The sequence below is a fragment of the Fringilla coelebs genome (genome assembly GCF_963513975.1).
Source record: "Fringilla coelebs genome assembly, chromosome: 1".
Classification (NCBI taxonomy): Eukaryota; Metazoa; Chordata; class Aves; order Passeriformes; family Fringillidae; genus Fringilla; species Fringilla coelebs.
This window is the reverse complement of record NC_140028.1, coordinates 78,123,247-78,411,604: the sequence shown is the minus strand read 5'-3', so window position 1 is coordinate 78,411,604 and position 288,358 is coordinate 78,123,247. Positions and strand designations below refer to the sequence as shown.

The 288,358-nt window shown below is 36.7% G+C and overlaps 1 protein-coding gene across 2 annotated transcripts; it reads left to right on the top strand.

Moving 5' to 3' along the window:
• Positions 1-113,441: 113,441 nt before the first annotated feature.
• Positions 113,442-266,863, top strand: CDH12 (cadherin 12; the record flags this gene model as incomplete). 2 transcript variants are annotated; one of them, XM_084212732.1, is made up of 11 exons in its annotated part: positions 113,442-113,672; positions 145,729-146,023; positions 193,581-193,700; positions 200,456-200,623; positions 219,271-219,458; positions 229,062-229,315; positions 250,814-250,950; positions 257,602-257,723; positions 258,333-258,450; positions 262,675-262,926; positions 266,367-266,863. In XM_084212732.1, 11 exons carry the CDS (start codon positions 113,442-113,444, stop codon positions 266,861-266,863), a joined length of 2,382 nt encoding a protein of 793 aa, XP_084068858.1. The 2 variants fall into 2 exon arrangements, with proteins under 2 accessions (XP_084068858.1, XP_084068859.1); XM_084212733.1 differs by lacking the exon at positions 193,581-193,700.
• Positions 266,864-288,358: the final 21,495 nt, after the last annotated feature.

The following is a 288,358-nucleotide window of genomic DNA, read 5'->3' as shown; positions in this document are numbered from 1 at the left end:
AAGACATGAGCCAATGATACTCTGTCTGGGAAACTTACTTAAATATGACCAGTGTAAGCTGTACAAATAACTGATCTTTGGATTCCTATTGTTTTCTCAAAACTGGAAAAATATGATGAAATCTGAGGAGTATAAAGAAGTCAAAATTTTTCATTAACTGAAATATCAAACACCTATATCTCAAACAAAATATTTATGTCGGTTTTTTGTCCTTTTTTTTTTTTTTAAGTCACAGCCAAATATTTCCCTGTTTTATGATGTCCAGATGGCTACAGAATATGTCCTGAATACTGTTGGTATTTGGACTTGTCAAGGAGCTGCATGGAGATCAGTGGCTGCTTCACTGGACTTTGTACAAAGTCTCACTGTTTGAGACTTTGCAGTCAGGGTGATTCTATAGGAGAATGCACTAAACATGCTATTTAAATGCAGTATTTTTCCACCAGTTCAACAAAACGCTTCTTTATCAGTATACTCTGCTACCTCTTTTGAGATAGGTTTTGACAATCCTGAGAACATTTCTGAGTTGTTGGGTCACAGGGCAGAACTGGCCTGGAAATAGTAATCCCTATTAGGTAATATGGAATATTGTATTAGTGCAGGATTTATAAGTTCAGGACTTATTGTTTCCTATCAAATGCTTCGGGCATGAAGGAGGGAGCCTGTGTATGTTTTGTGTAGGCATAGTTGGTGTCACTTCACTGTCTTTTTTAGGTGATTAGTGTGCTGTTGTTTCAACTAGGTTTTATTAAATTTCATTGTAATAAAAATCAGTTTAGAGAGACAATATTTTGTATTTATCCTTCTGCGCAGTGTTAGATCTGCTTCTTGGATTTGTGTCCTCTGTGCTCATAACCACAAAGCTGTCTGAAAAATGTAATAGTATTTTCTTCTTGCAAAATTTTTGCCCCTTGCAGTTCTGCTTCAATAAATATTTCTGGCCACATTACTACATGAGTGTGCAATTTTCTTGCATTAAAAAAAAATCTATGAAAAGTGTTAGCCATGTCAGCTGAGGAGAGTCTTGACTCTCAGGATTTAAGGACAAAGACATGTAAATGCTTCCATTTCCCCAAATTGCTTACATCATTTTACTGGAATTTGAATGAGGGTTTATGAACCATTCTACTATGCCAGATTTTCTCTAGGTCTTCACTGGTTTTACTAAAGCTTACAGACTTCCCACCATGAAACATATGACAAGAGTGGGGATCAAAACTGCAATTTTCTGTTTCACTGGGGTTTTTTGTTGGTTTATTTGTTTTGTTTTGAAACAGTTGCTTGTCAGTGGTAGAGTTTTTCAAAAACTGTATTCTTTTACAATTCTTCAAAGGAAAGTGATTCTCATTTTCAAAGATTTTAAATACCAATTATTCCCAGGAAGTTCCGGTGTTCAAGTGTAGCATGACTAAGTCAAACCTGGACATGAAGCAACCATATAATTTACTGTAACAGTGCATAACAGCACTTAAAAATCTTGGGTAGTCACTCAAACAAACAAGGAATGAAATCTGGTAAGAGCCTTCTCAACATTTTTTTTTTTAATCTTAAATTTCATGTATAACTCCACAGGTAACCATTTCTGTTTGCCTAATCAAACATTACTTCCCATGTTACAATCTCATTAGTGCATCACTTTTTATTTCCAAGAGCCTCTTCTGCTCCTTCCGATGTCAATCCTTAGCCTAGATACAAAGTGGCAAGAGATTTTTATCTTTGCAACTTCTCTTAATTGCACACTTCTCTGGACAGTCTGTCCCAATACTTGACAACCCTTTTGATGAAGAAATTTTTTCTAATATCCAGTCTAGACCTCCTCTGGTGTAACTTGAAGCCATTTCCTCTGGTCTTCTCACTCATTGCCAAGGAGAAGAGGCTAATTCCCACCTTTTTACACTCTCTTTCAGGCAGCTGTAGAAAGTGATAAGGTCTCCCCCAAGCCTCCTTTTTTCTAGGTTAAGCACTCCCATCTCCCTCAGCTGTGCCATAAAATTTCTCAGACCCTTCAGCAGCCCTCCTGCCTTTCTCTGGACATGTTCCAGTTCTTCCATGTCTGTCTTTTAGTGAGGGGCCGAGCACTGAACACAGAACTGAAGATGTGCCCCCATGAATGCTGAGTACAGGGGGACAATCACTGTCCTGGTTCTGCTGGCCACACTATGGCTGATACAGGCCAGGATGCCATTGCCCTTCTTGGCCACCTGAGCACATGGATCAGATCCACACGGTTATTGATCAGCATCCCCAGGTCCTTCTCTGTGAGCTGCTTTCCAGTCACTCTGCCCCAGCCTGTAACACTGCAGGGAGTTGCTGTGACCCAGGAGCAGGACTCAGCACTTGCCCTTGTTGAACCTCTTAGAGTTGCCTTGGCCCTTTGATCCAGCCTGTGCAGATCTCTCTGAAGAGTGTTCCCACCCTCCAGCAGATAAACACGGCTGCCCAACTTGGTGCCACCTGCAAACTTACTGAGGATGCACTTGATACTCTCATCTAGGTCAAGAATGAAGGTATTTAACAGGACTGACCCCAATACTGAGCCCTCAAGAAGACCACTTGTGAATGGCCACCAGCTGGATGTAGCCCCATTCACCAGCACTCTTCAGGCTCAGCCATCAAGCCAATTTTCCATTCAGCAGATAGTGGACTTATCCTGAGCAGCCAGTTTCTCCAGGAGAATGCTGTGGGAGACTGTGTCAAAGGATTCACTAAAGTCCAGGTAAAAAACATCCAGAGCCTTTTTCTCATCCATTGTGAGTGTGTCACCTTTTCATGAAAGGAGATCAGGTTGGTCAAGCAGGACCTGCCTTTTCTAGACCCATGCTGACTGGGCTGAGAATGACTGGTGGTCATGCACGTTCTGGCTCTTGTGGATGGGTGTCCCATATGGTAACCTGAAGCAACTGGAACCTCCCCAGTTGGCCAAGACTGCTGGTAAATGATGGAAAGTGGTTTGGCAACCTTTTCTGCCAACTCCATCCGGACTTTTGAATGGATCCCATCTGTCCCCATAGACTTGTGTGTGTCTAAGCAGGTTGCTGGCCATTCCCCTTTAGGTTAAGAGGATATCCTTTTCCTTCCCATCTCTGTCTTCTAGGTCAGGGGGCTGAGAACAACTGTTCTTGCTGTTAAAGGCTGAGCCAAAGAAGGCATTAGTGCCTCAGCCTTTTCCTTAATCTTTGTTACTATTTCCCCCTGTAAATGATGGAAATTCTCCTTAACACTCCTTTTGTTGCTGATGTATTTGTGAAAACATTTTTTGCTATCCTTTACAGCAATAATCAGATTAAGTTCTAGCTGGGCTTTGGCCCTTCTGATTTCCCCCCTGCAAAACCTCATGACATTCTTGTAGTCCTCCTGACTAGAAAAAATCTTTAATAATGCATGCATTTGCATAATGCTGTGGGATATGTATTGACCTCTGTTGGTTGCTGACATACATTTGAACATGGGAGGATTAATAATACAACTCCCACTGCTCCACTGACATGTCTGTTCTGAACCACAGAGGAGGCTGCTTTTTCTGTAATAAGGATTATTCATAACCCAGTTATATTGAACAGTCATATATTCTCAACCTGAAGTGCAGCTTATTAATCAACCATACAGTCCAGGAATTTCAACTAAAATATTAATGTAGTATGTTATTCACTCAGGACAATTCATGTCACCACAACTGAACAGGTTCAATTGCTGCATCATAAATTCTGATTTTTAATAAAGTTGAACACCACATCAAGCTCACTGTTTTCATGCAGGATGCTGTCACCTTGTCATTTTTTTTTCCTTTGATTAATAGGTTCCAACTTTCAAAGCATGATATTTTAGATTGCCTTTCTTTTGCACCTTTACGTCCTGTAGTGTGAGATCTGACATTTCAAAGGAACTTGAGTCTCCCAAAGTCATTACCACCTATTCCTAACTGAAAATATTATAAGACTGAGCAGAATATGATATGTAGTTTTTATGTAATATATATATAAAATGGAATGTAATTTTTTTTAATCATACACATATTCAAATACTACTGATTTAATGAGTAGTACTACTGAGCAATGGTCTATGGAGTGTGAAAAGACAAGTTTCTTTATTGACTCTTGCTGTCATATTGCAGTATGTTGCAGAAATCTAGAGCAGAATTACAGAACATAAAGAAAGACTCAAGATGTCAGAGATGAAGTAAACAGGTATTTCCTGTGAGTCTATGCACAATTTCTCCTTCAGAGAAGCCCAAGAAAAATATTGAAATAGTTTTATTTCTTGGATTCTAAATTTATTTTATTGATGCTTCCCCAGTCACAAACAGAGCACCTACAGTGTGTGACCCAGGTATTCCTGCTTATGTGATAATATAAATATGGACAATTCTTTCAGGCTTTGAAACCTAAAGGTGAGCTACTAAAGAAGGGAAAGTGTCAGTATAGATATCCCAGTACATCAGATGATTTTATTTTGACATACTGCTTATTCTGCAGAATGATTATCTTGTATTCTCCAGAGCTTATTTCTCCTTAGTTATTTATACTCTCTGTGATCTGCAGAGCAATATCTTACAGCCTTACTGAGATTTTTAGATCTAATCTAAGATGCAAAATTAGGCCTTGCACACTTGTAGTCATTAAAGACTTTTTTGGCACTTAAAGAAAGGAAAGGCATCTCCAGCAGAAAGTTGCCTCATTCTGCTAGCCACAGCCTGGTCTGGGAAATTCACAGCATCGCTTTTGAAAAGAAAACAGAATGATCAGACTGTCTGTCCTGTTAATGCCATAAAATTAGTAGTCAGCTCTGTAAAAACACCATGTTTTCTCAAATATAGCTAATCACCAGAGAGGACCAGCAGGCTATAGGCCTAATAGTGTATAGGCTGTCCCTAGATGCTATTGATTAAAATCTCTTATGCTGTAGTGGCAGTGCAACTTAAGTTATAAAATTATACCTTTGTTTTGACCAATAGAAACAGATTGAGGGGAACTGTTTTGGAATATCTTGTAAATCTGGAATATCTTGGGAATCTGGACTAAACATTATCATATTATTTGGAATATAAGTGTTGCTGTAGGAATTTCTATATTGGGGTGGGGGTAGAGAGGAGGGTTGATATTCAATTAGTTGCATTAAAACATACTGAAAGTATTTCTGAGTTGGAGCTTATTCAAATATTAATGGTAAATTGCAAAAAATACCTGGTTTGTTTTGGGTTTTTTTGTTAAAACGTTTATTTATCAATATAGTGCAAAGAGTACTTGAGCCTCCACCTTACCCACATAAGAGACAACTGTGAGGAAATATGGATTTCTTCAGCATATTTTAGTTTTAATAGATTGAAGCATTTTTAATTATGTGTTGGGAAGAGAAGTGTCTTTATCACATCAGCCTGCTGACTTTTACAAGTATTTTGTTTTTCATGGTACCTAAATTTTGCTTTAAGATAAGAGCAAATCAGCAGGGGCATTGGCATGATTTGAACTGTGTTAAAACAACCAAGACATTTCTTCCCAAAGAGGAATTGTGTTATGAACTCCTGCATTTATGACTGCTTTTATAGGATTGATTGGTTTCTTTGTACATCCCTTGGGGTCTGCCAGTTCATGGGAAGAGCAAGTTCCTCTCTAGAAACCTTTCCTCTGATGTTCTTTTCTGTTATTTGTGTACTCTTAGTGTCTTTTTATTGGGTCAGGATCTCTAAATCTAGAAACTTGCCTTGAGTTCCCTTACGGTAGATGTTGTTTGTATGTTGTTCTTTTCCTGCTATTTTCCTTGCTAAGAGACTTAAAAAGCCGTAGAAGAGAGAAGAAGCTAGGGAATGGGATAGTTAGATCATCAATTTACCAGATTTTTTTAGGTATCAATTTACTTTCTGTAATTCCAGAGGGATGTGATGAAACATTAGTTATTACCCTGGAAGCTGCAAAATCTTTAGTTTGGAGGCACTGGGTACTTTTAATGTTTGCATAAAAGGCAGTAATTTAAAAAGTAGTAGCCTCTTCATGTCATTAATCCTAGCCTGTGCAGACCTACTAGTCCTGGGAAATATAATGCCAGCAGAAAATCTACTCCTTAGGCATAATTCCCAGCAGTAAAGCTGGCATTTGGCCTGCAGGAGTAGATTACTATGGATTGTTTCTATGAATTATGTTCTTTGGCATCTGAACCATATCTCTGGGGATACCCTCTTCATGACTTTTAAAATTCAGTCTGTACCTTCAATATGGAGTTGACTTTCAGCAGAGTGCTTGTAGTTCACCCCAAATCATTCCGTGTCAGACCCACTTGCTATAGTTGCAAACTTTTGCAAAACTGTCAGTCCATGAAGGAACAGTTGGGACCTGGTGATTGAGTGTTTTGGCCTTGGAGTGGAGGAAGAAAGCATGGTATTTAACACTTTAAGGATTTTTACTTATTGTCCCCATCATTCATCTGAAATGAGTCTCTGCCTGCACTGTATTATAATACCAAGTACACATCTATGTTTGACATTCTGATTTAAGTTTGGGGTTTTTTTTAAATTTTTAATTTTTTATTCTGTTTTAAGACCTGTGTTACAAGTTTGTTAAATGTTTGTAGGGAAATGTGTCATTATATGTTCAGATGTTTGAGCACTCTGTCAGACTTTTTGCTGCAATTGAACTGTTCCATCATTCAGCCAAACCTTTAAGCACATTCATGAATTTCATTATTTAAGAATGCATTAAGGTTAAGGATTTTTTTTTTTTGAGAGTTTTGCTGAATTAATATTTTCATTTTTAAGTACAAGCTTGGCTTCTGGTAGGGATCTTTGGTTATTTATAGTGATAGTAATAATGGTATAACGCTTTGAGAAACTTAATCTATCATGGTTTGATTTGGCTAATTGCTTCTAGACAAAAGAAAAGAGATTCTGCCCCATTCTGGCATCTCTAATAGGAAAAATAAAAAGCAGGAGGAAAAGAGTGTCATTTGTACTATATTTTTGGGAAACTGCCATTCAAAGAATATTAGCAATCTGTACAAATGACCAAGGAATCATATGGAGCAATAGAAATGATGCCTTACCTTCACAATCTTCAGACCTGAAGATTTTTTTGTTCATTTTCCCTCACTGCTATCACATTGTTAAAGACAGTATATTCCTTTTTCCTTAATTAATTGATAGCTGAAAGACACAAGTCCCTTTTGCAAATAATAGAATTTGTCTTTGACTAACTTAGTCAGATTTCCTGCAACTGTAAAATGTGGAATGACTGCTTATGCGTCTAAATGTTAAAATCCAACCTCAGTCTTTAGCCTAATGGAAACCATCTCATCTTCATCAATCTCGAATATCATTGTCAAAATTCTCTCCCCAAGTGTCTGGATGGATGGAAGTTACAGCTGGTGTCCGTCCTGCTCTTTACATTGACGTCTGTACTTTTCCATCTGACTGAATGCCACCTGCTGCAAGGGCAGGAGGGTGGGATCACCCATTTCTGAACAATGTCTCTCTGCCAACAGAAGGTTATTCAATTAGGCAATCACTTCTGCTTAATGCTGGGTGGGATGATGTCAGCCACCTGCACTCTCTCTCCCTCACTTCCCACTTCCTGAGGACAACAGTCTTTTCTGTCCCTAGGGAGTGGGCAAAGGTTTTCAATCTGTTCCCTTTTTGCATTAGCTCCTGAATGCAATTAGAATCTGACATTTGTTTTGCTTCCTGACTGAGGCTATATTCAGTGCAGACACTTAGTAGAAAAATGAATAAGCATTCAATAATATATTTATATTTTAACACTCCTCCCTGCTCTAATGTGCTGAAGTTTTCTCTTGCCTGCTATGACCTGGTGCTAGCAAATTTCATGTTTTAAGTGATTACACTAGGATCATTAAGGAAAGAGTCATAATTCTAAAGTGTAGTTGTGCTATTAGACTTTCCCTGCACTTTTGTTTGTGTTTATGTTTTTTTTGTTTTCCCTAAAGTCTGTTTGTACTGTTGATTTTACTAAGTTTATTCCAGTTTGTAGAAATAGAACCAGTGTTTATTGCTGAGATTACTCTTGCTTCACAAGCAGATAATTTTGTGCTCTCTTTGTTTATTAATATAATGGATATGTGGCTTTGTGACTTTTCTTGGTGTCCCTTGCTCTTTACATAATTAATCTCATTTTGTGGGGGAAAAAAATATACATAAAAAGAATAAAAACCAGAGGGATGCTGAACGTCATCTGTGTCAGAAGCAAACAGACCTGCTCCTTTATATCCTTTCTAAAACTTTATAAAATCATAAATAGTATGTTAAACAACCAGCCACTCAGACATTTAATAAATGGCAACTCTTATATTCATATCAGATTACATAATCATTTCCTGAATGTGTAGTATTTATGGAATCCTGAAATATTTACATGAATCTGGAAAGTTGTCTTCTAAGCATGATTATTAGAAAAAAATTGAGTTTCATTCAACCCTCATATGTTTCTGAGAGCCAACTGAAACCAAGTGCCATACTGCTGAATTTGAAGTAATTCCATTTGGTTTTAAGTGTGCTGAAGATAAGATTGAGTCTGTCAGATCTTATTATAGGTGAAGAGCATAACTCAAATTATTTTTCTGCTGTGGTAGTCCTTAACTTTTTTATTTTATTTTTTCTATTGATGTACTCTTCTATTCTCTCAAATATTTTATTTATGTAGCCCCTGTCTGTCATTTTGTTAAGTAAACTTTATTATTTTTTTGCTAGTTTAAAACATATTTTTTCAATAGAAATTATTTTACCCCGATAATGACTGTTTAAACAGCTTTGATAACAATGCAATGTTTAAACAGCTTTGATAACAATTTTTTTACCTCCACTTTCAATGGAGGGACTTCAGCTTCCTAAGTATCTTTAAAATTTCTAACAATTATGCCCTTCTATATTTAATTAGCAATTAATTTTAAAATTCATTAATTTCTCAGACCTCTCAATAGTCAGTAAATATTCTACACTCAGTCTGCACCTTCCACCTAGAACGCAATAGAAATGGAGATCGTAAGGGGGTTGTTATTTGCAAATAAACAATAACAAAGTCCCAGGGGTATATCCCCATTAGTGGAGATTTTTTTCCCTTTGACTTCTCTTTGATTGAGAACAGTATTTTAGCTCAGTGTTTTGGGATAAAACGGCTTGTTGGACAATTCCTGCAGCATTTGGAATTCTTATATTTTAAAGGATATACCACCTTGGAAGGTTGGGCAAAGCTGAATTCCTGTTGACTTTCCAGTTTTGATGCTCTTAAAAGGGTATCTAAACTGTAGTTTCCCAATGGTAATTAGATATATATTCTCTGTCTGCTTGTTTACCATGAAAGTAATAATGCTGCTTTCAGCACTGTGGCATCCAGTGTACTTAATTAACACGGTCAACACATTTTTCATGTAAATAAATTGAGGCAGAAAAGAAGATACTCAGACAGGTTATTTAATTGGCCAGTTACATACTGTAGGAATAAAATTAGTATCTCTACACTAGAGAATGACCAGGATGTTAGAAAGCATTTTCAACTTTATTTAAATATTCCTTTGTCTGCTTGGCAATATCTAAGTTAAATATTTTTATTATTACTAAACACAATCCTTATAAATGTCAAGTAAAATATACAGAAAGTGAAGCAAAACCATTTCTTCAAGTGAAGAAAGCTGATCTAAACACTCTTGGAAAAATGCAAAGAGAGAAGATGAGTAGATGACTGAGATTAATATAAAGGCTCAAAAGCTGAAAATCAGTGAATATTCATGAGTACAAATACATTCACACATCTCATCATTCAAGACCATCATACATACAACTTTCCAGATTGACAGAGGCCAAGAAAGGTGATAATTCAGCCACCTAATCAGCCAGTATCACATAGTTTTTTGAGTTGAAATAAGGCAAAATGTTATTTCTATTACATTAGGTCCACTGATCTTTCTTAAAGCCAGTGAGATTAGTTTTCAAGCAAGTTTTAAAAAAGGAAATGAAATCAAGTTTTTAAAATACAGCAAAGGGAAAATGAAGGAGGAACTTAATTCTGTGGGGATAAACTGAAGGTAACTTGGAAATGAAAAAACTATATGCAAGTATTGAGCTGAAACAGTTCTGGGAGAAATACTATAGTAACACAGACAAGTTCAGTCACTGCAGAATTAAGCACTATGATACTCATTTTGATTTCAAGACAGAGCATGACTTAAAAAATGTGTTTCCAGACCACACTACATGCTACATTTTCAGCTAGACTGATGCATTTTATGTCTGATGACTTTGTACCATAATTACATCTGTGAGGTAAAACAGAGGTGATTTTTACTTCTTAAACGGTATTGTACAAGAAGGTTGCACTGTTTTAAAAGGCTTAAGATGCCATTTAATTCTCAGTATGATGCACAAAATTTGTCCAGAGGCATGCAGTTACAGCCAAACCATCCTATGCAAATTTTTCCTAGAAAGAAAGTTGACCCTTTGAAGGACTCTTCACAAATTTTCTGTCAATACTAAAAATTAGTAATATAGGTCGACACTGTTTTCAAAAAAGATATTTTCTCTGTTGAAATAAAGGTAAAAAGCCTTGCTATCTGTCAGTGACAATTGCTAAATTAGGTCAAGGATATTATTAAAACCATTGCAATAGTGCAAGGGCTCATCTTCCTAGCACTTCTGGAACAGTGGTATGCATCAGTTTAGAAAATGAGAAAATTACATTTGGAACAAGGATTTATTTGACATTTACATTAGCACAACAGTGCTGTGTGCTAACAGAGACTGATTAAAAATATCTTTTTATAGTTTTCTAAATATGTTCAAGATAAGCAGGAGTTCTCATGGAGAGAGACAATGAGAGGGACAATGGAGAGGGACAAAAGAGGGACAGTGGCCCTAATGGGCCTATTGTCCACACAAAATCTACAAGTACAACCTGAAGGATGAACCCATTTATACTTTTCTAAGTGTACAAAACCCAGCAAGCCCAGAGCTTTTTAGCCAGGTAGCATGCTGACAGTCAAGGGCAGCCTGGCCACAGCTGTGTGATTGGAACAAAAGCGTTGGAGCATTTTGTGCCAAGGCTTCCTTAGGAAAATTGCACCTTCACAGCAGGACAGACATAAAATATGGGTCAAGTCCTTAATTCATACAAGCCAGTGTTCTATAATGGAATTAGCCTTTAAAGAAGATGTCAGCTGTAGGGATCACAAGGTCCTCGATTATGCATGTAAATGCATGTATTTATGTATATATGTGTATATATATATATTGCATGTATATATGTATATATTTATATGTAAAGTTGCCAATGTGCAGTTCAAATTGAAGGTTAAGTTTTTTTCAAATGAAAAGCCATAAAAATCCTGTTGCTGGCACAGATGAGTACATGGCCAACAGAGTTTAGCTTTAAACAGGTAAATCTCTGTTATGATTTATACTTGCAGCACTCAAACTGGCAGAATCAATTTGCTTGAAAATTGGTAAAACAAATTTGTTGTGGGCTATGACCTTGTAAGTTGAACATCATCCCAGAAGGATCTTTTTCTTTATGTCTGAATTATAAATCTTGAAAATGCAATGTTTTTATAGCAGAAATATTGACAGAGCTTTAACTATAATGGTGTGGCAGTATTTCCTAAAAGAGTAGCTGCATGTTTTACCAGTAGTTAACTAATGCTTTTTGAATAGTAGAAGATGTTGAACAGAGAAGACGAGTTAAAAATGTAGTGGCAAAAACTAATAAGTCATTTACGTGAAGAATTAATAAAAGGGAAAAACTACTATAGGAATGACCAAGCATGAAAATTGACAGATGAAAATGCTAAAAGGATATGTGGAGATAATCAGACATGGGCCCTCATTGGGTCTTATTTACCACGTATTTCAAGACTCAGTTTTGTTAAGAGAATACAATCACAAGATATATAAAATTATCAAAGGCAATAAAAGCAATTATTGTGACTAACTGCCACCTGACTTAAAATAACATCTGAGTGTAATATTATCACATACTGTTTTGTATTTGTGCTTGAAAAAAAGCCTGTTAAATTTTTTTTGTAGAAAACATGGACATTGCTAATTATCTCATGTAGCATACAGATAGAAAGGTGTCTGATCCTGAATTATTTGCTTGGGGCAAATACTTGTTTTCACCTGTCTCTTTTAAGATTCAGAGGTTTTATTGGATATCATTTAGTTCAGATTTAAACACACTTGGACTAGTTGAGATTTGTTTTTCATTGACATCTTCATTCAATAACTCTTGTTCCTTTTAAACTTAGGCTAAGTTTACTAAATAACTCTTGTTCCTTTTAAACTTAGGCTAAGTTTACTAGCAAGGGCACACAATTACTTAATGAAGTACCTTTGTGATGGTCAGATAAATTCTCCACAAACTTTTGTACCAGCTGATGCTATTAAGAGCTGGTGTTGCCATAAAAAATGCAGTTAAATTATACCATATTTCAATGGCCCTACATTTTAAATGAAATATGAGAACATGAGATTAGCATCTGCATTGAGGTTGTTGCCTTTGGTAATGTCAAACCTGTAAGTTGGTAAGCATTCCAAGGCCATGATTTCATATTTGCTCTCTGAAAAGGGAAAGAGGACAAGTTAGAGACAAACTTTCTTTCACTGGAAATCTAAGACCAAATAAGTTAAAGGATTTTGTGGCTTTTCATCTCTTCAGAAGTGCTAGAAGATTATGAAGAATAAGGAACAAGCCACAGATGTGACTGTGGTGACAGCTTTCTGTGTTAGCCACACCCTTAGTTAATGTGCGATCATAGGCTTGTCCTGAGTATAAGCTCCCTATATTTTCAAGAAATAGAGTAGTTAAGATAAAAATTTGATAAAACTGGTTTGTGTTTCAAGCTGGGCCCACTTTAATTTTCTTTTGTTTTTTCTAAACCGTCCTTATCCAAAGTAGGTTAATTTTAAAATCTAAATCTAAAATCTGACATCTTGGTTTATTTGAAGTATATGGACTTCTGAGGGAATATGTAATCAGGGAACATACTGGATTGGCTGTTCTATGAATAGCCAGAACTAGCTAACATTTGCAAAACACCCTCCCAATTGCTGTTTTTTCTGCTCTTTCCTCAGATCTGCACTTTCTTGATTCTAGTCAGGAGTGAAACTAGATGGTCTGCCATAGTGGGAATCTCTCTGTATTTATACTTCTGTACATGTTTCAGCAAATTCTGACCTTTTTAGCCTTTGGACCATATAAAATTCTACTCTAACATCTCACCCTTCTTTTTGTGGTGTCTCATAGAAACTCAGCAAAACTGTTTTTTTTAGCCCTCCTGAGACATTCTCATCCACTTGACTTCTTTCTCTTGAATAATTTCCTTTATTTTTAGTTTCCATGGTCTTTTGGCCTTGCTATTGACCTTATACAGCAGAATACAAAGAGAATTCTTGAGCTTTTCCTACCCTTAGTGACCATTAAATGCTGAAAAGAGAACCCTCACATCCTGTATTGATAACACAGAAAACTAACAATTTTTTTGAATCACAGAGCTAAGGTTCCATTGGCCTGGGAAGTGAGCATCCTCCAACATTTAGGTACAATCTTACAGCATCATCAGCTCCACTGAATTCTCTGCTTGAGGCAGTTTGATGTCTTCTGTCAGCTCAGCAGCAGATTGTGTGACTTGTTCTTTGGTGCAAATCTAATGGGCATTAATGGCAGCAAACTTGAGGGTACTCAGGGCCTTGTTCACCCTAGTCTGACATCAAGAAAGTCCCTGGAATGCTGAGGAAAGTGGGAAAGTGCTCCAGTTTAGGTTTGTCATAATGTCTTAGCTGATTCAATAAGAAGTACCTGTTTTAGGGAACCAATATTACAGGACAAAAAAAAAGGCCTTGCTAAGTGTGAAGGCCCTTTGTATGTCTTTCTAGTGCCTAGTGAAATTCTGTCAAAATTTTGACCCTGTAATCCAAAAGTGTAATCATTTACTCTCTTTAGGAGACTGTTCTTTTCTGCAGGTCCATAAGTTCCGTGTGGATAATCAGTTAGAAATCTGGGTGTTTTATTTCTTATCATTTTCACAGAAGTATGACATCAAGAAACAGATCTTAATGAAAATTGGTTTGAGGGAATGCTTCATCGTAAAAAAAAAAATATTAAATTCTTTTTTCCCTTCCCTTTTAGTGAAATGGGAAGCTTATTCTTCCAATCCAGAATTCAACAAGGTACTTTCTTTAACTTCAGCAGGAGCTGTTACTAGGAAAGTAATTCCAGACTCTGAAATTTTAGGTCCAAGTCCAAAGTGGACAGCAAACACTGCATCCCAAAACACAGTGTGCACTTCCTCCTTCCCCCTCTTACAGTGTAGATTATGCAACTTTAATTTACAAAGCTGTTCAGTTTTAACTCTCAAGTTCAGTTGTCAGTGCTTTTGTAGATGTTCTGCACTAATTGTGTTAGTACAGAAGAATATCCCCAAAGTAATTCAAATCACACATGACAGAGTAAGAAAAACCCCCCTTGTCTATCCAAGTCTTATACCTGAATGCAGGGAGGTTCAACTGTTTAGGTGAAACAGAACCAACTTTCTCTAAAAGTAAATTCTTATCTCCTACAAGCTGTCCGCTGGTAAAGTGAAATTGATTGCAATCACTTCTTTCATTGCAAACTATACTCCTAATTATAAATATGGTGCTACTTCTCTGAAGATTTTAGTTAGTGCATGTTCTTTACCACTGTGATGTTTCAGAAATCATCCCAAAAAGTTCACCACATATTATCATATGTTAAATTATATCAGCAGCTTGTAGAAAGGGAAAACTTTTTCACTATAGATGGCAAGTCTGTGCTTTTTAACTACTTTAATTCTTGCTCGAGTGAACTTTATTTTGTGACATTTGTAGTATTTGTCTTTCTTTTTTTCTTTAGTAAATTATTTTAGAGTGTCTAGTCTGGAAATTATGAGGAAGGAAATGGATAGACACACATCAGTTCAGAGTGAATACTTTTTTAGATACGTTAGATTAAAGTACTACCCCTATGTTTATACATCAGATTCAATTGTATAATCTTGATGTGTCATCAATATTTAAGAGAGTACCAAACAGTGTCACTCTGTTTCTGAAGCATGAGTTCCTGCTTTTTCTGTACTAAAACATCTAACATGAATGAGTTATTGGATCAGTTTAACAGCTGCTCTCTCCTTGTCTCTCTTTTAATTTTTTGTTTCTTTTGTTTTGTGTTGTTTTGTTAATAAATACACATTTGTGATTTCTGCAAGCTTTTTCTTCTTGGAAAACATGTTTTTCATCAAAGTGAAATTATTTTCATGCCAGCATATCTATTCTGAGATTTTTTTGTGAAATCCAGGTAGTAGTGTTTTGATCAAAATGAGAAAAGCTTCACTCTCCTTCTCTGTGGGAAATGCTAAATCAGGTTCTCTTTTCAATTGTTATTAGACATAATGATTCAATATCAAATTCTCTTATCAATTGCTATTAAATATAATGATATGCTTTTAAAAAGAGACATTTTTATAATGATTCATCAAATTTTAAGTGACTCAAAAATGGTGTGCTATATGAATAGAATGATCTAAACAGTGTCAGTGGAGGCAAGTGGGAGATTCTGTCACCAAAATATTCCAAGGGAGCTGCAAGGGGGCTCTCATTTAACATGTGGCAGACCAATAGATTGAGGGATCTGAAACTGATGTCTGCCACATACAAGTATCCTCATCTTGCCTATAATGAAAACCCCTCTGACTCACTGTTTAATTCTCTTATATCTCTTTTTCTTTTTCCAGAAAGTCATATAATTTTTTTTTTATTTCAGCAAATATTTCATATTCTCGATACTTCAGGAAGAGTTGTGTTATGAAGAAAGATTTCAGGCACTTTAAATGAAACACCTTCTTTAAATATTATTTAAAACATTAATGTTAGAAGATATTAAATACATTTTACAGAATGTGGTTGGAAATTAGATACATATTTCATTTCTCATCTGCTCAATCTCCAAAGGTATATGTAAATACACTAACTGAATTCTGGTAAAACTTCATCTTGCAGGAGAAGCTGCCTCTAAGTCAAATAAGGAATAAGATTAAAATTTATTTTGTCATGAGAAAGGAAATTGGACAATTGTCTAAACCATGTTTTAGTTCTTCAGTTAGTGGGTGGCAATCCATGGCAATCCAGGTCATACTTTATATAAGAGACAAGGATTGTCTCCATTATGTTTCTATGCTACATGACACAGGTTGGCTAGGCCATCATCTCATGACCAACTTGGTTGCTCACAGATTAAATTATGTTCAGAGATATGCTGGAAAAAACTTAAAGCATGTGAAAGGTACAAATCTACTTCCTAATCTCAGCCTATGTGATCTTAGAGAAGACTGGAGATGGTGAGAATCACTCTGAGTGCTTTCAGATCTCACTGTTGATTCTTTTCCTTGCCAACTTCCATTTTATTGAACTGCATGCCATGATTTTATGATTTTGTTTAAGCTTAAGAAAACAAGGAGATGGGTCTGCATACAAGCAATGAAAAGGAGACATAAAAATAATGTTTTCTACAGCATCTGCTTAGACTACCTGGTCAGGTTTCCTAGTATGAGGGAGCTACTCAGTTGCCAAGAGAGATTGAGACTTGAAGGACTTTTCATAGTAAAGTTTTATGGTGGTGGGTTGATCTGTAGAAAAAAATAGGAAGCAGTTCAGCCTTTTTACTGATTCTTGAATTTTTTAGGAGCAGCTTAAGAAAGACTCTGACAGTTTGGTGATTTGTGTATGCAGACCTATTAACTATTTAACTGGTAAATGGATTTTGCTTGAATTGCTGTGATGTGGATGGCTGTGTCAAATATCTTGGGAATAATCACCAGTGAAAATCATGAGGTAGAGATATCAGGCTTCTGTGGAAACCAGGAGGATTTGAGGTTCTGCTAAGAACCTATTTGTGTGTGGAAATGCATGGAATGTTCCTTACTGTTTGGCTCTGCTGCTCAGAAATTCAGAACTTGCTAGGATAAAATTCTCAGATAAGGGAGAAAGCAGAAGTCATACCTACATGCAAGAAGTATGACATTAGCATCAACATACATTTTCAGTTGTTAATGGAATATAAAAGAATTAAAATTGTATCTGTTTGAAAGAAATATACATATGTTTTGAAAAAAAATTAAAGTATCGAAAAATAAAATTAAGCTGATTTATGAATATCATGCAAAGCCTATTTGTTACCCAATTTCTAAGAAAGCTCATTTTAGCATAATTTTTATGTTTCAATTTAAGTGAAGCATTTTCTTTCAGTTGCCAGAGTGGATGATAGGATGCTTACATATTATTACAAAATAATTCATGGTTTATAAGTACTTCAAATTTTATATTTTTAGCTGAAGAAGCCTGACTGACTGTAGAATGAGTTATATTTTATATTCATCTGGTTGGTATATGAAGCTGGAATGCAACATGAAGAATTAAAATGTGAACAATTAAACTAGGCTTTTAAAATGTAGTAGTAAAGAGATAAATCTTGTTTGAAGTGTACAAATAGTGTAATTTATCTTGCAAGACTGGCATGTGAATAATTGCAACTCCCTGTTTCCCTGTTGAAATAAATTCCACATACATATCACGCTGCTGTGCTCTGCAACTCAGCTCTTTTCCACGCTTTCACCATCTAACACTAACCAGCACACATCAATGTGCAGAAAAAAATTTGCCTTCAAAGCAAGTCATCCACACAAACAGCCTTATTGGAAAGACTTAGAGGACGATTAGTTCCTTAGGCTATATTCTTATTTAAAAAGGTACAGAGAAGAATGCATGATAGTCAGAGGTGTGCATGAAAATTAAAAATAGTGAATTTGACTTATCTCAGCAAACAGATTAAGTACTCTGTAAAAAGTATATTAAGTATATTCATTTATAAACACTAATTTGAACTTTGAATTGATATCATTAAAATAGTATTTTTCCATTAAAGCCAGAAGGCGCGTGCAAATCTCCCAAAGATGCATTTTCCTCTTAGCATTATTTCTTTATTGATTAATGAAAAGCAAAAAAGGAAAAGAAAAAAACCCTTAAAACTCTCTTTGAACCCTAAGGAGCAGTTATGGTCAGAAAATTGATTGACTGTAAAAGAGTTGTTTTTATGATAGCTTGGAATAGAGTCTAATTACCTTGTTAGCTGAAGCAGGCTCGTATTGTTTGCACATATTCATATGGTACTCAGCACAAAGGATGTTTTGCATCTTGCTTTGTTTTTTATTGTTATCTTAGATCTTTTAGTGAAGATTGAGAGAGGTCAGTAAAATAATGAAGCCATCAGAACTTAAAAATAGTACCAGGCCGTGAGATAGCAACCACTGACCCAGGATCAGCAGTGTCTGAGGTAGCCAGCCTGGTCAGGTTATGTGCCAAGGACTCACATAAAGCACTGCAGCAGAGTCCAGTAATCAATGGCTTTTTGTTTCATTTAACTTTTAAGCTAATTTTTTTAGGGATTGTTTTCTTATATAGTTTGTTTGTGATCACACTATGCTTTATTCTACCTGCAGAACTTCACAGTAATATTTTCTATTAAAAACGAGCTGAAGTAATGGCATTTCATGTCCTAATGTTCATTGACTCCTATAACAGATACTGGAATTTCTAATTTGAAATGATATTCATATTTTTTAAGAAGTCTGTATGCTAACTTGCAGCATTTGAACATGCCCTCATGCCCAAGTCTAGAAACAAAAAAGCTACCTCAGTTAAAAAATTATTTTGAAAAAGGAAACATTCAGTATTTGCTATACAAATGACAGCCTTTGTAATTTAAACTGGCTTATTTCCTCAAAAAAAGTGAGCACTGTTTCAAAGTCCTTGCATGACCATTAAATTCTTTTTGAAAAACAATGTTTCCATTCAAAGGGAGATTTTCAGCTCAGTTTCTTCCATTAATTGCTAAAAGGGGCTTTGTGTGAAATTATAGTTTTATGATATATCTGAAGTAGTTCTTATTGCATTAACTGAGAGAATTTGGACTGTTCTTATAGCATATTAAAATATTCATAGTTCATTAATCAAACCTGTGCAGGGCCAGCAGTGGTGTGGGACTTGCCGAGGGAATGTGTGGGAATCCACTGAAGCCGGCTGAAGTCTGGGGAGGGAGAAAGCCCTTTCACGAGCATGGCAATTGCTGTAAGGCCCCTGCAGCCCACCCTCCCTTCTGTGCTTGCACATGCCAAGAGCCTGAGGTGCCCAGGAGCCATGGATAGGCAAGAACAGGAGGGGGTAGGAAGGGTGAGAGTTTTACTGCAGTTTCTGCTGGATCACTATGGAAGGGGTTTTGCATTTGGGACTGTGAACTGTAAAAACCATGAGCATATCATCTGGACCAGCAGTGCTTTATTAGTACTGCAGGCACAACAACAGTTTTGCCCATGATAGGATTTTGAGGGTAACCACTGGTGAAAGTGGGCAAACCCCTCAGTGATCCCAGGCCCAGTGACCTGCCTTCTGCAAACATGTCTCTGTAGATGACCGGACTGATCAGAGAAGACTAGAAAGGCAAAGCTTGTGTCAAGAGTATTAGCTCTTGTTAAATTCTTCTTTATTTCTTTTTTTTTTTTTACTCTATTCTATTCTATTCTATTCTATTCTATTCTATTCTATTCTATTCTATTCTATTCTATTCTAAAGTGGTTCAGGAGGTGAAGGCTCCCCAAAAACATGAGAAGGAAAGACATTTTTTTTTTTTTCTTGGTTTTGTTGTCAGTCTACAAACTTCAGTTGGAAAATCATTGGTTTGGAGAGGAAGTAGCAGAGGAACTGGTGTCACATGTTGTTAGCCCAAAACCTGAGAAGGAGAAAGAAAAGAGGCAGCCCCTGAAGCAGTCTGAGAAGATGCGAGATCCAGGTCAAAATCTCAGGATTGCTGCAATGTGGCTTCTGTCTCTGGTCAGGGTCTGAGGAGATCAGAGGTCTCTGTTTTCTGTTATTTTTTGTGAACTGGTTGAATCCAGGTATTTGGTCTTCTTGGCAGTTTTAGTCTACGAACTGATGGAAAGGGCAGAAGGCCAGACACACCTTTAGGGAAGGCAAGGAGGAGGAGAAGAGCCGATTCCCCCCCTCCCTTGACCCCACACTCAATCCCTGCTCTGCTGCTGCAGGAGCTCTCAAGGCTGAGCTCAGCTGAGCAAAGGGGTACCGAAGCCCTGGGGCTGGGATTCAGCACAGGGATTCTTGCAGAGAAACTCTCCAGAGCTTTCACTAGGAAAACTGGCATCCAAAGAGGAGAGAGACGTAAAAAGACCACCGTAAAAAAAAAAAAAAAAAAAAGTAAAAAGGAGGGGGAAAAATGTACTTTAAACCACAGAATCAGTGTCTAAGTGCTCTCTATACTTAAGTAGCTGTCAGTGAAGTGAGGCAGAGCTAACTGCATAAACCAGAATATAAACCTGCAAGGAATGATTGCAATTGATGCATTCAAAAAGACATTTATTTTGAAAGGAAAGGAGGAAAAGAGAAAAGTAAAAGTTTAAATACAAGTGCTTGGTTTTTAGTTTTTTTTTTTTTTAAGTTAAAATATCTAGTTTTATGTGTTTGCTCTAAAAAATAGATGAAACCCAGGGGTAAGAAGTAAGGCTGTTTGATCACTGAACAGTTCCTTAAGCACACAAAGTGAAATGCTCTTACCTAGTAATAAAGTCATTCATAAAAGATACTGCAAAATGTATTGTCAAAGCAGCAATGGTGCTAATTAGCTGGAATATCACCAGAAAGTCCTCTGGAAGGAGATGCTTTGGTTGGGACTGAGAAAGATAGCTATTTGTAGCAGTCTTGGTTGTAAGATTTTTGTGGGGTTTGTTTGTTTATATGGTTTCTTATCCCTGTAGGTAAACAGAAAGATGAATATCCAATTTCAGTCCTACAGGTATTGTTAGCTGTGTAATGCACAGCTATTATATGTTTGAATCTTGTTTTGATTTGGGTTTTTATTACCATATCCCAATATGGGAAAAACAAAACTTAGGATAGTTTTCTCTTGAAGTCAGCTGTCATGGCTGAAGTTAAAAACATAAGAAAATAGGCACCTGGATAAAAAGATAATATAGGCACAGTTTAAAGTGTTTATTTTTTTTCTGTATTAATTTGAATTAGAAGTGTTAATATAATTAGGCAAATACGTGTTTATAAGAATCCCCACTCATAGGAAATGCTTTTTTCAATATGATTAGTTTGAATGGATCAACCCTGAGATAAGAGTGTAGAATTCTATCTGCTCTTCCTGTGAGAAAATTTTATCTGGATTATAATAAGACTACTATTGCTGGACATCCCAAATCAGTCTGAAAGAAAAGCTCTGCCTGGATTCCACTGAAAATCAGATCTCTAAGTTAGCTATATGCAGAAACATGGTGGGTCCCTTTGTGAGCTACCTGGCTCTCATGGGATGGATTGCTAGAGAGCTAAAGTAGCTTTCCATGGTCTGTTTTACTGCCAGGGTTTGCATAATCTTGTTTGCATGATCAGTGTGAGCTTTGGCTTCAGAGTCTTCTCTTAGCTGAGACTCTATTAAATGTTGCTCTGATACATTCCATGAGTTGGGGGAAAGCAAAGAGTGCAACTAATGTGACATTTAAATCTGTTTGAATTTCTACAAATCTCTGAACTTTGTTGCATTCTAATGGATGGATCCATCTCTTCACTCTCCTGCACTGAATGAAGTTGTATCCTCTTTCTATACAGATACACAATATAACATTCTGTATTCTATAAACTTTGTGTACACTTCTGTAAATTGTATTCCCTTCCCTTTTTTTTTAGATAGCCCAAATTTATGTTCTGTATCTATACTTTTGATCCTCTTTCATGAGTAAGCTCTCACGTGGTCAGGTGGAAAGTTTTTATAAAAGATAAAAAGAGATAACTATGCCTGTGACCATGTTGAAAAACCAGGAAGGGAAACAGACACTTGCACAGGTTATATATATGACTTCTGTTATCAGAGGTGACTCTCAAAAAAACCAAAGAAATCCACATTACACTATTTGCATGTCATGATTTGTCCTTCTCCCACTTGTTTATTCACCTTGGTCTGTTTGTAAAGATAACATTTTTTGGGGGCATGGTTTTGAAGAAGTCTTCATTTGATTTTTGTTCACAGCAAATATCCAGGGCTGCATCCTTTAACTTAGTATTTAAAGGTGAGATTACTCAAGGGCAGGTTGAGTAATCCTCACTGCTCATTCTTCAGACTTGCACATTTTCTTCGAATTCTTATCAGTACTTGAATATAGTGACCGTGAATTTCATCCTCTAGACTTTGCAAATGCTTTTAGCATAAAAGCCTATAAGAGCAAAAGGAACTACTGCATTTATTTAGGGGTTTGCTTTTATCCTTTGCTTTTCCATAGCTCTGTTCCTCAAATATGTCTTCTTATTGAATCCTTTTAAGAAGCTCTGAAATATCAAAGGTAATCCTACATCTTGTATTTTGTCAAATCCAACTGATCACAGTGCTAATACTTTCATCTCTCCATATGAACATACTTGCAATGCTTTTCTTATATTGTTGTAGTTTTCTTTCAGAGGCATGATGGGTAAGATTTTAAATAGTTACTTTGAAACTTTTATCAGTTAGCAATCAGAGTAAAGATAGGACTGTATTTCATTGAGGAGGTAAACATGATCCCATAATTCTCATAATATGAATAGTAAGGCTGACTTACATTGCAGGTAAAATGAAATAATACACTTATTTTTATTGGATAAGTTTTGTTTTCAGTGTGACACTCAGACTTTTAGTTGCATCCCAAAGGGGAAGTTTTATGTGCATGAAAAATTTTAAGTCTTTGCTGTTTATGGTTTAGGGGGTTGTTTTACATTTTCTCATTTTGGATGATTTTAGGAGCACTAAATTCCAGAATACAATTCTGCCCTTTGAGGGAAATTTTGATCCCAAGGGACACTCTGGTTAGTGGCCTAAAAATCATTACTTACTACTGGTTTATGATGCTTTTAGGTCTACTTTTATTTGAGAGATTACTTTCAAGCTATTAAAATATCTGGAGATTCATTAAGATTTTTGGAGACAAATATTTACTTTTGATTGAAAAACATAACATTCACAAATGCTTTTGGCTCATTTGCATCTAGAACAAAAAAATTATGTAAGCATGTAGTTCAGTTGCCTTGTAAGTCTCTGAGAAAGAATAGAAATGTCTTCTATCTATAGTACTGCATATGCAAATTATGAGTAAAATTCAGTCCTCACATTTGTTTCAATAGAGAGTTTTGCCAAGAGCAGAAGGATAAGATATATCCATGACAAGAAATCTATGTTGTATGTTCCTTGCTGACTTTCTAAATTTGATTTTTACCTTTCCTTTCAGAGCAGAAAGAGCCTGAGCAGGTTCCTATAGCAGGAAGCATCAGCATTACCAGACTCTACATCAGCTCTAGACTCTCCATGTCTGGCTTTTAGGCAGGCACACTATGAATTAATTTTAAATGCATCAGGGACAACTTCGGTTAGGGATCTTTCTCTGGATAGTGCATGTGTCTCTGCAGATTGGAAAGATTCATCTTTCATTCAACTTTTTTCCATATCTGCTCCATTTAAGATATTGAAATTCAAGAAATATATATATATATCAGTTGCATATATACATATGTACATATTTGTTGTATTATTTTGTGTTTTGCATCACAGTTTATTCTGTGGAGCTATGCAGTTAAAAATGGTGTTTCAGGAAAAATTGTGATATTGACCATTGAGATTTAACTAGGATCAATTAGAATGAAGCTGTAATTATGCAATGGAGGGCAGCATATTCTTAAAGTCCACATTTTGCATAATATTATTTCTTTTACACTAAAAATGTTTCTGTTTGGTTCATTTTTGTTTTTTCTTTTTTTTTTCCTCTGTGTCTTGATAAATATTTTAAACTAAGTTATCAGTAGGGAGGGGAATATCATCAAAGAAAATATCTCAGAAAGCTTAGTGAACTAATTTGCCTGACATTATGTGGATGTTGTGGTTTGGAAAAAGAGCTGTTGCTGTGAAACTACTACTCTATACATATATCCCCAGGGGCATGCAAAAGAGAGGGATTTTTCTATAAACTCTTAGAGGGATGCTCTCATGAATTTCCTGAAAATAATCAACAGGCTGTTGATGGTGTTTCCCATAGAAGATTGGCTATTTTGGTAGTCAGTGAACCTGAACAGGGTATCAGCTGCTCAAAGTGGAGCCTGACTCCAAAGCAGCAGCTAAGGGATGTTACTTTTAGACCGGCAGGGAGGAAAATGCTTTGAATATGGAATCCGGAGGATGATAACAGTCACTCCTACTAGTTTTTCTTTCTCTTTTTCAGGAATCTTTTCTGTTAGTTGGAAGATTCCTGTCAAGAGTTAAATAAAGCTTCTTGAAATATCTGAATTTTTTAATATTCTCATGAAAAGCAGTTTAATATTCTACAGAAAAGCTGTATTTTTTAATATTCTCTGTTAATAAGATAACAAAATCAATGGAGACCACAATACAAAACTATTTCTATATATCACATAGACTCAACCATATAAATTTTTAAATTTTATTTTACTTTTAAAATTATATGTAATTCTTGTGTGAAAGAGTCATTAAGGTAAAAAAAAATGAGCCAGATCGAGGAAAAAACTCACCCAAATTATCAAGGAAGCCAATAGGAGGTCCAGGAATAGGATCTGACTTTTTAGCATCTCATTCTAGAAATCTAGTTCTAAAAAATAAAAAATCCAATGTCACAGTGAGAAATTCTTTTTTAAAAAATCACTTTCTTTAGAAAAAAAAATAATTCTATTGGAATGAATTTGTCACTGAAGACTTTGAACATGCATATTGCTTTTCATTTAGAAAAATCTAAATTAAATGTTGCATTCTGAGCCATTAATTTAAAAGAGCTTATTTAATTCTGTTCTCTCTCTTTATGTGAGATTTATGTATGTATGCATGCATGTATGTATGTATGCTTCTGATTGCTTGGTCTTAGTTACATTTAAAAAAGGAAGGGCATTAAAAATTTTGTTAAATTTAAGGTAGAAAAAAAAGTAGTACCAAGGTACACTTAAATCAGAGCGAAGTTTTTCATATTAAGAAACTTCAGGAAATTGTAGTTTGTTACATACTGAAATATTGTTTCATGTTCCAGAAAATAGAACTTTCTTTCTCTTTCTTTGTAGAAAAGATAAATGTTGAAAGGTAGTATTTACTCTGCACAGAAATTATGAGGTTTGTATAACTCTAATTCTGGTATGTTTGTTATTTTAGAAAGTAAAAGGCTTTTGTGAAAGGAATCAATATACCACCAGGAAGTTCCAAGGAATTTCTAGAGTGAGGTGAAAGTGTATACTAAAAAATGTGTTCTACATGAAATATGAGTCCCTTGAATTGTTTTGCACTGAAACGTTTTCTACATAGATTATACAAAATATTAGTTTTGTCAGCAATTTTCCAGCTTTAATGTAGCACTTAGTTAAGTACTTACTGGTGTCAAAGTCAGGGCTGCAATCAACAAACTCTTAAACAATGCTTTTTTACAGGAAGTGATGTTCCCAAATAACTAAGATGAGCAAATAGTGTTGGAACATTTGATGGTGCAAACCCAGAAGGTGATCAAAAGTTCTGTGACAGTGATTATTTCAATGATGCATCTGGTTATTTCCCATCTTCTAGTAGTTAGTAAATAGTGAATACATCTTGGCTGCTGACGCTTCATTGTATTCTTAACTCGCTTTGGATCACATCCAAAATCAATTGCTATCAATGGCAGTTTTCTAACCTATGCTAAGGAGAGTTGGATCTGGCTCTTAATGTTCTAAAAAAGTTTTATTATTATCCATAACACTGCATGCCACACTGACACACTAAACAGTTTCAGCGTTTGCTGCTTTTCTCTGTTTCGTTGTAAGATGTGGCATCTCTATTGACTAATGGGATGGAAATCACTAATAATAAATAGCAGTTCATGAGTGACATTCTTTGAAGATGTCAAAACCAACAACAACAACAAAAACACAGAGGGAATTGATCTTTTTAATAATTCCCGCTTTAATTACTAACAGACACATGACTTGCCATCTATAAAATAGATTTTTGGTGCATCAGGAGGGAAAAAAAGAAAAAACCCAACAAAAACAAACAAACAAAAAAAAACCCCACCTTTTTATTCCGCTGTGGAAATGAACTATTCTGGGAACTGAAGTCTTAATGGTGTCTCTACACTTGTCTGCATGGAAGACAAATGCAAGACTCAGCAGCCCTGAACCATTGTATTTTGAGGATGTCTACTCCCAGAAAGACCAGTCATAACTGGAGATCATTAATGTAAAAAGGGCCTGAAAAACGTGAAGGGCTCTTCAGCAGCTCAAGAATACATGCATGACATATGATGTGAATGATACAAACCACTTGTTTTTCCTTCGTAATTTAAATGCCAGTCTTCTATTGTCTGGGAGATTTCTTATATTAAGCACTCTGCAAATTGCTACTTACTACAAAGATTAGATTTTCAATCACGAAGGCTTGCATCTTTGTCTAGTGGTGGTGGTTTTTATGTTCAGGATTACTTATATGTTCAGAATTAAAATACTCTGAATTTTTCTCTCTGTCTTCATGAGTAACACCAAGGCTTTAGATATGTGCCTGGCTGACAGCCCTGAAAGGCAGAGGGTTTTTTACATGTTGTTCTAAGTTTATGTAACATGCATTCTCCATGATAGCTTCCTTTTTCTTAACTTGAAATCTTGATAGGACATCAGTAGGAGAAGTCTTCCTTCCAGATCTTGGTCACTTTGGCTGTGTCTGTATCAAGAAGTGAAACACACCAGGGTCATTATGACATTGGTGGTCAAACACTGCCACAGGATTTCCAGGGACGTGGTGAATGCTCCATCTCTGGATACACTCTAGGTCAGTAGCACAGGGCTGTAAACATCCTGATTGAGTTGAAGATGTTCCTGCCCTTTGCAGGGGAGTTGGACCAGATGACCTTTAAAGATCCGTTCCAACTCAAACCATTCCATCATTCTGTGATTCTGTGGCACTGAGGCTAAAAAGCAAAAAACAGCAATGTAAGTAAACTCTCTTAACTTCCAAAATAAGATGGTTTTATTTAAATTCCCTGTTCTTTTCTATCCATAACACATTCCCACGGGAATAACTTGCAAGAAAACGCTGAGGCTGCAAGTATATTGGACACTGTTCTAGTTCGATGTATGAGTGACTGAGTCCAGTGCCCAGGAAAAGACACAGGCACTGGGTAATTTAATAGCATAGGCATTTCTTTTGAGGCAGTGGAAAGGGTAATTTCAGGTGCTAAATATATTTTTTAAATTATAGGATTCCATCTAACATGCAGGTTGGAAAACAGACTTCCCTGTCTGGATCATCAGTGGGCTCCAGCTACAGGTGTAAGATGGCTGAGTTGTGTTACAGAGTTACTCTGTCTCCTCATCTAGAAGTAAAGATGCCAGATTGAAGCCGAGAACTAGGAGGAACATAGAGACAGTTGATTCCAGTAAAGATGAATAAAGTGGCCTAACACAATTAAAGCTATACCTAACAAAGTAAAGTTAATTCTTGCTCCTGAGGCCACTTAGCTGGGATACAAAAAAATTACTCATGTCTTCATATGGAAAGCTGAGCCATGGTACCTTTCCAGCTCAGAGATGAAAATGCATCTCTTGACAAGTGAATGAAAGCTAGCTCTGAACTCATTGTGTGAGATGCTGTAAGTAATGTAACTGCAGAACTACAGAGCTCAGTTTAGCGAGCTCCCCTCTTTGGCTGCCCTGTGAATTTCTCTTAAGAATGTCAAAAAAGCAAAAGAAAACCTCGATGCTATTTGATAGATTATTGTATTGTAGCAAATACAGACTATATAGAGTCAAATATTTTTGTCTTATATACGTATAGACTTTGTAGGATACACACATTTTTTTGAGTTTTGATTTCCGCAGAATTCTTTGAAAGATAAAATAACAAAGCAGCACAGTAAAATTGCAAGACACTTGGCACAGAAATCCTATTTTCTGTAAGAAAGAATGCTTTTGGAGTACACTGAATTACTAATTATGTGTTCAAGGATCTTGTCCTTGTTTTTAGTCATGCTGCTGCTTCAAGACCTAAACCAGTCCTGTGTTTGAATGCTTTATGCTTGCTACAGTGCTATGAAAAAAATGTTATGTTGTTTTCTCTTGCTGCTGTAGAAAGTCACAAGTCTGCATGATGTAATTCAAGTATTGTCACTGGGCCAAAATTGGGAGAATCTTCATATTTACTCTTCTTCATCTAGCTCCTTGTGTTCTAACCCTGATGTATTTTAGCCCTGCAGGACATGTCTGCTTTAAGATATCTCTGCTCTGTGGGTATATAAGCGATGAACTCTTTGCTTATATAGTATTAAGGACAGCAGTATTTTTACATGCAGATTTCTGTGTGCCTTTTTGCAATCGACCTTGCAGTAATATTTTCAGTAACTGCTGTACCCCTTTGCTGGAACTTGCTCTATTGGTATGAAATGCTCTTGTCAAATCTCAGTCTTTATAGAACCAAAATCTGAGATCCTTCATTCTGTCAAAATAAACATGGCCTTCCCAGTGCCAGTAAAGGGGAAGGATCAAGTTCTTCTACTTGCTAGCAATACTTAATGTAAAACATCCCAGGATCTTATCATTCATCCTGGTTACAAAGGGCATATTCCTAGTTCATGTTTCCTTTGGTGTCCACCAGGATCCCCAGGTTCCTTCTGGCAAAGCTGGTTGCTACAAGCATACCTGGGGTTGTTCCTCCCCAGGCACAGAACTTGCACTTCCCGTGACTGAACTTTGCAGCATTCCTGCCTGCCCATTTCTCCAGCTGGCCCAGGTCCCTCTGGATGGCAGCATGACCCTCTGATGTATCAGCCACTCCTTCCAATTTTGTGCCATTTGTAAACTTGCTGACAGTAAGAGTTCAGTACAGAACGTGAACGTTGGCATTGATCAGGACTGGAGCCCAAACTGATCCCTGGGAACACCGCTAGTTACTGGACTCCAGCTAGGCTTTGTGCCCCTGTTCACCACCCTTTGGGCTGGCTATTTGTCAGGTTTCTGATCCTCCTCACCATCTGCTCATCCAGCCCTCAGTTCAGCAGCTTCTCTGTGATGATCTTGTGGGGTCCTTTTGGAAGTCAAGGTAGACAATATCCACTGTTCTCCTCCATCTGTCAAGCCACCATAGATGTCTATCAAGTTGATCAAGCATGACTTCCCCTTTTAAATTCCTTGCTGGCTGTACCTAATGACCTGCTTGTCCTTCGTGTGCCTAGGAATGGAACACTAGGAATTGAAAACCAAATTATCAGTATTAAAGGGTTTAAATGCAGAGGTGATATTACATATCTGTTGCTTCACACATTGCACAGTGACAGATGGGGAGATTAGAGGTAGTTTTTAGTGGGAGATGTTTTCTCTATTTTTAATTTACACCTAGAATGTGAATTAATTTATTTATTACAGTGAGAAGAAAAGTAAATTGCAACTGGAAATGGACATATGATTGAATTCCTTAAATTGAATTGGGGTGTGTTGTGTTAGCACAATCTGCCATTAACATTACAATCACTGTTGTGAGAATGAATTCATGTTGTTCCATACTCTGCTCTCATTATAACCTTTTTAATCCCACATAACCATACTGAATTGTTGGGGTGAACAATAATAAAGTGTATTAATGCCAATTCCATCTCTCTTTAATTCCACTGACTTCATTTGTCCAGTGCCTTATGCTTACAATGAAGGGCATAGAAAGAAAAAATAGCATAGGTATGAGGTGAAAGTCTGACCTTATTTAAGTGAAGGGGAATTTAGCTATAGCTGTCTTTGTAGTTGAAATTGTTTCTGTTATTTCAGGTTAGTGCTGATATGAAGGGAAAAATCCTAAATTTTGACATTATTCTTACTTAGGAATTAATAAATCAGACAAACTTTGCAATTATTTTAAAAATAAAATCTAAAAGAACCCCAACCCCAAACATAGTTTATTTGGAGTTCAGTTTCTTAAATTGTTTATAAGTGAAATTAAAATCCAGTAAGGAGCAAAGCATCAATATATGTAACTAATGAATAATATTAAATTGGGACTATTTAAGAGTCAGGTAAACTTTTAATTTGTAAACTAAAAATCTCTACAATGACAACATTTACTTTATAAAATAACATTAAAAAACCCCATTAAGTTGGTTTTAGAAAAAGGTAACAGCTGACAGAATGACAAACCAGGCATTCATATTCTAAGACTGCTTTTTCACATAGCTGGCATGGATAATTTGCTCAGAAAATAAGATATTGACAAGATACTTTTAAAACAGCTCTTCCCCTGTCTTTGCAAGCTGGCCTTGTCCATCTTTCTCCACTCTTGAGTAACAAAGAAATATGCCATGTTCCTCAGATTTTCCATACAGAGGCTCTGCATTATTTCTTTACTGAATGTTTTTTAACATATTCAGCAGGAGTTACTTGCCTTTAAATAAAACCCAAAAAAGCCTATCAAAATTGTGATATTTCTTTCCCAATTTATATGTCATCTATTGGCAACAGTAAACGATGAAGTTAAAGACCGGTTTTCTTTCTTCTAACTATGTGAAATTAAGGTCCATAGTATACCTAAAAGTGTCTGCAGTTCAAATTACTATACTGTGTTTTAAATCAATTTGTAGACGCTCATAAACTCTGTGTAACAAGTAATTTTCATTTAGGTGGCTATTCAATAGTTATCTGGCAGACAAAAGTTTAAATGTAATAAATGATAATTTATAGAAATTGCACGGTACAGAGTTGAGGAAAAGGTGTTTAGAGTGTTCACTTGTTCATACCTCAGCCCATGATGTTTCCCTTTTGACTCTGCAGTCCTCCTGTGTGGCCACCCAGGGGTGGAAGAGGAGAGGAGAGGAAGCAAGGGCATGGGGTGTTGAGTCTTGGGGAGAGGGCAGCACTAAACAGGGAGTGAGATTCCTAAACCGCGACACTAAGGTTACATATCTCAATGAGAGGATATTCATGCAGTTTTATTCCTCATCTTCTACTCTTTCTCCCAGCCTGAATCACAGATGAGAAATGTTTATAAAATATTTACAAAATTATAAACATCTGGATAAGACCACTTTAATAAAAAACAAAGAAAAATTGTAAAAGCTTGAAAGGGAAAGACAAAGCACTTAACAAAACTGTCACTATAGGACACGAAACAACACGAGCACACATGCTGCTCCTCTCAAAGTGAAGAAAAGGGAAGTTTATTTTCTGACACTAACATTTATATTTTTCTAAAACTGACAGTAGATTGGAAGGTGAAAGTGCTACTTCTCCAATGACACTCGACAAACTAACAGTCTATCAAATTTCTCTTCTTCTATAAAGAATGCAAAACAATAAGTTATTTACAGAAAGCATGTGAGAATGTGAACATCAGAAGGCTTAGAAAATCTTAAAAAACCAGGGTGACACCAAAACATGTCTTTTCAGAAAAATAAGGGTTTTTTCTCTTTCCATGTCTTCTAAAGTAACCTTGTGGCAAGGAATGGTGGGATTCTACTCAGCTAATATTAATTGGCTAAGATTTTGGCATCTAATCTTCACAAATTGTCTATGATGTTTTCATAATCGAAAGAGTAAGACTTAGATGCCAAACAAGAATGATAAATCTCATTTTGAAAAAGATATCTATTGTTGCAGGGAGCCCCCGACCCTGGGAATAATGTGCTGTGACTTCATGATTCAGAAGGGTGAACAATTGCTTTATTAAGCTACACTATATTACACTAATACTACATTAAAACTATACTAAAGAGATACTATACTGTACTAAAGAAAAACCAGTGACTATCTGAGACAGCCAGGACACAGCTTGAGTGATTGGCTAATCACTCAAAACAGCGTTCATCCGTGTCCAATTAACCAATCACTTCAGGTAAACAATTTCCATAACGCATTCCACATGTGCAAAACAACAGGAGGAGCAAGCAGAGAGCTGCGGCTACAGATGTCTGTGTTCAGATGGAAGAAAACTTACTGACATTCTATTCTAACAATGGACTGTCAGGTAGCCTAAATTACAGTGCAAGCTCAATTAAATAAGCCACACATGAGAGCCTGGAGTCGCAATGATATTGCAAGGCATACAGGTATGTTGCAGTATTCTTTAAAATGTGACTTTTACTTGCGAAAACGTTGAAATTCTGAAAACTTTACTTTTGGTTGGGGAGTTGTATACCACCCTTTCTTCTTATGAGTAATTCCATCTAGGTGTACATGTGTGCCATGGTTAAACCCCAGCCAGCCACTTCCCTACCACATGGACTGGGGAGGAAATTGGAAGGATAAAGGATAGAGAACTCATGCATTGAGATAAAAACAGTTTCACTGGGAAAGCAAAAGCCATGCACACAAGCAAAGCAAAACAAGGAATTAATTCACTGCTTCCCATGGGCAGGAAGGTGTTCAGCCATCTCCAGGAGAGCAGGGCCCCATCAAGCAGAACAGTTACTTGGGAAGGCAAATGCCATCACTCCAAATGTCCACTCCTTCCTCCTTCTACCCCTCCCTTTACACCCAGAGCATGTTGTCATATGGTCTGGAATACCCTTTCAGTCAGTTTGGGTCACCTGTCCTGGCTTTGTATCCTCCCAATCTCCCAAGCAGCCCCTTCCTCACCAGCAAGGCAGTAGAAAAAGCAGAAAAGGCTTTGGCTCTGTGTGAGCCCTGCCCAGCAATAGCAAAAACATCTCTGTATTATCAACCCTGTGTTCAGCACAAATCCAAAACACAGCCCCACACCAGGCACAGTGAAAAAATGAACTCTAATCCAGTTGAAACCAGAACAATGTGTATATTGCATATTTTAGCAATTCATTATTAAGATGTTTCTCAAATTAATTATGTGAGTGTGTGTATATATTAGCAATGCCTTTTTAGCTTGTCTCTTACTTGCACAAATAAGAACAGACTCTTGCAGAAATGTATGCAAGGTCTGGCCCACAATCAATTGGGTCACAAATTTCATGTAAATAATCTCACTTAGCTCACTGGAACCACTTTCTGTGAGAATGCAGTGAAAAAAAAAGTTGAAGCATGGGGCAAATTTCTTTAATGAAATGTAAGGGATACATCCTCTGTTATTCCTTTGGTCTCTTAAACTTACTGTTTGCTGGGCATGATATTGTAAAGAACATATTTGGGCAGCCTGCCTGCAGTTATTCACTGTGCCCTGCTATGCTCCTACTGGTACTTCAGCTAATTAGGACTAACTCAGATATGTCTGTGTGAGTTTCAACCATTCCCAGTCTGCTTGCTGTTGAGAATAAAATCATTCATATTTTCTGGAACATGAATATTTGTGTCTGATGTTTTACAAAATGTGATACTCCTGAGCTTTGTGCTTTGGGACCTGCATGAAAAGATTCTTAATGTATATAATACCAAGTGGAAGTGAAGTGACTGGAAATATGCCTATTAGTATTGAGAATGAGGCATAGAAAGAGACAGCATTGTGCTACAAATTAAAGGGTGCAGACGTCATCACCGTTGCCATAGCTTTCCTGTGTGCTTCAAAAAACAGTTTGGAAAAAAGATGCCTACAAAAAAGGAGATGATTTTCTATATGAGCAAGTGTAAAGGACAAAGAATTGATGTGAAGGTAGACATAAATAATGGGAAAGTCCCAATCACTTAAAAAGCAAACAGCTTCTTAGGCCACTTTCACAAGTATTTTAATTATTGGGAAAGTGATCAAAATATTGGAAAAAAAGAAAGTTGGAATAACTATGTAAACTTGCTTTTAGAAAATCTCAGTTGCAGTCAACATTGCCTTTGTATTTCTGTTGTGGTAAATCCATATGCACAGGACATTTTCCTGGCCCATCCTACTCATTATTTCATTATTCTTTTTTTCCATGTTTTGGAAAAATGATTCAGGGTTTTGAACAAGTGTTATGAGTGGATTTATCATTTATCTCACATGTATATTTTCCTGAATTAGATAATAAATGATCCAAAGTACAGACACTATATTTTCAGGCATTGGTTGTGAATTCTATACTTTTCATATCTTTTATTTATGCAGAACTTTCTTTCTAGAAAAGTAGTGTTTTCAGAATTAATGGTCAATGATACAGTAAAGTGAATTTCTCCATCATTATAGCACACTTGGGCAAGTTTTTACTTGGAGGTTGTTTCAAGACATGTATTTTACCACAGTTTACAAGACAGTAGAGTTCATTTTTATGAGTGTATGCCCGTATTTAATTATTTTCTAAACCAAATTAAAGAATTTTCATTCTGGTATCATGTTCATGGAGCTCAGGATTATTTATTATTAATACAGTGTTTTCTTCAACAAATTAATATTTTATTCTTAATATCATCATAAATAAGTAATTTGTGCCTTTTTATCATTAATGACATAGGACAAATATGCTTTTGGTTGATTGCAAATGTGCTGCTGTGCAAATGTCAATGAGATAGAGAGAGTTTATTTTATGCCATTTTCTCTAGTTTTAATTAAGGAATAAAAGACAACATCCAAAATAATTACATACAGTTTCCAGCTTGAAAAATATAAAACTAAAGCCTATGCAAACAAAAAGACTGCTAAAGAAAGAAAACTGACTTTCCTGCTTAGCCTAAAATAACCTTAGGTACTTTTAAATATTAGAATCAGCAACATTCAGAATGTATTAACAAATTTTAATTAAAGATGAGCTGATATGTAAAGCTAGTCCACTTGTAGTTCCCAACATCTAAGAAGCATTTGCCTTACCTTGATAACCACAGATTTAACTTACAGCATTGAACTACACTGCACTGCCTAGTTTCTGACAAAAATTTAGGCTAAGTAAATAAATAAAAATCATTTTTTAAAGGAACTTGGTTCCTAAAACAGTAATTAGGTTTCTATCAACAGCACTTTTGAGCTCCATCTTTGCTCAACAGCATCCAAATATAATTATGGAGACGTGTAACTAAAATCCGCCTCTCTTTTTTAATGCTGAAATATACTGAAGAAAGGGCACAGAATGAAGCTACACTAGTCTCTGTGTAACCCAGAAGCATCTGGGAAGAAACTCAGGACATCTGTTCTGAATCCTCGACATTTTTATGTCCATTGCATAAACAAAACTTGTCTTCATGTTGGGTGACACCACAGCTGACCCAGGCACTTTTTTTTTCTTTGCCACTTTTCCTATTTGCTAAAAGTCCTTCCTGCGCAGTGCTCTGAATTTTAGTGAGAGTGATCTGTGGCCTTACTCCAACAGGCTGACCTAAGCCAAGCAAACCTAACTAAACCTCATAGACAAAATGCAGCATTTGTCACGATACGCTCATGTCATCACTAAGCAACCTTCTCAAGAGTCCTGTACCTATGTACATGATCTGCTATGAAAGTTTTGTGATCCTTACTTTTTTGTAATAACACAAACCCCATTGTATCACAGGAGCTAACCAAAAATTTAATCACTGGATGAAATCACAAATTTAATAGCTTCATCCTGATTACAATGTACTGTAGGAGTTCTTCCCAGTTCTTCCCAGTTCTTTGTTTCTTACTGCTACAGAATTTTGAGGTCACAAGTGGTAAGTTGCTTGCTGTTGTCAGTGATTGGATTGGTAATCGTGTGTATTGTCTGCAAAGCTTGCAAATGATGAAACCATAAAATTGTGTTATTAATATCAAAATAGCGCCAATAGAGGATTTTTTCCGCCTTGTCATTTACAGAAAATGTTTTCCTGAATATGCATATTAATAAAAGTTTGAAGGGAGAATTAATTTTAAGAAGATATAGAACTCAGAGAGAGAGTCAGCAATTAAGTTTACTTTCAAATTCTTGGAGAAGCAAAATATATTTTTTATTATTCTTTTTTGAAATAACAGTTTTGGTTCAAGTTCTTAGAGCATGGGAAGCAGATAATTTTCCAACACACAGCGTAGGTGTATCTGTTCTGTATCTTGGAAATTATTTGCTTTCCAATCTCTAAGAACTTGAAAAGGTGCAGCTATTCTGTAGGTAATTAAATTTCATTTTAAGGGCTTCTCCCGACAAGAGGATAGCTAGTGAGAGAAATGTACATGTTTCAGGAGTGAGAGTTCCCTTCTTAGTGCTGTATATTACAGTGCATATGCAGTTTTAAAATTGTCAGGGGCCTTTTTTTATCCCCCCTCACTCCATTCTCATTGTGGCTTTCTGTATTCTTGGATTGTTTATCCATTATTCAGTGAGCTACAGTATTATACAAAATGTCAATATTGACATAAAGTGCAACTGAAACAAACATTTAACATATCAATGGAGCAGAAAGCAAAACTTCTCAGAGACAGGCAGAAGTCATCTCAGTTTGACCTGATTGTATATCTTCTAAATTTTTCACATCTTTCTGTTTGGTTTTTGGCTTTTTTTTTACTTTGTTCCCAGTTCCTCAGTCTGTATGGAGCATAAAGTTCATTGAATATTTGTGTAATCATTTTGATTTGGATAGGTATGTGTACTGTAATTGCTAGATTCTAACACAATTAAAAAACAGTCCCCAGGTTTTTATCAGTTGTGGCACAAAGAAAAGTTTTTACTCTTAGATAAATCACTTCCTGCATTTAGCTTGGATACTTCACCTGGCCACAGTTGCTGTCCTAAATTCCAGACAATGATGTATCTCCTACAGCCTTAAGGAAAAGGTTTCCCTGACAGCAGTATCATACAATAGTATTACCCCATGTTCTCCTGTAGTCCTAATGTAAAAATGTCTGTTTTCCTGGAATCATTTGGGATTGTAAACAAAGCAAAACCAAACTAAAACAAAGTGGAAAAAAATGCAATTAAACAGATGTTATTTGAAAAGCAGAAAGCCAAGATTCAAGAGGGAAGTTTATTTGTTTAGTTTTTTCACTTACAGTTGGAATTCAATACATGAGCTAAATCTAGTCTTATAGAGAGCATATTTTCTATCAGACTCCCTTGGTGCAAAATGAACCAGGCATAGAAACCCTAATGTCACTAGCATTGGGCAGTCTTTGCATTTAGTTGATCCAATTTTGAGTACAGATAGCTTCACATCAAATGAGATACTAAGTAAATTAGAATTTTCTAGTTTCTTGACCCTAGTTTTTTGCTCATGATTACTTTTAAGATTTTTGCCAGTATCTAAGAACAGACTGTTCTTTTTTAAAAACAAAATGGTAAAGGAGCAATAAGTTTTATTTCAGTTCTTTTTTCTTAATATTTTTTTTTAATTTTTATTTGTGGATCCTTTGGCAGACTGAGTGGCTGTATAATATCCAGTAGAACTAGCACTGCCTGCCCTCCGGTGGTATGTTGAATTCTTCACTGGAATCTCATGATTATTTGCTGAACAATCACCATAATTGTCCCATCTGCCTCCATTTCATTCTAGTTATAAGCATCTTTTCTCATAGTCCTCTCCCCTTTTTCTGCTCTCCATGGCCTCAGGCAGGTCACTCACCCTCTCTGATAATGCTTCTCCATCTGTAAAATGGGAGTAATGTGAGTTATTGGAAAGATTAATTAGTGAATTAATATTTGTAGAGCACTTGAAAGATGAGAAGCACTAGATAAAGGCTAAGTAGTGTAATTATTATTCTCAGAAGTGCCTTCATGAATAGGAGAAAAAAAAAGACGCAGTGTTTCAGCAAACTGATTAATATCAGAATAGGTGGTTCTGGAGATAGACACAAGCTGGTTGGCTTTGCTAGTAAAGAGACAAATTAACATGAATGAATATGCAGTGTTTGTGGTTTTTACCCATTGTTTTTAACACAGTGTTAATATTACACATTTTCACATCAATCACAAATTACAGCTTGAAAGCATGAGAGAAAATGCGACTGCGTATTTAGGTAGTGAAGCCCTGCATCTTTCAGCTTCCACATTCTTCTACTCCCATTCCATATATGCAAGTGTCTTTTAAACATGCTACTTATTACAGATGCAAATGGAACCGAGAGGGTAACTGAGAATAAATATTTTAAGGTAATATTGTACAGTCTCAACTTTGTATTGTGATTATGAGACCATCTTCTCTACCCCCCACCAAAAGGCAAGTAATTTCCTAGTGCTATAATTAAGCCATCTTTCATTCCTCCATATTCATAAAAAGGGAAAGGAGAGGATAATGGCTCAAAATGAGTATGATCACATAATGACACTTTCTGTCCAGAAAAGATATGATTATTAACCTGAATTTTTTTTTCAAATGTGTCATATGATTAATCTGTCATGTGTGGCTGGAGAATTCTGCTCTGTTTAATTGTGGAGGCCAAATTTTATTGCTCAGCCACTGTCTCAAACCACACCATCTTCAAAAGAGGTAACAGGTGTCTCTGCTTTGTGGGAGAATGTTCTCTTCCAAAAGGTTTCCAGAGAGAGATTGTGTTAAAGAAACTGTTCCAGCATGCTCTGTGCTGGTTTTTGGCAGCAAATTGCAGTGACGATGCCACTGCTGCATTCTCTCTGCAGGATACAATGCCCAAGTTTATGATAGACCGTGGCTTCTGCTTCCCTGAGTGAAGAGGCAGCAGCTGAGACATGGCTTTTGCTTGGGTTGCCTGAGCTAAGGAGTCTGGGTTTTTAGCTCTGATCTCCTCCTGCCACCTTCAGTTTCCTGCTGGCTAGAGCTGAGTGTCACATTTCATATTGTGATCTGCATCTCTGCCTTCTGAGCTTTTAAAATGAAGGCATTAACAGATCCAAATGGAAATAATGACTACAGGATGGAAAAATTAAGAACACATCTTTCTGTATTATTGCCTTTTCATTCTCTTTTCTGTTGATGATTTAAGGTAAACCTTAGGAATAGAATAATCACAAAGACTTATGAGACTTTTGCAGTGCAGGATATAGTCAAAAACAGGCAAATGAGAAATACCATGCAGGTCTGAAAAAGGAAGCAATATTTTTTTCTGAATTTTTGCTATAGGCAAGCAAACTCATAGTGGGGTCATATGTAGCACATAATATGTATAAAATGCCTCCTGTAATAGGAGGTGTTAGAAGGAGTAATGATGTGAGTGGTAAAAACAAGAAGGAAACTCAACAGGGTTAGACCCTGCTAATCAGTGTCAGTGTCTTTGTACTAGATTGAAATCTTCATGTCCCTTGGTATCTAAAAATAAGATTTATATACAGTACACACTTTAGCTTCTCTATGTCATGGAAGGCACTTAACTTATTACACAATTGGATGCAGTGCAATGCTTCTGGGAGTAATAATCTTGCCATTAGGCACATGGAAGGCACTAAATAACTTCTATTCCTGATAACCTCTGAAGAAGCTGGGATGAGGGACTGCCTTATCCTCCTGTTCACTGTCACCTTTATGTGTTAGCTTGAGTATTTCCACAGCAAATCTAACCTAATCTAACAAGAGCTAACCAGCATGGTCCCACATGAAGGGAGAGTGCTGACCTCTAAAAAGGGCTTGTCTCACTGGCTGCTATTCCCATCAGCCTACTCCTTCAGGGCTTGGCACAATACTGCTGCAGATACTCTTTATTTTATAGTCCAGCCTTCTTCCCTGTTACAAGGAAGTTGTCCTTCACAGTCAAGAGGCTGGTGTCTGTCATCTGAGGGAAAAATTGTTTCAGACTATGAAGAATGAGACTGTATGAGGAATTAAAATGTTTCCAGTCATGCTCCTTTACAGAATTTCCAGCTCCTCCTGAATAGTAGTTGAGGGAATGAAAAATAAAAGCAATTTTGGTAGCATTTGATTCCTTTGCCTACATAAGATATTTTTTTATGTGTATATGGAAAAATGCAGCTCTTATTCTCCTTGTTATTTCCTTCTATACTTATCCATTCTAACACTGCCAAGAGAATGCAGTATACTTCTCCTTATAAGACTAACAAAATAGAGAGCAAGAAAACAAGGAAGGAGGCATATTAAAAGAGATTGGAAATTTAAAAATTAAAAAAAAAACAGATTAAAGATGACTCTGGAATGGAAAAATTGCAAAAGAGAAGAGCAATAACATATAAGAAAACAGTCGAGGGTGAAATAAAAATAAAAAACAGATCAGAACAATCAAAAAAAGAAACAAATCCAAGTTCCCACTAGTTAGAAGACTAAAGTCTAGTCAAAGAGATGCAAGTGAGGACTGCTGGAAAGTTAATTAGTGTTTATACTTGTTATGATATTTTTATGAGCTTTTCCAGAAACCAGTAGCATCTGAAAAATCTCAGGCAGAGATCCTAAGATCAGATTTTTTCTATTATTATAAAAGCCCTGTGGTTACCCTGAAAAACGGACAGATATGATGCTTTATGACACTGGAAACGTGGCCCTTAAAGTGTGCCAGATTTATAGTATTAGTCTGAGTAAGTAGCAGACAGGCTTCAGCTATAAAAATGCCAGGGAGAATCCCAAGACTAAATTGCAGTTCAGTTTTGTCCCCTTCAAGGGGACAAGCAACCCCTCCTTATTCGGAGAGACAGGAACAGGGAGGCTAATGGATGAGTGTAAGATATTTATGTGGTTACAAGCAGTACATTGCATCCCTGCACATGACTTTCTGCACTATCCTCTCCCTGCATGCTGAAGCAAGTTGATGGCAGAAGGGAGTGAGCAGAGAGATTTTACTGGGAAGTTGTAAATTGCTGCTGAGACAGATCATACCACAAATCACACTGTTCCCTTCACCTGAACAAGAAGGATGTGAGGGAGGAATTGTACTTTAGAAAGGATGTCCCTGAGTCATTCTGTTTCCCACACTGCTCCTGTGGTGCAAAGTGCAGGGTGCTCCTATTTTTGCTGTTATGTCTAAAGTAGCTTTATAGCCCCCAGCAAAAAGAAGACCCAGACCAGGAACTGCAAATTTTGCTGCAAAACCATCCTCTTGGTTACAGCTGTTTAATTTCTTTTCCAGCTTAGCTGTATAGGTGTACTGCTGACAGAAATTTTCAGCAGTGATTAACTAAGTTTATATTCGAAGTTTCCTTGGTCCTGTAGGGTACATTCTAGAAGCCCCAATGTTCTCAATTCATACAAAAAGACACACCAAACAGACTGAACAGAATTTTCATTCCATTATTTCACAAAAGTGCCTTTCTAATATGCATCTGTAAATGAAATAGTATTGGAAGCACATATCACATTTGAATAACTGTTCTTTCTGTTTCCTTCTTTATAATTAAATACTTATATTATCTATAATATTATATAATGTATAAATTATATTTATATTTAAAATAAAAATTATATTCTTTATAATCATGGACAACAATAATTTACTTCGTGCTTGAACATGAATGGTGTTCTTCTGTGATACAAATTTATTTCTCTAAGATGGTTGATAAACTCCAAAAGAGTGGTGGCCTGTTTCCATTTTACATCTTCATAACTTCATTTTCATTTTCTCTTTACTAGACCTGAATATATCCTTAAAAATACAATCCCTCTATATTTCCTTTCATTCAGAGGGCTATGTATCCTCTCTACCCATAAGTTCCCTACTCTTTTAAAGCATAATGTTCATAAATTCTTTCCAGAACTGAATTGTAGAGTATTTAACCACCACCTGATTTTCCGCTGTCATTATAATTTTGGGACCATTCTACTGTGGTATTAGGATGCTCCAAAACTTTAATTTGTTTATGCATTTTGGTCACCTTTATTTAAATCTAGGGTTACCCATGCCTCCAAAATATCTCAAACATTGTGAGAAGGTCTTAAAGGAAACAGAGATCACCAACATTAAATGGTCTCAGCCTACAAGACTGGCTTAATAAAAGCAAAGAATGAAATTCAAACTGCACTTTGCATAACATTATCAGAAGTGTGTTAAAGCAATATGCTGTGCTACTTTCCTTATATTTGGAAATATGGCCAAGTAAAAAGAGTGATACTGATAATTATTGCTAAACTGGGAGTGAGAACAGTGATCAGATGACATAAAGCAGTTTGGATCTGTCTGAGCCCCTTGAGGTACCACAAGGGGAAGCCTGATGAAGTCAGCAGTTTTCCACTGAGTGTGACAAGGATTCAGCTGTCTCTTTCTATAGAGATCACATCTTTACCTTAACATCAAGAATCTTTTGAATAAGATGCTGAATTAAAGCATGGAATGCTCAAGATTAAACTCTTTGGTGCAAAGAAATTTCCTGCATTGTCTGTACTCACCGCGGCCAAAAAAGTTTGGAAAGAAGTTATCCATATCAAAAAGTAAAATATTAGATGATGCTACAGGAAGGCTGATCTTTGAAACCTGCTGTAGTTTTCATTGATGACCAATTGTATCACTTTTCCATGAGATATAACTAATTTATAAATCTGCTGTACAATTCAATTTAAATCAATGTACCTGTGCTGATATAGGCCAGATGAGGGTTTGGAGTTTCCTTTGATCTGCTGGTACTTTTGGAATTAATGAGGATGAGAGTAAAATTTCAGAGCTACAGTGTATAGCAGTTAAGTATAACTAAGAGTTAACTAGTCTCATTGTCGATGGAGGCCGTGGGGAAAAATTGGTTGCCAAAATAAGGAAAATATGGTTGTGAAAGTTTGAAAAATACTTTTCTGCAGAGCATTTTTATGTCTTAAAGTGGTTTATTATTTATGTTTTTCTCTGAGGAGATGAGGGATAAATATAGTTTTACTTAATGTTTTCTATGTACTCTGCTGGGTTTGCTGCTTTCCTAGAGTACTTGCACACCTTATTTCTAGTTTCTGTGTTTCCAGCCAAAATGAAGCAGACACTATTTCTTATTAGAAAAGAAGAAATTACTCAGAAAGTTAACACCCTAAGTGCATCCTGCAAAGCATTTTTCTTTATTCATACCAAAGGATATTTTTAAATGTAGGAGAAGAATAATTCTGTGCGTTGACATGGACATAGACACTATTTGCTTCGACTCCTTTCTGTTCCTGAGAATCATCAGAGCTGACACGACGTGCTCTGTGTGGGATTTGGGCCAGCAGGAAAGTTGGGACTGTATTAGCACTTTTCTTACTGTTCCTTTATGGCCTTTTATTCTGTATTGACTTTACATTGATGCATGATAAGGTATTGAGCTGAAGTAGTTTGTGTCTGTGAACCAAAGGTCTTCACAAGAATATTAAGAAACTTACAATAGTACAGCTTTCTGTATTTATATTGGCATTCAGTCTACTCAAATGACCAAGTTTGGAAATACTGCTTTTTTAAATCTGCTGCTCATCTTTAAAAAAAATCTTTTAGTGAAGCACAAATATCTAATGGCCTTTGACAGTAAAAATGCTATGGTTTATTCAATGATACTGTAAAGGTCTTTTAAATTTTGCAGCTAAATCAGTAGTTGGACTGCGATTCTTTTCCCCATGACTAGTAACCTGTCTTGCCCATGAGAAAATGTTTTTGCTTTGCATTGAGGAATACTGAACAAAGAAATTATTATTGTGTAACCATTTTAGATTCTATTATGATTTCAAAATACTCTCACGCGTACCTATTATTTCTTTCCTATAATCATGTCTTGGGGCAGTGAATTCTAAAGATTAATTAGATATTACATAGAATTTTATTTTATTTTTTTTCTGCTTTAATATACTGCCCCCTTTCTGTAAGAATGATGTGCTGAGAAGGGTGCCTATTTTTTTTTATCGTATTGAAAACATATTGCTTTTCTGATCTCCTTGTTCAGAAAAACCTCTGTCCCTTCATTGAGATGACTCATAGGAACTGAATTCAAAATTTTTAGTTATATTTAGGATTGGAAAGAGGACCCAAGGCACCAGACTTTGCTTCTGTTATTTAGACTGTAGCAAGATTCATGAGTGAGTCAAATTATTGTTTTCTTTTGTTAACATGAAATTTAAAAAGCCAGTGTCTTACCTAATAGTCCAAGGCTACAGCAAGTCCCAGTTGTTTCTGCACAAACTGAAATCATGTTGTCACTTCAGGTTTTTTTCCTTCATGCTTCAGTCCCTTCTCTGGATCTACTGTTATTTTTTTTCCCCAGACCTTTACTTGTAGTGAAAAACAATTAAAATAATTCAGTTTTGTACAATGAACTTCTAATGAATGTTGACCTTTAAATGTGAAAAAGGCAATCAGAACATTGAATGTGAATGATTAGAACATTTTTTTTAGTATAAAACTATTAAAAGATATTTGGAAAATAATAAATGGAAAAGATCAATTTATGGAGATCTCATAGGTTGGAACAGCAGTTTAAGGGAAGTGTTGAAATTTCCAGGGCTAGTGAGAGCTAAGATTCAATTAAACAAAGCAGCATGAAACCTGAAATTGGAAGCTTACAGGAGTCGCAAATAAATTGTCTTAATAAGGTCTTTTTCATATTTAATCTCTTTAATTGTATTTAAAATCATTAATAATACAACATGTGTCTGTGGATTACATGTTTCATGAGGGATGCCATGTCAGAACAGATAAGACTGTAAGCATTGGGATGACTTCCACCCTTTCACGGGTACAATTGTATAGGTAAGGAGAGCAGCCTCTTTTTCAGCAGGGGTTGTAACAGGAAATCATCTTAGTCCTGATACATAAAACCCTTTACTCAAGAATGTTTTTATGTTTCATATTAATGTGTATAAAAGCCTTCTTATTTGATTAATTAGTAGATTAATTATTACTTTTTTACCATTAGTCCCAAGGCAAGCATGACTCCCTGGATTATAGGCATTCAATAAATTGAAAAAAAAAAAAAAAGTAACCTACATTCTAAAAACTTTGCTGTCTGCATATAAAACATCACCAATCTTATCATCCAGATTTTGCAAATTGAGACACTTTTCAGTGGCAAGAGACTGGCACTTCCAGAGGAGGAGCCTGAAAATTCTAATGCTGACACTGCTAGGGGAGAAAAGTTGATATGTTCCTACTGATTGTCTGGTGGAAATATGGGGCACTTACATTTATCTCCTGTTTCTCAGGCATTAAACCCAGGGTGAAAATTCTTTGTTTTCTGTCTTGCTAAATAAATTGGAGATTCAAAGTTCCATGGTTATTTCTGAGTGATCTAAATCATATGATACCCTTTTCTCCGTAATAATGAGTTTTCTGATGTGAATGCCTTCAGAAAGTAAACATATAATCCATTTTTTTCTGCCACTTAACAACTTTAAAATTTCTTTCATTACTGCTTTTCCTGCTAAAACACAATTACACAAATTTACCTGAAAAATGTATGCGTAGACCCAGAGTAAATAAATTTGATTAAGAATTTCAATATATGTTTGTGATTAACTTTGTTTCAGCATTCATAGAGTAACTTATGATAACTACAGATGAACTAGCATTGCTATTAGAGGTTCTAAATCTTCTTCATTAGTTGCTATAAAAATATCAATTTTCCATTTTATATTGGTGCTTCGGATCACCAATACTAAATATATTATTCTGTGAACAAAGTTTTTCTTAGTAACAAGCTGGTATTTTCATAGATAAATCTGAATGGAAAATAAGAGTGAAATGCCTAGTGCTGTAATTATCATCCAAGAACAGGAAAACAGCAGATGAGAGCAGTCATAAAATTTGACACACTTTGACTTGACTCATTTGACCATGCAAGCCTGAATACTTGGTACACTGAAGTCTAGTTTCCATAATACCCTTGAACCAAAACCAAGTAATGAATACACCTCATTTTTCTTTCACTCTGCTTTTTTTTTAAATCCTGATCTAAATTTAAACTGTCATCTTTAATAGATTTATTTGTATCAGTGCAAGTGAAAGGCAAATTAGATCCTTTAAATGCATTCCTTGTTGGGTTTTCCCCTCAGCTGTAAGAGAGCGAAGAACTTGCATTGCTGTGTTGTGCTTTTCTACTGATTTATCTCCATGTTCAAAAGTCCTTTCTGTACTAATCTGAAATTCTTTCTCCACATTTTATTTAAATTGCCACATACACTTGTTAAATAATTCTAGTCTGTTTGGGTTTTGTTGTTCTTTTCTTTTTCTTTCCATGCTGACTGATTGCCATCTGGGGGCTAACATGAGCCCACCATACTAATTTCACTTATTCCACCCATTAACTGCTATTGTCTCCAGGGTCAGAGACAAATGTACGGATCCACTTTATCTCTCAGCTTACAGAACATCTCATACAGTGAGCCTTGTATTACGAAATGGCTACATCAGTCTCTAATTACTCAGCTCTACCCTGCGTCGAATGCTGGTGTACCTTGAGAAACAGCACGCAAAAGCACAATTGTTTAAGTCCTCAGATGGTTAACATTGTGCATAACCTCCTCACAAATTACAGCCTCAGCTGCAGCACATCCATTAGTCTGGAAGAATGAAGATTCCCAAGCGGCCCTGGTGCCTTTCCCAATTCCCTCGCGACCCACCAATCCTCTCAGCGCTTTCTCTGCATGTAGGGAGTGTTCGGAGCTAATCAGGTCAATGATCATCTCACGGCTCAGGGGACATGACAGGAGCCTATCACAGCACTCACAGGATCTTCCAGACCTGAGCACGCCGGCTGAGAATCTCCTGTTCAGAAACACTGCTTTGGTGCCTCTTCTCTCAATCCCTACGAGCCTCAGAGGATTTCAGCTGATCTCTCTCTCTCTCTCCTCCAGACTGTGAGGAGTTCACTGAAAAAAAGGCAGAGCAGCATGCGGCTACCCGGAGGGTGTTGATTGAAACTTAGATTCTCCCCGATCGCTGTTGATTGGACTGATGCTCCAGCATTGCCAGAGAAAAGATTTCAATTAAGGTAAGTGCTGCTTTATCTGGCTGCCTGCATCGCGCCGAATTTCTGCATGGAAAGTTGGAACTGAGTGAAGTGCCAGCCTGCACTGCAGCAAGAGAGCCCGCGCCGCGGGAGCGGGCTGGGGGCAGGACCGAGTGTCCCAGCCCGCAACACCGCTCGGGAGGGAGTCCACTTTTAAGCAGCACATTTAATGAATGGCTGCAGGTTTTTTTTTTTTTTTTCCCGTCCTCTGATTCTCCGAAGCTTGCAAACCACCCCCCCCCCCCCCCCCCCCCAAAACCAACAAACAAAGAAGAAGAAAAAAAAGATGTTAGGAGCATGCAGGAGTGCGAGAAGCAGAAGGAAAGGCAAGTGCACTTTCCCTCCTTATGTATGTATTTGAGGAAGCACAGCAGCTGGAAAGCAAAAGTACATTATGGTAAACATAATCCTGAATAAGGAGCATCATTCCCTCACCAGCAGGAACCCGTAGATGCAGGGGTTTAAAGTCCCATGGCATTTAAATGAGACAGTAAGGGAGTCTTGAAATGTGAGTCAAGAATATGCATGCAGCTTTCCAGGCTGCCCTCAGACTGAAGATTGACTGGCATGTGGAAGCAATGTTATGCTTGGAGGCTGGTAGGATTTGGATAGTTTCTTTCGTAGGGTTAGCATTTCTCCTCTGTGTGGGGTGCTACTTCAATACAAGTTGCCTGAAAATTAAATTGGTTGCTATGGGGTGAGAGCAGTGTTTGACTGAGGAGAGAGAGGATGCATTTTTTCATGGGCTGATAGAAAGTGTGACATATCAAAAGAAATATACTGATGCTTCAAGATCTTTATCTGTAAGGAAATAAGACAGTAGATGAGGGAGGCTGTCTTGAAAGATTAAATTAGTAATAGGAAAATGTCAGAGATTTTTACACAGCCTGGAGTTAGCTAGCCTTGTACCTATGGTTAATCCACCCTGAAATTTCTAAAGTGAACTGACTTGGATAGCCTCAGTCATGTCCATGCTTTATAGCTGTGCTATCAGGGGATGTAATTAAGGAGTGTGTAAAGGGGCCAAACTTTTTAATACTGTAAGGGATGAAATTAAGATCTGTTGTATTGAAAATCTCTCTGTTGCCCTTAAAAGTTAACACATTTTGTTTAAAACTTGATCATAATAGAAAGAAAGCATAAAGGGACAGTTAAGTGATTTCAAATCTTCATAGCTTTGACAGATGTATAACTTCTAGGCAGCTTACAAAAGTGTGAATTTATTGCACTGGCTGTTTTCAGCCAATGCTGTTTATTGTTGTTAATCATCTCGCTTTCGTTCGCTTCATCATCTCTGTTGTTGATTATTGTTTATTATTGGAAATACAATTCATAGCACTATATCCTGCATTAAAAACTCAGCTAATCTATATGGACATATACTTCTCAAGCCTCTGCCCTGCTCCACTCCTCTCCACATCACTACCTCACCACTTGCCCGCCTCCGCCTTGCTCCCAAAAGAAAAGGAAAAAGCAAATAATAAAAGGAACAATTCCGGCAAATGTTGGTTACCTGCAGGTTACTTACTCCATTAGCCTTTTCAGTGAGAAATAACAAGTTGTCTTTCTTGCAAGAACATTAGCATAGGGGAAAATGACCTGAGGTTTGGGAGGATGTTCGAAGAATACTGACAGTTTTAACTGTCAATCTCTATATTCCCCTTCTTGAAAATTATTCTGAAAAGTAGTATTTTTTATAATGGTGACTCAATTTGTCCCCTGTTTCCAAGGAAAGGAAGCTGATTTTGGAAGTAGTTACATGCACTGATCCTCATTTTGGTGTAGCATATGGTTCACTTCATTTTTCATGTTATGTTTATATGACATTTACTAAATGCCTGGCATTTACTAAAAAATCAAAATACAATAACTTAATGCACTGCAAGGAAAAAAAATCAAGCATAAACCAGTAGCATTTTGAGACATCCAGGTTACATACAAACAGCAGGAAGTTCCATTCCAGTCATTCACAAGGTCTGACTACAAACATTGTTTGACGTGATGGCTTTGTTCTCCTTTTGTTTCACAAAGCTGTTGCTGTAAGTAAAAAATAAGTAAATCACACTTTCATGGCAATGTGCCTGTGCCTTTCTAAACAAGTCTTACAAATACATCTCTATTATTATTTTACAAGATCACATGTTCTATCTGCTTGTAAGTGACGTTCTTACTTTCCAGTGTGCCAGCCTCAGAGGTTTTGTGACATGACAGCTTAGCTAACACAGGGAAATGCTTGCTTTTCTCATGTTTTGATAAAAACAGACAATAATTTTATAATTACTTCCTGATCTTTCCTACTGGTGGGTTGTGAGCTTCTTCATACATAGTAATGATCCTAAAAGTGACCTCAGCAATATGGGGAAATAATATTCCTCTCATTAAGCAAATAAATTGGGGCATCTGACTTACTGAAGCTTTTCAGACTTGTTAAACACAGGCAGACAGATTACACAGGAAGGCAGTATAGCCTAGTTCCCTCTCTTGAAGTTGCTTTTTTTTACTCTAAGGCTGTATCAAATACTATTAAATATATATCTATATGCAGAGTTCAACTTTATTTCAGATATTTCAAGTTCTTTGAATGAGGTCGGTGTTAATTTTTTTTGCCTCAAGCTATGTCTCCTTATTACTGACAGCAGAGTGCGATTACTATCTGGACAAACTCCATTGAAAATTAGTGTTTGAAACTAATGCTTTAATATTTTACAAGCTTTTTAGGGAGATTCATTAAAATGAGGCTTGGGAAAGGAAAGGGAGTTCTGTGAAAACTGACATGAAACCAATCACAGACCAGTGAGGAACAGTCCCGCTAAAACAGGGATGGTGACATGTGAAAGAGGAAACAACTATTAATGACTATAGTTCATAATCCAGATAATAGAAAAGAAAGAGATACATTATCCTAAATTGCATATAATTTCAAGAGTATAGAGGGGCAGTGATTTAGAACAAACTTTAGCGGTTAATGAGTTTCTACAATTTCCCTTCTTGAAGATATATGGGGAAATTGCTTTACCTGAAAAGGAGACTTTTTAACCCTGTGTTATTTACATGGGTTATGAAACTAACATCTGCTTTCCTAGCAAGACCAATGTGTCCCGCAAGACTCTTGTTATCTCTCTTTCATTTGTTATTTTCATAATCTGTTTCCTGGGCACCTGTTCTTGCACCTCAGGGTAGCACCTTCCTCTTTGTAAAGTCTCATTTTCTTCCTAATGATATATGTTTATCTTCATTCTTTCCCTTTTAGCATTCCCTCATTCTTTCCTTTTCTTCACCTACCATGATTCTCCTCCTTCCTTCAGTGCTGCAGGGACATCACTTTTCACACTTGGGCCATCTGTGTAAATTTTTCATTTTTAATTGAAACGAAAGCCCCACTGAACGCACTCCAGTACTAACAAGAATGGAACGTGTGTGCTCCAACAACTCTACCATCTCTCGATGTCCTTTTTCTCTAGCTTTTAATTGGTTTGGATTGTACTATCTTTGTGTCAGGGGCTGTATCTCACTGTACAGTAAGTAGCTAGAACAGTAAGATGTGGTTCTGCTTCCAGCTATGTGTGTGTCTAGACTGCAGAAATCTCCTGCTCTTCACTGGTTCATAGAAACAATGCCAGGTTTGAGTCATCTGCCTTAGGATGACATTGTTTTTGCAAAAGCATACATTACAGTTAAAAAGAAACAGAGATTGCAATGTATATCTTATGCTTTTAAATGGGTAACCTTTGAGCATATTTCCAGTGGTTGCTATTTTCAATACACTGTGAAAGCTGCACCTCCTGAATGACTTCTCAGACTCCAATAAGTTGATATAGAGGCTAATCTAGTCTTTGCTACTACATTTTCCTGGCTGCTCTTTTTATTGTGGCTTGTCATAGATAAGATGACATAGCATGTTAAAGAATGACTTTCAAGCACTATCTTCTTTTGTACTTTCACAAAGGCCCAGTTGTTCTGTAGAGGTGTAACTTACTAGCATGTGTCACCAAATATTCGTTCAGGTAATCATTTCATAGTAAAGCTTTGGGGATACAGTGCTCTTTTGGGAGGGACAAAGCTTCAGTTTGCCTTCTTGTTGAACCTTCAAGCCTGGTGGTTTGAGTGGGGAAAGAAATTTCCAGGTAGAAAAGTTCTACATAAAAATGAAATACAAACCGACCTCACCATATTGATTACTGGAATTTTTTGGTCATGTTTTACAATGCTAAATGGTCAGGTTTTACAATGCTAAATGGATGGCAATGGATTGTTTAAAGATTCTCTTCTTCTCACCACCAGATGGGAACTAAGAGAATTCACATCATGGGACTTGGTCAGGTTACTTTAGGAGCAGCTGTGGTTCAGTTTCTGTCAACTGCATCACTTCAGGTTTGAGGGTGAAGAGTCTTCCTGTAAAGATCAGATTCTCTGACGTACACCAGACAGTCCTGGGCTGGAGTACTACCTTTCTGCTGCAGTTGTCTCAGCTGTCAATATTTATTAAGGCAATGACTGCATTGGTTGGGATATGCATGATGTAATCTTTCTTTACTGTCCTGCGTTGCAGCAGAGTGGGATTTGGGGTCTGTGGGTGCTGAAATCCATCTCTGCCCTGTTGTACTGAATGGCTCAGACCTGGAACCACAGCTCAGATGCAAACCTTTATGGAGATATTATTAAGAAAAGTAGATGTCTGAGATTTAAAATAAGAAACTGTTGAAGCAAAATTTTGTCTACGACGTAAGTTTAGAATTTGTTTATTTAGGTACCAGAATTATGTGCTCTGTCAACTTTCAGAGTACAGTATATTTGGAACAGTCTCCAAAACTGATCATAAATACTCAGTTAAATGACTTGGATGAATAGTTTTTGTTTCCACATTTAGGCCAGATTTGTTATTCTTTTCATCCATGCATTTGCTCACTGACTGCATTAATACTTCCTCCAGCACACCAAATACACTTACAAAATACCATAGTGACTGTCTTGATTAGTGAAATGCTTGAAACAATTTTTTTCCCACTAAAGATAAATAGGTAAGCAAACCCATTCCTTTTTCAGAAAACAGACATGACTTTTGACATTTCTTAATCAACAATGTACTCTTGCATTGATCCCATCATCCAGTTTTTTGAACTGGGTCATTTGACCTAGAGTTTATAAGCATTAGGTAGGCTCCTGCCTGCAGTTCTCTGAAGGCTGCCAGCATGTGCTAAGTGTAATTGTAAATGCAGGCACACATTTGCCAAACACTTGTTGTTGCAGTGTGTTTTATTTTGCAGGTTATTGTTTGATCTGTTCCTTGGTAGTCCTCTTGGGGGTTTTTTCTCCCCCTGTTTTAGAGGGACACAGACCTGTCTTTGTTTCTCAGTTGGTCCAGGTGTTGGTTTATCTGTTTGTTCCTTAGCTACTTTCCTGCCAAATTTCAAACCCCTTCCTCCCACATCCAGTTGTTAACCTCTCCTGTCCCAAGCAGTTTTCCTCCCTTGTGTTCCTTGCCCTTGTGTTCCACCCCCAGTGCTCCTGATTAGTTGAACATTGGATCCTCCCTTGAGACCTGCCCACCTTTATAAGCTCTTGTTTTCCCCCAGTCCCTTGCCTGGGACCCGAGATTCGGGGAGTGTAACATGAAATAAAGTAACCCAGTGCCCCCCAGGCCTGTGATGCTGCGGTGTCCTTTTTGTTCCACACTGTGCCTCCACTGGTAGCTGGGATTCTGCGGGCCCTGAAAGAGGGGGACTGTCACCCCCCCACTGTCACCATCTAGCTGGGACTTGTGTCAACTTGTGTGTGGTCATTTATTAATTTCACAAAAATTTTGGTTTGTTTATGCAGTTCAAACACTACACACAGGGCTTGGCTTGAACTGGAGACCTAGATTCTAACTTCCTTTCCCTTTTCCTTGTTTGTTGTAGTCCCCTTGGACCATTTATCTGGTTAGTTAGTTAGTTGGTTATACTGCGTCATTTCTGTATGTGGAGCTGAGGTGATAGTTTAAGCAGCTCTCTTAAAAGCCAAGTATGAAGATCACAAACATTTATTAAGAACCTCCTTGGCATTCTATCCTCAGGCATACTGGCTCTGTGTGTTACACACTTTCATATATCTGCTTTATACTAAGTTTAATTCATAATCTAAGCAAAAAAAAAAAAAAAAAAAGAAAACAAAAGATTTAATTCCATAGTTTTTCCTATTTAAGAAAATGCTGAAAACAAAATAATATTGTTAAATGGAAAATTTAAATAGAGATTTCTAAGAATACTTATAACATGAAGAAAAGTTAGAAACTAGTTTTTCTTTACTAGATTTTTGTTGTCTCAAACAGTCTGAGCAGAATTTTACACAATACTTCTGCTAGGAATTTGATGATGAAGCCATTCTGCCAAATCTGAGTTCATTCAAATTTATAGCAACAAGCTTTCTATAAAAACTCTTCTAGTTCAAGTAATAATTCATTCATTAAACTGGAGTAATAATTATAAAACAAAATGGAAAGCCATTGTCTTTCCATTTAGGAGCCTTGTATGTTTGCTTGTTAAGTGTCTTTTCAATTCTCTCTAAAATATTAATAGTACTCATGGTACTTGCTTGCCATAATTTTAAATATATAACTATATCTCTTAAAAAGTTTCATTTACTGTCACAAGGAATACTTTTTATTCCTTTACTACATAAATAGTAATAATTTCAGGCATAAATTAACATATCCAGTGTAGATCTAGATCACTGTAACTCCAAACAGATGTTACAGAAGTCCTGATTTACGCTGTTATAAGAAAAGAAGGAAAAAAAGTAGCTCTGTGCCTTTCAATAAAGGTCCTGACTGATGAGCAGACCTCTCAGTAGAGCTGTGTTTCACATTTTCATAATGAAATAGCCTGCTGGTTTTTGTTCTTTTTAAAATCAGACCTCTGAGACAGTGGCACTCAGATTTTCTATAAGCCAGAGCTTTTTGTATTTTGGCCCTTCCTCCTCTGAACTGCTACTTGAAGGAGAATGTGTCAAAAATAAAGCGAGAAAATGTGATACACATGGCTTCTACTTGAATGAGTACATATGTCAGAGTAAATACAGAGTGTGAGAGGTAGTGTTGAAAAAGTAAGTGCTGATAAGGAAAACACTCAAATTGATTTGCTAATTAAAATGCTTTTTAAAGAGCATCACTTGCTTCTGATGTATTTGTGATTCAGTGTAAAAATTGCTATCCCATTTTTTGGTCCTCGCTGCGTATAAATCTAATAAAATTTTCAGACACTATCACTTTCTTCTGCATTTGTCCTCATGTCTCCTCATCTCATCCCTATCCTCCTCTTTTTATTATTATTTGTAAGTGTCCTTTGTTAATGCACAGAATGCGCAAGCAACTATTTCAGGTGCATGAATGGACTTCCATCCCACTCTGCATTACCCATCAGATGCAGCACATAGCAATTACCTGTCATTCTTTCTCACCGTGAGAGCCAAAATTTATCTGTCAAGGACATATTTGAGTTCCACTAGCCAAGGATGTGAGTAATCCTAGGCTAGGTAGACAAGATACTATGTATGGCAGGATGGGGCAGAGTCAACAGGGCAAGCAATAATAGTTAAAGAGAAAAAAACAAAACAGCAACAACAACCAACCAAACAAAAAACTTCAAAGAAAAAAACACCAAAACCTCCCCCCAAAAGAACTAACAGAAAAACCCAATACAACAAAACAAACAAACAAACAAACAAACAAAAAAAAAACCCTCACAGGAAATATTACAAAGTAGCCAAATGGTTTTGTTTGTTTAGTTTGGTTTGGGGTATTTTTGATCTGGTAGAAGTATTTTTCTTCAAGCCTGTTTTTTAAACTGGGTGGGTTTGTTTGTTTATTTGGTTTGACTTTTTTTATTATTTTTCCTTGAACTGCCTGGAGCATTATCTTTCAACAAACAGTGGGAATTTTTTGCAAATGTTTTCTAAAGGTCACTCTTTTTTAATCAACTCACTTTTTCTCTAATAATTGTATGACATTTTTTGCCCTATTTGTGATCAAAGAGCATGAATACTTCAAATAGAAAATTCACACACTTACTGTCTTTCTAAATGTTGATGTTACAGGATGGAAGGGGGCTGCTGAACAACCACAATTATAATTCTCTGCTCATTACCTAGTGGTTATACAATCCTTTTTGTGATACATGCCTAGGGATGCTAATTCAGGTAAAAATAGCAAGGTGCTATGTTTAAATTTTGTCTGGAGTGGAAAGTCTCAGAACTATTCCTAAATATATCTTCTGTCCAGTCAAGGCATGAACACAGTTCATGTTCACATACCTAGTGAGAGATGATGATTTTACAAACAGCTGAGATTCAATAAATTTAACTTGATATAATCTCACTTATTAGATAAAGAGCATCTGGAGCTGGTTACCATGCACCTTACCTCAGTTTTTTCTAATAGTGCAGGTTCTACCAGCAAAACCACAAGTGGATCTACCTGAAATTATTTAAATGCAGTTTAGGTGCATCAGACATGTCTTTTTCTACCAGCTGTTCTTTAGGTTCTCTTTGGACAAATATCATGGTAGAGACATCATTTATTATCATTTCAAAGCATACTTTGGGATTTTTGGGATCATTTTTTGACTCTCTGCCTCTTTGTGTCTGTATGTCTTGTGCAAAAACGATTAAGGAAGTAGAGGTTTTGTGCCATCTAAAATTTTAAAAGATACAGGTGCTGGAGGTTATATCTATGTGTGTTGTGTGGCTTACCTCATCTTGTTTTCAGATTTTAATTTTGAAGAAAAATGGTCTGATATTACTGATTTCCACAGTTAAAGTAGCCATTTTAGGAGTCATTTTTCTGGAGTCTGTGATATCTCCCCCTTCCAAGTAAAAATAAACAACAGTATTTGTTTTGGAAAATGTTACCTTCATACCTCTTTAGTGCTAATCTCCTCAGATAGAAATTGTCTTTCTTGCAAAGAAACAAAACTTGGGTCAAATGGGTTTAGTTTTCATGGGATATGTGGATTTTTTTTTTTTAAGTGCACTTCATAAGGCATAAATGTGATGTTTTAAATAGCTTGTCAGGAAAAAGAAGTGATTTTTAATGCAGATCTATGAAATAGATGCTCTTTAGTAGCATCAATACCCCTGAAGGCAAACATTTGAAAAGGCAAAGAGCACCATAATGCCAAGATAAATGTTGTGAGTAGGATGGAAGGCAAAATATAATACAGGTAAATAGAGAAACATTTCCTGTCAAAACTAAGAAAGTATTAGTAGTCAAAATTATTGTTCTATTTTTTAGTTTATTTCAAATCTCTAATAAGACATTGAGGGGTTTTTTTAATAATAAAGGGGTTTTTTCTCTTTAATTACTTTCAAAATGTTTTAAAATCTTTATTTTTTATTCTAAAAATAATTAGGAATACAAATTAAATTCATAATATGTATTTTCTTTATTATGCAAAATTCTGTTGTTCTATTACAGAAGCAAAACACAGCCACAGAAATTAAAACTAATTCTAAGTAATCATTTGAAATACCTCTTTTTAATTCTTTATGACTGTATAATCCCATGTATGTTGGAATTTGATACTCTAAAATTGTAAAAATTCTGAAGCTCTCTGTGAAACTAACTGTTATTTGATAATCATTTGCAAGGGTTTTGTAATTGCATAAGTATATTCATCCCTCTTTGAGGCATTTAACTATGTTTTATGGAAGGTATTGTGAAAGGAGCACTGCTCTGGTACTATAATCTAGCTCTAATTTCATTAAAAAGGTTATCTATCATGTTTGCCAACCCCAAAAGTGAAAGAAATTTTAAAGTACATTGCCACATAGATTCAAAGCTACAGAAGCATCTGACAAACTCTGGTTTACAGAGCAGGCAAAATTGAGAAGAGTCAACGTGGATGGAAAATGAATTTAACCTTCTATTATTTCATCAGGAGCTGGATCAGGCTATGGCTGTGAAATACACTGGATATGATTCATAGAATTAGAAAATCTAACTGATTGGGTAGGTTTGATAAGCACTCATGAGAGCTTTGAAGTTTCATGGAATGTCTAAACAGAGTCTTAGAACAATTGAGTCTTGATTTCTACTGCACACTTATGTCTGAGATTGAAGTGTCATTCAGTGGCCAGGGTGTTGAGTCATAGACAGGATCCTGTTTCAGTCATTAAACCAACCTGCCAAGTGTGGGACAGTGCAGCACCTCTGGCTGAGATTAGGTGAGAATGTGATTACTTAGGTGATGCCATCAAGAGCTGCTGAGCTTTTTGTCTTGGACAAATTGAAGTTAATAAGTACTTGTGGCAGGTTGACCTTGGCTGGATTCCAAGTGCCCTCCAAATCACACTTTACTCCCCAGCTGGCCAGTGAAGAGAAAATAAGATAAAAAACAACTTGTGGGTAGAGATAAGGCAGTTTGCTAAAGCAAAAGTGAAAGTTTGCATGTGCACAACTAAAGAAAAAGTTTATTCTCTACTTCCCGTCAGCAAGCGATGTTTAGGCCACTTTCAATGTAGCGGTTGCTCTGGAAAGCAAACATTGTAAATAACAAATGCCCCCCCTTCCTCCTCCTTTCCTCAGCTTTTATATCTGAGCAGATGTCATATGGTATGGAATATCCCTTTGGTTATTTTGTGTCAGCTGACCTGGTTGTGTGCCGTCCCAGGATCTTGTCCACCCCCAGCCCCTTGATGTGGGGAATGCTGAGAGACAGCAGTACCCAAAACTCTGGTTGGGTATCAACACCTTTCCAGATACCAATGCAGAGCACAGCGCTGTGATGGCTGCTGTGGGAAAATGAACTCTGGCTCAGCTAGACTCAACACAGTGCTGAAATTATTGTTTTTCCCTGCCAAAATTCCTTTGCCTTTAAATAAAAAGAAAAAAAAGAAAAAAAAAGAAAAAAAAGACAAACTTGGTTTGTCTCACTTTCCCCATGCATGTTGCCCACAAAGTGGTCTGTTCCCAGCTTTTGGAGAATTGTCCATCTGCCCAACATCAAGAGACTGTTTCCTTTTTTCATTTATCCCAACCCAGCAAACCATGGGTAGTGGGTTTATGTACTAACCACTGCTTTCTAGGAGCCATGTTTCCCTCCACAGGTTCTTAGCATCATTTTTCCTTTGTTGTTCCTAAGGAAGTAATGAGTCACTGTCTCAGGACCTACCACATATTTTTACAAGGGATTGGCTTGTGATCACAAATTGCCATAATGTCAGATACTAATCCCAGGGATTATCATAGGCATAAATAGGAGCATTCTTAGTTTGGATTAAGGATTTGGTGGGGGAACTGGGATTGAGGCTATATATCTTCTTGAATATGGAAGCAGTATATTTATTTTCAATAACAGTGGTAGACAGTAATTACAGCCTTTGCTCATTCTCCTGCCTCAGGGGAACTGAACTGCTGCTGGCTTAGGGGGGGCTGAGCCGCTCCTGGCTGCTGCCATGCAACACTTAGGGTCCTTTGAAATGGTTTGTGAACTACTTCTCCTTCCTTTTTCTTGTTTCTTTGATTTTCCTGATGAAAATGTTCCTAAAATGCCCTTTAAAGCAAGTTCAGATATCTGTGCAAATAATATCTTCTAAACGCTGGAAAGAGACTAGCAAACATAAATCATTAGTTCAAGAGAGTTCTGTCTTCAACAAATTCCCCCTCCTCCCCATAACTGGATGCACTTGATTAAACAACAGTTAATATGTACTTATAAATAATGATTCCTATTAATATTCCTATGCAGCTATAATGTTTCTTCTCTATTGTACTCAGTCTTCCAAATGCCAAAGAATGAAAATTTAACTAGTGTTGGTTTTTACTCTCAAGAACAAGAGAGTTCCTGCTGTGTGTATATGTCAGTAAATGCGTCTGAGAAAAGGAAGTGGCATTTCTGTGAGCATGCACATACATGAACATCCTGGTTTTCTCTATTACTGTCAGAGCATTGCTTATAGTTAGTGCAATGCCCACAGCATGAGATGTTGGCATATTCACCCAGTCTTTATACACTTTGTATGCCCCTCAGGCTTTGATTAGACATTACATAATGATTTTCAACTTTTAATTGTTCATGTCCTGTTATTTCTTCTCTCTAAAATCAGATGATCCACTATTCTTTCCAAATACTACTGTTGCCATTTTCCCAGGACAGGCAGGCTTCCTACTATAAAGACTCCTCCTTCCCTTTCCTATTCCTGTGCTTAACAGTTACCCCTCAGCACCCACTTTAGAACAGGCACCAAGTCAAAGGAATAAAGGAGGATATGTCAGATCAGCTCATCTTAAAGATCTTCTATATTACACTCTATCCAAGTGTGTTCACATTGTATTCTTAAAAATTTTTGTTCTTGTACATGGTTCTTCTTCCTGTGTGGCTGCTATAAAGAGTAATAATATATATATGTACACAAGTATGTATATATATATTTACCCATGTAATGGGTAAGTAAAATGAATGAAAAAAGAAAAGTCTAATTGCATACTATAATTCTTTTAAATCAGGGTGAAACCAGCTCTTTAAAATGTCTGTAGTGTTATTGGCAAAGTGTGATTTCATTCCACTGTTTAGAAGGCCGATGGATTTAGAGGACCCAAAGAAATAAAAGCTTTGTAGAATAGTCCAAAAGAGAATGTAGTGGTACAATAGAATGATTATTTGTGAAAGTAATCATGTTAGTTTTCTAATTATTCAAATCTTAATTACAGCTGTGTTGGCCCAATTAGTTCAAAACACAAGGCTAATGTTAGGGTTGGGTGGATACTCAGCATCTGTGCATAAGTAAGAGGCATCTGTTGCCAAGTGGTGGAGCGATAGAAAGCATCAACTCACCAGCTGTGAAGTCAACAAAGCTCTTAAAAAGTAAATTTGAGCCAACACAATGATTTAGCACCCTTGGGAGCCTGTAAATCTTATCACACATGTATGCTTTAGCTAGTTGTTGTCACCTAGTGGGACTGAAATGTAGAGCAACTACACATATTTAAGTCTTTATCTGCTTTTTAAATAATGCCTTGCCTGACAGGGATCTGCAATCTGACAGTGACATTTTTGCCTGACAGTGCTGCAGTGGTGTTTTATTGTTTTTTTGGTTTTTTTTCTTTGAACAATCTAGAGAACAAAATATTGTTAAGCTGTTCAGAATGTGCGTTGCCTAAAGATTTTCCAGCTTTTTGCAAGTATTAGTTACAGATAAAAGAATAGAAAAAAGTGAAATATTAAGAGGAATATCTTGTTTATAAAGTGTTGTCTTCTTTCCTGACACCAGTTTCGTAGGAAGATGTTAAATATCCACTCTACCTTGTACTTTGTTTATTGCTATCAATTCCAGAAAGACAGGATTTTAATGTTTCTGACTATTGATACTGATTTTAGTAATTTCTAGTATTGCCTACAGAGACTAGGGATATTAATAGTGTTGCTAACTTTACAATGGTATGTTTATTATTTATGCATTATTAACATTTAATGGTAATGTGTAAACTTTACTGAAAGATAATCAATTGGCAGCAAGAACAAGAGAAGAAGGGGAACATTAAAATCTAAGATGGAATTATATTGAACATTAATGCATTCACTTATGACCTAGTTCTGAACGTTATAGATCCTTTGTCAGTGACTTCATTTGCATTACTTTCAAGTTTTTATTTATTCACATATGACAAAATACAGATGGAGGAGTGCTTAGATTCATTGTAGTCTGATAATGTTGTTAATTTACATGAAATGCATAGAGTTTGTTATTCTACTGCAGTGCAATAGAAAATGATCTAAACTTTCAAGATTGCCTTCACAAGAATTTTCAATTACATTAAAATAAAATTAAAATGAGTTATAGGGCATTTCAACCATTCTGGGTCCAGTTTTCTTTACATGCAAATTGTGAGGAGAGAAAGGTTTTTGGTTTTCTTCCTGTTTGAGCCAATATCTCTTTTAAGCTATGGTTTGTGCTTTAATACAGACTTTTGCTTAAAAATAAAAAAGAAAGAAATGCCTGTGCCTCTATGGCAATGCTTGATCTATTCTATTAAAGCCACAATCTGGCTGGACCACAAAAGCCAAGCAACTCAACCTGCTTGTATAAAAATACCTATAAATAAACACAACTACTTCTGAAGAGATGTAATGAAGTGTAAATTTTATTGGTTGTAAACTGAGCACTTAGGTGACTTGGAAAGCATTTTTTTAAACTCACAATTTATTTAGGTGTTTCAATGTCTGCATAGTCACAAAACAAATTCAGCAGTTCTTCACATTATACTGAAATTTGTGTATAATTGTGTGTGCAGTGATGTATAGAAACAGAAAGTAGTACTACATTACATTTAGCTCAGGTTAGCTGACCAATTTTGCTTGTGGTTGTGAGGTTTCATCAGAAGCTCCTGGAAGCTCTAATGCTGCCACCTCCACCAAGGAGTCACAAGTGCCATGTGTCTAACTATGGCATTGCTGTAAATGGGAAGAAGGAACATAGTGAGACACACAACCATTATTTGCATGTGCTCTAGTGCTTTGGATTTCAGCTTCCTGTTGCACGTGTCTGTATTTCACCTGCAAAATGTTCTTTCCTTTTAAATCATATTGACAATGTGAATAGCATGTGTATACTTTAACTAACAACTCACCAATTCAAGTGGGCTGCCTCAGCTGTAAGGCATGAACTCAGAAGTGATAAAGCATGGCACTGCTTCAGTAAAATGGAATAAGAAATCATTTTGACAGAGCTTAGATCTTGGTCTGGGCTGTTGAATGGGTTTGGTTGCGGGATTTATTATTTTCCCACCCCGCCAACCTTTCCTTTCAAGGTCAATGTTCCTTATTTTTTGTGGAGCACATCTTACATGACAGTGCTGAAAGAAAAGCAGCCTGGCTGGGTTAGTGCTTGTGGGGTCAAAGTGGATTCCTGAAAGCAAGGAAACAGCACCTGAGAAGTAGTGTTCACAGCCACCCCATGAAGACTAACAGTGAAGGTGTCAGACTACGTGTTTTTACTAGGGGCATGCATGTATGAAGGATTTTGAAAGTAAATATTTTAGCCTATAAGTAAAGGAAATATTCTCTCTTTTGTTTAATTCAACTGCATGGAATTAAAAGAGAGTGGAAGTGCTGTGATCATAGAATATTCTCTCTTTTCTGAAAACCAATTCTTGTTTATTGGGTCCAATAAATAGCAAATTTAGGCAATAAAAATTAGAAATAATACCTTTTTCTCTTTGTTCATTTCCTATCCTATCATTTACTATTGCAGGAAACATTGTAAAAGTGAGGAGCAATGATTCTTTTGAAAATTACTTTTGCCTATAAGAACGAAATTTATAGTGTCTAATCTATGATATTGGAGATGACTGACTGTAGAATGTGTGTAAGACTAGTTCATCTTTTTTGAAGTTCGCTTGGGTCCTGAAAGAGGCAAACCTATGCTCCTTTAATCACAGAGGGAGATAATGGTTCCTGTGCCTTTTCCATTCTACATGCTGAAACAATGGTAAAGCATCAGCCTCATGTAAATGACACTAGAAAAAACTTTATCTAATCCTCGACCCAGTACAACTTTTTGTGATGTATATGTTTACATAAATACCACATTTGTGGGTAAAAAATGTGGCAAGTTAGGGCTTGTCTCAAAATCAAACTCCTGAATTCAATGGATGTCAACTCTTAGATTTTCCTTATACTGAATACTGAATTTTACCTAAAACTAATGAGGTACAATAGAGTAGACAGAGCACTTAGTCTGACAGAATAATTTCAGTAAGATGGTATTTCTTTAAATAATTTCTGCCATAGCCAAAGGATCCCTCTCTCATAGTTTTATTATATTATATTCAAACTGTCATTTTTTGTAAGGCTTTCTTTCTGAAGACCATTACATTAGCAGTTGCAGTTTGAAAATGCACCTTGAAATTTCATGCAGCGTACAAACTCTTATCAATGTATCATGTGTCAAACATACCAACTAAATCAAGTAACTTCAATGAGGCTATTCCATAATGTTATAAGTTTCCAAAAGAACAGCTAATGTCAATATCTGTCTGGTAGAATCACATCAGCATTTTCTGCTGCTTCAGATTGAATTGTTAAGGTAAGTGAAAGAAATTATAAAATGTCATATGTTTGGGTGTCTAGACATGCTGTTTTAAAGCATCACTAAAAGCTGTTCACACTGAGGTCAATGATACGTGTTGGAATGATTCCTTAAATACGTTTCATCAAGTGTACTAACTTTAGAGCAGCTATTAGTTTTAAATTATACCATGAAAAAGATTATCAGATTTTGATTCAGTGAAACTTTTGAAATATTGATTTCAGTGATACTGGATGAAGATCTGATGCTCTCACTTTCAAAAAAGAAAATAACACGAAGGAGAAGCTGTCTTTGTAGTGACCTCTCATGAAGCTGTCTTTGTAGTGACACCATGGCCTCTCACTCCAGTGTCACAATCATTTCTGTGAAACAAAAAGTCATAAAAACCACCTATGAATTCTTGAAAATTTAAAGGTATTAGGAGGCTGTATACTTTCTTTATGACAATTGTCTTGTATGGTTTTTCTGCTGAGTTTTTCCACTGAAAATCTTGAGACGTGAGCATACTAGTATAGAAAGTGTACAGTGATAAAGACAGCTTGAAGCTTTTAGTGTAAAAGATCAATTTCCTGGGGAGAAAAAGAATATCCTGACCATGGCAGAGACATATACTTCTATTATAATTGGTGTAGACTATTTTATGTCAATTAACTTCAACTTCTACAGTGTGCAATCACTAAGAAGAAACCTGTTTTATAAAGTCCTGCAGGAAAGTTCAGTATCTGTTTAATTCTCATGTAATCTGTATTAAAATAGAGAAAGTGGTCAGAAAACAGAGTAGAAATGAGGTGATGATTTACCCATTAGTCAAGGATGAGGACAATGTATGTCGTCCTGTATGCCATGTCCCAGCAAAGATTCTCTTCATACTATTGCTTAACTGAGCTGAGTTTTTTTTTTTCTTCAGACTCCTTCAGGACAGGAATAAGTCAGGCATTAATCCAGTTTTACAGAGGAAGAAAATTACAGTGCTTATTCTCTCTGAGACTCATTATATTCCAGAAGACATGTGGAAGCAGGCCCTATTCTTTCCTGTACAAAAATCGAGATCTGAATATGGTATGAAGGACATTGATAATTTTTTTAATACTCCTATAACTTTTAGTACATTAAGTCAAGACTCTCCATCCTCTCTGTATGACTATAGCTGCACTAAGTTTAAAAACTTGATTTGAATTCATTATATGTGGAACCGTTACAGCACGTGACCTTTCTGAACCTTGTAAGGACTTGTATAAAAATAACATACTGGACATCAATCTGTTTATTCCACAGTTCCTATAAACACTATTATTTTGCAATTTAATGTAAATAAATACTTTATTGATACTGCAAATCAAATGGTTTGTATAATGCTGGTGGTGATCGTTGGCCACAACTTTTTCTGTGTTGTTGTTAATACAAGTCCTTATCATTTATAGTATCTATTCAATTTCTAGCTTCTCTCCACCTACTTGTTTAGAGTAACTTCAGAACAAATTCCAGAGAATTCCTGCTGCTAGTTCTAACTTTCCCATGCTCATAAGGATTCTGTTTGAATTGTAAACTGAACATAAGAACTGTATCATCAGCTGGATTTTTTTTCCTGTGTATTTAGGACTAATTCAAGTCCCAATGATGTGAACCTGAGTTTTCTTATTGACTTCCCAATAAGGTGGATTAAGCCCTTAGGCAGTATTTCTAACTCTGGTTCTTTAATGCCTAGTGCAGTAACTAGGAAGAACTAAAGCATACCTCTGTTATTAACCATACTCAACCAACTCAATGAGTATTAACCATACTCAACACCAGACTTGGAGTAACTGCAAATGTATCCCTCAAGAGTGAAGAGATAGTAGCTGTAGGTCATGGTTCCCCATTTCGTAATGAAAAGAAACAAATTCTTAAATTATTAAAATTGGCAAATAAGCTAGTGTTATTCATGCCCTATTTTTATATGAAATTCTAGAAAGAAAATTAATGGTCACCATAATAGAGACACTGAAGTAAGCAAAGTACAAACCCATACTCCTTTATACTACTTTGAGTTCTTTTCTTAATTTTAGACCCTCTAAACTTGAATTCCAATAATGTTCCCTTATTTTGATGTGACAGCAACTTGCTGTCATCCTGAGAATTCCCGTCAGTAATGATATTCTTTCTTCTTGATGAAAATGAGAGGGAAATAGATGAGCCAGGTTTTTAATGAAATTACTCTGTATGTCACTTCCACACTCACAGCTTAAATTTTATCTTGCAGGTAGCCAAGAAATGACTCCCACTTAATCACAAGAGCAGAGTTCAAAAGAAAAAAAAACAAAAAAAAAGAGAAAATGAGAAGTGTTTGGTAATCTTTTAGTTGTCAGTTTTAGTAGTAAGCAAATGTGAATTTCCTTAGTGCATTTAACTTGAAAAAATCAAATTTAAAATTGACACCATGGTTCCCCATTCCTTAAGGAATATAAAATAATGGACTCTTTGAAGTGACAGGAACTAGCTGCCTGTCAGTCAATAGCAGTGAAGTTTCAATGATCTTTGTGTACTTTAAAGAGGTATATTTGAAGAGAAGTCTGATTACAGAATTCACTCCTTATGTCATACTTTAATTTGCAAGGCCATTACCAAAAGTGAGAACACAGAAATCTGAAGCCCATCCTATGGAAGTGATGATGATCCAACTCACATTTGGAAAGGCAAGCAAGGCAGTTATATAAGCTGGTCCCCTAATATATCTAACTTTACTCAAGGCATCTGCTGTAGTCCCATGTCTTCTTCAAGAACCATACAAATCAAATCAAAAATCATTATTTTTCTTTTATTCACCATTTAAGTGTTATGCTAAGGTGAATTCATTAATTGTTTTCCTACATGATCTCAAGGGAGCAGACAGAAGATCAGTTCTACATCCCAAACTTTGATTGGAGAATTCTAGGTTCTCATAAGCAAAATGTTAAGAGACAAAATTAGGTCTCAGTCTTTCTGAAACATGTAGTACCAGTTGCCTGTATAGTTTTGGAATACTTCCTCTGGAAGAGACTAGAAAGAAAAAGTTTATTCCTGTGAGAGAAATTCTATGTAATTTCTTCCAACTGCCTTTTGGAATTGAAAACTCAGGAACTTAAAGCTTTCCAGACCTTAATGGGGAGTTTCTGTCTGAGGTATCTCAAAATGGGAGACACAGGACAACAGAGATTTGCAGAGATGATGTGCTGCTATGAAAAGTATGGACTACACTCCTCACCTTGCTAAAAGTTAGAGTTGAGCATTTGGAGTCTAAGACGAGTCTCTGAGACAAACTTCAAATGCAACCCAAATTTTAGGTTGGCCAAGTGTTCCACAATCTTCTGTTTGACTTTTCCAATTCCTGAATTTGGAAGATTTTTTTGGGATAGAAGTGTAGCTGCATAGAAGAGCGAGCCAAGAACATATCCATGCCTTTCCAAAACAAGACAAAATACATGAGCTTGTAAGAAAAGTAACATTTGCATATGCACCTCAAATGAGAGTTCATTTTTTTTTTATTTGATGTGTGTAAGGAAATTCACAAAATACAGGGCTTTTTGAAAGAAGTTGACACATTTAACCAACAAAAAGATTCCTGCTGTCAAATTTGGTTTCATGAACATTTGAATATTTATGTGTTGCTGGTAATTCATTCACTCTGCAGCGCAACTTTAAAATTATGATTGTCAAAGGTATTATGTCCAAACACAGATATTTGTCAAGGGATAAAACATATTCAAGTAAACAAAATTATAACTGAAAATGTTCTTTAAAAGACTAACAATTAATTTCACTTTGCCTGAAATATATTGTCTGAGTTTCTTTTTGTATTTAATTTGTATTTTGGGCTTTAAAAAACATTAAACTCTCATGGTGAGAGCTGTAGATTTGAGACTACTAAAGAGACCTTTTTCCAAAAATGTGAAAATAAGTAGCATGAAAATAAGGCATCATTTCTTGATGCCTACCCTTATCTGGTAGGCATCAAGAAATGATGAAAGTAGAAATGATAGAATCATTTAGGTTGGAAAAGACTATTAAGATCATCAAGCCCAACCACAAACCTTACACTGCCACTAAATCATGGACCAAAGTGCTACACCTACAAGTCTTTTAAACACCTCCTGTGGTGGTGACTCCATTATTTTCCTGGGTAGCCTGTTCCAGTGCTCAACAGCACTTTCCATGAAGAATTTGTTTCCTAATACCTAAACAAACTTTCTTCTGGCGCATCTTGAAGCCATTTCCTCTTTCCTTACCCCTTGTTGCTTGGAAGAAGAGACCAACCCTCATCTCACAACACCGCCCTTCAGCTAGTTGAAAGGAGCGCTGAGTTCTCCTCAGAGCCTCCTTTTCCCCAGGGTACCCAACCCCAGCTCCGTCCGCCGCTCCCCACAGGTTTATGCTCCAGGCCCTTCCCCAGCTCCATTGCCCTTGTCTGGACATGTTGTGAGGGTGCCAGAACACCACACGGGGTTTGAGGTGCGGCCTCACCTTGCCATGCCGGGGAACAAGGACTGCCCCGCTTCTGCTGGCCGCGGCGCTGCTGTCCAGGCCAGGAGGCCATTGGCCCTCTTGGCCTCCTGGGCCCTGCTGGCTCCTGTTCACCCCGTGGTCAGTGAGCATTCCCGGGTGTTTTCCTGCCGAGCAGCTTTCCAGCCAGTCTGCACCTGGCCTGTGGTGCTGCAGGAAGTTGTTGTGACCCAAACGCAGGACCCTGCACTTGGCCTTGTGGAAGCTCGTACAAGTGGCCTTGCCCCATTGATCCAGCCTGTCCGGATCCCTCTGCAGAGCCTTCCAGCAGATCCACACTGTTTCCCAAATTGGTGTCACTTGCAAGTGACTGAGGGTGCACTCAGTCCCCTTGTCCATGTTCTTGATGAAGACATTAAGCAGGACTAAGCCCAAAACTGAACCCTCGGGAACCCTACTAGTGGTCTGACCTCTGGCTGCATGTAAACCCATGCACCAGCATTTTTCAGGCTCAGCTATCCAACCAATTTTGTACCCAGCAAACTGTGGACCTATCCATGTCCCGAATTGCCAGTTTTTCCAGGAGAATGCTGTGGGAGGCAGTGTCAAAGGACTTACTAAAGACCAGGCAGAAAACATGCAGAGCCTTTCCCTCATCCACTAAGGGTGTTGAATTGCCATGGAAAGAAAATCTATTTGGTTAAGCAGGGCCTGCCTTTTCTAGACCCATGCTGACTCGGCCTGAACATCTGGCTGTTCTGTTCATGTCATGTGATAATGCTCAAGATGATCCACTCCATTCCTTCTGGTGACACTGAAATCATACTGACAGGTCTGTAGTTCCCCAGATCATCCTTCAAACCCTTTTTACAGATGGGCATCACAGTGGCCAGACTGCTGTGCGCTAGGACCTCCACAGTTAACCAAGATGATGATGGAAAGTGGTTTGGGGAGCACTTCTGCCAGCTTCTTAAGTACCCCTGGGTGGATCCCACCCAGCCCCTTAGATTGTGTGTGACTAAGTGCTACAGCAGGTCACTCACCATTTCCCATATGTTATGGGGACTTCATTCTGCTCCCCATACCTGTTTTCCAGCTCAGGGGACTGGGTACCCAGAGACACAGGATCTTACCATAAAAACTGAGGCAAAGAAGTACCATTAGGTACCTCAGACATTTACTCATCTTTTGTCATCATATTTCTTCTTCCATCCAGTAAGCAATGGAGATTCTCCTTAGCCCTCCTTTTGTTGCTGATGTATTGATAGAAACATTTTTAATTTTATTAGCAGGGGCCAGATTTAAGTTCTAGATGGGTTTTGACTTTTCTAATTTTCTCCCTGAACAACCTCACAGTATACTTTTAGTCCTCCAGAACTGCCTGCCCCTTTTTCCAGAGGTCATAAACCTAGAATATTACACATTCTTTTGTGGTTAATCATTGTAAGCAGTTGCCTGGATCAGCAGTTGCATGAATCAGCAGTTTCTAGCAGAGGTATGATAGGTGTTGGTAGCAATTAAGCTGCAGTTCGCTGTCAAGCTTTATTATGTTGCAATGGAAGATTCTGATTTTCCATTTAGTATCAACAAATCTTTGTGTTGGTATGATTGTATGTGTGTAACTGCTTGAATAGCAAATGCAATTAAGAACACCTACTGGTGTACAGATTTGAAGGTAGTAATGCATTTGAATTGAGAAATCATAGATCACTAAGACTTGAAACTGTTCTGATGTAAATTTTTATTTTCTTTTTCATCAGGAGTTATTATTTCTTTATTTCATCCATATTACCTTTAAATGAAATGCCTGCAGGTTTTTTGTATCTGAAATTCCCAGGGTTATTTTCATAGCTGTTTCTAAATTACTACTTCTGCTTGTTTTTATACGATATTAAGGTTCTTAAACCAAAAAGACTTCCAAGCCCATTTGAGCATGTGACTAGTACTGATGAGTACAGTAAGTCTACTGACATGCTTAATTTAAAGCCACACATAAGTGATTTGCTTGTAAAAAGTATGTGAGCATATGGAGCTGTGTAGTCTTCCAGTTCACAATTTCAATATGAAACTGCTCTGAAAAAAGTGTGTTCCTTGTTAGCAGAGAAAAAAAGGTATAAAAATATTTCCTTTCTGCCTTGTGCCATCACAGCATGACTCCAACAGGTGGTGAGTAGCTGCGCCTTTCTCTCAAGTCTAAGTTTTGTAACTCTAAGCACTACATACCTCTTTGTATCAATACTTTTTATTTACTGGTTTTGTCTTTTTCATCTCAAAAGTCATTGTAAAGTTAGCCTTTTTAAAATAGCTGCAAAATTCAAGACAAAATTGGCCAAAGTCATAAATCAAAGATTGCCATGATTTATGATATTTTAAATTATTTTCTATAGAAAGCAGCAGTTGGAAAAAGGACAATGAATATGCAGAATTTCATGCAAAATTTTGAGTCAGATTTAAGACAGTTTTTTTCTTTTTACCAGTCTGACTGAATTTAACCTGATTTACTCAAGACCATATTAAATCTCTGTACCCAAATGCATTGCTAGGCTGAGTGAGAAGTTGTGATGGTTTTTTTTTTTGTACACTGGAGATGACAAATTCCTATGTCTCTGCTTTTTGAGAGGCATATTAGTTACTCAGTAATAAGTTTCTAGAAATGGTTGAAAAGGATCCAGGACACAGAAGGGTATAAACACTTTTTTTCACATTAGCATTGGGAAGCATTCTTTTGGCTCTGTGCCCTGTGATATCTGTGACCCTCGGGTCTGTCCCAGGCCCTCATGCCCATCCGGTAGACATGGATTTTTGCAGAGGTGCTTCCAGCTACCTAAAGACAAAGTCCTAAATTTCAACTTAGTTTATAAGGAAAGGAAAAGGAAAAGGAAAAGGAAAAGGAAAAGGAAAAGGAAAAGGAAAAGGAAAAGGAAAAGGAAAAGGAAAAGGAAAAGGAAAAGGAAAAGGAAAAGGAAAGGAAAGGAAAAGAAAAGGGAAGGAAAAGGTCTTTTGCATCAGGTACAAGAACTACTCAGTCACATCTTTCCTGTGGATCTAGCTGATCTACCTAAGCTATGGTGATTAAGGCATCTATATAAATTGATGGAAAAGGAAAATTAGTTTCTTCATAGAATTTATGAAAATATAATTTTTAGTTTTGCCCTGATGTGAATTGTTTGGAGAGGCTGCAAATATTTATGAACTTTTTTGGTGCCATGATTTACACTCAGTGAGGTTTTTTTTCTCAGTAAGTTTTTGCAATTGAATTTCTTGTTAATTTTAAGATATGCAGTTGAATTTCAACTAATTATTTTTTCTTTTGAAGTTTTTTAAAATTTACTTTTGTTTACATCAAGCAACTGCACTGCCTTTATTGTCTAAATATTTTGATGCAATTATGGCTTAATTTAAATACAGAGGAATGGTCACAACCATAAATTATTTAGAGTAATGTAAATAAGACAGATGAAGAGGAAAGTACAGGTAAAATTTCATGGCTTATTACCCACGTGTATTTTGTAAAAACTTTTTTTAAGTCTTTGTTACAACAGGAGTGAGCAACCTTTTGAGGGTTGTTCATAAAGGTTTAGAATAAATAATTTACTGACAAGATGACCTTCTTGACAAGAGCTTTCAAAAAGTATAAAAAGTATACTTATATGAAGTGAGAGAGCACAATCCAAAACAAATTCTTTAGAAAGGGACAATTTTTTTTCAGCAGTGGCTACTGGATTTCATTCAAACTGTCCCCTCTACAGCAGAGTACCATATTTTAGATTTATTCTGTAGCCAATATACAATACTGGGGGAGAGAATTTTTCTGATATCTTTCTCTCTTAACCGTTCTATGTAATGCAGGAACACGCTGGAATGAAAATACTCATTTCTCTGTGTAAAATTTTCTGCTTAATAGGTCTGGGATTACACCCCTGATCAGCAACATTTAAAGTTCCCTTGGATGTTTCTGTCTACATTTACTTATGCTGAACAGAATAGGAACTTCATTTTTAGCTTTCAGTAATGCTAAATCCTCCAATAACTCAGCTAAAAGATGATGGTAAGGTAGTTCACCATGTGAATTACTGATGTAGTACAGAGGTTAGGTTATTTAATCTAGAAGCTGTTGCTGGCAGTGAAGTTTTCACTCCAATGAAGTTACATTTTAATGAGTTTTATTGGAGGTCTGTTTTGACTGTCCAGAGAACTAAACATGATAAAATTCCTTTCACTCACTACAGACATACCAGGTAAATAAATAAGATTTGAAGATTCAGCTCAGATACTAAAGTATGTATCTTGGATACTACACTTCTAAGTTGGGAAGGTTGCTGGAATGTTATGCAGATGTGCTGAATTTGATGTGGAACACAGACTGGGCTGGGGAAGAGAACAAAATAGTATTAGAAATTACTTTGAGACCATGAGGTTAATTTATTTGTGCGTATATTTTATTCGGGTATTATCAGAGATGGAGTTTATAAACCTTTCAAATATGTAACATGATATCCAGCTGGGATCAGTTTAAGATTTGACAGTTTGAGTTTATTCCCAGTTAAGATAAACAATTACTATTATAATTTATTACTATAAATTATTAAGTACATAACTATGTAGTTACTTTTTAGTAAATACACACTGCAGCTTGCTTTCCCTCAGATGCTAAGACTCATAGAAATAAGTCCTTATCTTGTAAATATTACATGAATTTAGATAGCAGCAAAATATTATTCACTTAGAAAATGCCTATAACAATCTTTTATTTTCATACTTTCGTACATCTGTAATAAAAATAATGTGGTAATAATTTACCAGGCATTGTCTCTGATAAAAATATTTTACTCCACTCTCCAGTTTTTTCTTCTCTATCCATACTCTGCAATATGCTTTGAAATGAGCTAATCCAAACAGATATCTCAGAGGCATTTCTGTTATTACTTGCATTTAAGTTTTAATGTCAATATCAGTATCGACTTCCAAAAACTGTTTTCACTTGGAGAAATCAGTGGTACAACATGTTGCCTGCCTTAAAAACATTTATTCTTTACCAAGATGTAAAAGGTACCCCAGTAATGTATTTCTCATTCTCATCTCACTTATTATGGTGAAATGCATATTTGGAAGAAATAAAAAAGTAAGTAAAGTTTATATACAAGAGGAAAATGCAGTCTCTTTTGTGTTAGCTGCCTTTATAAAGCACTTTTGTCACATGCTCATAATTCCTTTCATAAATTCTCCTAAGTCTGCATCTTAAATTGTAGATCTCTGAGTGTTTAGCAATTTACATGTACACAGCATAGAGTGAATGCCTACAGGTGTGTTTACATCATTTCTCTCTCTCCTCTTCCCCACTGAGAAATTGAGAGTGATGCAACATATTGGAATTAAATAATCCAATCTGAGTGGTTACCTTACTTTTCCATCAGTCATACTAAAAATAGCATCTCTTGAAATGGAAGCATTGTGTATTTGTGCCAGATACTAGTTATATTCTTCTGGGCTCATGCTGAATTTAGTAGGAAAAGCTATGTGTTCTTTGTGGAAATAAGGCAGGAAAAACAGAACATGAGGATATTTTAAGAACTTTTTATATATTTTAAATTATTCTCTATGTTTCAGGCTGACTACTTATGGGGTGTAGTACAAGGTTACACTAGACCTTTATTTAGGATGATCTTTACAGGTTACTCAGGGCTTCTCAGAGAACCTCATAAAGCACAATAGCTGAAACCTCTTAGAAAGTGAAAGTTACATTTGTCAAATAGAAGGCTTCAGTCAAATAGAAGGTTTCAGCACTGATAATTTGAAACCTTGAAGAAAAGATTAACAAAATTACCTAAATACAATCATGGATCATCATCTTCCAAATGGATCTGCACTAGTGGTCTCTTTTATAGATGAAGTTTCTTGTCTTTTACCCACACGTACATGTTTTCAGTTTGGGGACATATCTTGTATTTTCTCTTGGGAGCAAAGAAAAAAAGCTACCATATTTATCTGTCTGTGAATTTTTTTCATGAAACAAACAATGCCTTCACAATTCTGTGTCTCTAAAACCAATCTAATCTTGACAAAGTGGGATTGATGAAAGCTAGGAAAATTATTTTTGGTAAAAGATGAAGCAGTGGAAAGATAGTGTATTTAACATAAAAGATGCTTTTTGTTTTTGAGACCGAAAGTCATTTTCAAATGAGAGGCAGAGTATCATAAGTTTTTCTCTGAGCAGGTCTTTGGTCTCACATGGTATATTGTGTTTTAGGGTTTTTTTGTCATGAAATTTAACATTTTTTCTTGATGCTTGCTTTGTTTGAATAAACATGCTTACTGAGCTTAATATGAGTTTGCTGTGAGGTTAGGAGGTAATACAGATTTTGAATATTCACTAGGAACAAAAGCTTACTGACCTCTGTTTAATGATCAAGAGCAATAAATTATTGTAACAGACCTTAATGATGGCTGTTAAGGGTTTTTTAATGGTAGGGATTCAATGCAAAATCATGCTTCTGGCATTCAGCAGTTGCTCTCTGTCCTGGTTTACTTTTGTGAGGTCACTCAATGTCGCTGTGGCTCCTCACTGGGACAGAGTACCCTAAGAGTAATATTCCTGACTAATCTTCTGACATTCTTACATTTCAAATATTCTCAGCGTACACAGGCACTCCTGGAATATAAAGTGAAACCCTCAAAACATGTTGACTCACCAACCTCACAAGCATGCTGCAAAATTATGCATTAGCTTACACTGATTAAAATTGGTCTCATCTCAACAAATTAAAGGGTCTGCTCTCTCATCCATATGCATGGCTAGTTCTCATTAATGCTAATAGAGACTATGTGCATACATGGATGGGAGAACACACCTCTGAGGCTAACTGCACAGTTTCAGTTTGGTTTATTTCTGCAACAGCCATAAGCTTTCAGTGTTAAGTATTTCAATAATTTAGAGAAAGATCAAAGGGGAGAAAGCTCAGTACTGTACATTTTTTTGTACCTTACTGTGGTAAATAAATAAAACAATACACCTTATCTCTGTTAGCTGGGGGACAAGTAGTTATTTTTACCTGCTACTAGCTTTTCATAGTGCCTACTAGCAAATTCAGATTTACATGCCTGCGTTTTCGGGCAGAAATAAGGAAAAAACCAAAATTATTTATGCAAAAAAGTTTCATCCTCCCAAAACACTGAAACATTGATGTATATTTGTTACAGTGGGGTTATTAAACTTTTTTGAGAGATGCCTCTGCCCAAATTAAGGTGCAATCGAAGCCATATGCTGAAGTCAAAAGTATGGATGTTATTTAACAGATATATGAGGGTGAGAGAGAGTGAGATATAAAGAAATAGAAAAAAGAGGTGGGGGCGGGGGGTGAGAAGGACAGTGACAGAGACAGATTGAGTGGAAAATATCACCACTCCGATTGATTCTCTTCTCCCAGGCTTCTGGCTGGCGAGGGTCCTGCAAAACATACAGCTCAGTGGATTAATATGGGTTGAGGCCAGGTGAGAATGTCCAGGTTCCTTCCCTGGCAGGGAGGTGGGGGGTAAGTTTGACTCTGTCTCTTGCAACAGATTGTGGATCTGCTGCATCACTTTGCATCATGCGCAATGCTCCAGTTCAAGGCCTCAGCAGCGAGTCTGAGGAGAAGTTCAGGGGGTCTTTGATGGACGGTGACACCTCCTCAGCTGCCTCTAATAGGAATGTTACATGGATTCAGGGAGGGGGCTTACAAATGAGACAATTTTTGTAAGGGAGGGTGGGTGTTCATTGCCTCTCAACAGAGGTTCTTCCACATATCCAAAAACTCTCTCCCCATACTCCTAGCCCCCAGAGCCAGCCAGAGCTGGTATCTTTCTTGATACATTCATCTCCCTCATCCTTATGTATTCCTCCCTAAATCTGAGCTGAATGCACTATAGTGTCACTTTTATCTTATCTCAAACTCGATTGGGCAGTTTAGCTCACAGTCAAAAGTTCCAGTCCAGAGGCATATTCAGGGAGAAAGTGGGCTCTGGTGGCCACACCTTCTTTAGACAGTTTTACCATAATGGGCAAACATGTCATTCATAACAGTGTTTAAGCCATTAACGGTAATTAAAATCTCTCACAGTATTAAATCTCTTAATGCCATCTTCAAAATTTTACAAACCATAAATACCATTTACTGTATTTGGTCATGTTCTTGTGCTTCATGCAGCATATCATCTGTAACGAAGAATTCCCATGATTTAGTCCTTTTAGTCCTTTCATATTCTGTTAAGTGTTCTCAGAACTTATTTTGTCAAGGCATTTTAAATGTTTGAATAATACTGTAAAAATAGTGTTGTGCTAATGCTATCAGACAGTAGGAGATTAATTAGCATTCTTTACACTGGGATAGAAGAAGTGCACATTAAAAGGTCTGGTCCCTCAAGGGAGTTTGTTCTCTGCACACAAGGGCTTTAAAAAAAGCCCAACTGTGAGGAGCTGGTTTGGATCTTCAATTGTAAGGATTGCCAAGTAAAGATTAATTGATTCATGATTACTAAAATACAGCAGTTACAGAGTTTTGGCAATGCTTATATCTTTAACTGCTTTCATAAAGCTCAAGATCTATTCTGGGCTGTAAATTCCTTGATGCAATATTGCAAAAAAATGCCAAATGCATCTCTTTTCTTTGCAATTCGAACGGACTTTGTATGTTCTACTGACTATCTAAGCCTAGGATTGTAGTGGAAAAGTAAGTCACTGGATATGATGGAGGATTGCAAAACTGACTGTTTTAGATAATTGTCAGGGCTGAGGTAAACACAGGAACAGAACCACACTGCTTAGTGATATATAATGTAAAAGGTATTTATAAGTAGAATTGGACCACTGTGCAAGGATGTCCTCCATGAAAGGCTGTTGTTATTGCTGTTTGTTGCTTTCTAGTGCAGCTGACTGGTGTAAGTAACCAATGTTTTCATTGGTGACATCACCATTTCCTTTTACTTTCTCCATGGCTGTAGCCATCTGGGCATTGATACTGTGGTTACTATCACCTCCTGGATTCCTGGAGGTGATAGTAACCTAGGAATCAATTTCCTTCCAAAATGTTATACCTGGGCAGAAATTTGTTATGAGTCTATCTTCTTTATTTCGTTTATGTGTGTGCCTAAACATCAGAGCAGGCCAGATGTAGCCCAGAGCTTTGAGAGATGCCTCTCCATAGAAGCTGTTTGTCCTTGGTTTGATTTTATAGCACATACCAGAGTCATGTAGCAATTCAAGCTCAGAACTAGGCAAATTCAGTCAAGGTCTCAGTCATTTTAGTGGTGTTGTGGTGGTTTAACACCAGGTGGAAATTAAATTACAAATAAGCCACTCACCTTCCCCTTGCCCCTTCCAGTAGGAGAGGGACAAAGGCAGAGACTGTGGGCTGAGATAACAAGTTACTGAAAAGAACAAGCAATGGAATAAGAAACACACAGTGATGGCAGCAATGGCATTAACAAAGGTATACAAAAAGAGAAGGTGCTTTTCCAACAAAAAAAACCATATAAACTTAGTTCTGTCTGCCTGCTGGGACAAATACAAGATGTTGGCTGTTCCTGTGCTGCCGGCTGGGCCTGTCCCGAAGCCCAAGGCAATGGAAAACAGCGATGGCCAAACCCCTGCAAACTGTACCGTCTGTGTCATGCCTTGCCCCTGCTCTGCTGCACTGGGGCCGTGCCTCCACACCATGCTGGCTCTACTGGGCTCAGCCTCACTGGGCGCTTTCCAGCTCCACATCCCACAGCCGTGTCTTGGAGGAATGGGAGGGGATGGGTAGTGGTAGCAAAGGATGAGTCTGCAGGGCTGATGCTGACAACCTTCCCACTGGAGAGAGGAAAGCAAAATGGCAGAATTTCCAGGGTGTGCTCACCTCTACTTCCCCCCTCTCTTCAACCAGGGCAGGTGCTTTCAGATAGGTTTTACCCCTTAGCAAAAGGTTTTACTCTTTGAAAATTATCATTCTTTGTGAACTTGGTCGGGACTTGCTGATGAGGGAGGGAGGCTTTCATGTGTTTCTGATCATTAAGATGCACAATGAAGAGTTCTTCACTTGCCTTAGTCCAGCTTGTAACTTGAAACAATATAATTTGTTACACACCAGAGTAATACAGACAATTTTGAAAGACTTGGGATTTCGAGTTCTTAATTGTGAAGAACAGAGTTTGGGTTTTTTTGTTATACGTTAATCTACAAAGGCATCTACTCCTATGAATTAACAGAAGCAATAATGTGTTTGAGAAGTAAAGGCTTTGAAGCAGAGTTCGGTTCTGTAGAGTGGTTCATGGTCACTGATGGAGGTCACTCTTGATCTTAATAATTTTAAAAACTGAAATTAAAACCCTTGTGCAGTAGGAGGTGTGCAGATTTGAAATATAGTAAATAATTGCTTCCATAGTACGTGATACAGAAATAAAACAGTTACTTTTCTATAGAAGTTTAGAATGTGTTTTTTCCAGAAAAAGACAGAGAAAAATCCATTACTTTGATGGAATATGAATACTATGTTGGAGAGTGTCTTAGTTAGGAAAAAAAAAAAGAGTAAAATTGCAGGTTTTGTAATGAATGTTTCCTGCAAATATGTCAGACCTAGCTGCAGCTTAGACCAGAGATCTCTGAAGCAATTCAGGTTTATCAAGAACTAGAATGACACAGAGAAAGTGACAGAGTCTGTTTTACAAGGTCAGCCAGTCCCTGGCTTTTGCGGCAGAGGAAGGAGGTTACCAAAGTAATTAAGGCATAAAACTTAAAACCAAGATTAATTACTTAAGATGAAGAAGAGACACTAAGTACTTCCATTTGCTTTGTGGATGTGTTCTGTGGTGCTGAATTCCCATGTGTGGGACACACCATCTTCTGTCTCAGGGACATATCAGGAGCGTTTCCTCTGATTTAACTTGCCTGATGGCTGTCAACATATTCTCTCACTTCCTATATCTAGTCTGGTTTTAGGTTGATCCACCTCTTTGCTGTTGTATTCCTGAAGGTTGCTTCTAGCCAGCCTCTGCAGATTTCCAGTTATGATTACAAAAAGAGTATGGTAGAGCTAGTTTGGTCTGGGAAATACAGGATAGAAGAGAATTAAAGCTGAGTTAGGGTGTAAAACCACATTAAGTCCCTTTCTGATGCCAAAAAAACCCCAAACCAAGGAAAAATCCTAAATAAAAACAAACCAAAATGAGCATAATGTTTTATTTTTCCTTCTCATTATACAGTCTTTTCCTCATATTCTAATTCTCTTCTCAAACATTTGTCTGTATATTGTGGAAACCTGTCTTCCAGGAATTTATATCAGGCAAAACTGTGGACGTGCTGTAGATTCTAGAGAAATGAATTCCTATCCAATAATTCATATAATTTGGTAAAACTACTGCACTTAATCTTATCTCTTACAACAAATATGCGTTCTTCATTAATTGACCAAAATGAATTAGTGGCAGAAATGTAGCTTTTGCAATTTTTCTTTAATAAGGAGAAAACAAGGACAAACAAAAACAGAATGAGAGTAGCTCATGTGGGAGATTGTAAATTGATTTTCTTTTGAGATAGAACATAAGGATTCTATTTCTGTTCAGTGCTGGCTTATTTGAGTATTTGTGCTGGTTCAAGAACCTGCTGCTAACAAGATGAGTTGCAGAATGTTTTGTAGTCATTCTTGTGCATCCATAGTAATGTGAGATTTCATTGAAGAATATGAAGACTATTCAAGAATACAAGATTTGTGGTTGGTTTTGTTAAAATGAAGATGGATATATAGATCAAAGTAAAGACTTGTGACTGAAAAATTTGCTTATATTTTCAATGAGAGAAAGACCTTTGAAAGTCAGGAGAGAGGGTTTTCAGTTTGGGGTTTTTTAAACTTTTTTCCCCTGGATTATATTGCATGTAATGGTTTAGGTTAAATGGAAATTTTATCATGTCCTAATCTTACTCTAATGCTCTAATTAACATTTTGTAATTCAATTCATAATTTCCTTCTGGTCACATAGAAGAAGATAAGCATCTGTCTTCTTACAAGAAGTACAAAAAATACATTCATACAAACTACTTTTGTGGAATTAGATAATTTTGTTATAATACTTCTGAAAATGTCATTTTTCATACACTGTAAGCTTGCTTTTTCCTCTCAGTTATGCTTAGGCAAAGCAAGTTTTTTCATAGATGTAGTTAAGGTTAGAGGTTTTCATTAGCAGCTGAATTTCCTGCTGCTTCACTGATGGTAATAGGACGAGCTTTTTAAATGGTAAGGTTATTTTTCATTCAGTATTATTCCCTTAGTTCCTTATATAAAAAAAAAAAATCCCACAAAAATACTACTGAACAGAATAATTCAGCTTGTGATAGGCACACAGTCTAGAAGGCGATATATCTCTCTTCTCCTTAGTCTAAAAGGTCTTTTATTGTAAGGATGTCCTTTGTCATACCCAGTTCTTTTTAAGTAATACAATTTGGACTGCCTACATTTTGTATTTTTTAATTTTTTTATAAATGAGGTAGTCAATAATTTTGTTCTTTAATGTTCCTTTGAAAAAGGTGGACAAGACAACTTTTGTGTACTGGAATGTTTTATGAAGTTTTAAAAGGAATTTGAAATCTTCACTGGAAGTTCAAAGCTATATTAAGTTATAATGAGCACAAATTTTTGAAAGAGATAATGCAGAATCTTCACAATAACATTATGGATGATTTAATAAATTCATAATTGACTCATTGGTTCAAATAACTAAATTCTAGCTTTAACTTACATTGATGGGTGATCAGAAAAAATTAAGTGAACAGTGCCTGCAAATTTCTACTTATATGGGAATTTTCTTTTCCCTGGTTCCAGAAAGAGAGAAAAGGAGATTAATTTTTCAGTTTTCATCAGCTATTGTCTTGAATTGCGTTAGTTTCTTAGAAAATGCAAAAACCTTGCAATTATTTAAAAATTCCCATTTGTTGTTTGATTTTGTACATTTAATGGCTTATTTGAAGTGAAGTTCCACAACTGAGTGTTTTAGGTCACTCAAGGATAGTGGCAAAAGCAGGTTTAGCACTATAGGGAAAGTGTGGCAAAGTTTTTGGCAAGGTTCACTCTAGTAATTACTAGATTGTAAAAGCATACAGAGGAAAATCTGAGTAAAATCTAAAATCAACCAAAAATAATCTATGTGGAGGCATGGGATAGAAAAAGGGTAAGAATATGAAATTATAAGGATAAAAAAGAATAAGGGAAATTCTCCTGTTGAGTCACTATGCTGAGAGTGGATCCCCTTGCCAAATTTAGCCCCAGACTTGACAAATGGTTCAGGCCTGGAGGTTTTAAGAACACGTAAACTTTACAGCACTTAATTGATAGCCTAATTTAAACACTTTCACCAAAGATTCTATAAAATTTGCTATACCATAATAATAACAACTCACTTCTAGGCCTTACTTATGAATCTAATATATTTAAGAATCTATTCACAGTACATTTGCTGTGTCACAGTCACACTCATAGACACGCAGAACTAAAGGAGTATGTACAGGGCATATACCTGCGAAAAATTCCCATTGAATTCAGTACAGCACTTGTGTTGGATGCTTTTGCATATTCTCAGTGGTCAAAGGGTTGAGTCTGGAGGAGGGAGGGGTATCAGCCAAGGCTCTGTCACCATTGCTGGGTGATCCTCCAGGTGTAGCAAACTTGAGACTTGGCTGGTGCTGAGCAGCATCCTGTTCAGAGGGAGACTGCTGGTCACAGCCCACTGTGCTCCGGGAGAGCTCAGAGGCTCTCACTTAGGACTGCTGTTTATAGGGCCACAAGCAACAGCAGCAACAATATCTATCAAACCAATGAACAAAACCCAGAGAGAGTTAAGTAGGAGGGTGGCCATACAGCTCCCCAGGATGTTTCTCTGTTGATTTGAAAGTGTCGGAAAGCCCCCACTTTCCAGGCCTGCTGTGCCTTTGTCATCAGCTGCTGCTCCTGCCATCGCAGGAGTCTGAATTGTTCCTGATGGGAGCAGAGCTGTGGCAGGTTTGTGCTTTTTGGAGCATCATTCTGCTCCTCAAGTGCGCCTCTCTGTGCTAGGTCTGGGGCTGGCTCAAATCAGTGGGACTGCTCCTGGCTTGAAATAGGGGCTGACATAGAAGCTCATTGCTGAACCAGAGGCTTGGCATGCTGATGGATGTCTGTTCATCATAACTACATTCTACAAAACTTTCTCTGTCACTTTCAGTTTGTTAATTCATTACTGTAGTCCTCTACCAGTGTTCCTAATATCTGTTATACCTTATATTCCAGAGATGGAAGTATGTGTCTGAAGAGTGATAACATTAAGAGTGGCCAGTTTCTTGGGACATAGATGCCATAGATCAAAGCTGAGCTTTCACTGTAAATCTAAAGGAAATTAAATTTTCAATGACTTATTGCTCTGTTTTCAACTCCAAATACTCAAGCAGGATTTCAAATTAATCTGTTCCAGCATTCATGCAGTCAAATGATTGCAAACTACAAGAGCACAAATTTAATCTCTAGAAAAGATTTTTGTTGTTATGTGATTTTATTTTTTAATTCATTTAGATGTCAGAAGTTTAAGACAGAAGGCTTTTATTTTGTTTTGTAATGAAGCAACTGAAAAAGCAACGCAGTCTTTTGGTTGAAAGCTGTCTGTTTCACCAACAATGCTTAGTAACAAGGGAAGGTAGGGAATTTAAATGACACATTATCTAACAGAAAAAAAAAAAAAAAGAAAATCCCAGTTTTCTGAGCCTAGGTAACTAATAAGCCTTAGATAATGGTGTTGGACTACTTCAATGTACACAATAACATAAAACTTAAAAGTTACAATACAATGAAAATGTCAAGTTAGCAATAGTTATGAAATATAATTACAGGAGGGTCCGAAATTTGTTTGATACAAAAATGTACAAAAAACTCAGCCCTAAAAATCAACACCATAGGGCAGAAAAAACCCCAGAAATTACCAAAATGCATTTGTGCTTCACTTTTTCAGGAAGAGACAGTTGTAATATGTATAATTTGGAGGGGAATAGTCAGTCTGATGAGTTTAAATAACTTTTAGTGATGTTAAGAGGATTAATTTGAATTCTTAATACTAATTTCCATTTTTCTCCATTGGTTAGTGCTTCATGAACTATTCTGTGTGTTTTCTGTCTCTGATAAAGGTTTTTTGCTCTTTTTCAGAAGTTTCATTTATATGTTGAAGAGTGGGTGTTCTACCAGAGCAGCATTTTCTTATGAAAGAAATAGTTATCAGCACTATTCACATCAATAATGACAACCTCAATACAGGAATATGTGTCAGATGCAACCCAGAGATCCACAGCTCTGGGAAGAATGAATGACAGTTGACTTTCAGTTTTAGGACTGGCTAGACAGTTCTTTATAGCTCTTCTGAGGGAGCTGTGTACAGCCAGAAAGAGCAGTAGTGATGACAAAGTGAAGCCTAATTAAAGCCACTGCTGTCAACAATTCAACTCTACTTGGACATTAACTCAATTTCTTTTGAAGTTAGAGGTCTCACCTGAGTGAAGCTAACCATTAGTCTATATATGTTGGGTGCATTTCATTCTCATTATTCTCAAATCATTTCTGTAATATAGAGACACGTGTCATGTATGAATACACTATTAAATATATGCACAGTCTTCAAAATTATGTTTAGATTGTGGTTTTTGGTGAACTAGAAAATGATGCAAAATAAGGTTTCCTATAGATGTGAAGTAGAACAATTAGAGTGCAGGAGAACCAGGATTTTTGAAGTCCTCTTAATGTGCCCCCTATCTTCTGTCCGTCCAAAATGCAGGGAGGTTGATGGAAACATACTGTATTTCAAGGGCTGAAAGTAAATTTTTGGAGCTTCTTGTAGAAGAGGTGAAACAAATTGTGTGTAAATTTTGAGTCCCTTTTAATAACTGAAAGTTTCAGTCTCATAATTTGTTTTTTTTCCAATAGTCTATTTCATTTATCAGCTCTCACAAGAGTGTGAGAGAACATCAGAGGCCACTAGTATTCCTTCTGACAAAAGTGAAATAAGACATGATTCTGGCAATTACAGCTGAGTAAGCAAAACATTCTGGAACCTGATGATTTTCATTACACTGCTGTTTTTATGAAATCTTGTAATATAAAGGTAGAATCACAGACTTTTTTTTTTTTTTTTTTAATCTGAGCTCAGTTTCCATCACACAGGCAGAGTCCAAAGTATAGAAGTCTGGAGATGCATAGCACTTTGAAGGCTGATTAAGAGCACTGGAAATGTAATGGGGACTAAATGAAGTGCTGCTCACTTTTAGATTAAATTTAATAAGCTCTGTTTCTGTCCTTCTCATCCCTTTTCAATGTCTCTTTTTTTGTTGCATTCGCTTAGGAAGAAAATTTGGGTCTTAAGGAGTTCAAAGAGGGTAAGAGTTTTACACACTGTATTAGCTAGTTGCTGCATATCTAATTAACTAGAAATTAGCTACCTATTGAGTTGTTATCAGCTAGAGCTTTACCTTTAGTGTCTTAATAGGACAACTGTGCTGCACATGCAGAGATGCTTTTGTTTAACTTTGCTGTCAAAAGAGATTATCTCTTAGAACGAGACTCATATTAGTTTTTGAGCATGAGAGGTAATAGTGAAAACTGATGTTTTGTCCTGGTTGTCTGCAACGCTGTCATTTTTGTCTGGGCATAACTTTGAATTTATAGCCTATACTCCCAATTGTTTTGCTTAAACATTAGTTTACCTTCAAAATTTAATTAAATATCTCATAAATACAAAAACATATAGTCAACTTCCTAATAATTTCTGACATTAGCATTCACATACGCATGTATATTTTAATGTCCTTACCATTAACATGCTCTACAAAATGTAAGTCATAACATAACATTTACTTTTTTTTCAGCCAATGGATTCTGAGGCATTTGTGCTTTATGCTCACTTCATCTCCTCAATAGCATTTCTCTACGTTATTGTGTACAATGGGAAGTCCCATATATTTGTTAAGGCTATAAAGCAAAGCAGTAATACTCCCTGTATGGACAGACATGTCCAAAAGGTGTTGTTTATGGCCCTCTTTACTCAGTGGCCCCTTAGCCATTAGCAATGTTGACTGCTTTGTCATGGTATTTTGGTCCTTATGGCCTTTTCTTCTCTATCTTCCTTTGTTTCTTGCCTCTCCTATGGCTGCATCACGTCTGTCGTGTGGCAGGTTCAGTTTTGGTTGCTAAGTGGCATTGCCTAGATTTAATTACACTGTGTCATTTTGTTCAATTTTTGGGCATCCAGTCACATAAGCAGGTACATCATCTGTACATCCATCATGTGAAGGACATGTCAACTTGATCTTTTATCTTATAAAGTTCATTTTTTCATCAAGTAAAAGATCAGGAATTATTTATCTGAATATTAGTATAAGAGGCTTGGTGGTGGCTTCCCAAACCAGATAAGGGTTTGTATATGAGAAATTTTGGAGCTGAATCTAACTTGGATGAAAAAAAACACATTAGAAAATGTTTGAAATAAAAAATAAAAAAAAAAAAGCTGAAAGAATAATTCAGCTCATGATTGTATAATTCAGTAGTTGTATATCAAAGAAATTGCATATCTCAATTTGAAATTTGAAACTTCTTATTAAATTCATGCGTAATTAAATCCAGAGCTACAGCTTTTTTGTTTAAAAAAAACCCAAAAAACAAAAACAACTTCCTATCAACAAGTACTCACAAATATTTTCAGACATAGTCTAGCCAGTCATAAATCATCTGATTTATGATCTGGAATTTATGGACTGATAAAAAACTAGGTCACTTTTCAAGCAAGATGTATAATATTATGAAGGAATAGTGTTTGAGAGAGATGCCATTCTGTGATATTGGCTGCTTAAAACCCAGAGATTCAAACCACAGAGAAATCAGATAAAACATGAACATGTGGAAATCTGTGTTCTGCTCCATTTGCATCTGACTTTGGACAGGTAACTTTAACTAGAAATGTGAAAAATAAGGAAAAGTAGAAACTATTTATGATTAATTATTTGAATGTATGTTACTGTTGCATCTCAATACACTAAAGATATTGTAAAAACACTAATAGCCTGACTTTTTCTGAGGTAGGAGACAACTCTTATATGAAGTTGCTTTTGAATGTCCTTGAGTCAGTCTGGTGTGAGCAGATCTACTGCAGAACTTGAAAAATGAGATATTTGGTTCTGTTCTTTAATATATGACTTCAAGGCCCAAGGGGCTGGAATAGATTAATGATAGTTTAAATGAATCCATAAAATGTAAAGGGAAGGGATACAAAAAATAAGACAAGGTCTTTGAGGTGCTATCTAAACTTATTAAATACATGTGCCAGAATGGTCTGATTGGATTTGAAAACATTCCTTTTGCTTGTTCCTTGATCGTTCCTACCGGTGTTTTGCATACAGTCCGGCTATATGCCCCTCGCTGTAAGATTTGTTATATTTTTTTTAAAAAGTCAAAATTCTGGGACAGAAACCAGCAAACAGAATTCAGGACACTGCCAACAATCAAAGACAAGGTACATGAGTCATAAGTATGACAATAATTCAAAATTGGAAACAATAAATCTCTAGCATTTGGTCTACAGATGTGAGTAAATGCAAGCCTGTCTGGAAAACAAAGTAAGCAGTATAATGCCTTGCTGCTTTGTAAAGGTTAATGGTATTTAGGGTCTGGAAAAAGGGAAATACTTTGACAAGATACAAGTTCTGTTGAGCTGCAATTCATAATGAATATTGCAGCTAAAAAGGAATAAATTATGTACAAAGGGAAAGCACTAATTTTAGTCTGGGCACTTCTTTATCAGAAACAATGAAATATTTACCAAGGAGGTGACAAGGGAGTGATAAGGTAAAATTAGTCATATGTAGTGCCAATTTTACCCATATTATTTAATTATTTGAGCTACATGTGCAGGTTAATGAAGTGGAGAAAGAGTAACAGCTTGTCATATTGTCTTGGTAAAAGACCTGGGCTTGTCAAGAGACTATTCTCATTACATTTTAGGAGATATCAGGTACTCCATAGTTCAGAGTCAGAGAAAGACTCCAACCTTACCTAAAACTTATGTAACTAAAAGGTTCCCCTTTTCCTCAGGAAAATTGATATCCCATACTTTTTTTTTTAATATGAGCAGATGACATAAATTAGGTATAAACCCCAACAAACAAAATCAGCCGCTGAATTAACTGTACTCCCAAAACCAAATTATGATCAAATTCTTTCTATATATAGAGCGAAAAGTAATTAAAGGAATGGGAATAAGGAGGATCTTTTTTTTGCTAAGAATGAAATTCTAGGAGAAGTGCTTTTACAAAGCTTTTATTAAAGCAAAAAATAATCTCTGATTATGTCTTGAGTTACCTTTGGCATCGGGTATATCTCCTGGGAAAGATTATTTTGATATCACAGAATCATAGAATGGCTTGGATTAGAAGGGATCTTGAAGATCATCTTGTTCCAAATCCCTTGCCATGCACAGGGACACTTTCTACTAGACCAGGTTGTTCAGAGCCTCATCAACCTGACCTTGAACACTTCCATGGATGTGTGATATAATAGAGAACATGTTGGACATTTACTCTGAGGGAAAGAGACAAATGAAGGAGAATTACTAGAAATTCTGAGCAGCACTCGGAAGAGCTAAAGATTTAGACCATAAGAAACCAAAAAGAGAAAATAATAAATAGGAAAATAATAACTAGGTAGAATAGAGGAGAAAGTAATAAGGAAAACAGTAAAAAAAACAAATGTAAAAATATATAAAATGTAAAGATATATAAGTCCATCTTGTTCCATATGTGCTTTAGCAGTGTATCGGTATAACACATTCCTGGTTTGGCAAATGCAAGGAAAATCCCTCCCCTCCCACCACCCCCATTCCCTCCCCTCCCCCCCCCCGCCCCCCGCCCCCCCCCCCCTTTTTTTTTTACTCTGGAAGATACAAAAAATGTAACTTCCAGTATTTTGAGAAAATGAAAGAGTTTCTATTAGGGCAGTGAGGCTCTGAAATACTTATATAGGAAGCAAACCTCTAGATTTGTCTACCAATTCTTCCAATAGGATATTGTTATACATATTTTGCCTGTTATTTTGCAGTTACAGCATTGAAGAAAAACTCTTCTTTGGTAATTAAAAAGGGAGCAAAAGCTGAAAAGAAAAAATTTCAAAACAAGAAAGGTAAAAAGAAAGGTGGTTCAGCAATGATAATGAGAATGTATAGAAATGTTATTTTATAAAAGGATATTAAGGATTGCTGAAATTGACTGTTATTGATCTTTCGACTAGTAGCTTGGTGAAAAGGTCTTTCAGAGTGTGAGATTTTGCACAAATCATAGAGACCACTCTTTCCAACACTTTAGATGTTCATGAAGGAAAGACAGGAGGTTCATTATAGACCTATTATTCAGCAGAGGGCAATCCAACATCCACTGGACATGAGACACTGCAGGGTGCAGTTAAGTCATTAGAGCCTGGTAATTGCTATACATTTCCTTTCAAGTTGTCCTATATGTCACTGTTACTGCAAACTAAGATTTTAAACAAAGGCAGCAGACTTGTGGCTCTGCCAAAAAAACATACTTTCTAAGGTTGCATGAAAGTTACTTGATTATGGGAAAAAAAAAGTTTGACCTATTTATATGAACCTCAGCTGCACAAGGAAATAGAACAAGCTGTGAAAGCCCATTACATAGGCCAACAGTGCAAGCTATAGATTACAGAGCCTAAAGTACTTGTTAGTAAATCAAATAATGCCTCTCAGCAAGTAACACTACTTCCTTCCAAAAGAATAGTGGCTATGTTAAATTTGTAAAAAATATTCCTTGCCAACTTGCTGGAAACTTTTCACTTCCATTCATGGTACAGAAGAATCACTCTATAATGTAACTCATAAAAGACAAGGTACAGGCTTTTCTTTATCTTACTTACAAGCAGAGAATCAAAGAAGGGTAAAAAGAAATCTGGCAACCTGCAAAGGAGAGCCTTGCAGAGTTTTCGGCTGCTGGCCTGCCATATACTGAATTAGCAAAATAACAGATTGCCAATAAAACTGAAATAATCACATTCTAGGACAGCATGAGCAATATGAGGAAAGATGTACGGCATTTGCTGGACTCTTGTCTTCTGCTGGTAATAGAAAGTGTGTTGCTGGCTGACTCCTAATTTAAAAAAGAAAAAAAAGCATTAACTGGTTATATTTTATCATAATATTTAATATAATATGACCTTAATTTAACATCTGTTCTGGGCATGCCCAGTTAGATAACAATGTGTTATAAAAATCTGAGTGCTTTGAAAGGCTGATGTAAAGAAGACAGGAAATGAATGCTCAAAATTAATCACCACCTTCTTAATCTGAAAAAATTACTCTCACTCTCTGTGTTGGTTGAACTCCAGGCAGAAACCAAGCGCCACACAGCTGCTCACTCATGTTCTCCACAGCAGGGGGGCAAGAGGGAAATTGGAAGGGTAAATGTCAGAAACTCCTGGGTTTGAATTAGAAAAACTTAATATTGCCACAATACTAATAACAAAAACAACAACTTTAATTTCAATTTAAAAAGTAATAAGAAGAGGAAAATAAAACCCAAGAAAGACAAGCAATGAAAATGAAAACAGTTACCACCAACTGACCGATGCTCACCCAGTCCCTGAGCAGCAGCCCAGTGGCAAACCTTCCCCTTTATACATTTCTGATCATGATGCTGTATGGTCTGGAATATCCCTTTGGTTTGATTCCAGGACAGAATGGAATCAGCTGTCCTGGCTGTTTCAAATTCTTCCACACCCCCACCTGTTTGCTATTGGGGTGGTGTGAGAAGCAGAAAAGGCCTTGATTCTGAGCACTGATCAGCAGCAACCAAGACATCTCTGAGTTATCAATACTGTTTCCAGCACAAATCCAAGCCATAGTCCCATACTAGCTATTATGGAGAAAAATTACTTCAGCCTGACCAAAGCCAGCACATGCTGCGCTGTTACTATGATATTTTCCTTTAAGTAATTTAGGGATGAAAAAACTATTTTGACACTTCATTTTAAGATTTGATGCAGTGAAGTATTGAGGGTCTTATGTAAAAGATTGAAAATTGTCAGCAAGCTTCTGTGGGAATGAGTAATCAGCATAATTAATGCAAAAAATAAAGTGACAGTGATCTGCAGCATGCACAAATGGAAGCAAAAGATCCTGGTAAGCTTATCATTGTACAGGTTTTGTAAAGTTATAGTCATCCGAAGATGTTGGCAATGAAAAAGGCACAGAAGATCAGTCATCAGAGAATGACTAATTACCACTATGCTTAATAGCTGCAATGAGCTACATATCTGTACAACATCAAAATGTTTGTTAATTATGTGTTTTTAATATAGAGGAAAAAGTACAAAATTAGTAGTGTTTATTGATTGTATATCACAATAAAATGTATCAGTGGTTCACCAAGGGAAGAGAGGAGATGGCTGTTCTCTCTGACTGAGTAAAATGATGGTAATTCTTCAGTCAAGCACAGGATATAACAAACAAACATATCTAAGGAAGCAGAAAAGTACTTATTTTACACAAAAAGCAGAGTCAGCAGATTTTCTCTGTATGTGCTTGATATAGTAATTTTCTAAGAGAAACGATGATGCTGCCTGGGTGCATTGGGAGATTTGTTGGGAGAACATGACTACAGGAATGTAACCCGTAGTGTGGAGGCAGTAAAGCAGAGGTTCTCTCTGACAGTACTGTCTGGGGTATAAAGTAAAGAAAAGATTATAAATGCTTCTGCCATCTTATCTGCAAGAGCATACCAGCTATATCTGGTTTTGAGAGGAGGAGAAAAAACATTCTTGTTTAACCTTAGCTAAATAGACCAAGTCCCTATTGTGAGCACATTATAAGTATTATAGTTGAAGAGAGAAAAAATAATTGATGGGGGTAGAAATATGCATTTTACATTAACTTGGATTCAGTTAAGGTTATTTTTAAATGTGTTGATAACTTGATTATCACTTAGATATTATGAACATAAGAATAGGAGTAACCTAAACATTATATCTCCAGAAGGGTTTGGGGCAACCAAAAATGTGAGTTTTCATTTCATCTCCATAGATTAGCCACCATAAAGAGCAGAAAAACAGGTGTGAAAACCAAGAAGCCTCATATGGTACCAACAAATAATTGTGATTTTCCTTTCAGCTGTATATACGTCCTAATGACTATCATGTTATTGGTAGTTAGAATACATCGAGTAAAAGGTCAGCTTAAGTGTAGACAGTTTGTAAATTGAATAGAAAACCAAATTTTGATCAATGTGTAGAAGCCAAACTCAAATTGATGCTCACTATCATGGATAAGTAACACTAAAAAATATGATCAATTTATCTTGAAAATAATTGTACACTTCAGCAAGGTACTGTAGAGCAAAAAGAGCAGCATATATTAAGAAAAAGCAGAAAATTTCATTCAGTGCTATTAAGATGTAATTGTTATAAGCAAAGGTTTTACAAAGAATATTCACCACTCTCTGTAGGAGAGAGATCAATAGTATTCATGAGACAGTGCACTTGAGTAATCAAATTTCTTATTCTTTTTTACACAGAATAACTTCCCTTTGCGCACTACAAAATTTAGATCAGCCACAAATTATAAGTCAGCAAATAAACTGGTGTATTTGGTGTTTTCCAAAGACTGAAATTAACCTGAAAAATTGTAATGGAGTATGGCTTTTCTTTTTTTTACTCTTTTTTATTATTTTTTTTAAATTTTTTTTCCCCTGTATGGCTTTCCTTCATTAAAGCCTCATTGGTTAGTGCTCTCATGGAGCACACTGAAACTGATTGTGTTTTGGATGCTCTCTTTTTGATTTACTGAGGGCATTTCAAGTTTACATGTGTGATAGATCATGAGGCCAAATGTACATTGCATCTCTGTGCGTGTGACTTGCTGCAACATGAAGCCATCAACTAGTCAGTCTTAAAAGAGTAATCTTGGAAGCTGAGGAAAGCACTTCCTGCACCAGGTGATGTAGCTTTTAAGTAGCATGGAAATCTATAGAATGAATTTTGTATTCTCAGAATGCAGTTTTTAAAAGTGGCATAACCTTTTAGATAAGAACCATTTGGCATTTCAGTCTATCACTTATAGCCAAGAAGGGCTAAGCCAATGTTGAAGACACATGGTTGGATTTAGTTCAAATCCTAGCTCTGCTTGCTTCAGTGGATTTTTTCAGATCCCTTTGGTCTATATTCAGTTCCCTCTTTGTGAAATGCAGTTGCTAGTATTCATACTCTGTGAGGATCTATCAAGATGTTTTATTCATTAGTGCCTAGAAAGTCATGTGCTATACTCTGAAGAGTGTATTTATATGATAAATATGGATGTATAAATGAACAGTCCTAGTATATACACTACTCATTATTACTTAGATCACTATTTAGTTTTTTTTTTTGTCTTTAAAAGATTATGAGATCAATGTTTTATCTAGTAAATACACTTTAATGTTTAAAAGGTTTTATATGCTTTTTGTTCACCACCATCAGATTGTACTATAAATAACCATATTGCTACCTTATAAATTCTTTATTCTTTCTTAGTTTCACAAAAGTAGGGGTTTTTTTGTGAGGTCATTTTTTTTTTCCTAAACAGGATGGAAAAAAATTGAAAAACAATTTTTACTGCATTGTAATGCATATTTCTCTTGCTTTTCTTGCAATAAGGTTGCAAGAACTGTGTCAGGTTTTGGGTTTTTTTCTTTGTTTTTTGTTTTTTTAACATTCAGGATGAAAGTTAAGGAAAATGGTAGGAAAATATATATCAACATTGTAGCTGTAAATCTTAAAGTAGAATTTCACTTGTGCCAGTATTTTCTGAAGGTGTATGCTAAGTGTGTTAGATGCTGGGGATCTATAAAGGAAATTAGGATTATAAAGGAAAGGGTTTCCTTTACAGTGGAAGCTCTGCCAAAAGAAAAATATATGACAAATGCTGCTGAACTGTTTTAAAAGAACAGCATTTTGAGGAGATGCATGGAAGGACATTATACCACACAGAAAAGAAATTTTAGCAAACTCCACCTGTGAAACATTTAGAAGTGTTACATACATCTCCTTCCAATGCAAAACTGAATAGAGTGTTATCAAGTTTTATTTCCTCAACTGCAAACAGATAGCAGAAAATTTCTCCTTTATTATACTTGTAGTGGATTCAGAAGGCCATAGTATTAAGGTCAAAGAATGAAGTTGTAGTTGCCTTGTTATTGACAAAGGTTTTTAGAGGAAGAACATTTTTACCTTTTCTGACTTCCTTCTTCCCTTCCTTTCTTCATTTTTTCCTTGTCTTTTCCCTGGTTGACTCTAAAGCTCAGAAAAGATGGTTTCCAGTGTTTCAGCTTCTGAACTGAAAAATAATTTTGTGGAGTGAGTGAATACAAGCTTTTGGACAGACAAATGAACAGAACCAAAAGCACCACCAGGAAAAATGGTCCATAATGACCATTGAATGTCATGCTGTTCACCCAGGGCAATGTGTGCTCACATCCCACTGTGCTTTGCAGCTGCTCTGAATAGAAGAAACACTGACTGTCCTAAAATGTGTTATCTACAGGGACCATATGCAGCAAAAGGAGTCACAGGAAATTTAGGCTTTGTAAGAAGTGCTCTCAGAACTGCAACTGCAATATGTCCTAAAGTAAATTCTCCCCAATTTCTTGATTAAATTATTGAAATTTGCACCGCTGAGTGTGCATAATGCTTTTTGAATCTTTATAGTATAAGAATGAGGAAAACCAAGTATCAGTTTTTCAGGACATTAGGGACTTGAGTTCAATTCAGGTGGAACTGATGTATACTGATTCTTTTTTTTTTTTTAAGCTTCCCTGCAAGCCACATTTTCTTCTTCTGAAATACCATTTTAAAATGCCTGCAGGTCCTGTGAACACAAAGGTTTGTTTTGCCATCCATATCATTCCTCTAAAACACATTCCAGAAAAGTGGAAAGAAAAGTAAGAAACTATTTGTTGAACTTTTTCAAACATTATTTTCACAAATCTTTAGCTTCTCGTCTATTTTTTTCCTGATCAGCTTTAGCAAAATAAAAGGAAGCCAGAAGACTCAGAGAAATTACTTATAAACTGACATGTTGTTGATTTTGTGGATTCAAAAAAAAATTAGATTTTTCATTAAAACACAATCCTCTCTATTATTTTTGTTTATGTTTGACTTTCCTTTTAATTTTTTTTTTCTCCTGGTTTGTTTTTGGTTTGTTTTTGTTGTTGTTGTTTTGGGTTTTTTTGTTTGTTTGGGTTTTTTTGGTGGGGGAGAGGGGTGCTTCTGCAGGCTGTGTGAATGCTACACTTGTCAGCTATGTGTTTCTAGGCTCTTTAATAAGCATAGATCGGCTTTAATAAGCAGATTTTTGTGTCAGTTACATTGATAAAAATCTGCAACAATGCTTGGCTTGTCTTTGGTGCTTGTCTAGGTGTCTATCTGTGTATTTGAAATACAGAATCTTTTATTTTTTTTTTTAATTTTAAGATCTGAACACTGATTAGGAGAAAAAGGCTTGTTAACCCCTGCAGGAAGTTTTGCTGCATCCCAAATTGTTTGTTTTGTGTTTGCCTTACAATGGAGGGTCAAGTCTGTTGCTGTTTATAGAGTTAAATGTTGTTACCAAAAAAAAAAACAACAACACACCAGAAAAAAACAGCAAAGTAAACATTTTCTGTCTGTCTCGTTCCCCACATTAATTTTATTTTCTTTCAAGTTCCAAATTGTCTGTGCAAAAAGCTCATCTGCCTCCTTGAGAGGATTCTGTTTCAAGCAATGTCATAACCCACCCAGGCTGTTAAAGTGACACACAAGACTTTCCTCACCCTTTTTCTTCCTCTATGAAATATTTTAGGGTTGAAGAGAAAGTGTTTAGATCCTGCGGGTGATTTCTGCTCAGCCAAGCTAATCCCATTATCCGTTAGTCATGTTTACATCAGGCTAACAGCTAATAACTCATGTGGAACTCTGTAACCGTCTTTAATCTTGTTCTTCATCCAGGAGCCTGGCTTTCTCAGATTATTAATGGTGATGGGTACTGAGTGTCCTGTCAGGCTTCTGCTCCTGGAATGGCTAAGTGACACGAGGTCAGCCCTTTCAGACCAGCTCTCTGGGGTGACATATGGTAATTGCATGTGCCCCTCCTCCTAAGGAAAAGAGCTGACTATCTCATACAGGGTCTCAAAATAGTCATTGTTCTCACACAACCCATTAAAGGGTTGATTTTTCCCTTCTGAAAAAGTTTGAGATAGATGTAGAGAGAATTGTAACTGACCAAGTCTGTTTGGTGGCAGGCTGTTTCTATCCAAGTGAGTCTTTTTTGTAGTGCAGTGATCTTACAGAAGATTTCAGAATCCCAAAAGTCATACAGGTGCCAAAGGATGCCCTCAGAATTAAATAAACCATGGATGGCATGCTGTGAAGAAATTACTTATTAATTCTTTTCTGACTGACTTAAACGATTCAGTGAACCAACAGTATTATAGAGCAACAATCATTTTGCATTAATTTGTCAAAACCTTTAGGTGTGAGTACTTGAAGGTGTGAAGTTACTATGATTTTCATGCATGTTTCTGTAGACAGCAAAAAATCCCTTAGTGTCAATATAATAGTGTCAAATCACAGCTTTAACCTTAGACTCTATAGGATAAGTGAAGCTGAAATAGGGTGAAGAACTTGTTTAAGCTGTTTCTATTCAAGAGGGCAAATCTGCTCTATTGTTGCAATCAGAATGAGCAAGTGTAAGCATGTCAGGCTAAGTGATCCTGCTTTTCATCCTAGACCCTGCTCAAGAAGCCTTTGTCTATTGTATAAAGATGATGTGCAAGTATTCTGCCAGCTTCAGTTTGTGAAAACTAAATGAGGCCAAGAGCAGACCTTGATAAGGAACCTGTAATTTATGCAGCCCTGAAATGCTAAACATACTTAGAGGGATGTTCCTACTTCTATGATTAAAACAAAACAAAACAAAACAAAAAACCAGCAAAACCAAAACTAACCAAACAAACACCCCAATCTTCCACCAAAATTATTTGGTCATGTAAATCTGTCAGTAATGAAAAATATCTTAGGATGTATTCTGTTCTGCTAGAGTCTCCTTTATTCATCCCAGTGTAAAATCTTTCAGGTTGAAATAGGCAACCAAATCCTTATACTAACAGACATCATATCTGCAAGAAGATAATGTTTAATTGAATAAAAGGGAAAATACAGGGATGTCATGGGATCTGTGAAATTGTGGATTGTCTCTTGATGGAAATGGAAAACAATCTGCTAACTGGGTTAAAATTTGACCACGTCACCTTGCTCTAAAAAAAAAAAAATATATATATATATTTATATGTATATATATACACATGAATAGTTATAATGAACTTAAAATATTTTCAGACATTTGGTCATTTAAACATAAAACCTCTTTTTTTAATAAATAAATACAAACGATCCTTCTCCCCCTTTTTATTTCAGAACTATCCATGGACTAATAGCATCATAGAGTCACAGAATGTTTTGGGTTGGAAGGGAGACTAAAGTTCATCTAATTCACACTGCTTGCCATGTGCCACTAGACCAACCTGTCCAGCCTGGCCTTGAACAATTCCAGGAATGGGGCATCCACAATGTCTCTGGGACACCTCTGCTAGTGCCTCACCACCCACTGACTAAAGAAATTCTTCCTAACTTCCAATCTAATTTATCTCTCTTTTACTTTAAAATCTTTTTCCCTTATCCTGTGTGCCAATGAATGAAGTTGCTTTGGATCATTTCTATAAGGTCCCTTTCAATACTGGAGGGCTTCTAATAAGGTGTCTCTGGAACCTTCTCTTCTCCAGTCTGAAAAATTCCAGCTCTCTCAGCCTGTCTTCATAGGAGAGGTGCTCCAGCCTTCTGATTATCTTTATGGCTTCCTCTCTCCAACAGGTCCATCTGTGCCCTCCTTGTGCCAGGGGCCCCAGGTCTGGGTGCAGCACTCCCGGTGTGGTCTCACCTGAGCAGAGCAGAGCAGGGGGGCAGAGTGACCTCCCTTGCCTTGCTGGCCACGCTGCAAGATAAGATTGGCATTCTGGGCTGCAAGCACACACTGTTGGCTCATGTCCACCCTTTTTCCACAAGAACCTCTAAGTAGTCCTTCTCTGAAGGCCTGCTTTCAATTAGTTATTTTTCAGTCATTTCTGGGACTGCCCTGACCCTGGTGCTGCACCTTGCACTTGGTCTTGATGAACCTCGTGAGTTTCTCGTCTCTAATTTGGTCAAGTCCCTGTGGATGACATTCCATCCTTCAGCTGTGTCAGCTGCATCACTCAGCTTGGTTTCATCTGCCACCTTGCTGAGGATGTGTTTGATCTCGCTTGTTATGTCACTGATGAAGATGTGAAAGAATATCGGTCTTAAGACAGAGCCCTGGGGGACAAAGTAGTATAAAATATTTTTAAAAAACCATGCCCCAAACCCCAAAGTTTGTACAATAAAGATTAAAATTTGTTAGGCGTTTTTCAGTATTTTTTTTTTTACAGAATGTAATCAGTTTAACCTAATTATCTTATTACTTCCCTTTCCTAAATCAGAAGCACCAGAGTATGGGGAGCAGTGGTAAGAGAGAAATCTTAATTGATTTTGTGGCCTTTGACTCAAAGCAAGGACTTTCTGTTACTGTATATAATGGGGAGAGGTGGGAGGAGAACACAAGTGACACAAGTGGCTGAAGAAAGGGAAGCCAGTCTTACAGCCCCCATGGAGGTTGGTTTGCAAGCCTTGAGAGCGTGAGCAGGTGCAGGAGCACGGGCCTGCCAGGAAACTTTGTGTTGACAGAAGGATGGGAATTCATGCAAATAAGTCTTTCTTGTCACAGCTTAGCATTTGATAGATGAAAACTATGCTGATTTTACAGAATTAAACTGTCATTTTATGGAGAGAATTATTTAGAACTGCTGGGTTATAAAATTTGATCATGTGCACATAAGTAAAGGCTGACTTCAAAATCTTTACCTCCGAGTCCTTGCTCTTCCTGCTGGCTTCCAGGAACACTGCAGCCTCCTTTGCATAACTCTTTCTGTGGCTCAATTTCCTCCACTTGTAACTGCTGGATTTCTGTAGTCTCCAATTTATAAGGTCATTGCCCATCATGGGGACATAGATTTTACCTCTCTGCTAATATGAAATGTTAAACCATCTAGGCGGACTTCTGGCTGGTGCTTTATGTTGAAAATTACTTTTATAGTTTCCTGTGTCTGCTTTACAGGATGGCACCTTTTAATCTTCTCTTTTTTGCTTCTGTTTGTGCCTCCAACAACTGATATCTCCAATTGCAATGTATTCCATTTAATTTATGACAGCAGTGGTTTCACAATGCAGGCCTATTGCTGTACTTGGGTTTATTTCCTTTTTTTTTAGTTGGTGATTTTGTTCAAAAAGATTTGCAGAGCTTCTTTTATTAAAGGGCAATGGAAAAAAATTGCCATACAATACTACAGCATACTGTTTTTATGAGAGGCCTTACCTTAGAATGCTTTATTGAATGGAAAACAGGCTTTTTTTTTTTTTAATCTTTTCTGTTGAGGAAACTCTTTTTGAACAAAGTTTGTTTTACAATTGTCCTTGATTTTAAATTAGGATTGATCTAAAAAACTGATCATTCCAAAAGGGAAGGAATCTGTGTTTCAATTTGTTTCTTTCTTTTATTATGAATAAAGTACAATTTACAAAAAGATGAAATTTCAAAATACTATATGAAATAAAATTAAATTGTTTAGGTTTTTTTTTGATTTTGAGGTCAATAGAGTTTGCTCATTATTGAATATTTTAATTTTAGTTTTTTTATTTTAAGTGGTATTTTATGTCTGAAAATACTTTGAAAAAGTCTGACATGAAAAGGAGTTTTCAAAAATATTTTCTCATTTCTAAAATAGTTTTTCTTTAGTTTCACCTAATTTGACTTAGTTTAGCCAACTATAGCATTTCTGATAGAAGTTTTTCACATACGTTATCAGTTATATTTACCTTTCATTAAACAATGGAAAGACAATTCAGATCTAAAAGTTTAAAAAAGAAAGAGCTCCCCATCTTGCAAAAATTTCCTACTTTGTATAATCCTAATCTAAATGTAATTCCATTATTTTTTGAGTCTGTGCATACCTCTTTTATTTTGCCTCTGTTTCCTACAATCTATAAAGGAAAACAAAAGTGGTATCAGATGAGAAAATGTCACGGAAGTGTGTATGAAAAGATTAGACATTTAAAATGGTTACTTGTCTTTTCAGCTTCTGTCATGTTTTCTTTTGCAATTTCTCATCTTCTTAAACTCTCAGTAAGTGTCCAATTCTATTTTTCACAGTTTGAAAGTTTTCTGGCCTTCTTAGTTGTGCTATACTTTTTGAGTGCTGCAGTAAGAATTTTGTAAACAAGGACTATTTCTCTTATTAATTCCCTATTTTGAAAGGAAATAAAATATATGCTAGCATCTCTTGTGTTTGCATTTTATCCCTTTAGTCTTACATTTTCATCATGTTATTCGTCCCGCATTGCCCTTGTAACCTCAAGAAGATTCTGGGACACAAATAGGATTCATTTTTTTTCTTTTGTCAAATTTAAATCTGTAGTTCCAATTTTGACAAGAGAAAATTTTAAAATAAAGTATGGAATGCAAAAGTGCTTCAGTAAGTGCTTTCAATTTGAAAAATAAATGTCACTATCACTGGCAGTCAAAATTAGAAAATGCATTTGAGTTTTGTGCAGGCAGATTATACTCTTTGGGATAATGCATTATATTTGGGATTAGGTTTTTTTTTTTTAGCAGAAGAATATATTTAAAATTTTTTTTTCACGTCTAAACGCTGGACCACTACCCTTTGTAGAAAATGGAAGATATACCAAGTGTCTACTTTGTTTGTTTTTTACTTTTAAACAGCAACTTTCTTGGATCCCATACAGTATGGGAAAGGAAACTGCACTTTAAAAACATTTGAGGAAGCCATATTGGCAGTGTCCTTCAGGAATGCTTTTTCTTTAGGAAAACCAGGTGTGGAAAGGATTTTTTGCATTGTATTGGGAAGATTAATTCATGTTATTCAGCAGAAAATATATTTGGTGTTTTTCTGAAAATTTACCACTCTTAGGCATGCCTGTAATGAATAAATTTTTAATTTTTCTTAGGTATAAATAAGCATGTCTCTGTATGTCTTACTATTTATGCATACATATACACACAGAATACAAAATATAGGGATATTTGCTGTCCTGAATTTTTTGGCCTGCAGACCAAAGCAAATGTAGTTGTCATGAGAGCTTTATTTTGGTATCATAAGAATGACTGAAAATTATATTATTTTTGAAATAAGTTGAAGAAACTTAGAGACCTGAGAGTTTTACTTTGATTTTGTGAGACAAGAAAAAAAAATCTATAAGAGACATTGTAATAGTTAGTTTTGGCTTTTCTCTGAGAAAAATTTACTTTTTGTTTTATTTTTTTTTTAAGTGGGTAAATGTTTAATCTTTTTAAAACAAAAGGGATTTGTGGGAGCTGAAACATTGTTGCCTTTCATGGGCTGAAAGGCACCTCAACTCTGAAAGGCAAAGTCTCAGATTTGCTGCAAATTCTTGAAAAACCTACTGCCCTTCAAAATCAGATTGGTAACAGTTTGGTCCCTCTGTTTCAGAGGTGGCATCAAACAGGAACATGTGAACCAAATCATCGAGGATGCTGTAATTTTTTCCATTACTCACACAAGCAAACAAATTCTGAGTTTTAACATGGCATACAATCCAACTTCCTATACGAGCTGATCATGAAAAGATGTCTGGTGCCCTATGCTAATACGTATCCAAAGCTTGCCCTGGTTTTCAGCACACATGACCTCTGAAGCAGACCTCTTTAATTCATGTGTCTAACTACAAACTTAATGTCTTGTTTTAACATGCTGTTGCATTTTAATGACAAAGTCTCATCTCCTCTCTCTTCACTTTGCTCTCTTCTAAATGCTGCTTCTAAAATTAGTGGAGAGGAAAAACAACAGCAAAGAGAGTAAGATAGGGAAGGTGATTAATTAGTGAGCAATAAAGGGGTGACTTGATTGATGTGTTGACATGCTGGAATGCTGCTGGAGTACTTTGTTCCTAGTTTTTGTAACTTGAGCCAGTATGACAACTGGGAGGTTGCAGAGTTGCTGACACTCATCTGTGGATTTAGGGGACAATTAGAAATTCCCTGCACCTCATCTGTGGGTTTTCTTATGTAACAGTTGTGTGATTACTTTTCAGAAATAGTAAAATGTTAAAGTCTCTGTAACCTGTCTGAAAACTCTCATTTGCATAACTATTATTCAGCTTGTTTCTGAGCAAGGGCTAAGTCAGCTTTTTCATTGATTAGTTGAGAGCCATTTTAGCTACCTTATTAAGAAATAATCACAACGATTCCTTCTGCTCTGATTGTGTGCTGCTGCCCAGCCAGGCTGCCACCTATTGCTGCAGATGCTAACTAGTTAAATATTTAATTATAATTAGTGATGCTTGAATACCATAATGATGGCTAACACAGGTAACAGAGAACTACAGCCTTTTTAACTGAGCTAGGAAGAGCCTTCGGAAGGCATAGTACCTTATGGTTTTGGGGGTTATGTATCCTAGAGAATTAGTAGCTCATTCTGTGCTGATGACAAACCTGAATCTTGGAACCTTGTTTTTCCTTCTTGTTTCCTTTGGGGACATTAGATTTGTTTCTGCACCTTCCATTATTATGCAAATAAATTCTGTAGAAACCTCATGATATTTACTCGAACAAAAGTAGAAGGATAGCCCCATCCTTCAGCAATATCAAAACAGAATTAGGGGTCTCAAGTTTGTGATCTTAGTGCCAGTCCAGGTTTTGAACTGCTCAACAGAGATTCTATTTCACACACATCAGACGAGAGGCGTATCTGATGGGCTCCTGTCTGGTCTCTCTCTTCCTTTGATCCTCACCTGAAATTCTGTCTCTGGGGCTGAACAAAGCTGGCAGGTAAATAGGCAGAAATACATCTGGTGGTTTAGCAGATGATGAGAAACAGAAGAGTTGCAAGTGGTGAGTCAATGGAAAATTCTCAGTCACAGGAGTTTGCTGAATTTTGCTTTGTCTGAAAAAACAAAGGAGTAGTAAAGCCAAGAGTGGTTGATATAATCTAAAAAGTACAACTTTATTCCATTTCCAAGTTGCAGAGTTTGGGTTTAAATGCTCTTTAATGCCACAAACTGTATAAAAATACTATGTACGCATATCAAAAGGGGTAAAACCAAAGAATTGGTTTTGTTCTTTTTGAAATGGAAAATAAGACTCTTCCTGGGAATAAAATGCTCCCAGGAATTTCAAAAGCTCTAACATCAGAGAAAGTTTTACCTAAAGTGAGGTAAAATTATAAAATCATTTCAGTTGGAATTTTCATAAGCAATAAGATTTTACTTTTAAGGTGACTTTTATATCATCAATTGTTTTTAATATCTTATAAAACTCTGCAAAGCAAATACTTGATTTTATGGTGAGTTAATTTTCTTTATATATCTGAATTATCTGTCATAATATGATGAGAATTTTTTTACCATTTCTGTTGAAGAAATATAGGAAACAGAGTAAATTTGTAAAGTGTTAGAGATAGAAGGAAGTTAATTTACAGATATATTTTGTAAAGCTCACTGTGCAAACTGAGTTGTCTCTACTTATATATTAAAATTTTCAAGGAAAAAGTTCTGTCATCGAACAAGATTTTTTTATTAAAAAGCCAAAAATTGTTTTCATTATCTTTATGTTAAAGTGTGACCCCTTACCATTAAAATTTTGATCTTCATGCAAAAAAAAAAAAATCTGTATAAATATTTTAGATGTTATAGGAGAGCTTCTCTTTTTGTCCTTACATTAAAATGTTGTCTTTCAAATAGTTTTTATTTAGCATATTTGATATGTGTTGAGTATCTGCATGTGTATTGCTATTTTCTTGCAATTCTTTAGAGTACAGAGTGTAACTTTTTTCTTGAAAGCATTTTAAGGGTTTCACCAGGAATTTGAAGTCAACAGTGTTTCTGAAAAATCAAAGCACTTTATTTAGGAACATGGAATATATACCTATATTTTGGGCTTCCATGTTAACAAATATAGTAACAAATAATAATAATAAGACACTCATTCATTTATAAGGAAGAAATTGGGAATTTAATTGAAAAATTGACAATAATCTTCTCTAAAAGTCCTTGGGACTTTCAAAGACTCCTTTCCTAGAGGGAAGTGAAGAGGGTTTGAAAAATAATAGGGCTTATTTTGGCTCACTTACTGTCTTAGTGTAAACAACAAAAGCTATCTTCAAGAAGAGAATTGATCATAGAGCTTGTGGTTGAGGCTTTGAAATTCCAGGAAAACAGGAAGTACCTGCTGTTAATGTGTAGACGAAAGAAGTTTTGCTCTCAGTGATGGAGGACCAGGTTTGGGAGCACTTCAGCAATCAGTAGATACACAAATCCATGGGGCCTAAGGCGTCAACTTCACCTAAGTCCTCAGGAAAATAATAAAGCGTGGAAACCATTTCCAAATATATGAAGGAGAAGAAGCCAGCTGAGAGAAGTCAGTATGGATTTACAAAGGAGAAATCATGCTTAACCAACCTGCTAGCTTTCTATAATGAGGCCATTGGCTTGGTGGGTGAGGGGAGTGGAGTGAATGTAGTCTTTAAAACAGCTTTTCACATCAGCTGCAAAACCATCTCATAGAGAAACTGGTGAAGTTAAGTGGACAGTGAGGTGGATAAAAAACTTGCAGAATGGCCAGGCCATTGAAACAGGTCACCCAGGGGCATTGTGTAGTCTCCATCTGTAGAAAAACATGTTTTGCCTATGTAGCTACAGCTGCTTCTTGCAGCTGACCCTGATTGAGCTGGGGATTTGGACCAGATGAACTCCAGAAGTCCCATTCAATCCCAACCATTCTGTGTTTCTGTGATTCTGCAATTAGAGGAGCCACACAGTAGGTCACACTTGACCACAGATCAGAGGTTGCATGGAGGGAAACACATTTTTATTTGCACCAAATTAGTAGCCTTCCTGGCAGCTTAGTCTTTGGCCCACTGCCCCATTTGTACCAGGACAAAGCGTGTGTCTCTGGGCTGTGTCCTCTTGTAAGGTTAATTCACTAGTCTTAGGGAAATATTTGATTTAGGTTGCTCCAGACTATATGTGTCAATCTTTCTACCTTGGGACCTGAAGGTATTTGTTTAGTACAACAGGACAGTGCCCTTAACGATTACAATATGTTTGATTGATTGGCTGCAATCTATAATACTGCAGGTATGACATTATCCTCTTGCCCTAATGCTGTTCTTTCTGAGTTCAGCTGAGGTGCAATTTCATCAGGACTATTTCAGCACTTCATTTCATGGAGCTTAACCTTAAAAAGACATTATTGATTTCCTATCTAAACCGCAGTTTTGCAGACTGAAATAACTAGACAAATTTATGTTTATTATAAAAAAATTAAAATATGCAATATATGCAATAAACAAGCTGCTCATTACATGTCTTGAGGTAAGTTACATAAATCATAAGCCACCTAGAAACTATGCAGTTGCATTTTTACTGTAGCATGGAAGGAGCTCAGACCAAAACAAAGGAAAAACCTTGCTTAAGTTGCAAACAAAAAAGAAAAAGTAACCACTGCCTTTTCTAAAGAATTAGCATGCTGACTGTAATAGTTTATGAAAATATGTTCTTTGTTTTAATTAATGCTCATTTAATTATTTAAGTCATTCAAAGCAGGGTGTTAAGGGTGAAACATAGTAAGATGAGATGGTTTCTATTCTAAGTTAAATCAGTGCTATCTGAAAATGGTTTATGACTCTTTATGGACATTTTGTTTTTAAGAAAAAAGTGCTTTTGAAATTGTAAGCTTACAAGAATTGATGAGATTTTGCAATTCATATTTAAATTTGTTTAATTCATGTATTTTCTCTGAATCTGTGAAATTGGGCATGTATGTATGTATGAACGATGAAACAGGCACAAAATAATATTTGCCTTTTATTTATTAATTAATAGCAGATACATTTGTGAATGACACTATGAAAATGCATTCACACCAGTTAATAAATATCCACATGTATACAAAATGGGAAAAAAAAAGTACCAACAATTTATGTTGATTAGCATGAGTGTTACACAGATGACAAGACATGTTTCTTTTCTAATACATTATTTTCTTCTCCTTTTAATTTGAAATTTAGAAAGGTAGGAAAGAACCTAAAAAGAAAAATATTTTCATCAATAAGATTTGCATTTATTTCTCTAGACAAGACAGACAGTGCTGCAGTATTGAGTGTCACTTTACTTCCTTGTGCACCACCTCATCTATTGTCTGTGCTTGGCTGTATTTGCTGAAATTCACAGCAGGCATCTGTTACAAAATTACTCAATTCATTACTCTTGAATTTGGGAAATGAGCAATTGCACACAAGAGACATGAGGATTTATAGAGATGAAAGTGAGGCACTAATATTATTTAATCTTCTTTTAGAAATTGTACACAAAATGTCTCCTGGCTGCTTTTAGTTAGCATCTCTGAGTTTAATCACTGACTTAGTTTGGGAGCACTTCCACCTCTACAGGCAAGTCGAGGGTTTTACTTGAGTGAAAGGTTCTTGACAAGAGACACAAAGTTATTCACACACAGCTTTGATACTTGCTGAGTCTTCATGAAGCAAATCCAGTTTTGAAAAACAAAATACCTATGAGAGTTACTTTGGCTGAAGTTATTTGTAGATGGCGGTACTCTCTAGTTAGAGTAGCTGTTGCCTGTCTAACTAGAGCCTGCCTTAGTTGCTCTAATGACCTTACATTCCTATGCAGCAATGCTGGGCAAAACAAAGAAAACTTCTAAATAATTAAAATAGAAGACCTAGCATTACTATATCTGATATTTTAAAACCCAGAATAAAGTAGATGACTCCAGAATACTGAGAGGTCTGAGCTGATATTCTCACAGTTCAGAAAATGGATGGGTTATCTCTCACTCTATTGTCTCTGGGACTATCTGTTAAAATTCACCAAATTAATGGCTAGAAACTTGTTGAGCACAACTGCTGTCTGTCATGTTTTCCTGAGGATGATATCGTCCTCTGAAATTTTATAATTAAGTGTTGTTAGAACAAATCTATTAACCTTTCAGAAGACTGAAAGTCTAATAGTTGGAGTATGTATTTCCATAATCTACTACAGAAAGGATCTTGGGGATTAAGCACCTTGTAATATTATGTTGATGGAGACAAGGACTTTTAAATCTACTTTAAAGAAGTTGCAATAATGGGCAAGAGGAGAGCTATATTTTCAATTTTAAATGTCTAAGGTTATACACCAAACTGATATTAAGCAATAATTGCACCATTATATGCACAACACACAAACAAATGCCTGCAAGAACTCACTTCAAAATTTCTACTTAGAGTTAGTTTTGTAATTTAGTATATTTTTTTTAATCCTTCAGACAGCAGAAACTATAATAAATAGTTTCAAATTCTTATAATCGGGTTCTGACCAATAGCAGAAAATATTTTAAAAATGAGATCTTAACTAAAGTATGTTTGTAATCTGACAGAATTCTTGATAGGCTCAGAAAAAAAGAAATATCCCAAGGATTAAGAAAATAATGTTAAAAAGTACATTAAAGTATGCTCACATGCATTTCAATATCTCACGTTACATACAAAATTATAAATATATTTGAGCTGCAGTGTCAGATTTGTCAATTATTGCTTTACATGCATTGCTAATGTGTTGAAATGTTTTGATTTATTTCTCTTTCCCTCCTTTCCCCTGTCTCATATATTTATTCAAAAAGTATAGAAGGACAGTAGAGTGAAGGATTGGTTCCTGATGTCCATGCTTTAGCACTGACATTGACAGATACCTAGCAGAAATGAAAATGTTTGTAATTTATCAAAAATAAAGATTCTAGATCATTGACAAAGTAGGTATAGATTTACCATAGGACCTTTCTGAGTCAAACATGACACAAGACAGAATAAAAATTAAATTGATGACTTTTCTTCATCAACTGACCATATTTGTAAAAAAAAAACTTGTTCTTTTTGGAAACAGTTTGTTTCTCTCTTTTAACTGAAGATTGAATGGTAGAGTTGCATTATGTATTTACAGAGTAGTACTGGCCTGAATTTGAATCTCAGCAAAATACACATTAATTATTAAACTGGATTGAAACTGAAATTTCATTTTACCTGAGTTAACTTTCAAGAATTCAATGAGGCACAGAGACTTGTGCATTTACTGATGTATTTACATTTTTTAATGAAAGTTCCAGTCCATTTTTTTTTAACAATTATTTCCCTCATATTCTTATGTGTGTTTGTGAATTAGAAATGATAATTTCCCTGGTCGAGGATGATAGCTCAGTTATAAATGATCTCCTGTAAGTATTACTAATGATGACAAAACTGACACAGTATGTATAAATAGTTGCATGCAGAACCTGTTAATTATTTTGCACTCAGAATGTTTTTACATTACACTTCTTCATTAGTTTTTCTATAAGCCTCAGCATTGTAAAGCTACACTGTTTTTAGAAGTATGTAGCATTTGATTTTGTTATGTTACCCAACTCCTTTAACTCATCACTTTTTTATATACTAGAAAGCCAATTATTAAAGCATATCTCTGAAGCTATAATAGTTTTATTATTGTAAGACTTAGAAATGCCAGACATAATTAGACTCCTCTCCAATGTGTTTACTGGGTATTGATAGAATATATCACAGGTTTTTTGTGTTGTAATATATCTTTGCAGCAACCTTCCCATGAATGTGCTTGCAAGGACAATCACACTCAAAGGTGGAGGACATCATTCTCATCTCACTTTGGTTTTATGCCAGTTAAAACTCAATAGAGTAGTCCAGATTCATAGATGGTGTTACTCTGTAGGCACAACTAGCATCAGAATTGATCTCTTAACTAGTATACAAAATACATCTCTGCACAGAACAGTCAAATGGGGAGAGGAAGAGGCTTTGGCAGTCAAATCCAAAAATCATAGCCTTAACCAAACTGATATTATTCTTGCCAAGTTGAATTATTAGTAAGTTTATAATAAGCAAAATATTTGAAATTAAATAGTAGGATTTGGGGGCTTTTGTAATAGAATTTAACAAAAGCGAGCTAAAATCACTTTATTGCAGGGGAAATGCTTCCATCTATTTGTTGTGTGGTAGTCTACAGAGTATAGTTCTTGTCTGTATGATGACATACATCTTCCAGAAATTCCAAGATTTAGCTTCCATATGTGTATTTTCTGCATATATTTCTCACAATAAATCAGAATGTTCTTATCACTTATCTACAGAATATTTGGGAATAGCTTTGGTGATTTTAGTTTCTGTTCCCTCCCTTAACCAGCAAATTCATATAAACAACCACTGAAGTAATGGGACTGAAATTCAGATTTTCAGCCTTGTGAGGATTCAATCTAAACAGCCAGAGAGCCAGCCTAGGCTTCTGTCCTGTTTTTGGCTAGGACAGAGTTAATTCTCCTCACAGTTGCTGATATGGGGCAGAGGTTTTGGATTTGTGCTGGAAACAGCATTGATGACACAGGGATATTTTATTAATTGCTGATCTGTGCTCACACAGAGTAAAGGCCTTTTCTGTTTCTCACACCAACCCACCAGCACACATGTGGGGATGCACAAGAGTCTGGGGGGACACAGCCAGGACAGCTGATCCCAAATGACCAAAGAAATATTCCAAGAGATATGGAGTCATGCACATGGAGCAATACATTAGGGGAAGGTTGGAAGCTGCTGCTTGGGGACTGGCTGGGCATCGTTTCACTGGTGGTGCCCAATTATTTTCATTTGCATTTATTGGGGCTTATTTCTCTCCCTCGGTTATTTAAATTTTCACAGCAATATTATTGTTCATAATATTATTAATATTTTTATGATGTTTCAGTTATTAAACTGTTCTTATCTGAACCCACAAGTTTTCCCACTTTTATTCTTCTAGTTCTCTTGTCCCCATCCTCCTGGCTGAGGGAGTGAGCGAGCAGCTGTGCCGTGCTTGGTTGCTGACAGATGCTAAACTAGGACAGTTTATACAGTTTATTGAATCTCACACAAAGGGAGATAAAGGAATAACTGGTTTGGATGATGTTAAAACTCCAGCAGGTATAAACACTGATATTATTTTTTCCCCATGACAGTTACCTGGCATGGATTCCAGATGTTATTCTTGCCAAGTTGTTACAGTAGCTGCAGAGGTGGGACCTGCTTAATCTTTTGAAAATTTTCTGACTTGTAGGATGGACTGACTGAGAATTAAAGTCTCTGCTAGTTTGTGGCTTGTAATCTGTTTACTTGTAATCTCATTCCTAACCCCTCTTTCAATATTACCAAGTAGTTCCCATGCTAACTAAAAAGACCAGGTGGAAAAAGGAAGAATTACTTTCATTTACAAAGTATCTAGATAGGTTGTGAAACTCAAGAAAGTCAAACTCACAAAGAAGTATGGTAATGTAGAGTCTAATCTGATGGGATTTGTTTAATTAAATAACTTTGAGGATATCCACTTAACTGATTTGTCTAAACTCAGAGAAAGATTTAGCATACCCTTTTACAAGATATTTCATCTCAAGTAGTTTAGCAGTTAATTTTATTCGATAAAAAAACCATGGACTTGTTTCTCCTGCTGTTTTAGTTTCTTATTGCAAGATATTGCAGAGAAACAAGATTACATGGTCAGCTCTTACAGCCTATCTATAGTTATAGATGTTATCTGGCGTTCCTGCTGGCATGATCAACCATTTTACACTACCACCAAGCTTTTTCAAACCTCTTTATGCGTAGGCAGTAAGTTGCTCTACATTAGCTCTTATTTCACATAAGCTAAAGCATTCTCTGTGCTGATAGATTTATGGTAAAGGAGGCTGCAGAAATGTTCCCGCCATCAGTTCATAATGGATACTTTGTCAGCAGGCAATTTGCCTCCATTCATGGAGGTTCAATTACCAGCCTTGCTGGACTGATGACAGTTTTGAGTGCATCGTGGAGCTTTAGTGTTTCCTGCTTGTCTGCATGTGACAGTAGTGCATCTGTGGTCTGATCCAAGTAGATCATCATACAGGTCTGCACTGGGTTTGGCTGGGATAGAATTAATTTTCTTCATAATAGCCAGTATGGGGCTGTGTTCTGAATTTTGCTGAAAACAGTGTAGATAGAATGGGGATGTTTCGGCTATTGTTGAGCAGTGCTTACATAGTCACGGTCTTTTCTGCACCTCACCCCAGCTCACCAGTGAGGAGGCTGCGGGTGCACAAGAAGTTGGGAGGGGACACAGCCAGGACAGCTGATCCAAGCTGACTAAAGGAATTTTCCAGACCATATGGCATCATGGACAGCATATAGAGCTGGGGGGTGGGGGAGAAGAAGAAGAAAAGTTGGAATGTTTGAAGTGATGGCATTCGTCTTTCCAAGACACCACTATGTATTATGGAGCTCTGCTTTCCTGAGGATGACTGAAAATCTGCCTGCCAATGGGAAAGGAGTAAATGAATTTATTTCCTTTCCTTGCATTTGCAGCTTTTGCTTTATCTATCAAACTGTCTTTGTTGTCTAGTTCAACCCATGAGTTTCCTCATTTTTATCTTTTTGATTCTCTTTTTCACTGGGCACGAGTGAGTGAGCAGCTGGGTGGGGCTGAGTTGCTGGCTGGGATTAAACCATGACAAGATCAAAGATCATTTAAAGTTTCTTTTCAAATATTTCCCTACATGAGGCCTTATGTGCATACTACTGATTGCAGAGGATCTGCGGCTGTTCTCTCTACAAGGGATAACCTTTGCCAAGCTTGGTGAGGTGATTTGTGTCTGCAGTACCAGTGATAAAGGGTTGTTGCAGCAGCAATGGCATGCATCAGTTTTGTATTCCAAAAGCATTTCTTTGCTCAGGCTCTTTAGATTAATGGCAGTATAGTCCAGATCAGAATCAAAATTCTTGAAGGAGCACCATTTATACTGTATTTTGTTATTCCCAATAAATATTTTTAGTAGTGGTATTTTATTCATCATTTGCATTTCATGAGTTTCTAAGCCTGCAGTTTGGGGGACACATTAAATATGATCAAGATTTCTTAATAATTGTGTATTAACAGGCTGTCCATGCTTGCTGTTGGGTCATTTGCTTCCCTTTATCAAGTTGGGGAAATGAATAAATGTAATCACAGGTTATAAAAGGATATGTGGGGCTAAATTCATACAGGGTATCCCTTTGTATCTCTCTTTATGGGCTAATTAGATCATGCATAATGGTACTTAAATCCTTACAAGATAGTTTGAAGAAATGAGTAGCAACAGCTAATATTGAAAAAAACCCAAGATCTAAGAAAAATCTGACCATCTGTACTTCTGTAATATATAGGAAAGAGATGCAATGAGGGTGAATGTCTGTTCAGAACTGTCTCACTGGGTAAGTATTTCTCTATGAGCATCACTGGAAATAATACCCTAAAAATTTAGGAATTATAGTGCCTTCATTATGGTTAATTGTTCTGAGTGGATTTCTAAATCCTTGTCTCGTAGTTGTTTTAGTAGCTTTCTGATCAAAGGTACGTAAGGGACCAATGAGTATTTGACAATACAAAAGCACTAAGACTGGTTTTGACATAGCTTAAAAAGAAAATGAAAAACAATAAACACAGGCTAAAAGAAAAAGACGTATATATTAGCCTTTGAATTCCTGTGCAAGTTCCAATGGTGCTATAAAACATATCCTATCAGACAAAGCCTCCTGCAAAGCCAGCAATGAATTTATGGGGAAGAAGAAGCTGCTGGGGGAGAACCTTTGGCCTCAGTTTCCTATGGCACAAATATTACAGAACAGCAAGCTGGAGTGATTCTTTCAAGTGCCAAAGTCCAAAGTATGAGAATCTCAATTATTTGCCTTCCTGAGGTTTAAATTAAAAAATAAAATTAAAGAAAAAAGAAAAAATAAGAAGAAAAAAGGAAAGAAATTCTTAACGCTGAACTCTTTTGCAGCTGATGAGGGCATCTGTGCTACAGTCCTGTACTGCAACATCCATTAGCCTCCCATTTTTTCTCTGACCCTCCCATTCATCATCTTTTTGAAGCTGTAGGAAATGAAGCAAGCACTGGCATTGCTCTTTCCTGACTCTGCAGTAGGCATTCTGGGAGGCTGTCTGGGATACCAATGGAGAAGAGGTTAAAGTGCTCTGTGTCTTGCACTTGGTTACTAACCTTCCAGCCGAGGGGGAATTGCTCTCCTTTCACTGAAGCCTTTCAATCTCTTTGCATTACTTTTGGTGCTGTATAACATTTTAAAAGCTCCCTGACTGACAGACATGGCCGGAGGCAGAGCTCTGCTGGGAGAACTGCAATGTACAGAGTCTTCTGAGCAAAGAGAAGTGGTGCGGCAATTAAATTGACTACAACATGATTTTGGCATTTCTGAATCAGTGCAGACCATCCCACCCCTTTTTTTTAAATATTTTTTTCCACCTCCCATCTATGTCTGGGCAATTTAAAAGGATATTCTGAATTGATTGGTTTTATTTTTTGCTATGCTTCATGATTACTATGATTTTGCCATAAAATCGAGGCATGCACTCTGCAACCATGGATCAGGAGAGTAAAAAAGTTTGGAAATCTTGGAACAGAATTATGGATGAACACAGTCTGAATGTGATGTTATATACTACTGAATACATTAAAAGAGAAGCAGAAAACCACATGTGAACTGTTCAGTAAAATTAAATTCATACTAAATATACTGAATGCAGATCTCTGTTGTGGTTCAGTTGTGTCTTAAGGTTCCTTTGATGGAATAAAATCCATAGACTGCAAATGATTGTGAAAGTAAGAAGTTTTTACTCATTGCACAAAAGATTATTTTGCTGTAGATGAAAAACATTGAAATGTTTTGAACATAGCTTAGAAAAACTTTTATTTAAAGGATTCTGAGCAGATGGGAGTTCTTCCCTCATCTTTTATCCTTTCAGAAGGTAGAATTAAAGCACTCAGTAGATATCTTTCACCAGGTTTATTACTTTCTGTTTTACTAAGACTTAAAACATAGCCTTTCAAATCAGAACAGAAAATTTCACCCTAAATTTAGCATAGGAAGTGCAGTTATTTTTCTAGGGTGTTTTTTTTTCTTTTTTAAGACTTAAGTTTTTCAGGTTCCTGATTATAAATCCTTTCTATTTAAATACTTCAGCATGTACCCAAAAAATAAGTATTTCTATGCTATTTATTGTTATAGATAGTAAAAATATTATTCACAAAGAAAATATAACCTTTGGCAGTATGTGAAAAGGAAAAATATATATGATTAAGTAATTTATTATTATTCTTTTTTGAAGTCCATATCATGTCATTGCTTTTTAAGTAGAACTCTACTGATTTCCTAGAAACCTATGCCTAAAAATTCATGACACAATATGACCCTAACAAAGTGGTGAATTCCATAGTGCTATAAATTGTTTTGGTTTTTTTTAATGTAAAATGCATCTCTCTTAAATCCTACAGGCAGTTCGTTTTTTATACCAGCACACTGTAGAGAGGACTTCAAGAGGCTTTTGTGGCAGAGAAAGTGAGCAAAGGTTCTTGCTCTGGAAAGTAGGGTGAAAGAGTGGATCCCCTGTTCTCCAATATTTTGTTTGTAAATCTTTTTTGAGTAAGATCTTTTTGAGTAAAATTCTAGTAAAACTAAAAAAAAAAAAAAAGAGTAAACATTTTTGATATCACTGATGAGAAACAGTTTTGTTTGATAACTGATCCTAAAACAAATACTACAGCCCTGTCTCAGAAAGACACAAAGGTGCAAGAATGAGGTAATAACTACACAATATTCTAGAGCAGCTCAGTGCTACCATGATAATAGCAATCCCTTTTAAACTGTGATTCTTAATATTTTTCTCTGTCTCTAGAAACTAACTAGGTGTGAGAATTTTGATGAATGCTTCAGTGTAATCCTGTGTAATTTGATGTTGCATGTAAATCTGTTTTATAGGTCCCTATAGATGGAATTTATTGCGGCAAATACCTTGTCATCAGAAGGATTAATGCCTGCATTAGCATTCCTGCAATAAAATCAGAAGCTAAGTGGTGAAGGCCACAGACACCTCAAACCTGGATTCCTCTGCTCGGCATTAAGTGCTGGAGTTTTGTCTCTTGTGGTAGGGAAGCCATTGCCAATGCTCACAAGGAACTGCTTATCCCTGCTTCTCTGGGTCCTGTTCGATGGAGGTCTCCTAACACCACTGCATCCACAAGCACAAGAGATTTTAGAAGCACAGCCAAGAGAAAATGTTGTCCCAGTGCCAGGGAGGAGATCATCTGCCCAGCGAGTCAAACGAGGCTGGGTGTGGAATCAATTTTTTGTGCTGGAGGAGTACATGGGCTCTGAACCTCAGTATGTGGGAAAGGTAATATTTTACTATTTCTTTGAAAGTTCAAATGATACAGAGAAGTAGTATAATGTATTATAAATGTGTACCTGCTTCTGGTGGGACAAATCTACTGGCAGTTGTTCCCTCTGCTCATTGCTTTTACTATCCAGCCTTTCCTGTAGTCACTATATACTTTCTGCCCTAGTATGTTTATTTACCTTCTCTTGCTTTTTATATTAAACAAAACCAACAGCAACAACAATAATAAAAGTAAACAAACAAAATAGGAGAGTTCTGATATGTCTGTGTTTCATAACTAATTTTAATTGAAACTACAGTGATAGCGTATTTGATTTTTAGCAACAAAGATTGTTCTGATATCAAGAGATAAGATATAAACTTTAAATCTCAAGCCCATAATGAACAATCGTTCCTGTGATTGACATGATTATTCCAAGTCTGTTTTCAGCTAATGAAGGCTCGTCCTTTTTGGTCTGTTGTCTTATGTCTCAGAACCATTTACTTTTATTTCTGATTGTTCAGATTGTTTTCAAGTATTTCTAATATGTTTTATTGCTTCATAATTACAAAATCTTGTGCTACAGCTTTTATACTGTGTGTAGATATGCACAATCATACCTGCAGAGAATTTTTGCAATTCCCTCTCTAATTATATGCCCACTGTTTCTGTAAGAGGGCATAAGTAATTGAAAGAAAACTTTTTGAGGGGTGTGGGGGTGGTGATTTTAACAATAGAGTTTTCAGATAGGAAAGCTGAAAAGGACACCTGAAGAAAACCTTAGCAGAGTTTATTATTGGATGCTCTGTATAATTTTCAGTTTAAGTAAAGGACTTTACTCAGTGAAAATAACAAGTCAGGAATTTCTTTCCTGGGTTCCCAAATGCCACTTCCCTAGACAGCAAGGTTTCAAATTCACCTACTGTAAAAATGAGTCATCATGCTTCAGTTTTTACTTTAATACCATTGTGAACCTTTTTTTTTAGTGTACAAGTGAGAAATCTTTTTTTTCCTAAACATAAATAAATCAACAGAAAATAATTTTTCCTCCTACTCTTCCAGAAAACTATTGTGAGGATGCATAAATAAAACACTAGATTATTTAGCATAGCAGCCAAAAATGTACTTGGATATTGCACGTGGAGACATTTGTGTTAAGCCCTAAAATGTATTGGTCAAAGCAATTTGCAAAGCAGTGTGTTTGTATCACAAAATTAATACGATGATCTTGCTGTAAGTCTGAAGAAAGGGGGACCACATAATGAAAAAAATCATATTTGTGATATCCAATTGGCGCAAGTTACACTTTCCCCAAGACATGCCTTTGTTCTGGCACCTTGCTGAAGATGCCAACAGGGGCTCTCATCACATTTGGTGCTGTAGCACAGGCAATGTGATAGCTATGCCTTTAATGTCAAAGGACAGAGATATTACTGATGCATCACTATATTTTCATTAGTCTTTGTTCCTTTGGGTCAGTTTTTCTTGGTAGTTCTAAACTGCCAAAAAAAAAAGTAAATTTTGCACAAAATTGACTGTTATCAATATATTGATGAATCAGCTTCTTCCTTGCTCCTGTTTTTGGTCCACTGACTAAGTTTGTAAGCAACTTTAGAACAAATGGAATATTTTCATTAAGACTAACACTTATTACAGATTTACCTGGAATATTTTTTACCTCTTTTGAGACTGTTTTGAACTGTTGACTTTTTTTTAAGTGTTACAAAATGTGCAACACTTTTTAATTATGAGGAAAGTCAAAAAGTCAACCCCCTTTTTTTACATCAAAACACCTGCTTCTAGAATAGAGCAATTAATTCTAGGTAATAACTTTCTTCAACAATGTTTATTTTGATGTTTATCACAACTTGTTTTATCTATATTAACTGTTTGCTTTACTATATCTGAAAAAGCCCAAAAAACCCTGCCAGTCTTTGTATGTCGTCTTTGCTGAATCTCTTACAAAAAAAGAGAACACAAACAAAGCCAAGATGGAGATGTTTGTGTTCTCCCCTTATTTTCCACAAAGCTCACAATGCAGGTATAACACTGAAAGAGAGAAATTCCTTAGAGAAGTTGTGCCCTTAGATCCAGATAGCAAAAGCCAAGCTTCATATAAATTCAAACCATTGTCAGCATACTAAAATATATCCAACAGTCGCAAATTAGTATCTTTAGATCATACGCAACTTTTAAAAATCTCAAAAAAATTTTAAGATGTTAAATGCAGTTGATTAATTGCAGAACTAAATCTGCAGAATCAAATGATTCACCAAAATGACATGTTTATTCCAAAAGCATATATTTTCGATTTAATTATTTTTATATTGTTACTCCTATATATTTTAAAGTAGTAATAAATAAATTATGAAGTGTAGGATATTTCATGTGACCATGAAATCACAAGGTTTTTTTCTTCTTCTAGCCATGATATCAGGACACCTGTGTATAGACATTTATATTACTTATTATAGAACTACTGCAGTAATAATGTCACAGTAATTTATAAATAGGATTTGAATGTATCTATTAAATCAGCTGACAGTTTCACTAAACAGTTGAGGGTGACTAGCTGATACTGCAAACCTTTTGTAAGAGAATACAGAGTTACAGAAATAATGTCTTCTGTTATCAGCCAGGGCATGGAATTCCTTTCATGTCTGTTTTTAGATGACTATCTCAAGGAATGTCAGGTTGCAAATCAAAATATAGTTTACAAACTGATGGGGATTAGTCTAGCTTACAGGTGGTGATTTTGAAATAGTGCTTGAAGCTTACACATTAAAAACATTTCACCTGTTTATTAAAGTTTGGGAATCTGCTCATGTAATCTGGAAGAAGAATAAAAATCCATCAGGCTGATAACAGAAGATAACCCTCTTTGCTCAACGTTCATTAAGCAGATCCAGTCTAAAAAGTAAAATTAATGTATGACATTACCATGCAACCCATGAAAATGGACAGGGTGCTGGGAGTAAAGTAAGTCTTGCTCATTTACTTTGCAGTGCTTTACTTGTTTTCCTGGTACTGTGAAACTCCAGAAAGCCAGGCAAAAACAGTATGTGCGGGTGAAGACAAAAAATTCATGCTTTTTTTTTGTGCAAAAACACAGGTCCCAGTGAATGGTGACAGAAATCATCAGAGGATCAAGTCCTCAAGCATAAACAAGTTCCAGCACAGTTTACACCCACAAACAAGGCAGCAGTTTTAATTGCCCTTATGCAAGGATAGTTGAAGGGGGTGCAGCCCCACCAGAGCACTACAAATACGTCTGAAATCTCTCTTTACTGCTGTGTTTCAACAGTGACATGCAGAGGCATTAAAAATAAACTGAAAGTTCAAGAGAACAACATGGTCAAGACAATACCTGCAAAGGTTTTGGTTGTGCTGCATGTGGCATTTTCCCTTTACATGTCTTTGCATTCTTAGTGTGCAAATGCATCACATCTTTCTTTACAGGTGCATTGCACACCTGTACAATTGCTTCCAGTGAGAATTCTTTTGCTGTCTGTCCTCAAGTTTTCAGAGATAGATATATGGTAGCTTTCCTGGACGCAGGCTGGGTACATAGGAAAAGATTACAAAGTCCTCTTCAGTGTAGTGGACATTTCTCTTCTATTTTCCAGTGTAGTAAAAATGAAAAAATCAATCAAAAAACAAACACATAAAAAAAAACCAACAACAAAAAAACCCCCAAAAAATCCCAAAAGCCCCCAACCAACCAACCAAAAACAACAAAAAAAAAAAACCCAACAAAAATCCCAGAACCTCAGTTTACCAGATATTTTTCTGCCAATTAATAACCCATGTTTTACAAGTTTGTTGTTTTAACCTCTGTCACATTAGTGCATGCTCACACACAAACTAGTACAGATATTTTTTGTTAAGAAAAGGATGCTGAAAAATTTAATACTTGTGACTGTTCTATGGTAGTACAGGGTAATGTAACAATATGGTATTTTTCATCTGACTCTGTCCTGGGAAACCCTCATCATCTTCAAAGGTTTGCCCATATATCAAGGCAGAAAGAGTGCTGATTTGAAGGAAGCAGAGTTCTATATCTATAAAACTAGAAGAGCATGCTTTTTCAAAACCTTATCATTTCTCTTCCGCATCTGATATATGAGCATAGAATTTATTTATGCACTTTATAGTGGATAAAATTTAATATGATGGAATTAATGTTGACCACCTTCCATTAGGCTTAAATCAACATGTACTTCTGAATACATGTTCTTTTTTTACATTTATTTTCATTCTTGGGTAAGTGTCATTCTGGCAGGGCAGTCTGTGAAGGAAATTATGCACTGCTTTTTTTGAATCTGTTCAGACAAACAATTTTACAGAGCAGTGGCTATCATTTTGGCATTATTCATAAGCACTGAGTTAACTTGAAAGAAAATATGAAATTTAGGGAAAAGAAATATGTGCAGTGAATTTGAAAGCTACTGCCCTTTGAAGGAAAAAAAACCCCACTTAAATCTATTCATAAATGCACCCCGATTAAACTCATCTTTTTTAAAATTTTATTTCCACTAGATTTCTTGTAGTATGATCACAATAATATTTCATTTAAAGTTGTCAAAATGTTTTTTTTTGTAATTTATCAAGATTCCATTCCCACAACTGAAGTAACAATATTAGAGATAGCTGTGTATTATTTCTATTAGACATTTTCACAGTGCCATCATCAAGGAGATGAAAACTGTTTCAGGGACTGCTGCCAGTAATGTATTAATTGAGTCCCATGATGCAGGACATCACAGTAACTCATTCCGTATCATTTCAATATGAAAGATATGCTGTGTATAAGAATGAGCTTGTTCAGTACATCCAACATATACTCACCTCTGTCTGCTGACATCAAAGTGAAATCTTGTTGGGCCTTAATGGTCTTTAGATAGTAATTTAAAGAGCAATCAGGCATGATCACATTTACCTGGCTTACTAAATTGGCTTATGGAGTTTATGCTGTGCACATATTCAAGCAAAAGCACTGTCACAATTTGTTACAGACAAGGAAATTGATAAGGAGAAATGAAATGGTAAAAAAGGTGTAAGCAGAATCAGAACTGGTATCAGAATTCTGGATTTCTTTTTGTTGCTCTGTTGAGCTGAGACCTTTGTCTCTCCCACTTATGTCTGTCTGGTGAAAAAAAGTGATGACTTTAAAAGCTTTGCATCCTGTATATTGCATAGAGTATGTGAGACACAAAGTAAATTTGACAGTTGCACATGAAGGTGTGAGAAGGAAATGGAACCATGGAAATACAAAACCCCCATGAGCAAGGCAGACTTGCATTTAATGTTTACTTCTGAAAGCTAACCTTTTTACAAGGTGTACAAAGACATGCAGCAGTGACGAAAAACTTGCAATAGAACGTTTTTTATTGATCTAGTGGCTTCACTTTGTTTATTGATTTGCTTAGGTGGCTCAGAGCAGGTAAAATAGGAGAGTAGTAGAAGTAAGACCTCTTGCCTGTGGTCCTTACATTGATGAAAATTATATGAGGAATTTGGAACTAGAGAAAAAAAAGGAGGACTATGTTTTCACTGATTGCGTGAGAAAGGAGAAAGAGTGAGCTCAGGACAAGGCGAGATCAAACTAAAAAGGAAGGATCAACTTCTTGAGCTGTCACTCGCATTTTAGAGGATGTAAAAGGTTGAGGCTATTGTTCTGAACAGCTGAAGAGGTCACAGACTGAAATATTTCAAACTCTAAAATTTAGCAAGCTGTATTATGCAAGGATTCAGTGATTACTGTAGAAGATTCAGAGCCTGTGAAAATGGTCCTGTTAGAATGAATGACTGGGGCTCACAAGACCTCCAAACACAGCTGAGTGCGGGGTGCTGATGGTGCTTGCATGTCTGAAATTTGTGTTGCCAACACAGATGGAGAAATACAAATGAGCTTGTAGAAATTAAACTGCTAAAGAAAAATTTTACACATACTGTAGTTTTATTTGGAATGCTTCTGTATAAATGGCTTCATCTGGGCAGGAAATTTATTTAAACAGGGAAATATGGGAAAAGATACCTTAAAAATATTTAGAAATTCTTTAAAGGACTTGAGGAGAACAGACAAATCAAAACATTGTCTCCTCCTTTAATCCAAGAAAATTTGAAGATCTTTTTTTCCTTTAATCTAAATTTGGAGTTTGGCTGAGAATTTCTGATTCACGTGGTAGACATATTGTTGATAGTCAGATCAGACCTGGGCATGTATTCTGTATGTCAGCAATGCAAGCTGAGTTTATAATTAGTGAAACATTAGGCCATCAATTAAAATTCAGCTGGGATCATGAGACCTTCTTTCTGGAAAATCATCAGAATGCCAAGTAATAATTCAAATAGCATTTGCTAGACAGAAAAATGCAGGAAAATATTAAATACCTGGAGCCATTTCTGTACCTGGCTAATTATGTGTAAACCAAAATAACAAGAAGGTTCAGAAATTGAATAAAATTTATGGTTACTGCAGCATGCGAGGTGTTTAAAAAAAGGAGATACTATAATGCCTCAAGTGTGCTACAAAAGTATAAATTTTCAGCAGGAAAAGAAGAAATTTTAGAAATATTAAGGAAAGGCCAAGTGACAAGAGACTAGATTAAAACTCAGGTTTTTATAGCTATGAGATGGATAACTTTTTTCACAATGTGGACTTTTTTATTTCCTTTGCTCATTGTAGAGGGATGCGGATTTGGCATTAAAACAGTAACTGGAAAAAAAAAACCTGTAAATTTCAAAAAATACAAATAATTTATAATTCTACTTAATTAATTGTCAAAATATGCAAATTTATATAATTCGGACATCTACACAGTTTTCACTGAAAAGCAGCACTGTGGAGAGGGTCCTGGGCGTCCTGGTCAATGGCAAGTTGAACATGATCCAGCAGTGCCCTGGCAGCCAGGAGTGCCATCCCTGTCCTGGGGAGCATCAGGCACAGCATGGCCAGCTGGGCAAGGGAGGGGAATGTCCTGCTCTGCTCTGAGTGCTGGGGGCAGGTTTGGGTGCCACAATATAAGAAAGGCATTAAACTATTAGGGAATATCCAAAGAAGGGCCACGAGGCTGGTGAGGGCCTTGAGCTGAAGCCATATGAGGAGCAGCTGAGGAGCCTGGACAAGAGGAGACAGAGGGGAGATCCTATTGCAGTTCCAACTTCTTCATGAGGGAGGAGAAGGGCAGGCACTGATCTCTTCTCTCTGGTGACCAGTGGCAGGACCCAAAGGAATGGGCTGAGGTTGTGTCAGGAGAGCTTTAGGCTGTATGTTAGGAAAGGGTTCTTCATCCAGAGGCTGTTTGGGCACCATAACAGGCTGTCCAGGGAAGTGGTCACAGCATCAGCCTGACGGAGTTCAAGGAGCATTTGGACTGTGCTCTCCGGCACATGGTGTGACCCTTGGAGCTGTTCTGTGCAGGCAAGGACTCAAAGTTCCTTGTGGGTCCCTTCCAACTCAGAATATGCTGTGATTCTGTGATTAACTTTTTTTCAATAAAATGCAAATCTTTGAAAACATAGCATGAAAAATCACCGCTGAAATTCAAAACCAAAGTATAAGCCCGAAACAGAATGCAACAAAATTAAAACTGAAATTAATATTTTCAAACAAAATTATAAAAATCCTGAAACAACAAAATCCCCCCAAAACCTAACAAATAAAACCCAAAAACCCCACAAACAAGCAAGCAAACAAAAAACAAAACAAAACAAAAAACCTCCATAAAACAAACTCAAAACCCCACAGCTAGAATCAATCAATCATTAATAAAACATGCTTCATAAGGAAAAGAAAGAATCATTTCCTATCAGCTTTCCAGCACCAACATATAGGAGAAGCTAACAAGTCAGAAGGTTATCTCATCTTCAGTCACTGCAGTTAACATCCCTGTATGCAAGTCATAAACAGAAATTATTTGGATTGGCAGTCTTGTCCAGTGGTGCAATTACATAACATAATTTGTGATTTAGGGCCCTGAAAGTGTTTTAACAGCAGATGTCCTAAAGAGAAAAACCCTTTGCTCTCCTGAAGGTGATGTATCAAACCACAATTTCTGTTATACAGCATAGAAAGCAGTGGACTTGGAGCAAGTATTGGTTTTAAGGCAATGACCATTTCCCTCTCTCTCAGCAATGCTTCATGTCCCACAGGCTCTACATGACCTGTCTTTCCTCTCACTCTAGAGACAACCATTCGTTAATCCTTTATGTCTCCCTGTATCTGATATCCACTGTGATGCAAAAGCTACAATCACCTTACTTCTTGCATAGGATCTGTTATGTATCCTGTTAAATTCTGAGCAATTAACCCAGTTAACAGCAGCTTTGAACTCCACAGCTTCTCTTCCTGTTTCAAATAGACCTTGTGTACCCAAAATCTTGCTTATATTTTCTACATGAGTTGGTGAAATGAATTGTCTTTCACAAATAAGCCTAGCCTTTATTACATAATACTTATTTCATAAAACAAAGTTGATTACATATTCTTCTAGCCAGGAAAAAAATTGCAGAAGACTCAACATGAAAAGCCAAAAGAGTTCTAAACAAAAGAAAGTAGAATGGGACAAGATTAAAACTGAGGAACTAATAATCATTCATAAAAATAATCAAATATTATTTAGAGGCCCCAGTAGTGGGAAATAATTTTGTAACAGGAACACTACGGTATAGTTTTCTCCCTGTTGTCACTTGCTTATCATTTAGTCAATCTAAATGGAGATTATAAAATCCCAAATAATCCAATATACCTTGTAGAGGCATTTTCAGACTCTTAGAAACAGATGATGCTGTTTCTAAGGGTGGAAGATTATATAAAGCATCAAAACATTCTGATGTAAAATTAGCCTTTTCCTTCCAGTATTTTTTTTAACTCTAAAATATCTCTAAGATAATTTCCTTGATGTAGTTCACTGGGCAGTACCAGATGCATGTGTTCTATGACTGCTGCATGGCAGTGATACATGTGCCCCCTGGGCAGGAGAGGGTGACTAAGGAGAAAAGTGATTATATCCACACTGCTGGGAGACATGTTCCTCCTCCTCCCAGCCCAGGGGCTGGTCTCATAAAAGGTGAAAAGGGAGGAGAAAAGAAGAAAGTCATACTAATAAGAGAAGACAATGTCCACTAGCATTGATACATACTAAAATAAAAACTAATGTAGTTTTAATTTTCAATAACTAGCTGAAATTTTATTTTCCTCTGAAGAAGATTTTGTTTTATAAACACATAAATACAGTGGGTTTTGTCTAAATAGCTGTGTGCAGAAATTATTCTTGTATTTACAGTAAGAGAAAAAAGTGTGTGTAAATGAGAAAGCAAACTTGGAAAAAATTTCTGTCTTCTAGCACCAGTTGTAATTATAAAAATTATTACCTTGTGTGCATTGTATTTATTTTAGCTGTCCATCGCTGAACATGTAAGTTAGAGTTGTTATTGATTCTGTTATCAATGATTGATACTGTTATGCCATTTAAACCTTGCTACTCCTTGCTAAAAAATTAGATTTCCAGTAACTGATGGATTATTCACTCTTGTTGTGAAAATGCTTAATTGACCACTGAAAAACATTACTATGTTTCATCCTGGACACTATGATTCAGTTCAGTAAGGATTTAGGCTGAGGCCTATGTTGTTTAATGTCATCATAAATTATCTTGGAAAGTGTGAGAGTATCCAGGGAAGTGTTTGCTTTCCAAATTAAGCTACTTGTATTGCTAAAGACAAAGACCAAATGAAAAAAATGGGAAAAACATTATGAAACAGGACTAAAATAAGATACGAAATCTGATGTAAAGCAGTACATACTGTGGGAGGAGGGGAATAATTCCAATTTCATTAGTAAGTTGTTGTTCCCTGTGGAAATGATAATCTCTCTCAAATGGGATCTTGTTTCATAATAGCTGTATGCACATTTGCTTAGTGTGCGGTGAGTGCCAAAAAAAACAAATGGGATGTTAGAAATTCTTAGCAGCAGCTGAAGGAAATAGATGTCATTAATATAGCTTTGTATCTAAATTTCTGTTGAGCCTGTATCTTCCACACTGGGAATGATTTCTCTCTAGTCTCAGAGAGCATGTGTCCCAAAGAACTTGGAAAAGTACAGACAAGGACAAAAGGTTAATCAGGACCTTTGGACTGACTCATCAGTGAGGAATAAATGAGTAAGATAAGTTTCCTTAGCCTGGAAAAGAAACAAAGAGAAGGAGACATGATAGATCTCAAAAATGTCTAGAACATAGGGGTGAGACTAAAGGGAGGAGATTCCTGCCTTCACCAATGCAAGATGTGTGGGGCACAAATGAAGCCAACAAGTTCAGAGCAAAGAAAAAGAGGTGATTCTTCACAAAATGAATCAATCCAAAATAGGTGGCTCCATGCCACAGGCTGCTGTGGAGATAACAGAATTTTTCCTATTGATGATAAGAGAATGAAGAAATTATAAAAAATCAATTTGCCAAAGGCTAATAACTTTAGTCACCATCAATATTCAAGAACTACTGGACACTTGGCAGTTAAGTGGTGAGCTGTGACCCTCACCTTTGCCAGAGGCAGGGTTCTGGGTTGGAGGCCACCTGCACCCAGTGCAGCATACCATGCTTTGGGGTCCAAGGATAGTAACAGGCATGCTCCTCCACCTAGAATAAAATTATGATAAGTGTTTTTATTAGTCATGTTTCCAGAAGTGACTCATTTAACTTTGCTGCATATGGTTTGGATAGTTTAATGGGCAAGGAATTTCATCAAGTAAGAAATCAGTTCTAAACAGAAAAAATACATTTTATTAAATAGCATTTCTCCTAGTGAAAAATAGAAACATTTGTCTTTATATGCAAAATACAAACATCTGCAGTACTTCATGTAGAAATTTACTGATTTTTTTTTTTGTTGATTTTGATATATTAGTAATACTATTAGATTAAAAAAAATAAGACAGTAGTGCAGGTCACTATTGCAAACATAATGCCAATAAAAATGTCAGATTAGCAAGAGGCTCTGGATGTTGTTGCAAATCTTCATGTCTTTCAGTATCTCATACTGCCAGCCATTCTACAAAAACGGCTTCTTTAGTTTTCTAGTCCATTTCACTGACAGAGGATTGTCCTTAAAACATCCTTAAAAAGAGCTGAGCCTCTTCATGCCCCTTACAAGTCTCCAAGAGGATCTCGTCTATCTGAAGCTGAGCTAAGCACAAAACACATTTGCCATGCTGAGGATGCAGCCCACACACTCAGCTGGTGATTTGGTTTCCTCTCTGACTCTAACTTAGAGGCAACTAGCTCAGCTTATGCTCAGGCCAACTTGGGAATGTGGGGGGACTTGATCAGGTGCAGTGAAACCTCCCAGGCAAGCTCATCATGCACATGCAGCATGAATATGACAACCCTTGAACCACAGTGGAACCCACACTCGAACTCAAACACGCTTGCAAAAGACAGACAGCTACAAAGCACAAATATTCCTGAATGTCTTCTTGCTGGGATATTTTTACCCTCTTATGTGAATCTTATTGCATTCTTATAAAAGGCAGTAGGTGATTTAAATTATACTTCACAATCTGCTTCATGAAAATAAAATGACCTCTTGAAGAGGATGAGAGTTGTGATCATGTCTTGTTATTCTGACTGCCTGATAAGCTGAAAATCAAGAAGTAAATGAAAGGATTTTTTTTATTACACCTTCTGTTTTACTTCTGTGGAAGAATTCCTTGTTCATCTTGCAAGCTTAAAAACCTTCAGAGTTCTGTATATCTTTGCATAAAGTCTTCATATACAAAATCCCACATACATTGAGGGAGAGTGAGTGCTTTATGTGCTGGTTGAATAAGAATTTAGGTCTTTCAGGAATGTGTACACCAGCCTTTTGGTTTTTATTTAACTGTTGGGTCTTTAAAAACTCTTTTTTGGTGTTCAGTTCAAGTTGTCCTTTAAAGAAGCTTAAGGTGAGACAAGATGAGAGAATTTTCTGTTTCAATATCCTAGAGGATAATGTCAATAAATGAGTTTTAATTAGTAAATCCTTTTCTATGTCACTGTGGCAGTGGGTAAACTGCAGTCCCTGATGATTATTCTATGCCATTCAGCAGAGGTTGTTCTATTTTTTTTTTTCTCATAGCACTGTTTTTCAGGAGTGATGTCTGAGTAAAATGTTGATCACAGCTGATTCTGAATTTTTTATGCTTTCTTGTACCTTGGTGTCAGTGTAAAATTTCTACTTTGAAGAGAGTACAGTTTTTTAGTGTTTCATAATGCAGGATCCAAAGATATTTTCTTGAGTGTGCCAAGTTGTAGATTTGGATAGTCAACAAGAGGTATTGTGTTAAAAACCATCAGCTTATAAATATGTATGTATTGTTGCTGATGTGAATTAAGGATTATTATAAAAGAGTGAGATAGGACAATTTAATTGGTGTGACAATGTTGGTTTTTTCTTGCTATGAGAATTGAAGCATAAACTGTGGAGGAGAAAGCTAAGGAAAAAAGCCTCATTGACATTATTAGAGCAGTATATATTTTCTAGAAACCAAGAGTACTTTTCAGCACTGTCATATAAACCAGTTAATAACTCTGGCCTGTCAAATCCAGCTGTATCAGCCCAACAGCAGGTAACTGCTTCTAGTTTAATTGATGCCAGTATTAGAGTCCAAGAAAATAATCAATGAGTGTTTGCAGAATCAGGAGATTCCTATGCAAGCCAAATGAATTCTGGCAGACAGCATTTGTACAGATTAAGAACCTTTATAAAAGATGCTGAAAACTTGAAAATCTGACCAGTACAACTGAAAATTTCTTTTCGGTAAAGGTATGTGTTGCTCTGGTATTTTTAAAAAGTAAAATATTTACTTATTTTGAGTAATTTATATGCTAATGGGCTGATTTGTTATTATCAGGAAGTTAAAAGGCAGTAACAAGTGTATGACTCATATTAGAAACAAGAACTTGAGCTGCATTTTTTTTTTTGTACAGCAAAATACAGAACCAAAACAAAGTCATTCCTTCTTTTGGATGCAAACAAGATTTGGTTTGTTTTTTTCTTATGTACTATTTTATTTACTCTATTCACCATTTTGACATGTTTATTGGACTATTATATCTGAAAGCTATTGTAAGGCCTGGTTCTGAAGTGCACTTAATCATTCCTTCTTCTGCAACCTGAGTCTTCTGCCAGGTGAGTCTGGTAGCAAATATAGCTAAATTTTATTATCCAGGGTTGTAAAATTAGGTATACTAAAAATGAAAAAAAAAAATTATTTTCTAACCTATTATTTTGTTTGAAGCAACACTTTTTAAAAGAACATTTTAATTTATCCTACAAAAAAAAAAAATTGCTCAGTCCTCTTTGCTTATTAACCTGTCTGTAAAGTAGAGTGATTGAAAGACATGCTTTTATGGGCCTCATCACTTGGGCATCTGAACATTTCAGTCACTATCCTTGCAGGAGCTCTGAGGCAACAAAGTAGCAGCTCTCTTCCCTAAGTAGGGAGTGGAAGCACAGGAAGACTGAATTGTTTGTTTGAATCATTTACAAATGAACTTGAAACCTGAAAAGCTATAAAGTCCATCCTTCTGTTTTTTTTTCTAATTCTTGTTAAATGTGGGGCTTTTTATATGAATAATAGTTTACAGTTTGAGATTGTCTGGATTGATAAGTAGGCAGTTGTTGAAGGACACAGTAACAGGGAGCTGGGCAGATCTGCCTACCTGGAAATTAAATAAAGGATTACTGATTAAATTTTCTTCCATCCAGCACTGCAGTGCTCTTTAGATTAAATAGTTAGCTTCCAAGTCCATTCCTAGCCTTGACATTAATAATGTCAAATTTGTAACTGCAAGGTAGAAAGTAAGGTAAAGTAAGCTCAAGGGGAAGAAGGAAGGGGATTAAAGGTCAGTGCTGCCAAGTCCTCACGAGCCCACAGTATCCATGCATTATCAAAAGAGATGAAAAAAATATGAAAATAACTGGCAAAACAGGCAGCGGAGAGTCGTGTTTGTAGCAGTCTGTCTGCCTTGTGCTTTATGGGTATTCACTTGTGTTCCCTCTAACAGATTGTTAACATGTTTCTTTGGGGAGCCCAGCCCCAGAGACTGATTCTGAAGTAATGGCTTCCTCAGCGTATTAAATAATTCTGACAGGCTGCTCATTTTCTTTAATTATCTCCAAGTATTAGTGGTTAAAAACTTGTAAAAAGTAATGGTATAAGTAATTAGCCTATTGACATTACTTTTCCTACAGGCTATGCAAGATAATATGTCCTGAATTTGGTCACATTTTATGCATTGTACAGATAATTGTGTATATTGGGGAAAATGTAAAACTGGGGAAAAAATAAAACTATTTTTTTGGGAGAAAAAAGGCACTTGAAATCCCTTTTCCTAATATTTAGGACAGGAACCAAAGTTTCTTTTATTCTTTGTGTTCGTGGAGAGTCTACTGTGGTTGACAGTCCATATCCTGAGTTAAACAAGTAGGCAGAAATTATTTACTCCACTAATTCATCTCCAGTGTTACTTTCCAGTAATGTAATGCAGACTGTAGGAAAAAAGTAAATTAAAAAGATAGGTAAATTTATTCAAGGACTCTTCAAAGCCATTGATATTCTTTCATGACAATGTCTTAAAAACCCTTGAAAGTCATTCTTAGTCTTAATGCTCATTAATGTTAAACACTTAAGGACAAGATGAGCCTAAACCAGTGCCTTCGAAATAAATAAAGACATTTTTCTAAATGTTGTCAATACCTCACACATTTTGACAGAATTTATTAAGAAAAAGCATTTTCAGAAATTGTTTTTCAGATTCAGGGATTTTAAAGTAAAGTTTCATTTTATCCTGGTGAATTCTAGTTCACTTTGCTTTATGCCACCACAAATTTTATATTCAGCTAATGAGAGCTCTACATCTTTCCTTAAAGGTACAATGCAGACATAAAGTTCACTTCCATTTTGGGCTATGTCCAAAAATTAAATGGGACCATTATTTAAAATTTCTTTTTGATTCTTTCACAATTAAGATACTATCCTTGTTAAATTCTGAAGCCATAGCCATGTTTCACAATTGTTACCAGATAGCTGGCAGATCTCCATGAGGGTTTTCATTCTGAATTAAAAGGCACTTTTGAGGCAAATCTTTTGATCATTCAGACTTACTGTAGTTCTGTCCACATCAGGAGAGATCTTGGAGAGTACAAAAAAGATCACTTCTCGATAAAAAAAGCTGAGAGGATGCACTACACGAATTGGCACTTAGTCCACTGAACCAGACGAGATTTTGTTCGCAGCAGAAAACCCTGAGGTGCTTTTATTGCCTGCATCATTCCTCTCCATCAGCTGCTCCATTCTACAGGACACTCTGACTGGTTCACATTACCTGCTAACACAGGTACAGCTTGTGTCTAATAAAAAATAGATACTGAGACATTGCCCGAGGCTAGGTGAGTCCTGGCATATTTAGTCAGCCATCTTTCCCTAAATTTTGGTTTAATTTTCCAGTACTTTTAAGATGACCTACGGAGCAGAAGGGATTTATACTGCTAATGTACTCAGGTGGGGAAGAAAGTATGCAAAATAGTAATATAAAGCATGAGCGTATAATCTCAATTTCAGAGTAACTTTAATTGACATTCATATTTATGGTCCTTACACGCCAGAATATATGTAAAAAATTCAAGTTTGTAGCATATATCTTTCATGACTTACAATTCTTGAAAAATCTAGGTACTAAAAATAAATCTTTACATTGTTTGTGTAAAATGATATTGATTTAGAAGAAATTAACTTCCAAGTTTGGTGCTGCCTGTCTGTCTATGTGTCTGTGTGTGATCAGCAAGTAAAAGTTACATTTGTCCAAGTCATCTTTTTCTGATTAGTTCTTATCTGTATTAGAACATGTTCACCCATTACTTTTCATGTTGCGAAAAAACATATCGAGGAATAAAAATGATGAGGTGGATCAAATTTATGTTGAAGTCACGAAGATATTTCAATTTTAATAAATTTTGAGTTGATCTTAAATGATTGTTAAGACAAAGCATGAAACAGGCAATTCAAAGTTAGCAGAATCATGCCAGAAAAATGAAAAATTATTTATTGTTATATTTAGTTTATAATAGATGGTCTATTAAAACAGATTTTTTTCACTGCAATAATGAAAGATAAAATGAAGTGTAGTTAAATTTTTTTTTATTAAATGGAAAGATAAATAGAATAGTCCAACTGAAAACTGTATTTTTCAAGATAATTTTCATGTAAAAATGATAAAAGATGGTTTGAAGAAGTAATTTTCTATATAATTGTTTATACTCTTATCCTTATTTTGATTTCTCTGAAGGCTAGTACATCCGAATATGTGCTTCTGAATATATTCATGGTAATATTTTCTAAACTAGGAAAATTATTATTTAAAAACATTTTAATATATAAAAGATATGAGAAGGCTATATACATAATTCACAATCCATGATAGAGAAATCTTGTATGTAGAACACAGTCTGAAGTGCCATCTGTTTTTTTTCCTTTAAGGTTCTCATAAAATGTGTATTTTTAAAATACTTGGCTATGTAAAATTCATTTGCCCTTTCTTTTTGAAACATTTGTTAACTGTTTTGCAACATCCATTAGTAATGCGTGCAATTTACACCTTTGATCACAGTCTTCTTTTTTTTTCCTTTTTTTCTCTTTTTTTTTTCATTCTTCTCTTCCATGCTAACCAGGAAAAGAACTACTCTAAATCAAGCATATGGACAATCTGTGGGTGTCTGTTTGTGTGTGTAAAACCTGCACTTGGGGAAACTTCATTTAATTATTTACTTTTGAGCTGGTAAATGATCCAAATTTTGATCTCATAGGTCCTCTGGTTTTGCAGTCTTGACATTTAGTGGTTTTGACCTTAAACCTTCGTAAAACTGACCCAGATTCATATGGAAGGAGAACAAGTTGCTTTAGTTGGTGTTCTCTGTAGAGCTGATGTTTCTCTATTCTATCTCTCTCCCTCTCTCACTCTCTCGCTAACTCAGCTGGAGTTACTAAGATCAATAATTTCTTAGGTGCTCCTAGCTGAAGTTCTATAAAATTAGACTATTCTTCTTCATTTCTCTGACTTTTGAGGTTCTATGGCTTGAATGAAAAGCAAACTTCACACTCATCTACAACTATTGTGCTGGAAGGCAGCTAAACGATTGAGTACTGCCATTAAAGCCAGTACACTTTCACTGAATTCTGTTTACAAATTGTACCATTGGGCTTCTTTGTACCATTCTATTTCTTTGTCTGTTTCCCTTCCTCTAAGTAGGGTTGATACTGCTCTCTGAAAATTGATGTAAAGTTATCATCTGTAGCTCTTACATGAACATGGCTTTGTAGAACCTGAACATCATTAACTTTCCTTTGTCAAAGTCCGTAATACCGCTGGGACCCAGCGTGTCGCTACACAAATCCTATATACACCCTGCAGTGCTGATATGTGCTGCTAATTTGCTGCTGCCATGACTAGTTTATTATTTTGCCAGTTCACAGGGAAAAGTGCTTTTCCATTCTTTTCACAGCTGGCAGTACTGCTCAGCCAGGCAAAGTAGGAGTTCTTGTGGGCTAAGTAGAGAAAGAGCTGGCATCTACTGCCCTGGCACAGCATTGGCACACATACCTTTCCTGTGGGACAGAGGTAGTGTAACAGCAGGATCAGCCTGCAAAATGTAATCAGTAATGCTGGGAAAACTATGGTTTACTTGTCCTTTGGGAAATCTTGCCCTTTTGGGAAGTCATTTGGAAGCACCTTACAACCTTCCCTTAATGATTCTGGTGCATTTATGTTGCTGTGCTGAGGAGGGACGTTAGAAAGTTGCACTGCACTCACGGGGAAAAATATCCTCCACCTGAGACCTGTAACCTCTCTTTTATAACCTCTTTATGGACAAGCATGTATCTGTTCTTAGCTGTGCTTTACACAGCCCAGCCTGGCTGAAGCACCTATTCATCTGCCTATCAAAGTCATGACATTCACAGATCACAAACAAGTTGGAGAACTACTCTGTATAATTTTTTTTCTGTCTTCCAAAAATATTTCTTGTTGCTCCGTCTTAAAATTGAAAGCAGTGCCTGTTGAGGGCAAACTTGCTTAAATACTGAAGATTGTTTTTGTGAGCAAGCTAATCAGCATCAAATCAGTTTTTATTTATGCACTGAAGAGAAATCTTCAAATTGTCCCATTCCTTTTCCTTCTAAAATACAGCTTCAATTTCATGTTCATCTCCCACTTAAGAAGGGACTTGTATATATTTATCTCACAGGGACGAAATTTGAGTTCTCACAAAAAAAAAAAAAAAAAATCCAAAGAATCCCATATTCCACAGTTGGGCATATGGTGCTGATAACAAAGGAGTCATACAGGACCCAAAATTGTTTCTAGGGGCCCGGAGTACTAACCCAGTCCACAAAATAGATGCTTCAGAAAGTCAGAAATGCTACACTGCTAGTAGAGGTGCAGTGCAGCTGGTATATCAAAATATAAAGAAAGTATCTAACTATTGCTCCAGGTAGCAGCTGTTCCATTAATGGAAACACTGCTACTTAGTAGTATTATTTAAATTAAACTAATTTTAAGATTATTTTTATTTTATGTGAGACTGGTGTAAAATGGCTTGCTAATCAAGCTAAGCCCAGTCTAACTAAGTTATTAAGTTAATGAACAAAATAGCAAAGAAATCTTGATGTATTCATGAATTTTAAAGTATTTATTGGTGTTTCTTACTAAGTTCATGAATTTTAAAAGAATATTTATAGTAAATTTGGTATTCAGTTGAATTCTTAGAGAAGAACATTATCCTGATATGGCTATAAGTGTGCTGGGACATAGTTTATTCATGATTTTATAGCATGAAATTTCGTTATGACAGGTGTTTGGCATCCCACAACACCAATTCATGTTTCCAGAAAATGTATCATTAAGATGAAAAATATGTACATTTAAGGCCCACATATAGTAAATCAAAAGCTTGGTCTTGCTTAATTATTTTTTTCTGTCTGTGCTATATGATTTTTTCAAAGAAAATTTTGCAGCACTCAAAACAAGGCCAGCTGGATGCCACCAAGAGATGAATCTATTCTGAAAGCTTAAAAAGGCTCACCACAAGTGAATGCAGTATTCTTCTCATTCTGCTAAGCCAGCCTCTCAGAAAACTTAAAGGATGTGGCTCTTGAATGGATGTCATAGCAGCTCAAGAAGGGTGGCTATTTCCCTGTGCAGATGTGGAAGGTCAGGGTAGGAAGGTGGGAAGCTCTGTGCACAAAGCCTTTTTCTCTTCTTATTGAGTGAAATAAGACTGAGTTGCTTAAAGACCTTATTCCTTTAATACAGTCAGCTCTGTGGGGCACGTGGCTGTTGTAAATAGTCCTGTGCCCTGCTGTGGATATAGGCTTTGGCAGTTACATGTTATTCCCACTAGATAAATAAAGTGCAGCTCTACAGAGGACATCCTTGCATGGCTTTCATGAATGGCTTGCAGACTCTCTTTTTAGGGGTTGTACCTGCTATGTTCCTACAGTCAGTCACACATTATGATCATAGCTTGGTAGTTAGAGCTTGCTCCTGAATGAGGTAGGGAAATACAACTTGCCTCAATTCTAGAGCGAATTACTGTTCAAATACTGTAAGCACTACTTACAAGAGAATATGCTCATAAGGTAGTTTTCACATTGAATCTATTCTGATTCATTAAATCAATACCGCAGAAGGAAAATCTTCTTCAGATATCCTTGAAAGAAATGAGATTTTCTTACAAACAACTTTGCACTAAAAAATTATTTTATTATTAATTTCTTTAATAGAATTAAAAACGTTAGCTTTCAACAGATTTGGTAATTTTTATATCTACAGTATTTTTCTCTGAAGCAACAAAAATAACTTCTTTTCCTGGTTTACTCATTTTTGGCAAATTCATTAGTAAATAACTGCAATTACCTTTTCATTCTATACATACATCTTTTAGGCATAGTGCCTTATTCACTATAAAGATTTTCTATTATTCTGTAAGTAAAATACTTACAGTCTTTTTGAAGAGGCACAAACACTTTCCTCAGTCTTGGTTTCTACATTTGGGAAGTGTCATAAGATGATGAAATCTGTAAAAACCTCAAGGCAGACAACAAAGTAAAGATGATGTTTGATGCTCAGAAGGTCTATAGCCAGTGAATATATTATTATTTAATAGATAAGTCTGTTCTTATGTTCAAAAAGAGTGTGTGTCATTTACCACAGGAATATTTTTAGGAAAATTGCTAAAATGGGCTCCCTTTGTGAATATCACTTCCTTGATCATAATTAACAGCTGCTGCAAATGCAGGTGAATTTAGCTACCAATAGCTGCAATATTTTCAGTGGAAGAAGCCTGTCTTCTGCAAACATTTATGAATGGATAAAAGCCCTGCTACATCAAAACTAACTCCCATACCACTGAAAGGATTTCCCAGTAATTTCTGTCTAACAAAGGTTAGTGTTAAATTGCAAAAGCTTTTTTTAATAAAGTTTATCCTACCCCTGAATCTTGAAACAATCAAATATCATTATTTGAGGTATTTGAAGTTCTGGAAAATGAAAAAGGAGGGGTATGAGGGATAGGGGGGAGAGATGGTGAATGATTTCCGCACAAGAAAAAACTTCTGTTGTTTCCATTTTGAGATCTTTAGTATGGTAAAACTTGAAGGTGAAAAGAAAATTTCCCTAAGTGCTTGAACTTAAACAAAAGAAAATGTTTACTCTCAGTCTGCAGGAGAGAACCCTGCCAATACTCTGCAGGAGAGTACTCTGCTAGTGCTTGCAAGGCCCTAATTATTACTGAATAAAATTGCAGACAATGGGAGTTCGGTCATTGGCTTTCTAAAGTCCAAGATTTAGGCTTTATGGATGCAGTTACACTTCCCTGGACCCTGTAGAGATTTTTTCCTTGCCAGCTGATCTTTCCAGGACTCCTAGGAGAATTATATGCAAGATAGGAACACATTAACATCTCTGCTGTTTCAATGAGCAATTCTGTCAGAAAAATGGAATACAAACTAATCTAGAAACAGTTTTTCTATTTCACTTTCTGCTTCTTCCAAGTTCTCTGTAGGAATAACCTTCCCACCCTCTTGTCTCTGAGGTAAAATGACTGTGCTGTTTTCTTCCTTCTCCACTCCCAATACAGTAGCAGACCTGGCTGTTCTTCCATCTCATCAATAGAAAACACAAGTACAGCCACAACTATAGAAAACAGACATCCTACAGAAGCCACACAGTAATTTTTGTTCCAAATTATAAAGCTTTCTAGTTTTTTATCTATTGTATTGTGCTCTTAGTGGATCCTTAGGAATATTTGTCTTTATTCATTAAATACATGAGTAAATCTTGAAAGGGATTGCTATAGCTAGTATATAACTGCGTGTAAACTCAACATGTTTTTCTTAAAACTGAATTGGGAAAATCCAGCAGAGACAATCTTATTCAGATTTATAACTAAACTGCTCCATTTGAGCAGAAATGATTTAACCTTGAGCTGTGAAAGATATTTTCCTTTTGCTTGTTAGCACATAGGTGTGACATTTTTATTAAAAAGAAGGCATACCAATGTTCTTACACATTGTGGCTTAACAATATGTGAAATAATAATGCATCCATACCTTAGAATATATACAGGATTTCTGGGATTAGATTCAGTTCTGTATAGTTCCATATAAATGATGCTTGCTTTAAGTAATCCAAGCCAGAAGAACAAACTATCTGATGTTTTACCTGTGTCTTAAGAACCTACTTTTCTCCCATGCAAATGTTGAGTAGTTAAAGGACCTCACTAAAATAGAATGTTTACCTATTTTTGCAAAACCTCAAACCTTAAAAAAAAAAACAAACAAAAAACAAAACCAACAAAAACCCTGTGTCACAAGCTAGCAAAAAATGCAAACTATGTAGCCTGTCACTTATCTGTACTGCTTCAGCAAAATGAAAGAAATACATGCAGCACAACCCTTTCCTATGCTACTTCTGGAACCTTAAGAAAATCAACTCTGCTGTGTGATAATACAGCCTTTAAAAATATTGTTCTGAGCAAATCTTTCAGCCAGAGCATTATTCATGGGGTGTGCTTTCTTGGAATTGATGCATAGGGCACAGAAGAGCTTTGTCAGTTTCTTTGCTGTTCTTTGTATTCCTTGCACATTAAGCATTATTTGCTCAGGATTGCTGGATTATTTTTTGATGTGTCTTGTAGTGTAAAAGTTTGCCTGACTTTTTTTGGGCTAACCTAAGACAAAGAGATTAAAAATTCAAAATATATCATATTTCACTCATAAAATTCTGTGCCTGTAAATGTCTTAAAATTATCCCTCTAATATATGTGTTAATATTTTTTATTTTTCATCTCTACGATGGAACTAAGATTTTTTTTTCCTGTTTATGTAAGAGAACTGGTCAAACAGTTTATGATAGTATGCCTTGTCACAATGATAGACAGGCTGAGGTAAAATCTTTCTACTCTGTCATTCCCTACCTGTTCTAGTATATCATTATCACACAAAAAGAGACACCTTAACTGACAGAGCTTTACAGTAAGTGTGATTTATGGAACAAGTTTTTTTGTATTTAACTTAAATTTAAATACATGAGGAAGGGAGTTTTTAACATTCATTTGCTAGGCGGTCAATAAAGAAAAAAATTTGAAATAAAATGAATTAAGGAAAGGATAAAAATGAAGTAAGCTTCATCAGCACCAGCAGAATTTAGTAGACCTTTACTCTAAACCTTCCAAGTTCCAGCTAGAGTTGAAGGGCACACTGATATAAATCAGAAAATAGCAGAAGATGTATTTGCTAAATAAGGTTCCAATCAGTATAAAATTAAGCATAAGCTTTTATAATCAGTTTATATTATTTTAACTTTACAAATGCAATGGATTTAAACTGTTTCTCATTCAACACATATTTCTAGGCATGTGTTTGCTACAGTTCTAGTCTTTCTTTTTATGTTCTAACTTCAAGAACCTGTCACTTTTTGTGTATGACAGAGTGCCTTTTTGAAGTACTTAAAAGTTGTGTATTTATCAGTATTGTTGATATTATTATTTCTATTATTATCTTGGGCACAGAAAAAAATTCAGCTTATTTAGAAAAAATGGGTAAGGCAATGAGAGTCTGTATAATAACGTGTCCTTTCATGCCTGCGTGTGATAAAATTGTGACTTCTTGAATTAGAGCAAGCCTAGTTTAGGAGCACTAATTAGGGTACACTTTGAGGAATGATACTGAGCCCTTGGCTTGACAGAGAAGCTATCTCTGGATATTTTGCACAGCTGATTCAAGGAAGCCAGTCAGGATTGAGATTCACTTTGTGTGTGGTCACACACACCATTTATGTGACTGTGGAGGTCAGCTAACCCCTAACTAGAGTTTTCTGTGTTAGGGATTGATGAACAGTAAGAGATAACTACTTTCTGACTACTTTGTCTTTAGATATTTATGACTGCATAGCTGGAAATGTATTTCTTCTCCTAGCTCCAGCTGTGGTATGGAAATTGATGCTGCCTCACAGCTACCATCCCTCATGCAGGTTGCTCCCTCCTCCTCAGAGCAACTCCAGCAGGAAATTTGAGTTTTCCATAATTAATTTGAAAGAACCAAGCTTACAAAAGTCAGTTATTCAATTCCTCTAACTAGAGGGGACAGTCTGATATAAAGAATTTTAGGGTAATTCAATTAGCTCCAGATGTTTAGGGTGGAGAAGTGAATACCACCAAGAAAAGGAGTGGGAAGCTGCTCAGAGTCAAGATCTCTTCCAGCAGGATGGCAGCTGTCAACAGGCAGCTGTCCTTTTGTCTCTCACTTCAGAAAGTGAATGGCACACCCCACACTTTCTTACCTATCACACAAGATATTCCTACTAGCATCGGTAGGGAAACTCCTGTGAGAGAAAAAATCTCATGCAACTGACTGGCTGTAGCTATAGCTTCCATCATAAATGAAATCTCAAATAAAAAACAAGTCCATAATGTCATAGCTATTAGGTGAGATGAGGAATAAAGCATGTGTCCTCTGATGATAATGGGATTTATTATGCATAGAAAAGTCCAAGTAACTAACCAGGAGTTTATACCTTGCAGCTTAAGAGATCTATAGACTATATTTCTACAGAAACTGGATCACATTCACACACCCTGGGAAGAAAACAGATTTTGTTATTTCAGGAGCATAAACACTTCATTCTAAACTGAAAATTTCTAACCTTGCCAACAGCTTCATTTCAGTGACACTTTGCAGTATAAAGTTCCTGCTTGTTCACAGATTTCTGAACAGTGGTTATTTGGTGATTGGCAGAGAGACTAACTTCATAAATATAAGTAGACAGTCATTAGAAATTCTAAACTCTCTTTTAACAGGTGTCTTAGAAATTTTGGTTTAGGTTTTTAAAAAATCACATAAAGACTTAATTCTCTAGTGTATATTTTTATTGCATTTATCCATACAGCATAATTAATATTTTCATGCACTGATCTTTTATATTTGTTGTAGAAGAGATACAACAGGCAACACAGTGCAAAATAATGTATTACTGTCAGTATGTATTATCTAGAGAGATGCAGCTCTTTTTGATATTCTGATAGTGATTCCTCTTTCAAAAAAGGAATACTGCAATCACCACCTAAAAAGATCACCACCCCATCATACTTACAATTTTAATTGATTACAGCAATGCCACCAAACATTTTCCTGATCTTTCACAATTAAATAGGAAGAGTTAGAATTCGATTGTCATGCTGTCCTTTCTTCATTTAGCTTTCAGAATCAGTGAATAGTGTTGTCTTAAAGGGGAATACAGATATCTCCTGCCTAAAGCTGGGATGATTTTTTCCCCAGAGCCCTGCTTGTGGTAAATTCCCTCCCCTCATTTCTGACTTTTGGACATCAACATTATCCTCTGACTTAACCACAGGGACTCCAGCCAGGCAGGGGTGCAGAGGGATGGCAGTGCTTTCACAGGTAAAGATCAAACAAATGCATTCATTAGTAACAGGTGATGTCTTCCACAGGCTCCTTCAACCCAGATTATTTACCACAGATTTTGGGTGCACAGTAGGAAAAGAAATTCTGCATCTATGTATGAGGATACATGGCACAACCTCACTTTCCATGTGATGAATTAAGGGTTTTGGATTGTGAGGGTTGCACTTTCAATCCCCTCCTCAGTTCCTGTTAAATACTTTGAAAAATTCTAAAACTATAAAAAATTAATAATATGGTAGAATCTTTTACACTGAGCTGTCATCAGCAGCTGCATACTACATTGTAGCTCGTAATCCTTAGGAAGGATATATAAAATTGAGCTGGATAAAGAAGAAATTGGGAATTTGATAAATTTCCTCAAATTTTGTCTCCTGTTGCTGTCTAACAGCCAGTACTGGAATTTGTTGTTGGAACCTGGGATTATGCTGTTACTTGACAATGACTATACCCAGAGACCTCAAAAAATTGAAGTTTGCATCAGCTGTCACCATTCTGCTGAACATTCCTCTCAAATGACATTCAACATAACTGAACTGAAACCTATCAACATGTGTACACAGAGCACGCTGTAACATGGAGTTATATGAGATCAGTAAGAATAATTTAATTTTAAAACTTTTTATGTTGATTATTGCATTAAAGTTGAAGAGGGCAGAGCAAAACACTGTGTTTCTATATGCATCAGCTCCAGCTGAAATGGTGATGCAGAAATAGTCATCAGAAATCTATGCAACTTGTCCCTTACATGTATAATTACTTGCATAATTAAATGACATGAAGATATTGAGACTTTTTTATTCTTTTAGTGTTTTACTAGTGTATAGCATTTTTTATTTACCAATCTTTTTGCATATATGGCATTCTATCAAAGGAATATTGGGAGTTTTTTCACTGTGATTATAGAAGCGTTGCTATTAAATTCCACATAATGCAAGAAAAATATTCAGGTAGAGAAGATTGTTATTAGAAAAATAACAGTGACTTACTCCTCAAGTGCCTGATGTTGGTAAAGATGCAGATTATCTGAACTGAGGTCAGGTACTGTTTTTATTCCTTTCTAATGACTCATTTGCCATCATCTTACTACCTGACAAGCGCACTCATTATTGAAAAAGTCTGTTCTGACTTAGTGTGCTTAAACTAAATCCCCGTGACAGAAGGAAAAAATGTTTTATTTAATTGGATAATAAGTGTTTTAATTTTAATAAAGCTCAGCTTTATTTGTGAAACAAGAATCACTAAAAAAAGAGTATGAATTGTTTTTTACTTAATTGCTTTTGAATAAGGTCGTATTCTAATCTGATTTGAACAGGAAGATATTTCAAAATGCAGAACCATGTCATTTATTACTATTTTTTCAAAAATCAGTCCAAAGAATGTCAATTCTTAGAAGCAGATATTTTACTAAACATAAAATAAAGAAGACAAAGGAATACAACACAAAGAAAATTAATCATGATGATAAGATGCACAGCTTACTAATTCAAATAGTATTTTTCAAATTTCTGTATATGTATGTGTACACACACACGTACGTATCCTTTAACTGACATTTTAAATTAGTTTGAAATTCTCATAGTACTAAGAAAGGTGGCTCACAGATAGATGTCTCTTATAAAGGCCTGTACAAAGCTAGTAAAAAGACACCTCTTCCTAGTACAAATAATTTGCAGCTTTGAAAATTGTTCTTTTCTAAATGACCTTTAAAAAAAAATAATTCTTTTTTCCTTTTGTTCACCTTTCTTTTACCTCATGATTTTGCAGTTTGACCCAGCTATCTTAAAGGTCTTTTTTATCCTCAAGGATTCTCTGATTCCGTGATTTTAGTTGCTCCTTGTTTCCATTTACCCATTGTCATTCATCTGACCCATTTGTAGTAGTGTCCTAACTCCTCTCAACACAAGCTTTAGTCTGCATGACTGATGCATGTTAACTTATTATTTAGAAGATGCCCTAGGTAATCCAAACTTTTAGGAAACATTTGCACTGATTGTTTTGTGAGCAGATTTGACCTCGTCCTTAAATGTCCTCTGCAGTGGTGTGTGTGTGTGTGATGGAGAGGGAAAGAAAGAAAAGCTATTTTATTGGATTTGATTAGCAACAATTACACTGCTTTGGTTTCTTTTATTTCTCCATGTCCTGAATTAAAATCTCTGGCGCTGCTATACCCCTTTGAATCTTAGGAAAATTTTCTAGGTTTATGTATTTTTAGATGGAAGAAATTAGTACATTTGTGTGAAAGCAGTGCATTAGATTCTAATTATCAGTTTTTAAAAGAAGCTATGCAATCTGTGTAGACCACAGAACTCTGGCCAAGAGAAAATATGTGTAGAATAATTATATTTTAAAAGGGCAGCCTTCCAAATAGAAAGTCTCCAGACTCATTTACACCCTTCTCTCTTGTAGTGGGTATCCTTGTTCCAACACACAATATTTCAGTAGAGATCTGCCAAAATAGGTCTGCTTGGGTCTATGTTAACTGCACAAAAAAGGCCTTTATTTCCTTCCTGCCATACTTCTGTATTTTCAGTCTTAGGTAATATTGGAGCTGAATGGATGTTCTGGTTTCTCTAATAGTTTTCATTGCACATCTTACCCAAGAAAGTACAGGGACTGGTGGCTACAGAATGAATGGTGATACCTGGGAGTAGGTGCAGGAAGAGAAAATAGTAGAGTAAAGTCCTAAAATATGTTCCATAAAGGAAAATGATGTAAAGATACAGATTTGGGATGTATAACTAATACTGTTGTGCAGGCAAGGAATGGTTTATAGCCTGAAACATTTACCATTTTTAAAGTCCAGATATCACTGCAGTGTAACATTTAAACTGATTTACTTGTAACAAATAAATGGGACAGTGATTTCTGTTTTTTTTAGCCTGTGAAATTGGCAGTGGAATAAGACCTAGAATCTCAGAGTGCATCATAGGGTAAATATAAATCAGTTTAGGGGTTTTAAACATTCCTTGACATCTGGGAAATGTGGAAAGGGAAGTTGTCAACTCATACACAACTTTTCGATATCTGTATTGCTGTGAAATTAAGATCACAGTAATCCTGACAGATATCATAGCCCTTGTTCTGGCATGATTTGTGGGGGTATAGTGATTGCTTCATTTTAAAGTAAACTATCTTGTAATTTTTTATGCTTCTTTTGCTTCCAATTTTTTTACCTATGTATGTGAATTTGACTTTCAAAATTATTGTATTAATAGAAGTCATGGTAGTATTTAAAGAAAGAGAAGGTGGACAAATGAGGATCAGATGAATAGGGTACAGAAAAGAAAATCAGCACCACAAGATACTGAGGAACAAATACATCTGATCCTTATTCCTGCAGTACTCAATTCACCTAGGAGTATAGACCCCTTCTTGAAGTACATTTCCTAATGCATTTACTGGTCTTTCATGTGGTTTGAAATTATTTGTGCAGGTGTATGAATTCTTGAAGTGACACAGAGTTGATAACACTGAGTTATTGAAGCAGTAAGATCTTAATTTATTGCTAAAACACAAACAATGATACTTCTTGCTAGAAACTGTCAGAAGAACTGAATGAATAATTTCTCCCAGATGTGCTAGTAGAGAGTTGGTAACAACTTTTCATCCTCTTTGAAGCAAAATAGCATTCAGCTTATTACAGGCTGAAGCAGATTGCTAGATCACATGGATTTGTAGACTGACTCAGTCTGGCATCTGGTACTGGATATGATTCAAAAACACTGCCATAATTTCTGCATAGATTTATGCAATGTATCTTACAATAGTCTCCATCTTATTATTCATACTTTCTTTTTTTTTTTAAAATCAGTCATTTCCTTTGCCATATGTGTTATTGTTTGTACACATTAGCAAGAATTATGGAATGATATGTCTTTTTCTGCCATCATGGAAAAATATTCATGATTTTCTGCACTAACAGAGTTTTGCTGCAAGAAATTATTAGTTTTAAACTTGGGGTAGATTTGCCCAAAGATCTGACACTGAACTATGTGTAGAATACAAGTGTAGATTTCAACAAAGATAGAAATGAATCTCTCACATCTCCAAGCCTCTGCTGCATTTTTAATATTCAAGATTTATAGGGAAAACATAAAATTAAGACAACCTGTGTGAATACAATCATTTGTACAACCTTGTTGCAGTAAATTCAGGTGATTCTGTAATGTAAACACCTTGTGGGGAGGGAAGTAGGTAATATCTGAGCACTTGTTCTCTTGCCCTTTGATTTTACTGAATTAATGGAAGACCAAGAATAAGTGTGAGCAAGAAGGTGAAATGTGATAGAAACCCAAAGTTGCTGTGGATACAGTGTCAGAAAAAGTAGTCTCTCACAAATCTTCTGTTTTTTAGCACAAAAAAAAAAAATGTCTTTTTTTTTCCAGTGCTATACAGCTTGTAGCACATAAATCAAGACACAGTAGCTAACACCTATTCTTTAGCCTAAACTGCTTTCTGGAAAATTTCAGGCTTTGAAAGTCAGGATTATTTCCTAGCGTTGTGTAAGTAAAGCTAATGCTAGCTTCTTGCTCTTCATCCTTGCAGCTGAATATAAGTTTTGCATTCCCTTTATTATTGGGGAATTTAGGTAATTTTAAATTAATCAATCAGCTGTTGCCCTGCAGTAATTTGACTCGTGTAATTTTGACTGTGTAATGTTGAATTGACCCACAAATTGCATAGCTTGGTTTGGGTTACAAATAAGCATTCATTTGCATGTTGTCCTGCAATGTCATCTAGGAAGCTCAGGTCAAAATCAGCATATTTGGTGAATAAATACAACATGACACCTCCCAGCTAATGCAGAGCATTGCAGCCCTGCTAAAATAGGTGGAATGGTTCCTAGGTTGTACTAGCTGAGGGATATTTGTGAAGCCCAGTGAATACATCTGCAATTGCTATTCCTACCAGGTGTAAACCTTTTTTTCTCCAATACATTTGGAAAAAAAAAAAAAAACAAAACCCTATGTTTAGTCTAGTCTTTGTATTTCAGTCTTCCTTTGTCTTATCCATACAGCCCTTGTTTTTCCTGCTTTTTCTCCAGCTAGGAAAAGCAACTATAATTGATTCTCTCTAGTATAATCCAAAGGCTCAGATAAGACGTGCAATACAGCCTGATTTGTTACTGGTTGAACACAAAAACTACAGCTGGCAATCAGAAACACACTCAACCATCTCAGCTTTAGTGCCAAATCCAATGACAGGAGATGGGAGTAATCTTGTCATGCTTCCCTGTTTACAAATTCCTGTTTCATAGTTGCATTATTTTGCTCTGTGATATCATTACTTTCAGGAGTATGCATCAAGGTAGTCTTCACAATGAAACCCAAACAAATTTTATTTAATATAGGGATACTACTAAAACAGTTGTCTGGTTCCCCCTAAATAGTTTTAACTTTTTTTTTTAAAGCTTTATCATCGTTTTGATTTTTTTTTCTCTTGATGTGTGTCTGTAAGCCTCTAAATGATAATGGAAGGAAAATACCAAGTTTTTACTAAGCAGAGTGTAATGAAACAGCAGGAAGTTTTGAGCCATTTAAATTAAAATAAGGAGGAAGAAATTGACATTAATTATCTCAGACTACATTATCTTTTCATATTTCAAGCAAGGAAATATTTAACACCTTGGAAGCAAAATACTTTTGTTTGGACTGGAGAGATAATTTAAAATCACATGTGGGGGGCAGCTAGATGAAAGATCAGAAATTAATGGATTGACTGAGCAAGAATGATGAGATGAAAAGTAGACAAAGAAGAGACTAAGCTTGTGTTCGCTCTGTGCCACAAACCACGACCTCTTCCACAGTCACAAGGACCTATTTTCAATTTCAAGTCAATAGCTATAAATGTCAGTAATTGCCTTTAACTCCCTTTCTGTAGCTTAGCTTCTTGCCCCATTACCAAAACCATTTAGTTTCTCAGTAATTCATTTTCTACATAATCTCCTTTCATATCCCATGTTTCCTCTATTGTGTTTCACCTTGGGCAGTACATCATGTAAATAAAGTCTATATCCATAATCGCTTTACAATTCAGCTTAAGAGAATGCACTCTTGAAAACTCCATTCTGACCAGTGGCCATTATAGAAGATCTTTTTAGTCCTCATTAGATGGGAAAAATGGATGAATATTTTAAAAACTGTTTCAGCATCAGTGATGTAACCTTGCATATCTTTTCAATGTCTTTAGATATATTTAAAGGTTGAGTATGGAGCAGGTGAAGGCATCTGACAAAGTTCATCATACTGTAGTTGGATTTAAAAGAACCCTGTATTTAAAATAATGTTTAAGGCCACTATATTGTAGGATAGACACTGATTAAAGGGACAAAAACATCCAAGAAGTTAAATTCAATTTTTAAATTTTATTTTATTTTAAAATTATAACTAGAGATTCATCCGAGTAATAGCCGGAAAAAAATTTATATATTGGTAATTCAGGCAGAAAATATTGAGTTCTCTACTCTTTCAAAATGAGCAAGAAACTTCTAGATTCACAGTCTGAAGTGTGATCACCTCAGAAAATACAAAAGTAAGGGATCAAGTATTTGTGTAAAAGGCAGTATTTTTAGTTCTTTTTAGCATTTACAATAAACATGAGCTGTATATTTTCTGTTTTTTAACCAAGTTTGACTTTGAGTTCCAGATGCTATCAAATTCTTGCTCTGGAAAAAATTAGATATTTCCCTTTTTCTTCTCTGAAAGCCAAATGCCTGTGAAAGCTTTTAACACTCTCTCATGTCGTCTCACATTTGTTTGATGTGGCTATGAGTGATTTTACATACTTGGTCTTAAATTTCAGATTATAACAAATGTGAAGCATTGCTTCATTGCAGTTTTAGTTACTGAACTGCAGCAAGTCTGTGCTGTACTAGGTAGGAGTAAAAGTCTTGCATAATATACTACCCAAATGTTTCCATGCACTTAGAGGCAGTTAAGGACTTAAGAATTTGTTCTTCCAAAGTTTTTTATTACATTAAAAAAAAAAAAAATCTGTCTAGCCTAGGAAAAGCCATTAATGTTTTTGTCCTCCCTTTCGTTCTTCTTTTTCTTCTCCAGCTTCATTCCGACTTGGACAAGGGAGTCGGCACTGTCAAATACACCCTTTCAGGAGATGGTGCTGGCACAGTTTTTACCATTGATGAGACCACAGGAGACATTCATGCCATAAGGAGCCTAGATCGAGAGGAAAAACCTTTCTACACACTCCGGGCTCAGGCTGTGGATGTTGACACCAAGAAACCACTAGAGCCTGAGTCAGAGTTCATCATCAAAGTGCAGGACATTAATGATAATGAGCCAAAGTTTCTGGATGGGCCTTATGTTGCCAGTGTCCCAGAAATGTCTCCAGTGGGTGAGTAAGAAGTTGTAAATGCTTGATAACTAATTGTGTATTACTTAATTGCCTCAGTTTACTTTTCTTGCTCAGAGAGGGATGAAATTTAAAAAAACCCAACTTTTAAAACTTATTATTAGAAATGTTTCTAATATTCTGTGCCTAGAGGTACACAGATTACAGTTTTGTTTTAGCTATGTTTGCTTATTTAGAAACTTATTCTCTTGCAATATGAGTACCTGTGATGTTAAGTTTCTGAGGGTAGGATGAGTTAAAAACCAAAAGATATTCAAGGAGGGTATGCTAAGGTCCAGGGGTTCTCTAACCCCAAACCTGTTATGTCACAGGATGTGGTGCATTCCCCTCTCTTCCTAGTTTACATTTGCTGGAAAAAATTAGATTGCCTGTTTGCGGTAAAGCATTTTGTCATTTAAATGGTTTTGTCTTTCTGCCTCCTAAACTCCTACAGCACTTGCATGATCTCCTAATTATGCATTAGGGCACAATTCTTTATCCAAGTCCTGTTATACTCTGCATGCTCAGAGTAACTATTGCCCTTGCCTTGGTCACAATGCAAGAATGAGAGTCAGCAAGAGTGGCTCAAGTTGTCAAAAGCCTAATGTCCAAAAACATCTTTAGTGCATCAGACTCCTAAGTTTAAAGAAAGGAGAAAAAAAAAAAAAAAATTGCCTGGGAACATGGGAACATGGTAAGTTTTCAAAAACTTAGTGTACAGAGGACAGAGTAATTTTCTTTTCAGAGAAAGGCAGACTGCAGTAATGATACAATGATACTGAAGTACTGGAATAGGTTTTTGCTTGAAGAATTTTCACAACATGATAGATATTTGCCAGGAATGACATAAAGAGCATCGATCCTGCTTTGGAGCAGGAGAATAGGCTAAATGGGCCCTTTTGGTCTCTTTCTGATGGCTGATTCTGCAGTGGTCCTGAGCAGTGTGTTTGTAACATAAGCACAGTGCTAGCGTCCTGCTGCCAGATGGCATTTTGAGTTTCCCTGCAGGCACCAGAAATTAATTTGTTCTGAGCTGGGAGTCATTTAACTTCCCAGGGCTAGTTCCAGCTTATTGCCCTTCTCTCTCCTTAACTGCATTTTCCCAGTACTTCACAAGCCAGTACCAGCCATTTAATACTCCTGGTAGTTGTTAACACTTTTGGAAGTTTTCTGACTTTGAAGTGGCAGAGGGATACTGTTCCCCTTCAGCTATACACCTCAGATGTTGATACTTTTAAAGTCAATCTGGGAGGTGACTAGCTATCTACACAAGAATTGTGTACTACATAGAATTAATGAGGAAATATTTTAAATGTTGTGGTAAGGAACAGTAGAATGCAATCGAATTTTGATAAAACGTGGTGTGAGTAGACATGTAGAGATGATCATGTAAATCTTATAGAAGTGTTGAGAAGCATTCACTGTAGTCACCCACAGGACTCTGTCTGTAGATTCACAATATAGGTACACTTGTTTCTCCTAATAAGATGCATAATAATATTACTTACAGTTGTATTATGTATAGATGAAAACCATTTGTTACATTTTGACACCTGTGTCTGTGGAAAATTCAGAATAACATTTCTCACCAGTGAACGTATGGTTGGTAGTGAAATTGTGTTTGAAACCTTATCAGAAAGAAAAAATGAAAATCAGTGATGGTGTTAGAACCGCAGAACACAGTGCCTACATTCATTCCCTTACCCTGTTGTTCTACCCCATCGTTGTTATTTTCCTAAATATGTGTGTGAAACAGAAGATTAAAGGCTAACAGAGCTTTTACTTCATATGAAATACTCTTCAGTGTGTGCCATATGTTGGCGGCGTTTACGTGGATGAGGAGTTGCATGACTAAATGAGTACAACTGAGCATGCTGTGACATGCATACAGCATTTGAAAAGAAATGCCTTTCAATTTATTCTGCTTTAGAAAAACAGAAGTAGATGCCATGGCAAAAATAGAACTTCTTGGTCTTCTCTTTATTCGATCATGTTCTCTATATCTATTTCTCTATTAAAAAAAAAAAAAGGATGGATGAAAATTGATCAGAAAAGTCAAGGCAAGGTAAGAGTTCCCTAAATGGAAGTCTAAACTTCAATTAGTGCTTACTAAAGCAGATAAGAATTTTTTGCTGTTAGGTTGTCTTGCAGCAAAAATATTCAGAAATGCCTCTGTATCCAGAAATATCCTCCGTAGTGTGCCAGGAGATTGTGCCTTCTCTGATGTAGGTCTTGCTATTCTCTTGTTCTCTTTATCTGTTTTTCCTTCCTTATGCAAGCACTGATTTCTCAGAGGATCTAAAACTACTCCTTTCTATCATCAGTACCATTTAGTTGCACCTTTAGAGAGGCTTAGACCTACCAGTGCCTGAGGCTGACATTGAAAATCACTTTGATTTTTCAGCTGGTGCAGCATATGGTTGTCTTGGCTTAGGAAAAAACCCAGATAAACTCTTCCTCTCTCTTTTTTTTTTTTTTTTTTACATTTTCATTTTCTAGTTGCCATTTTTTAAATACCAAATGTTCCAAATTTCACTTACTATAGTTTTTACAACAGTATTGATTATAGACTGTACTCATGCGCATATTTCTTGGGAAATTGTGGGAAATTCACTGAAACACTACATTATTTACCCTTACTAGTCTCTTAGGTGAGACTGACAAGCTTCTGTGACTAGTGACTTGCAGTCTTTTATTGTTTCATGCCATTTGCATGCAAAGGTTTACCCAGTTTTGGTACTTTATCCCAAGGTTATTTGTAATAATATTAGTAATGGTACTTTCTAGAAATTGTCATGTCTACATGGTTCTCAGTTTTCTAATGTCTCTAGACCTCCTAATAATTGCTGTTGCTGAAACTGGGATGGCTGAAATAATGCCATTGCATTCACCTCTGGAATCAGAGTTGCAGTTACAGTGTTACAATAAAATCATACACCAACTGGACCTTGGTAATTTTTTACTGGAAATAGTGCAAAAAAATGAAAATTCGTGGCATTCTTAAGTTCTGGTTTCCTGCACAGAGGCATTACTTAGGTATTATACCCGTCATAACCTTGTTTTTCACAGCAGATTTTCTTCGAACTTTTGTTACTTTCCGTGTATGTTCTAGGTGGAAGTTTACTTTTTTGCTTCAAATTTACATTGAGGGCAGATTGAATTTTCTTCTACAGTTTCTGTACCCTAGTGTTGGTTTGTTTTTCCTTTTAATCAATATCACTCATTAAAAAAGATGGTGGTACTGTATATATTTTTTTTAGGACTGTTTTTTTTTACTTAGCCGTCCCTTCCTTACCAGGAGCCAAATTCTTTCATATGCTTTTAAGGAAAAATGTTAGAGGGACATTTACGCAATACAAGCTAGGATGCAAATCTCTTTCATGCCAAAGTTCGACTGGACAACCAGCCTTGCTCTTTACATGCACTATAATCTGTTCTTGTATGATGGAGAGGAAAGTCAATCACAGCCATAAACAGGAAGTATCTTCTCTTGAAAAGCCCCTTGGGTTACCAACTGTTGTAATATGCAGGCTGCTGTACCCATCTGTGATTTCCATTGCCTCTGTTAGTTTCACAGTGGGCACGACTTCCACACTGTACTGGAAGAATATCAGTGCCGCCAAAGTTGACATTGTATTGCTCACATGATAAATGGGGTGCAAAGTACTTTATGGTGAAGATTTTATTTTTTAAAGGACTATTTGAAAATTATTTTATTTATTTTTTTTTTTTTAAATATTTTACAAACTATTTGAAATTCCCTGCAGAAAAACTCAGCAGATGGAGTCAAATTACAAGGCAGAACTAATATTTTAAGAACATAGATTGCTATGCTGTTATCTTATGCCTAGTAAGAGACTTATAAAAGCTTAAGAGCTGAACTCCTAATGTTGCTTGTGGTTTGTTTTTTTTTTTTCCTTTCTGATATTGAATTGGTGTTATCAATTTCTTTATTTGAAAAAATTTTCTTGGTTTAATGTAGGTTCCAAAATGTAGAATTAGGCAGAAACGGGGATTTATCTATGAGAACTGAAAAGGGTGCCCTAATATCTCCATTTGTAAGTTTGTATTAGCAAAACATGTTCTCCTTAAGTATAGTTTAATCAACTGTGTTGTTGCTTCTGGCAGCTGTGCCAGCTTCTGTTGCAATATAGTTGACGTAAGCATGCAAATATAGCTGAGTTTAAACCAAGGTTATCCCCTTATTAAAGTTATCAGTCCAGATGACTGAGAATGGGGGCAAAGCAGCATTAAGCACACATTCAAGGAAAGATATAATTATATATATTTTTATATATTTATACAGAAAAATGTGCACAGAAATCCATTTGCTTCCGTATGCATTTCTTTCACTGAATATGTTGATTTTAACAGCAAATTTATAACCTCTATTGTCACAGTCTCCTAATTGTTTTCTGAGGTTTTGCATTATTCTTCCATGCTTATACATAGACCAACTAGGGCTGTACTAAATCCATCAATTCCATAATATTCAGATACCATATGTTCTTTCCAAAACAATTTAATTTCATACATTTTCCACTACATCAACTCTTTATTGATTAGGTGGCATTCTAAATCTCCAGATTATCAAGGCAGACTAAAATGGCCAATGATACTAGAAAGTTGATATGAGGTTATTTTTATTGTGTTCCTCAGTGGTGCAAAGCAGCTTCCTGGAGAGTCATATGGGTTTTCTTCCCATGGTACTGTCAGTGTGAAAATAGTCTCCATAAATTTTCTAGCAGTTTTCCTTCTGGAGTGAATACTTAATTGGCTTTTATTTAAACTTTGGCTTATATAATGGCACATATGTTTAATATATCCATCTATGTAGTTACATGTGCAAGAATTACAATATGTAGAAAACTAACCTGGCTGGTTTGGCCCAGCTTAGCACTGTGTGCCTGAGTTTAGCCTGAAGCTTACAGTGAGCAGGGGCAGGGGAAGGAAGGACTATAAGGCATTGGAGCAAATGCTGAATGAGCCTGCCTTTGATATAGATTCCTAGCTGTTGGCAATATATTTTTAAGGATTTCCAAAAGCTTACCCAGGCTGTTGCGGAAGATATTACTTAGGGAATCCATTGAGACCAGAGGTACTTTTGAATGGCATTATGCATGCTCATGAACAGGTAACTGACAGCATAATCTGTCTGCAGCCATTGTCTGCAGCCCCTCCAGCTTCAGCCTGGTCTCCAGGTTTTTTTTCTGGTGTTATCAAGTCCTTAGAGAAAATGATGGGAGTTGGATGTCATATTCAAGATACAAACATCTTGAATATGTTTTATTTTTATCCAGTTTTCCTTGTTGAATTATTCCCATTGATCATTTTCCTTTTTCTTGTCTGCTATTGATCATTGAGAAGACAACTTTGGAGGATTTTCCATAGTGATCACAAGATCAGGAGTTAATAGGTGATGGAGCTACAACCCACCTCTGAAGAGGTACTGATAAGTTACTTTTTCTGAAGCCTCTTTGTGTTTCTCCATGTGAAGTTCCATTTTCTCAGTTTCATGCTATGTTAAGATTCCCCTGTAGCACTTTGCAGCAAAGCTTTCATTTTGTCAAGCTGTCACCTGTTCATATATTCTCTTTTACTGGCAACCTATGAGTTCAGATCCAAGAGAGATGCCAGTGGCAACCCCTCTCTCATATAAAGACTGGCAATTTATTCCTACTGTTTTAGATCTCATTTTATTTGGATTATATAAGGAAAAGCTGTTGTATCTTAAACTTCCTTTCCTTTTTTTTTTAAGAGTCTTTGCTTAGGAACCTTGCTGAAAACTTTTTTGAAATTTAGATAGTCTTAATCTATGCCAGTAATCTTGAGCTATATATTCACTGATGCACACAATAGTTTTAATAGGTTTAGTGAAGAGCAACTTCCCTTCACAAAACCATACTGAATTCCAGCTTACAGGATCCTATCCACATGTCCTCTTATTTGATACTTTATTAAAGAATACAAATTTTGTCTATCACTTGGGTCAGACCTGGTTCCCTGGGTCATTCAGACCATGTTTCAGAAAAATTCATGTTGTGTCATTGTTTTTCCGTATTCTCTCCTGGTGCTATGTCAGGTGGCAGATAACTCATCACAAATGATAGTTCAGTAGTTTTAAATACAGCTCTTGTCTTTCTGATTCTCTCTTTTTTTTTTTATTTTGAAAAGATACATCTACTGCACTGATCATCAGAATAACTTCTTTTTTTGCCACTGTGTAGGAGAATGAGTTTTAAGGAAGAAGCAGAGGGAAGGCAGGTTAGGGCTGCTTATCCTTTTCTCAAAGAGTGTTTTCCCTTTTTACAGGACATTGAATAAAATGCAAAATAAAAAGCACATTAAAAAAAAAACAACACTGAGATATTGAGAAAATATTACAAGTAGGCAGTGAAAGCTTTTGAAACAAAAGTGTTTCTTTATGATAGACCACTGGGCAATGAAGCTGTTTCAATTAAGGGGCTTCAATTATGGAGCCAGAAAAAAAAATAGATCAAAAGAGAGGGAGAAAACAGTGCAGAAAATCAAGACTGGATTAGTTAAAGGATAATGGTTTTTGCCATACTGTTGAGTTTCCTTTCATACACCCTGGCTATTGAAAATTGTCAGCGAAACTAAGACATTTGGCAAATGCTGTGAAGTGGGACACACTATGTAAAATGAAAGCTGTGACACACAGGACTATACAAACATGTAAACAGCAAAGCTGAGAAGTTTTGGTTGTTAAAAAGAGACACTGGATAGCTGTTTTCTGCTAACTGTTTTTACAGTCCCAAAATGTCCATATTAGGGCTGAAACCATTTAAAAGCATTTGATTCTTACCTCACATATATCTAAGCCTACATTGGATATTTTCCATCATGACTTCAGCAAGGCTTTCGACCCTGTCTCTCATGATATCCTCAAAGGCAAACTCAGGAGACGGGAATTAGATAAGTGAACAGTGAAGTGGATTGAGAACTGGCTGAAAGGCAGATCCCAGAGGGCTGTCAATCAGTGGCACAGGTCCTAGTTGGAGGGCTGTCATTAATGTCCACCAAGGTTCAGTACTGGGTCCAATATTATTTAATTTCTTAGGCAATGACTTGGATGAAGGGGCAGGTGCCTCCTCAGCAAGTTCACTGGTGGAACAAAGCTGTGAGGAGTGGCCAATACCCCGGAGGGCTGTGCAGCCCCTCAGAGGGACCCTGACAGGGTGGACAGGTGGGCAGAGGAGAACTTCCTGAGATTCAACAAAGGCAAGTGTAGGGTCCTGCAACTGGGTAAAAATAACCCCATGCACCAGCACAGGCTGGGGGATGAACTGCTGGAAAGCAGCGCTGTGGAGGAGGACCTGGGAGCCCTGGTGGACAGCAAGCTCTCCAAGAGCCAGAAGTGTGTGCTTCTTGTGGCCAAGAAGGGCAGAGGTCTCCTGGGGTGCCTTAGGAAGAGCATAGCCTGCAGATTGAGGGAGGTGTTTCTGTTCCTGGGGAGGCACAGCTGGAGTGCTGTCTCCAGATCTGGGCTCCTCATTTCCACAGAGACGTGGAGCAGGTCCAGCAGAGGGTAAAATAGAGGATTATGTGACTGGAGCATCTCGTTTATGAGGAAAGGCTGAGGGAGCTCAGCCTGCTCAGCCTTGAGAAGAAACAACAGGGAAGGGACCTGAACAATATTGGAAAGCGGTGTGCTGTGAGGATGGAGCCAGCCTCTTCTTGTTGGGGCCAGGTAGTAGGGCAAGAGGCAACAGGCAGAAATGGATGCACAGAAAGCTGGAACAGATTGCCCAGAGAGGTTGTAGAGTTTCCCTTAAGAACCATCTGGACACAATCCTGTGCAATGTGCTCTAGGATGACCCTGCTGGAGCAGGGAGGTTGGACCAAATGGCTCACTGCGGTCTCCTCCAACCTTACCCATTCTTTGATTCTCTGTGTGATTGTCTTTAACTGTATGTGGGCAAAGCTAAGAACCCATGTCACAGCAGTGAAAACCACTCTGCTTCCACACACTGATTTTACTGCAGCTCAGAAGCATAAATCAAATAATACATTTTATCATACACGTCTTTTGACACAACCTAACATTTTTTAGGTGTCCAAGCAATTATTTAATTATTAAAGATAAGCTATTTGGTTTGTTCTAAATCTATATTCTAAATATTGTTTGTAGTTTTACATTGTATTGAGTATTAGTTCTTTTAGTATATAAGGAGAAGCTTTTTAATTTATAGTGCAGTCTTGCTCTTTACATAAGCACCTTTAGGTTCAAGATATATTGTATTAGAATTTGTGGGATTATGTGCTTTTTTTTTTTTTTTTATTACACCGTTGATGAGGGAAATATTTACATGTAGCATTGAAAAATGTAGAAATTGTTTTTAAGCGGGCATGTAATATCTGTAAATATAAAACATGTATCAATAGTTGTTTTAGTAGCCACAGATCAGCTGTAAATGATAAAAATTAAAAAGAAGTTGTTTTTTCTTACCACAGAATTACTCTGGACATTAAATAGCTTTTCAGTAAGACCTGTTCTTTTGGCCACCGAGTGGTTTTAAACATTAAACATATTTGAAAGTATTATTCTTCTCAGCCACTGAGTGACTGTAAACATTAAATATGTTTTATAAAAGCTGTTTTTCAAGCTACTGCCTGCATGGCTATGAATATAAATTCTGTTTAAAGTTGCTTTTCAGCCACTGTTTTTTTTCTTTTTTTGTTTTTTTGTTATGCGCTCAGTTCTATTTATAACTTTTCAGAGAAGAAACAAGTGCAAGGTTTCACTGGCACAAGGCAGCTCTTCATTTATGACAAGTAATCATGTCCTACCCATCTTCTCATAAAATCACTGCAGGTAATAATAACAGGCCAAATTTTAAAAGTATTTTAATGGATATTTTGCATGGTGAGGGCATATCTAGTGTTCTAGTCACCTATATTTGTGTTTTACTCTGCAGTAAAGCAAAACAATAAAAGCAGACATGACTGATATTCTGTACTAAAAAATCTTGGCAGTTTAAGAAATCAGTCACTGATGGATTGTGTGAATCAATCAAGTCATCATCAGCCCCAGAGGAGGGCAAAAGAGAATGCAAAATATTCTCGAGATTACTAAGCAAATAGGAATCACTAAACCAAATATGATTAAAGGTTTTAATTCTGTGTGCAGAAATTCTGTGTGGCAAATTAGAGGTAATCCTAGGAAGGCCTGGAGTGATAAGAAAAGTGTTCATGAGGATTTGGCTTAACAACAACTAAGAGAAAAATCACTGATCACAAACATATTGTTAAGGACAAATTATTCTCTGTTTAGAGAATCCCATAAGGCCTAAAGTCTACAGCAAAGACACTGCAGATAAAAATAATACCTTAGGAAGAGAAAATCTACATAAACCAGAGGTCTAAAAATATCTGCAGACTGAGGAACAGCATATACAGGAGTATCTTTAAATGGAATGTCAGCCAATTAGTAGGTGTATCTGTCTGCCAACCTTGGATTTAATGAATGCTAGGTACTTAACAGTTCTCCTTGTTTGTAGTAAGGAACAGCATAGATTGGCAATCCAGTCCAATATCTGTCCTGCATGCCGTAGGTTTTTCCTAACTAAGGAACCTTTGCAGATCTTGTGGGAACAGGAATCTGCCATTCCTCCAGCCTTTTCTTAACAAGGATCCTGGTAGAGCTGATTGAAACCTTTCCACAAGAGGTATTTTGCAAAGTTCCTGTACAACTGAAAGGTGCAAACATGTAATTCTCTCAAAACTTTTTATGAAAAACCAGATGGCAGCCTAGTGAGCCATCCCACAGGTTAGCTGGTGACGAGAAAATTAAACAGGTGGTTCCTGTATTAGTAAAGGAGCATTCTTTATATCACCCTGATGAGCCAAGCACTGGCTGGCTTGGAACCCCTAGACAAGGCAGCGTTCTCTGAAGCTTGGAACGTGGTGCATTTGCCTGTTCCCTGATTTCTCTTCCATATAGTAGATGACAAGGCAGGTTGTCATGCTTTCCAGACAAGTCAGCCAGCTTGCAAGCTAAGCAGGTCATAATCAAGTAGGAAGAAGACCAGTGGAAATGAAAGAAACTGTTCTTTTTGCTAAAAACTCAGCAGTGCCAGGATTGTTTACTGGAGTGCAATTTAAATTTTTTTTTCTGGAATGATGCAGGATGAAGTGAAAATCCAAAACTATCTGAAATATCACAGTAAAGTAAAATTTCACTGTCTAGACATCCTTACTTGCCAGTTATGTCTGAGCACCTTTTGTGCAGATGCCAGCAGTAAATGTGAGATCATTGAGGATTAGAGAGGCAAAGACTGGAAATAGAAGGGGAGTTGACTTCAGGCAGGTGTGAAAGTAAAGAATGACAGCAGAGGAAGAAGAAAATCTTTACAGACTGTTCAGCTTTCAGTTCAAGATCTTCTGGAGAGAAATTGACACCTGTAATACTGCCTTTGACTTGATTTAGGTTGACACTGTTAAAAAGAGCTATTATTTCTGTTAACAAAACCTCAGAACAGTTCTTTTATTTTCATAAAAAGCTTAAAGGGTGTTAATGCATAAGCACTTAAGGTATCAGTATTCTTCTTATTTATCAGTACAAGCCAGCTTGTACAGTAACACCTAAGGAGCAGTCTTGAGGGAACAATGAAACAGCAAGGAGTAGGCAAGAGGACCTCCAACCAAGGGATTACCTGAAGCGCCATTCTGCACCAGGATTGATGGAGAATGATGCTGCTGGTACTCTCAGGGGTGTAATTTCAGCAAACAATTTGCACCTTGGTACATATTGTTAACAATGGATGATTTTCTCTGGGAATAATTTGTTGACTGCTAGTCATCCCACTGAGGCTGGCATGATGCTTTGGGAATAGATATTCTGAATGGTAAGGGATAATATGAATCCTAACAGACAATCCAATAAAAATCTGGTCAAGAAGCCTACAGCTGGAGATCATTTCCTCAATAATATCTTTAATTTTCCATCTGTGTTTATTGCTGTTAGTACAGCAAGCATCAGTTTTATCATTTGTTGTGATCTAAAAGAGTATGCCTACTTATCTGAAGCATAAGATAAATATGTAGCTAAGATTCCCACTTTGTAGAAACATCACCTTAGAAACCTATCTATCTTTTCCAGAACTCTCTCGTAAATTTCCAGAACTAGAGCCTGGGAGAAGGTTAAATACACTTTTAGGGAGATTATAATGTCACAGTCTATTTGAGACTAAGTTTTACCCAGGCACAATTTACTACTTCTCTATCTCTTGAAAAGGATTGTTGTTTGGGTTCACATGCATATCAAATATTTTTTCTAATCCCCATTTTGTTAGGTGTAGTGGCTGTGCATTGCCTAAATTGCTCATGTCATTCTACAAAACATTTTTTTTCCTATTTTTAACATTTTTGACTTTTAGTCTGGAAGATAAAAGGTGTATAATAGCAGATGATGTAGGTATAGTCCTACCTACTGAATACATCTCTATCAAGCCATATCTTTTTGTCTCCTTTCTAAATTAAACAGATAAAATCTTTAAAGTGGAAAATCTTTATGTGGAAAACTTTTCATGTCTCAATCACTTACTGCTTTCCTCTGAGCCCCAGTTCCTTTTGCTGTCCTTTTAGCGATAAGGCAGCAGTAATCAATATTTTCAACAGCCTTGAGAGAATTCAGATGAGAAAGATGCCTGAAGGGCAGGTTCAAGTGCTCAAGCCTACAATTTATGGTCTTGCAGGAGATGATACAGACACAGATGCTCAAATTATCAGCCCTACTTGCTACTTCTCTGGTTCAGTAGCTCCAAATTCATCCACTTTTTCTTGCTGCTTTCACTCCATATCACCTTATGCCTGAACATAAACCAAACCCTTTCAGAGAGTTTTCAACAGATGCTTGATAGTCCTGGGATTCTTTCATGATTTTTCCATGTGATTCTGAATGAATCCTTTGTTCACAGGTTTTAAGTCTTAAATCAGTATTGATCACTGAGCATAATTCAGTGAGGCATAGCACCTTGTTGTTCAAACAGTGGATGATCCTGTGTGCCTTCCAAAGATCATCCAGTTGCTAATATAGCGGAGGGGGGAGGAAATCTTACTTGGTTGGGTAGTAAAAATAGATTTACTACGATATATTAAAGCACTGTTTTTGATAGGGTTTTTTTTTTTTTTGCAGTACTGGTGAGGGAATAAGGGAGGGGGACTCAACATTTGTGCAGGGAGAGGCAGTGAGTGAACAAATGTAAACACCTGGTTTTATTTCACACAACCCAGATTCTGACATTGCTGTACTAGGAAATGATGCTACATAAAATGCTGGATAATCAGTTCCTACATCAGCTTTTCTTTGTAAAAAATAAGCAAAAGCAAATTCTAGCTTTTCCTTCTGAAGAAAGTCTTATATAAATGACCCGAGAGGTGCCAAGATGTCAGACTGTCTGCCTGAATCAAAAGATTGTAGCAAGGCATCAGCTCCTTAAATTCCAAAATCCATATGAAGCTAGTAATTGAACTGGCAAGCTGTAAAGAAGGAATCCTCTCTTTGGGCCACTGCACAGCAATAAGAGATCTTTGAACGGCTGATTTAAAGGAAAGATAAGGGATAAGAACTGCACCAGCACATCCTACTGATTTACTGTAGAGATGAAGTTGTGGCAGCTCAGTAATACCTCTACTGCAACTTGGATGCTTTATATTTTAGCCACCTTGATCGATTTACTTTGGTTAGCACAAGGGGACAGTAACAGTGATGACAGGACAGGTTTTATGGCAGCACAGTACAAGAGACTTTGGGACACTAACTCACCAGCCACCTTGCAGGAATGTCCTGATGGTTCATTTCCAGTGCTGCTGTTGCTCAGATTGCTTGTATTAAAGACTACATCAGGCTGCACCTCTCACACTGCAAATATGTTCTATGATTTGAGTATTGACTTACTTGTGGACACAGTGTGCATCATGTTGGTACTGCTCTTATCAACAGGAGAGATTTTAGACTCTCTTGTAGGGTCTTGTTCATGGAAGCTTTTCATCAGCACATTCTCAGGACAGATTTTTAAAGGCAACTTGGCACTGAGAGTTGTACATGCATCTTGTGGGTATTTTTTTCCATTATATGACTAAGTGTAGGGCATATAAATGGTTTTGAAAACCCTTGTCAGTCTTTAGACTCCCAAATATCTTTTAATAGCTTGAGGTCTACCACTATGTTCTTCAAGTAATACTGAGAATCCCTTATCTATGGACATCTAACTTTGGCTGACCTACATTATAAATATGAGTCAACATGTCCTCGAAATTTGGACAGGTACTTGGAGCAATGTCTCTGGAGCCCAATCAGATCAGACACAAATCAAATTCAGCACTGCTACAGTAAGTGAGGGCATGCCTTTGGGAGTTAGACACCCACATGCATTTATTTGTCTGATTCCACATGAAATATCTTAGCACCTGCCTGAATCTGTAAAAAAAAAATAACATTCCATGATTTTTTTCCAAGGGTACCTAAAATGTCATCTAAGTCTGTCCCCAATCTGCTTGCACATAGAAGCATCTGAACTTTACACTGCTGAGCAGCTAGAAGCCAATTAATGCCTAAGCACTGTCAGAAATCATAAAGTAGATATACCTAATTCTCTTTCGGAAGCCAGTCAGTGACATTTTCAGAGTTCAGAGTTATATCCCATGCAAAATCTGGCTGGAGGAGAGGTTACATGTTTTTCATTTCTCAGTGAGGTAGGTAGAAAACTCACACAAGGTGCTGCAGAAGCAACTTAGTACTTTCCTTTTTTTGAATACCCCCTCCTTACATTTTAACCACCAGAGTCTTTGTAGTTTTCCTTCCTTCTCCCTTTTTTTGGGCCTGATAAATATTTAATGATCCTACATAAAACAGATCAGCTTCCTCCTTTTTTTTTTTTTTTGAGTGATGCTCTTGAGAGAGCATTCACTTAGGAGGTAGGAAATAAGCATTCAACCAACATATAGCAGGAGAGTGACTTAAAAAAATCTGTAGTTTATGTACCCACTGAGCAGTCAGGGGGGCAACATCATCTGCTTCTTCATTTTATCACAATAAGGTTGCTTTAAACTGTTAACGCTGAAAAGGGTTCAAAATTGTTATCCCCAATAAATAATTTCTGAGAAAGAAGATATCTAGGATACAGCTTTTCTCATTGGTATTTCTTACAGCACCTTTTCACTAATAAGCTCGCTTGTATGGATCTCTTTGTTAGGCATCTAAATAACACCAAAGAGAAAAAACCTGCATCTGGGCTTATTGCATTCTGCAGTGCCTCGTTTTTATGATTCATGCCCTCAGTATTGTTGTGCATAAAAGCACCATGTAATGTCACATCTCTGCCTTATAGATGTAGTCTTGAAGTTGGTGAAAACTGAGGAGAAATATTCATTGCAGAGCTTGATTCTTAATGCTTATTTGGTAGCAGAACTGACAAAAAACAGACAGGATGTGTGTGTAAGGGAACTGGGGGAAATTACCTTAAAAACAGTATGGCTTTTAAAATACATTTGTGAAGTGTCAGGGAAAAGAAAATGGTGATGAATACAAAAGAAAAAAGCAGGAAAAAGTTAGTAAAGCAGGTGAATAATAGGACAAAATATTAATGCTCATTAAAAAAAATATGAGCAGGATTAGTTTAGGGAGTTGATAACCATGATGTCTGGTTTTATGTAGGGAGCAAGGACTGTGCATGAATTATTTAAAATTAGGATCTGTGATTTTTTGTTTGGTTTTTTTTTGGTTGTTTGTTTGGTTTGCTTTTGATTTTGGTTTTGTCTTGGTTTTTTTTGTTGTTTTTGGGTTTTTTTTTTTTTTTGGTCTTTATTTTGTTTTATTTGGGATTATGTGAAAATTTTCTTTTGCAATTTTTACTACTCTTGAACTTTAGAAAAAAATCAATACCTTGGATTGTATTTTATCTAGAAATTTTAGGGAGAAGACAAAATTCCTTGAATACTGAATACAATAAAATTTTATATAGTCAATATGTAGCCCTGGGTTTGATTTTTAACAGATGTAGAGTCATCTCTAAAATTTTAACACAACAAACATTGAGCAAATATTTTCCTCTGAAATGTAGAACTCTGTTTTTGTGGATATCTAGGCCATATTTAGGTGCATTTAGTTTTAGCTGTGGTATTTCGTAAGTTCAGAATTTTTTGAATATCAAGGATTGCTTACCTCACAGGTTTTAGAATTCATGAATAAACATTGGGAGGGAGTGGAATAAAAAGGCAAATTTCTAGAATAGAATCCTCACCTAGGAAGCATCAGACTGCACATCAGCCTGGACAACAGTCAGATATGCTCTGCCTTTACCATTTTAATTATCTTTAATTATTCTATTTTTCTCTCTCTCTTTTTTTTTCTTTTTTTTGGTGAGTGGTGCCAACTTGAGCATTGCTTTTTATCTGATCTCTGGAGACAAGTGATTTTGATCATCAAAATAGAGTGAGAAATGCAAATCAGGGGGAAAAATCCCAGAGTAGGCTCAAAATAGAGTAAATGATTTAAACTCCTATCTGGTAAGAATTGTAGAGCTTCTACTTTAATCATTTTAACCATGTGAAAGAGTCAGACCTGTTTGTATCACCCTTAACTAGAATTTTTTGTATCCTAGCTCTGTTATACAAATATTGAAATACTTGCATTTATGCATTTAAGTATGGACACAATATATTTGCGTGTTGTTCTAGTCTTTTTGTGTCTTGTTTAAAAGAAGATAATGTACTGAAATAAAATCGAGGCATTAAAGAAGCCATTAAATAGGATACAAGGGCTTAAAATTAAAATTATATAAGAATACTGCGCCCTTCCTACAGAGACAGTAAAACATCATTGTTTGATTTTACTCCTTTTTTCCAAAGTCCTGGTATTTTAGTTAAAAAATCATCATTTTTCAACATGTTTCTTTATAAAACTAACAGACTACCAGCGAACTATTTGCAAAGTATATATATACTTGAACCAGATCAGGAGAAGGATGTGTGGTAGAGGTGATGGCTCAAAACTCCCAAATAAGAGAACGTCTTCTCAAAGAAGAATTGTTGTAATTCTCGTAAAAAGATTTGTCAGTCCATTGTGTAATGACAGCAGAGGAAGGCAAACAAATGTTTTCTGCTTAGATTTTGCATCAATTAGGAAATTAGGCAGATAAAGAAAGTTTGGGCTTAGATTTTTCCTCAGATCTCTCTGATTACCAGTTATGCGCCTGAATTTTGAGTTATCAATAAGGAACAGAAGAACATGATGAAGGCATGACCACGGAGAAAAGAAATGAAACTGTGTATTTTATTACCATATATCCTTCAATTATTTCAATAATAAATCCCAATTACTTACTTTAAAATAGAATTATTGGATCTCGCTGGCTTCAGTATCTTTTATAGTTTTCTTTAAATGAAACATATGCCAAGTGGTGTGCTGAGTAGTTCCACTCTTAAAGCTTGCAGTCAGGCTTTCATTCACATTTTAGATTAATCCAAGGCTGGGCCTACCCAAGATATTTGGGCCATGCAGCAGTGCAATAGGATTCATGAGTGGAAGTCCTGACCTGGCCTGGTATTTTTCATTTTACCCAGGGATAACCCTCCATGAAGAGAGAATAACTTCTACTGCTACTGTTTGATCAGTGTAAATTTTTTTTCAACACTCAAAAAACAGGGAAGGGAGAAAGATAAGCCACCCTGGGAGGCAGGGGGAACTCAGGACAGTGAGGATGAAGCCAAGGGAAGCCCCAGAAAAAGACATATTGAAGCCTTCCTGCAGGTGAGTTTCAGTGCTGAGCTCCCTCTGACAGAAGTCCTCTGCCTAAACATCTGGGAAATGAGATGTTTTGAGCATACACTGTTTCTGTACTAGGGTGGGGATACGGCATTGGTGAGGATTGTGTAGGTGTGGAGTGAGACTCTTGAAGGCTTTCTGAGTGGTGAGTTTTTAAATACTCACCTTTTAAATACTCAAATAATGGGGCAGAAATTAACAGTGTTGGGTGTTTTCTGTGACATAGTCCAGAGTTAATAAGCCCCTGTATTTCTGATATTGTGCACACATCTGTCTCCAACACATTTCTGCTCCCTCAGGTGGTGACTGGCAGATGTATGTACAGGACCATGGCAGCCATCCTTGGTGACTGGAGTCAGCTTCACTGCTCATGCACGCTTGTTTTTCTCTTCACGCATTGTGCTAACAAATACTTAATCCCTGTCATAAAGTTTGTCTGATAAAAAATAAAAAATACAGTTTTCACTGTTAGAAATACCTTCATTTTTATTATCAGGAAGATAAACGCCTTTAAAATCTGATCAGTACTGCATGCTCACCCATATTGTACTCTGTCTTATCCAAACTAGACTAATAAAGTGCCATATTGAATTATTTCTCTAATGTGAGAGAAAAATGGGGCCTCTGCTTGTTTGATTTTTTTTTTCCATTGATACCTGAACTACACACAGTTAGCACTGCATTCTAATTTGCAGAACACCAAATATTGTACACTAAAAGTGTAGTGGGATTAGTTAATATTGTCCATGAAAATTTTCAGGTATTTTTCATTCGAAAGAAAATCTGACAGAATTTCAGTTTTAAGGTAAAACAATCTCAGAGTTGAAGAACTGCAACTTCATTCCCACATGCAAAAATAGATAACTCAAGTTCTTAGATAGCTTTATGTATCTGAGCATCTCAGAACCTCATTCTTCTCCTCAGTGTTTTTCCCCCTAATCTCCCATCTCTATTTAGGGACTCCCTTCTGACAATGAAGTAGTACTGCAATATGAGAAATAGAGGCAAACCAGAACTCCCAGGCCCATATTAATCCTGGTTATTTATTTTGTTTGCTGTTTCATGTTTTGTTTTTCCAGTTCAACGTGGGACATACTAGCAAATACACTGTTTTTGTTATTTACCTATGAGTGGAAAAAAATTCCCCTTTTCTGAAAAATCTCACCTTTGTTTTAGAAGGAATAGGAGTCTTCCAATACAGAGAATTTTGTGAGACTAGCTCTTTTAAAATCAAGAGGAGTACTCTATAAAGCAGTATATTCTGAAAATACAATTGAAAAAGCTATGAAAATTGGATCTTTCACTAGGCTGATGAATTCCCGTGATCTTTTATTTCTACAGATGTTCACATCAGTTCTGAATGTTTTTCCACTGTATTTGTAAATTAGTTCTACTTTTGGGTAAATTCCCAAGCATTCCTACAGATGCTATGCCTCAAATCTGCAAAACAGTGTATCATTTAATCTTAAACCTAATTTCAAGCATATTGTAATACTTTAGATATAAAGCATGCAGCTTTTAATTTTAAACTACTTTTGTGTAGTGTGTCCATTCTGTATGTAGACTAGCAGATGATCCACACTGATTACATGCTCACTAAATGAAGAATACAGAATTCTGCTAGAAGAATTTAAGATACCAGGAAAAAAATATGAGAATGTTTGGCATTGGCTGAGAATTTTATCTTAAGGCACATTTTCTCACCTGTGTTTTAGTACAGTGGTGATATACAACATTCAGTGCTGTTCTTCTTTTTTTTTTTTTTTTTTTTTTTTTTTGCCAGAGGCCATAGGAAAGAATAATGACCTTTAAAGATGCTTTTTTTCATACACTTGTTGGGGTTTTTTTTTAAGAAGATGCTTGTTGTGCCCTTCTTTTACATTTGTACAAGAGGAAACGTCATCTCACACCTTGGTAATATAAAATGTATTTTCTTTTGCCACTGGTCCCTTTTATTAAGTAGATCTTCAACTTGTGAGCAAGAATTTCATTTTCCTTTCTTGTCCATTTTTCATCTGAGGAGCCACACTGATATAGAATTTTCTTGCGTCGCAAATCTCTGCCTATGTTTTGAAGTACACATGCTCTTGCCCCGGAGAATCATCAGAACCTAATTTTATTGGGGAGTCAGAGATGTATGGAAAAACTATTTTCCTTTATTTTAATATTTATTTTAATATTTTTTTAGTGACATGTAAGTAAAGAGTTTTGACATACAAGTAGTCTGTACAGGTAGCTGCTTTTCTTAGTTCACTGACTTGAAAAATTAGGACCACCTAAAAAAATTACAATCAAAGATTGGAATTTCAAAACCAAAACAATTTGACCTTTTATATTATTTCAGAGATAATTGTGGTAATGTTGTTCAGCACAAATGTAGACATATCTTTGATTAAGATGACCCTCAGTTATGTAGTTATTTTTCTACATCCAAAATTAAAAGTGTTTAGGATTATCTTCCCAAGGGGGTGAAAAACCATTGAAAAGCCTTGAAAAGATTTCTTAACATATGAAATATTTATAACTAAAGTTTTCATGAAGATCCATTATCTTCTACAACACAGCTATTGCAAACTTGTGTGGATTCAGTTGGGCACTAAAAAATGGATCTGAGCTCAGCCTGGGGACAGCATGATTCTCTTGTGCATGTCAAGGTGATTTTACTGTAGAGTTCCCACCATGTCAGTATGCAAGAGGAATGTAATTGCAGATCTTTCAACATAGTTGAAATTTTGATAATAATAAATGTTTCCAGATTTTTTGAGGGTTGTGCATAGACATCTCCTGGTATTTTTTTCTTCTCGCATGGGACAAATATAAGCGTGGGGTTTATTTTCTTCTAAAAGAGGTTTAACACTACATCCTTAATAACATGCACCTTGAGTATTTCAAAAGAATAAGCAGAACTAGGTCATGTCAGGTCACGCTATTCATCTCTCCACCTCCTATCTCAGCTGGCTTAATCGATTCTTGGGCTTGTCATTAGACTGTTGTGCTCTGAGCACCCTGATGACATTGGATGGGTGCACTGAACAGTCAAAGCTGGGGCTACTGATCTCTAATCATCCTCAAATTTACTACAGGGGCATTCACTAATGCAGAGTTTTATTAAGCTACCAGGAAGAACTTGATAAATCATCTTTCTATGCTTGAAAACCCCACTGAGCCTTTAAAATTCCGGTGATAACACTGAGAAACTGCATTAAATTCTAACAGAAATTAGAATAGAAGGAGGAATATATTTTTGTGCCTAAGAATATAATTTATATTGCCATTGCTGTAGGTGAAAACATCATTAATGTTTGCAGTCCCATATGGATTTTTTTACACTATTGGGATCACCTCTGGGAAAATTATAATCATAGAATGCAGAAGATTTAAGTAAGATCAAGTGAGTGATTGCCTGGCCAAGGAAATGGGAACTGGCCCTTTACAGAGGACATTTTTCATCTGTCCACATGTGGTATCAGCCCCAAAGGCGAGTATCTGGAGATGTCTCTTTACATCTCGCTCCAGGCACAAGACAAGTGGAGGCCAAAGATCAGGAGCATTTGAGAGCTAGGCTTTGGAGGGTCTCACAGTCAGGCAGCTCCCTGAAGCTGTTTCTGCTGCTGTGCAAAGTGGAGGTGATCTGGAGTGAAGACTTTGAGACACACAAGTTAGCCTGAAAGACCCAGGAAAGGACAGGTATTTAATAAGCAACATAACTGAAATGGCTCATGGAGAAGGTATAGCCTTTATGATATATCTGTTACTGTTTGTGTTTTTAAAAGCATGGCATTATTTTAACAAGATGGCAGAGCTGATGGTGGCTCTTCTGAGGGAAGCACAGAAGGGGTCCAGAGAGCCCTGTAGCTGGCACTGTGCCCTAAGCCATGAGCCAAGTCATGGCATGTACATGGCTGTGTCAAGTGAGGCTCTACCAGAGCCCAGATCTGTCTTCCCTCTTGCAGGCTCTACACAGTGAAGCATTTGGATCAGGGGTGATATCAAAAGGTTAAAAAAAGAATCGAGCTCTCTGACAAACAGCAGTTTTACATGAATACATCTCCGGTACAAGGGAAGTTGCTTCAGTTCTCTGGAGTTATCTTGAGGTATCTAAGGATTCTAAGTTTGTGTTTCAGTCTGCAGAGTACTATGCTAGGCAAGTGTGATACTTTTGCAGGGAACAAAAGCTAGAAAAAGGGGGAAAAAAACTTTGCTTCTCCTGATGTTATACTGCAATTTTTCTAACCTCTGAAAGTTATCTTTAAGGAGATTTTTTGGCTAGAGTGTGGGAAACTAAACAGAGAAGATCTGTGTTAAATTTCAGCTGAATATGATTTCAAATTGAGGTGATATTATAACCTGAAAAGAATAGTTTAAAAAATGGGGGGGTGAAAAATGCTGCTTCAAGGAAAAGGAAAAGAAAAAAAAAGCGAAGGAAAAAATTCATATCACATCAGTCTAAACTGTGATGCATCAGAAGCATCAGTATGGGACAGCATGTATTTACTACATCTCAGTGTGCTGTTCCAATGTCTTTGTACTTGCTGCTCTATGTAATCATCACTCCCAGTTGGATTCCATGTAAATTCCAAGTGCAAGCAATACTTATTTCTTCTGGAAGCATTTCACTCTACAAAACTACTGCACAAAGTGATACAATATTCCCATTGCTCAGTGGTCCCCTTTTTCTCGCAGCCTTATCTTTCAGCCCTCAGGGACTGAAGCTGCATCTGCTGCGGAGCTGTTTCTGTAATAGCTCTCTGAGAGCCTATTCCAGGTAGTCTCTAATTAGACACACCCAGATGGTGGGCACCGAGCAGATGTCCTGCCAGCTTGGGGTGGATATGGAAGAAAGTTTTCTCTTGGCTCCCCGTAGTTTGTCTTTCTAATGTTTTTTTCCCCTCCATTTTTCCTCACAGTGAGCATTTGAAATGTTTGCTCACCACTTCTAACATATGAAGCAAACGTAGGCACAGTAATCTAAGGTACTAAACATTCACAGCGTTTGGTGTAGTCTGAAGCCTAGACGTATTGAACTCGTGTTACCCACACGCTGTCGTGAACAAAACTGCTCGCTTGTGCTTTGATACACAATGTTTATCAGCAATTAAGATTTTAGTCTTGTAAAATAATTAACAATTATGTTAATACTGCCAGAGACATAAGTAAGCACACTCAATCATGTCTGTGTAGCCAGATTTGCAGATGAAATGAATGCAGCTAGCTGGAATAGAGTCTGATATTTTAAGTCACATGTGTCACATAAGAAGCAGATCTCCAAAGTACAAAACAGTTATTTTCTGACAGCTTCTTTTCACAGTAGAACTGAACTTTAAATGTTTAGCCATATCTGACATTGAAAAGGTTTTGAGGCAGAATATTTACTTACCCAGCAATTTGACCATCATGTTCACAGTGCTGTGTTTCATGCTCCATTTGCCATAAATGTTGATGTGTTTTTCACAGCATTTGGGGCAATGACAATTTTAATTAAAAAGTTCCCATATTATTCCTTCACCTTTCTAAATGTAATCACGTACAGAACAACTAAAAAAAAAAAAATAAAAACTCAAGTAGATTTGCAATAGTGTCCTGTAATCACTTGTTTCAAGAGATTTAACAAAGTCAATCCTCAAATATAATCTCTCTATTGTATTGTCTTTTTTTAATAAAATTATTTAATTTATTAAAAAGCAATTATCACAAAATGGCTGTGCATCAGACAATACTTTATGACATAAAGATTTGTAAAATATGTAACTTAGGAACTTGTGCTGGTCTTGGCTGGGGTAGAATTACTTTTATTCACAGAGACTGGTGTGGGGTTATGCTTTGGATTTGTGCTGAACAAATACTTGATAATACTTTCTGAGTATTTTTTGTTTTGTTATTGATGAGCAAAAGATGTTTTTATTATCGCTCAGCAGGGTTTGCACAGAGCCAAGTGTTTTTCTGCTTTTCACACTGCTGAGGGAGCTGGGGGTGTTTGGGAGGCTGGGAGAAGACACAGCCATGACAGGCAAGCCAAACTGACCACAGGGATATCCCAAACCATATGATATGAAATCATGCTCAGCATATACATTTCAGGGAAGAAGGAGAAAGTGAGTGAACATTTGCAGTGATGGTGTTTGTCTTCTAAAATCACTGTTCTGTGTCATGGAGTCATCTGTATCATCTCCCTGCTCTCCTGGCGGTGGCTGAAAACCTGCCTGTCCTTGGGAAACAGTGAATTAATTCCTTGTTTCTCTTTTCTTGTGTTCATGGCTTTTTCTTTCCCTTTTAAACTGTCTTTATCTTAACCCACGAGTTTTCTACCTTTTGTCCTTCTAATTCCCTCGCTGCTCTACTGGTGGGGGAGTGAGCAAGTGGCTGTGTGGGATTTGGTGTCTGGCTGGGGTTAAACCACAATAGTCCATTTTGGACCATAACAAAAAAAACTGCTCTGTATTTTTAACCCTCTTTACAGCACAAATCCAAAACATAGTCTTATGCTAGCTACTGTGATGAAAATTACATCTACCCTAGCCAAAACCAGCACAGAACTGAAGATAAATTTGAAGCATGGAAGGCTGCCTTTGTGAATCAGAATGCTTTTCTTGAGGAGGTCTTGAAAACAGCTTTACAAACTTCCCTATCAAGAAGCACAGCTGAAATATGTTTAAATCATTATTTTGGGGATATTTGCATAATATTATATTTTCACAAACCATGTTCTTGCACACTACTTTCTGATTTGGCATTTCTTGGAAGGAAGTATTTCAAACTCTTATCTTTAAATATTTTGTTATTTGTGAATGTCTTGTGTGAGAAAGAATTACACTGTTTTTTAATTGATGAATATATAAGTTCTCCACTAACAACTTCTTAGTCATGCTACTGTAAGCTGAAAGGTAAGGAAATAACAGAGGTCTATGGAAGGAAAATATTATTTATATCTCATCTATTGAAGAGAAAAGACAGAGGAAGAGAGGAAGAGAGGAAGAGAGGAAGAGAGGAAGAGAGGAAGAGAGGAAGAGAGGAAGAGAGGAAGAGAGGAAGAGAGGAAGAGAGGAAGAGAGGAAGAGAGGAAGAGAGGAAGAGAGGAAGAGAGGAAGAGAGGAAGGAAGGAAGGAAGGAAGGAAGGAAGGAAGGAAGGAAGGAAGGAAGGAAGGAAGGAAGGAAGGAAGGAAGGAAGGAAGGAAGGAAGGAAGGAAGGAAGGAAGGAAGGAAGGAAGGAAGGAAGGAAGGAAGGAAGGAAGGAAGGAAGGAAGGAAGGAAGGAAGGAAGGAAGGAAGGAAGGAAGGAAGGAAGGAAGGAAGGAAGGAAGGAAGGAAGGAAGGAAGGAAGGAAGGAAGGAAGGAAGGAAGGAAGGAAGGAAGGAAGGAAGGAAGGAAGGAAGGAAGGAAGGAATCAAAACCCAAACCAATGATACAGTTTCCGAGAATTAGATTTTGCCAGAGAAACAAGGAAAAATGACTCAATTTTTTCTTCTGACCATTATGGAGTTGTTGAGACCATCTGAAAATATACATACAGCCATTTAAAAAGCAATATTATCACTAAATATGTTGTATTTAGTTATACTTTAAATATAGGTAAAGACAAACCAATTCAGTGAAAAAAAAAACTTTCTTCTAAAACATTTCTAAAAGCAATCCATCAAAGGTGTTCTGCATCTTTGCAGAACATCTTTATTTTCCACTATATAATACTTTTTAATAATGCTTTAACTCATTTTCTAACTGAAAGGGTTGTCAAAATTTTTGAGAAATCATAGGAAGTGTTTTGCAGATTTTCCTGGCCAAATGTAGACTTTTAGAAGCCTTCTTGAAAGAGTTTTCCCTAACAGGCTTTCAAATTCAATTTTACAGACTCAACACATATAGAAAAAAAAAAAATGAATATCTTTCAGACTCCCAAGCCTTTACTCCAAAATTCTTGAAATGCACCCATGACTAGTGAAAATGTGTTATTATACACAGTTATAATATATACAGTGAAAAACTTTTGATCTTGACATCCACTGAAGCCAGGTCAGTGATACTAACCACTGAAAATACAGTTTAGTGAAATTAATAAACATGGATAACCGGCAGTGGTTCAATATATTCTGGACAGCCAATGCAATTGTGTTTCTGATAGCATTTTTTGAAATATGTGTTAAAGGCCATTATCAGGCAATTGCTGCAAAAAATAATTACATTAACTGAAAATGTTGCTGTGTCTCAAAAGTACCATCCCTACATTTGAGCAAGCAGAAATAATGGCATATTAAGTTCTTACCTGGTTTAGGGACAAAACATCTGTCTTGGCTTGGGCATTTACTGCAGACTGCTCAAGCCATGCTGGAGAACTTTTCACTGGGTTCAGGTGCAGAGAGCTCACAGCCAATGTCCTGGCAAGTTGGCTGCCCCAAATCTGCCCTAGAGAAGACGGTAAATGCAGGTATGGCAGTACATGTCAGCGAGCACCTAAGGATGCACATCTCCTGATTACAGGGCACAAGAGCAGACACAGATCTCTGCAGCCCATGCTATTCATGTTGTACCTGCTGTTAACCTTGTCAGCAAGTGGCAGCAATGTGGTGCACTGGTTGCTTGGCTGTTCTATAAGACAACTTTACGAAACTAGTATGGACACTAAAAGTAGCAAAAAAACCAGTGTGCTCTCCTCCTGGGATAGTTTATGTTGTCATTGTAACTTTTTTGCTTTTTCAAACTAATCAATCTCTTATTCATCTCAATGCAGCAAGACATTAAATAAGAAGACCTAACTAGGTAATTTTAGATAACTTAGTTTGGGGATAGAGGAGGTTGTGGTGCAATGCATGTACTCTCTCTACATCATTGCTTCTACTGTTATTTCTATGTTGGTGTGATACTCCTTTTTGTGTTTTAGCTGACCTTCTGTCTCTCGGCTCTTTGAGTATTTAGTACCTTCCAAAAATAGCAATAGTGAAAATTTAAAAGCCAGCATGGTCCTTATAAATGTAATTATACCTAAACATAATTTTCCCTTTGTCTTTTAAATGAAACTGATGAAATGTACATAGTCATTGATCTTAAATGACTGTTAACTCACAGCATCAGAGGAAGTAGAGAATAGTCACCATAAGCCTTAGTTATGTCTATGTTATTAAATTATCTTTGCTAGTCAGCCTATTATTTTGTGCTCTGAGTCCTTTATCTTCCTGCCTTTCCTTTCATTCTTATCTGCTTTCCCTGAGAGTAAGTTACATATCTGATTAAACGGTAATTAGTGACTTTAGTGGGGCTGCATGTGTATAGCTGAGAATAGAATTTTGCCTAAAGAGTTTTTAAAATCAAATATGTAATAATTAAAGGAAACTGAAGTGGTGAATGGTTTTTAATACGATGACCTAAAAATCCAAGTAATTGACAGAAGGTTTTCTGAAGAAAAAAAAAGAAAAAGAAAAAAATCTTTTCTAAGCATGTGAAGTAAGGGGAGGAAAGGACACAGTACATACCATATTTGGTAAATTATCCTTCCATATTTAATTTCAATTTGATAAAAATCAGATATGTGCATACTAAAGAGAAAGTAAAAATAAATTCAACTGCAGGAGTACCTCTTTAAATTTAACATAAAATTATACTCAGAGTCCTCTAATTGCTTTTCTCTTTTTCAATTAAACCTTACAGTGTATTCATCATAAAATTATTTTAACTGCAATATTTAAGTAGCACGATTCTTATCATTTTAAGTGACTGCAGAGGGCTGGGAAAAGAGAAATGACCTGCCTGGGTTCTGAAAAGACATCTGAAAAGACATCTTTATTTAGTTAGCTGTTTGACAAGTGGCCAGCTGCCTGGAAGTTGAATTCCTGCGTTGCTTGGGAGGCCTTTGCAGATGTCACCTGACAAAGCTCACAGACAAAGAGCAGAGGACAGAAACTGGAGTGGGCAGCGGGTGCACCAGGTTGCAGCCCTGGCTGTAGCACTCCTCATGCTCCGTGGCCCTGACCAACTGTCCGTTTTTCTGTCCCAGGGTGGCTCTGACATAAGGTGCTGATAACCATCTGTCAGCAGTCCCAGAGCTTTATCCCTGGCAAGTGAATGGGAGTAGTGGGGAATTGCATCTAGGTAGATACCTACTGAAAAGTAGGGACAAAGGTCTTATCAGCCTTTCTGTGGTCTTGATATCTCTTACAGAGGCTTTTCTTTTTCATAGGGTAAAAAAGGATGGAAGTTTGTTGTTTAATATACTTACATGAAGGTGTGATTTGGTAAGTCTTTCTTGTACGACATGTGGTGACATACCAATAACTTGCCAAATACAAATCACTAGCTTTCTCTGTTTTACACCAAGCAAAATACAGCAAAATTCCAGCAGTCAGTTGTGGAGATAACTGCATGAGCTTTGGCTTTACCAAACTATGAGTCCGGAGAAATTACAATAAATTATGTAGAGTAGAACTTCTGACTTGATGTTTGGAGAATAGGTGTTGCTTCTGTAGAAAAAACCAAATTTTTATCAAAAGGAGAAAAGTCTTTAAGTTGCTTATTGTATTATCATTCAATTAAATTAATTTTGTGCAAATATCGACAAAGCACAATGCATTCACGAATGTGGGAGCATACTTTACAAAATTTGTTGGAGGAAGAGTTGATCTCTAGCACTGCTGCCTCTAAACAGTGGTATTTGTCAGGAAAAACTCATGGTTAAACTCCCTGTGTGGATTAAAAAGTATGTTAAATTCCTGTGTTTCATATGTAAGGGACAAAGGATTTGAAATCTCATCATTTGCATGCTTCTGCTTTCTAGCTAAGGCTCAGTTCTGATCAGAAGTGTTTTTCCTCGCACTGTATGGGTTACATACAAATTGCAGTAACACATCTGCCATTTTCAGTTCTTTCCTTTTATGGGCTTCCACATGACCTAGAAATGTGTACTTCCAGCCCAGAAGGCCAGCCATGTCCTGGGCTACATCCAAAGCAATGTGGACAGCAGGGCAAGGGATGGGATCCTGCCCCTCTGCTCTGCTCTGGAGTGCTGCATCCAGCTCTGGGAGGACACAGACCTTTTGGAGCTAGTCCAGAGGAGGGTCATGTAGATGGTCAGAGGGCTGGAGCACCTCTCCTATAAAGAGAGGCTGAGAGAGTTGGGGTTGTTCAGTCCAGAGAATTCATGACTCTGGGGAGACCACAGAGCACATTTGAGTACCTAAAAGGAGCCTGCAAGAAAGCTGGAGAGGGACTTTTCACAAGGCCATGAAGTCATAGGACAAGGGGTAATGGCTTGAGACTGAAAGAGAGTAGAATTAGATTAGATATTAAGAAATCCAGAAGAAATTCATTACTGTGAGGGTGGTGAAACACTGGAACAGGTTGCCCAGAGGAGTTGTGGATGCCTCATCCCTGGAAGTTTCAGGGTTTGATGGGACTTTGAGCACCTGTCTAGTGAAAGGTGTCCCTGCCTACAGCAGGGCTGTTGGAACTAGATGGTCTTTAAGGTCCCTTCCAGATGAAACCACTCTGTGATTTTATAAGGAAATCTGTCTTACTGTAACATAGCTTAAAGGAAAAGGCTATTACATAGTTTCTTACAGAGAAGTGCACAAATTTCTTATTGCCAGGTGATGAGGGCAGGAAAAAGGCTAAATTATAGTGCTTGTTTCAATATTTCCTTGTAATGATTGGAATACAAATGCATCCTTTAGTGCATTATAATCAGGAAATGAAAGGGATGAAAAATGAGATACCATTAGGATGGTGTCTTTCTAATGGTCACATATTGTTAAATCCAGTTAAGAACATAAAGTGTACAAAACCTGGAGAGAGAAGAGTTTAAATAAACATATAATTTCAGATATATACTTGCAATGATCTTGAAAGACTTGTCTGTTAAAGTGAGTCCTGCCCCACACCATTAGTAGAGGGTGTATGGAGTCCTTAGTCTATGGGCTTTGCTGTCAGAAAAATTCCTTGGTGATTTGTGCAACAGTCTCTATAAACATAATTCATTAGTCATTGCCAATAACAGTCATAAAGTCTAAAAAGGGCAGAAATTGCTTTATTTTGGCCTAAACTTTTGTGTATTTAAGGAACTCTGAATGAAGACCTGCTTATCTTGACACAAGGGCACTGGTGTACCTGGAACAAAGTATGTCCCACAGTTACAGAGTCTGACTCAGAATATCACACTGAAGTTAATGTCTTGAGTCAATCTATCTGACATCTTTCATTTCTTCTTTGTTGACAAAGGACTTACTTGCAAGGGTGCTTCTGCTTAACCTTTCTTGCACTGCCACTGTTCTTTAGTTAGATGCATTTCCCCAGTGAAAATAAGGAATTATGAAAACATAAGTCAGCTTTTCCAGCAGAGTCTAGGGGCAGCAACTAATTTCAGTGAAGGCAAATTAAAAAAAAAAAAAATTTGAATGCATTCTTACAATGTGGGACATGGAAAAGAACCACAGTCGATAAGAACAAGCATGCTAGAGGTAGAAGTCAGATTCTGTCGAATTTTGGATTCATGCCATAACACCTGTATCAATTTTTTAACAGCATTGAAGTTCTTGTCATTTTAGTTAGATTTCACAAGATGAGTTGTTCTAGGAGTGTACTAATGCAATCCATTGTGGAAACTAGCCCTGGGCTTAAAAAAATTAGTCAAGTTCAGCAGATTTGGCTGGATTCCCAGATACCTAGAAACTAGCATGAGCTACCTTTCTTACTAAACATATTTTTTTTAAGAAGTAAAATTTGAAGTGATAATCAATCTTCCTTTTTCTGACTAGAAAATTATTACTCTAAAAAAGCTAAGAAATTGTTACAGAATGCTTTTTTAGCAATTATATGACTCATTATTATGATGGTGATCACAAGGGTCCCAGGATGAAGGAAGAGACGAGAATCTTGACTCCATGTTCAGAAGGTTTTATTTATTTTTTTATGATATATATTATATTAAAACTATACCACAAGAATAGAAGAAAGGATTTCATCAGAAGATTGGCTAAGAATAGAAAAGCAATGAATAACAAGGGCTCAGACTGACCGAAACAGTCCGAGACAGGTGGACTGTCATTGGCCATTAATTGGAAACAACCACATGAGACCAATCACAGATCCACCTGTTGCATTCCACAGCAGCAGATAATAATTGTTTACATTTTTTCCTGAGGCCTCTCAGCTTCTCAGGAGGAAAAATCCTAAGGAAAGGATTTTTCATAAAACACGTTGGTGACACACTATTAACAGTCTTGGCACTGTGTAGTTTTTATATGCAAGCCTGTTATAACCATCTTCAGTTTTTGAAAACAAAGCAAACCCAAAACCCAAGAAAAGGAGACTTGATAGAATGTGGAATCCTGCTAATTATATAAGTGAAATGTTTTAACTGTTTCAGGTCAGTAACAAATACATACATACATACATACATACATACATACATACATATATATATGTATATATACACACACACACACACACAAGCACACAAGCAAATGTATTTGCTATGTTCAGGCCCCAGATTCAACTTTTAAGCATTTATATATGCAAAATTAAGATGTCAAAGTCTGGAGATAACTTTAACTATATTTAATTCAATGAAAAATACATACATAGAAAATAAATATACAGGGAACCAATCAAAAGAAAGTGAAAGCTAAGGTTTTCTGTGAATAAATCAGGCAGAGAACATGCCCATAAAGGTAAAAGTTCTGCCAAAATCTATTAGTGTTGTCCTGAGTAAAGTTTGAGAGACTCCAAGTTAAATGGGAAAGTAATATTGAGCAAGGAGGCACTTTGATTCCTCAAAGGAGTCTGCCTTCAGGGCTTTCCAGAGTTGTGATGAAAATGAAACTGGACATTATAGATGCTCTTTTTTTGGCTCAATGTATGAATTTATTGCATTAAATAGAGGAACATTTGTGTTGCATTCACTCAGAGTTTGTATGCATTGGTGCAAAATCCCTGGGCATGCACTGTGAGAAGCAGCTTTGCTCCCAGGGCTGCCTGTGCTCATTAGCACAGGTCTGTGCAGAGACTGACATGTCCTGTGTCTCAGGTGGATGGATGAACATTGTTCTGCCTGTGTGGCTTTTAGCCCTCTGTCGGCACACAGCCATGTAGGAAAGTGTCCAGAATTAGCACCAAACCATTTATTCTGTGTCTAATCTTTTTTTTAGCCTGGGCTTTATCAGATAGTATAGTGCTTACATCTAGATAAGTGCCTTGTTTTCAGGCACCTCAAACTTTCTTGCTCATTTTTCCAGGTATGTTTGGTCTACTGTCATTTCTGTGCTGGGAACAGCATAGAGAGGCAGCCTGTGGAATGGGTAGAGGGATTCACTTCTGGGAAATGCAGACAGACACAGACTCCCTCTCTGACAAATGCTACATTAAGCCTGATGAAAAAAATAATGTATTTTCATTAAGGGTCGACCAGGTAAGGATGCAGGACCCTGTGCAATGGTCTTCTGTTGTACTCAAATGAAGGATCAGGCAAAACTGAAGACTACCTAAGATATGGTATGAAGATAGAAAGAGGGTAAGATTCTTGCTAAAATGAAAATTTGGACTTGTATTTGCTATTTAAGGGCTAGGATTGATAATAGAACAATATTGTAAAAATATTTATTCTCTGAGAAGAAATACTAATAATTTGAAATGGCCATTTAAAGTAAATCAGAAAACCCCGTGCATTTATTTAGTGGATAGATTCATCTCCATCTTGTTTCAAATCTAGAGATCAAAATTAATAGAAGATAAATTAAATATATTAGCCAATGGTAAAACATTCTGAGCAGTTTTGGAAGACAGACATGGGTTGCTTCCTACTGAGGGAAAAAGTAGGGGAGTGAGGTAGCAGATTTTGCTTCCTTTTTACCTTTTTAATTTTCTGTGATCTCTTGGCAAGTTTTATATCAGCTGCAGGATCACAAGAGTGTGTAAGGTTGGAGGAGACCACAATGGGTCACCTGGTCCAACCTCCCAGCTCAAGCAGGGTCATCCTAGAGCACATTGCATGGGATTAAATTCAGACAGTTCTGGAATATCTCCCGTGAAGGAGATGCCACAACCCCTCTAGACAATCTGCTCTGGTGCTTGGTCATGTTCAAGTGGAACATTTTTTGTGCATCTGTTTCTGCCTGTGTCCTCTTTTCCTGGCTCCATCCTGTAGACACCCTTCCTCCAGATACATAGACATATTAATTGTTGTATTTCTCCAGACTAAACAGGTTCAGCTCTCTCAGCCTTTCCCGAGGTGCCCCAATCCCTGAATTATTTTTGTCCCCTGCTGGACCCGCTCAGGAGCTCCATGTCTTTGTTGTACCGAGGAGCCCAGAACTGGACACGGCACTGCAGATGTGCCTCACCAGGGCTGAGCAGAGGGGCAGGATCACCTCCCTTGACCTGCAGGCTGTGCTCTTCCTACAGTACCCCAGGACCCCATTGGCTTTCTTGGCCCCAAGAACAGACTGCTGGCTCACGGACAGCTTGCTGTCAAACAGGACCCCCAGATCCCTCTCTGCAGTGCCGCTTTCCAGCCCTCAGCCTGTCCTAGTCCATGGGCTTAATCCTTCCCCGGTGCCTATGCTGAATTTTAGAAGGTTCTTTTCTGCCCATCTATCCAGCCTGTCAAGCTCTTTCTGGAGGGCTGCAGAGCACTCTGCGTTATTGGCCACTCCTCCCAGCTTTGTGTTTATTCTTCTCATCAAAAAACAACCCCAAAACCAAAACTGAACACTCTGCTACTTAATAACATGTTGGGTCATCTCTGCCCACCTACCCTTCCTTGAGAAACAGATATTATGACAAGTTTAGGTCTTTAAATAAAAATCAGCATAACGTTTATAAATGCATAGGACATTGATAAAATGGTGAACAAGGATATATTGATTATTAAATATTATCTATGAATAAGAAATTGAAAGCTTCCATGGACCAAATTCCTCATCTGGTTAGGTGAATGGCACCATCTGGTGGATCTGTCCTTCAGAAAAAATTTCCTGGAAAGTGAAGTCATAACTTAGAGGCAGTTCCTCTACCATAAAACAGAATATTTTGCAAGGAGTGCTGAAAGTTAAATAAGATGTGAAGAAATGTAACTGTTATTAAAAACATAATTTTCAACATTGTTGATTTTCGAAAATTACCAGTCTATTTTGCACAATAAATGCCATGTGAGTAATTAAAAAGAACAAAGAAAATTAGTCAGAAACAATTTAAATGTTTACTTGAACTCTCTGTTCACAGCTGTGAGCATCTTTTGAAGAACCTATTCTATAATTCTGTAAAATAATTTTCTGAACATGGCAATGGAGTACAGGAAATTCAAATTATATATAGATTCGGGGAGTTTTTGGGTAGACAAATGCCCTCATTTACTCTTTCATTACCTTGCAACTCAGTTGATTTGAGGACTTCTGTAGTAGTAGTTCTTGCTTTTCAAATACAATGACAGTCACTGGTAAAGGCATTCTGTTGGTCGCCAGCAGCATTGGAAATCTCAGTTATTCCCACACAGGTAACACAGGTGACCTTTATCCATGGGAATCTTTGATGACAGCACCTGCTGGCACCTTCTGCCCCTTCCACTTGCCCTGCTACATTGCACTACTTGTAACTTTTCAGGTAACTGGATGAACTGGATGCACTCCCAGACTTCTACCAAAGACTATGCAGTCTATTGGATCCCCTGCTCAAGCATGGCTGTCCATGAGAAGAATATTTCAGAAACATACAATCTTCATTTATAGTGAAGAAGAAAATATTTCAGGCGACTTTTCAAAAAAATTTGCAATTATCCTAATTAAACAAATAATACTCAAGTCAATGTAAAATAATAAGTATAATCAAGCAGAGTCTTTCTTTGTGTGGCCACAACTACCATCTGATGTGCTTAAGAGTTTTCAGTGAGAAATTCTTAGAATTACTTAAGGACACTAATTTTCAGCATCAAAATTCAGTTACCATTGGGAACCCTAGTAGTCCCAAACATGCAATAGAAACATATTGAAAGTGACAAAGGAAAATTAATTAGACATTTTTACAAAATGGTCAAAGAGTGCACTCCTTCATTCAGTGAGGCCTTCACATGCCTACTGAATTTTAACAAAATAAGACTGTATTCTGCATTATATTTAGCTGCAATAAAACAGAAATTAACGAATGTTTTATCCACTGTCTTCCTATACATTTCTCATCAACTAGTCTCCATTAATATTAATTACTATTAATTTTCTTTTTTTTAAACTTTTGATTATTGAAAAAAAACCAAAAAAACACAGAAGTCTCCAGAGAAGGAAAAATGAATAAATTAAACCCCAGAAAATCATAAGTGGCCTGATACTGCTTAGATTTCTCATTAAAGTGTCCATATTGTTTACTTAGTATATTTTTTTCAGTATCTTGACATAAAGCCTGTTGTTGGCACTAGGTACAATGGGGCCAGAAAAAACCTTGTTGTGATGTGGTGTGAAATATTTCCTTTGCAATACATTTCCAGGAAATACAATGTCACATTTATTCATCCCATAGCTGATTAAAAATATGAAAATGTGTCAAAAATAGTTATTTTGAATAAAATTTTATTTTATAAAATAGAATGGAAAATAATATGAAAACACAATACTTAGGCTGATTGGTGTTGAAGAATTAAAAATGACTGAATGTGCTGTATCCAGAAGCATAGTTTTATGGGAAGGAGACATGACAAAACAGCTTTTTTTTTTCCTTGCCTTTTTTTTTCTTTCTTTTTTTTTTGTCTGTAGAGACAAATCTAGGCAAAACAGAAGCTGCCTCAGGAGCATTTTATCAAGCTAGACCTGGGCAAGGTTCAAGAGTGAAAGACCCAGAGGAGAAAGAAACAGGGGCACAAGGGAGATGGTTGCATAACAAGCGCAGTAGGGTACGTGGCAGGAAAAATGGGGAGGGTAAGCAAATGTAGTAAGTAACTATGGGAAACTGCAGTTTAGACTGGATGAATTTCCTCTGTGCAGCTCAATAGATGGAGGCTATGGGAATGGGAATAGGAGTATGGCTGGAAATTGCAAAAGGTATGAGTCTTCTCAGCAGCCAAGGAGAAGAGCTGCAGTCAGTCAGGGTAGAGTATTACTGTTCTCTAAAGAAAGACTACTTCTAGCACCTCAGTGGATGGCTTGGCATTTTTATTGCTTTGGGTTGATTTTGCTTTTAGATGGTAACTTTTGCTATGACTAGAAGTCTTAACAAATTTGAGAGGAAAATTGAAAACTTACTGCTTTCAGATGCTGGAAGTTGGAGCGCCTCAATGTGACGTTGCAGATACCCATGCTCCACTTCATCTATAGGGTTCCAGAGTTGTAGAAAAATTAAAGAACAAAACTGACCAACCAACCAACCAACCAAAACAAAACAAAACAAAACAAAACAAAACAAAAAACCCAAACTAAACCAAACAATTAAAAAAAAACCCAAAACAAAACAAACCACCAAAACACCAAGAAAATCACAAAAAAATCCATAAACAAACAAAAAGTTTTTCTGCTGCAGGAATAAGAGACTATTCAACTGGATTGCAGTATCTTTTTTTTTTTTCTGTAGATCTTTAGCAGTTAATAAACCAAAAATGAATGCTAAAGACAACTGCAGTCTTATGCCTGAGGCTTGCTACTAATTTTATCCCTGTTGAATAATTTGGATCTCATTTCAGGGATCAGTTAAGTTGACAAATGTGATTGTGGCTCTTGGGGAAGAAAATTATGTCAAAAATGTTTATATTTGGGAAATAAATGATAAATTATTAAAAGCTGGGGTTTTTTGTGTCCTCTATCATCTGTAACACATAGGTTGAAGTACATTTCTAAAAACTTTTGAAATTTTTTTGTGAATTAGGTTTCAAGTGAATTAGGTAAAAGTTTCAAGTGAATTAGGTAGAAGATTTTTGGCTGCCATGTTTTTGTAAGTGCTAAAATCTTCAAAGTCATCTAATAAGTTAGAGAAATGTAATAAGAAACATAAGATTGTAAGTTATTTGGAGTCTAAACACTCCTTTTTTTGAAGACGTTAATGTCTCTTTGCAAGGGGGAGAAAAATACTTTGGATTTTTTGTATTTATCTGAGATAGGTGACACGAGGTTTTGTATTTTAAGAGTTCCTACAGAGTTCAATCACAAATTGTGCATACAGAATGCATTGTCAATGATTTGAAGACAGGAATGCTTGAAGAATCATTCAGGCAATGCTTTGAGTCAGTATTTCCATCAGAAAGGCTGCTCAAAACCAACTGATAGCTCACAAATTCAATTATGAAAATTTAATTTCTCTCCATTTTCTCTGGAAAATTATCAACCTGATGGGAAACATCTGGTTTTACCTAAACTGATAGAGCTAGATAGATTTTGAATTTCAAAACACCAGGAGTATCTAAGCACATGGTCCTTTGCTATCTAAGGTAATGACAAGTTTGTTGTTAATTTTAGGATGAACAGGATCTCAGCCTTCCCAAACAGGACTTAAGTGACGCATAAAATGAGCTGAAATAGTCTTAATTGGCTAAAAGACAAGGATAATAATTACACTTTGCCAGAAGATACACTTTTTGACTAGCTTTGAGAACAGTTTCTTTTGTCATCCATGGCTAAACAAGAACTGTTGGGGGTGGAGGTCTGGACTTGCCTCTGGCACACAGGGAATAGTGGCACATACATGAATAGAGCCTTTAATGTCATCTGGAATAACCCCAGGACCACTGGCTGGCTCTTCATCTGATCTGGCATCATTCCAGCTCGAAGCTTTGCAGCCATAACCCACACAGTCAATATAGCACAGACTATGCCATGAGGGTTCAGGATTATTTTTAAACAACAGATTAATTAAAATTTAATTGATAAATGAACACTGCCCATATTTTGGGATGGGCAGGTGCATCAGCATTTAGGGTGTTGAGACTGAGTCTCAAGGGCCTGAAGTTAAACAGTAAAACTTCAGTACCCACAGGTAGGACACACTGATGAAAACAATGATAATTTTAAAATAGAGCAATCTTAGAGTTATTGTCTTCTCCAAACAGAGGAGGTGGGGATTTTGTCCCATACTTCAAACCTCTTTCTTCTCCATATTCTCCATCATATTTCTTGCTGCAACATTTCCTTGAATCTCTCTTAGGAGGTTAAAACCGAGTCACAAAAGGCAAGAATGCTACTGGAGTCAATTTTGTGTCAGTGAAGAGTTCACTCACTGAAAAGCTCAATTCAAGATGTCTTGAATCTGTTTTCCAGTTAGCAAAATATGCATACAAAAAAATGTGTCAGGGAAAAGTTTACTGCAGTACTCAAATTTATGTAGAAGACTCAATTTCTTTTTGTTTCTCTACCAGCAGTGGTCTTCTTCCACCTATCATAGATATAGTTATGTCTTTCAGGCTCACTTGATAATATTGTTTCAGGTTTCTGAAAACACAGATTTCCATTGATCAGGAGTGCTCATACAGAAGAAACTGAGATGGAACAAAATGAAAGAAAGAGTAACATTGCATGAGCCAGGAAGCTGTTTTAGAAAACAGGTGTATACCCTTGTGAATGATTAAATGAAACACAAAAGTATATAAGCAGTTGTATGTACAAAATTTTCCAGAAAGATGGGCAGTAAAAAGCTGAACTTCCTCAGGCAAAAAAATCATTGGAACTGTGAACTCCCATAGCACATCTGAGTGTCTTCCACTCCTAATGCAACCCTGGAAACAAAAGCTTTCTTGCTCTTGCCTGTTTACTGTGCTCAAAACTGAAATGTTTTTCATGTACTGACCAGCATTGTGCTGGTCAGTACATTAAAATCACATTTTTGCTTCAGGTTTTTTGTTTGTTCCAAAAAGCCACACTGTCTTTCAGTTTTTAACAAATCAACCAAAAAGATTATTGGGTATTTGCATAGCCACAGGTTGCAAGATCATTTCTTCTATCACAAAGTATCTTCTCTCATAAAATCGTGTTCAAAATAAGCAATATCATAATTCTGTCAGCTCTTGATTTATTTGACTGCTTCTAATTGTAGTACATAATTCTTTCAAATATATGAATTTAAGTGATTTGAAAAAGAGGAGGTGTCTTACTTTGGGATGGTGTGGTATTCTGCATAATGCTACATTTCCAAATTATGTATATTATTATGTCATGGTCACTGATGCAACAGAAGATATTTCTATTATCATCACACTACAGAGCGCCAGAAGTCACTGCACATTAAACAGTGTTAGAACAGTTTAATGTGCAGAACAGTATCTACCACTGAGGGTCTGAAGGTTCCTGTTTTCATTTTATCATGGAGAACCTAAGAAGCAGTAAGATATTTTGTTGAGTAACAGTCTGGTAAGAACAGCTCCAGATCTCTGTTACCATCTTCTACTTCAGTCTTTCCTCATGCTGAGAAAAGCCCTGTATGCAGTATCCTGAAATTGAGTTATGCTTAGTAAGGCAGAAAAAAGGAAAAGCATGTTTCTGTGACCTTTTGGCAAAGAACTTCTTCTCAGTTATGCCTGGGAAGTGCATTCCTCCGGTGAAACACTGACATTTTCTTTGTCTCAGTGGAGTTTTCCTAACAAAACTGGATGTAAGTTCCCACTCTGGCAGCACAAAATCCAGAAATCTGCCTGCTGAGAAGGATGCTTGAGGTTTCGTTTACTAGGACTGTATTATCAAAGCATTATATTGATGCAAATTATGAAGTAAATGCAAAATCTGATTTAAGGTTCAGATCAACAAAAAATCAGACTGATACACTAGAAGGTTTTTAAGTGATTTTATGAAAAAAATATCAAAACCTAATGCAAGAACATGAAAAGGAGGGAGTTATCACACTAATATAAAATATTTGAGACATGAGAGTCATGCTTAGTTTTTAAGTGTGTATATTTAAAACTTCCATATGTTTAATATGACCCTGTGGTTTGAACTCCTAATCACTAAAATGTTCTCTTTTCGGTGCCATGAAATTGGCCAAATATGTGTAGTTAAAACTTTATTGCTAATTAAGTCGCAACTGTTCCTGATGTGAAACAATAATGATACTTTATGTAATGCTATAGCATCTAGAGGCTCTGGAAAGAATGTGATGTCATACTAGGCAGTAGCATGATGCAATAGAAACAGAGCTGTGTGATGAAACAGTGTGTGATGAGAATTAGGCATCCAGAGTAATTGAAACCCTCATGGTTTCAAATAAGCTCTTAGCAACTACCTATGAACAGTAGCATTGAATCAAGTGCACACCTACCTTCCATCTTAGTTTTAACCCAAAATAACCCAGTTCACATGCTGAAAGTGCATACTGAGGCAAGCGAGAGATCTGCTTCAATAGTGCACTCCTGAACCAAATTAAAGCACTTCTATCATAGCCGTAAGAACAAGGATACAATAGTTCTCTGAAGGGAGAGAAGTCTGTTTATGTAGTACAAGTCATCAAAAAGCTAGGGCAGAAAGAATCTCAGGTTCACTGAATGCATTTCCGTGAGGATCACCGCATATATGTCATTCCTAATGCATGTCTGATCTGTTCCCAAGAACTTCCCAAGAGAGTGACGCTGCAATCCCTCCAGTGAAAGAACAAAGGGGAATTAATTATGTGCTTACCATTAACATGTGGGCTCTATTTAAAGTCTCTCGACTCATAACTTTAATGCCTGCACGGTTTTCTCTTGCCTGTTGTTTGTTCCTACTCTCTCTCAAGAGTCTCTGCTGCAAGGGTGGTTCAGCTGTATGTTCAAAGTCCACCAGCTGCTGTGAATTATTAAGGAAATCTGAAGCTGACCTGAGTTTGTACCTTTATAAGTCACTGGGTTGTTCCTACAACAGGGATGGGATTTCTGAGAGGGAACACAAAGTTTGGATGAGAAGAGTTGCCACAGTCAGCTCTGTTTAAGCTCTCTCTGTTCATCCATCACCAACCTCTGACTCCCTTCAGTTCCTTGTACTGTTCTTGTAGAAAGGGAAATTAGATCATTAGATTTGTTTAAGGAATAATTTGTCCACTTATTGTGGTGAAAGGTAAGAGGTATTTGGAAATGGTATGTTTCATGCTGTAAATTGGTCATGGGTAGGAATCAGACCAGGGCTTACACAGGGGCTTATTATCCTGAGTGATTTCAGATGCTGGATTTCTTCCCCCCTTTTTTTTTCTTAAATACCATTTTTGATGGAGGATGTGCCTGATGTCACCTAAAGTAACAATCCCTCTTCTGCCATTTCTTTTATTCTTGCAAAGGATTTTGCAAAAGGGGAATCTCTTGTCAAGCCTGAGGATATCCATGTTGTTCCATGTTCTGAAGCCCCTATAGTTTTACCCCTGTGGTGGATATGAGGGATTACTGTCTCTTCTCACCACACAAGGTTAGTGTAGTTGAATATTGCTGTAGAGAGCTGCGTAGAAGAGTATTGACATTATGAATTGCCACTGAATGGATCAGATTACATTTTAAATTTTAATGCAAATGTATAGGGTAAAATTCTGTGAATTCTTCAGTACTTTGATCTTCAAGTAGCAGGAAAGTCTTCAAAGCAATATTCTGATTAAATAATCAAAGTCAGCAACTTTCACAGAGAATCTCATTGCATACTCGGTTTTGTAGAAGTCACTGATGTATTCTGAAGTTCTTTTTGCTTGTTATCATGACTGCCTAATCCAAGCTTGCCCTCAGCATATTTGTAGATTTTGAGTAGGAAAAAGTGGTAAATACAAAAAACAAACAAAACAAAAAAAAAAAGGAAAAAATGTTCATGAAGATGGCTCTGCATCCTACCTGAGAGATTTAACAGCAATGTTTTAAGTAGGTAGGAGGAAAATGTGATACAGGCAATGCAAACTTTAGAAGTGCTCTGCCATCAACGTCTCCAAATGTCTTTTCCTAGAAATGTTACCATATAAATTTGTAATTCTGTTACCAATTCTTGAGCCTAAGTGCATGACTCCAAGTATAATTGGGGAAGTGGCCTTGATAAACTTCTTTATTTCATTCAAAATTTAAAAGATTTTTTCACCAAATACTGGTGTAGAAATTAATTTTGCTTAGCTAAAGATACCTGGGTTAACATAGAATTAAATTATTTCTGAACAGGTCCAATATCTGGTAAAAAATATTGGAACAAGCCAGCCTCCATATAGCATTAGAATATTAGAACATCTACTGAGATTTAAAACCAGGTCTCTTTAGCTGACATTCACTGTGAATGACATTTATTTCACAGTAATTTTTTTTCTTGTATCCCCTGTAAAGCTCGAGTTTTCTTATTACTACATTCTGAATAAATCATTTGACATTTGAAGAACTGATGTGTGAAACTCCAGCTCATGAAAACTTCAAATCATAAAATAGTGGAAGTAACACTGTGACTTGCTTTCTCCTGAGTTCTTTCTGTGATGGCCACCATTTTTGGCTTACTTTATTTTGGGGGCAAGAGGGCTTGAAGGATGTCAGGAGGAGTGTCACAATTTCAAGTTCTTTGTCACACATTAAGAAGCTCCAGGAGCTCTTCCATAAGAAAAGTGAATGCTTGAAAATTCTTTATCTAATACTCTTTTATCTGGCATGAGAAAAATCTATGTTGTTGAAAGAACATGCAGCTGATATTAACAATTCCTGTCCAGGTAAATATCATAAAAACCATCAGGTTGCATCAGCTTGGATCACTTCCATGAGTGTATCACTTTCCTTGCTCAAATTGAACTTAATACTTAGCATTTTCTTTGAACATTTATGTCTGAAAAAATATTTTAATCACACAGAAACAACTTTATAGATTTAATAAATGAATAGCAACTCTTTGTGCTGTTATTCTAGGGTTGACTCATTTTTCTTCAAGCCATTGAGATATCAGTGCATTGAGAAAGACCAAAATTCATTATTTTGCAATTCCATTGAAGAAGGTATTTCCCACAACACGTCTGATTTCCAACAGTGTTTTTGGAAGAGTTGTCTGGTTGAGACAAAGCATTTGATATCATAAAGGTTCTAATACAACTTAAACTACCTCTCTGAAAAACATAAACTAAGGCAGCAAAACCATGCTTTATCAGCACAGAAACGCCTACAGTGGGAGATTTGCCAGCACAGCTATCATGATTAGAGAGTATACTCGTTATTTTTATCTCACCTACCCTAGCCATAAAGGTGTACTGGCACACTTAAGTCCCTGTTGAGTCATAGCCTGAAAACTAATCAAGTTGTCAAGATGATAAAAGCAGAAGTCAAAGCTAATTTTTTCTATTTGCTAAATTTCATATATATATAAGAACTCCTGTCATATTGGTAAGAGGAGAACAATCTTGAAAACAGAAACAAAAAATCACTCTCCAGAGGTGTATTTCTCAAACAGATAGATATTAAGCTTAGTATTTGCTAATTGGCTCCTCTGCCATTCTCCTTATGCATATTTTCCAGCAGTTGCTTTACCAGGCCTCTCCTTTATTTCCATATTGTGTTTAAACTTTTAGCTGCTATTGCAAGCTCCTAATTTTCTTCAGAAGTGCAACCTTTGTAAACATTATCACAGCCTTGAGTCTGTGTAAGCCGCTGTCTTTATAAATAAATGAATAGCCTAAATTAAGAAAGATAAATAAATTAAATAAATATTCAGTGAATAACAGGCATTATTAGCTTAGCCACACTGAGTTGCTTAACTCTGGCTGACCCCAACAGATGACAGACCAAAAAAAAAAAAAAGGAATAAAAAAAGAAAGGTGAAAGAAAATAATTGCTTCACTGATTTCTAAGCTAAACAATTAGCTAAAACTACCACATCAGGTTTCCCCTGTTTTCCCTCATCATCCATGAGGGAGACAGGGATGACCAGCAGGAAAAAAAAAAAAAAAAGCCAGCTTCCATACTCCCTGGATTGTTGCCAATAGAAGTTAAATGTTATTCTAGACATACTAGAAATATGCTTGATTATGCACTAAATGCTGAGATTTGCAGCAGCTGCTTTTAGCTACCAGCACAGCAAAACTATTAGCAAAAGGCTGCCATTCTTCATCAATTACAAAAGAGAATGGCAGTACTGCTTTTGTGGCCATGGCCGCTTCTGACAGCTGAGAGAAATATATATATGTTCAGGGTGATGCCTGGAATGCAAAACAGGAATAAAGTGTGCTTTCCTGATTGTGTCTAGTGTTCAAGATATTGATGGAGCCAGCAAGCCTGTGTTATTATCGGGGCTGCACAGCCATGAATACATAAACTGGAAACTGACTTTTCCAAGTAAAATATGTCTTTCTCACATTACTTTTGTGGGAGTCAGCGTCCAGAGTATATATTCAAAACTTATTACTGGTAATTTTTCTATAGAAGATAAGCCCCAAAAGGGCATTGTCAGCATCTCTCTTTACAAATGCACGTGTCTTCTGAGCACTGGAATTCTGCTGAAACTACTGGTGGCAGGTCAGGGGAATATTTATTGAGACACGAAATCTCCTGATCTGAATTGCAATGTAGTGCTGCAGTGAGCCATAAATTCACTTTTTTTTTTTTCCTTAAACTTAAAAAACCCCCAAACCCACAACTATGAAATGTGTTGATTAAGTTTTTACTTGAATTCTGATAAGAAGATGGATGCTGTTTGGGTTGCCATGGCACTATTTTTGGAATTGTTTAGAAAGAATATTGCACAAAGTAGTTAGTTTCTATGCCAGCAGCTGCACCCTTCCTTAACCCTTCCCATAAAAAAAATATCTTCTCAATCATCTAATTTCTTTCAAAAGTACTGCATAATGCATGGGGAAGGGGAGAGGTCGTGCAGCAAGATGATGACAGTTCTTTTGATTGTACAAAGAAATCATGTCTTTACTTACCATTAAGTAGATGAAACTACCTTTGGTAGTCCATTACAAAAAGTAATTCCATGAAAATTCACATACAGTGTCACATACTCATTTCCTACTAACAAAAGACAGGAAAAAGGTGAACAAGAAAAATGGCAAAAATAAGAGCCCTGAATTTCAAAGGAGAGTTGAGGTAGGAATCTGCTAGACAAGATCACCAAAGCAGTGATATCTTTGTTATTGGTGAAATTCAAAACCTGGCAGGATGAGGGCCTGAGTCACATGCTTTGACTGAAACTCTAATCACTGTGGAGTGGAGAGAGGCTCCAACCAGAGCCTATGGAACACCTGAAATCCTGTGATATGATAATCTCAGCATCCCTTCCTTTCTCAATTAACCTTTAAAACTTTCTGCTCCCATCCAGCCTTCTCTTACCTCTTCAAAGCCTTGAAGCAGGCCACCCTCATTTCCTCTGTAAAACAATACACTGCTACCACCTAACTGAATTTTGGCATTTGTAACCAGACTTAATGGGATTTGCAGGCATAACGTAAACTGTTTTTAACAAGGAAATACATAACATATCACCATCTCCTTTCTAGTTTGTCTTTACAATTCCATTGACTATGCATGATTTTTTCTTTTTTCAGCAATCATGTCTAAATAAGTCTGCTCAGTTATTCTCACAGCATTGAATCATCTCATTTTCCTTTACAATGAAATGACCATTTTATCTACTCCCCGTCAAATTTTGTGTATTCTTTGTCATGTTCTTCAGGTCAACAAATTAAACATAAAAACCTCAGATTTCATGCTTGATTACTCTGAATGACAGAAATAGCTCCACAGAGAGCAAGATATCCCACCCCAACTACACCTTGGTGAAGGTAGAATTTGTTTCTAGGTTGAAATAATAAAAAGTATTTTAGTCTTTTATATGGGGGAAAAAAACCTCAGGAAAGATAATCAATGAATCAGATACTCTGTTTCAAAATTAGGGAGGGTCTAAACTTTAAAATAATTTTTTAAACAAATTTTGACATTCATAAGCAATTTTAAAATCTCAAACTGAGTATTAGAATATTTTGAAATTTCTTTGCAGTACTGCTTGGATGAAAAGAGATTCCATCAATATTGGTCTTCTTTCAAAGATTCTTCTTATGTTGGCAAAATAACATTTTTACCAGTGAGAGACTGTCAGAAAAAAAAAGAAGGTAATTGTTCTAGAAGTCAAATCAATATTTCATAAACATTTTTGTTGTGGTATAAACTCAGATGTCCTACAGTTCCTTACAGTTATTCTGATATAAACAACAAGGCTTTTTTATTAGGGCTATTTCTGTCAGTTTTGCCAACAAGTTATAGATCTTAGGCTCCATTCTATTAGCACTTATTGATGAGTCTCCTTTAGTTTTAGCTAGAGTAAAATTCAGGTGAGTATGCTTGCTATGATTTACAGTTATTTTTCAATACCACTTGTATTTTTTCAAAGAAAACACAATCTTTAAAATTACATACCATTTCTTGAGCTGGTTTAACATTCTTATTTCTCTTTCTAAAAAAAAAAATATCTAAAGCGCATAATTCATTTTTTCTGCATTTTATAATGCCTTACATCAAATATGTGTTGCTTGCACATGAAAAATTAAAAATATATTTAAATGTTGACTTTCATATTAGGTATTTCCCTAAAAAGAAACATTGTGTCTTTTTTGTTCATTTAATTACTCCATGTAGTAATGTAAGTATATATTTTAATTGAAATGTCATGAAGTACAGTTAATGTGATCCTTCCTCACTACATTTCTGCATTAAAGATTTACAGCTGTAGTGCCCTGCATTATTGCCTGGAAAAATATAATTTGATTTTAGAGTCTACTTTTAAAAATACATTGGTTTCATATTTTGCAATAAAATAGAAAGCTTGTTAGATACAAAGAGCAATACTTGATAGTACTGAAAAGATGAGGAACCAATTTCAGAAAATCCATTTAGAACATGAGGAATGTATTTAAATAAGTAAATGACTGGAGGCATATTAAAAAAATACAAACCAACATGCCATATCTCTCATAAAAATATAAACTTCACATATTATCTGTTAGTTTAAAAGATCTGACAGGTGGATTAATACAGTTGAAAATGCTGTCCATGTGAAATGGATTCTTTTCCATATTCGGTGCTAGCTATTTATCAGACTCTGTATGTCTCCCTTAATAAAACTTAGTTTGTAAATCAACTTTTCCTGCTCCATTTGAGCAATAAAGTTGGACTGCCTGGATCATGTACCTCGGAATATCTACACGAATAATCAGTACGTGCAGGAATCATCAAGCACCTCGTTCGGTGACAGAACTTTCAGGCACTTTAATGCCAGGGTCTGCTTTCTTCATGTTGCATCATCGCATTTTTGAGTGAGAAGATATAGATATGGATTTAGCTGTCGTGTTTATTTTCATTCATTCACTTATTATTTGCTAATATCTTCTTTCTTTTAGGAGTTGATTTTAATGAAACTTGCTGTCGGCTTAAGAATATGATGTGCCCATTAACTTTAAAAAGTGATTGCTAATCAAATAACGCTTAAATTTTTGTGTTTTCCTCAAAAGATAGATATTCCTCTTGGAATATTACTCTTGGAATCACTTTTGCTCATTCACTATTGCTCAAAAAAAGCATAACAGGAGAAGTCTGATGCTACCATCATGCAGCAAATGTTTTTACAATGCTAGTACCAAACCTCGCAGCACCACTGTCAGTCATCACTGTCATATGACGAGATTACATGGGCCAGGCACTGAAAAATTGTCCTTCAACCAGTTAACCTTTGCTACTTTCCTGCTGAAGTCATAGGACCTTTCACAAGCAACATCTCTCAGTGAGGTACTCCCAGAACTAAACTTCGACAAGTCCATTGATCATTTCAAGTTCTGAACATTCTTTAAAATTCATAGATTTTCATTGCAGAAAAGTAGCAGTCTTAAAGCTCTTGCAGTATTCCATAGATATTCTTGAAAAAAAAAAAGCCAAATGATGTCCAAATGCACAATGCTGCTTAAAACAGGAATGGTGGAGATAACGCACATGACTGTGCTGTTCCTCGTGGTGGCAGTCTTCACTCCAAATCAGCACTGCAAATTCCACCATTGAATTGCACAGAAGATCATAGAAAACAATTCTTCAAGGCTGATGAGAAAGGCTAACAATGGGGCAGTTTGTTTTGCTGCAGATTATAGTTTGAAAACTATTTAATTATAGGGCAGTGAAGAAATGCAAGTAAATAGATTAGCAAACAGCAGGAGGAACAAGAAATTTCCATTTGCAGTGAATTTTCTGCTTTCATGTGCGTTTCATTTTTGCTGCATTAGTCCATTTCAAGTTGTAATGTAAAGAAAACTGCACTAGGGCTGGTCTATAGTTATGGCTGAGAACACAGTGACAAGGAATGCTTCCTCCACAGTATTTCTAATTCTTACTGAGCAGCATTGGAAGGACAAGGGTAGTCATGTCTGGATTTTAAGGACAACTACCTGAACTAAACACCTAATTTCATACTCTAAAGAATATGAATTCCAACTTTAGGAGACTGCAGTGCAGTTCTTTAATGTACTTAGAGCTTGGTTCACTTGATCTTACTGAAGATTCAGGAGTTGATTGACCAAATACTTGTTTTAAAGTCAACTCCCATATTTTACTTTCATGGTTGTCTACTTTTTTAGTTGTGGGGTATAATCCTTTTTCAAAATTTAATATTGAGTTTTCCCAAACCTCCCTTCTGTATGTGTTATGTAAAAGGTTTTTGCAAAAAATCATAAACTATTTATAAGTATCTTCCGATGGCGGATACCTTTCTCTTTCTTCCCCTTTATGCCTCAGCTATTTCCTAGATGGCTGCTAGCATGGAGCTGAAGAATTAACAGTTTTATTCTCACCTTTTTTCCAGTGGAACAGGAATTGCAACAAAATCCACTAGCAACTGGACTAATGTGTCTGAAATATCGCTGATCATTGCTGTATGACAAAAATGTGATTACTTGTGTTTCTTTGCAGGAGCATATGTGCTTCAAGTAAAGGCGACAGATGCTGATGATCCCACTTATGGAAACAGTGCTAGAGTGGTTTACAGCATTCTTCAGGGGCAACCATATTTCTCCATTGATCCCAAGACAGGTAAATAGTTTATCAGCAACACTGGAAGATTTAAGCTTTGGATTTTTTGATTCATGTAGGCAGTATCAATGAATAAGTATGGACCTGGCTGATACGGCCAAAATCCAGAAGAGCAATTTCCCACATGATTCAGTTTTGAGTATTGACTAGCTTTTTATGAATTACAATGTGTTATAGAAACAAAAGAATCATGCTCGTCCAACCAGTACTGGAATATCTAAAATACGTCTACATTGAATGATTATTTTTTCAATGTTTTACCATTTCCCTAAGATCAAGCTTTGTCTTCTACATGTATCTTTTTTTTTTTTTCTGATAATTGAGTATTTTAACTTGGGTCTTCTCAGCATTTTTTTTGCTGAACATACAATCAGAAATTCTCCAGCAGTTATTGTTTTGTTATATTGAACTAATTTGAGACTGTGGAACAGCTAATCGTCTCCTTCCCTCCTCTTTTCCTGGGGCATATTATCTTTGGGGTTACTGGATGTGTGAGCAGAAAAAGATAATATGTTTGAAGAGACTGAAGTGTCTGGGAGGTTGGTAGACATGTTAATTGGGTATCTTGTCCTATATTTCTAAATGTCATTCATGATTCTATATTTAGTAATTCAGCTGAGGAAGCGATAACGTACCTGGTGAATGACACACATTGTGGCATCTTGAGTGTGCCACATGCTCTTTTCAGCAAATAGTTTCGCCTTCCAAGGTAGCTGTACTCAAATGTCAGATTCATGGACTTTAGCCCTGATGGTGGGCTTTGTAAGGCTGTGAGTGCACCATCTCCATTGCACACATTCCTTTGTTCCATGCTCCATTTAGCAGGAGATCGTACTGCAATTTGCAGTGAGCAATTTTACTTTTCAAACTGAAATAGGACTTCTTTGGGCGTCTGGGGAAAAAAAGTAGTTGCCTGTATACTTAATTTTTCATTTCAGTTTTGTAAGAATGGATATAAATTCAGTGGCAAGAAAAAGCTTTACTAGAGACAACATTGGAGTTTTGGTACAAGTTTCACAAGAAAAAAAGAGTAGTTAGTGGTACACGGAATAAGAACTATTTTTCCCATGTTACTTTGAATGACTGTGTCATATGTTCTCATCTGTTACTCAGTTGTGAGTCAACCATAGGTGGTGACCTGCATCCTACAAGCTCTGGAACATCATACAAACCTGGCTATTACCTAAATGAATTACTCATGTGCTAAAAGAATGGACACAGCTGTAGAGGAAGATAGGTGAAACAGTAGCCCAGCGTAGTTAAAAATTCTACAGCAGAAAAAAAGCATATAGATTCATGCTTCTACAAGCATCAGTAATATGCTGCAACGTGTCTTACATTAGGAAGTTCACATTATGAGAATTACTCATGGGTCCAACAGTGACTTTAGAGGTATGTGATTATCGCTGCACAGGATGAGACTTAATGATTTGTTCTAAAATCCAGAAGTCCAGGGCAGTACTACAGATCTGCTCTTTCAAACTCTTTATTTTATAACTGAGGAGTTTATACAGTAGTTTTTCAGTGGAGAGTTTTGCTGCCAGAAATCTGTCCTGAGTGCTTTTGGCAGGAAAGGGGAAGAAAGCCATTTCAGTACAATGACAAACTCAGAACTGCCAGCAGATGAATAAGCATTTTTTGTGTTGTTTGTTGGCTTGTTTTGCCATCTCTTGCATTCCAGAAACAATTTTGAGACGTAATCTTGTAGTTATTTAAAGAACCCAAGAACATCTATACTAAGTTTCTGCCCTGTGTCATGTTTCCAAAAGTGATGGCCTGGTTAGTTCTAGTGAGGGATGAAGAGTAAGTGTTTAGTGATGTACCCCTAGAATAATCTTCTAGTTTTCAAAGAACTTGTCCTTACAAAGTTCCTGGGTGACTAGTAGGGTCAAAGAAACTAAAAGTCTGAAAGTATTTCTCCTGCGCAACTTTTCCACTTCCCAATTGATTTGACTTGTCCAGGAGTACAGTAGCTGCATACCCACTGACTAGAAATTCCACAGCAAAAGTTTATCTGGCTAAGAACAAGCTCCTCTTGCTCTTTTTTTAAAAGAGGGGCATCTCTTAACTTGTTTTATGCCTCACACATTGCATAAGACAGTGAATAGGTAATTTCTATTTATAGAAATATTATAATATAGAAATATAATAGAAATATTTATATAATATAGAAATATAATATAATATAGAAATATATATTTCTATTTCTATTTAGGGATCAATATTCTCCCTGAAACTACTCTTTTCTAGATTGAAGACTTCTTTAACAGAAGCCATTCCATACCAGCAATCATCCTTCTCCTCCTCAGGGTGAGAAAGTGCACACAGTATTCAGGAAGGCAGCTGATATGAATGTATGAGCTGTTTAATAGCACTTCTGTTCCCTGTTCCTTCCCAATCAGTTCCAAACACTGTTTGTGTCTTTAGCTTCTACCACACAGATGTTGATATCTTTGTGGAAATTTCTCTTTCTAGCTTAAGGTCCCATTGCAAAGTAGTAGCAGAGAAACCACTGACCATAACTTTATGTGTGAAATAAGGGCTGTGTTTGTCAAGCACATGACTTAGCACATACTCCTTCCTCAAATCGCTCCTAATAGGTGTTACACATTTACTCTGGTATGAAACTAGACTTAAACACTTACATTGTTTTTAACCTCTCTGGGTCTGAATATCATAGCTGCCCCTTTTACTCCTTGTCTTTTTTGACCTAATCTTTTTCCATCTTTTTGTTGGAGATAAGCAAACCATGTGGAAGTGGGAGAGTTCGCTTTCATTGCTATTTCAGGGAGGTGACTTGCAGTACAGTACCTTCTGGAGAGCAACTGTTTGAATGCCACATTCTAAGGCCTCAAATTTGTATGCTGGGGGTACTTTTAAGTGCTATAAAATTTCTCTTCTGATTTTTATGTGAGGGATATTTTTAACAGGAGAACTTCTCTTAAAACAGATAACCTCTCTTCTCTTTCCCCTGTATATTCTCTTTTCTTATGAAAATGTCCATTTCCACCATGAAAATGTCCTTTCCACCCAATTTTCTGATAAGTTTTTGAGCTCAATATTCTTATTTATGGCTAGATGCAACCAGGTTTTGTTAGACTTTGCATTCTAGTCCATCTTCTGACTTCAGTTAGATTATTGAAATCCAAATTGGTGTCAGCAGGAGTATTGATGTTAATATTTATGCAGGAGTTTTTTCTTTGGACCTGTGTTTTCTCTTCCACAAAAGTGGGTGATCTCCTGCTAAATTACAGGTCAATAGCTTTGGAAAGCAAAACTTCTGGCCCAAGTCCCATGCATACTATTTTCAGTTTTCAGCAATCTCATGGAGATCTATTTTTCTACGCATTTGATATTGATGACATCTGAAAAGACAAAAAAGGAAATCAAAGTTATTCAGTTCTGCAGCTGAACAATATTATAAAATCTTAAAGTAAAAGGATTTACAAAAACTCTGAACACCATCACATGCACATAAGGCCTCTACATTTTAATAACCCTTTGATTTAAATTTTGATATTCCTTGTGATGCTGAAGTTGAAATACTAGCATCTGTAGCCCTTTCCTTCCCATGGATCCTTAGATCTACTTTATTCTTCTATTTTGCTGGTAAGATAACTCTAATTCACGCTTGTGCTGTCCATATGAACTGATTTTGGAAGAAATAATATTTCTCTATATTTTTTATAAGCCTTTGAAATAGAGTAGGCAGAAAAAAGAAAATTGCCCATGAATTGCTAGACATAAAAATTATTTTCATAGATTTTTTTTCTTTTTTAAAGATAAAGGGTTTTTTTCCCAGAAAAATATATAGAATGACCTTACATTTCCAGACAAGAATAAACAGTGGGTGGTTTGGAACTTTATTACTGGAGTGATTGCCCATTCTTCATTTTCTGAAAAAACCCTGGAACATTTCTGAGAAAGTCATGTAGTTGTACCCAGAACACCTATATCAACCAGATAAACTGCATTTTCTCTTCACAATTTGCTGTGTTCCCATGCTCAGTTTTTTCTGTCATGTTTTTCTGTATCTTTTTGAACGTCAGCAAAACTTTTGATGCAGTCTCTCACAGGATCCTTCTGGACATAACATCCAGCACACAGCTGGGTAAAACCACATCATGTCATTGGTGAGCAAGTGGCTCACAGGACAGGCACAAGGGGCTGTAGGGAGTGGGGTGACCTGAGTGACAGGGTGATCAGAGTGGTGACCTGGCACTAGTGCGGCTCTGCAGGGATCCATCCTCAACACGGTGTTCTCCAGCATCCTCATAAATGATTTGGACACAGGACTGCAAGGAACACTATGTAAGTTTGCTGATGACACTAAATTGGGAGGAGCTGTCAACTCTCTTGGAGGCAGGGAGGTCCTGCAGATTTTTGACAAAATAGAGAGCTGGGCAGTCACCAAACAAATGAAGCTTAACAAAGACAAGTACTAGTTTATGCAGTCTATACCCTAATTGTATAGACTGGGGAATGAGGGCTGGAAAGCAGCACTGTGGAAAGGAACCTGGATGTCCTGGAGAATGGCCAATTGAATCTGAATCATTGTGTCCTGGCAGCCAGGAGCGCCAGCCATGTCCCGGGATGCATCAGGCACAGCATCACCAGCTGGGCAAGGGAGGGGATTGTCCTGCTCTGCTCTGAGCTGGGGCGGCCTCACCTTTTTTATTTTGGGTACCATAATAAAAAAAAAAGACCCATGTGAGCTTTTAGAAAGCATCCAAAGGAAGGCCATGAAGATGGTGAAGGGTCTTGAGGAGAAGCTGTATGAAGAGCAGCTGAAGTCATTGGTCTGTTCAGCCTGGAGGAGACTGATTGGAAGTCTCTTTGTGGTCTTCAACATTCTCATGAGTGGAAGAGGAGGGGCAGGTAATGATCTCTTTCATGACCAGTGACAGGACTCGAGGAAATGTCATAAAGCTGAGTTAGGGGAGGTTTAGGTTGGATATCAGAGAAATGTTTTTCACCCAGAGGGTTGTTGTGCATTGGAACAGCTTCCCAGGGAAGTGGCCACAACTTCAGTGTGACAGAGTTCATTAAGCATTTGTACAAACACTCTCAGGCACATGGTGTGACTCCTGGCATGTCCTGTGCAGAGACTGGAGTTGCACTCAATGATCCTGATTGGTGGCTTTCAACTTAGCATATTCTGATTCTGTAATTCTTATATTTCATTTTGTTAGTATGACACAGGAGGTCTTTCATTTCATAGGTCTTTTCTCCTTGGAATGAACATACCAAGGATGTTGTAAATTACTGTGGAACATATAGCCTCCACAATGCCAAATTAAGCAATAATTAAGATTCTGAGATTTGACAGGAAACATGTAAAGTTAATCCTATTTGAAAAAATATTCTTTTTTGAAATCTCATTAATATGAACAAATTTTTTGCAGTTTTATGATTCAAGATTTCAGTTTGGAGCAAACTGTGTGCAATATAGTACATGCCATCCTGAGGCAGGAAAGTGGTGATTTCTAATCTTGTCATTATCATCATGTTACAGGTGGCAAGAAAGGAAATTGTTATAGAGTTCAATTCAATGGAAATTTTTAATAGGTTCCAGAAATAGCAGATTTAGGTCAACGTTATTTCTAGACTCTGAAAAAGTATTATAAGCTAATGGTTCCTATTCTGGCTTGTTAAAACAGCAGTGCTTAGCTGCTATAAAGATAAGAATGGTCCTTAAAGTATGCTTCTTGCCATTCCAGACCCACTTTAACACCAGGTAAAAACCTGCTTTTGACATCAAATTGTTTAATACTAGAAAATAATACTTTCTAAATCAATAATAACCAGGAAGGCCATACTTCCAGTTGGTTTGTTTTTCAGTTTTGCTTGTTATTTGCCCCAATGTGCACCTAGACATTCTCTGATAATTTTTGTTGAATAAGTAGCATTTTGCAATGCTATTTATGTTTGTAAAATTTTGCAAAGACATATATTTCCTCCTACATATTTGATTTCAAGAAAAAGTCTTTAGTACCCCAAACATTTTAGCTTTATACAACCTCATCAGTTAATCTGTGTGTTCAGTGGTACCTCTCTCTTTCTCTCCCTCTCTTTCTCTCTCCAAGTCTTCCTTTTATTCTGTATATTCTAAGCATATCTGAAGGGAGATTACGACATATCTCCTTAGAGAGCAGCTATCCAAAATCACTAAAGACTAAAAATCATGTCTTACAGTGATATTTAATTCCTTTTTTAAAAGGAAATTCCTCAAATTTTCACTACATATTTGTGCTATATCAAGAAAATTTTCTCTAAGAAGGGAAGAATCTTCTAATAAAGACCTCCTTTTGTACAGAGGAACATTGTCTTGGTCTACAGTAACTTGAATTTATTGTCAAGTGAATGGTTGGAAACAATTGAGGATGCAGGCTCTGCAGTGCAATGCCACCTCTTTCCACATTGCCTCACTCTGTACAAGGCAGTGTTCCTTATTTATCCCTGATATGGCAAACCTATGATCACAGCATTCACATCCCTAGTGAAAATGCATCATTCTCTTTCATCCATTCCTATCCTGATTGTAAAGACAAAACAGTCATTTTGCATGGTTTAATAGCTGACAAACATATTTTCAAAAAGCTTGAGTGATTTCTGTGTTTTCATGTGACCTCCTCTCATCAAACAATTCAGAAGGATTCTATTCCTGGTTCAAGGGATCCAGTACTAATTTGTAAGAGTAGACAATCAAAGCCCTTTGTTTATTTGCTCCTTTTCTTTCCCATTTCTTCTCATAGGTGTAATAAGAACAGCTTTGCCAAATATGGACAGAGAAGTGAAAGAACAATATCAAGTTCTGATCCAAGCCAAGGACATGGGAGGACAGCTGGGAGGACTGGCTGGTACTACCACTGTAAACATTACCCTCACGGATGTCAACGACAACCCACCCAGATTTCCTAAGAGTATGTAATATTCCAAAGCACTGATTTTCAAATAAGCATGACTAAAAGTATTAATTTGGAAAAGTCCTGTAGACAAGAAATTGAGATCCTGAAAAAAGAACAGTATGTGATGAAAAAAACCAGACATCCTCTTTTTTAAAAAAAATATAAAGCTCAATTTGAAAGTTTGATTTGAATATTTAAGAGGATATAGACCATCATTCCACAAAACCAGCCTGAGCCTGAGTTCATTTCATTTATACTATAAAAATTATTTGGGAAATACTATTTTGTCAAGGGAAACTGAATGAACACCTTCAAATTACAAAAGGTTATAACCTGAGACTTCCAGGTACCAAAGGCAGAGCTAGGTCATGTAAGCATTACTGTTATGATATTCAGGAGCAGATATGTCTTGGCACAGAAGATTACATCTGTCCCTGAAAACACTTACAGCCTCAAAACAGTGATCATTCACTGACAATTTATTATGTTTCACACCAGTTAGTTTAAATGAAGCTTTTCAGAAGTATGTTAATTTAAAGAGTTTCATAGTCTGTGTATGATTAGGAGGATTGTCACTTACTTGTCTCCATAAATTTACTGAAGTTTCGTATATTCTGTACCTTCAAAATGCAGAAACTAATCAAGCATATATCTTGATAACTATGCCAAAATAATTAGCTGCTAAAATTCGTTAGTAAGGCTAATTCATATTAAAATATATTGCATGAATCTGCAGTAAGATCAAGACAGCTTTTTACTTTGCATCTCTTTTTTGCAAAGAGATGAATTGAAGTGCCACTATATGTAATACTCCATAGGTACAAAACCCCATCTGCAACTGTAAAGTTTTCTCTCATACAAAAGTTCTACTTCTTTTACTCAGTCTGAAAATAAATTGTGTTTTTGCAGCCATGTAAGAAAAATCATCTTACAAGAAGTATCCATTTGGTCCTTCCTTCCGTCTCTTACATTCATGTCTAGATGATAACCACAAAACAGGACAAGTAATACTTCACAAGACTTACTCACTTTCTAATTGTATTTCATTCTAATGCTGTCTTTGTATTTAACAACACTCAATGTACTTTTCTTGCAGCAATTTACCCCATTGCTTTGAAATTTATGTAAAATTTTAGAGTCCACATCCTCTGTCAGAGGTACACAGATTAATATATATCATACAACTAACAGATCCCCCTAATTTGTTTTTAATCCATCTTTACATAATTGTCTGCATGCTTACCTCTGCAAAGAGTTCAGAAAGCATGGCGAAATATGAGCTTTATTTAGAGAAGCTGTTTTGATTTCTCTTTTTTCAGAATGGGAAATTCTCTCTGAATTGAGTAAATCTGCTCCTACTGTTTTGCCTACTGTTTTGCTGGTACATGTCAGTCATATCCATACTTACCTACCCTGGACTCCCTGGAGAACTTTTGGGAAAAAAAAATTGGTGTTATATTATACCTCCAAGCCTTCTTTTGCCACAGTGGTTTGAAGCAAAATATTGCACATCATAATAGTTCCCTTATTTCATTCTTCAGGCTCTTGGGCATGTAACAGCTAATCCAAATGATTTGTTACTGTTGTGTCTGTTTGTTACACAACTGCTTCTATCGCTAATTTAACCTTCTCCTGAGTGCCCTTTAAAGTTCTAGGATAGAAAAAAAATCCCCAGTTTTTCTACACTAACAATAAAGAAAAAAACATAGTAAGTTTTACATTTGTGATCTTATCTTCTCTGAGCACTTCTCTATCTCAGTTTTGGGCTGGCTCTACACCGTTCCTCTCAGGCTTTTGCCTCCAGATGTCTTAAAAGACAATTATTTTTAGCTTGTTTGCAGAGATTTATTCAAACTCATTTTTTGTCTTCTTTATTATGGTTTTATAGATAAAGCAGGTTTTATGGTTCTTTCTATTGTCGTCTCTGAGACACAACTTCATTTTTTTGAAAGATGTGTTCTTTCTTTTATTAGCTATGTTGTTTGCCCTTACAGATTTTCCTTTTAATGGATATGTGCATTTGCTGTGGGTCTTCTAAATGATATCCCTAGACAGAATCCATACCACCCATAGTGATTTAACAGTCTCAGCAATCCCATTCAGAATTTCTATAGTAATTTGCCTCAGTTTTATTTATTTCCACTTTCTTCTTATTATTTATTTAACTGAATACAACCTTCTTCTAATTCCAGTTTTTATTGCTCCTGCACAAGTATTGCATCTAAACTAATTATAGTTGTTGTAAAGCGTAGAATAACTAGTGAACTTTTCCTGAATAGCTAATGTTAATACTGTCCTCTTTTTTAAGTCTTAGTTGACAAAGATTCCTTTCACAACAATCATTATTCCTCCACGGACAAAGTCTGCTGTGACTTTCCTGAGTGCTTTGCTCCTTGATACTATGCTGCCTGTCTGATTTTCTTCTTTCCCACAGATATTGAACACAGGTATAATGCTGATATTCTTCTTTAGCATTAAGCATTGAAGTTGCCTATACTAGGTTACTAGGTCCCATTTTAACCCTTGGCTTCATATTATTTCTTTCTTTCTTTCTCTTCTTTACATGTCCCTAGTTTGATTCTGCATGAACTACCACTTCTGCATTTCCTACTGGGCTGTCATCTCCTTTTGTAGCATTCCCCAGGGAAGATTGCAGAATTCTCATAACTTCACCCTTTGAACTGCATACCTTTGCATTTTTTTTCTAATTTTGTGCTTTCCAACACCTTAAAATTCTCCCGAACCTTTCACTAGGTTCTATGACCACAATAGTCATAGAAAAGGTTTTTAAACTTTCATAAGCCTATTTTTCTCATGGCCAAAATTAATTTAGCAATTTTTCCTGTTTTTTAACAAGTGCTCAAACATTCTAGTATTGTGACTCAATTCTCCTCACCACTTTTTCTCAGCCAGGCATTTAAAGCTCTACCTTTCAATCTTTTTATCCTGATTGTACATGGTGAGACTAATTCAAACTATGCTACTATGAAAGTCCTTATCTTCAGATTTCATTTGCTAGCCTAAATTTCAATCCTAAGACTTTTATTTTAGCAGATGCGACATGATCTCTCCTTTAGTTCCATGACATGCTGTCAAAGCACTTGTGGGATGCTCCAAACCCGATCAATAAGCAAATCATGCCAGAGGGCCTCTTTGCACCATCATGCTTACTGCCTTCATTCTCAGTGCTTGTTAAACTGCCCACAATTGCAGTCTGCTCCTTCCTTTCAGCTGGAACCTGTGTTGTTTGAGGGGTACCATGGGTACAACAGGAAATAATGTAACTGTCTGGAGACTGAAAACTCAGTACTTTGGCAAGCTTCACATGCCCAGTGCTCACTCCCATTCTGGTTTTCAGTTGTATATTTTACTTCCTTTGTTGTTATGGCCCTTAGTATTTTATATTTTCTTGTATGCTTTCATCTACTGTGGTGTGCAAAAATGCGCAATTTTTGCATAACGTCAGATGGTTTTCATGACACAGAGAAACTGTGGAATATATCATCCTCTTTGAAGAAGATAGCCTCCAGGTCTCATTTAATGCATGAATTGCAGTTATGACATCTTTGCCCAATTGTTGCTATAAAGAAGCAAAATAAATCACACACAAGAGACCAAGCTTGTCCTGTACTTTGCATGCTAGTAAGGTCGAAAACTTTTTCTTTCTATTATATCAAACATCAGAAAAGACAAATTACAGAAGTGACGCTCAGCAAAACAGATGAGAATAAGATTGGAAGTTTGTGTTGGTATTGAAAATAACAAGCACTTAACATGGCTTATGAGCTAAAATGTTAGTGTAGGGACTCCAGTGTATTGGTCAAGCCTTTTTTTTTTTTTTTGCATGTGTTGCAGACAACAGTCTTGATCAAAGGGATTTACTTAGCCAGCCCTGTTTGGTTATGCAGCATGAGATGATGTGTAGTGTGCCTGAGATTCACAGAGACACCAGGCTAATTACAGCTAAATAAAATAACTGAGAAAAAGTGGAGTATTAATTATATTTCAAACATAATAACTGTATTTTTCTTTTTTTTTTTTCCTTGAAAGCATTACAATTATTTGGAGTAATTACCTGCCAGGAAATGGAGTTTGCCATTTGCTTGACTACTATAGCTAAAAGGATACTTGTAATGAATTTTAGTTTATGTGAAAAGTAAATCTATTAAAAAAAATAAATAGATTTCAAGTTCAGGCCTGGCAAAAGGTCAGGACCCCTGGGTGCTGCTGGGATTGAGACCTCCAGTATCCTATTGCTCTTCATTAGTCAACAAAGCCAGGAAGTGCAGACTGGAAAAAAGGACACAAACTGCTGCAGGGTTAATGTTTTTCTGTCACATAATCAGGACCACAGTTTTGCAAAGGACTTATGCCAAATAAGTCATGCTATAGATCACCTAGTATTTCACAGGATAAAGTTTAAATTTATTTTCTGAACTTAGTAAAGCTAGAGAAAAAAAAAAAGATTTCACAGCAGAAGAGCAGAAGTAGGAGAACATATATTATTAATATTTGGAAGGAGCTACATTGATAAATAATACATTACAAGCTTGCAAAAAAAAAATGTATCACGAAACACCTTCATCTCATTGAGGGTCCTTTAAGGAGACAGTCAGGTTTGGATGGGTTATCAGCATCCAGTGATGAAAAACCACTGACTATCCTGCTGAACATGGAATTTTTTATTTAGAACCTGTGCTTTTGAACGTATTCAGTGGGGAACTCCCACCTTGCATGTCTCCTAGTAATGAGGAGTGTAAGAGAGAGGAAGCCTCTAAACATATATTTCTGTCAGAGTTGTTTGACCTGCAGGTATGTGTTGGCCCACATTTCAGAAAACTGACACTTCAGTAAACTGAAATTTTCTTTAAAGCTAGTAGGAAAAAATTAATCTAAATGATTTTATTAGTAAAAATTTATTTCCAGAAGTATTTTCTTTCTTCCCTGGCTCTTCATTAGTACAGCAGCTTTCTGCATTGCTGTGCATGTTTCATTGTTAAAGATAGATCTTTTTTGTAAAGATTAAAATAAATATTTAATATCAAAGTTTCATTTTTACCAAAACAAGAGGAAAAAAATAAGGCAATGACTGAAAAGGTAATTACTTTTCCTCTCATGACAACAATGTTCAAGTGATTGAAAAAAAAAACTGGTATAACGCAACAGTGCCTTTGAGCAGAGAGGAGTGGACAAAAGCTACCTACGTGTAGGCATGCATCCTGGTCTACAAGGGGACTGATGGCCTTTCTCTCTCAGCTTCTTATGCACAGGATAGCTGGCTAAGTAAAAACATATTTAAACACAATTCCTGAAAGCTAATGGGCTAACCCTTAACTCATCAAGCAGAAGACCAGTCTGAGCGAGCTGCCAGGACAGCAGTGGCTTGTTTCCAATTCTTAAAATAAGCTTAAAGAAAAAATGGATGGGTTATATTTACTTCAACATTTAAATGACAAAGCCTGCACAATTAGTCGCTATAAATTACGCTTTATGGAATCAAACTAATTAAGTGAAGTGGTGGATTCATACTTTGTAATTTATTATGCTTCAGTTTCCCAATCTCTTTCTTTTGTTCACTGCTGACAAGAGTGAGTGTGAAATCAATTTAGAGATATAAACTCTTATATGCTGAGCAATAAAAGCACAAGAGAATAATTTTAGTCAAAGGAATAGTATGTATTTTTTTTTAATTTGACATAAATATGCTTTTAGAGAATAAGGCCCTGACATAGAAAAAATGCAGTTGAATTTTAAAATTTATACACTCTTTATTCTGATATTAGCAAATAAAATATTTCAAGTGTCTTATGAAGTCAGTATAAAGTTTGGTTTCTTTTTAGGGTGTGTATTTTTAATGTGTCACCTCCTGAATTTTCTTTTCTGAACTCAAAAGAACTATTTAGGTAAATTTATATTTTATCACATAATTTCCAGCTAACAGAAGTCAATTTTGTGAGAGAATGTTTAAAAGCTTTTTCTAATGGAAGAGAAATTAATTCAGGTTTGAACCCAATATTTGAATTTTGTCTACTTGTGCGTGTCTTTGCTTTAAAAAAAAAATGCATCTCTGATGGTCAGAAACCATTATCTCGGGGTGGGTTTGCAACCACATTTAAAATACTCAGACAGCTGTAGAACAAGGCCTAGACATCACAAGGGCCATATTTTTTGCTGTCATTGGTCTTTCCAAAAGCAACTCAGTGAAATCCATCATAACAGTTTGCATAAAAGAACACAGAAAATATCCAGAAGTGCTAACATGTTTGGAAACAGAAACACAACTATTCATCTTTCTGGTAGTGACACTTTAAATAAAGCAAGGTTGAGGGATCATTTCTACAACCTTGCACATCAGTCCATACTGTAGGAGTTTGCAGGTAATTGGATTTGGATTTCACCAGTGGCCAGTACAGTGTATTCCATAGAATATATTAAATCCTCTGTTGCAGACAGCAGAGGAAACAATAGTCTAAGAGAACAAAGTTCATAAAATAGACAATTGAGAAACAAACAGGGAAACACCTTTCATTTGTGCAATTCCAGGTATTTCATTGTAAGTGAAAAGGACCTTTGCAAACATAAACTAGCCCTTTATTCTCTTACCCATTTAACCTTGGCATGTTGCAAATTTGGCATTTAAATGATCTATTAACTGGATGATCCATTATATAGACATATTATGTATTATATATTAGGAATAGGCTTTGCATATTATAACCCTTTACATTGCATCTTTTTTTCTGTGATTATTTATTGGTTTGCAGTTTAATAGGCTTATTTTCAAGTACTACAATCTGTAGAAATACTTAAAAAGAAAGAACAACCAAGTGCTGAACTGGGAATAGCTTGCTTATATATATATATATATATGCATACATACTTTTTAGATTGAAAATTCCTATCATAGTTACTTATTTATATATTATTAGAAATAATATATAAATAAGTAACTATGATAGGACCACAGAAATTGCACATGCATTAATTGTCCTAAGTTTTACTACATTAAAGCTGGTCAGTTTTTAACTCAGTAAACTAAATGTGGCTGATACCATTCGAGTGACTTTGAACAAGTCTAGCTCAGATTGTATTGAAAAATTTGTGCAGAAGCAGAGTGCAAGGAAGAGGTCTTCTGGTCCACAAGAAATAGAAAGGAAAATATTTTAATCCATTGTTTTGGATGAGTGGCTTATGAGAGACAAAGGTAGCTACTGTTAAAGATTTCAGATGATTGCAACACAAATCCCACACAGTAGTGCATTAGAAATCTATAGAAAAAGATCATTTGATTGATAAACTATTCTGTTCACTAATCTTAAAGAAATACATAATGAAAGCAGAGATTTGATTTAAAAATAAGCGAGGGAGATTTACTCCCTCCTTACTTGGACAATTAGAACCAGAAAACTTACTTACTTTTCATTAGCTAGAAAATTTACTCAGGATTAAGGTTCAGATCTGCCTAATTAAGCTTTTTAACAAGTCTGCATGAGTTTCTGGGAAGCTGTTCTACTCCCTGTAATTTAGATATGGAAACATGGCTTCTCTTGGTATTTCTGTTAAAAGTTGTGAAATGAGAATGTGTCCATCTTTCATTGATTAAAGAATTTGCCTGGCAGACAAGATGCCCTAATTCATTTCCAGCAACTAATTACTTATGTTATACCAATTGGGAGGTACCTGCACAGGACAGGGGACAGATTCATTGCAGACTAGCCTGCAGGCAGAGATTAGTTGTGAGACTGAGCCAGAACTTGCTTTGAATCAGAAAAGAAGGGAAGGTCAAATCCTGATTTTCTCCATCTTTAATTTTCAAATGTCTATGCCATAAGACGTAAAAGGAAAAAAGCACCAGCTTGATCTTGCTTATATTGTTTAATGTCAGAAAATCTTACGCAAGTCTGACTTTCATTTACTGTGAGTTATGAATAAATTAAAACTTCATTTATGTGTTAAACATGTACTTTAACCAACCACTTCAAACAGCGATGGAAGATGGGAATGCAAAGGCTCCAGAAATGGCCTCATGCAATTGCAAGCCAGTCATGAAAACAGCACTTGTTTTGGATTGCAATACTTTTGACTCACTACTGCTTTAGCATCAGTAAAACTACAGCCAAATCAGTACAATAATAAATGCCAGCTGACCAGTATTTGCATAGGGCTCTTACTGGAATCAACAGAGAACCAAAGGTAGCTCCTCTTTATTCCAGGTTCCTTCCAAGTCTCACACCTCTGTACTATTTGCATTTGTTTCTCACCTGTTTCATCCTCCTTTGGCCTCTCTTTCCTCCTCATCCTGTATATCCTTATTTTCAACATACACTCTTGTCTCCACTCTCCTGTGTGAGAGACACATATTTATCCTTGATCTCATTTTCATCCTATAACTAGATTGGGGCCATCTCCTCTTCAACTCCACAAGTAAGCTGTTTTTTTTTCTTTCCCAATGGCAGTACTGCAAAAAGAATTTATACTTTGCTGAGTCACTCCTAGCTCTGCATTTCTCCATAGTTTGCTATACTGAAATTATGAGTCTTCACCATCCCAGAAAAACTTTATATCTTCATCTTATTTGTTTAGGCCACTACCCTGTCACACAAATCAGTGACCCTTGCCTGCTGTTTCTATTTCACTCACTTGACTTACATATTTGACAGGTAGTCATAAAAAAGCCTCTGCATTTTTCTTTTTCCTTCACCACCACTTAATCAGTGACATTATGGGCATTTTTACATAAACTAAAAGAAGATATACAGTGGCTTATTACATTTTGCTTTTCAAAGCAAAAGAAAGACATGAGAATATCTGGGAAAATTCCTGAAGTTTTACATTGTCTGTACTGTTAGTCTTAGAACAGTCTAGGGCACAGTTTTGACCAACATCAAGTAAAGCTTTCTCAGATAAATTCAGGGCATTTGGAGAAATTAGTACAGGTCAGGAACTATTTTCTGCAGTCACTTTCCATGAAATTGACCTATTTTGGTGTGGGTAAAAAAATTTAATAACATGGAATTAGGCCACTTATATTGTCTGGCTTCTGGGCCACAGAATGTGTCTGGTACATAAAATTTCTTTGTATATTAATAACTGATTTGAGCTTATACTTTGTAATCCAGGCCATGCAGCCCTCTTTGGGTTACAGTACCCCACAGTTAAGTAGCCTTCTATCGTTATTTGTGTGTGTCCAATATAAAAGAGTTAAAATTTAACCTCCATAAAAATTTCTATTTACACTTACACCTACCTTTTCTTAATTTTTTCTTTTTCCTTTCCATATCAGAATTCTTCATGCACTTTTAGTAAGAGCTGATTTTCCCCCCAAGGTGCATGTAAACTTAGTAAAAACTCCCTAGAAACTTCTTTTTTGTAGCTGTCATTGTTGCATGTTCTTAATCATAAAGCATCTTGAAGAGTGAATCATTCTGTTCAGACTGAATAACTTAATTCCCAACCAAAGCATACTAATTGGAAGAAAAGTGAGAAATAAACTGGAGGGGGAGATATTCAATTACCACAGATTCTCAAAACACTGAGTGTTTAGCAAATTCTTTGTCTGCGGCACTTATATTGCTTTTTAACTGTCTCAAGAATGCATAAGTAGCAAAGGTTATCTGAGGACTGTTTGGAGTATGCATTGAATGAAACAAAAAACCTGTTTAAAGGTCTAAACTGAGAGGGACTGAACCCTTAGCTGCAAAGCAGAACATAAGCACAAATATAGCTGTTTCTTTAAACTACTCCATAGCCAATGAAAAATATAGGTAATTTCTCACTGGCTGAAATGCAATGCTCTGATTGCACTGTAAACAATAGTTCAAGAAATACAAATGAGCACAACAGTGATTAGAAGTTAAATATTATCTATTTGTTATAACATTCTGTTGTTAATTCATTTCCCTCCTATCATCATCTCTAAGTAGTAATTGATCATTAATGGAAAGATTAGGTAAATTGTTTTTAAACACTATAATTATCATCATAGTAGATTATTATTATTAATAATGGTATTTTACATCTGCTACCTTATGTAGAACAGGCACAAATAAATACAGTTCATAGATATTCAACAACCTTTGGCAGGAATCATGTCATTCATTCCACTACAATGTGTATTCTGTGGGGAGTGATGAAGAAATTATTCATTCAAAACACAGAGAGTATTTAGATTGGATGCATTAAATTACTCTCAGTAACCTTGGTATGTCTTAAAAGCCCCATGCATCTCCGCCTACTCTGATATTGGAAAGTAGCTAAGGGTACAGATTTAACAGCATGGGGTTGCCTTGCAATGCTTTGAGGATTGGTTCCAAAGTGACTCACTGACAACAGTTCCACTTGCTGTGTCACTATCAGTTCTGGCAGCATCTGCCTTTTTCCCTGAGGTCTTCCATCTAAGTAAGAAATCAACATATCCTTTCTGCCTCTAACCGTGGTGAGCTTACTTTCTGAAAATTTAGAGACTACAGGGCAACATAATGTGAAACAGACCATATGTAATTATCTAATTATAATCACAATAGTTTAGGCTCATGATTTTCAAAAATATCTAAGAACTGCAGTCGTATGCAGATTTTCAGCAGTGCTCCACTCTTTCTAAAAACATTAAATGGGATGCCCCAGTGCTTGCAACAATCCACATGGTCCTCATGACAGTAGCAGGAGCTGAGCTGAAGATACCAAGCAGTTTGTAACTGTCTTCTGTGAATCCAAAATATGTCTTCAGTATATTTGCAGAGAGAAAGCTATAAAAATAAAAAGAAAATAACAGAAATATTCTAGAGTGTATTTTTTAATTTTTGTCTTGAATTCATGACAACTATTTTATTCTTGGTGGCTTCTATGGAAAATTTGTTGAATTTGTAATTGTGACTGTCTAGTGCTCACAAGAGAAAGACCTGTAATTAGGGACTCACGACTTTTGCATTTTATTGAAAAATGAGCAGTATTTATAGTGAGAGCTTACTTAAAACACTTAAATTGTAAAACATAAGCATCACTTGTGATAAGCTGAGCATGCTTGCTATAAAAGTATAAGAGAAGACAAATGCAAAATACTCAATTGCCATCCCATTATATCACTATTTTCCTATCTATATCACACACTAAATGACAAGCAATTAAGGAAACTGCAGAGAGTAAACCAAAACTTGAAACAAAGTATAGGAAACTATTATAAACACGTACTTGATGATTTCACAATTTCATCTTTAGAAGTAATAATTTTTGGCCTCATCCTGTGCCCACATGGGGAAAAAAGTAATAGGGAGTTCAGGGAAAAAAATTGCATGAAATGTACTTAATGAGTATGCAAAAATCAAGTCTTCTCAAGGAGTTTTTTGAGTAACACATATGTTGAGCATGCTTTGTTTAGGTAATTTTAGGGATACAACTGAGGTTTGACTTGGAGGACTTAGAATAGGAACCTAATTTCCTTAGTCAATGGAGAGAGAAATTATTCTTCCAATACAGATGATTTAGAGCACCTGGCTTAGATCCTAAAGTAAATGGTTTGACATATTCTTAAGAGTGAATGAATTGCAGTAAAAGTTGTGTTATTATATCTTGTGCAAGAGTTGTAAAGACAATATGAAAAGGCTCCAGCAAGCTATTTAAGAATCAGGGATGTTAAGCAGAGCATTGCAAGCTCTATGTCCCATCCTTGAAAATGTACTTTTTATCATGTTAATGTTTCACATGTATCTTTCAATTTAAATTTTATAGAGGGAACAAGCGTATTGATTTACTTCATGGTGACGGTATGATCACCGGACTATTACCAACCAACCTACCTGATAAATGCCAATTACATGCATCCAGGGATTCTGAAAAAGGAAAGACATCTTCTCCTGAAAACTTGTTTCCATCTATAAGACATGGTAGACCTTGAAAATTCCTTATAACCACCATAGAATTTACATACAAAAAAATTGATTCAAGCTTTTAGACTATAAACCCCCAAAATTATTTCTCTCATTGGATTATTTTGTTTTGTAGTAATTTCTAATTAGTAGACTGGATATTAGCAGAACAATTCTTCATTGGTTATGATACATAATGAAACTGATCATGTGGAACTGGTTTGCCATGTAAGTGGAAAACCTTCAGAGTTAGAGAAAGCTACACAAACATGTGAATGCACTGGCAAAGTCAAATTTTTTCGCAAAAAGAGGAAGTGATAAAGGTGGCATCTTTCGTATACAACAATAGCATCAGGATTAAAGCAGTTACTCAGGAACTTGATTAGTTCTCCTCAGCCTGTTGGAACATGGAAACTCCATATTGTCTAGAACAAACTCTTCTTTATAAACTTGCGGAATGTATAGAACCTAGTATTTTCTTCCTCTCTTGGTAAAACTATGCTACCATACAAATATGATTTAAAATCTTCAAAGAAGATTATTATCCTTTCTTCAGTATTAGGACGCACAGCTAACTGTGCTTGGCTCAAAACAATTGCTTCTATAATTATTTCTACATTATGTTGCTAAATAGAGTACTCTCTGTTGCAACAAGTATTCCTTATGCAGCAACCAGCGCACTTTGAAGGCAAAAGCTGTGGGCTTGACTATCTTGAGATAAAAAAAATGAACGGGGACTTCCCATTTCCTGAACCCGTGCTCCAGCAAGGGGAATTTTCATGTCTGTGGAATTATATAACACATTATCAGTAGGAAAAAAAAAAAAAAGCAAATGATACTGAATATTTCAGTATACAAAAATTATACCAGTATAATGAATATAATTTTTCCTTTAGGCAGGTGGAAGGAGGAGGGCTTTAAAAACAGTCTGCTAACTCACCTCAGGGGGTGATAGAGGGTTGTCTCAGGAGCCAGAGAGAGCTGGCTCAGGAGCTGCCATCTCTGGGGAAGGTCCATCATGAGGATTGTCCTAAACTAGGGTAGGATCAAACTCAAAATGTTTTTTGTTTCTGCTCATTTTCCCTTGAAGTACTGGTGACCCTTGAACATCCACAATCTCTGCAGCATGGGGAGATGTATTCTTCCAGGTGTGGACTTCGGAATCCACAGAAAAGAACCAGAAATTTTTAAGCATAGTTATATCTAATGAGGCTGTAAACTCTTACTCGGAGAAGTGGGTTAAAGACTGGAAGGATCCTTTCCAGAACTGAAGTTTTACAAGCCCATCCCAGATCATGTGTGACCTGCATCAGGCACACGGTGACACAGCCTGGCTTTTTTTCCCCTCACAATGTCCCAGCCCCTCTGCAGGGCACAGAGCCACATCCAGGAAAGGAATGAATGCACCTCACTGCCGTGCTAAACCACATGTCCCTAGTTTTAGGAGCATATGCATCAGATGCTGCTATTTATTAGGCTAATCAGAGGTAGCTGATGTAGCAGGTTTAATATATTGACTGTAGGCTTATATATTTACATTATACTTTCCTTTACCTATTATACTGTAGTTAAAACACCAGTGAGAAAATATGAACTGTTGCCTTATGATTCTTCCGAAACAGACATAAAGCAATATCTTTGCAACCTGAATCAGGATAAAAATTAAAATGCCTTTGTAATGTAATTTAAAAAGAATATAACAATACGCTATCTGGTAAGTTCGGGGTTTGTTGTTTGTTTAGGTTTTTTGTTATTGTTGGGGTTTTTTTTTTGTTGTTAGGGGATTTTGTTTTTTCTTTGTTTTTTGTTTGTTTCTTTGGTTTTGGTTTGGTTGGGTTTTGTTTGTTTTTATTTTATTTGCTTTGGTGTTTTGTTTTGGTATATCTTTTTTTTTTTTGTCCTGAAGAAATATTAAAGATTTAGAAGAAAGAGAGATAACTTATTTTATTTCAGTGGTTTTGCCTTTAAGAATCATGCCATTGTGATCCACTGCAATGCAACACTTTTGCAAGTGCCAGAAAGCTGAAAAAAGTACAGCAAAGAAAAACCAGGAGGGCATAATCTTGCACAGTACAAGTATGGTGACAGATTAGAAAAAAAAATGTTCAAATAGCATTTACAGCTGTTTGAAGGCCATTATGCATTTAGCTTAAGTCCTTGGATGCTAACCTGGGTTATTTCTTAATGGTTGTTTTGCTGATAAGAAGAAATAATGGTTTTCATGTGCTATTCCTATCAGACCTGAAAAGCTTTCTGGTTAATGATGGTGTAAACTTCAAGTGTGGAGAAACAACAACAAAAAAACTCTTTTAAAGTAAAAAACAAACAAAAAAGCACCTAACATCTTGGTAAGTAAAAATCAAACCCGAGAACAGCTTTTGAGCCTTAAAAACTAAAACTAATCTAATCACGTCCGAGGAACTGTAAATGTGTGCTGCATTTCAGTCAATATGACTGATTACCTGTCACTTACTCAGCTCTGATTTCTTCCCACTGTGCGCTTTGGAACCACCTTTGTTTTAGAAACTCACAGGCAGCGAGTATGAATTGTTAGCTAACCTCTGCCTCATTTTCCTGAAAGATTTTGGGACTAAGCAATTAGCCCTGTCAGTTATTTCAACTTAAAAGCTTCCACAGTATCATCACTCATTTATTTTTATCATCCTCACTGGTGCCACTCAACATGAAAGAAAAATTCCTAACCAAGCAATAAAACAATATTTATTGCTACCAGCTTTCCTATACATGAAAATATCTTACTTGCATGCAATATATGTGACTAAAATCATCAAAGTGGGGAGCTAATTTCAGAGTCCTATTTTGTACTGCAGTATGTGGAAAGTCAGGGCTTTCTCCTTTGGTACATCCCAAAAGACAGGAGCAAACTCAGAAAACACATTTAAAAGAGATTTATGCAAGTAGAAGGAAGATTTTTGTTGGCAGAGAAGTCACATCAACAAAATTTGACAGAACTGTTTGAGCAGTGTAACCAGCTGCTGTATAAGTTTGTCTGAAGTGCTTGTTCCATCATTCCTGGAAGCTGAAGAGAACAAGGTTTTCAGGACCTTTGGGAGTAAAAGGCTATTACTCTGGCCTGTTTCAATATATCTCTATAGCAAATGGAGATAGTAGTGTATACAGGCAAAATGGACAATAAAAAATGAATAATGCTAAACTGTCACAGCAAGCCCACAGCAAGAAGTAATGTCTGCTGGAAACAGAAAAATAAAAATCTACAAAACTGTCTTTCTATCTCATTTGATGTATAGCATATATTGATCATTTCAGATGTCCTCCCTGCAAAGACTGAGCCTTTCTGAGTTCAAGAAACATTTGGACAACACTCTCAGGCACATGGTGTGGTTCTCAGGGAGTCCCTGTGCAGGGTCAGGAATTGCAGCCAGTGCTCCTGTTGGGTCCCTTCCAGCTCAACATATGTAGTGATTCTAGGATTCTATTATTTGAGGGTGGGGAGGAAGGGAATGAGAGTTTCATGGCAAATATTATATTCCCTTCAAGTTTTTCTGCAAGCTGGCAGAAATATACATGGTTCGTTTTCATTTATTTTATTCTGAAAGTAAGTTGTCACAGTAGAACAGTTAACAGCTTCCATGTGCTGTGAAGATAATATCACAGGAGAACAATGGCACTGTAATTACATACCATGTCTTCAGAAATATGACTCTTCCAAGGCTGAAGACTGCTTCAGAGTTTCAAATTAGTCTGGATGACCCCATCTTTATTGCTGTTGAATTTCTGGAAATGATGAAATGCCAAGTCATTGAAAATAACTGATAAAAACCTAAACAATGAGAAATTAGTAATTTAGTCTTTCTTTGACTCCATCTAAGTCCCATATGCTTTTCAGCCAGGCGAAATATTTTATAGGGAAATGTTTGTTTTAATGAACCTGAGTGATCTTCAGATCACTAAAAATAGATCAAGTTTTCAAAGATGGAAAAAAATCTATGATCATATGCTCTTACATTTCATTTTCACTAAATTTGTGGATGTAGCACAGCACAGCAATGGCTGCAGCAATGCTTTCTGTTATCTGGTATAAGTGCCTGTAAAAACCCAGCACGTCAGGCTAGGGCTAGGACTGTGTTGTGGAAATTTAATATAAGATTCAAGTGTAGATAAAGGCCTTTTTGGTCTCTTTACTTCATAATTTGCATAGCAGAGACCCACTAATACACGCATTTGTAAATAACTTTAAATAACAGGAGGATTTTTGATTCTATCATGAAAACCATGTCATTTTATTCTTTAGTCAGTCACTGAAAGGCATCTGAGAAATGGCTGAGACTGTCTTGTCATGACACCATTTTGTGTCATAATAATCCTTTTCTGCTGTTAGAAGAACACTAAGAAGTACAGTTTCCTTTAGCATGTTCCTTTGGAAAGAAAAGTAGTGAAATGATAATTGCTCAGTCTTCAGTAGCTCAGTCAATGGGTAATACAAACCTATACACTGTTATGTCCAGAAGTAAATGCTGGCACAAGCTGACTTTACTTACGGGGATTTTCTCTAAGAAAAAAGGCAAATTTTGCCTTCTGGTATACTTTGCATACTGTTGGCCAGAGAAGGGAAGTAAACAGAAGAGATTTTTTTCAGAGGCAATCAGACAGACAATTATAGTGGTACCATAGCTCAAATGACTAGCTCACAAAAGAGTAAGCCTGCTCATAATCCAGCAGTGCTAATGTCATTTTGTTCCTCACCTGAAAATATTGTGAAGCTGAAAAGCTGACACAGACTGCATTGTAAGGAGATAATGACAGGGAACATTGTCTGCTGTTTAATTCAGTGGCTGAATGTGAAACTCATCTATCCTGCTGTTACATAACATACAGCTTTTCAGAGCCTCATTTTGTGATGAGTGGCTGAACCACTGCCGGGTGGAAATCTCTGAGACATCCCCCTAATGTGTCTCCCAAGAGTCACAGGTGCCTGTCCTTCTATGCTGTTGAAACAGAGATTCAAATTTCCTCCTTCATGTCACATGTACCGGAACCGAGCAGGCACTGCCGATGTTTTCTGAAGGGGCTGCTCTGTGAGAGCTATGGAACATTGACCCAGGAAAACAAAATGGACTGAGAGAAATAAAATGATGGGGCTAGCTTTGTTGAGAGACAGGATGAAGTGAATCAAACATCCTGGGCTCAAAACCAGCTCCAAAAGTTCCTGGCAGTTTTGACAGCAGAAACTGCTACGTGATGAAAGGTGAGTTCTGCCTCCTCCCTGTAAACCCTGATCATGGAGGTGCTCACGGGCAGCTGAGCAAAATAACAACTTGTTAGAGATGGATAATGAGGTGATTGGCTCTCGCAATTAAAAAGATAACTATGTGCGAATATTAATAAAAGGTTTAGTGATGTACAGTTATGTTATTGGAGTTTAGATGTCCTCTGTTCTCCCCATAGTTCCCTTTTCCCCCTGTATTGTTGCCATCAGACAGCCGGGGTTGTCTAGGACAGGTAAAAAGAAGGGGGCATGTGTGTGCCTTGCATGGGGCAGTGGGGGATGGAAAAGCTGGGTGCTCAGGGGGTGCAGCATGGCAACACCTGACCTACAATCAAGTTACAAGAAAGCAGTCTCCACCGATAAATGGCAAAGAACTGACTGAAAGACTTTGGGACTTTTATACCCAAAGGGTATAAAAGACTGAGCATCCACCTTGGAGATGAACCAGCTGCGTGATATGCACAAGGGGCAGCTCCCAGCACTGCAGCTTCTTCCTGATGTAGTCCTTTGTTGCATTTTGCTAAGGTTTAATAAACCTTTTTAAATTTTCAAAATGAGGAGTTTTCTCTCACAGATTCCAGCGAGAGGTGCAGCTAAACAGGGGATACAGACACTTCAGGAGCAGTGAAATAGGTCAGGGCACCATGTTACAAGCCCAGGCCTCCTGCTACTGCTGTGGCTAAAATCAAGGCTGCCTCGAAGCACGTTGGACTTTTACGTTTAGCTCTATTTTGTCTAGCATTTTCCAACATGGTTGTTCAGCTGAATGAAACCATTTTCTCCTTACATGTCAGCAGCAATACTTATTTTAAAGTGTGTACATTTTTTTGGTGTTTTTCGGTTTTTTTTATTTTTATTATAGCTTGTAGTAAATAATCTCAAAGCAAAAGTGTTCTAAGCTAAAAATTGTTTAGCTCTGAAATTTTAGTAAGAGCACCCTCTGGTGGTTTATGTGTGAACAATACTCTGTATCTTCCAAAAGGAATTGTACATTTATTTATAGTGCTGAATTTAAAAAAAATGGGTGAAAAATTTTTCCACTGAATTCTTCCTTTCAATCAATGTGAAAGTCATAAATATATTTTCTAAAAAAAACCCAACAACACAAAACAAAACAAAAAACCCCAAAAACAAGCAAACAAAAGGACAACAAAATTAAAAACAAACAGAAAAACAAACAGAAGGAGGAAAGTGTTTAAAAGCATGTACTATCTGATTGTACTACTGTCTATAAGTACAATTTAATTTAAGAGTCAATCACGTGAAGAATTAAAGATAGAAATATAGATATTAAAGATAGAAATGTAGATAAATATCTCAAGTGATATAGATGCTAATGCCTTTACAGTTGCAATGGACAAAATCTAGAATGTAGGGGAAGTCAATAGATAAAACAGGAATATATTTTTCCAAACCTTTGTTGTTTTCATCTCCTAATTTTAATTAGATTATTTAGGTCTTTTGATTTTGCCCAGGCTCCATTATTTTAATCAGAAATACATGTTTTAATTACCAAGAAATCCCAAGAATGACAGTCTACCACTTTGTCACAGGTATCTTCCATTTAAAAGTACCTGAGACCTCTCACGTTGGCTCTGCTATTGGACGGATCAGAGCTGTGGACCCTGATTTTGGGAAAAATGCAGAAATTGAGTACAACATAGTTCCGGGAGATGGAGGAAACTTGTTTGACATCACGACAGATGAGTACACCCAGGAAGGAATCATCAAATTGAAAAAGGTATGTGGCACCAATGGGTGGATGTGCCTATGACTCAAGGGGTAAACCAGGTAAGGGAATGAAAGGTTTCACAATTTTATGTCGTAAGTAGCTCACAGAAGTAGTGCTACGTAAGTAGTTTATATCTCTATTTGAATCCACGGTTGTGATTTTCATTTTAAATGGCATTGCAGTTTAGTCTTTCATTTCACATACAATTAGGTGTGATGTTTTATAAATGATGTCATGGTGAGGAAGTAATTATAATCTCTGTCTAGAAAGTACAATTTCTCTGTTTGGGAAGTTTTCTACCTAAAACCATGCAAAAAACCAATTTTAATTCAGAGCATGGAATGAAAGAGTTTTATTTTATGTTAGATAAAATGTAGTACATTTTGACTTATAAGCATTCTATTTTGAAAAGTTTGACTTTGTGTTTGCTATTTTGATAATGAATATTGTAAAGTAAAGGCGAACATTGTTTTTATTCAGGGTAGAAGAGTCCCAAATGGCAAATAGCCATGTCCTACTTGCAAACTTGTGACAGTGTTCCAAGTAGCTGGTTATAAGATACTCATGCAGGAAAACACACTGCATCTCAGTCACTGATGTTGCTTTAGTACACTGGAATAAATTCACGATTACTGAATTCATGAATTTCAAAGGTGGAAAGGGTGTTTTTCATTTAGAATTTAGTGATAAAAGCACTGAATAGAAGAAATCGACAAAGGGAATTTCCCATTTTAACCAGTTATTATTTTCTGAGCCCAGGCATTTACATATACACCAATGATCGACTTGTTCGGTAGAAAGAAATCTGAACCACAGGTCATTTTGGAAGGCACAGTTATGTTTTATAGACAGCTCAGGCTTGTCGGTGTAAATTTTGTAGAAAAACAAAGTATTAGCTGAACTCTTCACAAGGGTCTTGGAAGGAAAGAATTCTGGACATGTATATTAAGATAAGCTTTAGGAAAAGTGAAGCTTTAATTCTAAGAAAATTTAGAATGCTGGTGCTTAACTTTCCTTGGCTCTGACCATTGATCTATACTTGCATTATATCCATTCTAATAGTCCTGACTTCAACCTCCTGACCTGGGAAATAGTAAATTATCCATGGGTGCATTAAAGAATAAGATGATGTCAAGTCACTGACTCTTCTGCTAGTTTTAATGACATAAAATGGAAGCCACTATACTCACAGAAAGTAATTTGTCAATGAGACACAAACTCTTTGACCTCTTAACAGCCCCCCCCTCTTTTCTGACTAAAGGTTTGAGTGTTCTGTTTCCTCCTAATGGGAATTTGTAGACTTTGTTTCATTTTTAAAAACCCTCCCGGTCACCTTTTTCCCTCCATGCAGATGACTCAAAAATGGGTCCATCTGGAGCTGTCAGGCTGAGCAGCTGCATACCCCTCCATATGCACTGCCAGTTGGAAAATACAGTAAGTAGGAACCATAAAAAAATTAATATATCATCATCAGGAACAGGTTTTTGATAGAATTCACTTCTCCTTGCATTAGTCCTAAGCCTCCTCTGTTCTTCTTTTTCTTTTTTTTTTAATACACAACAGTAGAATTTTCCATACTTATGGTTAATTTTATTTATTACTCACTGCTGGTTGTCCAGGTTGGCAGTGATGATGTTGATAAGAAGTGTACCAGGGTAATTAAAAGGGAACTTCAAGGGTTTGGGTCAATTGGTCGATGAAACAGGAGTGCAGGCTGTGCTCTGCTCAGTTCTTTCAGTAGCAGAGATGAATTATGAAAGGAACAGGAAAACCCATGCTAACAATAAGTGGTTTAAAGGCTGGTGCCATCAGCACAATTTTGAGTTTTTTGATCATGGGGTAACTTTTACAGCACCAGAGTCAGATGGGCTCTATCTATCTAACAAGGGCAAAAGGATTTTAGCCCATGAGTTGGCTGATTGAGAGGCCTTTAAACTAGGTTTGAAGGGGAAAGGGGATGAAACCAGGCTCTCCAGAGATGAGCCTAAGGGTGGTAAGCCAGAGTCAGGGGTGAAATCAGCCCAGCTAAAGTGCATGTATGCTAATGCTGCACAGGCAACACACAAGAGGAGTTGGAAGCCATGGGACAGAAGGCAAGCTGTGACACAGTAGCCATCTCTGAAACATGGTGGGATGACTTGCATGACTGCAGTGCTGCAATGGATGGTCAAAGGGATGGGAGAGGAAGGAGAGGTAGGGGGGTGGCTCTGTACATTGGGGAGTCTCTTGACAAGATAGAATTTGAGGTCAATGGTGATGAGGTTGAGTGCCTAAGGGTAAGGATCAGGGGGAAAGCCAACAAGGCAGACATCCTGGTGGGAATCTGTTATAGACCGCCCAACCAGGATGAAGAGGTGGATATATTATTCTGTAAGCAGCTGGAGGTTAGAAGATCATCAGCCAGGTGTGGGGCTCTGCTAGCCCTTCTGTTTACAGATTGAGAAGGGTTGGTGGGAGATGTGGTGGTCAGAGGCTGTCTGGGGTACAGTGATCATAGAGTTTTCAATGTTTGGTGAAACAAGGAGGGGTATCAACAAGGCTCTACACGGACTTCTGGAAGGCAAACTTCTTTCTCTTCAGGATGCTGGTCAAAGAGTACCTTGGGAAACAAAGGGGTCCAGGAATGATAGACATACCTCAAGAAAGAAATCGTGAAAGTGCAGGAGCAGGCTATTCCTATGAGTCAAAACATGAGCTACAGGATGAGCTACAAGAAAAAAAAAAACGACAAAAACTGACCTGTCTGGACAGGGAGCTTTTGAAGGAACTAGGGAGAAAAAAGAGGTTATCTAATCTTTGGAAAAGTGGGCAGGTAACTCAGGAAATGATTAAGGATATCATTAGGCCATGCAGAAAGAAAATTAGAGAGGTGAAGCAAAAAATAAAATTGACACAACCTGATTTGACCTTGTGAAATTATGCAAATATTTAAGTATGTATTTAAGTATTTTAAAAAATGAAAGTAGGTAAATGAAGAAGACTGAAACACTCCATTAAAATTATAAATAATAAACAGTGAAAGCCACTAATAAAAAGTGCTATATGCTTTAAATACATGTTCACAATTTCTTCTCAATTATAGCATATTCTGTAAGCATGTGCTGTAAGTGCTGCAGTAATTCAGTTCTGAGCTACTTCAAAATCATTTATAAAATTTGCTTTTATTTTCCCTGAAAAATTTCTTGCAGCCAGAAACTGTCCATCACTTCACAGATGCTTTTTTTTGGTCTGTTATTATGCAGAAAAACATTGAGAGATTTCTATATCAAAATTGACAAAAAACAAAGCCTTCCTGGACTACCTTTACTTTTGGTGGAAAATACATTTGATGAGAAAAAAATTGCACAGACTAAACTATTCACTGTAGCACACTAAGTGTGTTGACAGATGCAGAAGGCCATTCTCTGCTTCAGGGATGCCATTCTCTGCTTTGGAAATGGGTAAGAACAGCTACAGCTGCACAAGTTGCAGACCTTAAAAAATCTGTCTTGGTTGCTCTTTTTTTTTTTTTTTTTTTTTTTTTTTTTTTCTGCCATGATCCTATATAAGTCTGATTACTACTACTCTTGTGCTAATTACATGTATTAAAAATGAAATGGCTTTTTTTATATTCTGCTAAATAAACCATCCGAATGCCATCTATCTCCATTGTGTGGTTAGTTCTGTATTTTTTTTCCTCTCAAAATAAAAAATAAAGGAAAATAATATCCCTAAAAAGAGGGGAGGTAAACTTGGCTTAAGGGTAGTGCTGTACACAGTTCTCTGTAAAAAGTCAGAAATATTGCTGTGTTAGGAATAGAATTATAATTCCCTCCCTTGTCTAGTGTTGTTTAATAAAGTGTTTATTGCATTTGGTATTTAGATAGCATCTTCTATTTTACCTGAATCTTCAGCAAACTACAGTGGATGCAAGCTACAATAAACACAGTGACAGAAGGGGTCATCTCCTTCATGCCAGACTGTAATGCCTCAGATGCATCAGTCCCAGGCAAGGGACTGATTTTGAAATCTTTTATGACCAGGTATAACAGTAAAGGAATATAGAACGTTCCAACCTCCTCTGAAAAGTTGTCACTAAATTTATTAAACCAAGGATGAGTTTATACAATACCCCCATTTTGTGCAGAAGCCTTCTAATTAGCTCAGCATGTGCTAATCCAGAAACTGAGTAGGGTTCAGGCACTGAACTTGTTCTGCTTGCTGACATCACTTTACTAGTTTGTGCAGTGTTTATTAAACCTTGGAAAACAACTGTTTCTAAGCTCCACCTGTTGTGATCCTACACTGCTCCACTATACTGGGTGAACTTCTCCACATGGTTCAGTGGAAATTCAGGGGACAAACACATCTAAATTTCTGAAAGTTGTGCACCACGACTAAAACTAACTGATCAGATGACAAAGCTGTGGCCATGAAATCCCAGCATGTTGCACAATGAGAAACAGTAATGAGAAATCCCACATTGCACAATGAGAAACAGTAACTTTAGTGATGATAAAATAGAAGAAACTGGGGGACAGTGAGAACGAGAAGCTGCAGGGATGTATTAGGAGTGTGTGCTTCCTTTTAACCTCAGGAGGCTTTTTAAAAGCCTTTAATGCAGTCAGTAAATAGTGCTTTCACTGTGGGCTGAGTTCCGCTGTGTTGCTCATGGGACAGCCCATGTACATAGCTCTGGGATGTTGCTGAAATGTAAGAGCAGTCTGAGAACATCTGTACCACACAATAGTGAGCATAAGGCAGACTCCCAATGTCCTTCAGTGAGAGCTGTGTTAAAGCTACTCCTTGTTTTACTACCAAAACTGTACAGACTTCTCATCACACGCCACCCCACTCTTTCTTTCTCCAAAGGCAGGGAATTTCCTCTGCAAGTGTGAGCACAGGCACTGTCTGCCTGTAATCATAACTCTTGGGTTTGTGGGAGTAGGAATAGTGGTTGTGCATTTTGAGGAGGAAGAGCAGGTGATATTAAGTCCTTCAGTACAGGCAGAAAGTGAGTTGAGAGCAGATACAAAGAACCACAGGAAAAGTAAGGAAGAGGAAAGTCCAGTCTTTGGAGTTTGTGGATAGAGCTGTTTGGTTTGGTTTTCCCTGGAACAGGAAAAGACACCTTCAGAAATGGGTGAGATGCTTGAGAGCAGCAAACAACTGAACCCCTGACACTGGTCAGCTTTTCCCCTTCTCCAGGTATAGAACAGACATGTATTTTGTCCACTTGCCATCAAATCTTGAAATACTCACTACCGATCTCGATTTTTACTGTACATTCTCAGCTCTAACCAATGCATGCTCCTGGTTGATCTAGAGCCTCCTTTACTAAACCTGATCTGTAATTAGCACTTTGTAATTAGCACCACTTATTTCCTTATGCTTTTTAGAATCCAGTGCAGAACTCCAGTTAGTGAAACTTAACTGCTCATACAGAAATTGTGTCAATGCACAGCAAATTGTCTTATGCCAATATTTAACAAAATGCATAGGTGCTCAACCAATTTGAAGGGGAAAGTGTCCAGCTTTTGAGACCAGCACATATGACCCAGAGGATTCTGCAATTGCACAATGCTAGTATGAAGTCAAGCCTAAGTTGTTATGCACTTCCTGTCAACCCAGTCCTACTATCCATAACTATCCATATGTCCTGGGGCTTAAAATCTCATCCCAAAATATAGTTTTTCCATCATTGTAGGTGAAAGCCTCTATCAGAAACAATACTCTCTTATGTTAGAGAGTATTTCTTATGTGTGGATATCTGTGGATAAAAAGCAGAAATTTCTGGAATTTCCAGTCTTGCCTCTTTGTGAAGCAGAACAAGCTAACAGTGAGTTGTGAGCAATTCTTTTGTTGTGGGTAATTCTTTTTCCACCCTTGTTGTGCTTATCATTAGAATTAATTATATCTTTCAGACCATTTTTTTTTTAGTTCTTTGTTATTTCTCTCTTTTTCCCGCTACAGCAGCATTTCTTAACTTCTGCCTTAAATGTGGAAACAAGCAATATTTCAAAATATGTTTATTTCTAATACAGAGCTGTTTTGGTCCTGTCCTAGTCATACTAAGTCCATTCATAGTACTTAGAGTTGCAAGATAAAGTGATTTGTCAGTATGTATCTGATTTGGGGATTTGTAGAATGGCTTTGCTGTGCACAGGTGTGTATATGCTGATAGCACTTTACTAGGCAAATATACAGAGCAGCTTGTAACCTCAACATAGGAAAAAGCAGATGAGGACAAGTTGAGCCAAATACATCTGTTCTGTCGGTGGTACTTAGAATATCAATTAGAAATACTCCAGCTATTTAATAGTTCCCAGTTAATAAGCTATCACTTTACTATTAGCAAATATGCTGTTTACTGCACACAGAAAAACCAAACCAAAACAACAAACTTTGCAAAATAAAAGCCTTATTCAAATTTATCTTCTGCATATAATTACTTTTATAGAAGGAATACATATTTCTCTTGCTTATTAAAAAAATCTATGAAGTTACTTTATTAAAATCTGTTTAATTGAAAGACATTTCAAGAACCTTACAGGGCTGGTATTGGAGTTTTTTGTACAATTCAAACATTTTACTGTGTTTATTTCCTTAGCCCCATTCTAGATTCAAAATGAAAATGGGACTTAGCACCCTCAGACAGCTATTATATAACAGCAAAACACAATGATTTTTTTTTTGTTTGTTGGTGTTTGTTTCTTTTTCTGTTTAGTAACAAAAACAGGTAAAATATTGTGTGGACCACTCAATAACTTGACAGATTTTAGTGATATCTACTAAAAATTAAAAATATAATAAAATGGTTTTTAAACATGTTTTAAACCAAAAATCAAAAAATCCAAGAGGTTTTGCCTGAGACCTATGCAGACATTCAATTCTACTGTTTTCAGGCAGAGTCTGGACAATTCAGAAAAAACCCTAAATCTTAAATTGTCAATGCTATCTGTATGATTTAACTGTTCAAATATGAGTAAACCAGAACTGGTCAGGAGATTGTAGCTGCAATCCCCATACAGACAAGACAATAAAACCATACTCTTGTTGCATCATATACATTGTATAAAATCTTTTTCTATTTGAAATTAAGTCCTAGATTTGCCACTTGCAACATTTCCCAACTCTCCAAACTTTTAAGTTGCAGTTTAGCCTCACTTAAGCTAAAGGCTAATTTCTGCTATTTTGTGGGAGTCTGTCACTGATTTCTTTCTCTCATGATGGCTCATCACTTTCAACCTGTCTCTTCTTATTTTGACTGCCATCTGTGCTTTGCACTGGCCACATAATCTCTTACTATAGTTGTCATCAGACCCATAGAAAAACAGAAAGAGAGGATGAATTGTTCTGAGGTTACAGTGGAAAAACATTATCCTTTCTTGGGATCACACTGTCTTTTAAAAAATATTCTTTAGTATTTCCCCATAATGCTGGGGGTAGAGAAGTAATGCAGCCAGTTTTCCTGCTTCCTGGGTACCTGTGCAGTGAAATATGCCAGACTGAGCATACCAATAGACAGAACCATTTGAAATCTTCCTGCTTTCTGTTCCCCTTGCATCATGAAATGTTGTGACTGGGGACTGGCCATGCACCATAATCTGGTATAAGTGCTTGAAGAGTAATTAGGTGAAAGACAGCCTGCAAAGACTGCATGAATTATGGCTTTTTCCATTAATACAGCTCTTTGCAAATATATTGATGTATTACAGGAGCCAATCTGAAAAGTTTTAATGCAATTGTGGTGGTATGAAAAATATACATACAAGGTATTACCCAGAATTGCTACCTTTGTGGGAGCTTAGATTTCTTACTTTGTCTTAATAATTTATCTCGAGTTTAACCCGTGACTTTTTCTTCTCCAGACTAAGTTCTTAAACTTCATATTTTTCCTCTTATTATGTTTTTTGAAAATGCATTACCAATTGATATTAATATCTGGAGAAGAGTTTTCTTGGTTTGTTTTTTTTCCTTTCCTTTTAGGCAAAATTATTTTGGCAATGCATAACAAATGTGCGTAAGTAGTATAGAAAATGAAAATACAGTGTGGCAGCAATTTGGATAATGGACCAACATGTCTATTTTTAGTGAAGACAACATCTTAGGGTTTCACCACTGGGACATGAGATCTACTAGACTTAATTTTGTCTGTTTCTTCTCAGGCTTAGTTACTTCTTCTTTCTGTCAGTCCAGACACAAAGGTACAGCACATACTGTCTTTTCTGGTAATTTTGTCTGTAGGAGGATGGTTGTGTTTGGTAGTGAATTACTTTCAAGTCTGATTATTTCTATGGCATTAAAATTTATATGGCTAATTTTAAGTCCCAGCCCAAAAAAAAAAAAAGAAAAAAAAAAAAGAAAAAAGATTGAGCATCCAGTCTACTGAAATGACAAAGTCTTTTATAAGGATTTATAATCATTAGCTGTTCAGCTAATGCAAGTCAATGTAACTCCATTGATTTTAATGGAGCTATTTCAATTTACACCAGTCAGTCATCTGGCCAATTAAGGACAAAAAAATGAAGAATTTAAATCTATCCTGGCTGTGACAACTGTCTGAAAACACTGGGGAAAAAATAACAGACATTGAAATATTCTTGTTCATACACATGCAAACCTGCTCTTTTTTTATTCATTCCTGTTAGCAAATTTCCAGCTTAACAATTATAGGCAGAAACCACTAGGTGCCAGTGTTACCCAGACATCAGAAAAAGGCTTTGTTAGAAACATTAAAAAAAAAACATGAAAGCCAATGCAGATAAACCCTTTAAATGAAAATAAAGTTTCTGCATCTTTTCAACTAAATAAGACTGCATTAAGGGTTTTGAGATGATTACTTTTCTAGAAGTAAAGGCACTAAATTGATATGCGTTGACAGAAACCCACATCAAAACAACCTTATTATTCAGGATACATTCTGTCAAAACCCCACATAACTGCACAAAAGCTGCTGTGTCATCTTCAAGACCTTATGAATTACACCTAGGATCATAAGACAGAGCCAAAGTCTGAATTTTGCAAAGTACATGCAGATCAAACATATGGTATGAATAGCAGTTCACTGCTAAGATCGACATTTTACAGGAAAAGCTTGTTTCAGATCAAGTTAGAATTCACATTCCAAGTCGTACCTGAAGTTTGGTTTGACTCATTAGTATATATCAGAGTTTTCATTTGGGCTCATCTTCATCACTGTCATGGTCTTCTGAAAGCCTTTCCTGCTAAAAAAACCCAGGAAATCTATTTAAGGAGCTGGATCCACTAGAGACAGCTGATTGCCAGTGCATGGGAGTTACAAATGCAAATTTCTGACTAACCTTCACTCAGCTCATTTGCAAGAGATGAATCTCACTCATTTAACTTCAGACATCTACACTGTAACTGTTTACATCCATGCCAGTCATCCTGATTTTTCTGATGTAGAGAAGCAGTAATTTCCTGACTGTGATTCATCTGGCCTATTTCAAAATTCACCTTAGCATAAGATGAACTGCAAAACAAACTTAAATGACTGATTATTTCAGGAGATGAGTTTTACACAAAAGGCATCTTAAGTTTTGTCAGATTAATCCAACCAATGCCTAATTTTTAGCCAAATCTAATGTTTTGCTTTTGTTCTTTCTGCAGCCGTTAGACTTTGAGACAAAGAAGGCATACACCTTTAAGGTGGAGGCCTCCAATCTCCATCTTGACCATCGCTTTCACTCAGTGGGTCCATTCAAAGATACTGCCACTGTGAAGATCAATGTGTTGGACATGGATGAACCCCCAGTGTTCAGCAAGCCCATGTACACGATGGAAGTCTATGAGGATACACCTGTGGGGACCATTATCGGTGCAGTGACAGCACAAGACCTTGATGCTGGCAGCAGCTCAGTTAGGTAAGAGAGCTTTTCCTCCTTTAGTAACTCTCCGACAACCCAAAGTGCTGCTGACAGTTGGATGCACTGGCAAAGAACTTAGTATGAAGATATAAAATATACCTCATGTGCCACTGTAACAAATTACTGATGCTCTGAAACAATATTGGAAGGACATGCTCGTTTGGGTGAATTATCATGAAGTGCTCACAGCTTCTTATCGTACTGGTCATGCAAGTTACCACACACTGACATGACTTCAGAGAAGGTGTGCTAAGACTAGAGAATACCATGGTGTCTGGGTGTCACAACCCACTGGTAGAGGACATGATATTTGCTATAAATATCTCCTTCAGGCTGAATAAAGACACGTCAGGGAACTCTCATGCTATTCTTGTACCGTTACTATAACTCTGACTCACAAGGTGTCGGCTAACAAGCTCTTAAGTTCTTACAATGTACTTCCACAGGCGTGGCAGCCCCTAATTTTGTAAGGTACACTTCAATACGATCTCAACTCCCACAACAAGTTCCTCAAACTGTGCTGGCTCACATGCCACAAGACACCTCCAGAGAGACTGAGGGGGCCCAATCCATGACTTTTATAATTAACCTGGTGCACACCTCTTACATAAAGTAGAGTTTTCACACTGTTTTGTTAGCACATGCACAGCCAGCATTTCTCCAGGAAATGAGTTGGCAGGTGGAAGTTGAGAATGAGTCTCAAGATGGAGCAGGAAGTTGGCTGAGAAGAGCCCAGCCCCACCTCTGCAGGATCCTCTCCTCTGATCACACCTTTCCTGTAGCAATGCTCAGAAAGTTTGAGACATAATGTGCTTAGGTCTGGTCCCCTACACTGGGTCTTTCACAAAAATATCTCCTAAGTACAGTAGTGAGAAAGAAGGCTTTACTTGCTATGCCTGTTTAAGTTAGACCCCAATGGGTGACAGAACTGCCCCTTTCACCCTTTCTCTATCTACATCTTGCAAAGAACAAATGCTGTAATAAACAACCATCAAACCATCATGTGTCTTGGCTGAGGCTATGGGGACATGGTTGCTGACCAACATGGCTGTGTTCAGCACAAGGAAACTCCTGCCAGGCAAGCCTCTCATTTATTGCTATAGCTTATTGTAATGAAAGAAAAAGGAGGGGACATCTGGTATACAAATGTAATACATTGATTTTGAGAACCTATTCACAGCCACATTAGAAAGATTAAAGTGAACCAGAGTCATTTACCAATAAAAAAGCTCCTTAAAGCTTAGACATGGTCTAAGATGTGGGCAGTTGCTCACACATACTTCCAGTAGCAATGGAAGTATGGTACTGGAAGTACCTACCTGACTTTAGGAAATACTTTTATCCCCAGATTTTTGTAAGAAATATTAGAGACGTAGTGCATGTCATCAATCTTTAAGTATTAATGTTTATCAAATGGGACTGTGACAGAACAGGAAAATGCCACTAGTGCCTACCAAGTGCATGCATTTTCCTGCATATTTGATTACAAATTGAATTTGGACTTTTTAAAACCATGTTTATTAATTATTTCAGTACTTACACTACCAAAACACACAATAACCATGTTAGTTGTAATCATATGCAAAAATGCAGCATATAACAGTGACTGTTTAGCTCCTGCTTTGTCAAGTCTATGTTTTTTTTTGCTTAAAACTATTACTATTTCTGTCTGTTTCACTTTTTTAAAAATATAATCTTCATTTTTTTTAAATATAGAAATGCATTTGTTCATGAATCTGTGACACATTCCTTCTCTGACAAAGGATCAAATCCTTTGCTAACAAAGACTGAAGTCTGAACCTCTTTCCCTGGTGGTCGCCTATGAAAATAGCCCCAGTAAAGTCAATATTCTGTTGAAAACCATACTCTTTTGCAACCAGATAGAAAGCCTTTAATCACATTGTTGAGCAGTTTTTCATATGACAGTGGAATCATTTGGATGTATAACCAGTCTTCAGTGAGAGATTTTTGTTTCACAAATGCTCCTAGGAGACTCAAGTGCTTTTTACTGATTCTGTATTTGTAACTGCACAAGAAAAATAATTGTCTCTCGATGGTTTATCCACATACTGTGTTCTCTGGAATATTGAATTCTAAGCCATTTTATAATGTCCATGTCTACAGTTTTTAACCCTGAGCTCACTACTTAAGTGTCCAAATGCCCATCTACATTAATACATTAAGTTGATACCCCTACATTTTAGTCTCTCTGCTCATTCTGGTAAGCCCTTACACCAACAAGCTGCGTAAGTCCTCCCAGAGTCGCATTTATGAGTTGATTCAGCTGGTTCATGCCCACAGAAAAACATGAACTATGTCCCAGAATGTACTGGTGTGGTTCAGTGGTGTGACTTTTGGGCAGATGTGCATCTACATGAGTTACTTTCGGAGTCATATCTTCTACCTGTGCAGTGATGTCCTGCCCCAATACAGCAGCCCAGACAAACACAGGGTTTGCCCCTGTGTTGCCAGTTAGTCTTCTTCCATTGCTGCAGCCACCACCACAGGACATTAGACACCATCCAGGAGTTAGTGTAGAGACAGAATACAGGCCGTGTTTCTTATTCAGAAATCTTTAGGGCTAGTTGGATGGCTTTCACTTGTGCAAATAGCCTTGACTCATCTCCCTCAGCAGTCATTGTGCAGGACTCCACACAGCAGCTTTCCACCTCCAATGGTTTCCTACCATGCAGAAAGATCCAGGAGTAAATAGAGCATGGCCTCTTCTGACTTGGGACAACTTGTTGTATGATAGTTCTTCTTGGTCACTTTGAGCCACCTTCCTCCATATGGCCATTGTGCATAGGGCATCCTCTGGATCTTTGGGGGCTGTCTTGGGGTGATTTTATAATGAGACTTTATTTCATAATTGTCTGCTTATGCCCAAAAACAGATGCTTTCTTTTTAATTTTCTTTTTTTTTTTCCCTTGAACTGTTTCAATTTTTTTTTTTTTTTTTTTTACTTCTTTTTTTTCTGGCCCACCTGGGGAGCTGGTGGGGAGGCTGCCCCAAACTTGAGACCTCAAAGCAGCTAACCCAACGTGAGAAAGGACACTAAAACCTACCAGCTTCTCCTTCTGCAAGGAAGAGACTAATGTCAGAAAGATTCCAATCTATTCTGCCCCAGTAGCTATGATAACTCCTCTTCCTCCCCTTCCCTGATGCAAAGAAGGGCGGCATCCATCTTTGCTCCATGGCTGTGCTGTCTGATGGGGGGTTGGAGTCAAGTTTTTGAAATATCAGTATCTAGCATTTATTCAGTCCTTTTTTTATGCCTTGCACCCTTTTGGTTTTTTCTTTGTTAATAAACTGTTTCGCTTTTTTTTTTTTCACTTTCACCCATTAGGATTTATTTATTTATCTCATTGGCAAGCAGAATTATCAAAGCCCTTTTCTTTAGAGGAAATGCTCATTCCAGGGCATTTTTTCCTAAAACTGTCCCTAAACCTAGACAGGGACATTATCAATTTTTACTCTACTATAAAGCACTTCCAGGACTTCTGATTCTCTCAGGTACTGGATACCTTCATCTGCAGTGATCCACCTTCCTGGGGAATTCACAAGGTCTTCCTTAAATGGATTTCATGCCCTCATGCTTTAGAGAGGCCATCTCTAGAGACTGCAAATTGTTCTTTCCTTTCCAATTCCTTCTTCAATTTCCCCACCTCTAGCAAGGGATTTTAGCTGTTGTGGCCTCATGACCTTCTAATTGTTAACTGTCAGCCCTGTTATCCCAGCATCACCTGGCTGGTGACTGGTCTTTCCACAAGTCTCAAAGTTCTGATGAGGTCAAGGAACAGGTAACTTCAGGTTCCTATTTGATTTGTCTCACTCCTTCAAATTTATTTGTTGAATGACCACCTTTTTCACCTGACCCGTCCTCTCCTGATTCTCCTCCTTCTCCTCCTCCTTCTTTTCCTCTTCCTCCCTTTCTTATCAATTATATAGGCCTGTAGCTTCCCTTATCCATTATTTTGTTTTCACTACTGGTGCAAGTACTATAGTTGCTGTGGTTTGAGTCCCTGTGTCAGTCATAGTGTCCTCAAATCTAGTTTGGGTTCCTGCCTCAACTACAGTCCTCTGGGAGGACTGTGAGTGGCTTGGCAGGCACAGGTGCAGCTCCAGCACAGGGCAAGAAGCTGCCAGCTTTCACTGGGGTGGGCAAGGCACCCTTCCATCGTTGATGGATCAGTTTGCCAGGGTTGGTCACCTGTTCAGGTGTAAAGTCACAGGCAACTGGAGGCAATAACCACCCTAGGAACCTGCCCAAATCCCTCCACACACCCCGCCACCCAGGGACTGGATGCCTCAAGGCACATTTCAATATCTGCATATTTAAAGTTTGTTTTCTCTTACACTAGGATGACACCAGATTCCACAAATCCCATAATGCGCCAATAGTATTCCTTAATGCTATTAACAGTATTAAGCAGCTTAAATAAGGATGAGCAATGTCCATGGGAGCCTGTATTATAAACCTATTCACATCAATTTTGGGCAGGGAGAGGGAGATATATTTCCTCATCATCCACAGAAGATAGCTCCCCCCGCATAACAAGGCTGCCATGTCAGGGCAAAGCACAGAGTTATTGCTTGTGTTAACACATTCCCAGCAAACTCAGCAAAACAGAGAGATAAGGAGCACAGCTGAAAAACCTCACATCCCACAAAGGAGCTTGCTACTAGATAACTGCTATTACTGCAGCCAGAAATATCAAGAGATAGATAGATAGATAGATAGATAGATAGATAGATAGATAGATAGATAGACAGATGGACATATAGATAGACAACCAGACAGTCAAAGAGAAAGAGATAGAACTGCCTTTGTCTTGCTCTATAAAGGGCACTATAAAGGACTGTGGTGGGTTGACCTTGGAGACATGACACGTGCCCACCAAGCCACCCTATCACTCCCCTTCCCAGCTGGACAGGGAGAGAAAATAAAATGGAAAACAACTCAATAAGGCAGTTTACTAAAGCAAAAAATGGAGCTTTGTGCATGCATAAGACAAGAAAAAGAAAGGTTTATTCTCTACTTCCCATCAGCAAGAGATGTTCAGCCACTTCCCAGGGGGCAGGACTTCAACACACATAGTGGTTTCTCCGGAATGCAAATGCTATAAAACAAATGCCCCCCTTTGCTCCTCCTTTCCTTGGCTTTTATATCTGGGCTGATGTCCTATGGTATGGTCTATCCCTTTTGTTAATTTAATTGGCATAGTTGTGTCCCCATCCCAGGATCTTGGGAAATGTTGACACAGAGTTAATGCTGTACCAGAGCTGTTCAACAGTAGGCAAAACACTGGTGTGTAATCAACACCTTTCTAGGTACCAATGCACAGCACAGCACTGTGAAGTCTGCTATTGGAAAATTAATTCCATCTCAACCAGACCCAATACCCCTATGTAAAAGTATTCAATATTCCATAAGTTTTATATGCTCTAAATGAAAAACAAACAAAAAACCAAAAAAAAACAACAAAACAAGACCATAAATTAGAAAAGTGTGAGTTTGAAGGTGCTAAATGGGTTTGCAAGTTCTTACTGTATCCTAAGCAATAACCTTATTGCATCTTACTATATCTTAACCTCTGTTAGCTGCCTAAAATCTAGATTAAATCATTAAGCTAAAGAATGACTTAATCAATTTCATCATATTGCAAAAGAGTCCAAGCAACTTCTGAGTAAATATGCACCCTAAACAAATGGGGAAAAGCAAGTCATGCTCTTTGAAGACACAGCCCACACAAAGTACCGGATAGTACTGGGAGTACTACAACTACTGATTGTATTTTCTCTACAGATTCATCATTTTCTGTGAAATGTTTTCCTGGAATGGTGTGCCCTGTAACAAAAAACCAAAATAGTCAACATTCTGCCAAACAAAAAAGACTGGGATAAAATCTGCACTGCATGCAACAGAAGGCAAAACTCCAGAGAGCAATGCAAGCTAGAGCAGCTCACATGAAAAGAAACAGTATTTGTTCCAGCAACTAAATCCATGTTGTCAGACAAAAATTTTGTGTCTGTTATGTTAGACACATCAGGAAGGGGGAGATAATGACTAAGGATGAAAACTAGATGCAGCCATTAAAGAAAATATTTTGCTGGAGGACATTGAAAATGGAGAGGGTTATATTATTTGTCTCTTTTCTTCTGTTACTGGTATCAAAATTTTAGACAAGTCAGAAGCCTTAAAAGGTTTGTTTTGTAGGGAGGTATTTGCTACAGATGTAGGAGTGAAAGGGCACAGAGCATAGACTTAGTAATGAACAGAAAATTAAGCACAAGGAGAAAAAGAGCTGCAGGTATTCAACACCTGCAAGGGTGACTGGCTTTGCAGCTGTTCTGGAACATTACCCCAGTGCACCTAATTTTCAAACTGTGTTAAATCTGGAGCTTATGTGTCTCAAGTGATCTGTTTTGTCTATTCCCATTTCATCCATAGTTCTTCAAGAAACATGTTAAGGTGAAGTCCTATGTACATTTTGGCCATTAAAAATCCCAAAGCACTTGCAAAAACAGCTCTGATATAATTTTCTTCTCAGACTCCTCTAGTTTACGACAGTTTGAAGACTGGGAGGAAAAAAAACCTGCTGTACTGTAGTATGTTGCAAGGTCTGTAATTTGTAACTATGCAAGTTTTTGGTAAAGATCCTTGTACTTCTGGAACAAGGGGTTTTAGGACTTCCTAAAAATCGCTGTTTTATGTGTCCATACAGCATGAATGTTATAGACAAAGCTGTCTAAATAACAAGAAAGCAGAAACGGAGGGCAAAACTGAAGTACCTCCTAGTGAGCTCTGTCAAACAGCGTGTGAGAAGTTCAAAAACTTTGCACTGACATGTCTGAAGCTGTCAGATTTCCATGAAGATGATCTTCTGGCATAAAGTATCAGAGGATTATTGTCCCTGATGTGAATCCCAGACAACTCTAATTAGCAATGTGTTTCATATTCTGTGCCAAAACACTGTCCTTCAGGTCTTCTCTGTTTGACTCAGAAGTTTTGCCTCATGAACCGAAAGAACCATTCATAGCAGGAAAACTGTGGGGACCATGCATTTCCTTGACCAAGTCCAGAGCCATGAAGCTGTGATGTAAAGTAAAAAGCCATGTGTACTATTCATAGGTCAGTCCTGTCCTCAGCATCTCAGGGATAAGACTGTATTCCCTGCATGTGCTTTCAAAGAAAAACCCCTTTTTTTTTTTTTTCTGAACTAGTTCACAATGGTCTATACACTTTAATGAATATGTTCTGTTTTCCCAGAAAAATACTGTGTCATGTTAAGATCAAGAATATAAAGATTTCTTCCTGAATCCTAGAACACCATATCTTAATGTACAAGCACCAACAAGATGAATTATTGCATGTAAGAGTTTGACTTTTCAGTCCCATAATTCTTCCAACTTTTTTGTGCTTGCATTTTTTGAATTTACTTATCCTTCAAAAAGAAAAGTCCCACCCTTTGACATTAAAATGTATCTTACAGTTGCATACATATATAGAATATCTGGGACATCTAGTTCCAGCACCTTAAGCATCCTCATTTAATAGATTAAGCAACAGCCATTTTTTCTGTATATGGTATCATACTGGAGAGAAACAAGTCAGTTTTGTACAGATAAGAGATGTTGAGACTCATAAATTTTGGTTCCTTTTCAGCTGCTCTGGTGGTTCTGCACGCTTGCTCTGTTGCCTCCTGTCACTGTCTGTTGCAATTTTAGCTGTACTCCATCCTTTGCATTTTATCAAATCCCTGTCACACATCCCACTTTTAAAACCTCTATTCCAAGTTCTAATTTATCTGAACTACTTCTCAGTTTCTGCTGCAGATACCTTGGTATGGTTCTCTGACCTCCCACAAGCCCAGTGATTTTTTATACCTCTTGTGCTCTGTCTAGTAGTAGTTTCCTACTCCACAGTCTTTTTTTCTCCCATGGCTGGTTTCTGTATTTTTACTGCTGAACCTTTTTCCATCAGCTTCATTGGTGTCCTGCTCTATCCTCTTCTTTTTTTCTGCTGAGGACAGACATCTTTGTTGATCTCAGTGCCTTGATGTATTTGTTTCACTTTGTTCCAGCTACTTTATCTGCTTTTGAAAACTACAGAAAGTGGGTTTCCCTCCAACATTTTCTCTGAATCCCAAGGAATATCTTTAGCAATTATGTTCATTGCCAATTTGATTCATGGGGTCAGTGGTTGGAGACAGGGACAACACACACCAAAGCTCCATGTGACACACAGCCTCCAGTTTATTCCTCCAGCTCCTTTTATAGGAGCTCCAATTACACATGTGGTTGATTGAGGCCTTAGCCCCATCCAGCTCTCTGGCCAGTGATACATCTGCATTTGGAACTGGATGACATTGGCTGAAAGTCTCCGTGTAGATTGAATCCAACCTATCCTTGCCCACCCAGGGATTCCAATGCCACATTTAGCAGGCACATCTGGTCTTTCCTCACTATCCTCTCCTTTCCATTCTCATTTGGCTCAATGAACACCAAGCTACCATATAATCAAGGAGATCTCCATCTACCTACCTTCCAGCAACGCTGGGTATAATATAGGGCAATTAACTCCTGCTTCTGGCTTCCACTGCTCCCCAGTTTCTGACTCTTCCTTTGTTCTCTGTTTTCTAGCTCCTAAACTTCATCTTCATAAACTCTAGCAATTGCATCCTTTACTCCACCACCCTTTTTCTGTAAGATATTCCTCTATGGTACTGCTTTGTCATTCTCTAGGTTTGAATGACCTGTCTTCCTCCTCAGCAGCTGAGTGGTTTTAAGGAGCTGGACATAAAAGTGACTTGTCTTCAAACTGAAGGCAGAAAAACATCTTTATCTTCTGTGTATAAATTGTCTGTCAAAAGGAGCTGTTTTCTAGCAGCACAGTCTCTATTTTACCTTTACCATGAAACAAAGTGTGAACAACAAATTCTTGTGGCAATCAGTTTAAATCACTACATTTTATTTTATACTTGCAATGGATTAGGTGCATGCAGACAACTTTCACAGCTCAGCTGGTAAGTGGCTCAGTTGTATCAATTCAGAGTCCGTGGTACCTTGATTCAGTGATTGGCTTGGAGCTACTGTGAGGAGAAACTACAAAAAAGGTGTAAATTTGTCTTAACCTTAATCTTAAATTTATATACTTAAGGCTGAAGCGATCACACATGATCAGTGGGGAAGGAAAATGTAGTCATTTATTAGCCCTCTGTGATGCTGCAGCAGGTTCACTGGAAACAGATGGAGCTGTGTGTTAAAAATCCTTCTTTGCAATTTTGGGACACATGCAGACTGACATTTTGATCTGTGTGGGTTTTCTTGAGACTGGCAGGAACATGGAGCAAAGGTAAGTACTTTCTGGCACAAGTCAGGAAGACTGTGCTAGTGAAAAATCAGACCTTCCCAGATAAAAGACTGGTGGGATTCATTTGACTTGTATGAATTTTCCTAGATTAACTCCTGGATGCACTTGAAGTGTGAATTATTTCCTAAGTTCAGCAAGTCAAAAGCAACTGAAAACAAAGTCTAAAACCGAGAGATGCCAGTAACCTTTATTTACAGTCAGTAATTCATCAACTTACTGAAGCTTGTGAAGAACAGCAAGTGATCTTCTGTTGGCATATGCAGTCATATTACGCTATAAAATGTCAGTCAGGAGATTGAACTGAAATAGATGTATAGACCCAAGGAGTTTATGGACTACAGCTCTCAGTGAATGGCATGTTTGTGAAAGAAGTGGATGCTGAAAATCAAGAAGTATGCATCCAGATCCAAGGCAAAGAGCAACCTGGCAAGGAAAGCTTTTAAATTAATTGAGAACAGCTAAGTAGCCAAAGTGAGGACAAAGGAACAGTATGATCGTAATAGTTCATAATAGTTTCTGGTTTATTTCACAGCACTTGTACCACCTGCTGATGTGATTTTGCAAAGCCAGCTCTTATCCCAGAGGCGCAAACTGTAATTTAACCTCAAATAATAGTCTTCCTGATTTTTCATCAAGTACTGTTATTTCAAATTTCTTCAGGAATGGATTTCTCAAGGATTCTAGAAACCAATTGTGAGATTAAAACAGAGCTTTAATGGCTACAGCCATTCTCATATCACCTCAATTGGTGGGTGAACCTCTCAGGGCTTGACAGAGAATTATGAGGGCTCAGGAATTAAAACTATGTGTAAGAAAAACCTATGTGCTACAGGGAAGTGTGTTAGTTGGTAATCTGCACTTTGGTACACCAAGTCAACCATGAAGCTATCTCATTAGTAGAGAATAATAAATAAGCTTTCCAATATTTTTCATTTAAGGTCTTTCTTCCCTTTCTGCAAGGATAACTGCAGCCTAGTCAGATTCCAAGTCCTTTCCTTCTGAATTTGTCCCTTAGGTCTGTTTGTAAGCATTTCTTATACTTTCCTGTCCTAAAATACTCAAGTTTGTTATTATGTTTAAATAGTTATTGCATACAGAGTTTCTTATATATTTTGCACTTTGTTTGTTGTTTTCAGTTTAAATAATAAAGTTTAAACAACAGGGTTTTTGAGAATTTTACACTTTTTGAGATCTCGGTGTTTTGAAGTTTCAGTCATATTCTGACTGTAGATACAAACAGATCTTGGATATTTCTACTTTTATTGGGTCCTAATTCTGGGCTTCTCAGTGCAAGAAAGACAGGGTCATACTGCAGGGAGTCCAGCAAAGGGCCTTGAAGATGATGAAGGAACCAGAGAAGTCTTTCTATGAGGAAAGGCTGAGAGCTGGGGCTGTTTAGTCCAGGGAAAAGAAAGCTCAAGAGGGTCTTACCAGTTATGAAAGCACTTAGCACATAGGAGCACCTGAAAGGAGGGTGCAAAGAAGATGGAGACAACTTCTCAGTGGCATCCAGAGTTGGGACAAGAGGCAGTGGGCACAAACTGAAGCACAGGTTTCCTCTGAATATCAGGAACAGGAAAGACTACTTTCTTGCTGTGAGATTGACCAAGCACTGGCACAGATTGCCCAAGAAGATGGTGGAGTGTCTGTGGAGATATTAAGAAAAACCAGTTGGAGTTGGTCCTGGGTGAGTGGCTCTAGGTGTCCTTGCTTGAGCAGAGGGCTTGGAGCAGATGACCTCTAGAGGTCCAGCCTCCACCCTTCTCTGATTCTGTGGCATCCATCTTTAATAAGCTGGAACAGAATCTGCAGAAAATAAAGGCAGAGTATCATCTATGATGGCTAAAAAACTGCTGTCAGTGTTCATTGAAATAGTAAAAACACAGAGCTATAACAACAGATTATTTTAGAAAATAAATCTGAAAATATTGTGAAGGAAACAGCACAGAAATTCAGCTCAGATAGGAGGAGAGAGGAACCAATTTTAGAAATAAGTGATGAGACCTGATGTTGCTCAGGTCAGACCATCAGCATGCAAATGGGAGCGAGGAGATGCTTATCCAGCAACTTTTGCCTGGTGTCCTCATGAAATTTATAAAACCTTTGAAAAGGTGACTTCATACTTATACTGACCTCTGTAGATTCTGCATTCCTTGATACATCAGAGGCTTGGGGAGAAGAAATGAAAGAAGAAAATGCAGCAGCTCTGCAGCATCAGAGCCGTTCTGAATAATCTCTTTATTTTTATAAGCACTTCACCAAATCAGCTTCAAAGCAGCACAAAGAAGCTTCCAGTTCTTGACTTCACTGTTTCCCCTTGCAGATCCAGCTGAAAATCTGAGTCCCAAGTGATGATCTAAGCAAGCAATAAATCTTTTACTGTGTGCTGCAGTTTTCTCTAGAGTCAGCATGGTTATTTTATTTGCTTTTCCTTTTATTATCTCAGCATCAGCATTTTACTTCAGCTTTTTAAATGGATAAAAATATAAGATATTTGTTCAGTTCTTGGTTCCCAAAGATATAGAACAGAGCTAATATTTAAGTATTTACATGATGCAAAAGAAAACAATCAAAGATTATTTATATTGGATATATGCCAGTGGGCCAGCTCTCCTTTATCGTATTTATGATATTTAATGTGTAGGCACTTTATCAGAAGACAAAGCGTTCCAGGCCAGGCATGGGAACAGCAGCCCATGAGGCACCTCTGTCTTATCATTTGGGGTTTATGTCAGATGCACCCAAGTGCAAAATAAATTTTAGGCGTCTATTGAGGCTGACTATCTGATGGGGTCACAGCATCTGCTTTCACCCTCTCAACTTTCTTAAGGGTTGGAGTTATACATTCAGGTTTACTAGCTCCATCTTTCTATACTCACTCTGCCCATTAGTGGAGATACTCATACACATCCAGACACTCATCCCAGCATGTCCCATTCCACACCTAAAACCAGGAAAGCGAGAGACTTTCTCTTCTTCTCCAAGTGTGAGATGTGCCCTCTGGTACCTGGGTACCTTGGGGGATGCATGGGTGGGTTCTTCCTGCCATGGGCTGGATGAAAAGGGAAAGAACAGACCATGGGCAGCAGGGCAAAGGGCAAATGCCCACCTTTCAAAATCAGGGTGAAATGGTGTTCAGGGTCTATAATGTGTGGTGCTGGTATAGAAAGTGCTGTACTGCTTTCCCACGGTAGCAGGATTGACTGCTAAGGCGGGAGTGAGGGTGTTAAGTCTGCCATGCCTTCTTCTGCTGCTCACAGTCCAAAAACTGAGACTTAATTAAGCTTCAGGACAAAGCTTTCCCTCTGCCTGGCTGTCTTGAAGTTCTGCCTGCTCGATGAAGCAGGAAAAATGATGTTGAGACTGAATGAAAACAATGCATTTTCCAAATGACAACAGCTTTTGATAAGATACTCAGCTGGTAATGAGAAATGCAGAGCAGACAGTGGAGCTGACTGGAGGGTCAGATAAGCAAATGAACAAAACATTAAAAGGCAGAGGGAAGAGAAATCACAGGAAGTTGTAGACAGGCAGAATTGCCAGTTTGAAAGGGCTGATAACTGAACTGCAGCACATTTTAATTCCTATATTGCCTACCATGTTTTACTAAAATTCCTATGTAAGATTTATAAGGCTTATGAAAAGTTTAACAGCTTCCTTTGCTTGACTCTGACCCATCATTAGTTTGACTGTCTGCAGCCACTGCTTTCCTGTCAATTAATTTGGCATAATGGTTGATTTTCTCCAAAGGAGCAAAATGTAATTTATTTGCGCTGATATTACTCATTCCAGACCAAGATACTGACTGCTAATATCACTAAACCTTCTACCTCCTGATTAAAATCACAGAAGTAGGGAACCATGTATAAGGAATGTGAACCCAGTCAAAATGTTTTTTTCTTGTGGGAGGTCAAGTGTTACATGAAAGACATGAAAATGACAGGCATGGAACAATGACAAGAAGCATTCATGCCTTCTCCCAGGGTGTAACAGTCCCTTTGTCCTTCTCTTAAGCATCTCCACCTGATGGGTTGTATAGACAACACCCATTGTGGGAAGGCTGAGGTACAGATCACAGGATAGCACTCTGAGAAATTACACTGCTGAACTCCTTTGGAAGAGGATGCAGAGACAGCAACTAATTTGGGCTTCTGTCAAACTAATTCCAGAATTTTCTGGTTTTTAAGCCAAAATATTTTAACTAATGCAAAACTATCCTTCCTAAAAGACTAGATACATTCCTTCACTGGGATCTTCAAAAGCACTCAGCCTGGTCTATCACAAAAGCTTTACCTCACTGTGTTGTACATTTGAAAATCTCTGCAAAATCGTGTAGGATTATGGCTTTTTGTGTGAAATGCTGAATGAAAAATCATAGTGAAACTGACAGAAATTTTAGTATTTCAGTAAACTTGAGGGTGTATTTTTTTTTTAGGTGTGTCAAGTGTGATGTGCTATAAAGACAATTTTGCCACTTCTACAGCATCAACCACACAGGCATCTAGTTTTTGATACCCTGGAACAAAGCAATGCCCCTGAAAATGTTCATTGTATGCTCCCCTTTTTGGTTTTATGTTATTACATGACAGTAAAGCCTACCAAGTACATTGGCTGCTCACTTTTTGTTGCATTTTTTTAATGCAAACTCAGCATCCCACTTAGGTGATTTTTTGACATCAGTTCTGCAAGCACAACTGAGTAATAGCCCATTTGTGACACTAGTTGGGTCACAAAGCAGCTGAAACCAAACTGCATTTTTACAAACTCTCCCTTTTCATTTGAAAAGGAAATTGCATTTGAGAGAACTACAGGGTAATGCTGATTCAAAGCAGGAAGGGAGGTCAGGATAGGACATAGCTATTTAACATGGAACAGCAGCAGAATCCCTTCTGTGACTGTGCTGACTCCTTTCCACAACTCAGATGGAACTGGGTTTTCTCCATTGATGGTTTTTTGTTTGTTTGTTTGCTTGTTTATTATTGTTTATCCTCCATTTCTACTATTCCTTCTAAAAAAGAGAAAGACAAAACCAACATATTTGAGACTATTATGTATATGCATGGGTAGGGTTCTTCTGTGATCTACTTGGTATTCATGAGATTACTGAAGGGATATGATGAAGGGATATGATCTGACAGCAGACCAGTCCAAGTTTCCTTTGCTTTGATCTCTCATGCCTCAGCAGTGTTCTGAAGATATTCTGCAAAGGTACAGAAAATTTCTGCTGTCATTAAGGGAGATGGCTTAATAAGTTATTTAAAACATATAAACAAAAATAATACCCCACAACCTAGTGTAACAGCACCTGCTACATAAGAACCAACTCATGACTATATCAGATGATGGTTTTATGTGAAAATAGGTAAATTTGATTGCATTTACTTTCTTCAAGCAGAATATCACAATATTAAACCCACGGTATTAAAACTGGGAGTTCTGCACAAGAGAAGTCCTATCCATTTTCCTTAAACTAAGAAATTTATTTCTTAGAATATTTTATATTAGCAGAGTTCATCCAAGTGCTTTATATAACAAGCACTTTTTTATAACAAGCACTTTTATTTTTTAAAATATCTAATATTTCACATATATAATAGTGTGCATGCATACAACACAACAGCTGCTGGGTTGTACAGTGTAAAGGGCACTAAAAATTATTGCAATTGTTTTAGGACAGGACAACACAAATGATATGCAAACTGCCTGCTACTGTTAAGCAAGTAGTACATGCCATTTTATTTCATATTACCATATTGCAGAGGAGAAAAAAGATTCTTTAGCATTTCTGTAAAACTGTGTGAAACAACATTTTCAAGTTAATAGAAAACCACAAGAAACTGAGTCAAGGGTAATTTTTAAGTCAAAAGGAGATATGGAAAAGAAACTTAATTAATATTATTCGGAATCAAGTGCTGTAGCCCTGAGAAAGACTGGTAATTTAACAATCCTATTTAGTCATAAGTACTCAGATGACTGTATCATTTAGCACAAGAAAATAAAATGTTTTGTTAAATTTATTTATACCTGTTTGAACTTAATAACTTCTTTAGGCATGCATGTGTTACAGTGACAAGCAGAAATTTGTCATTGCTGAGAAAGTTTCCAGAGCGGACAAATGCCTGGCAGACTGCGCTGATGAATTCTTGCAGCTGATGAGTGTCTGTGCCCTTGTGATGGAGCAGCTTACACAGAACATCTGACTCCTCCAGCAACCCTTTGTTCAATGGGAGGCTGGGACTCTGGGAGCAGGGACTGATGTGCCTTTGTACCATTTTTTAAAATAAATAAAAGCTGTTCAGCAATTGGAAAAGCTTATGCTGGAGTTTTTGATTCAATATTTTTACACTGGGGACTCATTTTGAAAATTCATAATTGCACCTTTAGCAAAATCATTGAAATCACTCCTCTCTGTTAACTGGACTGGAAGATACTTCCAGTAATTGGCAGAAGAGTTTAGCACTTATATTTGAGAAAAGCAATAAAGTTCTGACTTAGAGTTTCTCATATTTATCATGTAAATATGGTAATAAGACTTGTTTGAGTTTTACACAATGATAACTCAGTGAAAGGATTTAGAGTTGCAGGAAGGAAATTTTAGTGGAAAATGGGATTTTGGAGGACACGTAGCTTGTATCCTTCAACACATTGCATTCTCTAGCTTTTTAAACTCTCTCAGGCTTGACTTGAAGCCTAAGTTTCTTGTTTCTCATTGTTGGCGTGATTTACCTGTTATCCCACATTTTATTAACAACATTAACAACAATCTTAAAAAGACCTGAAAACCATTGTTATACTTTAAAATATTTTTTGTAACTGCACCTTATGATGAGTATGATTGATATGATGATACTGTTTCCTATTTAGCAGAGCTTACAATTACAGAGACTGTAAGGATTATCATTTCACCTTTCTAGAAATTTCCTATACTCCACAGTCTCTATTACATTGCCCAGCTTGCCTTTTTAGTACCAAGTGACAGCATTTCTGTCATTCCTCTGGTGTGCAGCATAATGTACATCACTGACAGAAAGATTTTGCTGCAACACATAAATTTTCCCTTCTAAGTTTTGGCCCTTCACTTCTCTGTGTTGAAAAAAATCCTACCCTCCCCTTTTTGCTGTTGAAACTCTTCAGTTATCTGTAGGCTGTTATCCTGTTCCCCTTTTTTCATCTCTTATCCATGCTAAGCGTGTGTTAGTTCTTTAATTTTTCCTTATAATTTGGAAATTCCTAGACCCAAGACAGTTTTTCTTGCTTTTCTGTAAGCTTCCTTTAATTGTTTTATATTATCTGTTGACTTAATGACCAGGACAAAACTATATTGTAGAGGTGTCATATTCTCAACATCCAATAATATGCAGAGATCTAATAATTTCAAGCCACAGCGCATGATCATTCTACTAATGAAAATTCCTTTAGGCTTTCAGGTAGTCTCATCACACCTAGAATCTCATTTTTATTCTTCCAGTCTCTCACTCCTTTTGCCATTCCTGCTTTAATGCTTCTTTCATCTATTTAATTATATATGTATTGGAAATACAAAAAAATCTTAACTAATCACAATATTCAACTGAATTATCTTAGCTTTCATTTATGTTCCAAATGTTTTTAGGGTACTGCTTGCTATTTCTGATATCATGGGTGTTATTTATATATCCCAAGTTGTCAGACACCCTGAATTTCTTTTAGCTGCAGTTTAATATTTAAATAAAACTTACAGTGAATGCAGTTTAAACAATTTAAGGTCATATACAGAAACAGTAATCTATCACATTGTGGAAAATTATTATTTCGTCCCTTACCTTTCTTTGATTTTTTTTTCTTAAAACTAGCCTGTGTTCTTAGTCACTAGGTGCTAGAGTAAGCAATGTGCTTTACATCAGCAAAATGTGAGTTGAGACAAATTGAAGTTGTTTTTGTAGAGCTCGTCTATCACCTGGTTATTTCTCCCTCTCAAACTAAAAAAAATCAATAGGATTTTTTAAGGAAATGTTTATTGAGCACAAAGGCACAATGATCAGAAGCCATTAACCTTCAAATGCCTAATTTTGGTTGTGCTGATCTTATATTGCCACTGCCTTTTTTATATTTCACTTTATCTGTTGTCTGTGCTTTAGTGCTCTTTAAGGTCAATCCTTGAGTTTTACCTCTGGCATTTGGCCTTAATCCTGCCAGCATAGCTTTAAAGAAGTCTTCTCTTCCTCTAAAACACACACTTTTAGATGTCATACCTTGCTCATTTCCCGGCTTAAATTACATGACCATAATGTCAAGAACAAACATTTTCTGCGATAGGCAGGAGAAATCTTCCCCACATTTTTAAGACCAAAAAAAATACATCCTGAGTCCTAAGCTTCACAGCCTCCTTAGCATCCTGCCACCTCCCCTCCCTTCAGAGCAAGTTGTCACATGGGTTTCTCCAGCAGCACAGCACAGCTGTCCAGTTCTTTTATTCATGGCATAACAGTCTGAAGGCGCTGCAGTTGTCTGCTCGATGGCTCAGAGTCACTGTTATCCTCACAAGGATGACCTGCTGTCACTCATGTATTCAGTAGCACTCCATCAAGCACTACCATCTTCTGTGCTGCAGCAAGAATCAGCTCAGCCTTCCTTGCTGCCCTCCTCTCTTTGAATAGAGGTGAGCCCTCTTCCCTGGGAGTGTTCTGTGAGGGCTCCTCAGGGACCTGAAACCTCACTGCTTAGCCAGGGTGAGTGTCCATAGTTCTTGGAGCCCCTCAGAGGTCATTGTGGACTCTGGGTGAGTCTTATAGGCTTGAATCTTACAATTTTATAAATTGAATATTTCCATTCCATCTCTTCTATCTTACATGATGTCCAAATGCAGCTATTCTTGAGAAAACTCAGTGCTAGCAAAGATAGCACTTCCACATACTCCCTGACTTCAACAAGAGAATCTGGAATACACTTCTCTGCTGGACAGAATATTCAGGTAAACATACACTTCAAAATTTCTTCACTGACAGTGAATATGAATTATATCAATGTCTGGTACTGAGAGCTGCCAGGCAGGCTTGTACAGGGGCTTCTGAAAAATAATTCTGCTTTGTCCTATATCAACAAGTAAGTTCTCCCTAACTTTTCAAAGAAGGAAATGCCTCTTAGGATTAGTGCACTTATCCATGGCCTGTCTTGCAGGCACTCTGAGCAGTCAAATAAACCAACCTCAGTTGCTTCAAACTGCTAGACCATGACTGGAAGATCTAGACAGCTGTCCTAATACCAGTATTTCAACAGTATTCCTCTGCATATCCCAATCTCACAAGAAATGTCAGTCTTTATGTCCCAGATATCTGGGTTAATCTCTGGAAAGTTACTGACTTTTCTGGTTGGAGACATTGTTCCCATTTCTTCTCTTCTTTGAAACATCTCTTCCATGTTAAGGACAGACCTCAGGCTATGCAGTTGGCATTAGAAAGAGATTAGCTGTTGCTGTCCTATTTACAAAAAATCACACACTTAACATCAGTGTGTGAAAGAGTGATTTCTGCCTATAGAAGGAAACTACATTTTATCAGGGTCTTTGCCAAAAGTGACCTCCCCTTGGGGTGTCCCAAAAAATTTCCATTTCAAGACCAGATAGATGGGGTCCCATTCCCACTTTTCTTAAGCTTTACAGACTTTCTGATGTACTTGGGAGAAGTTCTGTGTCCAGAAGATCTGCCTGTAAGAGGATTTCCTGCTAGGTATGTTTTCTTGGGTACTATACGTGGAGAATCAATGAAAGGAGGAAGAATGGATGCTTGTTTGCAGGTTTTCCTGTTAATTCATCTCTTTTGGACAATACATTTCCAGTAATTCTGCCTATACCTCTCCCTTTAGTAGTATAATTGGATATGTAGATTATTAAAATGAGAGGAGCTGAAACAACAGCCTGATTTAATTTGATTCCTATTTCCATGGAAGCCATGAGGAATTCTGCCAGAAGTACCAGCAGTAGTACTTGTCTTGCAGTGCTTACTGTGGACTTTGATCCTGTTGATGCTTATGTTTAGGAATAGGCATGCTGGGCCTGTGCATGAAGTTATCATCTGTGTGAATGCTTCCAGACAGACTATCAGATTCTGATCCTACAAATATTCATGCCTGAACTTCACTTCAAACAAAAGAGTGTTCATCCTTAATATGTTTTCTGTACTTTCAAGCCTCTGGTGAAGGAGGCCATCCCCTACACAGTGATTTGAATGAAGGCCTGTATTTTTTTCCCTGGCTGCAATGTGCAAGGTACTCAGGCAAAGTTAATCTTCCTAAGGGGAAATAAAAGCCAAGTTACTTTCTCATGCTTTGAACTCATTTATTTGTGTGTTGCTGCGTATTTAATTTTGGAAGAAGTTATAATTTATTAAACATGCAAAGCCTGACAGAGTAATTTTGCTGTTCCTGAGAGAGTATCTTAGGGTAATGATGTTTCTAATAAATGGTTTATATATTTTTCATAATTTTAATGTCAAGCAACTTTTGAACAAAGAGATTGAAATTACCAATATGGGTAGATCATTATATCATATTCAAGAAAATGTGCCTGCTCAACTATGTAAAAAGATACATGCTGCCTTTAGCAAACCATTTCTGAATCTTTTTAATTATAGCTGTAAACTGGTAATGATGCCTGTCAATTGATGAAATAACCTATTTCATCTGCAGATAGGAATTTTTTGTGATTTTGATTGAACAAAATGTCTCCAAACGAGCACATCAGCTTATTTCTGGCTTTTTTTAGTCTTCAAGTCTTCCAGAGCTACTGGCATTCTTAGTACCAAGTAGAAATATTTTCTTTGGGAATATGACATATATTCCTTTCCACTGTTGCTTCCTTCTACAGAAGCAAACACAATGCTTAGCATTCTATTCCCTCTATATTAAATGCATAAATAATGCTAATTAGAGATGGAAAAAGCAGCTTTTATTCCTGTTCTCACTGGTTTACATGAAATTACGTGTCATAGGAGTGGTTCTCTATTAGGTGTCATAGGAGTGGTTCTCTAGGCTTTATAATCTTCTGAATGCACTTGTTGAGTGCCATTTTGTTCTTATTGCCTACGGCTCACAAATGGCTTTCTCAATTTCCTCCTCCCTAGTTTTTGAGAAACATTTTGAAGAGACTAACAATGAAAAGGAAATTAGTAGCTGGAGGCAATTGCATCAGAAAAAAAAAAATCTGTTATGACTACAAACAGTGGCATCAAATGTGAAAATAGACTTTCAAATTAATTAGCATTTAAGGGAAATGGGTTTGGGATAGTTATCACATTGCTTTTAAGCAGCTGTGTTACTGGGTACATCTCTGCTTTCTATTCCTTGCTAGAGAAAAATAAGAAATAAGTAAACATTTCTAGTTTTAAATCTGTTCTATGTTCATACTTGACAAATAAGGGCTCAAGAAAAGAAAAGAAAAGAAAAGAAAAGAAAAGAAAAGAAAAGAAAAGAAAAGAAAAGAAAAGAAAAGAAAAGAAAAGAAAAGAAAAGAAAAGAAAAGAAAAGAAAAGAAAAGAAAAGAAAAGAATTATATTTTCCTGTTCCACACAGGTCCAGTGAAAGGTGCTTATTCTTCACAAAGGCAAAGTGCTATTTATTGATCCTATATATGCATGGGAATAAACATACTCTTCCCCATCTCCCTTGCTGTTACTCTGCCAAAATCCTTCAGGACACCTCTTTGTGAGGCAATGTCCAGCCCACTGCAGCTACAAATGGATGTAAAGAAACCAGACCTGGCACACTCTTCATCACCATTCATCACCTCATGCCCTGTTTCACATATCTTTTCTCTTTTTCCCTCTAAGCCTGTATAGTGCTTCCAAAGTGGCTGATATAAGTTATCAGGGTCACAGAAGATGTGCATCAGCTTCTTGGGACTTCAAGGTTTTCAAATAATCTGAACACCAGGAGTACTAAACTTTTTATTATATCCCATCTCCCCCTGAGCATTCCAACCCAGCAAAAAAAGAAATAAACAAATCATTCTTTATTGTCTTCTTCCTGAAAGGATGGTAATAGCTGCAAGGAGAAAAATAACAAAACTTGAGGCAGGTACACTGCTGCTATGATAAATGAGTAATCTTTGAACATTTGCATTTACTTTCTTGAATATTTTTCACATACAGATACTTCATGGATTGGAAGAATGATGTGGACAGCTACTTTACAATAGATGCTACTGAAGGAACCATTGCTACTAATGAATTACTGGACAGAGAAAGCACAGCACAATACAATTTCTCTATAATTGCAAGTAAAGTTAGTAAGTATGACACAAAGTGAATGAATATGCTAATATGGTAGTTTTCTCTGAATATAATGCTCAGGTATAAATATAATGTGAAGACTACTTGAATTGCCTAGTGTTTATTTAAGAAGATTCAATGAATATAATTTTCCCAGACTCATGAGGATAATTTTGATGTTCAATCAGCCCTGTTTAGTAAGGTTTTGCTAGCAGATCTCATGTAATCACAGTTCCCTTAGAAGCTGAAAAACATTTTGTCATCATGGAGCTGTATGGGTGCCTTCCAGTTCTGATTTCTGGTTTTCTAAGTCACTTCATATGAAATTAAGTTAGTCAAATAACAGGTCTCTCAATGTGTTTTTTGAAGGCAAAGAAATGTAAAGAGTAATTTTATACTCAGATAAAAAGTACACTAAAATTAAGTCAAGATTTAATGCCCTAAATGAATCCGTGTGCTGCATCTCTGCTCTTTTCTCTCTGCCCAAAAATTTATGCCTAACCCTTCTTTTCTTTCCCTATGTGATTTGTGGTGGGATAATTTCATTTCTTGTCTTTGTGTCTTCTGTATAGCCTTTTTTTTTTTTAGTAAGTCCCTTCTTCCATTATATTATGTGCCTGCAACTTTCCTCATTGCCATCCATGCGTGTGGCATTTCTCATTCATGGTCTTGTCAAACTGTAACTCTCGTGGGTATATCTCATGCTTTGAATACAAGTCTTTTTGTCACTTAGCAGTTGTGCAAAGGCCAGAGAATTCTTTCTGTTGACATCATTAGGCTGTAGAAAAGGGTCCTGCTGTATTTCTAATTCATTCTATGTTATGTGTCAGAAAAGGCAAGTTTCAGTAGCGAGTAATGTGCTTTCCTCAATGTATTGTTTGGCAGAGTCTTCAAAAGTTAATACATGCTACTAACAGGAAGAGGGAGATTTGGGAAGCAGAGATGGTTTATATTATTTCAGATAACACCCCCCCCCTCCCCCCCGCCCCAAATTCTCAGTTGTAGTTATCTCAAAAAGAACCATGGGCTCACTCCTGGGAACCTGAAAATATAAAGACAACACCAGCCAAATGAATGCTTGAATTTTATCCCTAGATTGGAAGAGACATAAACTGACATGGAAGCCTAAGCTGTCAGAAGTGGCAGAGTCCATGGAGATTTATGTGCAGGTGTATATCCACAGAAAAACCAGCAGAAGTGTAATTTGTTTCCAGAGAAACTGAAAGGCAGGCAGATGAAGAAAGAAGGTCTCATCATGGTCTATGTTTCAGTAAAGCTGAACTATTTAGACTCAGTAGCGGGCAAAGGTCATTTGAGATTTGTAATTTTTTTTTCCTGCAGTAAGGGAAAAGTTATTTAAATCTGTTTATTATTCCAAATAGTAATTAAAGATATTTAAAACCCTGGAATTTAATTTGTCCATGGACACAATATATATAATAGTATGACATTTAAGCAGAGCTGTAGCAAATAGTATATGTTTTGATATCCCAAATTTTATCAATTGCTATGCTAAGAATCTGCACCTAAAACATATCTGTGTTTTATTTCATCATATCCCAAAATATTTATATATTGACTGTTATCTATAATGGTAACAATTGCCATATCTCCTCTATACTAGTAACTGGCAAAATTTGGGAGGATTTGAGCTATAGTAACTGTAAAAACATTATGTGTAATTGTCTGACTAAGAGCGTAGAAATAAGGGTGTAGGATTGAGGTTTGACAGACTGCACAAAGGCAAAATATAATGGTTAGAGAGAAAAAAATTGAAAAAAGATTGAGGGAAAATTGCTATATTTGAAGAAATATTGATATAAAAAATTGTTGTCCAGTGCTGACATAGAAACTGAAACTGTCATCCCTTATCACAGGAAAAACACACTGAAAAGTGCCTTGACATATACATGACTATTTTAAAAGGTGGCCCACTATTGAAATTAGTTGCATAAACTTTCTTCAGAAAAGAACAGACAGTATTGGTATTGAAGTATTTTCCTGGTGACTTTATCTATAAGGACATGCATACATATATATATATGTATAATATGCCTTCATAAAATAAGAATAAATAAGTAGACTCATAACTAGTAACAGATTATGTTATTTTAAAATGTCATTGCTAAAATTTTGTTTACTCATCGTGAGAGAATAGCAACAACAACACCTCCCACACTTTTTAGGCACATCCTAATGGTCATTCTGTGAACTAACTTTTCTTAAATTGTCCCTGAATGGAGATGTTTTTAAGCAAGAGATGGATGATTGTTCTGGAGACATACTGAGAAAGCAGCTGAATGCAGAACATCCCTAATCCATTCATAGATATAAAGTTCAGGTTTTGTACAGGGAAAAGTACTTGAGCAGGTGGAGGATGTTTCACACTCACATTTTGCCCCCCATTTCACTTCCCAATTCCTCTATACTTTTTTTTGTCGTTACATGACTATATTTCATTTTAGCTTGTTGTTTTGTTTCTTAATAAGTAGAATAAATCAATACCCTAGGAGTCTGCATTGTTGCTGTTTTTGAACATTTTTTGATGCCACAGAACCTATCCAAACTAGTAAATTAATCATGGCTATCATTAATTTCAAGCACAAAGGCCAGCTGGCATGAAGTAGCTTGTTTCTATGCCTTCTTACCTTCCAGAGTCCCCACATGTAAATTGATCCTTTAGCCCTTACTAATTCCCAGCACATGCATGTGAATTGTGCACAAGACCACTGGTTGCCCCGGGCCAAAACTATATCAAGAGCTGCTATAAGAGTATAGTGGCATAAAAAACCACAGTCCAGTGTTCAAAATTCTCCATATGCTGCCTAATTACCTAGTATGGAAGTGTTTTTTCCATTTTACAAAAGAGGAGATAGATAAAATGCATAAGAACTTACTTCTGCTTTCCTGTCCTCAAGGCACAATTTAAGGGTAAAAATGAAGTAAGAATCCTTCCTGTCCAAACCATCTTACTAACTCATCTATGTCTAGGTCCAGATTTTTAGAATGTTAAAGAAACCTCACCTTAAATCACAAGATGGAGTCGATCTCCTCCTGTGTACCATAACTGGGATTAAGGAATCATCAGTTCTCCTCAATAGTCAGTATCAATTTTCTCAGATACCTTGGATTTTCACAAGTTCATTATTCAAAGAATGTTACATTTTTTCTACTGCTGTAATAGCTTTGAACCATTAAGATGCTGACAAATGATGGTAATCAAGCAAAAAAAGGAAGCAGGATGGTCACTGTTTTACAGAGAGGAAAAACAAGGGAAAATGAAGTCAACTAATTAATTAAGTTGATAAAAGAAATTAATGAAGCTAATTAATTTTCCTATATCTTACAGGCAGAAATGAGACATGAAATCAGTTTCTTAATTTCTAGGTTCATGATTTACCCTGTTTGTCTTCTCATCTGTGTAATCTGGGTTTAAAAGGCATAGGCAGAGGCTTTTAGTGACTCACTCACTGCTACCAGTATGTACGTCACAATTGTGTTCACAGGGTTCATGAAGACTTGAATTTGAGCAAAACATCAACCAAAAACCAGAGAAAATGGAGGTCAAGTCTGCAAAATAGTATTTTAAATGTGATTCTTCATGCTTACTCACATCAAGTATTACAGGTCTTTGCTATTACATATGAATTCAAAGCTGTACACAATCTTCTTGCAGTCTTCATTTATATATACAAGTAGTTAAAATGATGTCAGTGCAAACCAGAGAGAAAATCATATGAATAAAATGAAAACCTGGAATAGGTTCATCTTAGGCTCTGGCAATTCTGTTTACTCTCATATCTGTCTTTTCCAGACCATTTGTGCAAGGTAAAATTCTAGTTTGCTGAAATACTTAGGAATAGAAGATTTTGGCGTCTAATATATCTTTCAAAGAACCACAGACAATAAATCAGATACCATCAGTGAGAAATAAATGTAAAAACTATACTCACATTCATGTACATTTCCGGAGCATGCTATGCTGTTGTGATTTTGAGGGGGAAAAATGTCAAATCCTTCTGTTAATTCTAAAAATATAGGTCACTTACTATCTAAACAGTTGCAAGAAGCAGAAAAAAGTAATTTATACAAGGTACTTTACAAAAATATGACCTAAAAAACTTCCAAAAGAAATTGACATGTCTAACAGAAAGCATCAAAATCATCTGATATTTTCACGTACATGATGCATAAATTCTGAATACATTCACAAGTTTTATTGTAAAGGCACTGTGAACATATTCCTAAAAGGAAATGGACATATATGCCTGTATTTTGGTGGCAATGCATTAATCTATAATCAGTTTGAAGAGTATGTCCTGAACCCCCGTTTCTCAGTGTTGTACCTTAAAATGAACACAGGCACACAAAAACATCTAAAGCAAAATCTGAGTACTCCATGTGAATTGGTGTGTCCTTTTCAGTGAGTACTGCTAGGAGGGAAGTTTTAGGTCAGGTCGTTTCTCCCAGAAGCTGGGTGAATTTGACCTGTTCAGGGATTTTCTGATCTATCTATAGAGATCAGCCCTCTACTGGATAAAATAACTTCTTAATTTTTAAAAAAATTTCTTTCCTATTATACAAAGGAACCAATTCAACTGTGAACAAGTGATCTAGATTTCTTCCAGCTCTTGAGGCACCTAAAGATGAATGAGTGCCCAATTCCTAGTTGCTAGACCTAACTGTGTCTTCGATTGTACTGCACAATGCCCTCCTCCACAGAAACATTCTGCAAGTAGGGATGTTGCTGAGTTGGAAATAAATGATAATTCAAAAAGATGTCATAATTTATTTTCTATATTAAATATTAAATATTTCTATATTAAATTCATAGGTAGGGACTAAAAATGTGTGATCTGGGTTGTGCATTTTTGTTGTCTTCTAGGTTCCAAGATGAGTTTATATCTTGGTCAGTTTATCTATTACTTGTAAATAGGTAAAACAAAGTTCTTCTTGCCGCTAGTCCTGTGTAACTAGGAAATACCTTTGGTTTTGACAGAGGTCTCCTGAAACTACTACTGCATTTAGTAGTTCCTAAGAATAAGGAAGAAAGCATGCCATTTTTTTTACAGTGACAACGTGAAGAGACTTTGCCCTTTGCTATGTTAGTCATAAACAAAAGAAATGCCAAGGATTATACAAGCTCAAAGCAAGTGACCAATGCAAATAATTTGAAAGGTCCATTGAGGGCCATAAAGATTACCTGAGGGTTGGAGCGTGTCTCCTATGAAGTCAGGCTGAGACAATTGAGCTTTTAAGCCTGGAGAAGGCGACACTTTGGGATGACCTAATTGTGGCCTTCCAGTACCTGAAGGGAGCCTACAAGAAAGCTGGACTTTTGTCCCAGAAAGCAATGTGTAATGGCAGGATGGGGGGAATGGCTTCAAACTGAAGGAGAGTAGATTTGGATTGGATACGAGGTAGAAATTTGTTACAGTGAGGATGCTGAGCCACTGGCACAGGTCGCCCAATGGAGTTGTGGGTGCTCCATCCCTGGAAGTGTTCAAGACCAAGCTGGAAGGGACTTTGAGCAATGTGGTCTAGTGGAAACTGTCTCTGTGTGTGGCAGGGGGATTGGAACTAGATGGTCTTTAAAGTTCCTTCCCACCCAAGCCAGTCCATGATTCTATGATTCTTTGATTTATTCCTGAAGATTCAAGACAGCTCCTTTTGTACTAAAACATGATCTCGTGTTGTCATTCCTACAACACCCTGATTTATAGCATAGATTTTTTCAGTAGTTAACTGTTTCTGCCACTCATCTTAAGTGAAAAAGGATAAAATAATTATACTTTTGACTCACCATCTATTTTTTATATTTTATACTATTTTTCACATATTTGCTATTTTGCAGGAGGTCTCAGCATAAATTAAAAGAGAACGTTATCTGCTTTGTATTGTACTAGGGTCTCTAGTTTTGTCAGATATTGCATTTGCAAGTTAACTTGTTTCTAAAATGCATCTTATGAGGGATGAAGATTCTCTATAGAGGAATGATAGTGGAAAGAAACATGGTGTATACTGCTGTTTAACATTTCTTTTTCACTAAAGTATTTGCTGCCTGCAAATTTTTGCAGTTAAAGAAATATCTTCTATGACATGGCCAAATATTTGAATGCTAGCTGTGAGTGTTTCACCGCTAAATTTAACAGTGATTCTCTCTGGCTTGCAGCAAGATTTTGTTTTTCCATATCTTTCTCTCTTTTTCTGTCTTCTAAATTGGTATGCTCTGCTTGCCTCCTTAATATCTTGATGATTTAAACAATGGCTAGGCAATAAATATTGATTTTCTGCATATAGTTGTGGAAAACAGAATTCAGTTTTAATCTTTGGAAGTGTTTTCCACAGGCTTAATGAAAAGTGATGTGAGAAAAGTTTGCATCCCTAATAACAGGTACAACTTCACTTTTTTTCCATTTATGCTCTGATAAACATAAGCACCCTGACTGATTCTTTGCACCCTGACTGATTCTTTAACCCATGAAGAGTAATGGATCAAAGTCTGGTACAAATTGATAAGTTTGGTTCTGTTTTCTTCTTAGTTCAAACCAGAAATAAGTGGAAGTTGAGGACTTTTGGGAGCCACAGTGCTGGCCACAAGTTTATGACCATTTATGAGACTGGTGATGACAACAAACGTAATTTTTTTCTTCTAAAATTATTTATAGGTAACCCACTACTAACCAGCAAAGTCAATGTTATAATAAATGTTTTGGATGTCAACGAGTTTCCTCCTGAAATTTCAGTTCCATATGAGACATCTGTATGTGAAAATGCCAAGCCAGGACAGGTATTTCAAATTTGTGGTGCTTGCTCTTTTTCTTTTTCTTTTCTTGTTGTTTATAGCAGTAGAAATTTCTGGGTTTAAAATTTACATCATGGGCAAAATTCTTCTACAAACAAAATGTCTGTGTTGGAAATGCATATTGGAATTCTGTTTGTTGACTTTTATGGTCAATTTGCTGTCCATTTTTTTTTTAATTTCTCCAATTATATGGGCCTGAGCCATCCTTTATTGTGCATTTAATAGCTATTAGAGGAGAAAGAATCCCTTTCTTAAAGGGTTGTAACTGTGACAGAAGTAGTAGCAGATGAAGGGAAGCATAACCATTCAACTGAAAGCCATCACTAGCATTTTAATATAAACAATAAATAATAAATACTATGAATATATAATAAATCATTCTGATTTTTATCAGATATGTCAAAGCAAGACCTTCTGAGTTCTCTGGTGATTATAGAATTCAGACCTCTTGCCTTCACTGTGCAGTGTTTTAAAGGAATGACAGTAATCCAGCAAGATCTCAATTTCAACAGTTTTGTTTGATGTTCACTTTGCACTTCTACAGAACTGCTTCTTTTGGAAGAGTGAACTGACTCAGCGTTTATCTGGTTTCAGGTGATACAGACCATCACTGCAGCAGATAAAGATTTGTCACCAGCTGGGCAAAGGTTTTCCTTCAAACTGTCATCTGAGGCTTCCAACAAACCAAACTTCACAGTCCATGACTACAGAAGTAAGTTGGTTACCCATAACTCTCTTTCAGAGCAGCAGACTTTAGTTACAATGACAAATATGTTTACTTTCAGTTACAGTTGTGTCTGAAGACCTAACATTTTTCTTTGACATTTCTAATTGCTAAACTCTCTGGGACTTATATTAATATAAATTCAGGTCTTGCACCTTTTCTTATTTTTAGGGGCAGGAATTGTCAGAACACCAAAGGCTGAGATTTCCCTACAGGCCTTCAAAAACACTGCTACCTGTTTTATTTTCTTCCTTTTATCATTCAGTATCTCAGGAAGAATCCATATGCCAATGCAGGTATACCTTTAAACAAGGCACTATTGCTGTCTTGTTTAAATACTATGACTTTGCTAACCATTTTCTAAGTACCCAGATATTGTGCTTTCTTGAGGATACGTAGTCCTGCAGAAGAGTGATTTCTAAATATCAACAGAGCTGCTGAGGTACAACACCCTTAATAACTTGGAAATTTATACAACTGACATCCCTGATTTTTCTTCCAATTTTTGTCCCAACTGAATATCCTTTTTTATCCTTATTAACTTGAACTCTTTTGTTAGATGGCAAATAAAAAAAAACAAGACAAAAAAATTGATCTTTTTTTCTACTGTAAGCATTTTCAAGGATGTAGTCTTGTGAACAGACACAGCTAAACCAAAACTGTAGTTAATTTTCATCACTATTTTAATCAAATAAGAGAAAAATAAGTATTTTAGTTATTAGCTGATCTTTAAATTTAAATTACACTTCAAAGAAAGAACATCTAAAGCCATCCCACAAAGTTCAAAACCATTTGACTGTGCAGGTTATAAGTATCACTATCTAAAAAAGTCTATAACTTAATTTTTTAATTGCTGTTTCCAATTTAAATTTGAGGTTACATCGTTTGTAAGGTAAAAGTTCCTTTCTCGTGAATTAAGTGACCCAAGCCCTTAAAAGTGCTAGAAATTAAAACACCAATTGAAATTAAATTGTGAAAGCCTTTTTATTTAGCCTTTTAAAAAAAAAGTATTTAAATTATGTTTATGGCCCACATAATTTTTGAAGCCATGCCCTATTGACATTGTTATGTAATAGAAAACTAAAGCCAGCAACATCAGCTAACCACTATTGATCCTGAAGAAACATCAGGAAGAAATAAATTTGAAAAAACAAACTGTGAATCTTTTCTCTTTATGTATAGCCCTCCTGTGAGGCTGATACAATGAAAATGGTTTAGTCCCAAACTTAATAGTGACTTTTATTTTTTTGTGTCATAGATAGTTAAATAGATTGAACCGATGAGCCAAGAACTCAACTTAAGGATTAGTAAATAGAGAATATAGTGAAACCATTCATAACATTGTAGACATGAATAATAGTAAACTATGTAGATCTAACACATTTTATCAAAGGGCATTCAAACAGTTTTCTTGAGACAGAGAGCTCAATGAATATGAAGGATAACTTTACAACAAATCCAGGTTCCCTTACTTCTGTTCTTGGAAAATTAAGGCATTACTCTGCTCTGGAACATATTTTAAGGCCCATATGGGTAGAATCTTCACAATTATATAGTCTTAGAACATAAACACTATGTATTTCTAAATACCTTTATTTTCTTTTTATAAAGATTGGGGTGTTTGTTGTTGTTGTTTTCTTAAATAATAATTTAAAACTTATGCTTTAAAAAGAAGTCTTCTTGTGTAATTTTACCAGATTTAATTCATCAAAAGAATTTTTAAACTTAGTAAGTCTATACAGTAATTACAGCTTTTGTAAAGTGTGCTTAGCATGTGAGTTTGGTGAGGAAATTGTTCAAATAATGTTAGATAATTACATTTCCCTGTTCAAACCAGTAATGTTTACACTGAGATGACTTTGGATCTCAGTAATCTCTTAATGAAGCTTTACTACTGTATAAAAACAAGTTCAATATTCTGATAAAAAGTGAAAACCACCAAGATGTAAAATTTTTAAAGCATTTCCTAACACTGAGAAACACAAAGAAAAATAAAAAGGAAGTATGCAATTTGTTACAATGTAAGGAGCAAAAAAACCCCAAAAAACATAAAAACCTTTTTTTCATTATTGATGATTTGCAGAGATATTAGGAAAAAATCTGTCCAGACAAAAACCCTGTCTTGCAATATCATCTGCCTTTCGTTTGCCAAAAAAGGTGTAGGAAGGTCTGTTCTGTGCACAATTTAGAGGTGTAGTAACACAACCTTATTTTCACTGGAGAAACCTTTTAAAAACAAGTACCATCTTCTTTTAAGTTAGCAATTATGTTAGTAACAAGCAGGTACTTTGTGAAAGCAATTTTTTTTCTATTTTTTGAGGACACAATGTTGTTCACTGTAGTACAATGAATGCTTTTACACGTAAAGGTGGCATTTAAAAATTTTAAATATATCAAGAAGCCCTAATGCCCGTGCTCTTCTATACAACTGGAAATCATGGGTGGTCTGATGCTTCAGCAGGTGTAACTGCAGCAGGTATTCTTGTGCTGCACCCAAGAGAAGGCAGGCCCCACACTTCAGAATATTGCCTAATGAGTTCTGGAGTGCAGCAGAAACTCAAGGTTGCCTTTCAGCAGCACTGAGATCAATCAGCACTGTGTTAATAGAAGTGATGCCCTGGCAGAGCTGGAGTGCTTCCAGAGGGACTGCAGATCTCCTTCTTGCTGCTTTGCTGGCCTCTCTGCTCTCTAGAGGGCAGCTTCCATGTGGAGTACGCTCCATTGCTCATGTAAGAGACAGAATTTCCTTTTCTCACACATATCCTATAAATTAATTTATTGCCAACAGGTTGAAGAACCAAAAGTTGTCTCAGCTTCTCTAGACTCTTCTGTGTAGAGTTCAAACACCTACCTGTGTTCATAATTTCAAAAGAACTTTGAAAAATTGAAAGGGGTCATAAAAGAGCAAAAAAAGTGTTCAAAATCAAAGAGTTAAGAGATTAATCTGAGTGATTCTTCTCAAAGGAGAATGGAAAGTAATTTAGTTGCATTGTAAGCTATTAAAGTGATCTTCAGTGTCTCAATTAGAGGAAAAAATAAAGGAATATAAATAATTCTAATGATAGGAATATGGAAAAAATAAAAGAAATTAGATTAAACTGAATGCCTTCAAATTAGTTCTTAAACTTTTTATACAGGGCAGGTGATTAATCATAGAGAGAAATAAAAATCTGAAGATGGAAGCTGGCTTGATTCAAAATATTCTGAGATTTTTTCCTTTTCAAAACTAAGTGTAACTGAACTTGACCTGTCCATGTTTGAGTAGGAGGCTCTAAAGCATTTTTTTAGCTATGCACCTTCTCAGTGGTGTCTAATCAGAACATACCTTAATTTGGATATTTAGGGTTCCTTCTTATTGTCCTTAATCAGAACTCCATACCAGTATTTGAGTGTGAAATTCAGCACCCTTAATCTTTCTACCTTGTAACAAACCTCTGAGGCATGAAAACCATCATATGACATCTTGTAAAAAATATAATAAAGGATATATGTGAGATGGAAAAATGGTAATTGCAGCAGGTTACTTTCCTTTAGTTCTGTAATTTCATTAATTCCCTGCCTAATTAATTTTAGTTTTGTTTTTAATGTAATTATTTTCATCATTACATCAATTCCTTGCTACTTTGTTTGATTCAGAAAAGCATCAATAACTGACGGGGAAGAAATGGCAAAGTCTAGAAGTGAATTAATTGATGGAAACTGTACTGATTTTTTAGTACTCAGTTAATTTCACTAGTTATTTTTAATGGGGCAGGAAAGCTAAAATGATTGCATATTGTCCAGGTGTATTACTTGGTATTTTTAAGGAAATTAATTAGTTGATGCAGACATAATTCTAAATTCACGTGCAATCAAAATCCTTTGGACCACAGGCTTAGAATGTAAGGAGATCAGGTGAAAAAAACTGAATAGTCTTCAGAATAACACTTGTAATGTTTCTTGGGGGGATTTTTAAGTTATTTTTGTCTTCTTTGAAATTTCAGCTGTTAATAGGTTTACAAGAAAAGGAATATTGTTTAAGGCTCTGAAAAAAAGAACTGTGCCAGTCAGAATACAATGCCTTCTGTAATGGCAAAGCAAGGCAATTATGTAATGCATGTCCTTCACCAAGTTTCAAATATGAAATACCAGCCTGTTACTGAAGGTGATACAAGCTAAAATATGGAGTGAAGTACACAATAAAAATCTGCTAATGACTGTCATGTTTTACAGACAACACAGCTGGGATTGAAACCAGGAGAAATGGCTACAGCAGAAGGCAGCAAGAGCTGTACTTTCTTCCAGTAGTAATTGAAGACAGCAGTTACCCTGTCCAGAGCAGCACAAACACTTTGACCATCCGTGTTTGCAGATGTGATTCTGATGGCACCATCCAGTCCTGCAACGTGGAAGCAATCTTCTTACCAGTCGGCCTCAGCACAGGAGCTTTGATTGCAATCTTGTTGTGCATTGTTATACTTCTAGGTTAGTTCTCATGAAACCCTGCAAAGTGCTTTACTCTGATTATTCTCTAGCTTCCCCTTGTTTTTAACAACAGCCATGGAAAATGTGTGGCAGTTTATTTCTAGAAGAATACCCCAAAAAACTGCTCATGACCATGAATCTGCTAATCCATGCAATAACTCTTATTACATTAGTTTTCAGTGGAACCCAAATCATTACTTTTTCTCCCAAATTATTTTAAATATCTTTCTTGAAAAATTAATTTTTTGATTATTACTAAAGTAGACAAGTCCTACTGACAGTGACAGCAGTAAGAACATAGTAAGAGCTTTTATTTAATTCTTCATGCCCACTTAAGCAAAAGGAGAATGAAGAAATGGAAGAGGAGAAAGTAATTGTAACAGACTGTTACTGGACACATCTATATACAGCTTCTCAGGAAGATTTATTTTATTTCAGGCAGGCATTGATTTCATAAGGTGGCATTATTATTTGTTCCACTTTATATTAATGTACTGTCTTATTTACAGCCTATCCAAAAAGCATCTTACTTGTAATATGGCCTGAAATAACTGTTAATGAAATAAAACCAACTTTAAAGCTTACACAGGAACAATGTGGGCTTCAGAAATCAGACTGAGTCTTACAGATTCTGGCCTATGCCTTGTTTTGACACTAATGACTTCCAAGGTCCCATGATAGTCTAATGTGCACCCAAAATAGCTCCCAACACAGAATATATAACATGTGAATACCTCGTTTCATTTGGATGATGTAGGTGCCACTTTAGCTAATTAGTAAAGACTCAGGGTTACATAAATAGCTTCTGAGTAAGAGTGGGTAAAAGTCAGGATTTCTGCTCTGTGTCAAGAACTTATGTTGTGAGAAAAAATATTATTTCAAATCAGAACAAGAATGGCAAATGGTCACTCTTCCCACGGAATAGCAGTTAAATTCAGGAATATACTCATTCTGAAGAATTTAAAACAAAACCAAAAACCAACAAAACCAAATAACTTATGTGAGTTTTTTGACACAATTCCAGTTAGAGCAGGATGGATACCCCACAGCTTCTCCGGGCCACATATTCCACTGCTTGACATCCTGGTGATAAAGAAACTTTTTTTTCTAACATTTTAATGGATTTTTTCATTTTGTGCCCATTGCCTCTTGTCCTGTGACAGGACACCCTTCAGAAAAGCCTGGCTCTAAGTTTACTTCTATCCATCGGGTATTTATTCACATTCCTAAGATCCCCCTGTGCCTTCTCCAAAACGAGCAGACCTGGCTCTCTCAGCCTCTCCTTGTGTGGCAGATGGTCCCATCCCTTCATCGTCTTTGTGGGTCTACATTGGACTCGCTTCAGGGAATCTGTGCCCATCTTTTAATGAGGATCCCAGAACTCCATGCCTGGAACTCCAACCTGCTAGCAGTCTCCTAATGCAGTCCCAAATGCTGTTGATCTTCTTTGATACAAGAGCAGGTTGATGGCTCTTGGTGAGCTTGCTGTCCACCAGGATCGCAAGGACTCATCCATCAAGCTGCTTTCTGGTCAGCTGGCCAACAGCAACTACAGTAGGCAGTTACTCCTCTCTGTGTGTGGGACTTGGAATGTCTGTTTGTTGAACATCATGGAGTTCCTTTTGGCCCACTCCCTCAGCCTCATGAGATCCCTTTGAACAGTGGCACAACCATTCTTTTTTTATTGCCTGAAAACTTGCTGAGGATGCACTCAATCCCACCATCAAGACTACTTATGAAAATATTAAAAGTAGTCCCAGCACCAAATCCTGTGGTACTTTATTAGACATTGGCCTCCATCTGGTCTTTGAAATATTCCTCAAAACCTTTACAGTCTGGTAGTTTGGCAGCTTTTCAATCCACTTCACCATCTGCTTGTATAGTCCACACTTTCTCAGGTTTTCTGAGAAGATTGTTATGCTTTCATAACAGTAACAAAAGCTTTGCTAGAGTTAGGATAAAATTATTGCACTTTTCTCCCTTCATCAAGCAGTCACCTTATTGTAGAAGGCTATCAAGTGAGTTAAGCACAATTTCACCTTCATAAATTCATACCTGTTAGTCTTACACCCCTTCTAAGTTTCCAGAATAATTTTCTCCATCACTTTCCTGAAAATCCAGGTGAGACTGACTGACTGCTCGAGTCCCCTAGCTCATTCTTCTTGCCTTACCTGAAGATAGGACTGACACTTGCTCCAGTTCTCAGAAATCTTTCCCAGTCACCATGACGTTTCAGAAATTATCACAAATAACCTCTCAATGATAGCAGCCACCTTCCTCATCATTCATGTGTGTATCTCACCATATCCCATACTCTTGTGTGTCCAGTTTGTTCAAGTATTCTCTAACCTAATCTTTTTCCACCAAGGATTAGGTCTTCTTTCTTCCCTCTGGTCTCAGAGACATGGAATCACTGAAGGACAACTTTACCAAAAAAGTCAAAGAAGTTGCTGACAAGGTTGGCCTTTTCCATGTCAGTTGGCAAAAGCTCCCCTGCCTCATTCAGCAGTGGCCCCACCTTTACTCCACCTTTCTACCCCTTCTTTCTGCCTTACTTGTACATGCCCTTCTTGCTGCCCTTCGTGTCCCTCCTGAGACAGCACCATGCGGGCTTTGTCTTGCCTTACCGCATTCCTGCGTGTTCAGACTGTCACTGCATATTCCTCCTGGCTCCCCTGTCACTGTTTTCCACTCTTAGGGGCCTCTTTTTTTACCACTGAGTTTAGTCAAGAGCTTCCTATTCATCAATGCAGGCCTCCTGCTGCCTTTTCTTGATTTCCTGCTCCTCAGGTTGGACCACTGTTGAGTTTGGAGGACGTGACACTTGAAAATCAACCAGCTCTCCTCTTCTCTCCAGAACCTTATAAGAAGTAATTTTTTGAAGCAGATCCCCGAAGAGGCTGAAGTGTACTGTATAAAAAGATACAGTAGGATTATTTTTTCTGTATTTCAAAAATTCCAAATTTGAAATTATTCAAACCAATTATTATTATTCAAACCAATTATTATTCAAAATTCCTTTTTTTTTTTTCTGTAATACTCTTTGGGTTGGAGTTTTGGTTTCGTTTTTTATTCTTGTCTTCAAAGTGTAAATATAGGGCTCTTTTCCCTATTTTTCTACGGAAAATAATTTTTTCAAATATTTTTAAATGTTTCTCTGAACTAAAGACCTTTTCAATTCTATTAGTTTGCAGAGCAAGCCAGCAGGAAAATTATTCGGTTCTTTCTCCAGCAGTACAGCAAGCACTTAGGAAAGTTAGATTCATATGTCAAAGAGCATATAATTTTTCATTGGCTACAGCACTGCTAAGCACTGCTCTTTTCTAAGGACAAAAGTCCCTTTGATTGCTTGTGGCTTTCAAAGAAAGATATAATGATGTGTCATCAGAGTACTAAATTATTTCTCTGCATGTCTTAACTTCAGTTGTCTCTCATTACAGTTATTGTGGTACTGTATGTAGCGCTACGGAGGCAGAAGAAGAAAGACACCCTGATGACCTCTAAAGAAGACATCAGAGATAATGTTATCCATTATGATGATGAAGGAGGTGGAGAAGAGGACACCCAGGCTTTCGACATAGGTGCCCTGAGGAATCCCAAAGTGATTGAAGATAATAAAATACGCAGGGACATAAAACCAGACACCTTGCGTTTTACGCGCCACAGACCACCAGCAGAAGATAACACAGACATAAGAGATTTCATCAATCAGAGGCTGAAGGAAAATGATGTAGATCCATCTGCACCCCCTTATGACTCCTTGGCAACGTATGCTTATGAAGGAAATGGATCTGTTGCAGAGTCTCTCAGCTCTATAGACTCCCTCACTACAGAGGCAGATCAGGATTATGACTATCTGAGTGACTGGGGACCTCGCTTTAAGATCTTGGCGGATATGTTTGGAGAAGAAAGTTATAACCCTGACAAAGTCACTTAAGTACAACTACAGCAGTGAAACAAAAAGCAAAGCAAACCAACAACAAATTTAAAAGAAAAACCTAAGCTTTATATAAGACACAATTACTTTGATTATAAAAGACAGCAATTGTTTCCAGCAAGTTACTACATTTATCATACCGTCAGTTTTGGTTTGATTTGAGAAAGAATGATGAATCCTGTAACATACACAGGTTTTTGTTGTTGTTATTTTGTTACTCTGGAATTACACTGAGACAAGCTCAGGCCTACAAGGTGCAGTTTACTGACCTGACTTAGAAAGAAGGTAGCTTTCTGGCATCATGGTGGAAGAGTGGTAGCTTTTTCGTAATTCCACTAAAGTGCCTATTGAAACTTTTATCATTTAAGTGGTAAACTGTCTGCTGTGATGGTGTTACAAAACTGAATGGTAAATCAAACATGAACTTTAAGACAAGAAGCAATAGCAACATGCTGACTTCTTTTAGGAAAAAAAAATGAAGATCGCTTCCTGGAGTATCTAATGTCTAGAACTGTGGGGGAGGAGGGGGGTGTGTACATTGTGTTTGGGGGTTATGTTTGTTGTCTTTTTTTTAAAGAAAACAGTATGTCAAGACATCATAGTTCCTCTTCCAAAGTTTCACTGAAAATTTAAATTTAAAATGCTATTGCTCACTTTGAAGATGTAAAGCCCAAATTAAAAAGGAAAAGATCTTAGCATACATCAGTGAATATTTAAAATGTTCATACAAATACTACATTTTTGCAAAATAATAAAAAAGATGAAAGCAGCTATTCCTTGATGTGAAGGAAATTTCCCTTGTCTCTCCCTCTTCTTTTGAAATGAGACTATTATTAGAACATAAAAATGGAGAGGGTCTTTAAAGGCTATTATGTTATTTTCAGTACCAAGACACCTTTTCGACTATAAGTATCACTAAATTACATGTAAATAACTCCACACCACTTTTCTTTGCAGTTAGATTGTTACTCTGTAGTCACCATAAGCATATATATTATAAATACACTTATTTTTCCATTGATGAACTGCTACAGTTCAGCATCTCACCATATTTCACTGCCACACCCACAGGAAACATTTGAGAATACCTTCTGAGGTTGGACACTTTCTAAATTTTGTTCTTGACATAATTTAAACAGAAGCAGAATAAATATATAAACCAGCACTTTTGTCCACTCTTTATATACATACCCATGACTAAATGTAGCTGTTCAGATGACAGAAGTTCAGATATGCAAAAGGCATTATGTCTTGCAAAACTATTTTATGTGACTTTTTCTGATGATCTAAGGCATAGACATTTTGTAAGACAATGGTTTATGGCTCCCAAAGTGCATATACCCTTATATTCTTCTTCCAAATCTCTGCAGTGCTATACAATCTGTTTGATCTCTACTCATGATTAATGGCACTGACAAGGTCAGCCTGAGTCTCTCTTGAACCCAAAGTGTTTTGCTCACCTCAGGTCTATAGCTAACCTTTTGTATAGCTAAAGAATTAATAACTATCAGATATACTTAGCTGAGAAGTCTGATGTGAATGTGCATAAGCTTTCCTTTACCCTCTGGTGGAAATGTAAAGATATTTCAGCATTATATAACTTAATCTCTCAATAAGACTTTGAAACACATTATAAATGAGTTTTGGATCATTCAGTGCACTTGGACAGGGCTGCATCAAAAGCACAATTGGTGTAGCTTCTACCAGCAGCCTGCTGAGGAAGAGACACAGCAAATGGCAACCAGGAAATGTTGTAGTTTTTATTGTTTTCAGGAAAGGTATCCTGCGTTCCCTAAAGACAGACTAAATCAATGAAAGCTCTCTCCTCACAGGACAGGAAAGCAGATGAAGTGATGGAGCTCATTTGACAGAACAGAAGTTTTCATGTGGAAGATTGTTTTAAATTTTCGCACATCTTGACGGTACATCAAAAGCAACTTGATACTGCACTGTGGTCCTAAAACAGAGCACTGGATAAAAGAAGAAATATTTATATTTTCTACTAGTCAGAACTGAGACTTGATTCATACAAGAGGCACAACTAATTAGCAAAGCTTCCTCATGTAGCACGTGCATGCCAATGCTTCCTGCCCTGTTGCCACAACTAAAACACACATCTGGATCTGATCATTTTCAGGTGTGCAATTCCCGTAGGAACTGTGTTAATCCTTTATATGCCTTTCACTAGTAAAATCACCATAAATGAGGGCAGTGTTTGGCTTTTTTGACACCATGAAGCATGCTTGCTCCTGAGGAAATTTGCTGTATTTGTAGTGCATACTGGCTGACCATTAGTTGTCTTGAATAGGTAGGCTTTTGTTCTAGGCTGGACAGTCTATACGTGAGCCTGGCTTCAAAAATGGTAGACAGAAAACGTGATCTTTAACATGCTGCTACACACAATCTGTATGTGACAGTGAGGGGCTGTGTGTTAAATCAATAACAAAACTGAATATCAAGTGGATATTTTTGATATTTAAGGTATTTGTAGCTGATATGCTGCTATCACAGAATTAATACACAGCCAGGAAGATTTTAGGAAAAAAATGTAATCACTTACAAAAGTGTCCTAAAGATATAGAATTAAATTATTTGAAGACCATCTTTGGAGAGAGATCAAACATTTTTAACCTAATAGGGGTATTTTTTGTTAACAGTTCTGTAGAACTAAGAAAATGAATTGCTTTTCATTTATTCATAACCTGGGATTCAGGAAATTTGTGTTTAATTCCATGTTCTTTCACCCCCTTTCTAAAAGATATTTGTCAGGTTTTAACTCTTTTTTTTTTAAACAATAATTAAAGAAATATGAAATTTACTAGATTTAAAATTTGTCAAGGCATCTGAGATGACATGAAGTTAGTAGGATTAGGGAGCCCCAGTGCACATGTAGATTGTATTAGTTAATTTCTTCCTGTTTTACACACTATGTCTTAAACCTTGCAAAGTCAAGATGTTGAAGTGGATGTCTCTCTTTCTGCCAAAACCTCAAATGCTATCAGAGTGTTAAGAAGCTAAGAAAATGTATAAAAGGAACAGAATTGAGAGAATGTTTTTTTTTAATTTCCAAAAGATAGGGCACTAGTGCATACACGTTTACCATCATCTCAAATGTCCCAACAGTGCACTCCTTGCAAATTACAACATTCTCTAAAACACTTTCTGCATATGAAGTAATTGAAATACTTCACTGGCGCAAAAAAATCCACTTTTTAAGTCAAATATTTATGGCATACACTACTGGTGCTGAAATAAAGCATTTGCCTAAGAGCAGAAGTATCTAAGGAAAGTCAACTATTAAACTTACATTGTAGATGTAGAGAATTGAAGACAAAAGTATAACAGAACCTCTGAAAGGAATTTCGGGGAAGAAGGAAAAAAAAATCTTGCTTGCCCTCTCAAGAAAACTGTAAATGTCAATACATAGGGAAGTTCATATAATTTCTCTGTGGAGTCAGAATATAAAAGATTGTTAATATTTGGGTTTAAGACCTCTACCACACAAATCTGAAAGTACTGCTATTCTCATAATGCAGATCTGCAAAAATGACAGTGAGGCAAAGAGCAAGGGTTTGGAAAGTAATGACAGTAAATTATGTCTCCTGCACAAATATATGGTTAAATATTTTATACTTTCATGATTTTTACTTATTTTATATATTGGCTAAATTTCACTGTTTGAAATACAATCACAGTTGCTGCAGATTTACTCTAGGTTTTGGTAGCAGAGTTCATTATGAAGCAAAGACCAATAAATGACTCAATAGTTTACTAATAATATTGTTCTAGAGATTGCCTTCAAAATATTCTTCCCTTAACAATAAGATTTCCGTATCCTCATAAACACTGCCTATAATTTACACTGCTAAAAATTTGGTTCTGCAGATGTTATATGCATACTAGGTTTACCTCCATTATTGATGTGAGAGTTATGACTGTGTTGCTATGGAATAACAGATCTCTACTGAATGAATACAGGAAGAAAAGGTAATAATTCACTGGGTTAAAGGCATTTAATATTACATTAATGATTATATTTTACTTGTTGAGATTTGAAGTTGTACTGTTTTTGCATTTATATTATTACTTTTATTATTATGATTGTTATTAGCATAGACACTCAAATCCTGTGTGTATAAAAACATATTTGGGCTTTGAAAAACCTAATGAAAGCAAATAATGAAATGACCCCCAATAATAACCCTACTGAGGTGACATTAAAGTGTTGATGAAAAATCAAATATTATATTACACTCACTCACAACCTTTTTGTAATGGAAAATCTATAATAACCTGAATCCTTTTTTGTTCTTATTTGAATCAAGAATCAGGTAAGTAGTCAGAACACCAGCAGCAGCAGCCATTGCTATTTTGAGCAAAACTAAGAAATGTACCTGGAGCTTTTTGGTGGGACTTTGGAGTGTTTTTAAACTTATTTATTTAACTCATAGGCTTCTTTTATTCAATGTTAATTTTCAACTAAAATTCCCAGGTAATTTTTTTTTAAAAAATCTTACTTTCATGCCTGTTTTCCCAATCAAATTGCTTTCCAGGACTCAGGGAAATCTTTTCAATGTGTATAAATACCTGATGGATGGAAGTAAACAAGGTGGAACAAGGTGTTTCTCAGTGGTGCCCAGTGACAGGAGAAGCATTAATGAACTTAAATTAAAATGCATGAAATTCCATTAAAATACAAGAAAAAAGGTGCCTTATTGTCAGGCTGTTAAACAGTTGATCATATTGCTCAGATAAGTTGTCACATATCCAGCCTTGGAGATCTTCAAAACCCAACTGGATTTTTTCCTGAGAAACCTGCTGTAACTGACCCTGCTATAAGCAGGGAGGCTGGACTAGATAATCTCCAGAGGTATCTTCCAGCCTCATACATTTTGTGACTTGTGATAAAATTGTACTTGGACTCCTTAGCTCTAGTAAGCTCAATAGCACCAGGGGCCTAACTACATAAACAGAGTAAAATCACGGAATCACACAATGGTTTGTGCTGGAAAGGGACCTTAAAGACCACCTAGTTCCAGCCCCTGACATGGGCAGGGACACTTCCCACTAGGTCAGCTTTCTCAAAGCTCCATCCATAGTAACTATGATTTGTTTCAGTGAGACAGCTGAGATGGGAGTGAAGAAATGGAGCAGCAATCTGTACAGTTACTAGCAAGGAGGATAGGGTGGGGAGGGATAAATTATTGACTGCAATTTCCAGTACAAGAAATAAGGGGCATCATATTAAACAAGTAGATGTAAGGGTGAAATTAAAAAAAACCCAGATGTGGTTCTTCATGTGATGACTAGCTGAGAGAGTCATGGAGGCTCAGAGTTTATACAGATTGAAAAAGAGGTTTGACAAAGTCCTGAAAAACTGATAGTTTTTGAGTTCCTTAATACATAGGAATCATATCTGGCTGAATGTGCTCTTGAATAGTGCTTGATTAGCATCATAAGAATGTCATGTAATGGGAAGTCACAGCATGTGGTCGGTTTCTTGGTGTTTTGCTGGGATCTCAGCTTCTGCCAGTGCTGAGTAAAAGTTTACTAATCAAGTTTGACTAACTTCTTTTCCTATTATGGTTTTATTTTAAATTTACATTATCTTCATATTAACATTCCTTCAGTTCTAATTTTCCAGATCACAAAGATAAAAAGTTTTTTCTTATTTATTACATATCACATGCCTATATGCATGCATATTTTATTATTTCCCCCAGATTTTAACCATTGTAATTGCTGTATTTCCTTCAATACTGCACTCCTTATACAGACATTACACTTTTCTGTCTTTAACAGGGACACTAACGCTGCTGTTAGGGCTGATGACACAGTTTGGCTTAGCCTATATTTAAAAAGAAAAAACAAACATTTCTGCATAAAGATGATAACCTTTACAATACATGTCCTCTTTTGCATGTGTTTCACTTTGTTAGCTGTCTTGGTTACATCTCTCTGTTTCAAAAACTCCCGAAAAAGAGAAGGGAGAATGAAGTGACTGACTAGAAAAGGGGCCAATATTAGTCCACTATTCTGGAATGCAGAATAGCAGGAGGCTACTGCTCTCCTGCTATGTGTTGTAATGATTTTTTGCTTTCAAATGTTGAACACACTGCATTTACACTCAAATGCATGTTTTTCTACTGTATGCCTCCATAAAAAAAGGACAATTCAAGAAGCATACACAAAAAAGTGTATGGTGAGGAAATGAAATCATATTAAGAGGTTCACAAATAAATATGCCTTGAAAGCTTGTCTTATATTATTTGGTCATATGACTGCAATAAATAGTTATATTTTTAGTTTTATATTTTTAATTTTGTCCTTGGAGTTCATTTTGTCAGAGCAATAAGTGAGGTCAGAGGATACATTTAATATTATTCAAATGCTCCCATTGCCTTCAGCCCCTGCTGCTTTAGGTTGTTTGGGTTACTTTGAAATTGGATCTTTATCTCCCTGTGTATTCATTATGTTCCCAATTGTGGGTCTTGCTGCATAAATGACTACAGCTGGAGTTTCACACCAGAAACGTCTCACCAAAAAAGTATAGGGCACAGGAGGACAGGTGCAGAACTGTAGCTGGGCTTTGCATAAGATGTTTCAGAATGAACAACCATCAAATTAATGTTCTGTCAACTTACATAGGCAAAAATCAGACAATGAGTGTGAAAAAGAAAAGAACCTAACTGCAACAACAAAATCTGTAGTGTATTTTCTCCTGTTCTACCACAGTATGTAAAAACACATCCTTTCTGTGAAGGGAAGGTGATACAAAGAGTAGGAGATGAAGGACTTGTTATGTCCCCTTTTTTTTTTTTTATGGCTATTTGTATTCAGCATCCTTTTATATTTATGAATAACAAGCTAACATTTCTTAACTCAATTGTGGTTTTAGTCTTAAATTAAGAAAAATATATTCTATGAAGTGAAAGGGAATTTGTCAGTGACAAATGAAATAGAAATGCTTCAAATACAGTAAAGTAAGATATTCATCTTCATTTCATAAAAGGTGAAATTTGAGAACAAATATTCAGTTTATCTTTTTCAGGTTTGATGAATTTAACTCACCAATGAATGATTATTGCTTCTAGTAATGCTGTCCCACAGTTGGTAAGTGCTACACTTTTCTTTCTAGGACTAATTTTTATAATTGCAATTCTGTTTATTTAAATTAAAATTTTATATCACATACATTAGGTTTTTTTTGCTTGATCCAAATGATAAGATTGAAATTGCTTAATATCATATGTAGTCAAGAGACCACGGTAAGTAACATCAGAAAAGCGATTTAATGAAGCAATTTGCTGACCAGAGATGTTCAAAGACAGATACTGATGTCTGAATTGCTGCCTGTCTGGAAGACAGTGCTTTGCTATCCAAGCTGAAAGCAGGGCTTGAGCTCTCTCTTGATAGTTATGGAGAGGAGAATGCTCTGCCATGGCTCAGATTTAATGAAACAGTGCCTTGACTTGACAACTTCTTTGCGTAATTGCTCTAGAAACCTGTTGTCATGAGCAGAGTGAGATCCCCATTTCAAATACTCAGCAGCAAAGACTTAAGTGTGTGGGAAAACCTAAGCAGGACCATTCTTCACATTGAAATGATCTGCAAAGGACTGTAAGGCACAACATTTTCCTTATAAATGGCCCCCACTGCTCTTCTGTAATTCAGAGACCATGCATGCATTTGCACAAAGCATTGCAGGATTAAATAAAACAGCCTAACATGGATCAGAAAAGATGTTGCAAACCAAAATTATTCTCTCCCTTTTGTTCAAGTTCTCTGAGTTGACCAGGCTCCATCATGTATCTTATTTTCTCTCTATACAAAAATTTGTCCTTTTTTCTGCATGTGACAGAGCCCCTGTGGAGGATTAGCCCCAGTCAGTACCTAAGCACCATACAGCCACTCACTCACTCACTCACTCACTCATTCACTCACTCACTCATTCACTCACTCACTCACTCACTCACTCACTCACTCACTCACTCACTCCCCACCCCAATGGGTTGGGGAACAGAACAGGCAGAGGAAAATCAGATAACTCATGGAACAAGTTAAAGACAGTTTTAAAAAGTGAAGGAAAGAGAAAAACATGAAAAAACCACATACCAAGACCAAATGATGAACTCATCTCCTCCCACAGACACCAATGCTCAGCTGGTCTAAAAACAAAGACTGCCTACAAGAGAAATCTTCCCTCCAGCTTTATTGCTGAACATGACACCACACGGTCGGTAATATCCCTTTGGCCAGCCCAGGTAATCTGGTCTGTCTGTGTCTCCTCCCAAAGTCTTGTGCATCCCCAGCCTCCTCACTGGAGTGGCAGAGTGGGGAAAGTAAAGCCTTGAGTGATCAGCAATAGCCAGAAGATTTGTGTTTATCAGTGCTGCTTTGCTCACAGGTGCAAAGGGTTGCTATGAGGAAAGCTGACTCCATCCCAGCTGGACCCCGCACAGCCTCCCAAGGGGTAGTGAAGAACAGCTAATCTGAAACTTCTCACAGACACCTACATACCATCCATGACTCCATCTACACACGATTGAAAACATGCCCTGCAGAGTATTTTTCCTCCAAAGATTGCGCCAGGTTCTCAGATGAGAAGTTGTCCATAGGCTTTCTTTACTTACCAGGGTAAGTTTTCTGTGAAGAGTTTTCAGGTGAGGTAGAAAACCAGTGACAGTGCTAACATATCTACATTCTGCTGAAATGCAGGATGAAATCCTCCCTTTTCTAAATCCTCAGGTGGAATCCTGTTTGCCATAGCCTTAGTGTATCAATCAAAACAGAAGAAAAATGTTTCTTGTCAATGACAAGAAACTCTCCTCTCTGCCATGCAGTAGCTCAACTGTTAAAGCATGCACACAAAACTGAAGAAGCCCAGTTTTAAATCACTCCAAAGACTGCAGCAAGTAAAGTGTCTTGCTTCTCTCATAGCATATTCAGGTCATCATTGTGCCCCTCACACTATCTGCTAAAACTATCTAAAATTTGTGTGCAAAGGAGTAGATAATGTAGCAGGTCAACCCCATAAAACATAACCCACATGCTCCATAGGAAAAGTTTGGCTCACAAGCAAGGTACTCTGCCCTTAGGATTCTTCTCCCACAGCTAATACTTGCCCTTTCCAATCTCAAATCCCTGGAAGACTCTTCTTCCTTGTGTGGAGAAATAACAACATTTCATTCATTGTATTTCTTCCAGGAATTTTTCTTCCTTCATCATGAAGACTGAAATGTCTTTTCTATAAGAAGGCTGGACTCAACCACAACTAAGTACAAGTTGGCCTTTGGATGTTTCTTAGGGCTGGAACTGAAAATGCTCCAGCTGATAAGGACAGTAAAACAGAACAGCACGGGCTTGGAAAAGCAGATAAAGATGAAACTTAAGCCAACAGGATGCCAGATCAGCTCTGCAAGGCTGACAAAGCAGGAGTCTTACAAAACACCAGTATTGATCTTACTCAAGGACTGGGGTCAATGAATGACCACCTCAAATATTATGACGCCAGACACTAAAGATCAGCAAAGAAGACTCCAAAAGACCACACAAGAACTTCTGACAAGGGGTGTGACCATGTAAAATAAATTTATATATACACATTAAGTAAGAGGGGATGACTATAGAATATGTAATCAGTGTGCATGATAAAAACTCTATTCAGCTGATGCTGGGGCGCTCAGAGGAAGGATCCCCAGACTGGCAAATGAACTGCAATAAAGAGTGCTCAATTTCTAATATGCAAAACTGTGTTAGAAAGTTGCTTCTGCCTGACTTTGTATCACAGAAAGATGGAGGAAGGTACATTCTGATTCCCCCTCAGTGTTGGTCTCATACCTTGGCTGCTCTGCCTCACCTAGACACAGTTAATCTTGAAGTCTCAAGCTGAATTTTCCCTGGCTTAGAGTTGCTTTCTGCAACTATCCATTAAAAGAAAGTAAAAAAGTTTTTTTAAGTGTGTAACAGCTCTTCTTTTTGTCTGTTCTGCACTTGCTGAATCTGCAATATTTAACTTAACTGATAAACTTTGTTCTACTTGTGAAACGAGAAAAAACTTGTAAAAGAGACTACTGCACATAATATTTATTAAAAATATGCGGAGGAAACTTTCCTGCCTTTCTCCCACAGTGCTCAGATACCAAGAGCTTGAGAAGTAAAATTTAGAACAAAAGGTATATACATGAAAAATCCACATAAAAACAGTAAGCAATGTTTAATGCGATATTAGAACACTATTTTTGCTCTATGTGAGGGGACATATGGATATTCTACATAACTACTTAAAGATTCAAACATTTTAAAACAATAAAACTTAATAATTTTTAATATGTTTTTTTGCCAGGTAATGTGTTTTGAATGTTTGAGATTGGATGTATTGTATTTTTTACAGTGCTGTAACACCTTGGACTCTACTAGCAATAATCCTGAATTGCAGTGACACAAGACTTGTAAATTAAAATAATGGCTATTATGAGTTGAAAAGTGTGTTCTGGTGTACGGAGCAAGTTTTCACTGAAAACATGCATATTTTATTTTGTTAGTTTTTATTTTTTATTCATTAAATTGCATTTAAAATTTTTATAAAAGTGCAGTAGATTAGTTCAGCAACTCTAGGCACTAGAACAGGAAATTTATTTTCAACAGGAAATGTGCTTAAAACTAATACATGAAGCTTCCTCAATTATGGCTTTAAAGCATTTCAGAAAGTTTTAGTATGATTCACAGAACAAACAGTAGAGAAAGCATTGAAATAAAAGAGGCACAGCACAATAAGAAAAAAAATGGCAGCAACTTTTTTAACAGTTTATTTCTTTCAAAATAAATCCCATTACAATGACAAAAATGGGATGAAATTTTGAGTAGTGTGTATCCAGACAGTAACATCCATTTTTCTAACCCCAGATTTCTTACATCGAAACATTTTTTTTTCACTTTAGAGTTCACTAGGATGATATTTTTACTACACAATAAATAATTTTATATATTTGGATGTTGTTGTGTCTAATTTTATTTATTAAGTTGTATTTAAATTTTTTGTTGATGTTTTTACTTCCACACACTCCTCAAGAAGTTATTTTAAATAATATTTTATCAAATCAATTCTAAACTAGCGAGTTTAAAACCAAATGTTCACCAATTTTCAATAAGTATTGAAATAGTGAAAGCAATTTTTAAAATTATTAAATAATTAAATACATTGATTTCTAAGCTTATTAAGGAACTTAAATAAATTAGTTCATCATCAATCTGGCAATTCTAATTGGATGAATGATTCCAGTATAGAGACACAGACTGAGATTACTCAGTTTGCTGCACAATGAACAGTTCTGTATTGGAAACAATCTCTGAAAATGAGGTTAAAAAGAATGAGAAGGAGTTTGCAAAGACTTCAAAGCCTTTGTTGGTTTAAAGCCTCTGTTAGCACCACAGAGAAATCTATCACTGAATATTTTCACAGGAGTCAGGCACAACCTTTTCCAGCCTGCAATGCCTGACTGGCTAAGTCAGCATGACTGACTGAAAAATGTTATACTGCTAAGAAATTATGGTAGTGGCATGCAAACAGGTTGAAAAATAAACACAGGTACAGCATTAATATACAGCTAGAGTTATTTTCATGTTCCAGACCTCAGGTTTAGCTTATTTCACTAAGTCTCCCCTCCAGAATTATTTCCACTTTTACAACAAATTGGACAATGGATACTTTGGATAGCAAAGTTCTTGTGATCTATGGGCAGTGAAATGTCATCATTTCTTTAGGAGGGGGACGGTGGCCACTTCTCTCCTGAATTACTATTATATTGATCTGTTCTGAAGTGTTAGTAGGATTATTTCTCTGCTGGTACTCTTGATCACTTAGAGGGGATTACAAAATCATGCTCTCTCATATATACCTTCCACACCCCAAAACATATCATTTATTTCTTGCTTGTCCACTAACTCACTTTTTTGGCAACAATTTGCTGAAGCACTCACAATAGTCCTGCAACCCTTATGAATCTTGATGTATAATTAGTATGTTTATCACCATCATTTTATGGTGTACTCGACCCGTGCTACAGCTACTCACAGGCATCGAGATCCCCTTCTGCTCTAATTGTTCCAGCTACACTCCAGCCTTTGCCTCCCTCCTCTTGCTTTATATGCTCTGTCTTAGAGGAAGAATGTTTACACCTGTTTTGTTGGTGCTGAAAAACGGCTGAAGAGGACTTCCCTAGAGCAGAACACCAATACACACCTGAAGAACACTGCTGATAATCCAGCAGCCTTTCTTCCTTGGAACAGGTCAGATATACACCCATGCCTGAAATGCAGGGTGGCAGATATGCAGTCCTTTCCCCAGAAAAATGGTGGGATGCAGTTAGAGACACATTTATGACACATTTATGTGTTTTATGACACATACTTACAGCAAGCACAAAAGGAGTACTTTGCTGCAAGGACTTGAGTCCTTCACTCAACAAAACATCTGAGAAGAAATTTCTGAAGTACCCCGGCATGTGCAAGGCAACAATAGTGTAAGCAAAATCACAAACTGCTGTCTAAAAGACTGGATTCTGGTTCTGATCACTGGGAGCTGGGACTTATGGTTAGGGGAAGGATACTGCAGAAGAGATGTCTGCCATTCAGCTCTACTTGCACTGTTTGAGCATCAGTGTCACAGTCATTTGGTAAAAAGTTTATACTAACATTTAGAAACATAAAAAAGCAATGGTCAGCTTCTCTATCAGCATAAAAATGGAATACTAATTCATCAGGATAGCAATGAAATAAGAGGGTAACCACCTGATCTGTTTCTTTGACTATGTGGAATAGGCTCAGCACTAAGATTTCAGAAAATACTATCCTGTTTGACAACTGCTGAGCACCATAACAAACCATAGAGCTGGTAGGTTTTACATTTCAGAGAAACTTGTCCCAATTTTGACAGAAATTGGGACTCATTTCATTGTGTGTAGTTATGAAATAGTCTCTTTAGCACAAACTAAGAGGACTGCAGGCCATGCATATTTATTAATCTGATTTTTAATAATTTCTATTTCTGTTGAAGTTCATTCTTTGCTAAGTAGAACAGTAGAAATTAAAAATAAAGAAATCTGAAATGCATACTCCTGCAATTTAAGCTAAGATTGTACTGACAAGGCAATAGATAGTGGGGGACTCTCTTGGCTCAGATTACCTAAAGATTCCATTGTGTGAATTTATAAAGCATTGAAACAACTAGAAAAAACAGGGTATTCAGATGTTTTGTAATCAATGTGACAGAAAAAGCAGCTGTGAAAATGAACATCAAAGTGACTCAAATGAAGAAAGAGTACTCAAAAGAAAAAATCTTACTGAAGCAGTGCACCACAGGAAAACTTTCCATATTCTGTACCTTAGGAGCAAAGAAGAAGAGTTTGGGTTTTAATACCATGATACAGTTCCTCTCATCCACAGTGTGGGTAAAACAGGCTATATAAATCTGCTTTGGGATTCCAAAGTAACGCTGGGAGTTCCCACTGAAAGCCACTGAACTTTCCTCATGGCAAGAGAGGGCCATCAGCTCTGTCCAGTGATTTCTAAAAGACTGCAGTGATGCGCTTTCTACCATCGCTGGTATGATCTCCTTAAAATTTATCTGGGAAAAGCGAAAGGGAAGTAGGAGGATCAAGAAGCCACTGTGGCATTTTCTCTTCTGTGGATGGCTCACACAACCCTCCCTGGGAGTCTGGGTCTTTGCTGCCCTCATGCGGCTCAGGGGTTTAGGAGTCCTGCCAAGGCAGGAAAGGTACACTTACACTAGGTAAGTGAACCTTTGTTACAGTACATCCGAAATTTGCAGCATCCGATGGGATGGGGCTCTGCTTAGTACACACGCATAAAGAAGTAAATTATACCAGGCGGTATTGGTGATTCCTATTTGACTCCTTTTTGATCTATTTCCATGGTATAGCATGCATGTTTAATTTTTTATGTGTTTTCATCACAAAAAATAACAATGGATGCTGTCAATTAATTCTGAAGCAGTAAAGATGATTGCTAGTACCAGTGACAAAATTTTCTTATGTGCATTAAGGAATGGGATATACAAATGGCAGTCAATATATATATAATCTATATAGATCTATATATTTATATATCTATATATACTTATATATCTATATATAAATATATACAGATTATTATACCCTAACATCAGACATAATAGCTCCTTCTATAATAAATTTGTTTCAGCTTGCTCAAAACTTCATAGAAACAAGAATGAAAAGATTTGACAATCAAATACTAGCTAACAGAAATCAACAGGCTCAGATCTCTTTTCAGGAGTACCACCGACTGTGAGGAAAAGCTTGAATCCACCAAAACAACACAGTCTGATGAATATTGACACTGTAGATGGCTTTGTGCACTTCAAAAGCATAAATTAGCAGCAAGTACCCAACAATGGCTCTCCACAGTTCCTGTATTTAGTGTAAGGCTTCTCTGGCTAAGTGCTCGCAGCTTTATTAAGAGCAACAGATTCAGCTAAGAAAAAGTGCTGAACATTCCAACTCAGCAACACTTGTGACAGCCTACCAGATTTAAGTGAACACTTACTGGGTTTGCAGGGACAGGTTTTGGTGGGGGGGAGTCCAGTTGTGGTTTCTATGAGAAGCTGCCAGAAACATCCCCATTTCTGGCTGAGCCAATGGCCTCTGGATCTGAGACAGACCCACTGCTGGCCAAGGCCAAGCCCATCAGCAGCGGTGACAGCACCTCTGGGAAAGTGCATCCAAGAAGGAAATGTGCTATTGCACAGCTGCAGCTGCAGCCAGGGAGGAGTGAGAGCACCCGAGAGGAGCAGCCTTGCAGACACCAAGGTCAGAGAAGTGAGAGGTGGAGGACGTGCTCCAGGCACTAAAGCAGAGATCCACCTGCAGCCCATGGGGGTCCCTGGGGGAGCAGAGATCCACCTGCAGCCCATGGAGGTCCATGGGGGAGCAGAGATCCATCTGCAGCCCATGGAGGTCCATGGGGGAGCAGCGATCCACCTGCAGCCCATGGGGGTCCCTGGGGGAGCAGCAATCCACCTGCAGCCCATGGAGGTCCATGGGGGAGCAGAGATCCACCCACAGCCCATGGGGGTCCCTGGGGGAGCAGAGATCCATCTGCAGCCCATGGAGGACCCCATGCCAGAGCAGATGGATGTCTGAGGGAGGCTGTGACAAGGTGGGAAGCCTGTGCTGGAGCAGGCTCCTGTAGGAGCTGTGGCCCAGGGGAAAGGAGAGCCTGTAGTGCAGCAGGTTTGCTGACAGGACCCACACTGGAGCAGGCTGTTCATGAGGAACTGCCCCCCACAGAAAGGGACCCCTGCTAGGGCAGTTTATGAAGATCTGAAACTCTTGGGAAGGACCCAGGCTGGTGCAGGTGAAGAGTGGGGAGTCCTCCCACTGAGAAGGAAGGAGCAGCAGGGAGAACAGATTAACTGACCACAGTTGTCATTCCCTGCCCCCCCTGCCCCTCTGTGGGAGGCAAAGTACAGAATTCAGGAATAAAGTTAACCCTGGGAAGAAGGGAGAGGGGAATTTTTTTTTTTTTTAAGTTTTAGGTTTATTTCTCATTCCTGCACTGATTTGATTGATAATAAACTCAATAATTTTCCCAAATCAAGTCTCTTTTGCCCGTTACTGTAATTGGTGAATAATCTCTCCCAATTACTATCTCTCCCCTTTCCACCTGGGGACAGGAGTGACAGAATGGCTTGGATGGGTTCTAGGGGTCCATCCAGGGTAAAATCACCCCAATTACTTAAGGCACACAATTCAGATTAGAGTTAAAACCACCACAATTCTCTGAGTTAGAGCTGGTTTTCTATTCAGACATAAAGAACACAGACTTTTAATTATAAATGACAATGCAATTGATGGATAACTCTTTTAATTCTTTGTTCTGAATAGAAGGAACTTTCCAATGTTTTTTTAAATCCTAAGGGAAACTTTTGTTAATTTGAAAAAGGGCAAAATGTTTGATTTTATAAGGAGGGAAAACAAAAAATATAGGAAGAAATTCTTTCAGATACCCTCTATAGAGGGATTTAAAACACAGTCTACCTCTCTCAGCTACCCCCTCTTTCACTTTTTTTGGTATTTAAATGGATGTTTTTGGATGTTTTAAAAAATATTGCATAACCTTAATGAATCAATATGTGAAGGCATTTAAAATTTCCTTAAATCAATTATATGTAATACTGAAATAATAGCATTTATTGAGCTCCCTGAAATGGACCTAGACAGTTAAAAATCTGTGTATTCTGTAATGTGTTAGCACAGGAAAATTGAATTGCATCAAAATGTCTACTAAAGAAATATGAATATGAAGAAATTACAAGAGAAAGAATTAAAATATTTACATTAGCAGTATTGGTAGTTTTTAATGAGCAACCTTATGTTATTTACCTTGCATCTTAAAGCTTTGTATATGCAAAAGAACATAAACTAGCAGAGTCATGGCCAAATATTTTTTCACTGCTTCTTGCAAAGCAGCAAGGAAAAGCCATCCTTGCTCTGTAATTTTTCCTATTGTGAATAAACAAAGCATCTAGTCTAAGCAGTTTTGATACATTAAAAAAAAACCCCTAAAATCAGAATCAAACAATTTTTCTAAACATAAAAAGTTACAGCAACATGGAGGCTGCTATCCATATGGGATTTTGTAGATGTTCACGAGCTTCGTTTGAGAGCCCTCTGCTCTGGCCAAAATCCATGAGAATGGTATTTGGTTTGACTCATTGTGGATTTGAGCTTAAGAGCACTGTGTAAGAATTTATCTGGGAAGCAACAAAAAGTCAATGCACGTATCAGTGCAGGGTTTTTTTTTTACTTTCTAACAGGAACTCAAGTTGCCAGGCAGGTATAACCTTCTCCACCACTGACTTCCAACTGGGCCATTTTATGAGGCTGCTAATAATATGTGTCAATAGTTGGCACTGACAAAGATAGAGACGGCTGCCTTTCAGCACTCCTACTGAAACAATAATGCTTGGTAAGAGCAAAGAAGAAAAGCTTTTGAAAACTTTCAATTTGGCTTGATTTTGTAAAGTTCTTTCACACAAACTTCTTAGGCATATCACTAATCTCCAACTCTCCAAGACAATGCCCTGTTGTTCAAGGTAGGAATTTGTCCGTACTGGGCTGAGGCCATGAATGGATGGCAAACAGATCAAAATGACCTTTCTCAACTCTCACAAATTTTAATTGTTTTCAATTTACTGACTGATAAGTTTGGCTCCATTTCAGAAGTCCCACTGACTACTGTGAGACTATGCACAATAGACCAGCAATCAGCAGCTCCCTGTGGGAAGACAAGCTTTTGACAGATTTTGCTATGTTAGAAAATCTCTCCTGCTGCCTGTTTTAACATGAAGGACAGGGAACTATAAGGATCACCAGCCTGGATTGAAATACTGAGATTTTTTTTGAACACTCTAGGCAGAAAGAATCCAGTTGTATAAAGCAGCTGGAGTTTTCAACATTCTGCAAGCAATTATCAATGAGTCTGTGTCTTCTGCATCAGGAACTACTATGTGTGAAAAAAAAGAGAGAATATTCTACTTGCTGCACCATAGTAAGTACTTAAAAATTGTAAAAGAGCTATTGTAGATATGTTATAAAACTGCATTCATTGAAGTATTTCTGTATTTTTCTCCTTGTTAAAGAACAGTTTAATTCCCTATCTCAGAAATTAGTGAATCTGTGATAAAAGAGTTTCTCAGTAGAAAACGAGATCATCAATATGTCAAAATGATGAATAAAGAATAATGACCTGCAGACTTAAAAGCATAGAAAAGAAGATGGACAGGGAGAGAAAAGGAGGGTATTTAGTTGCACATAATGCTTTCCTCTATGTTCTGGTTTCCCTGGATGATTTGGTCTCCTTCCTACTCTGAAGTGTCAGGATCCTTCAGTTACCAATGCAGCTTCATTTTGGTCCAGCTATTTTCATCAGCTATGGAGGGAATCTGAAGTGAATAGGTGGATATCTTAGGTGACACAGTTCAGTGTTTTAAATTAAGTGGAATAATTCTAAATTTCTTGGAATAGTTTAAAAGGTTCATTAGTAGCGAAATAGCAACAACCCAAAAGAAATGTCAATTGCCTTAATCTCTCTTAAATTTCTCTGTCTGCTGCAAATTCCTCATATGTGTGATAGAAATATTTCCACTAGCACTCAGAGTACTTTTAATTATTTTTTAATTTACTGGTATGAGTATGTGTAGTGCCCACCACAAGAGCCCATCAGACAGCCCCAGTTCTACAGCAGTAACCATGAAATTCAGACAATCTATTCTACAATGAAAATTTCTCAGAGACTCTTTCTCCTTTCAAACTGAGAAAAATAACACCATCCTACTTCAGAGGAAGAAGGAAAAATGCATTAATTTTTAGGAAGCACTTACCTTTTGAAATGAAACAAAGAAAAACTGCTGCTCATCAGTGGAAGTATATTTTTCAAATCTATTTCTCCTTAGCTTTTCCTGATCACCAATTACTATTTTTCAATAAAAATTATAAAATCAATTCTTTAAACATAGAAAAAATATGAAGTGAAAATAAGTATTGTCCAATTTAAGAAAAATAACATCTTTATTAAAATTATTTGTTTGGAATGGCTTAATCATAAATTAATTACTCTCTGCCCTTCCCGCAGGCTGTAAAGATTCATACAAACAGCCTTTTTTTTGCCCAAGAACTTCCAGATAAACGTTTTAGGCAAGCAAGCAAAAAATTACATTTTCAAGCAACTGAAATACTTATATTTTAAAAGCAGGGTTCCTACAACATAAACAGGCTATTTGGCTCTACATGAAAGCAAAAGTAGATGTGTATTTACACATCGAAAAAACATAAAGTGCTTGTGTTGATGAATCCAGGAAAGAATTTCACCTATGTCTGATAGGCTTAATCTAGGCTGGCATAATTTACCACGTAGTTATAAAAAAATATACCAGTCTAGAAAAGCTTTCATAATCTCAGATTTCTACCTACTGCCAAAAAACCGAAACATTTTTAAAAGCAGATTACAAAGCTACTGATTTTAAATGTTCTTCTAAAGAAAAATACAAGGCTACAATTACAGAATGTAGTTACATGGCAGTTTGTCTAAGAAAGAGAGCTTCAGCTTTCAGTATTTTTACAAGAACGAGAAAGAGAATATAGTTTTGCTTGTGGTTTGTATTTCACTTGTCTAAACTTTCTAATTAAAGAAATCTTTTTTTCTCTTCATTAAGTGTTAATTCCATCATGTGTCTATACAATGACTCACTTAAACATGTACATCTTTACCAGAAAAATGTTAGCAGTGAGAAATAGATAGAAAAATCTTGTGTCTGCATTATTTTCAATCCCTTTAACATGCTTTTAATAAGTGTTATGAATTTAAAATGTGAAGATCAGTAGAGGAAAAGGTGAAAGTATTTCAGCTTTAAGAAACCATTCAGCAGTAGTTAATCACAGTCGCAATATATTTGAGAAGAAATGTAAGATGTATGTGGAAGGTAAAAAGTTCCTTTAGCTGAGTTTAAGGCTCCTTTGTTGGTTTAATCTGCATATGGAAATTACCTGTATATTTTGGTTTAATCTGCATATGGAAATTACCTGTGTGTTTTGGATATAAACCCATTTCTTGGTTTATAGTGAAGTGATGAAGACTAGGCGATGTACATTCTGTAGTACAGTTTCATTTAGGTGCTTGTAGAGGTGCCTGAGAGGCATGTAGGCAGTGCTAGCAATATTAGGTCTTTGATGATGTAACTAAATAACCATTATAAATTAAAAAAAAATTAAATAAACCAGCAAGCTGAAACCTTTTATTTAAGGACAATCATCCAGGCATTTGCTTAGTCTCTCCCACAGCAGCTTGGAAATCATCTTAAAGTGGCTCTATTGATTTTTTTTTTTAGGTTATTGAAGAAAAAAATATGAATTTGGAGTGTTCCTACCATGACTAAGTTGTGCTTTATTATTTATTTATCTGAGAAGTACAGGCAAAAAATTAAACCAAAGCATCTTTAGCTGTGCTACTTTCTACTCTTCATGTCAACTTTCCTCATGAGTCAGCTCCCAGCCTAGATTCAGGACAATCTTTTCAAGATCCCCCATTCTTAATTACATTTTTGGAGAGTTTTGCAAAGCAATGATATCCTACCCTTCCCCAGGGCAAATGTTTGGGGACTATAAATAAAGAGTAAATACGTAAGCCTTTCCCACGTTTTGCAATCTGTTTGAAGAGCCTATGGAGATACCTGACAGCTGATAAAGCCAGCTTTTGGGAATATTGGACCTTATGACTGGGGCTGTGCCACTTGATGGCAAGCCCGAAGAATGCCTTTTTCCTCCCTTATCCCCAGATTCCTATTAGCATTTTTCAAACATATCACTGAGGGCATTTTACAAGGATGTAAACTCTTTAGTGTATATCTTATACTGCTTCTAACAAAGCACTGTGAAAGGTAGTAGTTCCAGGTAAAATATCTCATTACTTCAGAGAACTGACCTTTAAGCAAGAACTGCAGCTATCTGACAAAAAAGATAAAAATGCTGATATTTATCTTGTGTAGATGCAAAGTTCTATCCACAAAGAAAGTTTTGATTTGGTTCTAGCCAACATTTAAACCAATAATTATTCATTTTACTATTAGCACATCAGAGAAACATAACTGGATATTTGCTCAACTAATAACCCAAGGCAATGTACTTAAGCTGAAGAAAGCTGCACTCAGTTATTCTCAATTTTTGTTGATAGAAGAAGCAGGAGTCATTCACCTCTGCCAGCATGAATAGACTTTTTGAGGGAAAGATGCTGAGAGAAGTAACATCTTAGAGGTGTAGTAGACACACAGCCCCATAACAGAAGACCTAATCCCATTTACCAGCTAACCTTCAGTCTGCAGTCATTGATTTGACAAGTGGGATGCACTGTGTTATTCCTTCAGGGATTTATCAGCCTTGTACCAGCAATAATTTGGTAAACTTCACTTGAAAAGGTGATGAATAATGAAGAACATCACACCAAGACATTCAGCAAACCTGAAGGGAGAATAGTGTAAACTCAACATGACTTTCACATTTACAGAATGTTCATCTAAACAAACAATTAATTGAAAAAGGTAATGATTCTGCTCAAACATAGTCATCTTGGCATTTACTGTTTGCTTTAGTTTTCATAATTCTTAAGATAGAACTTAGCACAGATTTTTATCCGAGTGTAAAAGAAGAGGAAAGAAAATTTCCCTGTTCTCTGACAGCTCTGAAAATTATTTTCATCTTAAATTGGTGGGAATATCTTAAAGCTTTATAAGGGTTGCTTGACATCAATAATAATTAATTCAGTAAAGAAATCATAAAACTTTTTTATGCTTCATTTTTATTACTGAAATTTCAACAATATATTACAGATAAATTACATTTTCTAAGCAAAAATTCTTATTTAGAAAAAAGGTAAAATATAAAATTAATTACAAAGTCAACTTTT